We start from the raw sequence: 288358 nt of genomic DNA, 5'->3' as shown, positions 1-288358 counted from the left end.
GTCGATCTTTTTCCCGTAGTACGTTCTCGATGTATTTCTTTACCGCGTTCCAGCTATCCTAGCGTTTGAGCGTTTTGCTGATTATGTTGCTCGATGCGCTGTCGACAATCTGCTCCCTCAGAGCATTTCTTTCCGCGAGCCATCTATTACAATTAAAAAATGTGTGTTCAGCGTCATCGCTCAGCGCTTCGCACTGCAGGTCAAGCTTTTCCTTGCACATTCATCCACTCTTTCAGAGCGACCTCCAGCATTTTTCAAACATCTTGAATTGATGCGCATTGAGGCCAGTTGTGAGGTTTGCTGGAGGTAAGACCATCAGTCTAATCGTTTTTGCTGCTTGGTCTACAGCGTCGATCTCAGCTTGGAAGACGCTACAGCTGTCTGGGAGTTTAAATGAGCAATTTAAAGATAATTGTTCCGAGTAAACTCTTGATCCAGTGCCATTGTCCATCTTTGAGCCGTCAATATAAATATGGTGACCACTATCAGCATGCCTTCTGCCAACCCTATAAAAACGATGGATTGTTAAACCTCGTTCGAAACCCACAGCTTTAAATGAAGAATACTGTAATGAAGACGACGAAACAGTCGGTTAAAGAGTTGCATCGAATATATGCTTGCACCGAGCCGGTTTTTATTACGTGAATATTTTTAGAGAACAATCCAAAATTTTTCATTTACTACGTACACGATTTACGATACTGCGGAACGGAACGGTATTGATTTTTGATTTACATAGGGCTCTCATATGTTTATTCGTGTCAGCTGCAACGGATGTTAACGTTATAGAGTGTGAGCACCTTTAACATAGATTTATCGAAATCGCAAGAGAAATCGGCTTAGATTCAATACACCAATATACATCGTCCTCTTCAATTGCAGTCCACTTTCAATTCGAAATAAAAAGTTGGATAAAAAATTTTTAAGCTCTTCGGTTGCTTTACTGAATCTGTGAATACATTACAATCCACTATAAGACTTCATTTTCAACAATGTCGCATGACCGCGAAATACTAAGGATGATCTGGGAAGGCCAAATTCCGATATGTTTCCAAGCTGATTCGGAGGAAATAGTTGGTTTGCAACAACCTGAGAATTTCTACTTAATGGTTTCGCGATTAAGTTATCTGCCATTAGTAACAGATAAGGTACAGAGTTGAATGGATTAATACGTGCCTATAAAAATATATTTTTCCTATACTCAGGTAAAAAAATATTTCAGTCGGTACATTTCACATGAACAACAGGACGGAAATATATGGTTTGACTACAATGGGATTCCCTTAAAGTTACATTATCCAATTGGTAAGCAGAATGACATACTTATATATAAAATTTCACTAAGGTTGTGTAAAATATTGAAACGTATTTTATATATGCATAGCTACTGCTAGAGTTTACTTTCAAATTTATTGGCGAAAGTTTTTATTTGGAATTTTCGCCCGCCATTGTTGCCATATATCTGGATTTTTGTATTCATATAAATATGAGGTTTTTATAATCGTTAAGATATACATATGGATATAACTTGGACTTTTTTTCAGTTAGCTTTCCTTTATTTTTCCCTTATTACGTCGGAATAGAAAATATTTTCTTTTCATATGCGCATGTTGCTCAAAGATGACCTTTTTGTTTAGAAGTACTATTACGGTGGGGAAAAACATTTAGTATAATGTAACCTGCAAAAGGTGCAAAAAAAGGTTTAAATGGGGGATTAGAGAGGTGTATCCCTATCTTAAAACTGAAAACCGCACTGTCCGGAGGCTTGTAGTTTTTAAGTAATTTAATGTTAAAATTGTGTAATTTAGTGAAAAGTTGGTGTTGCCATACACCTGAAATAAAAACGAAGTTCGTATGCAGATATGTATGTTCAGTGGAGGGTTGATTGTAAATCTGCAGTATTTTTAGCTGTAATTTAAGATTGAGAAATATTGTTGAAAATATAAACATACGAAAAAAGCGTTGCAGAAGGAAATTTAAAATAAAAGCAGTGCGATTGTCGGAATTATGTTATGGACGTATTTTACTCATCGAAACGTAAAAACAATGACATTAAAGGTATCGCAAAAGATAATAAAGTAATTAAAATCCAAAAATTACGGTTTATATGTGTATTGTATTGTTTCGAACAGTTTTACAAACGGGTCCTCATGCTTTTTATAAAAAGATTTTCGGCAAAACTTTCCATTACTACCACGATATATTTGAATGGGGGGCGGAGGGGGATGGGGCGTGGCACCACCCACTACGCCCATTAGAAAGAGCTAGGTCACACCATTATAACTGTGAAAGTCCCAACCTCCTAGGGTCCCTATAGAACCCCCAGGAGAAGTTTAAAAATTAGGGTTTTTCCTACCGCATTTGCAGTTTGTACTGAAATACAGTTGAAAAGAAGAGTATACAGTAGTCGTCAACCCAGCAAGCATTTAACTTAGGTTTTATAATTCATAGCACTTATGAAAATGTTGTTTTATCGTAAAAGTTATGAGTACCGCTGGCGAAAATTTAGGCTAAAAATTGTCCGATTTTGCACTATTTCACTATTTATAAAAATTTTTTTGTAACATGTAATATGTATGTATATTTGAAATCAAAAAAGCGCCACAGGCTAAAATTTGGACTAAAAATCGCGCGACTTTTATTCCAAATTTTCAGTATTTGTAAAAATATTTGTTTTTGTAACATGTATGTATATTTGAGAACAAAAAAGCGTCGCAGTCGAAAATTTGGGCTAAAAATCCCGCGATTTTTATTCCAAATTTTCAGTATTTGTAAAAATATTTGTTTTTGTAACACTACTCATTGGAAGAGCTGAAAAAAAACACAAATGTTCCAATTATGCACCGCTTACTTCGTTGTTGTTCAATGCTTAATTTTAACGGTTCTTTTTAAATTTGGCTGTGGTTTCTTTCGTTCTTTTTCTGGAATTGGTGTCATTAAGTGGTAAAGTGTCAAGTTATTAATAAATAAAACTATTTGTAAAATCTGTGCGGGACGGGTTGTCTATTCGAGAATGTGCCTAAAAATTCAAAGTTAGTCACACCACAGTGCAAAGGTTTAAAAAAAACATGATTAATTACAAGTTAAGCAAAATCCTGGGCGTCCACAAAAAATGACCGAGCGGGAAAACCGGCATTTGGCTAAACTAGTTGCAAGCGGTATCGTAAAGACACCGTCAGAAGCCATTCAGACAATGAATTTGAAAGTCAGCAAATGGACAGCGAGTCGAAATTTGAAAAAATTAGGATTGAAAGCTGCAGAAAAGAAGAAAAAACCGCTGCTTTCAAAAAAAACATAATGAGCAGAAAAATGTCTGCTGAAGTACACACCGATTGGACTAATGCAGATTGGCAGCAGGTACTAAGCAGTAAAGCTTCAATAATTAATATCATTTAATGCATATTTTTATTTTTTACAGGTGATATGGTCAGATGAAACAAAAATCAAGCGATTTGAATCGGATGGCTGTTCATGGTTTTGGTCAAAAGATCCCCAGCAGTTAACAAAATCAAGCGTGAAAGAATGTGAAAAGGAGCAGTACTTGACGATCTTGCAAGGAAATTTGCCTGCTGCCATCCAAAAAACCGGTCTTGCTGTTGAAAAAGTTATTTTTCAACAAGACAATGACCCTAAACATACGGCAAAAATGGTGTCCAGCTGGCTGAAGTCCCAAAAATTTTCGGTTATGCAGTGGCCAGCACAAAGCCCTGACATGAACCCCATTGAGAATTTGTGGCATCTCGTAAAACAAAAGCTCGCAAACTATGTAAACCCGCCAAAAGGGATGAATGAGGTCTGGGAGCGAGTCCAGGATGTGTGTTACTCCATTCCGCCACAAACTGTGGCTAAATATACAGAAAGTATGCCAAACCGTATAAAGGCATTAAAAAAATCGAAGGGGCTTTGGACGAAATATTAAAATAATTTCTTTTTTGTACTTTTTTTTATAAATAAATAAGCGGTGCATAATTGGAACATTTGGCTTTTTATTTTCAGCTCTCCCAATGAGTAGTTGTTGTTAGATTTTAACCGTTATGGGTTAAACACTAATTATATAATACATGTACAATTGCATTCAAATAATAAGCTTGTTTGCGTAGATATGGTACTAAACGTAACTTATGTTATTTATGTTCCATTTTTGCACCTCACTGTATATGTATATTTTAAATCAAAAAAGCGCCGCAGGCGAAAATTTGGAATAAAAATCGCGCGATTATATTTGGAAAAATATTTGTTTTTGTATATTAATATATAGGTATGTATATTTGAAATCAAAAAAGCGCCCCTATAAATAATAAAAATAATAAAAGAATTGTTCCCTTTTCTCTCTCTCATCGTTCGTTTGACAGTTCTCTCCTCACATTTATTCTGCACGGTATTACAAACGGTTAGAAGAACATTTGTAATAATAGAATTTTAATAGAATTTGGAGTATTATTAGGAAAAATAGCTTTAAATCGAATCTTAATGTAATAAAGAATGTTTATACGTGATTTTGTTACTTTTCTGTGTTTGTATTTAAGTGAAGGTCATTTCCATTGTGACGGGTGTGACCGTGTTACTGACATTTTTCGTTATAATTTTAGAATTTAAAACTGTTACTTAAATTAAAGGACACTAATCCCTGCCATGTGAATATTAAAGTTGTTTGATACCAAGTACATACTGAATATGCATCATTTCCGACCATAGCTGCCATTTGAAGACTGTGACGGGTGTGACCTTACATATTTAAGCTTTCAACAAAACTTTACTTTCATTGAAGTTTTTGTAAAATTTCCCAAAGAATGCGTATAGAAATGTTGAAGGAGCACATTGTTTGAGTCTTTCTGGTTGTATGTCATACTTACTTTTCTAAAAAAATCATATTTTTCTTAAAAAAAAAGCTTAAAAAAAGGAACGGGTGTGACCACTCTATGTGACGGGTGTGACCTAGTATGAAAATTCAAAAATTTTGCTGAACTAAAACTTTTTATTGAATCCAATTATGAATAAAAACACATAAAATAACATTTCATTTTTTTATTCGCTATCATTGACATCACAATACTATAGACCTGTATTTTTCAAGGAAATTTGTTTAAATTCAGATAAATATGAATAGGGAGCATATACAGAGACCGCATCTGCTTTTTTAAAGGCATGCATTTTTTTGAAGGTTCTTTACCATTTTAACGCTTTCTCTTCTTTCGTTTAAGAAAGAACTATTCTGATCGATGTCGTCTTTTGATGCGTAAAAAACGTTGATCTTATTCAATTTGTGTTTTGCAACAAGATATTTGAAACAGTCCAGCGGTGTTTTCATAATACAATCTCTAGCTTTAATGGCTGTCCATAAAGCTCTTTTTACTGTTGCCCCTATACCATCTGACTGTTTTTTTCAATGAACGACGTGATTTGAAGCTACCAATTTCAGATGTATTCAAAACACTTGATACTTTCTGCTCATCCTTTTGCGTTGTCTACTCTTTCGCTTTCTTTCTTTATCTTTTCTCCTTTTTTCTTCCAACGTCGCTTCATCCATTGTAATTTTTTTGGCATCTCTTCTTTTTTTATCTCTTGTTCTCTCTAAAGCCAAATGCAGTTCATATTTTTCTTTATTGTTTTTAAGTTTTTTCCTTTGTTCTCGCTTTCTGGTTTTCGAATCCATTAAAAAAACAAGCACTTCGCGTTTATGTGACGGGTGTGACCAAGTATTTTATATTACTGAATGGCCAAAACGCGAATAAAAAATTAGTAAAATGTCACCAAACTATTTACTACGCATACTTTGTTATCATTGCAAAGTATCAAGTGATTATAATGTACAGTACCAATTTAATTGAACTTTTTCAATTTTTAGTGAGACGGGTGTGACCGAAAATTTTAAAGTTTTAAAAAATCGATAAACATTTTATTTTACAATGTACCATGTCGAAACTTTGAAAGAATGGAAGCAATAGCATATTATATTCAAATATAACGGGGTTTTGTCAATAGTCATAAAGGAAGAACAAGAAAATGTAAAATAAAGACACATCGTAAAAAGAATGTAAACTCACTTTTCAGTATAGGCGAAGTTCACAGTGTTGCCAAACTTATTAAACTTAAGGCAAAAATTAAGTTTTTGATTTTCCCATATATATTATTCTCTGGCAGACATTATTTAACTGAATTTAACTAAAAACAACTAAATTAATTCCAAATTTTCAGTATTTGTAAAAATATTTGTTTTTGTAACATGTATGTATATTTGAGAACAAAAAAGCGTCGCAGTCGAAAATTTGGGCTAAAAATCCCGCGATTTTTATTCCAAATTTTCAGTATTTGTAAAAATATTTGTTTTTGTAACACTACTCATTGGAAGAGCTGAAAAAAAACACAAATGTTCCAATTATGCACCGCTTACTTCGTTGTTGTTCAATGCTTAATTTTAACGGTTCTTTTTAAATTTGGCTGTGGTTTCTTTCGTTCTTTTTCTGGAATTGGTGTCATTAAGTGGTAAAGTGTCAAGTTATTAATAAATAAAACTATGAAACCAAGTGTTGAAGAAAATATTGTAAAATCTGTGCGGGACGGGTTGTCTATTCGAGAATGTGCCCAAAAATTCAAAGTTAGTTACACCACAGTGCAAAGGCTTAAAAAAAACATGATTAATTACAAGTTAAGCAAAATCCTGGGCGTCCACAAAAAATGACCGAGCGGGAAAGCCGGCATTTGGCTAAACTAGTTGCAAGCGGTATCGTAAAGACACCGTCAGAAGGCTTCGGACAATGAATTTGAAAGTCAGCAAATGGACAGCGAGACGAAATTTGAAAAAATTAGGATTGAAAGCTGCAGAAAACAAGAAAAAACCGCTGCTTTCAAAAAAAACATAATGAGCAGAAAAATGTCTGCTGAAGTACACACCGATTGTACTAATGCAGATTGGCAGCAGGTACTAAGCAGTAAAGCTTCAATAATTAATATCATTTAATGCATATTTTTATTTTTTACAGGTGATATGGTCAGATGAAACAAAAATCAACCGGTTTGAATCGGATGGCTGTTCATGGTTTTGGTCAAAAGATCCCCAGCAGTTAACAAAATCAAGCGTGAAAGAAAGTGAAAAGGAGCAGTACTTGACGATCTTGCAAGGAAATTTGCCTGCTGCCATCCAAAAAACCGGTCTTGCTGTTGAAAAAGTTATTTTTCAACAAGACAATGACCCTAAACATACGGCAAAAATGGTGTCCAGCTGGCTGAAGTCCCAAAAATTTTCGGTTATGCAGTGGCCAGCACAAAGCCCTGACATGAACCCCATTGAGAATGTGTGGAATCTCGTAAAACAAAAGCTCGCAAACTATGTAAACCCGCCAAAAGGGATGAATGAGGTCTGGGAGCGAGTCCAGGATGTGTGGTACTCCATTCCGCTACAAACTGTGGCTAAATATACAGAAAGTATGCCAAACCGTATAAAGGCATTAAAAAAATCGAAGGGGCTTTGGACGAAATATTAAAATAATTTCTTTTTTGTACTTTTTTTTATAAATAAATAAGCGGTGCATAATTGGAACATTTGGCTTTTTATTTTCAGCTCTCCCAATGAGTAGTTGTTAGATTTTAACCGTTATGGGCTCCAGTGGCGGCGCTAGACCAAATGTGTACGTCGGCGACATCAACTTCGCGAGGCCTCTTTACTTCGAAGTGAAATAAAACGTAAAATTAAGTGAGCCAAATTATAAAATAATGTATGAGTATAACGAGTTTTATTGTTAATAAAATGATGACAAAAAATAATTACACACAGAAATTAAAATTCGTCTTTTAGCCTCACTGAATTTTTTCAGGATTGTGTCGTAGTTAAGTCTAGCCACTATTTCAGCTGTTTGTGTTAAAATAATTAACTCTGAACTGCGTTTCAGGAGATTCAACTGGTTCATCAGTATGTTCGTAACTAAGCATTCGTTTTTTCCTGGCTATTCTTTTTTCCTTAAATTGAGACTGAATTTCATAAGTACTTTTCTCCACAAATAATCTAGCTTCTGTTACGCTTTTTTCAAATCCTGTATTTCAGAATTCGTGAATCCAGCTACAAAATGAGCGTAAAGTATCAATAGCGACTTGCAAGTTGACTTGAACCGGTTGCCATAGTTTACTTATATTGTTTACACGTAGCAAAACCTCATACCACACGTGTAATGCAACAATAAACTCAAAAGTTAACATTTCCTTTAGGACTGCTTCACTGTCGCTTAGAGTTTTGGAATCATCAGTTTTATTTTTCAGTTCATTCACATATTCGATGACATCATCAAATTGTAACAATATTGCTTTTACTGCTCCGATTCTACTCTCCCATCTCGTTTCAGACAGAGTTTTTAAGTCAATTTTAATTTATTTTTTACTATCTCCCAACGCTTGCTTGACTTTGAAAACAGCACATAGATTTTATTGATAAAACCGAAAAATGTTTTGGCTGTCGTTGAAGAGTTTGCTGCATCTATCAAAAGTAAATTCCAACTGTGGCATCCGCATGGTGTAAAGAATGTTCTTGGATTTATATTGAGTATTCTTGTTCTGATGGCGGCCGCCGTAGCCGAATGGGTTGGTGCGTGATTACCATTCGGAATTCACCGAGAGGTCGTTAGTTCGAATCTCGGTGAAGGCAAAATTAATAAAAAAAAAAAAAAAAAAAAAAAAACATTTTTCTAATAGCGGTCGCCCCTCGGCAGGCAATGGCAAACCTCCGAGTGTATTTCTGCCATGAAAAAGCTCCTCATAAAAATATCTGCCGTTCGGAGTCGGCTTGAAACTGTAGGTCCCTCCATTTGTGGAACAACATCAAGACGCACACCACAAATAGGAGGAGGAGCTCGGCCAAACACCTAACAGAAGTGTACGCGCCAATTATTTATTTATTTTATTATTCTTGTTCTGATACCTTTGTTAATTCCGACCATATTGGCGCCATTATCATATCCCTATCCTCGACAGTTTTGGATATCTAGATCATTTCTTTCCAGTTCTTGTAATATTAATTTTGTTAAAACTCTTCTGTTGTTTCTGCCACGTCAATAAACCCAATGAAATATGCTTCTACAGCTCCAGTTGACAAATTGCATAATCTTAATATTATTGACATTTGTCCAACACGGCTTACGTCCCTGGTACAATCGAGCAAGATGACGTAATATTTTGCTTGTTTAACCCTGTGTATAATTTCGTCAATAACTAATTTAGACATTAAAGTAATTAATTCGTTTTGGATGCCGTGGCTCAGATAATGTTGAATAAGTTGTTTTTCATGAATACTTTGCATATGCTCCCGTAATGTCGGATCATATTTAGATAACAACTTAACTAAGTATAGAATGTGATATTGTTACTATTACGTAATATTGAAGTTACTTATATTAATGATACCATTTTGCTTAAAATAATAATAATGTTATTTTATTAACAATTTTGTAAATCCTTGCAAGTACGTACTTTCGGCGGGAGATCAAGAAAAGTAGTAGTTTACCACACGGCTTCGTCTCGGCCACCATCTCACACCCGCCAGGAAGTCCAACATTCTGGCCTTGGGCTGTAATATATATACTATCGTTAAAGTCGTTAAAAAGTTGAAGTTTAAAGTTGGCTTACCTTAACATTAGGTATGAAATTAATAACAAATAACGTAAAACTTTTATCCACTAGAACGTCGGGGTGATGACTTTACAATACAATAAAAAGAATCTTTGCGTTTGAGAGTCTGCAAGTTGCCGTATGAAAAAAATTACTCTCACAGACAAATGAAATATAGATAAATAAATTAAACAACACGGGGATTCCCCGTCCAGAGTCTCGTGCGCCGTGCGCGAAATCGAACGTTTTCGCACTACCCGATAATACGATATTGATATCGGACGCTCATAATGAAGAGCACACACACACATTATGTTTGTATATATGCTAAATTTAGATCTTTTGCACGTATAACTGATTTATTTATTGCATTCTAAGGTTTACCTACACCCATGAATTCAATAAATAAATAAATGATAAATGCGACACACATTACTTACAAACAGTTTCACCCAATACAGATATCGTGTCGGGCAGTGTGTGTGAGAACGCTCATTAGGGCGAAGCCAGGATGATTGGCGAAACGAATATAATTAGTTAACTCGTTTTTCTGCGAGGCCCCCTCAGGCGCGAGGCCGTCGGCGGTGGCCGACGTCGCCGACGCCTAGCGCCGCCACTGATGGGCTCATTTGAAAGCTTACACACTAATTATATAATACATGTACAATTGCACTCAAATAATAAGCTTGTTTGCGTAGATATGGTACTAAACGTAACTTATGTTATTTATGTTCCATTTTTGCACCTCACTGTATATGTATATTTTAAATCAAAAAAGCGCCGTAGGCGAAAATTTGGACTAAAAATCACGCGATTTTTATTCCAAATTTTCAATATTTGTAAAAATATTTGTTTTTGTAATATATAGGTATGTATATTTGAAATCAAATAAGCGCCCCTATAAATAATAAAAATAATAATAAAAGAATTTTTCCCTTTTCTCTCTCATCGTTCGTTTGACAGTTCGCTCCTCACATTTATTCTGCACGGTATTACAAACGGTTAGAAGAACATTTGTAATAATAGAATTTTAATAGAATTTGGAGTATTATTAGGAAAAATAGCTTTAAATCGAATCTTAATGTAATAAAGAATGTTTATAAGTGATTTTGTTACTTTTCTGTGTTTGTATTTAAGTGAAATAAGCGTCTGTAATAGGGTATTTTTTCAAGCTTATGCAAAAAATATGTATTTTTAACGTTAAATATTGCTATTAATTTTTGATTTTAATTTATAAATAGTAACATAAATCAAAAGGCTGATATAGTGACTACATTTGCATGTTATAATTTTTAAATTCGGTCCACGCACTTAGACATTATAAGCAAATATATCGTGGTAGAAATGGAAAGCACAGCCCACAGTATTTTTGTGTAGAACTTCTTTCCGCGTGGGTGGCCTTTTACCGCGCTTCAAAAAAATAACCCTCATCAGTCCAACTCCGATAACACAATCCACAGTATTTTTGCGTAAAATTTCTTTCCGTGTGGGCGTCCTTTGGCCGCGCTTAAAAAAAAAAAAAATAACCCTCATCAGTCCAACTCCTGCTACGCAATCCACGGTATTTTTGCGTAGAACTCCATTCCGCATGGGCGGCCTGGGACCGCGCTTCAAAAACAAAACCCTCATCAGTCCAACTCCTGCTACGCAATCCACGGTATTTTTGCGTAGAACTCCTTTTCGTGTTGAAACTATTGAACCCAAAATTAAAACGTCATATGCGTGTGTGTAGTAAAGAGGCACAATAACCCCCATCCCCATCCTTAAATGCAATTACATTTGATTTAATGAAAGTAATTCGAATACAAGTAGTGTATATTTAGTGAATTTTAGTGAAGTGTAAAAAAATATATAGTTCATTGTGCGAAACTATAGTGAAGTTCCCAGGCAAATTATTACGAAACTATTATTTCCCGAATAATTGGGAGTTATAAAGATTGTTCCTTAACACCTTCCTAACATCTCCGCCGAGATTCATTAGTTAAGACATTATAGTTTGCCAAAAATTGCCCAAGTTACATTATTGCGAGTCCCAGCCCTATTTTGTTTCTCATGTTGACATTTTATAATGTATTAATCCATATTACTGTTATATCTGCTATTTATTTACTTCTCCTTGGTCGGCGTATTTTGATCTTAACCATACGGCTGTCAAGGCATATTATTATTGATGCCATTAAATCTGTGTATGTTTGTTATTGTTGTTGTAGCAGCACCTCTGCCCTGTCAGTGTAGCGTGATCACCGGTCGTCTTCGTCTCGCTCATATAACGGTAGACCCAGGAAACTAGCTATTTCGACGGGTTGGGTCCAGAGGGAGAGGGGTGTTAGATGAGTAGGTGTGAAACGGTGGTTAGTGTCGTGCGGGGTGCCTTCACATGCCGGACATATGATTAGTATGTCGGGGTCAATTCTGGATGAGTAGGAGTTTAACCTGCTACAGTATCCAAAACGTAATTGAACCACAGTTACGCGGGTCTCTCGGGGTAGCTGAAGGTCTTCATGTGCTGTAGGTGGTGGTTGGACTCCGATTACGGCATTCGGTGGTCGGGAGTTTAAGAAGGTGGTAATGGTCTCCCGATGAATGTCGTTCATAGTATGTCTAAAAACTGTCCGGTCCAGTAGTTGTCAATTTGTTTTGTCCTGGATCTCTTTGGCGTAATTGGTTTGTGTAGTGGGGACATCAGAAGCCATCCCGTCGCTGTCCGAATAACATTGGTTTAGCAAGTCTGAAGGTTTGTCCATTGTGAATCACTAGTTCCAGGCGACCAGACAGGCCCAGCGTAATTGAGAACCGCCCGGCCAATTGCCTTAAATGTCGCCAACAACATTTCTTTGTCTTTGTCCCATGTGCTACCGGCAAGCGATTTGAAGACCTTGTTGCGGTTTTGGACTTTAGTAGCAATTGTGGTTGTATGCGCAGAGAATGAGAGAAAACTGTTGAAGGCAACTCCCAAAATGTTGGGGTTGTTAACAGTCGGTATTGGTGAGTCGTCGACTTTGATTTTAAGTTGCAGTTTGACCTCCTTTCTCTAAATGGTAAAGACGGTCGCCGTGGACTTTGTAGGGGGAAGTTGTAGATTCCTCGCAGTAAAGCGAGAAAGGCAGATGAGGAAATCGTTCACATTGGCACACAGGACTTCCTCTGGTGGCTGGGGGAGTTTCGAGATATTGAAGTTAAAAAGCAAGGGTGAAAGGACACCATCGTGCGGAACTCCTTGCTTTATTTTCCTCTGTTTACAGGTTTGGTCTCGAAATAGCATCGACGAATGACGACCCTTCAGGTAGTTCGCGGTCCACCTCTTAAGCCCTGGCGGGAGTGTCGAAAGATATCATCTATCAGGTCAGTCCATAAGTTCGTGCGTATTTTACCCATAGTATTACTTTTGTACGATTTTTGCATACAAAAAATTATTCGCCAAATATAACGGAACTAATTATATTTTCTTTGATATATTGTTCATTCAACAAGTGATTTTAATGTGTTGTTAAAATTGGTATTTTTTTATAAAAGTGGTAAAAATGCAACAACTGGTGCTGCAGAAATAAACACTGTTCACGGAGAGGATACCGTGAGTGTAAGGACTGCGCAAAAGTGGTTTTCAAAATTCCGAAATGGTAACTGCGCGCGCTGATCATCCTGTCTTTAACTCCGACGCCTTGCTCGAACTCGTGGAAGCTGAGCCAAATTTGACAGTCGATATGATATATATGTATATATTAGGCCGGGTCGATTTGTGAGGAGGCAAAAAATCGCCCATTGCTCTGTGAAAATCATATTCTAGGGATCAGAATTTGAAACTTTGCCGAAGGAACCAGACCTCTAAACGAATTCTGATGTCCCCCAATTTGGATCGAACTTTTAGTGTCTTTTGTGGGGAGGCAAAAAAATCGCCCATTGCTCTGTGAAAATCATATTCTAGCGATCAAAATAAGAAACTTTGCCGAAGGCCAAAAATGGTGATATTTTGAAATGATTGCATGGGGAACCCCCCAGGGGAGTTCCAGGGGGTGTGCCACACAAAGTTAGTGAGGGTCGGTCATACATTTGGACTCGATTGGATCCCTCTAAATGGGTCAAAGTGGTATTTTTCGTTCGACCCAAATTGGGGGACATCAGAATTCGTTTTATAGGTATGGTTCGGCAAAGTTTCTTATTTTGATCCCCAGAATACGATTTTCACAGAGCAATGAGCGATTTTTAAATCGACCCGCCCTAGTGTATATATATATATATAATTGGCGCGTACACCCTTTTTGGGTGTTTAACCGAAATCCTCCTCGTATTTGTGGTGTGCGTCTTGATGTTGTTCCACAAATGGAGGGACCTACAGTTTCAAACCGACTCCGAACGGCAGATATTTTTGAGAGGAGCTTTTCCACGGCGCGAATACACTATGAGGTTTGCCGTTGCCTGCCGAGGGGTGACCGCTATTAGAAAAATGTTTTTCTTAATTTTGGTATTTTCACCGAGATTCGAACCACCGTTCTCTCTCTGTAAATTCCGAATGGTAGTCACGCAGCAACCCATTCGGGTACGGCGGCCGCTTAAGTAGATATGATACCTCAGAGGTTAAATTCATCGCATGGAACAGTTCACAGGCACCTGGTTCAGTTGGCAAAGGTTTCAAAGCTGGGAAAATGGGTACCGCAGAGACTTCCCGTCGGCATCCTTCAGCAGAGAGTGAATGTGTGTTCTCAGATGCTGCAACGGTTTGAAAATGAAAGTTTTTTGAACCGTATCGTTACTGATGATGAAAAATGGGTCCTTTACAATAATCCTGTTCGCAAACGCCAATGGTTAGATAAAGATGAAACACCAGAACCGACCCTTAGAGATGGCCTTCACCCCAAGAAGATTCTCCTGTCCATTTGGTGGGATATGACCGGTATTGTTTATTATGAACTTCTGGAACCAAACCAGACGATAACTGCTGATTATTATTCCCATCAGCTATCAAACCTGAATGAGGCACTTAACAAAAATCGACCATCTTTAGTGAATAGACGCAAAGTTTTGCTTCACCACGACAACGCAAGACCTCATACGAGACCTGAACGAGCCCGGATGGGAGCTAATGCCGCATCCACCATACTCTCCGGATATTTCATCTTGTGATTATCACCTTTTCCGTGGACTTCAATCCCATATGAATAACAAGAACTACTTCTCAAAAGAAGCTATAAAAAGGGATATCGAAACAATTTTTTGAGCAGGGAATTAAAAATTTGCCTAAACGTTGGGAAGACTTTGTAAATAATGAAGGAAAATATATTATTGATTAATAAATACTTTAAACATCTTTTTTATTAATTTTAAAACCACCTTTCAAAAACGCACGAACTTATAGACTGATCTGATAGTAACCTTTTTTTTTAGGTCCAACGCTACTAGGACAGTCCCCTCGCTGGGGCGGTTTTGGTTGAGCCCGTGGTTTATCTGAGTCTTAATGACGGTGAGTGCTGTGCAGTTCAGTTGGAGGAGCTTGAAACTCCTCGGGAGTATGGTCGTAACACGGGGTGTGTTGTCTGGGTTGGTCCTGCTGTGCGTTCCGCAGTAGTTTTTTAGGCCTGATGTTGACGGGCGGGTGGTGTGCAGAGCTCTGCAGCAGGGGGCAACGTAGCCGCGTGCCCACTCACGGGTGGTGCGCAGGCCAGAACACTTCCGAAAGTGGCACCAGCCATTGCAAGAGTTGCACTTGACTGATGTCAGGTTCCGAGGAACTCTGGTCTGGGAGCAAGACGTGGCCACATACCGTGTGGACCAGTCTCTGTGGGTCTTAAGGTCTGAGCAGGTCTTAAGATAGCACCACCCGTTGCACTTGTTGCACTTAACCGAGGTGGAGTTCGGGTGGAGCCGTTTCTGGCATATGTAGCAATAGAATACTCCTGGTTGGGTTCAATACCAGCCTTGAAGAGAAGTATTTGGAGCAAACATGGTGCGAGGGATTGCTCCTGTGACGATGGATTGGGGCTGGGGTACGGTACACTAGACAGGGCTAGTTTACTGGGTGGCAGCCCTTGGTCGGGAAAAACCCGAGTCAATCCGGTAACGTAGAACCGGCTGCCATGGGAATGTGTCATTCCGGTGGCGTGGAACCGTAGAACCTTTTGCATCGCCGTTTACCATGCTGAATGCCCTTTCTCTTTGCTCTGAGCTCTGCATCTTTGATATGACCGTGGTAACCTTCCTTCGTCCTTGTGATGAGAATGACCTTCCCTATTGTGGGCATGATAGAAACTTGTTTCTAATAGCAGGCGCTTGTCGGCAGGCAATGGAAAACCTATGAGTGTATTTCTACTGTGGAAAAGCTCTTCTTCAAAAACTATCTGCCGTTCGTGGCCGTCATAAAACTGTAGGCCCCTTTATTTGGGGAACATATAATTCAATACGAGATGTACTATTTAACTGGATGCTTTAATCCTAGTCATATGGTAATATAGAACATGGAAACCGATTTAATACTTTGTAATTTCAGGAGTAATCTATGATCAGTTGCATCCTGACGATGATGGAGTTCCATGGAATCTAACAATACATTTTTCAAAGTTCCCCGATGACGTATTAGTAAGGATTTCAACTAGGTATGTACTATTAACAACAAAATAATAAAACATCAGTATACTATAACATACGTGCTATATTTATGTAGAGAACTTTTGGAATCACATTTTATGTCATGCCTGAAGGAAGCCGATGTTCTTAAACATCGCGGTCAAATAATATCTTCAATGCAAAAAAAGGAGCATAACCAGCTGTGGCAAGGATTGAGCAATGACAAATTCGATCAGTTTTGGGCTATTAATCGGCGGTTAATGGAGCCAAGTGGAGACCAAGAGACATTTAAATGCATTCCTATACGGTTTTATTCTGAAGTGAGTACCCTTTTAACATCGGCAAGTTTTTGATAAACATAGTCGTATTGTAGAAATTCATCACGAATTATTATTCTTTTATTTACCTTGTAAATTGGTGATCATGTTAGATATTTCAAAAAATGTTATTGACGTTTTGTCTAGCCTTCGGATAGAATCGAACTTTTCAGTGTGCCTTTTGTTTTTTTATTTTACCAAAGTTTGGTAACCAAACTTGTTGAAGGATCCGATCCGGTGTAGGTAAAGTATTGAATCTAATTTTTGTCTTCTAAAAATATCAGAAATTCTCGATGCGGTTGTGATCGGCCGAGTGTACCACTTTCGTGCCCTTTTTTGACAAATTTTTATCTGAAAAAGAAAAGAAAAATTAACGCTAATTAATGAAAGTTCTAAAATAGGTTGCATGTACGAGGTCTGTTCAAAAAATAAGGTACATTTTCAAATTACGCGGGCTACGTACATTCGACTTTCGATCATTATTATTTTTTATATTGGTACACTCGTCTCGAAGCTCGAAGATATGTTCACGGTTTTAGCAACATAGCATGTACCCTGGTACTCTGAGTAAAAAAATGCTTACAAGTGGTACAAGCTTTTCACAGGAAGTCGAGGAGAAGTGAATGACGACGTTCGCTCTGGACGCCTCACATATCAACAACCGATGAAAATGTGGAAAAAGGGATGATAATGGAAGAGTCCAGGATAGCCCAGAGTCGACAGCAGAAAATCGCCGAACACGCAAAACACTTGTCTTACTTATGCCGTTCACAAACAAACTATATTGCTAAAGCCGTGAACATATCTTCGAGACGAGTACACCAACATAAGAAAAAAATTATCGAAAGTCAAATTTTGAAATCTTCACCTTATTTTTTGAACAGACCTCGTATAGTATAACAGAGGTATTAAGTAATGCAGTAACTCAACTTAAAACCATTGCTGCAGTCACATTCATTGAGTAACACTTTTTAATTGCAACCATAAAAAAGTCACTCGTCTTTAATATTATTCATGACTGGGTAAGTCACTTTGTATTCATACGTGAATAATGATATTTTAAAACAGCCATTAGGTGAATTTGTGCACAAAATATCATATTATTCGCTGAATATAAAGGAACTATTTATATTTTCTTTGATATATTGTTCATTCAACAAGTGATTTTAATCGCGGATAGAAGCACGTGTTGTTAAAAAATAAAATGGTATCTTCGAACGCGTATAAGAGGCATAATTGGTATTTTTTTATAAAAGTGGTAAAAATGCAACAACTGGTGCTGCAGAAATAAACACTGTTCACGGAGAGGATACCGTGAGTGTAAGGACTGCGCAAAAGTGGTTTTCAAAATTCCGAAATGGTAACTGCGCGCGTCAAAATAAAGTGTACAAAGCATTTTGTTATAATATGGATTTTATTTCAGTCTTTTATAAAAAACAATATATTTTAATTTCATGTTTTTTAAATTAGTATTTGATTCTCTACTAATTACTAGAAAACAACAAAAAAATAAATTACAACAACAAAAGTTGTCAAACAAAAACAAAATTTAGTACATATTTTCCGCGTCAAAATAAAGTGTACAGCGTACATCAGTAGCATTTTAGCGATGTTGTACGGTAAAAAAATACCGTTATATTTGGTTGTTTACTTCCTTTTTTGATGCATTGAAACTTTTTTCATATTGTATTTTAATTGGTTGCGATCGGCAGAGTGAAAAGGTTTTGTCTACAGTAAATTAAATTCTATTACAATATTTATTTTTTTTAATAATAGGTAAACAAACTTCGACTGATGTTAGAGAACTGGTACTGAAGCTTTGCAATGAAGGTAAAACATTTCGTGAAATTAGCTCTATTGTCAACAGAAGCCATAATACTGTAAAGAAAATAGTTGAAAAATACCGGCCGTCCATGCAGGCCGTCCAAAAATTTTAAATGAGACTGAAGTAAGGTCTATAGTGCGTGATGTGAAGAAAAATCCCTTTAAAAGTGCGGTCAAAATATCACAAGAAGTTTCAACTGCATCAGGTACTAGTGTAAGTGCCAGTACAATACGTCGAGCGTTGCACGCAAATGGGTTACATGGTCGTCTCCTACGAAAAAAGCAGCTAATATCTACAGTTAATAAAAAAAAAACGTCTTGATTATGCAAAAAAATACGAAAATCGGGATGTTTCTTTCTGGAATAATGTACTGTTTAGCGATGAAAGTAAGTTCGAGGTATTTGGGCAGAAAAAACAGGTTAAAGTCTGGAGAACCAAAAATAAAGAGTATGCCGACCAAAATTCGATAACCACAGTTAAGCACGGTGGGGGTTCGGTGATGGTGTGGGGATGTATGGCCGCAAGCGGAGTTGGCAATTTGGTTTTTATTGAAAGTACCATGAACAAAACAGATTATCTGAATATTTTACAAAATAATTTACTAACCAGTGTGCAGAAATTATACTTGCAGGGATCTTGGATCTTTCAACAAGATAATGATCCCAAGCATACAGCAAAAATAGTAAAAGAATGGCTGCTTTATCGCACTCCTAAGACATTGGATCATCCTCCACAGTCACCGGACTTAAACCCTATTGAACATTTGTGGGAGCATTTAGACCACCAAATCCGGAAAAGGACAATTACCAATATAGATATGCTGAAACTCGCTATAAAGGAAGAGTGGGATAAAATTTCATCTGGCGTGACAAAAAAACTAGTTGAGTCGATGCCCCGAAGACTGTCTTCCGTTATCAAAGCAAAAGGGAAATCAACAAAATACTTAATCGATATCATTTTTGTAAAATATATCTCTGTACACTTTATTTTGACGCGTAAAATATGCACTAAATTTTGTTTTTGTCTTACAACTTTTGTTGTTGTAATTTATTTTTTGTTGTTTTCTAGTAATTAGTAGAGAATCAAATACTAATTTAAAAAACATAAAATTAAAATATATTGTTTTGAAGCAAAATTACCAAAGAGGATACTTCTAAATTGGTTCCTTCCATGCCATATCGATTTGCGGAGGTCCTCAGCGGAAAGGTTATCCCAAAATTTAATTTTTAAAGATGTACTTAGGAAAAAATTTATAGAAATTGTAGAAAAACTACTCACTAAACATTTCTCCTAAAGTTTAAAATGTTTTTTTTTTTTTTTTTTTACAATCAATTTCTTCATATATTGCTTTCATTTCTTTCTATACGAATACTTTTTCTGGCAAGTGTAAGTCGATCTTGCAAAACTGTCAAAAGTTGTAAGGTTGCCTGATGATTTTATATTAAATGGCCAGCCTTAAATACCGTAAATAGTAACTTCTCCACGTGAGTATCCTCAAATATAGAAGTTATTGTAGAAATAATGGTATTCAAGGTAGTTATTTAGATATTTGTAATAAGAATTTTATAGTGGAAAGAGTGCAGATTTCAACAAAAATCATTACTACCATTATTTGTTTGTAAGTGTGTGCAATTGCAACATAAATATAACATAGTAATAGTAGGAATTGCCCAACTTTTGTATTAATATAATTTTTGAGTAAAATAATCATGTTTCGATAAATGTGTATGTATACGCATGTGATACTTACAGGATGATGTCTACAACCAGAAGTTAATTTCTCCCTTGAATAAAAGCGGGCAAAAGAAAACCCTTGGCGAAATGATGGTTGAGTTATCATCACCTCTTAGGAAAATTGGTAAGTTGGAAGCATGTGTTATATACAAATGTTTCTATTTATTTAAATTGGTTTTGTCTTTTAGTTGAAATACGAACACACGGTATCAGCGTTCATGATGAAGTAAATTTGCAGTGGCTATCCGAGCATCTGAGTTATCCTGATAATTTTTTACACTTATTTTTAATTTATGAATCTAACTCTTCATTGCCTCTTCTTTCTTAAAGCAAATGTGAATAGTTTCCTGTAACTGTAAGTGTACAAAATTAAGAAACTCTCTGCTAATTCGTAAACGTTTTTTCGCATACTTACGGTATAAAAATTGCTCCATTGAAAAATTGGTTTATATTAAACTATAATTTTCATAAATAAAATAGTAATCGCGGAAATTCAGCTCTCCAGTTACCAAGAAACCATAAGGCGTGTCTGTATGGTATGTTTACTCTCAGAAATAGTTATAAAGGCAAGTTAAGATTTTTTAAAGAAAAACAAATTGCGATTCTGTATTATTTTTATTTTACACATCATTGCATTGGATCTCCAGTTTATTTTATAAGCAATAACTGCTTTCGCTTTTGATTTAAATAATGGCACTAACGACAAATAAAAATAAAAACATCAATTTTATAATGTCAAGTGGAAACAGGTGACCGTATAATTAAACTGAGATAAACTGATTTTAACAATCAGCTGTGTTGAGTCCAATTTAGTATTCTTTATAATTTTCTGTGAAAATAAGTAGGTTTTGTTTGAAATAAATGTGTATATATAGCGAATATTTTGTAATAAATTGAGAGAGATAATTTGTAATTTTGAATGTGAAACAACTAGTTTTAAATTGGGAATTTTGCCGCAACCATGATTCAATTATAGACCGCGTGCCACCGAAAAACCTGCTTGCATTTCTCTGGTCTAATTTTCTTCAAACGCGTTGTTAAAAGATGACCAGTTTAGCGACGGAAGGCTTTCATATGGAGATCATCTCAAATTATTCTTGACATGTATCTGTCACTACATTCACTTCCCTAGACATGGTTTTCTGCTTTCTAAAGGGATTTTTGCAAATGCTTTACCGAACGGCTTTTATTGTTTCACTGGTTCGAACCATGAGAGGACGACCACTTTTTTTTCTGTCTATCACTTCAAATGTTTAGGAAAAACGATTGATTGTGCAACAAACATTCTCGAAGTATTAAGTTTTTTCAGGAATTCGTAAATCTCACTTACACTTGTAATGCAATCACACTCCCCACTCCATTGTTAACAAGCGAAAATTGAGTATAATTTATGAGTAGACAATGCATACGAACAAAATTAAAAATAACGAAACTTTTTTCTGCGAATTCGTTCTCGCCGTATGCATTGTAAAACTTCTGACAAAATTTATGGCAAGACTAAGACATGCTCAATCATAGCTATGCAAGCAAACGCAAAAGAACAAAAAATACAGCAGCAAACAAAATCCAACAAAAAACACACAATATTAGTAAATCAAAAAACAGTTACCTCCTACTGTTTAATTAAACCAGCAACTAACAAATCAATCCCATATACTCTGAAACCAAACAGATTTGATATACTCTCTCTTGATGATGAGAAAGAAAAAAAAACAGTGGGACAAACAACAATATTGAACCGGACAAACTCAAGCTCGAAAACGAGCATCTACCTTTGTACAGAATGTTGAATACATTAAATATTCAACTTATCCCTTAAACCAACTTTCGAGCTGCGTTTCCGTACTAAAGGTCCTGCCAAACAATGAAGTAAAAGCAGAAATCTCTAAATTAACTCAATATTATACATATACGTCGAAAGTACTGAGGGGATTGAAAGTAATTCTGAGGTACTTGCATAATTCCACAGATAAAGAAGAAATTATAAAAGAATTAAGAGAACTTGGTCATGAAGCTATACATATCCACAATATCGTACACGCTACTTCGTACTTGAACTAAAAAGCAAACCAAACAGAGAATATACACTACTACACTTCAAAATTAAATTTGAACCCCCAAACTGCACAAATTTCCAAAAATACGGTCAAAGAAATAATGTTTGCTTTAAATCACCTGTCTGTATCAAAAGTGCTGGAAGTCATAAAGCCATAGAATGTCCAGTAAAGGGCATTAATGAAATAAAATATGTTATGTGTGGTATAAACCACACATCCCTTATATTTGGGTATATGATTTATAAATCATTACAGATACAGCGTTTTCCTAGTCTCAGACGAAAGAATCCCACCACAATAACAAACACAGAAGAAAAGTTACATCACAAAAACACTAGACTGTGAGACAATAACATATACATAACATTGTCATATGCCCAAGTAGCCTTACTTACTTACGCTAAAAATGATGTTTAACCTATTGGAACAACTACGACGGAAAACAGCGAAATTTCAGTGTTGAAAAATATGATGGAATAACTAATCTCACAAATGTGTGCAATACTAACGTGGTCACGTTACTCTTCTCTAAATTTATTTAGCAATCAAGGTGCTAGAATCACTGGAACTAAAAACATTCCTGAAAAAGAACAAAATGGACGTATCTCTAATATCTGAAACACATTTCACTGATAGGAATTATTTAAACATTCCTGACTATACTCTAAATCACACTCATCAAATTGCTAACAAGACACATGGTGGAATGGCAATAAGTGTAAACAAAGACATAAAATGCATTAATGTGATCCACTACAAGAAGGACTACTTGCAAGCGACATCTGTACAAATTGATGACCTTATTATATTTAACTCTTTCTGCCATATATTGTCCTCCTAACCATAATACAACTAAACGCTATAATTTGACTATCTCAAGACTCTTGAAGGCCGGAAAAATCTTTATGATGCAATCATGGAAAACAAAAGTAAAAATTAAGCTCTGGAGAACCAACTTATTGGCCAACTGATATGCTGAAGGGATCTGATTTTATTTGCTTTTATATAACGAAAGGTATTGAAAGTGAGGTCCTGGAAATAACCCAAAGTTTGATCTTTTATCTGACCATCCTCGAATATTATTGAGATATGAAATCAGTCCTATTCTAAACTACGAGACACATAAATTTTCTTTTCGTCAATGACTTCAATGACAGTATAGTATAATATATGCCGGAACCTCCACATCTATAATTAAAATGAGTAACAACAAATACTAGATATCCCATAAAAAAAAGGCTGAGTATATCAATAAAAGAAATGAAAGATACGTTAAAAGTGGATACGGACGAAAAATTTGAAAAATATTTTGCATCATTGGGAACTAGAACTACAACTACGGAAGGAATGCAAAAAATCGACAACGTATTTATGCACCAACGGCCTCTAAAATGACAAAACAAAAAAAGCAAAAATGCTCGCTTACCATTTAAAAAAACCTTTACAAATCAAAATAAGACATTAATACCTCGGAATTTCATGCTCACCTCACAAATAACATAAATACGCCAATTAAAAAAACAACTTCGAAAGAAAGACGCATAGCAATTGAAACAACACTTTTGACAGCGTGTGGCACAAGGCACTGTTTAAACTTAAACAGTATCTTGTACTGGATTATTTTGCTATCTGATAATGAAAAGCTATTTAACAAACAGATATTTTTATGTAAAATATGGTGACAAATGCTCTAATACGCAATTAATTGAAGCCGGGGTACCTCAAGGCAGTGTATTAGGGCCGTCATTATATGTGTTGTACGCAGCTGATGTTCCCAGGCCTGCAAGTATCAACATGATAGCAACTTTCGCAGATGATTCCGTCCTATTGACTACTCATAATACCTTAAAAGCAAGCAGCAACACACAAGTTGCGGCCGATTTTGGACAAAACTTTAACATGGTTTAATGCTCGGGGTATACAAATATACCTACAAATAGTGGTAAAACAATTCAGGTAGCTTACTCTAACAGGAAAAATTGACCAGAGAATCTGGCAATAAACAATTCCCAGCAACTACATTAACAGTCAGTGGAAACTGTCGTTGTCGAATAAAATACGAAAATAATCGAAAGTACTCAGAACAATAACAAATGCTCCTTGATACCTCAGTATTGATGCAGTAGTAGAAATCATCCGCAAACGCAGTACAAATCACATTATCCGTTAATACTGACATGCGACAACTGCCAGCAAACTCCAGGCGGCTTAAACGACCAACACCAACGGAGTTACGAGTAAGATTGATGAGATAGTCGACTATATGAGCCGATATGGTATCAAAATAGCTGCGGTCCAAGAGACAAAACTGCACGCTAGCTTCCCCCTGATCACCAGGGACGGCTACAATGTGCACCGAAAGGATCACGAGCGAGACCACGGTGGAGGCTTAGCGTTCATAGTCCACCATACAGTGCAGTATCGTCTTATCGATGAAGGCATCGACCGCACGGACACCACCTTAGAATGTCAAGCGATAACTGTCCGGTCAGGCGATGCCGAGCTCGAAATATATAATATTTACATACCCCTTGTCACCTGCTGCCCGAAAGGATATCACCCTGATATTGGTGCGGTCATCAGGGGTGAAAACCGATTGGTAGTAGGTGACTTTAATGCGCATCACGATCTTTGGCATTCAAGTCTGCCAAATGATCGTAGGGGACAGCTATTGGCAGAGCAGATAGACGACTCGACATTCAGCACTGTAAACGACCCCCCGCCAGGGTTGTGGGCAATTGCTAGCGCAGGTCTTGCCCATTATCGTCTCGATCGAGAGAAATGCCGACTTTGTTTCCACGGATCACAGGTCATACGTCAACTTTAATAAAGGTGGTTGGACCAGATTCGCGGAATTTACTGAAGACATCTTCGCCGCTCTCCGCATTCCCACCGATGTGCGCGCAGGCGAACGTGTATTCCGCAAGGCGATCACAGCTGCCGCTGCTCGCGACATACCCGCTGGAAGGATCAGGGACATACGTCCCAATTTCCCAGCTGAAGCGTGATCGCCTACGCCAGGCCGATACAGGGGATCGTCAGATAAAGGATCTCAATTGCGAGATACGGCAACTGGTAACCCTACACAAGCGGAACAAATGGGAAGAGCATTTGAAGTGCTGCACCTTCACCTCTGATGTGAGCAATCTCTGGCCCACCGTAAGGTCCCTGTCGAACCCGACGAAGCACAATGACAAGGTTGATATCACCTTCAACGGTCGTGCTTCGTCGGATCCGAAGAGATGCGCGTGCTACTATAGCCGGCAATTTATTCTGCATCCTCCGGCCTACAGACCAAACATAATGCCACCAGACGGCTGCACAAACTGACAAAATTAAGCAAGATGTACCGCAGGTGGTGTTCTTTCACCCTTGCTTTTCAACTTCTATATCTCGAAACTCCCCCAGCCACCAGAGGGAGTCTCCCTGGTCTCATACGCCGATAACTGCACGATAATAGCGTCGGGCAATGACATTGATGACCTATGATCCAAGGTAAACGACTACCTCGCCAGCCTTTCTCGCTTCTTCACTGCGAGGAATTTACAACTCTCCCCCACTAAATCCACGGCGACCCTTTTCACCACCTGGACAAAGGAGGTCAAGCTACAACTCAAGGTGAAAGTCGATGATACACAAATCCCGACGGTTAACAACCCCAAAATTTTGGGAGTTACCTTCGACAGCGTGCTCTCCTTCTCAGCGCATACAACCGCTATTGCAACTAAAGTACAGAATCGCAACAAGGTTCTCAAGTCGCTCGCCGGCAGCACTTGGGGCAAAGATAAGGAAATGCTGCTGTTGACTTTTAAAGCAATAGGCCGGTTCCAAACTATGCTGCGCCTGTCTGGTCGCCTGGAACCAGTGATTCGCAGGTGACGAAGCTTCAGCCTGCCAAAAAACCGCAGGCCTCACCCATGCAGACACCTGCTCGAGCCTGAGCCACTTCCCAGGCACATCAGGAGGCATTTCCTCAACTACGCGGACGAGATCTCAGACAAAACAAACACACAATTACTGGATCAGACAGTGTACAGACAGGCCATAAACGACATTCGTCGGGAGAGTCTCACCACCTTTTTAACCTCCCGACCCCCGAATACCATCCACATCCACCAGACTCCACAGTATACAGCTGTTAATGACAATCGCAAGTCTTTTATGAACTCTCGCTCCCCGAATGTCGTTATCAGAGTTTAACCACCAGCCATTGCAGACGAAGTGCTTCAGCTGCATTGTAGCATAATTGCGTTCTCGATGTTGTGAGAGGTAAAACCATTACCTATCTAGAATTGACCCAGACGTGCTAAACATATATATATGTCTGGCGTATGAGGGTACTCCACATGACACTAACCACGTTTTCCCATTCCGTTCGGAGGCAGCGCACGCTTTACTAAATCAGTGTATACTTTTATTAAACACGTAGAAATTAGGTTAAACTTGTTCAACCAAACCATTTATTAGAATCAATAGTACAAGTATTGAACACAATAGGCCTAAACTTTAGTAATCGCCATGATGCTAAGACAGCCAAAATATCAAAACTAAAAAGGTATATGTACCTGTTTGAGACCGACGATGTGAACTCCGTAAAAAATTGAATAGGACCCAATTTTTGGCATTCTCTGGTAAAGAAATATCGAAAGAATTTAACTAATTAAACTTTCAAATTCAATGTATTCAAGTATTTGTACTTTTATTATACTTATTTGATTGCAGCTCATTTTATTTTATAACTGTAGCTATACAAGTTTAGAAATAACATTTCCATTAATTTAAAATCTTATATGAATATACAACTTTCTTAAAAATGACATTCACAAATATAAATTTTTAAATTTCGATATTAATTAAAGCTTTTATTCTTAAGCCACTTTTTTAATTGACGTTTTAAAATCAGTTTACATATCGTTTCATGTAAATATGTACTTAAATACTAAATTTTTATAAATTTAAATTTAAATTTGATATGTTGAAACATCGACTTCCAAACAGAATTATTGCATTTGAAATTACTTGGCTTTAAATTTTACTTTTCTAATCTCACCCTACTAATTAGGGGTATATTTACATCCGTAGATAATGCAAAACTTTATTAAACAAGCATATCATATCTAGTATATGATGGTAAATTTTTATTATAAATATATTAAATAGTTATTGCCATTATTTTAGAATACATTTATACAGCCTTCTTAAATCTCTCTAAAGATTTCAATAATTTCCACATGTCAAATTTCTTTAAAATCTAAACCTGTGGTCCCCAAAATTCTTTACTTTGAAGATTGCTGCATATATGTGTATACATAAATAAAAATTACATTTCATACAATCTAAATATTTAAGCATATAAAACAATGGAAGCATTAGTTGCCGGTGGGTTCGAGTTTGCATCTTGACTTAACCATTTTTGAACGCAATTTTCTTGGCAAGTGAAATTGTCGCAAACCGTATGCACTTGAAGGTCAATACTACAAGCACGGTCTTCCTTTATTCTGTAAAACTCTTCTTTGTAAGATGATTCACTATATGTTGATGATGAACTCTCATATCCAGAAACGGGTGATCCTTCAGCACAGGGGATCACTGGAGATAAAGCTGAAATTGTCGTCATGTTAAAGGCACTTGGAAGATTTAATGGCTTACATCCCTGAAAGCAAGTACTTCCTACTTGAAAATTATGGTCGATCACATTTGAGAGGTGAAAATTGGTGTGTCGTGTTTCACTATCGAAACTGAATCTTGGTGATATGCATCCCTCTTTGTTATCAAGCTTATCATCAGAAATATTTTTAGCAGAATTTTTTTCTGAAATGATCTTAGTTTCATTTTCTTCATGTTTTTCCTCTTTTTCGTCTAAAAGATATGGTTTAAATAATTTTACTGGTTTTGGAGGAGGTGATTTTATATCCATTTCTACTTCGATATGATCATCAACACTTTCATTTAATTCTTTAACTTTCGCAAATAAATTACTAGAATCATTCTCCGAGCTCCGCATGATTTTAGTTGCTTGGTCATTTCTCGAAATAACCTTACGCTTCCTAAAAGTCAAATCAACGACACTCTCGTTTTTATTTTCGGCCACATCATCAGTTTTAGGTAAATGTCTCAAACTACAATTTATATTCTCGGCATTTTCACGACGAGAACCAATAGACAGATCTATTGGTGTAACAGTTAGGCACGATGTGTTTGATAATCCCTGTGTTACGTTATAGTTTTGCAAGGTATATTCCTTTTGACTTTCAATGCATGTATTATGAAGATATTTATTTAAAGATATACGGGCACAACAATTTTCAACATTGTCCACTACTATTTTCGTTGCATCGCGTAATTCAATAGAATTTATTCCCTCACTTCGCTTGTATACGATTTCCTCCGGTGTTACGTTGGTTTCTGGCAAGCATGTAGAAGCCAAGTTGGTTGCAGACAAAACATTCACAGGTAGACAAGCTGACGGCATTAATGACGGTACTGTTGACACCCGAGATTGTGGTTGTAGTAGCGTATGGGTATGCGACGGTAAGTTGTGGTATTGGTAGTGTTGATGATGTTGCGGGGAAATGTGTGTTAGGACAGGCATTGGTATAGATATATTAGTCGATGCATGTGTGTATGGCGCATCGTAATGATGATGATGGTGGTGGTGCGGCTGAAGGTGATGAGAATGAAGTATTGGTGACGATATTCCCGCGGCGTTGCCACTTACTACAGTCTGGCATAGTGGTGGCGATGTATTTGTAGTTGAAGTGCTGGCAATAGCCATAGCACCCGCTGCTCCCGCAGCTGCAGCGGCAGCCACAACGGCGGCCAAGTTCGCCGCTGCATACACCCCTTGTGTTGATGCATTCGTTGATGGAATCACAACTGGTATTGATGGCACTGTTGTAGAATTTGTAGCGACACTTTGTCTGGCTGTGTCCAAGGGCAGTTGCTGAGATTTACTTTCAAAGTGATGGTAGCCGAACTGACTATTATTATTCGTTGGGATTATAATCGGCACTTGTTGTTGCTGACTCACATTATGAAACTGGTGTTTTAATCCACTGTGATTTATACTGGCGACTGATGATCTTAGATTCGATTCGCATTGTAACCATTTTTGAATCTGTCGTCTATGTATATTGTACTTTCTAGCAGTTGCTCGTTGATTGCCTTTACAATCACTATCTTTTCGATATGATTCTAATACTTGAAGCTTAAAATGTGGTGTAAATATTCGCCGAGAGCCCATTTTTGAGTTGCTTGTAAAACTGCTCGCGCCACCATTACTTGCCATATTGAATGTTGTATGTGTGTTTTGTAAAATACTTATTGCTGCTGTTGGCACTTGGGTATTATTTGACTTAGATATCATTATATAAAAACACAATAAGTTTCAAACAGTTTTTTCATTCCAAAACATAACGTTGGATATTCACATCAAATTATATTAAATATCGCTTGAAAAGCTTAAATTGTTCTAGGTATAAAAAAATACTATATTTCCGTATGTAATCATGCGGCTTCCGATGATACACGTTCGATTGCGCCGTTTCTTCTTTCCACACTAAACGATTAGCAGCAAAATTACTCTAGCATTTGCCAGACATTCTGGCTCGGTTTTGTCTCTATGTATTGGTGATTATATGGCGCTTGTATGTACAGTATAGCGGACGGAACAAGTGAACGATTCAAGCAATTGTCGTTCTAACAAACACAAAGACAATTCAACTGTTGCTTTAGTTGAAATAGTTGTACACTGTACAAGCACAGGCAGAACGTGTTTTCCCAAACTCGTAAAGTGCTAGTGCCTTGTGTCTGTGAGTCACGTCATGTGGGTGTATATGTGAACGTATGCAGAGTTGTATTTTAAAGGCTGTAGAGAATAAATATTTCAAGGAACTCATTGAACAGTAAGCAATACGAAATGAATGTAAACGTATTTACATGCATATATACATATATAAATACATTACAAATACGGGCTCTAATAAAATACGTAAAACAAATGTCTGTACATATATATATTCACCGCGTATTCTCATATATGTACATACATATATCATTAGACACATGGTATGGGTGCATGTATATGAAGTGCTAATTCTAAATATACCATATATTTGAATATATGTATGTATAGACATATGGGCATACAATAATTATGTAATATGCATGTATGTTAGTATACACTTAGTACATACATACATATGTATTATTTGCCTTTTTTTATTTTAAAACTTTTAAAAGTGAATTTTTACCTTTCGTAAGGCTATATTTCGTATATTGCATATGCACATGAAAATTCCATAATTTAATCGAATTATCCAATCAGAAGCCGAATAATGCAACCAATGCGAAAAATTGCAAGTTGCACTATCAGCACGTTTTCTGCTTCAAAACATACATATGAATGTATATATTGCATTTCCATATATACATATATACTATATGTATGTTTGTGCATACGTACATATGCACGTACGTATATAACTAACTATATACTTTAGCTTTATTTTTGCTTTTTATAAAGCACTTTAATACACATACTTTTATGTTTATTAAATTACCTTTTTTCTTGTATTCTTATAAATATTTTCGTATCTACATATAAAACAGGCGTATATAGTAAATGAACCTACTCTTATGCATATGAATGGACGGTTTCTACTCAACTACTACACTTAATTTAAAAAAATACTCCTATCATATTTACATATGTAGGTACATACCTCAACTTGGTTTCTTTTCAGTACTGATTATACGATAACAACAAAAGCCTTGGAGGAAATGTCAGGTTTTAGTTTAAAAAATATATATAGGATGTTTCTATCATACATCCATATGATGTGCATATAGGTATACCATGTAAATATGCGCGACTATTTGTACCAGCTTATAGAATAGGCGTTTAAAGTTTGTTGGGTGTTTGGCAATGATTAGAAACATTTACACGCGATCTAAACGAAATAAATATCTTTTTACAAATGAAAACATGTAGTGTATATTGGAATTAGTATTTTTTATTCATCGATAAGCAATTTGGACTTGAAAGGCTTCAACTGATTCATGCCACTTTCTTTTCATGTACAAATGTAGTCCTCGTGATAAATAATAGTCACAGGGTGCCAAATCAGGTAATTACGGCGCATGGTGCAATGCATAATTTGCCTCTTTTCTCAGAAATTCTCTTCTTCAAGTCTTAGCGGATGAGATGCTGCACTATTTTAATATGTAAGCTTGTATGGCACAAATAATTAATTGATGCTACGGGCATCTCTACATTAAATCACATTGTTTTCTAAGGACTCCTCAATTATTTTTCAATAGTTTTCACAGACGGTTTCCGATTATTTGTAATGAAATCACTAATTTTTCGATTTTTTCTAATTACAATCTACTCCGTGGACGACCTGGTTTTTCATCATCCTCATGCGTTTCACTACCCAGTTGAAATCGCTTGTGTCTAAATCTGTGTACGGAATAAGCAATCAGTGATTGAACTGCAAGCTGTTGTTTCAGGATAAATCCCAGAAAAACTGAACTATTACTCTTGTCTTTTAAGGCCAACGTGCCAAATTTCAATTTATCCAAGCTGTTAGTGTCAGTCAATACCGAGTATATAGCTAAACAGCAAACATAGTCTAAATCAATGCAAAAGAATGCTAGATAAAAAGTTGTCTCCAACTAAAAATTTCACTGTGGTCTTACACTGCAATTGAGAGGCCTATTCTTACGTATGGAGGTCTGTACTAGCTAAAAGCTACCAGCTACTGCTTGTATTCTAGCAACGGGGGCATTATGCTCAAGTCCAGGTGATACACTCAATTTACTTATCCATTTATTACCAATAGATCTTCACATCAAATACATACACAACTGCAACTAGCGCGATCAGGTATCAAGAAATAGAAAGCTGAACCACTAGAAAGTGTGGTCACAGCAAAATCCTTCTGCAACACCATAATTTGATAACACCACCACCGACTATTTTTCACAAAGCCTTCTCTTTATTTAAGATTTCCCTGTGGTATTGCTATCTAGAGCAGATTGGAGGAGGCGGATCTTTAGAGATTTTGATACCGAAATCTACACCGGCAGGTCCAAGATGGATTACGCAAATCTCTGAATCCACGCAAATGTCCAAATCTATTACAACAAAGCTAGAGGATTCCAATATAAATAATATAGAGAGTAGAAGTTCTGTACTCTCACTTTCTTTTTTTTTTTAGTGTAATTAAAGGAGAAGTTGATTGGTAATCTTACGGAGACTTTTACTTTCATATCCCTCCTTACCCATTTCATCTTAAATTGCTTAACACGAACTACATATGTCGCGCACTAAGCGAATTCATTAAGATATTGAATTTTTAAACTCTTTTGTTATTTATTTAATTACTTTTACTATTATTATGAAATAAAACAAATGAGATTGCTAGGGTTTTCCTTAAGTTCAATCGGAGCGAAGCCAATAACAATTCCTTCCAGACGGATTAAGGCGAATCTAGAGTTTTACTATTTATAGTATTGCAAGTAGACGAGTACCAGCCAGTTCAGTGTCTAGGAACACGACCTGAATATAACGTATTAAACAACTGCTTGGGTGCGATCAACCCGACGCTTCAAGGGGAACGCCCGACGATGTTAAACATACCACATAACAATACATACATACGAGTATATGCTGCAAAGTGGGGGAGATGGAAACTCCTGTTAACTATTTTTGCAATTGTCCAGGTTTATTAACAACAAAATTACGAGCTCTTGGCAAATCATTCCTCAACAACATTGACGAAATTTCAGGATTAAAACTTAGGTCTTTACTTTTCTTTCTAGGTTTTTTTCTAGTTAAAATATTTCAAGATCACAGGACTTAAATTTTAAATCTTAAGTAGTAGGCATTTAGGAAGTTAAGTATTCTCTCTCTACAATAGAAAGGCTCATGTTAGGTATACATTTATATGCGTGTTATTAAACTTAATAATGGAGGAGCATTCCCCGAAGAACAAATAGAGTAGAATGGGGTAAGATAGGTATGGGGGCACAATAGGTAGGTGGGGTTTTCGTCGCACTGTTTTTGCAGAGGTCACTCGTCTTATGTGAATTGAATACGTGGTGGGGAACAACGTTCGCGACTGTCATTTCGGCCGTCACCATTGATTAGTTATCCTAGTTCTGGCGTCGTTTAGTTTTTTGTGAGCTTTTCTCCGACAAAGCATTTTTTTTATTCTTCGGAGCAGTGCATTAAATGTATGTAAATATTTGTCAGGTGAGTTTTATTTTACGTAGAAAATAATGCTGAACACGAATAATGTGTTAGTTTTTTGATATTTTTGTGTTTAAAAAAAATATCGACACTAACATAAAACATGTACTTGGGGGCACTATAGGTCAGCCGTCTGGGGGCATTATAGGTCACTGCTTTTAATTGAATAAAATAAATTTTAAATGTTTTTGCAGCAAAATGGTGCGTAATTATGTGCGAAAAACGCCGAAACGAAGTGAAGAGGACGTAAAAAACGCAATCGCGGAAGTCGGAGATGGCGCTAGTGTTCGATCAGCCTCTAAACAATTTAAAATTCCGTTCGAAACATTACGTGCTCGCGTGATGAATTAAAGAAAAATTCCTAACTTTTATAACATGTGCAGTGTTCATACTCTATAAATAAAAGTTAAAACGTTACTTTCCAAGCCATGTACATTGTTATTTTCCCCTCACATATAGTGACCTATCGTGCCCCCCGATCTTAAAAATATCGAAAAAAAAGTACCTTTGTCTTATTGAATGCAGCTTCCAAAATATTTAGCCAAACATAGGTCAGTATAACCAAAATGTTAGCAGATAAATAACCTTTCAAAATCTTGCTTATTTTTCAAAATCAATGCAAAAACACCGTAGCAAGAGCTCTCCAAAAAAAAATGACCTATCTTACCCCATTCTACTCTACAATATGTATGCATGCATATACACATATATTACAAGGTTTGCATTTGATATGTCCCCGTCCATTTGTAGTGTCGTCTTGAATCCAATTTAGGAGATCTGGTTCAGTGAAATCGCATTCAACTTCAAAAGGATATCATTTTCTTTCGCTAGTTTAGTCGTAGTCCTCTGATCTCCAGAACATGGGAACATAGGGGGCCATGAAATTTGCTGCTGAGCTTGCCAGAAAGGGGCTGTTGTTGTTGTTGTAGCAGTAACTTTGCCCTGTCAGTGTAGTGTAATCGCCGGTCGTCTTCGTCTAGCTCATCTGAGGGTAGGCCCAGGAAACTAGCTGTTTCGACAGGTTGGGTCCAGAGGAATAGCGGTGTCTGATGAGTGGGTTTGATGCGGCATGTGAAGAGGTGGTTAGTGTCGTGTGGGGTGCTTTCACATGCCGGATATATGTTTAGTATGTCGGGCTCAATTCTGCTACATTATCCAGAACGTAGTTGTGCCAAGGTTACGCGGGACTCTCGGTGAAGTTGGAGCTCTTCGTCTGCGATGGGTGGTGGTTGGACTCCGATGACGGTATTCGGGGGTCGAGAGCTGAAGAAGGTGGTCTCAGAGACCTGTTACCCGGTTCCTGTTGTAACAGCATAAACATTCCCCATACATATACTGGAAATGCTGTTGAAGTCGCAGTTATTGGCCAGATATAAATATAGGTGGTTCCGGTTACGTAGAATCGACTGTCATGGGAACGATCTCTTAACCGATCATGGAATCCCCCTGACTGTTGTTAAAGGGGAATTTCACAACTTATTTCTCAGGAAAACGCAACAAAGATGTGGCTCCATTTCTTCATCTGCTATTTCGAAAACCCTTTGGCCCCAGTACAATAGAAGAGGGACTCAGAAAGGCTTGGGGACTCCACGCCATTCAATATCCAAACTCGTCACTGTGTTTACTGGTTATTCGACGAGCGGAAAAACTAGGGTTACCATTTAACACCTATTGCAGAAGCTATGGGGACCTTTCAGAGAAGGAGAATGTTGAGCACTTTCTCTATAAATGCCCGGGTTTGGTAGCTAGACAATTCAGGTCACTGGGTGCGCCTTTCTTCGACAGCCTGGAGCAATGCACCAACTTAAATCCCATCAATCTTCTACATTACATCAACAGCTCTGGCTGGCTGTAGATATCTGCCTGTTGCAGGTTTCATAAAGGTATCAAAACGGCGCTTTAGTGCTAATTGGAGGGTGCCAGAGTGGTACTTCAACCATTTCACCTACCTACCTTAGTCGTCGTCCAAAATAAAAACCACATAAATATTAATATGTATTCACAATCCAAAAAATTGAAGAGTCACGATAGTAGAATTCGCAATGCTAAACATGGGCAGTAAACACCAAGAAGCTTTTTCTAATAGCTTTTGCCTCTTATCAAGCAATAACAAAACTCCCAGCGCACGAGTTTTTCTGCTAAGAAATATTTTCATAAAAACGCTTGTCCGTCGGAGGCTATCCATTTGTGGGATACTTCCAAGACACACATACTCATATGCTCATTAAAATAGGTACCCCCACGTTCATACGGAAATGCAAGTTTTTTAAAATTAATAATAACAGATATTCAGTGGTTTTTATTTCATAGATTAATATAAATAATAATTCATTCAATAAGATATTTGGTGGGTCCTAAAACACTCAGGCAAAAAAGGAGGAAAGGAGAAAAGTATCAGAGAAAAAGATAGGAAAGAATAGCAAAGGCAGGACACTCACAGAGAAAGTGCTCAGTGCTATTCGCCTCCTCCAAGCACGACAGGCACATTGGGTCTTCAATGATTCCAATGGTGGTCATATGCTGCCCCATGGGTTGTGTCCTGTTATAATACCGACCGTCAACGGAACGTCTTTTCTTCCAAGTTTTAGTAGAAAATTTGACAGTTTTCTGTTCGGACTTGTTACAAAACACTTTGCAGTTCTGCAGCGTTTTAGACAGGACCATCGCTCTTTCATTCATGATTCCTGCGAAACTGATTCCGATTATTGGCTCTGGCCCTTGTGGGTGAACCGCTGATCCCCGGTTGGCCAATTCATTGGCAATTTCGTTTCCTTGAACACCGGAGTGTTCTGGTAGCCATAAGTGTACAAACCTGTTCTGCGACATAATTAAGCTTCTTCTTACATCACAAATTGAACAATCTTTGAGGTTTGCTTCGCGTTCTCCAGGGTCTTCAGTGCAGCCTGACTGTCACTAAAAACTCCAATCTGTATCCCGCTCTATCTCCTCTCAAGTATCCATTCGGCTACTTTCCGAATGGCAAAAATTTCCGTTTGGAAAACACTTGCCATTTCCTTAGCATAGTGATGCGTATTACTATCGTTTAAGTACTATCCGGCTCCATACCCTATTTCATTCTTGGACTCATCGGTAAAGAAAATATCCGTCAAAATGCATTTTGGATCATTCCATTGCTCACGCAATAGAAATCTGACATCAAATTTCCTTCTAAATGAAACTATGGGGATCAGGTCGTCTTTAGGTGCCAAAAACAGTGGATACTGCTCAGATAGCAACTTAAAGATTTCTCTGTGTCCCGAAGTTCCGTCTTCGTGCTAGAAACCATATTTATGGAGTCTACACATTGCTTTTATTGCTTCCTCTTGTCTCTTAAGATCCATGGCGAGCAAATCAAGCATAGCACAGACATCGTCCGCATATGCTTGGACATGAAAAACGAGTTCCTGAAACTCCGCTAGTAGAGAGTCTACGACGAAGCACCATAGCAGCGGAGAAAGAACACCCCCTTGGGGATATCCTTGCTTGGCCCTGACTGTGATTAGTTTGTCACTGTTCTCACCAGCAGTTAACATCCTCTCAGAGAGCATAGAATATATCCATTTTACAATCGTTTGATTAATTCCATGTCGTTCGGCAGAGGAACATATTGAGTCAAAAGTGGCATTATCAAAAGCCCCTTAATGTCCACGAACACGCTCATTGTCTACTCGTTAGCTTCCAGCCCGGCTCAATCTTGCTAACAAGATCGTGTAAGGCTTGTTCACATGATTTTCCACTCTGGTAAGCATGTTGATTTCTACTATGTGGACTACTCGACAATACCTTCACTCGAATATGTTTGTCTACCACTCGTTCTAGACTTTTCAACCAGACCGATGTCAAACTGGGGAAACAGTCATCTTTTCCTGGTTTCGGAATAAATACTCCTCTTACGCGTCGCCATTGGATGGCTGAGAATATCCTTTTCTGGGCCTCAATCAGCCGCATTGCTGAATATATTCCGTTAGGTCCAGGGGACTTAAAGTTGTCAAAGGAAGATAATGAAAAGCAAAGCACCTATTTTAGTGGTCACGCAAAATAATCGTATCTATGCCCAACTCATTATAACGAGTCTTTTAAATTCAAATTGAAGAAGTGGTTGCATTTGTAAAAAAAGCGAAATTTCAGGAGTAGCTTTAAACTTTTCCGAGCGGCACAATGAAATCTATAGATAAAGATCATATGTGTAATAAAATGGAGGTTGGCTGGACATCTTTGGCTTTAATATCTTTCAAGCGTTTATACATATATACATTCATATGTATGTTAAGTGTTTTCCAGTTGAGGAAACACAGGCACTCAAACAACAATAACATCCCGCTCTAGAACGATACTGCGTCAATATTTTGGCCTTTTATCTTGAATGTTGATTTGTCTAAAACAAACCCTTGATCCAATTTAAAAATTTTTACAAATTAGAAAAATTCCCAAAATTTTTCATTACATTCTATTATGAAATGTAACTTTGTTATATAGAGAAAATGCGCAAAATCACCAGGGCGAAAAAATAGAAGAAATCAGCGGCATTATTCAGCACCTTAATGTGATATTATTTGTCTCGGCGTATATGCGGCTAGTCTTCTACTATTATTATTTTAGATAAAGCCCGCTCTGTATACAACTTGATTGAAAAAATAACGCATTCAAAATTATAAGATACATACATACATATGTATCTATGTATGGATGCACATATGTATATAGACAAAAATCCACATATTCATATGAATTTACATACATATGTGCCTTCTTAGCTTTGTTGTATAAACATACATAAATAAATTTTTTGAAGTTAAAGGATTTCAAATATAATCTTTGATGATAAATGCATACATACACATGTATGGACATTCATATGTATGTACATGCGTGTCAACATTGATTTCTATGAACATACATACAAATATACATACATAAATATGTATGTACATATGTGTTGCATGCAATTTCGCCATGTGCATCAGATTCCGAACGACATGCGGCAGTTAATGTTCTTTTGTTTATGATTTTCGCACTCTATTCTGTTGTACCTATAAGCCTACGTATGTACATATGTATTTACATTTCCATGGGTATTTTTGCACTTATTCATATACATACATATATGTACGATTACGGATCTAATATGTATGTATATGTAAATGCGTATATTCCTATATACATATATAGATTTATATTGAAATGCATACACATTTACAAGTATATTAGTATGGGTACATGCTTCAGTATGTCAGCGGTTCTAATGGATGTTCGGAGGGAAAGGCATGCATGTGTGCTAATACTTGTATTCACAAATTGTGTAGGTACTTATGTATGTATGTATTTCAACCCAACGACACAAAAAAGACGCCTACATGCTAACATGCAAGTAACGTACAAACAAACATTCAAACATATATGCACACATAGTTAGGTATACCTCATTTTATATGTACATAAATATCCATGCATCTGTACGTGCAAGTAGTGTATTACGAATGTTCTTGCTATTTCAAACAGGTTTTCCATCCGAATCAGACTAAGCATACACTGTTGTCACATTTCATGCACGGCGGCGTTGAGTTAACGGCCGCTATGACTTGTTCCCGATGTTAAATTGTGTTGAAAAGGCAAACAAATCAATCCCTCGATGAAAATACATACACGTTGCTAGTTTCTTTTTATCACATCATTTCTTGCTTCAGACGCAGGGCATTTACAGATAAACTTGTTTTCGAGTTTCGCGGCGGCGTATGCACACATGCATATAACCCGATGCACACATATACGTGTATGTGTGCATTCAAAAGTTTGTAAATGTATGGGCAGGCAAGATCCGAAGTGTATTGCTGTGTAAAGCAACTCGTATTCTCAATTGCGGCTCCACGAAAATGTGGCAACAACGCTTGATCGGAGCAGACAGAATGTCGCCAGCTCTGGCGGTTATGCCAGACACTTAGTCGGGTTTTGTTTTCCCCTCTTTGATGCAAACAACAATTTTTTGTACAAACACATGAATGTATGTATGTTCGTGCATATTTATGTACATATGTATGTACATTTCACGTTAGTTTGAATATATATATTTGTATATACATACATACGTACATACATAAATCGGCGTGTATATGCATACACACTCAACTAATTGTGATTATTCTACGAATGCATGATTATAGGCAGCCTGCAATTATGGCAAATCGTATACATACATACATATATGTATGTATATGTACCTAAATATGCATACGTACATATATATAATATGTACGTATATTACAATGTATATACAACTTTGGTCGGTATATACATACATCCATATACATACATACATAACTATGAATATTATATTTAAAATATTTCTGCTAAGGTGTTGTATATGTATGTATGTATGTTCATGTACTTTTAATATGAATGCAATATTATTTCTATTAATATTGTTTAATATTATTAATATTAATTTACAGTGCGTACATAAATATGTACATACGTATGCACGCATGTGTATGGATATGTAGATATATACATACATACTTACATATGTATGTATATACATATTATATTTATATAGATGGGTATTTTAAAGTGATAGCTATTTTGTATGCGCTAGCTTAAAGATAAGCGATTTTTAATTTATTGATAATTTTATAACAACATATGTACTTATATGTGCATACATATATAGGTAAGTAAATATTTGATATGTGTGTATATGAATGTACATGCAGTCAGTCACTTTAGTAAATATACGCTCGTAGAGTTTACGCGGCCGCCGTAGGCGTATGATTAGTGCGCGACTACCATTCGGAAGTGCGCAGGTTCGAATCTCCGAGCATGGAACACCTAATAATAGAAAAGTTTTTTTATAAAAGCGGTCACCCCTCGGCACGCAATAGCAAACCTCCAAGTGTATTTAAGGGGTTAGGGGTAGTCAGAATTTTCAAAAAATTAATTTTTTTTTTTTTTTGCATTTTCTTAAAGTATAATGTTTTAAAAATATTGTGTAAAAATTTGAAGTGAATCCGACAAATACTTTTCAAGTTATTCAACAATTAGCAAAGGGCGCTCGGCCGCTCCGGAGCCGATAGCAAAACTTTAAATGCGTTTTTCTCAAAATTATGTTTTTCAAACTGGTGAACACTGTAACTTAAAAACCGCTACGTAGATTTCAATAAAATTTATACAGCTTTTGAAAAAACATAAAAAACTTGTGCCTGATCGAAGAAGAATCAAAAATTTCGATTTTTTTTTAACAATTAACTGTTGGTTTTTTTCTCTAAAATCTGGAAAAAATTTTCTGAGGCCGCCATTTTGTTCATTTTGAAAAAAAAAAAAAAGCTTCGATCAGGCACAAGATTATCTATTAATAAAACTAATTTTTCTTGTCCGATTGGTTTTAGATGAATCTGCAAGGACTTGTGATGTTCACCGCAAGGGACTTCTGGAGAAACGGGCTTCACACAAACAGCGATAACTTTTGCAATTATTAATATAATTTTTTTTTTTTGAAATTTTGGTGAAGTCAAGTTAAAACATGATGTTTTTATGCTATGTTTTTATTTTTGTTAAATAAATTAATTAAGAGCAAAAAAAAATTCGTGAAAATCATCATTTTTTCGGGCCTCTGACTACCCCTAACCCCTTAAGCCAAGCCGTCTATGTTGACGGTATCTATGAAAGATTCCCCCTTCGGATAAAAAAAAGTGTATTTCTGCCATGAAAATCTCTTCATATATGTATAGGAGGAGCTCGACCTAACTCTCAAAAATAGTGTAAGCGCCAATATATACATATATGTATACATATATACATAGAGTTCACTACTTTTTCTGTAGTGCCTAAGCCGATTGGCAATGTAGAAATTAAAAAACCTACTATCGATGGTTTTCGAGAAAAATGACACAATTCAAAAATACAAAATACTGAGTTAGGTCAGTTTTCTAGATAAGTGAACCGCCAATTCGATCCCCTGAAGAAACGACACTAAAGCCATCTCTCAGAATTGCCGCAAGATTCGCTTATGACGCTTTTCCAGATAAAAATATATAAACTCTGTAGTTGATTTTTGCTTTTAACGGCAAAACTCCGAATTTGAGTTAATTTTGAGTTGTGTCGCTTTTCTCGAAAACCATCGATGTGTATGTGTGTACATATAATTTATTTCATTTTATATAATCGTTCAAAATATAAGGGGATTCCGATAAAAATAAAAGAAGTATTTATCCATAAAACACCTATGCATATGCTTATGTATGTATACACTAGGAGCGGTACATGAATGTGTACTTGGCTTAAAATGTACATACATACATACTTAGCATTTGATTCGATAATGGCAAGCTACTTAAATGCTACAAGTGGTTGATTGAGATCACATCCGGCGATTGAGAAGGGACCACAAACGGCCTTCGCATAGGTCCACTGTGTTATCAATTGTGATTACATTACACATTTCATTGGTAGTTATACAAGCCCTGGATTAAATCGAACTGCTTTTGTGGGTTTATTTTTCAAGCACTACCCTTAAGTGTTTACTTTAATATTCGAAGGATTACGTGATTGTCCCATTCAATGCAATTACATAAACGCGGTAAACATGGTTTGCAGCCTCATTCCCTATTGCGACCGAATCGTCTCCAGACGACCATACCATTCGCATTCCCTACGTTATTCGTCAATGCTCGCGAGCATGCTTGTTGTTGGAGCAGCTTACTAAACCCGGTCAGTAAAACGTAGTTACTGGACGTCTTGCTGTTGTAGCAGTAAAAACGTTCCCATACATGGAGTGACAGTCCTTGGCAGGATATATAGTAAATCCGGGTCATTCCCGTAACGTAGAACGGACTGTCGGGGGATTGTACCGGTCCTCTTCGTCTAACTCATCTAACATTAGGCCCAGGAAACTTGCTGTTTCGATAGATTGGGTCCAGTGGGGAAGGGGTGCCCAAGGTTACGCGGGTCTCTGTTGATAGCTGGAGCTCTTCATCTGCTGTTGGTGGTGATTGGACTCCGATTACGTCATGATCGTTGTTGTTGTAGCAGCATAAACATTCCCATACATACATGCGAAATGCTGCTGAAGTGACAGTCCTTGGCCGGATATAAATCCGGATCGTTCCGGTAACGTGTGTCGTTTGCCACAGATGGTGAGCGGCTCATATGTGATTGTATGCTGATACCGTAAAGATGGATAGCAAAATCGCAGATGATGCAATTGCAATGTTTGTAATTTATGACTGTTTGAAAAGAAAAAATGAAAGAGAAAAAAACAAAAACAAAAAGCAAAACGCAGAATATTATAGGAAAATATCTTCTTCACTAAGTAAAGATTTCTTACCTCAGGACAAAGCTACGAGGACTTCAAATTCTCGACGAATATTTCCACCACAACCCCTCGGCTTAATAGTAGTAGAAACATGTTCAGGAATTATTTCTGCACTAAAGCCATTTAATCTTATCCCATGCTCTGGTATTTTCTTTTTTTTTTCATTTTGTATTTATAATTTTAGCTCGTTTATTAGACACTCAATTAACTGCACTATTAATTTCTGACTCAAACTCAGTTTTTCGTCTGTAGCCCACTTTACGTTTTAGCAGAATGTGAGGCGACAATATTTTTCATATGTGTAGTTACCATATGTAAATAATTTAAGTATTAAAAAACAGTACTAACAGTATTTTTTCAAAGTTTTTATCTTTTTTAAACAAACTTTACAATATTTGGCAGTGCTCGTCTGCATTGTTTACATACTTATTTCGTCATACATATAATCGTTTTTTTACATACGCATTTGCTAATTTTCATTATTGGTGTTTTTACGCCTATTTTGTTGATAGTATATATGCTGGCGGTGGTGTAGGTCATGATATTGTTGGTGATGCTGTTATAGATGGTGTTGTATTCAATTTTAAATATACACAACGATAGCGAAATTGCTTTTGTTTAAATTAATGGCTCTTCGTTGTTTTGCCTACTACTTGTCACAGGGAATGTTATTTCCTTTCGTTAAATATAATACGTTCACATGTGCATTAATCACCTATAAATCCACAAAATTAATCTAAACGTTCACATATGGAAGATTACCTGCAAAATTGACAATCAGCTGTCAATACTGCTTTGAGAGGTTTTTCTTCAGAGAAATTATTTTGGTGGAGTATTTCGGTGTTTTTGGTTTCTCTAATGAGGAAGAAAAAATAAGGAGAAGAAAAAATAAGGAGAAGAAAAAGCTAATTTAATTGCGCAATTGGCTGCTAATAATAAACAGTTGGAGGAAATCCGTATACGACGTTTACTGAGGTTGCAAAAATTATGGCAGCAATGAGCATGGAATATTCTATTTTACATTTTATAATTAGTAATAAGAGAACAAAACGTTCATGAGCACACGTTTTTTTCTGTAAAAGTAAATCCATAATTCAGAATATTTAACAAACATTTTATTAGAATTATATTTAAAGACCTGTTTTCTTTGCCGGCATCCATTTCATTTAGTTTTTATTTAGATGTTTCTCCTTAAATTCGTAATAATAATTATCGATAACACAGAAAACACAGTTTTGTATTTCAATAAGTATCGTTATTATCTGGGATTGTTTTCATGCTATTCCTTCTTCTTGTATTTTCTTCATAATAATTTCTATGAAGAAATGAGCAATTGGCTGCTAATAATAAACAGTTGGAGGAAATCCGTAAACGACGTTTACTGAAGTTTCAAAAAATTATGACAGCAATACGCACTCGAAATTAGATCTTACATTTTATAATAAGTAATAAGAGGACACACGCTTTTTTTTGTTAAATAAATACATAGTTAATAATACCTAACAAACATTTTATTAGAATTATGTCTACAAACCTGTATTCTTTGCCGGCATCCATTTTATTTAGTTTTTACTTTGACGTTTTTCTGTTGTATTTATAGGATTATTTTATTATCTTAGATTTTGGGAGAGATATTTTGTATGGGTAATCTCACTTTTTAATTACGGACTGGGAGTTAAGCATGCCAAAGTAGATCATCTACTTATATGCGAACGCATTATTAGTCTCGGGTAGTTTATGAAAATAAACTTTTTGTTCAACCCATTTCCATACCTCTTAATTAAAGCAAATTGCAGCCTAGTAGTCATAGCAACTCATACAGTTTTAACTTACCTCTCATATGTACGGCTTCCAATAAAAGAGGTCGAGCACACAGATTGCGCTTTTATACTGTTTCACTAGTGCTTTCAGTGAAGCTTTTAGTATGGGTGAAAGCCAAGTGGTGAAATGCTTACACTTGGTTGCCATATATTATATAGGTGCTATAGCATATGCTATATATATAGTGCTGTAGCTTCACTGAGGACGTGTGTGGTCATTAAACTTTCGGCTCCTACTTCAATGTTGTCTTGGCATCTCCGGCATTTATCGCCGTATTTTTAATAAGGTGATATTGAGGGATAAAGTTCTCGCTCTCTACTATTGCTTTGATATTATGTCGTGCGTAGTTCTCTTCCAAAATTGCGGAATGCGACGGGGTAGCCGGTCGACTGACATTTGACAGTATTCATTGCAAAGCGGATGGATGCTAAGTCAGAGGGCCAAGTCTTGTGTTGTTTCTGAACGAGTATTGCTAACTGAGCTTTAAGGTTTCGGATTTTGCGTTCTACAGGATTAGCTTCAGGGTGATATATGGGTGTGACAACTTTTTGTATGCCCCTACTAAAGGCTATAATTGACGAGACAAATTGTACACTATTGTCGGATTTAGGACGTCGTGGTACACCATAGCGCAGTTCAGCTTCAGTTGCAGTTACTTCCTTTGTTTACTACTGGTTGTTTGGAGTAAGCCCATTGGTTTCATATTTGAGGTTTTGTAGCATTGACATATTTCGTACATATTTGGATAAAAGGAGCAGCCGGCGATTCGATCGATGGTTTTCTCAGCCCCATAATGGCCGACTGTACTTTCGTCGTGATATAATTTTAGAATATTTTTTCGCGCTCATGAGTGGGTAACTTATGCTGAGCTTCTTCGGCATTGTCATAGCAGTATAAAACTCCATAATTCAAAAAATAACCCCGATTGTACCATATAGAGATATTATTATTTTTTGTATTAAGTAGTCATCTTTAAGCGGATCAGTTCGTAGTTCATTTTGTTTCTTAGGTGGCAGTTGTTTGGAAAACACATATACAACTGAATGTTTTGTGATCTTCTGACGCACACGCCGAATTGGATAGCATATCAGCTACGCAATCACTTTTACCTGGGATATAATCAATTTGAAAGTTGTAGTTAAGAGGTTGGTTGGTTTTTGTTGTTGTAGCAGTAATAGGAGGCTTCGTCTGACTAATCTAAAGGTAAGGCCAGGAAACATGCTTTTTCGAGAGGTTGGGACTAGAGGGAGAAGGTTGTTAGTGTGGAGAGAGAGGAGAGGTGGTTAGTGTCGTGCGGGATGCCTTCACATGCCGGACATATGTTTGGTATGTCGGGGTCAATTCTAGATAAGTAGGAGTTAAACGTGCTACAGTATCCAGAATGTAATTGAAAACAGTGTTACCCGGGTCTTACGGGGAGGCTGGAACTCTTCATCTACAATGGGTGGTGGTTGGACTCCGATTACGGCATTCTCTGGACAGGAGCTTATGAAGATGGTAACAGTCTCCCGGTGAATGTCGTGTACTGCTTGTCTAAACACTCTCTGTTCCAGGAGGTCTACGTTTGTTTTGTCCTGGATCTCGCGTAGTGTAGTTGGCGTATCCTGACGTGCCTAGGAGGCGGCTCTGGCTCAAGCAGGTGTTTGCAAGGGTTAAACCTGCTCGTAAAGGTGTTGTATTGGGGACGTCAGGAGGCAACTCGTCGCTGTCCGAATGGCAGTGTTTTGGTAAGTCTGGAGCTTTATCCACTGCGTGTCACTGGTTCCAGGCGACCAGACAGGCACAGCATAGTTTAGAACCGATCGGCCAATTCCCTTAAATGTCGATAGCAACAGTTCTTTGTCTTTGCCCCAAGTGCTGCCGGCAAGCGATTTCAGGACCTAGTTGCGATTTTGGACTTTAGTGGCAATTGCAGTTGTGTGCGCAGAGAAGGAGAGCAAACTGTCCAAGGATACACCCAAAATGTTGTGATTGTTTACCGTCGGAATTGGTGTGTCATCAACTTTTACCTTGAGGGGCAGTTTGACCTCCTTTGTCCAGGTGGTAAAGAGGGTCGCCGTGGACTTAGTGGCGAAAAGTTGGAAATTCCTCGCAGTGAAAAAACGAGAAAGGTCGGTGAGGTAGTTGTTCACTTTCGAGCACAGGCCATCGATGTCATTGCCCGACACCATTATCGTGCAGTCATCAGCGTATGAGACCAGGGAGACTCCCTCTGGTGGCTGGGGGAGTTTCGAGATGTAGAAGTGGAATAACAAGGGTGAAAGAACACCACCCTGGGGAACACCTTGCTTAATCTTCCTCTGTTTAGATGTGTAGTCACGAAAAATCACTGACGAGTGACGACCGCTGGTAGTAGTAGGCGGACCACCTCTTCAGAGCTGGCAGGAGTGTCGTCTGATAAATGTCATCTAGTAGCGTGGAATGCCTGACTGTGTCGAAAGCCTTCTTCAGGTCCGACGCTATTAGCACAGTCCTCTCGCAGGGGCGGTTTTGGTTAAGCCCGCGGTTTGTCTGGGCCTTTATGATGGTGAGTGCAGTGGTGGTGCTATGCACTCGACGGAAACCATGCTGAAGTGGGGTCGGGGTCAGATGTTTCGTAAAGAGTGGGAGTAGGAGGGCTTCAAGTGTCTTCACTACTGGGGAAAGGAGAGTTATCGGGCGGGGCGATAAGGTTCCCCTTGGTTGGCGGGTTTCCCAGATTTTAGTAGTGAGATCACTCTCCCTGCTTTCCACTTGTCAGGAATGATGAGAGTGGCCAAAGACAGATTGGAGGACAGATCCAATGGCTTTAAATGATTTCGCTTCATTGATGGCTTCCTAAACCTCATCGCTGGAGACAGTAAGTGGCGCACTGTCGTTCGTCAGTTTGTGCAGCCGTCTGGTGGCACGACGCTTAGTTCTGTCGGCCGGAGGGTGCAGTGTAAAAAGTCGGCTAAAATAGCTCGTGCATCTCTTCGGGTTCGACGAAGTACAACCGTTGAAGGTGATTGCCACCTTGTCATTGTCCTTAGTCGGGTTCGATAAATACCTAACGGTGGACAAGAGCTTACTCACACCAGTGGTTAAATTGCAGGTCTTCAAGTGCTCAACCCCTTTGGTCCGCTTATGTTGATCTACCAGTTGCCGGATCTCCAAATTGAGATCCCTTATGCGGGGATCCCCGGGATCGATCTGGCGTAGGTGGTCACGCTCGTTTGCTAAACTGGCTGGTTCAGCTGGGAAATTGGGACGTATGGGTGAGCCGCAATGGCTGTGATCGCCTTGCGGAATGCGCGTTCGTCTGCGCCCACATCAGTAGGGATGGGAAGAGCGGCGAAGGTGTCTTCGGTGAATTCCGCGAAGCCGGCCCAATTAGCTTTGTTAAAGTTAATATAGGATCGGTGATTCGCGGAAACGAAGTCGGCAGGTCTCTCAATCGAGATGATAATGGGCAAGCGGTCTGATGCAAGCGATAGTATAGGTTGCCAGGTTACACTATTTATCAGACCAGCGCTAGAAAGGGTATATTCAATAACGCATTATAATGCGCAACGTACTTTTGCAGTGTTGGCAATGCGTTCAGAAATGCAAATATGGCAGTACTGCAAATGCATCGCGTTCCAAAACGCCATTTTTGTATCAAACGTCGCGCATTATTTGCAGGAAAAATTTTAATACTGCCAATCTATCAATTGCAACACTTGTCACATTGGCAGTGCTGCCAGCGCTGCAATTACTGCGCATTTATAATGCGTTTCTGAATATACCCAAATTGTTGTCAGGCGAGCTGCTGCAATTGCCCACTGGGGGGAGGCGTCGCACCTATGTCAAGGTGATATCCTGCCGGGCAGCAGGTGACAGAGGTATGTAGATAACATATTATATATTTCGAGCTCGGCATTGCCTGACCGGACAGCTATACCTTGACATTCTAAGGTGCGCTCCCTACGGTCGATGCCTTCGTCAATGAGACGATACTGTACTGTGTGGTGGACTATGAACGCTAGGCCACCATCATTGTCTCGCTCACGATCATGTCTGTACACGTTATAGCTATCCCTTGTGATCAGGGAGGACCTAACGTGCAGCTTGGTTTCTTGGACCGCAGCTATTGGGATACTGTGTCGGCTGATAAAATCAACTATCTCGTCGACCTTACTCGTGAGTCCGTTGCAGTTGTATTGTAGAAGCTTGAAGCTTCTAGGTAAGACTGTTGTAACACGGGAGTAGGTGAGAGACGCGTGTGGGTGCCTACGTTGGGGCTGCTGTGCATTCCGCTGTTGTTGTTGCGACCTGATGGTGGTGGGCGGCCGCGCCACGAGGGGCGGTTGCGTGTGCAGAGCTCTGCAGCAAGGGGCAGGGCAACGTAGTCAGTTGTCCACTCACGGGTGGTGCGCAGGCCGGAAGTGACACCAGCCTTTGTAAAAATTGCATTTGACTGATGCCAGGTTCCGGACCAAGAGCTGGCGGTTTGTCCCCACACTGGGGTTGAAGCAGGAGGGAAGAGGATGGGGTGTGTTGGAGGAGTTGTGTTGCTCCGATAGGTTGGTGGTCTGTTTGCACGGTTAAATTTTGCGCACGTCCACACTATAGCAAGAGCTTCATGTTCTGAATAATTACATTCAACTGATGTTAATAAAATGTTGGTAGGAAAATATAAAAGGCAACCATCCAACAAACTTAAAAATATCCTTGAAAGAGGGTTACGTTTGAGAGTTGTAGAGAAGATCGAGCCATGGCAACTTACGGTTGCATGGTGTAATAATTAGAGGTGATTCGTTCACTTTATATTCACTCTAATCGCCATCGTAAGACAATGAACTTTCATACAAAACAAATGAATATTCAAATAAAAGGGAAAATAGTCAAAACTGTACAAAATATTGATGTGCTTTTGCTGTCTTGCGGAGTGTGCTTTTGTATTTCAATTTAAAAGCTGTTTTTGTGAATAAAATTTAAACGAGTCCAAAAAAAATCAATACGATATAAAATATTGTGTTTAAAAATACTAAGCTACGATTTAATGTATAAGTTGATCGGTTAGTTGGTTTAAGTGGTGATTCATCGACAATCCAACTAGCGCTTCCGCACCATTTTGTTGTCACATCCTCACTACCCCTTTTGTGACTATATCCAGTCCGTGCGGTTTAAGTACTTTATTATGTTGTTGACGTCAAAGCCAGGCAGTTAGTTGTTCGAAACTCTCAAACAGTGGTTGGCCCAGGGTAGACATTCTCTCCTTTCATAAGGTAGAACATTCGCGAAGGAAATGGAAAACTGTTTCCTTCTCCTCCGGTTGTTAACAACTGTGACAGTATTTGTTGTGAATGATGCCCATTCTGGCTGTTTGTTCCCCCGATAGACCAAAAGTGGGTGTCGTGAGTCTGCAGGCATATCTTCGTTTCATATTTATCAGTGTTAACGTTTGTTTGTAGTTGTAGGTGGGCCATAACGTTCTGCTAATTTTGCATGTTGTCTGGTTTTCAGAGCTCTGCGCAGGTCGGAGTTTTTCTATGTTGGTCTTTCAAAATCCATTTATGTTCAGAATGCTCCTATTAGGGGGCGTCCATAAATTACGTGAGATGTTTAAGGGGGGGAGGGGGTCGAGTCAAATCTCATCTAATCTTACGTTGGAGAGAGGGGGGGTCTCGGCAAATATCACTAAATTTTTTTTCTGATTGAAACAAAACAAAATTATACTATTTTGGTCCATTATCCCGATTGTACATGCTTAAGATTTAATCTCAAGCGTAATCGTAGTATGATTAAGATCATTCACTAATTCGTTCGAAAGAAAATAATTTCATTCATACTTCGACGTTATACATTACTACTGTCAAACCACCATATTTGTTTTATACCAAATAGCTCAATTTAATCTGAATTTGCGGTACAGTGTAGCCCGTCGGTTGTTTTCGCGCCGCTATGAGTCGAACGCCCTATCACTCAGGTTGACGTTTGACAATTCCGGACTTTAAAGAACATGACGGAAAATCATTTGCTCCATTTCTAATACGCGTACCGATTGAACCGCTGAATGCCTTCATCAGCACGCGTATTGATCTCTATTGCCCAAGTATACGTGATGATTTAGAGAAAATATGCTGCAGTACATGCGGTATTTACTTCGCATCTATCACAAGAGCTGCAGAGCACAGGAGAGCAGCTCATATTGCACCAGCTAAGCAAGTGCGTATGTTCCGCAAAGTGCGACCCTCACGGATTGTCACAAGACGAGCTAATGAGTTACTGTGCGCAAGCGTCAACGGCTAAGAGTGGCTAGATTAGAACGAAGTTGAAGGAGCACATGAATTTACTGAAAATCATATGGACATGTTGGTCCCAATAGTCTCTCTTGAAACCGCGCATGATTCTCCATGGACTGAATTAGAGTAGATATTCTTTTTTTAATCGCAGTAGTTACGATTTAAGTCTTCTATTGTCAAATTTTTATTACACTTATAACTCTCAGCAATATTGATTACTAGTCTTAACTAGTCGTAAATAAAAGCACGAAGCAAATTTTTTTTCTTTTTACAATAACAATCCAACGCGTTTACATAAGAAACCCACATTTTGAAAAATCTCACGTGAGATTGGGGGATGGGGGAGGGGGTTGAATAAAATCTCACGACATCTCACCAGGGGGGGAGGGAGGTTCAGAAAATTTAAAAAAACACCTCACGTAATTTATGGACGCCCCCTTACTAGAACCTTAATTGAGTTTAATAAAATCTCTAAATTTGTTGAGATAGATTTTTCATTTTCAGAAAATCACCTATTAAAATCTTTGAGTATTTATTATAAATAGTTTGTACTTTCTTTTTTTATTGCTTATTAACCTTAAAATGCGCTAATTATAAATATAACCTTAAAATATGTCCCTTAGTCTATAAGAATCTATTATATTCATTGGCTTAATAAATAAATAAAATTCCTATTGAATGTTACCGTCGAGACGATGTAGTCAGTGCTCTCCGAGGTATACTGAGCTTGTCGCAATAATAGACTGGCATGACCATAATTTTTTTAAAAGTGATATCTCTGCCCATGTGAAATTGTTTGTCCTTCCCTATCATTGGCGAGAGAAGTGAAAAAGGCTGGACTGCGGTTTTTCAACAATTTGTTTCACTATAGATGATTATATCCTTGGTGTGAGCTTTTTTGGCCTCCCACTTGGAGTGTTTTAACTTTAACCGGTTTTCATTTCCTGCGCAATTATAATGTTGTAGACTATAGGTACTTACATTAATAAAATATATTTCAGCCATTTGTTTTGCTGATTTACCTCTATGGGCACTATAATAGATATATAATAGTATTTAATATTATATAATTTTATAGTATATAAAGGGTGGTTAAATTTCAAGGGCCGATGTTGAATGTAAACTACACCTAAACGTCAAGTTTTTTTCTGCATTTCATTTGACATTTTTCAATTTCAGACTAACTCAATTTCAACCATGGGAAGATACACAATTAAGCAACGCGTTCAGTTATTCAGTGGCAATGGCAACAGTGAATGACCAATTTTCGAAGAAAATCATCTTTAGTGATGAGGCACATTTTCACCTCAGTGGATTCGTCAATAAGCACAATTGCCGCATTTGGGCGAATGATAATCCAAGAGTGATTGCCGAAAAACCAATGCACCCACAAAGAGTGACTGTTTGGTGCGGTTTATGGGCCGGCGGCATCATTGGGCCGTATTTTTTCCAAAATGAGGCCGGTCAGGCAGTTACTGTGAATAGTGTTCGCTATCGTGAGATGATAACGAACTTTTTATGGCCCGAATTGGAAGATATGGATGTGGACGATATGTGGTTTCAACAGGACGGTGCCACTTGTCACACAGCTAACGAAACAATGGCTCTTTTGCGCGAAAAATTTGATGGGCGAATAATCTCATGTCGCGGCGATGTCAATTGGTCGCCAAGATCATGTGATTTGACACCGTTGGACTTCTTTCTTTGGGGTTATTTGAAAGAAAAGGTGTACCTCGATAAGCCAGCAACAATTGAAGAGCTAAAGAATGAGATAATTCGGCACATTAACGGCATAGAACCTCAATTATGCCTCAGCGTCATCGAAAATTTGTACCATCGGATGGAGGTGTGCCGCCGAGGCCGTGGCAGCCATTTGGCTGATATTTTATTCCATACGTAATTGAGCCATACCAATATTATCATAAAAAAGAGAAATGACAATAGTTTCCTAAAAAAATTGTATTTTATTCAAAATCAACACCGGCCTTTTAAACTTAAACCCGTGTTTACTGCAAAGACTTTTGTTGATGCGCTATAATGAACAGTACGAATCACTTAAGGGGTTATACGCAGTTACGAAGCAAATAAAAGACGGGTTTTCAAGGATTTATCCTGAAGAAACTTCAGAATATTTTAATTTGAAAATTTTTGGCGGTTATAAAAGCATCCTTCAAGGACGTAACAAAATTTTTTATTTATGAAAATGTTGATTATAGAGCGCGCTGCAGGCGATTTCTGGAACCTCCTTTAAAAAAAGACGATTTACGGTGTACATCGTAACTCAGGATTGGATTATCTGAAATCAAAAAACCAAACAAATTTTGTTAATATATTAGATTATCTAGTAATTAATCGTTCGGCTAATCAAAATAGTGAATTTTCACAAAATGGCAGCTTTTAAAAGAAATGATTTTGATTTTTACGTTAAAATTTGGCCGTAAATTGATTATAAAATGGAAAATAAGTATCAGATTTACAAAAGGAACGATTAATTACTAGAAAATGTATCTTTAAAGATTGAGTTAAAACGGTTGACCGATCAAACAAGCCGTTTTCGAGATATCGTGTACACCGACTTGAAAAATGCCGTTTTGAAAAAAATACGTTTAAAGTTTCAATACCGGTTGACACATCTCCGAGGCATCTCTACATATTTAGGTATAACTCCGAAAGTATTGCTTAGATCTACTTCAAATTTCGTGCGTATACTTTTAAAAATATACTTAATTTTTTTCTTTTTTCATTACATTCTTAAGTTACAAAAGCAGAAGAAAATAACAAGATTCCTCACTTCATTGCTAACATAACGGTAAGTAGTTGCAGCAACATGTAAATATTAAAACAGAAAGACTGCGAAGGGCGTGGGATACGGTACACTAGACAGGACTAGTTTACTGCGGCGGCAGCTCTTGGTCGGGAAAAACCCGAGTCATTCCGGTAACCGAGAACCGGCTGCCATGGAAATGGAATGGATAGACGAAGAGCTCCAACTTCCCCTAGAGTCCCGCGTAACCTTGGCACGATTACGTTCTGCATACTATAGGTGGTTAAAATCCTACTTATCCAGAATTGACCCCGACATAGTAAACATATGTCCGGCATGTAAAGGCACCCCGCACGACACTAACCACCATTTCACATGCCGTTTAAAACCTACTCATCTAACACCCCTCTCCTTCTGGACCCAACCTGTCGAAACAGCTAGTTTCCTGGGCCTACCGTTAGATGAGCTACACAAAAACGACCGTTGATTACACTACACTGACACGGCAAAGTTACTACTACAACAACTGGCTAGGCTAGGGTGGAGATGTAACTTTCCAAGCAGTGCCCAAGGTCCAAACTGTGAAGTCCACAAGTGATCTGAAGATGAGTGGCTCGAAAACTGAATCGAATGACGCTCCAAAACGGCGTGTGGCGGATAAAAACTTGGGGCGAGATAAAATCAGGTTACAAAAGCTCAGCCAAGTTTTGTGACAAGCTGAGCAACCGTCCCCAATTCTCTCTGAACACGAGATGAAGAAGCATGCATACACCGTCCGGAAGTATGAGAAGCCGCATGCTTTGAATATAACGGTAGTTGAACGCAAAGCTCCCATGCAAACCAGACAAAAAAAGACGAACGACACTGTATCTCCCTTGCAAAAGCTGGAACAGTTTCCAAAGCCGAAGGCCTCAGTCGAAACAAACCCTTCGGAAACGGAGACTGCCCTTGACTTGAGACCTTCGACTTCGAGGGCAGCAGCTTTGGCAAGGAAAACGGCAAATTGAGATAGGGAATACGGCATCTTAAAGTGGTCCTACCCGTAGAAATAGACAAGAGCAGCAATGAAAGCACAGCACCTGAAGGTAATGCAAATTAACTTAAATTACTGATGGCCGACAACGGAGGACTAGCTGATGTTTATAGAGAAGGGAGTGAGGTCGGCTCTAATAAAGGAATCTAGTGATGGTAAGTTTATTAACATATTTCTCTTCCCACAGTTTTGCAACGCAGACCTGGTGACGACAGTATGCGAGTAGAGGCCCTAGCCTTCTGATTACATTAGCGTACCTGCCTTTTAAAGAAGACTCGCCATCGCAGGCTCTCAGAGACCTTGGTAAGTTGCGATGCGAATGCGAATGCGGTATGGGGTAGCAGCGACATAAACAGATGAGGTGAGTTTCTTTTTAAATACTTACTCTTTACTCACTACTCGACTCTCTACTAATATTGATATATGTGGCCAAGGTAATCATCCCATATACTATAATAGTATTTTAAATCTTTTATTTATGAATACAATAATACATATTATAATTTAAGGCAAACCTCCAAGCCGTTTGTAATCGATTTTTTCCAACTGCACCAATGGTTTCAATTGCTCAGCAAAGATACGCATTTCATCTCCAATGGAATCTTGACCATTTGGAGCTAGAACGGAAAGTTCAACCAGATAGCTCTGAGATACTGATTCTGTACTCATTTCTTGTTGTTTCCCAGGAACAGCTTTTATTTTGGAAACTGTTATTTTCATCCTTCCTTTACGAAAAATATATCCTGAAATGATAATGAAAAATTTCATATTATCAAAATTGAATTTCGTGCTAATCTGATTATGCAATTTACTATATTTATTTTAGTTCCGAATTTAGCTTAAGCTGTCATAACGGCTATTATCCGCTATTATCCACTCCATTTCGCAGTGTTTGCTCTGCAATTACTTTGTATTGAATTTTTGCAATAATCCGATCAAACTCAATTAAAGTCTTGGGTATTCTCACTGTTACTGTACATTTAAAATATGCCAAATTATTTGCATGGGGTATCTATTTCGCACTGCAGACAGCGAACCTCTTGAGTCTGATTTCCTCCTCACACAACTAGTTCTCTCAAATTTTTTTTTTTGCTATCTCAGATAGACACAAGTAACTCACACCAAGTTATGGAGAATTCTTGCGTACGCTGATGTTTTTTGTTTTGTTTCTTGCTTTCACGCTAATTCCAGTAAAGTTTTAATGGCGGCCACTGAAGCCCAATTGGATTGTGCGTGGTTCTCGAAACCATTGTGGGCATGAAACACCAAATGATAGAAAAAGGATTTCTTAAAAACGGTCGCCTCTCGGCAGGCAATGGCGAACCACCGAGTGTATTTCTTTCCTAAAAAAACTTTCTTGTAAAAAACCATCTGCCGTTCCGAGGCGGCATAAATCTGTAGGTTGATGTAAAAACATTAAAACGTGCACCACAAAGAAAGAAAAAGGCTCAGTTAAATACCCAACAAAGAATGTAAGCGCAAATTATATATTATACAATATTAAAAACTCTACTATAGTAGGTGAAATTGAGAGAGCAAAATGGCATTTTATTTTGAAGGGAGCTGATAGTTGCTGCTGGAAATTTTTTTACCAAGTGCGCTTGTGCGTGAGTAATACTCGGTTGATACGTAGTTCAATACTCATTGTAGACATGAAACATTGAATGATAGAAAAAAAGTCCCTAATCGAATTGTCAAGAAAAGAATATCTGTTGATCGGAAACGGCATGAAACTGTAGGTTCACCATTTGCAGGGCACAGGCGCAAATTGGAAAAGACTTTAGGCGAAACACATAAGAAAGCATGTATGCGCCAGTTATATACGTAAGAACACATATTTGTATTTTGCCAACACATCTCAAAAGCTAACGTTTTTCTCACTTGAGTAGACTAGAGGCATTCCGTGTTTTTTATATCACTTCATAATCATGTTATTAAACGTCATGTTACTTCATTTTTAGAAAAATAATTCTTAGAAAAGTGGAAAGAACAACCAAAACAGATTGAAGACATTGAACTGAACGGACTTATTGCTTTATTTTGTACGTATTATTAATAACGGTTCTTTGATAACTCATTACTCAGACACCGCTTTCCAGAGTAGATAGTTGTATGTGATACAGTGGCAGTAGATCATTAGTTCAAACGCTCAAAATGGCTGAGCTCCAAAAATGAGTTAAAGGACGCTATATTTATATATTTCTGCCTTTAAGAAGTGTAACACAAATTAGAGGAGAAGTTTGGCGTTAATACCGCAATATTTTTTTTAAAACCATAAATTAGAAATAAATGCTGTAGTCTAGGGACGGGCAGCAGAGTGACACGCTCGCAGCAGAGCGTGCTAGCAAAGTGCTAGATGGGGGGGCGACAAACTTACATCAGAAGGGTAAGCAATAGGCGTGTACGTATATTAATCACTTCTGAGCAACGCATATGTGTTTGTAAAAAAGAGAGTGAAGCTTTGCCAATAGCAAAGTTACCAGATAAGGGTACTTCATTCCATGTTAGGGGATTTCGAAGTGTTGATCGTTCTTATTAAATAATAAAATACTTTTGGTTTTTTTTTATTGAAAACGCTTCTTTGAATATTAACACCATCTTTGCAAATTTCTATTTTATTTACTTTTATAATTTTTGTAATCAAGAAGCATAGGCGATTTTATAATCAAGAAGTTTGAACATTCGCATGTCAAAGTTTCATAGCTGCTAAACTATGTGGAGAAAAATTTGTACTGACAATCGGTGTATATTTTTCTGAATGAAAAAAAAGAGGTTGTCTGTAAAGTCGGTTTACTGACGATAGTCATAAGAAAATATTGATGGAATGGTTGCAATTTTCAAAACAAAATTTTAATTTTATTTATTTGATAGATATTTTGTATGGATATAGAGGAGGAGGTAAATACAAATACGTGAATTTATATATGTACATATGCGCATATATGTACATACATATATACGCTCACTTAAATAGGAGAGAGCAAGATGTCGAACGTTGCCTTTCGTTTGCTTTGTTTGCTTTGTCGTTCGTTCCGCGCTTTCGCTTGCAGTTCATTCAAGGTAACGATAATGAGCAAGGTAACGGCAAATGAGCAAGGTAACGACAAATGAGCAAGGTAACGACACATTTTTTCGTGCGTACAGCCGGCTAAATCAAATTATGAGACGTTATCACGTCAAAAATTGTCTTCGTTTACATATAAGTATGTATGTATATCGTATGTTTTTATGTTAGTGCATTTTTTTAAAGAATGCTGGTCACAACAGCGAACAGTAATCTCAACCAGCCATGCTTTATTTAAACAATGCATGTTATACATTTTATTTTGTTAAAAAGGACAATTTATATATGTTTCCATTAAAAAAATTTAGGATTTTGTCAAAAAACATTGAGGAAATTATCATAGCAGAGTGGGTATTCTTGGTGAGTACTTAGTTGCTCTCAAATTCAAATCACACGCATATGTCAATGCGCACAGTATGACAAAATACACAAAAATTATTAGAGAAATTTGTTTGCATCCGCTCATGGATTTCGCACCATCGGTGGCAACGCAAACCACTTTTCGCCATGATACACCCATGCGTTCAGTACATTCATTAACACATTGAAATAAATTTTCACCTTTAGTCGTCCCTTTCTTTGGAATAATGTCCAAAGGTTCTTCACATATATTTAGGTGGGCATCAACTCCTCGGATAAAAATCGCTAATTGGGCTATGTCGGATATATCTGTACTTTTGTCAAATACATAATATACAAGACTTCACCAATTCGCCATCCGAAAATGCACGATTCTCAAAAGAAAGGTTTAACGCGATTTCATAAGTTGCACGCTTTGCATCTACAACGTAATCTTCGCTTTCCTAAAAAATTAAAAAAAAATTTTAATAATTTGAATTTTTCCGACCTTCTGTAATTTGGCACATCGAATCGGGATCTTCGTTTAGACTTAAGGATTTGTATATACTTTTCCTTTCTTCTCCTACATATTCATCATATTCATTCCTTTGCAGCTCATAATGTCTCTTTATGTTAAAAACCTTACACACCACACGTTTTTCACATACAAGGCATTGTGATTCTCCGTCTACATATTTGCATAAAAAAGTTACACTCCACTTCGGATTCAAATGAAACAATGTTCTTTTATTTGAGGTCATGCTGAACCAAATGTTTTATATTTAATATTTTATTTAACTTTGCTTATCTAAATTAAAAGTTAAAACAGAATAATATATTACACATTAGAAATAAATTTATGTTTTTGTCTGCAGTTGAACACTGTGCACTTTGTTTTGACGTTCGCCGTTTCAAATTTTTAAATAGAATTTTCAGCACTTTCACTACATCCACACCATACAAATACACTTAATATTAGTGGTTTTTTATGCGACAATAGTATGTAACTTACGGTCTTAAAAAATATCGTCGAAAAATGAAGAAATCACGAAAAAACTGCTTTTATTTATGAAATGTCAAAACTTATGAGTAAGAGTTGCCGCAGTTGTTAAATGTGGGAATCAATTTTGGAAATTGTTGATTTTATTATTCATGATTTATATACATATGTATATACTATTGGTTGTTTATTTTTATTTGCAGTTGTGCATTTCAGAGTGTATTGGATTTAGATAGGCGAAATTAGTTTTCTATCACGTCCACTTTTTATGAAAAATAAAAGAAAAAATGGTATCATATAGTAGCTAAACATTCTGAAACATTTGACAAACTTCGGTAGTCGAAGAGAGTTTGCAATTTTATAAAGTAATTTGCTAAAAAATTGGATTTTCTGGATTTCTTAGCTCAATTTAAAAAAATATATCCGATCTCAAAAAACATTTAAGTAATCATAAGATAAGTGTGAAAAATTTACAGATTCGTCAGTATATGCAGTGATCAATATTATTGAAGATTTAACTGTCATTGCTTTCCAATATGTAAGATTTTAATTTAATTCCAATTTGAATATTTTCAGAGGTCTTAATCTGCTTACATCTAGCAATTAAAAAACAGTATTACGCGAACTTTTGAAATGTTTAATTGCTTGTTTATTGTTCTTCATTATCTTAATTCATTATTACAATATAATAGAAAGTTTAATATGTATTAAATTTAGTTATTGAAGAAAAATCTACCAAAAAACCTATTTTTTTAGAAATTTGTTGATATGAAGTTAAAAGTTGGCATCCCTGGTAAGAATTCATGAATAATTGCTCTCTCATTCAGGATACAAACACAGACACAACTCGCTCAATTTTTCCGTTTCTTCCCTGTGCTTTGTTATCCCCCTTTACCTAGCACTTTTAAGCACGCAGAAGCACACGCTGCCGCACAGTGCAAATGTGCTGAGTTTGCCCATCACTACTGTAGTCGATAAAAATACGGCGGCCGCCGTAGCCGAATGGGTTGGTGCGTGACTACAGAGAGAACGTTGGTTCAAATCTCGATGAAAAACAAAAACAAAAAAATTAAGAAAAACATTTTTCTAATAGCGGTCGCCCCTCGGCAGGCAATGGCAAACCTCCGAGTGTATTTCTGGCATGAAAAAGCTCCTCATAAAAATATCTGCCGTTCGGAGTCGGCTTGAAACTGTAGGTCCATCCAATTGTGGAACAACATCAAGACGCACACCACAAATAGGGGGAGGAGCTCGGCCAAACACCCAAAAAGGGTGTACGCGTCAATTATCATTATATATATAGATATATATATATATATACATATATACATACATAATCGATAAAAATTTCGAATACTTTCATGTAATTCCCAGTAGAAAACCCCTTTTACCCAATTATCTGTAAGTATCCTATCTAGCAAGGCCCTCTTAAGTCAAGCGATTCAAGGAGGCTTACCAAGAAGCCAGGGAAAAGCGCTTGCCTTAATGCTTTCTTTCTATTTATAATTTACTCCAATGCAGCCCTGCATGAACTCACTATACTGCTCTGGTAATGCGATTCACAGTAGATAATTTATATGCATGATTCAATTATAGAAGGTTAGGTAAAGGAATTTTGACCTCTTCGTTCCTTATATTGGATTGCATTTACGAAGGATTGCGAAAGAGGGAAAAAAGTTTCCCCTTTCTTGCCTAAAGGTAGTAACAAAGTACGCAAAGTAGCAATTAATGGAATAAAGAATGAAAGAAAAACTGAGCAATATAGATTCCATCTACATGGAAACAAAACAATAAAAACACTATTGCTTTCCTTTAATATAAATGTAATATTTACTTAATTTTTGTTGTCTGGATGACTACATCAAATTAACTTTTCAACAAGTCGATCTGGATTATTTTATAATTAATTTTCGGAAATTTAGAGTGCTAATCATAGCTCTATAACTATTGTTAATGAAAGTATGTATCTCTGTTAAGTATTTACCAATACAGTAAATACATCATTACAAGACTGAAAGCAAGTATTAGTCTTTTAAACCATCTTATAGAAAATTATCACTTATTTATAATAATAAATTTTATTAATTCAAAATTAGTTAAACTTATAACATTAGTTTGCTAAACTAAAATTATTAAATCTAAAACAGCCCCTCTTGATTAAGTGTATTTATTATTTTTTCTATTACATTTACACTATTTGGAATAATAAATTATTACCCTGTGATTCCTCAATCTCTTAAATCTGATTAAAAATATTCACTCAATCGTTAAATTGAAAATTGCATTATATTTATTCTTAGTTTTCGGTCCAACTTCAAGTATTTTCAATAAATAAAAAGAACTATTTTAGTAATTGATAGTATTTCCTTCAACATATTGACTAAATCGACACATGGCTTTCTTATGCTAGGATACACTCCGTTGCATGTGAATGCACTATTGCCGGCTGCAGACCAATGAATCTCTCCACCAAACTAGTTCTTTTAAATGTTTCTTTATTTTTTGGTCTGTCCACATAATTGTAGAGTTGTAACAGCCAGTCTGCATATGCCCTCGCGCGTTATCTTGAAGTTTTCCCATGTATCCGAGGAGACCTTGATAACTGGTTTTCTATCCGACTATTTCAGAAACAAGAAGCACTCAAATGTTTCCAGTTTGAAGGTTTACTACCCGATGGAGAGAATAATGAGATGGCGCCTTGCGTGGTTCCGTTACTTTGCTTTCTGCGAATTTGACAACGAGTTACGTGATTTTAGCTCCAGTATGGCCCATACCATTTTCGTAACTTGATTTAGCATTTTTTTTTTTGTTATTTAGTCTCGGAGTTTTAGTTCTTTCTTCATGACATTTTTCTAGCCTGTTCTAATTAAAAGTAATGTTTATAATTTTGTAAAATATACATTTTTTAAAAATTAGTTCAATAATTCACTCAGTTTTATTTAGCTTTACTTTTTTTTAACATCTGGTAGCATTGCCCGCGATTGCAGCTGTTGTTGGTGTCTTCTGCTTTCAGCAGTCAAATCTCTCTCTCGCTATTGCAGTGTTGCCTAGCTTTGGATATAAAAACGTACTAAAATGCCCATTTAAAGAAAATAAAACACGAAATTTTTATTGTGTTACTTAAAGCTCTTTGAATGCGTGACAAATTGTCTTTAGAATGTGCGTTTTTTTTTTAATAAATGTGTTATGCTTATGTACAATTTAATTTATGAGTTTTTTTTTTGTTAAGCGAGACTCTTTTGTTAAGGGAACGACTTTTTTGCTATATTTGAGGTTATGTAACTAGATAAGGTACTCTTTTTGTAAAAATGTCAGTATGGTTTCTTTTGTGGCTTATTTTTACAATGAATACAACTCTTAATGTCCTATGTCTCACTAAGGATTGATGACCGGAAGAAACGATTACACCTCTATGGTTTTAATTTGCATTCAGAAAGTTCAAACGCTTTTTAAAATGTGTAAGAAGGTTTTCAATCTTAAGAAGAGTTGAGAGAAGAAGATTTAATATTCTTGCATAACCTTAAATGGAGCAAAAAATTAAATTTGCACTTTGAAATTGTCAAATTTTATAAGAGTAAAAAAATGTTCATTAGCACTAAAATCTTCTCTGGGAAGTGAATAATAAATATTTTCTATTACATGTTTCTTACATGTAAGTTTTAACTTTAATTTAGATATGACGGAGGAACTTCTTAAGCGTTTTGTACACAATTTTCCAACTACAGTATAACATTTGAACTACATAAACTGCTGCTTTTGCGAAAGTATGTAGAAGATATGGGTGCACTTCCAAATATTGCTGCTTACAGTATTGAAAATTTTATGCAAATTTTTATGATAAAACGTCCAAAAACTTTCAAGATTCTGCAGCAGATCAGCAGGGAAATACACCACATGTAAAATAATTATTTGAGCACCCAGTCGAATATATGAATATTTTACGGGCATATACTGAGTATGGTTAATGGTTGTAAATGGTTAAGGTGTGGCCCTTTAGCACTGCGACCATATTGATCTATTGTGCACCCTATGCTGTCTATTGACTGTTAAGTATGCTTATGAATTGTACCAGATCCTTCTGAGGGAGTGATTGAAGGTCTTCATCTGCAAGCATGAACTTGTTTAAAAATCTTTTCCTTCTATGCGTCAACCCCGGACATTCGATAATGAGATGTTCCATAGACTCCTCATCTTCGCAGCAGAATCTGCAGGTGCTGGTGTTAGTTATGCCTAATTTATGTAAGTGTTTGTTGCAGGTGAAGTGACCCGTGAGGGCGCCTGTGAGAGTGCGAATGCTCTTTTTGTTTAACGTGAGGGCCATGTTGGCTCTTTTAGCGTTGAAACTTAGGAACTTTTTGGAGTGTCTAAGACCCTCTACATTGTTCCAATGCTGATTTAATAGAGTTTTGGCCCAGTATTTTACTTTCTGTTTTAGGTTGTTTTTGTTGAATCCGAACATAGGACTAGGTCCGATGAAGTTTTCATCTGCCCCTTTTTTGGCTTGAAAGTCTGCCTTTTCGTTGCCGTCATATCCCTCATGTCCCGGTACCCAAATTAATGAAACATTGTTTTTGGATGCCAGATTATTGAGTGCCTTGTGGCATTCTAAGAGGGTTTTTGAGTTGTATGTATAGTTATCTAAAGCTTTTAGAACTGATTGGCTGTCCGAGAGTACTTTAATCTTTACTCTCTTGTGGTTTCTGCGTTGCATGATGTTTACTGCTTCCATTATTGCGTATAGTTCCGCTTGGAAGATAGTGGTGTCCCTGGTGAGAGTGTATGATTTGTGGATTCTGGGCCCCACTACACCTGCTCCTACACCATAAAGTGTTTTTGATCCATCAGTGTACCATTTATGTGAATCATCATTCATCCATTTCGGGTTTGTTTTCCACTCGATCCTCTCAGGAAAGGTAACTGTGTATCCTTTTGTGAAACAGAGGGTTGGGTCAATGTGGTCTGAAACTTGAGCCATGCTTATGGTGTTTTTGATTTTATTTAGGATATTTAGGTGACCGGTGAGGTTGCCCAATTTGAAATTTACTTTCATGTGTAGCATGAGTGCTTGCGTAGCTGCTTCCTCTTGTATTGCTATATGAAGTGGTGGGAGATTAAGGAGTGCTTCCATGCCAGTTGGGGTAGTTCTCATAGCCCCTGTGATGCATAGGCAAGCAAGCCTTTGCACTTTTCCCAGTTTGGTTATCGCTGTTTGTTGGATAGATTTGCTCCACCATACTAGTGCCCCATACAGTATGATTGGTCTAACCATTTGGGTGTATATCCAGAGGGCCATACTAGGGCTGAGGCCCCAGGATCTCCCTAGTAATTGTTTGGTTGTCCACAAGGATTTCGTGGCTTTTTTTGTTATATTATTTATATGTGATTCCCAAGTGAGTTTTTTATCTAAGGTTAAACCTAGATATTTGGCCTCTTCCTTTAGTTCTATCACTGTTTCATTTATTTTCAATGCAGGAAACTCTAACTTTCTTTTTCTTGTGAAGGGGATTATTGTGGTTTGTTAGGGTTGATCGACAGCCCCTCCTTTTTACACCATTCCCATGTTGCGCTCAAGGCATTTTGCATTAAGCCTGTTAGTGTCCTTTCATGGTTGCCTTTTATTATAACAGATATGTCATCTGCATAACCAATGGTTATAAATCCCTTATTGTTTAGGTGCTGCACCAAGTCATCAACTAGTTGGGACCATAGCAGTGGATAAAGATCTCCTCCTTGCGGACATCCCTTTACTGTTGTGACATTAAGTTCAGCTGGCCTAACGAAGCTTTAATAATCCTCTGATTAAGCATTTGGCTTATCCAGTGTGTTAATATTGGGTTTGCACCTCTTTTTTCGAGTGCTGTTTCCATGGATTTGTAATTTGCGTTGACGAAGGCTCCCTCTATGTCCATAAAGGAACATAGGGCTATTTCTTTTTGATTTAGGGCCTTTTCTATATTGACAACGAGTGTGTGCAGTGCTGTGAGTATATTAGTGTGCTGAGTATATTTATAATGAAAAGGCTGATAAGAAACATTTTAAGATGGATTAAGAATGTGCTTGATTATGTATTTTCTCTCAGAAATTAAGTATTTATTATTCCTCTTTTACTTCGACAACACTTATTTATAGATTAATAATATGATAAACAGATTCAAAAAACGTACCTAGGAGCTTATACACTTCAAAAGCTAATTTTGAAACTCACAACTGAATCACATCATTGCGAAAAACAGCCAAAAATTGCTTCAGGGATGCGCACATAAATGCAGATTAAAATTGAGAATCCATAACCTGGAAAGTACTGTATGTGGAGAACACCAGCAAAGAGCAAGTGAATACAGTAACAATAAATACAATAACAAGTTCTGGGGTGTTTATTTTAATATACATACATATATATCGTAAGTAAGTATGGGTTGATACAATAGCGGCGAGGAGCGTTTGTATTTATTTTTATTTTTTTTTATTTTTTACAATTTGAAAACTTTTCGGTATGCTTTTATTTTCTCATTTACAGAGGCGAAAAATCACCTCGTTGAAGAAAGGAACAAATTGAAGCGCCAAGAATAAGAAAAATTTATTTAATAAAAATATATTATTGGAATACTATAGGAAATTTCGTGGACTACGGGTGCATATTCATTTATGTATTTGACGACACATTTAATTGGAAATCGCATCGAATTGCGGCAAATTGGAGTGCATTGCAAATGTGACGGTGGAAACTATTTAGATTGCGGAGATGGAAAAATGGTTTCGGTCTCTCACTTTATACTTCTAGCAGAAGAAAATAAATTCCTTCATGTAGGTGACCACAACTGCAACAGGTAATATATAACATTCCGGGAGCTCTGGGAAAAGAAACTGACGTATTTGAAATATTGGTGTGCAAATTAAATGAGTGTTTTTCTTCTAAGCGAAACTCGACTTTCGAAAGACATTTATGTAATGGCTTAAATTCGTTTGAAGGTGAAGACTTTAATGAAACGCAACGCGCGCTACATACGCGCCTATAGAACTGAAAAAGCTGTTGGAAAAAGAAGAAAGCTTTGATGATGTTATCAGTGCTTGTTAGATGTATGAACTAATTAACCAACACTCGCAAAGTATAATACTGCGGAGAGTGACACAGTTAATTGAATTACTACAACTTCGGAATGGACAAGGCATAAAGAGGACGATTACGTATGGTGTGGTTAGAAGAGGTATAAGAGTATGAATTTCAACTGTCCAGCAAGGTATCAAAAAATGCAACAAATGTGGGCGTATAGAACATTTTGCTCGCAAATACTAGATGAAGAGCCGAAAGCGCAAGGCGAAGGAATTTGAGTACGACAACACGGAACAGCCACGACTCCAGCGGTCGAGGATGTGATTTATCGGAGAGAAAGAAACCAATTCAGAAGATACATACCAAAATTTTAACTGCTTCAAAATTAATGACATGAATGATGATGTCATTCAATGCTGTATAGGAGGGCAAAGCAACGCGATGATAATTGATTCTAGGTCGCGTTTCAATCTCCTTAGCAAAAAGGACTGTTAAGCAGTCCAAATTCGTTGGATCTCACCCATAGTTGTCGTTTTTAAAGGAAATGGTGAAGTGAGACTGTGCATCGACATGCGACAAGCCAACAAGGTTGTACTTCGAGAGAATTATCCCTTACCAACTTTTAACACATTCATGACAAAATTGAGAGGGGCAAAAACTATTCTCTAGACTGGCTTTAAAATGGGCATAGCACCAATTATATAAATATAATTGGCGCATACACCCTTTTTGGGTGTTTGGCCGAGCTCCTCCTCCTATTTGTGATGTGCGTGTTGATGTTCCACAAATGGAAGGACGTACAGTTTCAAACCGTCTCCGAACGGCAGATATGTTTATGAAGAGTTTTTTCATGGCAGAAATACACTCGAAGGTTTGCCATTGCCTACCGAGGGGCGACTACTATTAGAAAAATGTTAATTTTGGTGTTTCACCGAGATTCGAACCAACATTCTCTCTGGGAATTCCGAATGGTAGTCACGCACCAACCCATTCGGCTACGGCGGCCGCCGGCATAGCACCAATTAGTACTAGATAAAACAAGTCGTGATATTACTACTTTCATAACTCACAAGGGAATCTTTCGTTATAAAAGATTGATGTTTGGAATCAACTCTGCCCCAAAAATTTTCCAGCGAATAATGGAGAGGTTGCTGTTACCGTGTGAGAAAGCACTAAATTACATTGATGACGTCATTATTTCTGGGAATACCGAAATAGAACATGAGAATGCCGTTAGCCAGGTACTGAAAATTTTCAAAAACAATAACACGCTTCTTAATAACGATAAATGCGTATGGGGCGTCAAGAGTTTTAAAAATTTTTGTTATCTGAGGAGAGAAAATCTCCAAACCAGGATAAGATTAGCACGATTCGAGAGTTTACATCACCGCAAACAAAGGAGGGGGTTGAGTATTACGTACGAGTATTTGTGTATTACGAATGGTGACTAATTTGCGACTTTAGTAGCCGCTTTATGCTGCTGATGAAGTCCATCAGATTTTTTCATCTTCATACGTCATCTTCCATACAGCTGTCACAAACAGTACCCGAAGTAATTCCGAGTCTCACAGCATGTATACCTGTGTATAAATTAATTTGAAAGTTGAGATTTTGTGATCCTCAGAATATCCCCCTAGTCCCTCCGATCCACACATGGCCAGAAGGATTTGGCGACTGTACAAGTTTGTGTACTTGCCCAGCGCTCGCTTAGTAAACGAGAAGTCCATCGTTCCAGGAGTAGAGCACAGGTTGTCTAGGGGATCCCGATCCTCTCCTTTGGCGGGACACTACCTCATACGTCCCTTGTCTCCTCAGCTCTTCCGCTCACTTTGACCAGGTAGCCAGATTAGCTTTATCTCAAAGAATTCTGATGCAATCGAGAGTGAAAACAGGCATTCCCTGACCAGTTTCGAGTGCACTAAAATAGAACCAGGGCCCTAATTGCCGCTTAGCTATCGGATTAAATATTTACCTTCTTAACAGTTATTACGCAAGTATGTAGCCAATCAGCTGCTTCTTTGATTGCGGCTTCCTCTGTTTGGAACACCCTGCAGTGATCCGGTAACCTGAACTTGTGTCTGATGGGGAGCTCTTTGCAGAATACTTCTTCTCCAACCCTACTATCCAACTTCGATCCATCCGTGAACAGGTTAACTAAGCCCTGTCCCCAAGTGTTGCACCCGGTCCACTCCTCCCTTGATGGAATGCGGGTGGAGAAAGTTCAACTTGGACTAAGCGAGGTTACACACTGATCCGTTGTCAGAGAGATGAACCCGAAGTTTTTGAGAATATTTGAGTATCCGTAAGGTTGAACCTGAAGCCCGAACCTCTCAGCCTGATTGCAGTACGTGCAGCGGCAGTTTTGCCCTCTCCAGTGAGTTGCACCAGACAATGGCAAAATTGGCTTTAATATGGTATTATAGAGCCAAAATACAACTCTTGGCGAGAGGCGAAGTTGGTATAGTTTAATTTCTCATATTATATTTTATATTATATAATGTTACTTACCACGACTCACATATTCGAAATCCAATCTGCAGCCCAATTCTGTGAGGAAGTCTAAAATTGTGGAGGTACACCCAACATCTATGCTAGAGCGAACAAGTGTTGGACGCGCTCTGTCTAATTCTGGTTGTCCTATGTATCGTAATTGAAATGGTGCATCTCTATCTAATGCTCTCCGAACACGAAGCATTAGTGGAGCTGTTTGTGTTGGTTGCCGCAGACTTAAGCACACTTCCAAATCATGAAAAGTTTCAGGTGACGCATCGACCGTATCACATAATCCTCGTAACCTATGTTTAAAACATAAATAATTGTATTAATAACTGTTTTAAGCACATACTAATCACAATCGCTTTCATTTATAAATATTTAATAGGAAAGCTGACCGACATTTCACCGTATCTAAAATATGATTACCATCAGCTCTTGGTCCCACTCAAAGTCGATTCCATGTGACAGACCAGAATATCTCGGTTCCTGATAAGCGTCAAATGATGTAATCTTCGAAAATGTTCTGGTCTGAGCACCACCTGAAACTAGACGTTGCCCCCTGCCATAGAGCTCTGCATCCTCTACGGCTACAAACGACGAAGTTAACTAGACTGCATACTGCTACAACAACAACACGCACAGAAGGAGAAACGTTACAAGCATTAAAAAATAACGGAATCCAGAACATGAACTTAGCACATCGTTTGTTCGCAGCAATAGCTGCAATATGCACCGTAAAGATCGCAAGCAAGATAACGATCTATCCTATTCGATCGTACAGAGAATACACCTAAGAATGTCGAGGTATAGTTGCCCGGTCAGGAGATGTCGATTTCAAAATAATGAATATATCCATATATACCCTCAGTCATCTGCTGTCTGACAAGATACCACCCCGACATGGGTGCGCTTATCAGAGGTGAAAACTGATTAGTAATAAGAGTAAGGCGCATGGCGATCTTTAGCACCCAAGTCTACTAAATGATCGTTGGAGCTCGCCTGACCTAACAACTGCCAGCTCTGGTCTGATAAATACTATAGCATAATATGGTGGCCACTACTATCCCTAACATCAGATCATTTACCCATTATTATTTCGATCGATACGCCTGCAGAGTTTATTTCCGCGACGCACAAGCTTTACACCAGCTGGGCGATGGAAGCAGCTGTCTTAGCAACAAGGCAAGATATGCTGAAGAGGTAGTCGGCGGATTTTCGTTGGCTATATTAAGCTCAGATATGCCAGGCTCCATAATCACTGTACAGGGAGCGCGAATGAAATATTGTGCTGGCGTTAGCACCTCTAAGACGTCAACGTTTTCCGAGACAGGACATAAGGGCCGCGAATTAACATTGCCGTTTATTGACAAATAAGCGTCCGAAGTTTCTAAAAATTTAAAGTTGATAGGTCTGCAACACGATAAAAATGATATTTAGCTATTTTGATTGAAGCTTTCCCAAGGCAGCCGAAAGAGGGAGATCGAGGAGCTATTAACCTCCATTCAATTCCGTCTCTTGAAGACTGCTCACGATTCGCCCTCAAATGCTCCAAGTTGAAAAAATAATTAGTTTAGCTCTCGTAATTTACGCATAGTTTCGACAAAAAAAGTGGCATTTTCGGACCATATAGTTTAAAGCTTTCAGAACCACTCGAAATGAATCAGTTGAGAAATGAGTCGAAATGAATCTAGGTGAACAGCCGTGGTTAAAAAAAAATTGACAAGTATTGCATTTCCTCGGAGGCTGATTCATAGAAAAATGGTCCACAAAAGTCTATCTCAGTAGTTTTAAATTCTCGATTGGTTTTTACTCCTTCCGAAAGTATGATTTCACTTATAACGCATGGGATGAAAAGCCCCGTCCCAACACATATATGGCCTTAGTTTTGCATTCACCTCTTTTTCAGTTAATACTAAACTTAAAAAGTCAACTGTTAAAATTTAGCTTGTGAGTTATTGTGCTAAGAGTAGTTCTACTTTTGTTATTTTCAAAACAATGGATCAAAAAGAACTTCGACTTTTAGTTTTACACTGCTTCTTGATGGGAAAAAATACCGCTAAAGCGGAGCAAAAATACTGGGTTATCCAACACTGCTATTTAAACGCAATTAAACGTTTTAAAAACGATGCTTTTTAATGCTTTGAAAAGCTTTTCTAAGCATAACTAGTAGTAACAGCAGAGAACGTTCCCAGATAAAAAAGCGCGAAAGACTTCTAGGCAGATTGATAGATGATCATTAGATTCCAAGAACTGCATCCCAGGCGGAGTGTTGCTGACATCCATCGAGAAATTTTGATTGACCTGGAAAAGCCAATAATGAAACGAAGAGTTGTGCTTCGATTCACAGAAACAGGGCTTCACGATCGTCTAGACCGGAAGAAGCTATTGTTAACAGCATCGCAGAATTTAGTTTGTTCGAGAACATATATGCTAGACTCAAAATCAGTGGCGTCATATTTTTTTCAGCGATGCAAGGAAAATAAATAGGGTTGGTCCAGATGGTAGGAAATATGCAGCGGGCCGCAGCAGTTGTTTCCTGGGCCTACCTCAAGATGAGCCTGACGAAAGCGACCGATGATATACTCTACACTGACGGGCTTCTCTTACTGCTACAACAACAACAACGCTCTATTTTTTACCTTCTTTTGTTTGTCTTCTATATTAAGTATTGGTTCAGTGGGGAATAACTTACCCCGAAAAATTAAACGTACAGAAGAGAGCTTACGCTTCAAACGTAAATTGCTTCGTTACCTTGCCAAATATTGCTGAATGTACTCAAAAGATTTCTCATTATTTCAATCGATTCCAATTAATCCTTACTCCTACTACTACTTTTATCTGTCTTTCTAGCTATAACTTTAATTTTGATATATTGTATATATATAATTGGCGCGTACACCCTTGGCCGAGCTCCTCCTCCTATTTGGGGTTTGCGTCTTGATGTTGTTCCACAAATGGAGGGATCTACAGTTTCAAGCCGATTCCGAACGGCAAATATTTTTATGAGGAGCTTTTTCATGGCAGAAATACACTCGGAGGTTTGCCATTGCCTACCGAGGGGCGACCGCTATTAGAAAAATGTTTTTCTTAATTTTGGTGTTTCACCGAGATTCGAACCTACGTTCTCTTTGTGAATTCTGAATGGTAGTCACGCACCAACCCATTCGGCTACGCCGGCCGCCAATTTGATATTATTGTTAATTATTTGATCTACGATTCCATTATATATACAAGCTATTCTTAAAAGATCAATCTTTGTAAAAATAAGCCATGGTTGTATGTTTCGACTTTAATAAATAAATAAAATAAGTATACTTGTCCCTGCCTGCATTTTTATGATTTTACTATTATTTTACTTTGTTCTTAAGTATATTTCTCGAAGGATTTTCGAATTGCATTAACTTTTGTACATGAAGGTATAAAAGGTACGTTTCTCCTGATGCAGATTGAAAACATGTTAGATTTATAAAAAGCATAATATGCAAAACGTTTAAGGGTGTAGTTCTCAAGTATATATAGTAAAAGGAATGTATCTAGTTTGAAGTTAAATAGGTATGTGAACATGTAAACGTGCCAAGTGATATAAAATTATTAAGCATTGAAATTAAATAAAGCAAACAATTTGTTTATGAGCAATCCCGTAATGGAGAAAAACGTAACAATATTAAATGGTAGAAATATTGTTCATTTACGTGATGCTTTCTCTTTTGTTCCTGCATTCTTGCAACAATGTTTTGCAGCAGTTCAATACCGAGACAATTTGGCTACCAGCGTCTAAAATCTAGATATTTAGCTGCGGTCAAAATCTTAGTAGTGCACATACGTAAAATGGAATGAGTTGAAAAAGTGCGTGTAATCGCTTTTATAAAAAATTTGTTTTTCCCTCTTATAGCCCAAATGTCAAAACAAAACAAATCCCAAAAAAAATCCAACGTTTATTTTATTTCAGTAAAGTAAAATTATATTTAGAAAAACTGCAGCGAATTTTGTGCGGTCAAAAACTTAGTAGCAAATAGTAAGAAAAATTTTGACAAAACTTTTATATGATGGTGATTTTATTTTTATTTTTACATGGGGTTTTGTTTAGTATTTGAATTAGTATTTTGTTGCATGACCCTTATTCTTTAGAATTGCAGCACAACGGCGTCGCATTGAATCAACAAATTTTTGGCATCTTTCAATCGAAATCGACTCCCATGCCCTCTTTACAGCTTCACAAAGTTGCGTATTAGATGTTGGCTTGTGTTGGGCTACTGCCTCCTTGACATCAACCCACAAATTTTCAATGGGGTTTATGTCTGGTGACTGTGGCGGCCATTCCATTACATTGATCTGACTCTCCTCAAACCATCTTTTAGCAACTTTGCTCGTGTGTTTGGGGTCGTTGTCTTGCTGGAACGTCCGAACAAGCGGCATTTCGTCTCTGGCATATGACAGCATGATGTCCTTGAGTATATCAACAAATGAAGCGCCAGCCATCATTTCCTTAACCCAACGAATGGGTCCCACGCCTAGCCAAGAAAAGCATGCCCAGACCATAATGCTAGTACCACCAGGATTTATTCTTTTTGTCTTATACTTTGGCTGGTATTCGGTATTAGGTCGTCGTCTTACATATTGGCGCGATCTCTTTCCACCATACAAGGCAATCTTTGACTCGTCCGACCATGAAATGATGCGCCATTTGGTCGAAGACCAATTTATATGTTCTTTGGCGAATCGAAGTCTCTTTTCTACATGCGTTTTTGTCAACAACGATACTTTTCTTGGCACCCAGGTCGTGCTTACGCAAACGCCGACGAGCGCTCGAAGATACTTTTACGGCATCTTTTATCTCAGTAGCAGCCGCAAATGGAAACTGCTTTGAGTATCTGAAGATAGACTTAACTTCTCTTGCCGACATTGCAGCCTTTCTTCCACGCTTTTTGCCGCTTGGTTTGTACTTGATGGCATTACGTACCATTGTTGGTGAGCAACCAATGATATTTGGCACTTCCACATAAGTTTTTCCATCAGCAATCAATTTTTTTATGAGAGCGCGTTTCTCGGGTGTGCAATTTTTCCTTCTGGACATTACTGAATGAGGAATAATAAAAATTTGGCTATCAGCTACAGAATATCAATTATATTAAATATACTTATCTCACCGTTTTTTTTTTTAATTTTCACAAAGATAGTCGCGATAAAATTTCATGCAAAATTTACGAAACTAACAGGTTAAGTTTGACAAGTGATTGCATAACTTGAAGCCGACTTCTTAATCTAACGGATTTTACAGTGGATGGCGAAAAATTGTTGTGATAAAAAAAACGTGGCCACTTAAATATAATGAGCCATAAGCACTAAGAGTCTGACCGTAACTGTATGTATAAACATAAGATTGAATCAACAAATTACAGTTTAAACACAATCTGCCTTAAGCACGCAGTGAAAACAGTTGACTTTCCCTTGGCTAGGTATCCTTATGATTGACCATTCGCTTGTTTTGTGAGAAATATTACGAATTTTCCAATGAAACTCAAAGAAGATGTTGATTTAGTGCAAAACTTGACTAAACTTTGCATTACTACCACGATATATTTGTATGAGGGGTGCCCAATAGAAAGAGCAATATCACACCATTATAACGATGAAAATCCCAACCTCCTAGGGTCTCTATAGAACCATCACGAAAAGCTTAAAAATTTGGTTTTTTTTCGACCGTATTTGTATCTTGTTCCAGCAAGCATTTAACTTAGGTTTTATAATTCATACTATTTATGAAAATTTATTATCGTAAAATATATACCATAAGTGACGCAGGCAAAAAATGTATTATTTTTATAAAAATTGTTATTGTATATAACATGCTCAAAAAATAAACCGCCAGAGGCGAAAATTTGGTTTACAAATTGCGCGATTTTTATTTTAAATTTTCAGTATTTGTAAAATTATATATTTAAAATTAAAAAAGCGCAATTTTATATAAGTTTTTGCAAAAATATAAAAAGAAAAAAGCGCCGCGCGAAAAATATTTTCACTTTTTTTTGAAAATAATGATTTATCGAAGGCCAAAGGTTAATTTAACTCTTTTAAACACTACAAAGTTCTATCGAACCTCATTGTTGGTTGGCTGGGTTTTTTCGGAATCGCATTATTCTTTTCTCACTATCGTTCCTTTGAAACTACGTGAGCTACGTCCCGCACATTTATTTTGAAGAACATTTGTAATATTAGAATTTTAATAAAATTCGTAGTATTATTGAGTAAAAATAGCTTTAAATCAAATCTTGAATTAATAAAGTGTTTATAAAAATACGTTCACATATGCATTAATTACCAATAAATCCACAAAATTAATCTACCCGTTCACATATGGCTGATTACCTGCAAAATTGATAATCATCTGTCAATACTGTTGTGAAAGATTTTTCTTCATAGAAATTATTTTGGTGGAATATTTCGGTTTTTTGGGTTTTAATTATTTTTAACGATATGAAGAAAAGACAAGGAGAAGGAATAGCTAATTTAATTGCGCAATTGGCTGCTAATAATAAACAGTTGGAGGAAATCCGTAAACGACGTTTACTGAGGTTTCAAAAAATTATGGCAGCAGTACTAATTTGAAAATCGATATTACATTTTATAATAACTGGACACATGCATTTTTTCTGTTATATGAATGCATAGTTAATAATACCTAACAAACATTTTTTTAGAATTATGTCTACAAACCTGTTTTCTTTGCCGGCATCCATTTTATTTAATTTTTACTTTGACGTTTTTCTTTACACTCATAAAAATAATGATCTATTACACAGAAAACACAGGGTTGTATACCAAAAAGTATGGTTATTATCTAGGATTATTTTATAATCTCAGATTTTGGGAGAGATTTTGTATGGGAAATAAAGATTTTTAATTACGAATTGGGAGTTAAGCACGAAAAAGTAGATCATCTTCTTATATGTGAAAGTATTATGAGCAAATTTATCGTGTAGCAATGGAATGCCACTTATTTCGCTAAAACTAGCATCAACACTATTCAGTTAATAATAGGTCTTAAGTTATTTGTTTGTAAAATTTGTCTGACAGCTGATAGCCTCTGATGCTAGTGCTGCATGACAACCTCAGTTTATATAATAGTTATTAACATTTTATAAGCTTAATTAAAAAAAAAATTAACAAAAAAATTTGTATTTTACCTTCACCAAATTTTGACATAATAAGTGCACTTATCACATTTATTTTAATCATTATTACAACTGTGTAACATACACACACATTTCTAACACTTTTCATTTATATATATCATAAATTAAATTTCAGTTTTAATTTCAAACTCCAAATATGCCAATGAAATGAAGTGCTGCCAAAAGGAAAGAAAACAATGCAGATAACGTTAACGTATAGAGAAGTCTACGCGCTACGAATAGCGTGAACTGTCAAATATGAAGTGAAACCGCGAAGACTTTTTCACCTCGTTCAACTCCACAGCGGAAAACTTTATAAAAGAGCTGATTACAGTGAATTATGTACAAGTACATTGGCTCTGCTCAGTTTTTGGCTTCTGTATGAAATCAAATTGACGAATAGCCGACGGAATTTTGCAAGGAATTTGCTTGTGCAGTTTTATGATAAACGTAAATTTATTCAATTTACATTTTCAAACAAACTTAAATGTACAATCAAAGGATACATATATTTGAATTCATTTAGAATCAAAGTAACTTTAATGTTTGTTGATTTAATTTAAAAAAAAAGAATTTAAATAAAATGCAGTATAAAACGCATACGCACTGCAGCAACCGTAACCTATCTCATGACGCATCGCCTTATCATATTTAAATGCAATAACACTGGATCACAAATTTCAACTTTTTTTCTGCACCAGAGACGCCGTTATGAAATTCCTATGTAAAATCACCGTCTGATTCCGAAAATCAAGGTTATTTTTTATGCTATGGTAACGTTATTGAGATATTTACGCATTACCGTTATTTCAAAGAAAAAAAAAAATTGGGCACACTTAATCATATATATCTCGAAAACGAATTGAGTGATTCCAAACCCGTTTAAAGCTTTTAAAAGATAATAAAATTTGCTATAAACTGTGTGTAAAACACTTTTTGCTAGGCCCTGCAGATTCAAAGATAACGAACTATCATAACGGATTTTTTAAATTTTTTTTGTAAAAATATAAAAAAATGTGTACTTTGAGAGAAAGGATCTTTAAAACTTTTTATTTTTTCATATATTTTTTGTTTTCACTCTAAGCTCTGTTTTATGACAAAAAAAAAATAAACTTTGATTAAACAAAATCGATGTACTAATACAAAAGTTACAAGCATTCAAGTAAATATATCCATGTAGTAAAACTTAAGTACCCTACAAATAATAGCATATGTACATATGATTCTGTCTTAACTCTACGATCTTATTTTATAATTGAAAAAGTTATGTGTCTTGTTTTGACGCTTATTTATATAAGGATCGGTTTCTCTTATGAGAAACCAACAGTAGTCACCCATCATAGCGACATCCCAGAATCCTTGATACCGACTTTCAATCATTTTCATTTGCTGGTGAAACCTTTCGCCATGCTCGTCACTTTTGTCGCCAAGATTTTGCGGGAAAAAATTTAAATGGGAGTGCAGAAAATGAATTTTTAAAGACATATTTACTCCTGAAAGAAAATTAAAAAGGGAATTAGATAAATACATAAGTGCCACATTAAGACAGAATCATATGTACATATGCTATTATTTGTAGGGTACTTAAGTTTTACTATATGGATGTATTTACTTGAATGCTTGTAACTTTTGTATTAGTTCATCGATTTTGTTTAATCAAAGTTTATTTTTTTTGTAATAAAACAGAGCTTAGAATGAAAACAAAAAATATACGAAAAAATAAAAAGTTTTAAAGATCCTTTCTCTCAAATTACAAATTTTTTTATATTTTTACAAAAAAAAAATTTTAAAAATCCGTTATGATAGTTCGTTATCTTTGAATCTGCAGGGCCTAGCAAAAAGTGTTTTACACGCAGTTTATAGCAAATTTTATTACCTTTTAAAAGCTTTAAACGGTTTTGGAATCGCTCAATTCGTTTACGAGATATATGTATATGATTAAGTGGGCCCAATTTTTTTTTTTTTTTTAATAACGGTAATTCGTAAGTATCTCAAAAACGTTACCATAGAATAAAAAATAATCTTGATTTTCGGAATCAGACGGTGATTTTATATAGGAATTTGGCATTTTGGCTGTAAACCAGTGTAATTAGGGAGTAAATACCTAAATTCCTGCCTAACAAATGCTCAAACAATTATATTTTGCATATGCGTCTACATATTTGTAGGTGCGTATGAACACGTGATGCCCTAGCCTATGTACTTACATATTTGTGTTCTGAACTTCAATCAAAACAGTGCTTATTAATATACACATATGCATGTACATACAACCGCACACACAGGGCACTCACTTTAATCCTCTAAATGCGTATGTCGTTCAAAGCTAAAATTCTGCCTAGCGACTGCAAGAACAAAATGCATTAATAGGCGCAGCGGTAGCGGCCATCATTCTAGTTGCCATAGTGCTGAACAGTCTGAAATAGTCGCGGCGGCGCCGAACAGTTTCAACTATTGTACTGTACAACAAAAACCCATAATCAAAAAGTTCATTGGTAAAATCGAACTCATAGTCCTAAGAGCAAAGTACTTTCATTCATAAAACGATCTGCCCATATGCCAATTTTCTCGACCGTTCGAAAATAGTCAATATTGGAATATTTCGCGTAGAATTATTTGGCAATATTTGTTAAATCTTAATTTATTGTCATGTCGAATGGTCGCGGCTCGTATATGTGTTTGCACCCATATATGTATGTAAATATGTCTTCTAAATGCTCGACAACCGCAGCTGGTGTGCGTCAAGTGCGCGCATGAGCATACAGTTGCAGAAAACAGCAAGAAGTATCTTATAAAAAAAAGTTCAGTGGATATTTTTTGCGAAGCCTAATATTTTTTCTGTGGCAAGTGCACGCGGCCGCATATGTATAAATTCAAATTCAACAAAGTTTTACAGAGCACCCATAATGTATGTATGTATATAAATTTTGGATGATTTGGAAAAAATCAAATAATATAGGTCATATTCAAAAGCTACCGTACATTCTTTGCTTCTAATCACCAACAAATTCTTATCGACTGCTGCTAATAGTCCGGGAGCCAGGGGTCGATTTTGGACTGCGTTTTTATACCGTTAAATTCTTGACTATACTTGTGATTTAGCTTTCATGAATAACGAAAGTGAACGTCAGCTGGCGCACCCGCGGTGGGTGTTATTGTGGGAAGGTACGAAACGTGTCGAAAAAAAATTTCTACCAACTCATTTTATACCGGCTAAAATTTTTTTCATGTAGTTTTGATTTAGTACAATAAAAAAAAAGTCAGCTGCGCCGTAGAGGCCAAAAATAATCGTTTATCATGTCGCGGTATCGATTTCCATTCACAGTAACGTGGCGATCGTTCTTGTCAACGAAAAAATATGGCCCAATTACGCCGCCGGCATGTAAACCGCACCAAACAGTGATTTTTTCGGGATGCAACGGTGCCTCATGAATCACGTGTGGATTGCTTTCTGCCCAGTAACGCATATTTTGCTTGTTGATAAAGCCAATGAGCCAAAAGTGAGCTTCATCACTGAAGATGATTTTTTGGAAAATTTATAAATTTTCATAAAAAATTTGCACGATTATTTTCATAAAAAATTTGCAAGATTTGCAATCGTTGCTCAAGTGTGTAGCGTTCCATGATGAAATGTATACTAATGAAGTTTACAAATGACAAGCGAAAAATAAAAAATATTGCGTCGTTCACCTTCCCTATCGCAAAAAAGTTGAAGCGCACCTATTGAAAAACGCCTTATAATAAACTGTGCTGAAAATGAAGAAAGACTCGAGTTGAAACGGTCTACAGGCAGACCAAAAAAAGTGACGCAGCGAATTGAACGTAAAATTATTAAAACTATTTATAATAGCCCGCAAAGCAGTACAAGAGGAGTAGCTCTTCAAGCAGAAAAAGACTACGGGTTAAGAGTTTCTCATCAAACTGTTCGAAAAACGTTGCAAAAACACAAATATTATTCAAGAGTGGCTAGGAAAAAACCCTTGTTATCAGCACAAAACGTTGATAAAAGATTACGATTTGCCACTGAACACATATCGCTACCCAGAGTACTGGGATGACGTTATTTTCTCAGATGAGACGAAAATGATGCTCTACTACCATGATGGACCCCAGAGAGTTTGGCGTAAGCCTCTCACAGCACTACAAAACAAAAATATTTTTCCATTATCACATTCCCATGGCAGCCGGTTCTACGTTACCGGAATGACTCGGGTTTTTCCCGACCAAGGGCTGCCGCCCCAGTAAACTAGCCCTGTCTAGTGTACCGTATCCCACCTCCAATCTTTCGTCATAGGAGCAATCCATTGCAGCACGTTTGCTCAAAATACTTCTCTTCAGGGCTGTCATCGAACCCAACCCCGGACCAGAAGTATTTTACTGCTGCATCTGCCACAAACGGCTCCACCCGGACTCCACCTCGGTTAGGTGTAATAAGTTCAACGGGTGGTGCCATCTTAAGACCTGCTCAGGCCTTAAGACTCACAGGGAGTGGTCCACAAGGTATGTGGCCACGTGTTGCTCCCGCCATCAGGTGGCCCCTGGCTCAACGGCAATACTGCCCTCAGTGCCGGCACGTCAAACTGCCGTCACCAACAACACCTCAACGGTAAGGAGCCCCCACGTACAACACAACTCCCTCACTGACCCACAACCCTCCTGCTCCTACCCCAGTGCGGGGACAAACCAGCAGCTCTTGGTCCCCCGCACAGTCTGCTCCGTGTGTCAGACCGTAGTTCCTCGGAACTTGACAACTGTCCAATGCAATTCTTGCAGTGGCTGCTGCCAAATTTTATTTAAAATTGAAAAGCAGTTAACCTTAAACCAGGATCTACTGAATCGCGTTGAAAAACTTGAGCAAATTATAAATGTCTAAAAACGCAATAAAAAAAGTTTAAAGATAATGCCATGGAACGCAAATGGAATCTTAAAGCACAAAAATGAACTAGAGCTTGTACTTAATCAAAAAAGAATTGATATTTGTTTGGTATCTGGAACTCATTTGACCACCCAAATGTACTCTACATTCAACGGATTTAATATGTATTGTTCAAATCATCCTCTAATCAACGCAAGAGGAGGTAGCGCAATTATTATTAAGAATTCAATTGAACATTTCGAAGAAGAAAAGATCAGCTCCACTGAGTTTCAAGCCACAACAGTTGGAATCAAGTTTTGCAATTACCAACTGTCGGTAACAGCAGTATATAGCCCGCCGAGACAAAACAGTCTACAGAATACGCACAACTTTTAAATAAACATAAAGGAAGATCCGTTATAGGCGGCGATTTCAACGCAAATTAAATTAACTGGGGATCTCGCCTAACGACAACTAAAGGTCGCGAACTGTGGAAAGCTGCACAAAAATGTGGTTGTGAAATATTCTCAACTGGCAATCCAACATGCTGGCCAACAGACATTAATAAGAGACCAGATTTGATTGAATTTTTCGTAGTCAAACAACTACCATACAACATCATAACTCTTGAGGATGGTTTAGATCTTAATTCAGATCATTCACCTATATTCATGATTCTGGATGGTGAACCAAAAATCAATGAAAGTAACCTGCCCCTTTTAAATAAATATACAGAATGGCAATACTTCAAAACTAAACTAGACACACATGTAAACACGACAAATGAAGTCGATAATGTTGACGAAATGGAGAAGGAAACAATAAAGCTGTCAGCACAGATACAAAAAGCTGCTTGGTTAAGTACACCTGTAAGAGTCCAAAAAATTAATCGCCAAAGATATCCTTCGAATATAATTGAACTTATAAAGGAAAAAAGAAAAATCAGAAAAAAGTGGCAGTCGATTAGGTCTCCATCACTTAAAACACAATTAAACAACCTCACCAAAACAGTGAAATATGCTATACAAGAAAATAAAAACAGAACTTTAAATATAAAGCTACAAAACCTAACTGATTACTCTCTTTGGCGGACTATGGCACATATGAAAATACCAATTCAACATAGTCCCCCAATTAAACAGCCAAATAGCAACCAAGCTTGGGCAAAAACCGATTCGGAAAAAACTGAGTTATTTGCACAATACCTCCAAAAAAATTGTAAGCCACTTGAAACGATAAATAAAATCATTGGAAGAATTTACCTCCCAAATCAACCCCAGCACTCCAACGGAAAAAATTTGGGCTAATATAAAACGACTTAGTGGTTATAAAACAAAACACGGAATTCACTGCCTGAAGAGTCTCAACGCACCCTTTTTCAACATTACAGATCGTAAACAAATATCAGATGAATTTGGCTTGCATTGGTCTAATTCATCTAGTGATAATAAATTCCCTCTATTATTTCAAGATAAAAAGAATATATCTCTCAACATTACGTTCCCACAAACCTCCGACGCCAAAGCATTAGAAATTGAAAGAGAAATAAATTTACTCGAACTTAAATCCGCTCTGCAAAACCTCAAAGGTAAAACACCTGGTTATGATCGAATAACGTACTCTATGATCTCTAAACTTCCTCTGTCAGTAACAAACAGATTGCTTAATTTCTACAATAGCATTCTCCAATCCCATATACCCCAATCATACAAACTTGCTATAATAACCCCTATATTAAAACCTAAATCAAACAAAATTGAAATCGATTCATACCGGCCAATTTCCTTAAATCCATGCTTATCTAAACTATTGGATAAAATTATATCAAACAGGTTATGGTGGTTTGTTCGAAGCAACAAACTTATCCATAACAATCAGGTTGGATTCAAGCGGGGAAAGTCAGTAACAGATGCTCTATTATATGTAGACCATCATGTTGCAGAATCTTTATCCGCAAGAAAACATCTGTCAATAATATCACTCGACTTCGCAAAAGCATTTGATAAAATTGGAATCCACGCTATAATAGATCAACTGCTCGAGTGGAAACTCGGGCCGCGAATTTGCAACTATATAAGAAACTTTATGACCCATAGGAAAATTAAAGTCAGATTAGACAATGTCCTTTCCGAAACTTACCCACTTCAAAACGGAATACCGCAAGGCTCACCCCTTTCAGTAATTATATTCCTAATAGCATACAACAAGCTTTGTGCCACAATTTCTTTTTATAAAGAAGTCTCGTTCTGCGCTTACGCAGATGATTTCAATCTTTTAGTTAAACAAAAAAAAGATAAAAATGTTAGTATTAATCTAAACAATTTATTTGGAGACATTAACTCCTGGTGTAACTACTCCGGTGCTTCACTCTCGGTACAAAAATGCAAACACTTACATATATGCCGTAAAAAACAGTGCTCGCCCTCTGTCCACTGCAACAACATCCAAATAAATAAGGTAGATACTCTAAGAATACTAGGAGTCACTTTTAACAACCACTATAATTGGAATTCACACATAGCACTTCTTCAACAAAACCTTTCACAGCGCCTTAATATCATCAAGTGCCTCTCTAGCTTCAAATTCAATTGCAACTCAGTAACACTTATACAAGTAACGAAAGCGCTCTTGATATCAAGAATTGATTTCGGCCTCTTCCTATATGGTTTCGCACCTAAATCTGCTCTAAATAAATTAAGAACTATTCTTAATGCGGCTATAAGAACCGCGCTAGGAGCATTTAGAACGTCCCCGATTAATAATATGCTTTTTGAAGCTAACATTCCCTCAATAGAAGCGAAAAGGGACTATATCACAAATAAATTAAATAAAGTGCTTATGAACAGCTATGATGCCCCTCTCTTCAAAATTGCTCAAACCTACAAAAAAAATAGGCCATCTAAAAGAGTCCCATCAGCAGTTAGTAGAGCAGTCCTCAACAGCAAAAAACTTAACCTTCCATATCTACCACTAAAACCTATTCTAACCCACATCCCCCCCTGGCGTTTACAGAAAGCCATAGTTAACACTGAGCTCCGAAAGTATAAAAAATTCGAAACACCAGCTATAATATATCAACAAGCTTTTGCACACATACAAAATGAACTCAAGGATTACACCTTCATATACACAGACGGCTCCCAAAGCAATAATATGATCGGATTTGGCGTAACTACCGAAAATGCAAACTTAGTAGTATCCAACCTAGCTGCATACAGTACAGTCTACTCTGCTGAATTAATTGCTATCATGTCGGCTGTTAATATAATTAGAAATAAAAAAGGTAAATTTGCAATTTGCTCCGATTCACTTTCATCTCTCGATGCCATATCCAATATCGAAAACAATGATTACTATCCCAGTTCTATCCGTAGTATTTTACAAACAAAATACCCAAATATTTTACTGATATGGTCCCCGGGCCATGCCCTTATAAAGGGTAACGAATTTGCTGATAGCACAGCTAAATACGCCACCATAGCTCCAGTATTAACAACTACTAATCTAAATGTTAATGATATAGCTGAATTTCTTAAGAAAAAATTCATAAAACAATATAAGTCTGAGACTTGGCAAAAATGCTCAACTTGGTACAAAGCGCAAAATGTAAAAAAGCTTGATTTAAGCAACCTCCCAAAACACGCTAACCTTTCACTTTCTAGAATGGACCTTGTTAAGCTCACGCGAGTACGTTTGGGCCATTCAAAATTAACCCATAATCACCTTATCGACAGCAATACCCCCAGAACATGTCAGTTTTGTAACTCCACCCCGATCTCCATTAATCACGTTATGTCCGAATGTTATGCCTTCAACTCACTAAGAAAAAATATATTCCATAACTCCGATCCCATTCAATGTATTTTCAACCCCACAATCGATAATATTAAAAAAATTATAGCTTTCTTAAAAATATCAAAATTATATTACGAAATTTAAACAAGCATGTCGAAAAATTATATTGTATCTCCTAACTTATAATGAAATTCTAAACGACGCATAAGCACTTAGTATTAAACATTAATTAAGCACTAATTTTACATCATAAGAAGAAGCTGAAGGCCTTAGCAGCCATAGCTTTCCTAACTAGGCTTACAATTTTAATTATAAGTTTCAGTTTGTAATAATAATAATAATAATAATAAACTCTTTGTTTCCCTATACTGTGCAAGAATCTGTGGAAATTACAAATTTTACCACAGATGAGGTAGCAAATGAAATCTCCAAACTAAAACAAAAGAAAAGTCCAGGATTTGACTTAAGGGGTAACACCACTGTAGAAATTTCAAAAAATTTATTTTTTTTTTATAAGCTTAAAAAATTCTTTGAACCTTTTAAAATACAGAACAAAAAGTTTTATACGTTACCGAAGTTTATTTCATAAATATTTTAACCTTTTAACCAAGCGTTAGTGACTGCTACCTAACGATTTCTCCAAATTTCCAAACTTTAAACGCGTTTTTCTCAAAACACGTTTTCTGAAATTGGCACGCAGCATAACTCAAACAATTTTAAACATTTTTAATCAGGTTTTTCACTACGTCTGTATAATAACCTTCTTAAGAGAAAAGCTTAGGGGATTTTCGATAGATTAATTTAAACGATTGTTATAATTATTTAAGTGCCGTTTTTTTAGTCCAAAATAGAGTTTTTTCCTTCAAATGCTTGCTAATTCCACAAAAATAAATATTTTTTAAATCCCCTACGTGTTTCTCTAGCTATTCTTATCTAGATTAAGAAAAAAAAATGTCCTTGTTCCAGATTAAAATTTGCACCCTCTGTGCTGCGTACCGCGGAGCTCCTTCAAGAGAAACCACATTACAAAAATGTCTCCAATGCCGCGATTTTGTAAAATTTTTCGATCAAACTTTGTAGTTTTGTATTTTAGTATATAAGTAATAACTTCCCAAATCAGAGTGATTGTTTTCCCTTTCTTTCTATACAAAAAAATTCTTTAAAAATCGTGTTTATTTTACGCGTGTAGAGTGGTGTTACCCCTTAATCACAACCGAAGTGTTAAAGAACTTATCTCACAAAGCGCTAATCAAACTCACTTTAATAATGAATGCATGCATTGAATTTAAATGCATACCAATGAATTGGAAAATTTCTGAAATTAAAATGATCACAAAGCCAGGGAAAAATCCCAACGAAGTCACATCTTACCGCCCAATAGCATTACTCCCAGTCATCGGGAAGCTATTTGAAAAACTATTTTCCAAACGATTAAAGAATATAATTTCTAATAAACAATTAATACCATCTCACCAATTTGGATTTCGAGAAGAACATTCAACGATAGATCAGATACATCGTATAGTACACATCATAGAAGAGGCCATAGAAAACAATCAAGTGTGTTCAGCAATTTTCCTTGACGTCGCACAGGCGTTTGATAAAATGTGGCACGAAGGTCTAATCCGTAAGCTCAGATCGATACTCCCATATCAATATACTGTGCTATTGGAATCATATCTTACAGACAGATATTTTAGAGTGAAACAAAGACAAGCATACTCAAACATTAAAAAAATTGAAGCTGGTGTACCACAAGGCAGCATTCTTGGGCCAGTACTGTATTTACTCTATACTGCAGATCTACCTGGTTCAAATACAAGTTAGATATCCACTTTTGCTGATGACACGTGTAGCCTATGGGAATAACGCAAATGAATCAACTAGAAAGTGACAGACATCAATAGACGAAGTTGTCGCATGCACTGAAAACTGGAGAATCAAACTAAATGAAAGCAAGTATGTTCACGTAGACTTTGCAAACAAGAAAATAGCCTATAACCCAGTGAAAATATCATCTGCTACTGTTCCGTATAGTAATACAGCAAAATACTTGGGTATGACATTGGATGCAAAGCTCAAATGGAAAGAGCATAGCAACTTAAATCAACTTAAAATCAACCACGACAGTCGGTTCTACATTACCGAAACGACCAGGATGTATATCCGGCCAAGGACTGTCACTCCAGCAGCATTCTCCGTATGTAAATATGGGAAATGTTTATGCTGCTACAACAACAACAACTTAAAAATTTAAAAAATGAAATGGTTAATTGGCAGAAAGTCTACATTGTCAATACAGAACAAATTATTAATATACTATACAACCAAGTAGTTAGGCCGGTATGGACATACGGCATTCAATTATGGGGATGTACCACTAAATCAAACATTGAAGCTGTACAACGCCGGCAGAATAAGATTCTCCGAGACATGGTCAACGCACCTTGCTATGTGCGAAATCACGACCTGCAACAATGATCTGTCGGAGAAAAAAAGTCGCTGACATAATTCCAATTCTTGCAAATAAGCATGAAACCAGGCTGACAGAGCACACAAACCCGGAGGCCACACACAGCTTACCAAAACAGTCTGCCCAAGAAGACTTCGAAGAACTAGGCCACGAGATTTAGTCGCCAACTCTGTATAATTGTTTGTAATATATATATAATTGTTTTTAAATTTCAATGTTAAGGATAGAATAATGTTACTTGTTAGCTTAAGCTAGGCGTAATACCATGAAATGTATTCAAATTTTATAACGTTTCAATAAAAAAAAAAATTGGAATTCTCGATCAAAGCTAAAATTTAACATTTTTCTTCACTATGAAAAGATATTCTTTACAAACTTTATGTAAATTTTCACTCAGATAAAACCAAACGACACCAACCACTTCTTCTGATACCCACTAAAACCTACCTAACACTTCTCCACTTAACTTTTCGTCTCCAAACAGCCAGATCTATTTCTAGAGCTAGTCCAAATACTCATTTTCTTACCTGTGTATTAAATGATCTACAGCCGAATCCAGAATAGATCCTTGCAATAAATATTCCTGATTAGGTATAATCCGACTTTGAAGTGCTTGAGATAACAACTCTTTTGAAGAAGTTATTTGAGTCATTCTGACAAACTATATTATGTTGTCTTGATTACGACGTAAACAGGTAGTCCACAAAATGGAAAATTGGTTTTCTTCACTTTGGTTTACAATATTATATGTATAACTTTTACCTCTATTGAAAGTAATAACCTAATTTTTTTCTTGAAATACGCATCTAAATATTATAATAAACTTATAATAATCGATAGATTTACCTCTTATGAAACGATATATTTCATAAAGTGATTATTGCGCCAAGAAGTTGTATTGCTTGTTCATCGCTCGACACAACATGCAACCCAACATGTTTATACATACAAGGTGGTTAATAAAATTAAAATTTTGTTTTGAAAATTGCAACCATTCCATCAATATTTTCTTATGACGTTGTCACGTTAAACTATCGTCAGTAAACCGACTTTACCGACAACCTCTTTTTAATTCCGATTGCGAATTTAGACTAAGTCAAGGTGGATTTATTAAGGTGACAGCATTCACCCAGCTGAATTTTTCACCGTAGGTATGGCTTACGTCAAAATGATATGCTTTGTTTGTATGTATTGGTATGTTTACATTCGTATGTTTACATTTGCTTGCTGATTTTGACGTGATGGTTGGACCAAACGCAACAACAAATACATGTAGGGTTTTACTTATATGTGTTTGCTGTCACCTGTAATAAATTCGCCTTGGACTGAGTCTACTATATTACATATTGCATCGACTCGTGTAGTTTGTATTTCGAGCTGATTCTGAAGAACCATAATTTCTTTGAAGTCGGCGTTACTGTTTAGTCCTTTCATTAATATGGTGTTTGTTTTCAAACATTTAGGCGCATATGAGTAGAACTTGAGTTTCGATTTTTCTAAGTATCCTCGAATATTTTTAGCATTGTTATTCTGTTTGACATTTTTTTTTTGTCCTTGTTTCACTGCTATTGTTTACATTAATAGAGGCAACTCGATTTGTTATTAACTTTGCACTTGTTGTTGTATCGGTGATATTATTTCTTGTATCACCCGTTTTTATTTGTTCCGTTATTAGGTTGCTTAGTTTGTTGGTATGCAAATACTGCTCAAATTTTTCTATCTGTTCAATATACTCTTCTAGTTCATTGTCTATAATAGCACAATAATTGGTTTTGCCGTGTTATGACATTATGTCCTCTATCACGTTGTCATATTTCCTATTTAAGTTACTGCTTGCAAAGTTTTTATCATTTTGACGTGATAACGTCTTATAATTCGATGTAGCCGGCTGCACGCACCAAACAATGCGGCGTTACTTTGCACATGCGGCGTTACCTTGCTTGAACTGCAAGCGAGAGCTCGGAACGAACGACAAAGAGGCACAATCGGCTCCCGCGTTCATACATACCTATATATGCTCACTTAAGTAGGAGAGAGCCAAATGTCGAACGTTGCCGAACGCGGGGCCCGATTGTGCTCTTTGTCGTTCGTTCCGCGCTCTCGCTTGCAGTTCAAGCACATTAGCTTACATTTGCTTGCGTACGGAATAGATTCGTATATTTGATATGTCCATATGACTTGTATGCATCTTTACATATAGATTTGTTCTTTTTGAAAATTGCGCGAAATTGTATATGTATATGCATGTTTATATACATATATTAGTGTACAACATATCTTATAAAGTGTATGGTAAATATTACCATACATTTTTTCCTTTCTACATAATAAAAAAATTAATAATAATAACATTATTAACAAACTTGGTTTTATTTTAAATTCTTCAAGTAAATCAAATTAATAATAATCAATAAGAATGTACATATGCGCATATATGTAAATACATATATACGCTCACTTAAGTTCGTTTGCTTTGTCGTTCGTTCCGCGCTTTCGCTTGCAGTTCATTCAAGGTAACGGCAATGAGCAAGGTAACGGCAAATGAGCAAGGTAACAACAAATGAGCAAGGTAACGACAAATGAGCAAGGCAACGACACATTTTTTCGTGCGTGCAGTCGGCTAAATCGAATTATAAGACGTTATCACGTCAAAACCGCGCTGTTATCAACTGCAAAATATTCCGACGCCACTACGACGTCCTTGCGGGTCCCATCCACCGGCAGCTATGCCTGGATCGCAACCAGATCTCGGTTAAAAACTTCTGTAATGCAAAAAAGCTAAGACTACTCCCTGCCGAGAGATCCGAAATTACTTTATTGTTATTGTTATTATGAGGCCCCTCAGCAGACCTCTGTAGGCCTACGGCTCTTGAGCCAGTATTATGCCCAATTCTTCCGAGGCAGACCATCGTGCCATGACGGCTAATGTTGCTACCGCACGATGAAGATTGATCAAGATTTTTGGTGTAATTTCTGCGAGGTTTTCTCTGGCTCGTCTAAGTTTGAGAGCCTTAACTCGCTTTCACCCCCTTGTTCTAGCTGGAGCTTACCGAGGTCCAGTCTCTTCAGAAGTCGCAATAATTCATTAACTTGCCTGGGCTTTGTTGGCCCGGTGATATGCCTGGAGGGACGTATTCCCAGCAGCCTTCTGCTTCCGTGGTTTCGTGGCGACAGAGCCGAACCGGTAATTCAGTCTGTGGTCCATCCCTTTTACAGATACGTACTAGCCCTGATCAAAGCCGGTGCTCAGATGCACCAAGCTTCGATTTTCAAGCCATCGTTCTAAGCTTTCAGCAGCCCTACTGCATATCCCACAGACTTGTCTGAGCCCCTCAACAAGTACACCGTGACACTGTGCCTAGGGGGTGTATCATCCCCCACATTCGTGTCAAGCTACGGACCTTTCCATGTCGCGGCCCACTCCACGGCCTTCTCACCTTGCTTTCCACAAGTAGACCACGTCTGAAGTAAGCCCCACAAAGGGCCAATGGGTAAGTCCATCCTTTAAAAACCTCATCCACCTTCTGAAGCACAGTGAAGTCTTCCTGCCCTAGTGTCACCGTAGAGCAGTTCTTGGGCAGCACTGACACATTGATACATTTGAGAGCATCCATCTTGTCTGCTATGCGTTATTATCCTACGGGTCTGCCAGGGGAGGAATACCCTGCCGCTCCCTAGGCCATACTGCAAGAGGCATTGATTGTGTTCGTTCTTTCTAAGCACTGGGCAATATGCGGGGGGATTTATCTACTTTTGCGCTTTGCATCAGGTGCGGGCTCAACTAATAGTTTCCCGTTCTCCTATTCTAGGGAGGGTGCAGGAGCAGTTCTCTTCCTGTCTACTCTACTGCGGTATTGGTCCCGCTTGACCATCTATCCTCCATAACGCTGCACAGTGCGGCCGATTCCCAAAAAGCTGGCCAAAAGTCGAAAAAAAAAGTTTCTAGATAGAGTTTTTTTGTCTTTGGGTTGGCTACAGAAATGCCTTGAGTAGTGAAAACCGTTCATAGCAACGTCCTGTACCCTAAGTATCCTCTGTATTTTCAGTCGCAACGTGGCCTTCGTTTGAGCATCGTATTACTGTCGATGAATAGTGAAAGTTGTACACATTTGAAAGATTTTGTAATGGAGTAAATTGAACAAAACCAAATGGAATCATCTTCGGAAGGTTAGTAAAATACGAGAAATCTTTAGTACATATCAATACCTCGACACAAAATTTTTAGCTGCAGCAATACGTAAATACATTTCTTGCAATTTTTTTTATAAAATTTGAGTTTTCAAACTGTATAGTAATACAACGCCGTCATATGCTGCTTTGAAACCTATTAAAGGGTACTCAAAAAAGTAATGGTTACTGAATAAAACAAGATTCAGCTGCTACCACTTGCTAATCAGCGACCCCGAAAACATATAAATTTACATGCATCTTGATTATGTTCTTGAATATACGCTATTTCACGTGAAGGGGTGGCCAATAGGGGTGGAAAGGGGTGGATCTTCAAAATTTTAAGATCAAGTTCGTAATCAGCGACCCTGAAAACATAAATTAACATGCATCTTGATTATGTTCTAGAATATACGCTATTTCACGCGAAGGGGTGGCCAATAGGGGTGGAAGGGCGTGGATTGTCAAAATTTTAAGATCAAATTCGTAATCAGCGACCCCGAAAACATATAAATTAACATGCATCTTGATTATGTTCTAGAATATACGCTATTTCACGTGAGGGGGTGGCCAATAGGGGTGGAAGGGGGTGGATTTTCAAAATTTTAAGATCAAATTCGTAATCAGCGACCCCGACAACCGCCGGGTAAGAAATTTTGAATCAATTACTTAATTTTTTTAGTTTTGGCCAGCTTTTCGGGAATCGGCCGCACTGTGCGCTGGTACATTCTTGGGCCGCCGTTCCACACGTTGGCGAGCTGCATCTGGGGTTTTACCTCCTGTAGGGGTCGCCCCACGCGCCGAATTCACCAGGTGGCAGGAGAGTCGGGAATTTGCCGCTACTTCACCTACCCTTTCCCCCGCTTGAGACAGGCAACTCTCGGACTCTGAGAGTGGAGAGGTTTGTGGCTTCTTGTAGTTGGAGATGGCTGCCCAACAGGTATCCGGTCTTGCGCTAGGCTGAACGACGACGGTGTTGGTTGTTGAGAATCAACGGTTTGATGCTGAGTCTGTGATGACTGACACACTCGTCTTCTCAGTAACTAAGGCTGGTTCGTGGTACACAACATGTCTGGTGAATAGTTCCTGGCCGCAAATCAGCCAAGAGGCACGGTCACCCATAACACCCTGGATTAAGAGGTGGCAGTTCTTGGTCTTTAAACAAATGAGGAAACAAACAAAGGTGCGACTTCCGAATTCGCTGTGTCGTCAGACTCCATGAAAAAACAAAAAAAAAAACAACGAACGGGAATAACTTGTTTGTGAAGAAGAGGAGTAGACGAAAGCAATAGAAACTACGAAACAGTAAAAATTATAAACACTTACATTCTTGGCGCAGACTGATCCATGTAAAAATGAAAACATATGCATTTTCGAAGATCTATATTAATTTACGCATTTACAATTTAGTACGCGACACTTCGTTTTATTAGTTTGTTATATCTAACAAATCACAATATTATCAAGCCCTTCACTGAATTTTCACAAATATGAAGTTTCTGCTCCTTTTGTATGTTTTGTATTGGAAAGAAGCATGAAGTCAGACTTGGCGAACTATTTGGGAAGACCTCACCTTCAGTACTCAATTCGCCTTTTAACCTGTTAAGCTATAAGCTTTTCTTAGACACCTCGATTTACTGTGCTGAATTAATTTCAAGCGACGACTGTCGATGCAAAACCGGTTTTCAGCCAAATATTGGATTCACCGTGCGCATTGACTGAACGAATATGCTAACGATTATCAGGAAATTCAGTGTTCGTGCTTACTTTATAATGTCAAAATAACAGGGAAATTTTCGTTTTTTGCTTAACTTTAAATTTCATAGCAAATTCAATTTCCTTTTTCGGCGTGACGCACATATACGACATTACCTAAAAAATGAGCTCTTGAAATTGAGGCATATATACGAGATAATGACTTAACAGGTTAAAATACGGCGCCACGCTCATGCATATGCTGTCCAGCAGCTTATATGTGTGCATGTCGGGTGACACATGTATTTGCTTCGTGTCACACATACTTGCTGTCGGCTTTTGCATGATGAAAATAAAAAATTTTAGATTTTTTTGCGTGCAAGCGTCATGCACCCGACACGCACACATATAAGCTGTTGGACAGCAAATGCATGAGCGTGACGCCGTAGCTTTATTAAAGCTTCAGACAAACAGTAATTTTCATTTCCCTGGGATTTGTTGCTAGTTTGTGGCGCAGTTTGTAGATATTTTCATTTTTTACAGACCGTCGTCGAGCTAAGAGTAAACTAGAAAATGATAAGTTCCTGGAGCACGCATTTCTATATTTCCTAACAATAATATGAGAACAGATGCTTCTACATTGCAACCACTTTTTCATCGAAACCTGTGCTTTCGTGTTTTTCTTAATGCACATGTATATAACTAAAAGAGCAATCGCTTCATCTGCTTATTTTTTTCGCATGTTAACAGTACGACGATCACAAGGACATCATGGTTTATGGATTTGTGTACAGTGTGAGTGCTACGGACTAGGCACAAATCGCTGGGAGATGTGCCGTGTTTGTGGCTGGCTTAAAAAGTATACGCGGCGTGGGTATTAAAAGTCGATTAATAAATATTTCGGTTTCTATGTAAGCTTATCGACAACAAACTTGTATACTTCTAGTTTCGTTCTGTAATATTACTATAATGTCAATTTTACGAAGGCTTTTATTTGCAAATACCCATTTATCCAAAAACTTTTCCAGTTTTCTCTTGAAAACAAATTTACGCCGTCAGACGCCCCAGTCAAAAGTACATGCATTGCATCGATTTGAAAGAGGAGTAAGCAGTACACTCCTGGGAAGTATTCAGAAGAAAATACAGTTATTATTTACCTGTAAGGTTTGCCAAACTAGGAATGATTATCTAATATCTGAAGTATCATACCGAAAAGGAGTTGTGATCGTTCGGTGTAATGGGTGTTCGAATAATCATCTAATTGCTGATAACCTTAATTGGTTTACTGACCTTAATGGGAAAAGAAATATAGAAGAGATCCTTGCCGAAAAAGGGGAGCAAGTGTATAGTAATTTATCTAACGTAGCTGAAATAATTTCTGTTGAAAATAAACACTAGTTTCATAAATGTGAAGTGCGAGTGTTCAGGTGGAAACAACTGACAGGCTGGTCTTGTAGCGTTTTTCTAAGTATGCTGATTTAGAATACTGAGTTTCAAAATTCTGAACTGCAAAGCACGCTATGCCGATAAGGGAAATTGTATTCAGAGATGTTTCAATTTATACAGGTCCGATAATACACTTATGCCGCAAACCAGCATTATAACTACTACATATTTTATGGACTTCGGAACAAACTAAAAGGCATAATAACATTAACAAATTCGTATAAATAAAAATAAATGCTTTATATAAGTATACCTCCACATATAATTTTCTTTATATTACGGTTTTCGTTGTATCAGTATACTAATGGTGCTCATACTCACCAACTTAAATGTACCCCAGTATCGGCTGACGCGATGAAACTAATGATAGCCCTATGTAAATGAATTCTCACCACAGTTCCGTTCTGTAATATCGTAGAACGTTGTTTCATCGTGTCAGGTGATACGGGCGTATGTCGTTGTTGTTGTAGCAGCATATTTACAACCGGAGAATGCTGCTGCAGTGATAGTCCTTGGCCGGATATAAATCCGGGTCGTTTCGGTAACGTAGAATCGACTGTCTTGGAAATGTGGCGTATTGGGCGTACGTTTACATTGGTGAGTGTAAGCACTATAAGCCCTGCTAGTCCGCTGGAGTTACCGGTCGTCATAATTTTTTCAACTAACGGTAGGCCCAGGAAGCTGTTTATCTGGCTTGGGTGCAGGAGGGGAAGTGTGTTAAGTTAGTGGGTTTGAGCATGTGAATAGCTTGTTAGTATCGTGCGGTGTGCTTACACATATTGGATCTTAAGCCAAGACGAATGATTGGTGTTGTTTAGCAGTAAGAGAAGCCCCGTCAGTGTAGAGTATATCATCGGTCGTCTCCGTCAGGCTCATCTTAAGGTAGGCCCAGTAAACATGCTGTCTCGACAGGTTCGGCTGCAGTCCGGCGCAACGCGAGCCATGTGGGATCGCTACAGAGAGCTAAAAAAGGAAGAGAGACGTATTATACGAAAGAAGAAACGAGAGGCCGAAATACGTGAGTGCGAAAAGCTCGAGATGCTGGCCAATAGGAACAACGTCCGAAAATTCTACCAGAAAGTTCGGCGGCTTACAGAAAGTTTTAAGACCGGGGCGTTTTCCTGTAAGAACAAAGAAGGCGAACTGGTGACTGACACTCAGAGCAATCTTAAATTATGGAGGGAACACTTCTCGAACCTGTTAAACAGTGACAGCTGCGCATGTCATAGAGAAAGTGAAGATCCCGATACCCCAATCGTTGACGACGGAATTATCGTTCCGTTACCCGACCATGACGAGGTGAGAATAGCAATATCACGGCTAAAGAACAACAAAGCCGCGGGCGCCGACGAACTGCCGGCTGAGCTATTCAAACATGGCGGCGAGGAGCTGGTAAGGTGCATGCATCAGCTCCTATGCAAAATATGGTCGGATGAAAGGATGCCTACCGATTGGAATTTAAGTGTGCTCTGCCCAATCCATAAGAAGGGTGATCCTGCAATTTGTGCCAATTACCGCGGGATTATTCTTTTAAATATCGCCTATAAGGTTCTAGCGAGCGTATTGTGTGAAAGGCTGAAGCCCACCGTCAACCAACTGATTGGACCTTATCAGTGTGGCTTCAGATCGGAAAGTCTACCACCGACCAAATATTCACAATACGCCAAATCTTGGAAAAGACCCACGAAAGGAGAATCAACACACACCATCTTTTCGTCGACTTCAAAGCTGCATTCGACAGTACGGAAAGGAGTTACCTGTATGCCGCTATGTCTGAATTTGGTATCCCCGCAAAACTAATACGGCTATGTAAGATGACGTTGCTCAACACCAGCAGCGCCGTTAGAATTGGGAAGGACCTTCCGAGCCGTTTGATACCAAACGAGGTTTCAGACAGTGTGACTCACTGTCGTGTGACTTCTTTAACCTGATGTTGGAGAGCATCGTACGAGCCGCAGAACTTAATCGCTCAGGCACAATATTTTATAAGAGCGTACATTTTGTTGGCGTATGCCGATGATATCGACATCATCGGCCTTAACAACCGCGCTGTTAGTTCTGCCTTCTCCAAACTGGATAAAGAGGCAAAGCGAATGGGTCTGGTGGTAAACGATGACAAAACAAGGTACCTCCTGTCATCAAACAAACAGTCGGCGCACTCACGTATCGGCACCCACGTCACTGTTGACAGCTATGATTTCGAGGTAGTCAAGGACTTCATACACTTAGGAACCAGCATTAACACCGAAAACAATGTCAGCCTTGAAATCCAACGTAGAATCTCTCTTGCTAACAAGAGCTACTTTGGACTAAGTAGGCAACTGAGCAGTAAAATCCTCTCTCGACGAACAAAACTAACACTCTACAAGACTCTCATCATGCCCGTCCTAACATATGACGCAGAAGCGTGGACGATGATAACATCCGATGAAGCGACGCTTGGAGTGTTTGAGAGAAAGATTCTGCGTAAGATTTTTGGACCTTTGCACGTTGGCAACGGCGAATATCGCAGGCTATGGAACGATGAACTGTATGAGCTTTTCGACGACATAGACATAGCACAGCGAATAAAGATCCAGCGGCTACGGGTCATAAGGGCTGGAGGGTGGAGAAGCTTGACGAAGAAATGTTCCAAATCATGCAGCGCCCAGGAAACCTGTATACTGGTGGAACGAGGAGATCAGCACTCTAAAAAGCGAATGCAAAAAAGCAAGGCGCCTTTTCCAAAGGAGATACGGGCTGGCAGAACACTAAAGGCTTCGAGAGAATTATAAAAAGAAGCCGAAAGAACTAAAGAAAGCCATTAAAAGTAGCAACGCAGCCAGCTTTTAAGGACTGTGCCAGAGTGTGGACGAAAACCCGTGGGGTGGTGGCTACAGACTCATTATAGCTAAGGTCAAAGGAGGTAGAGGACAGGCACCAACTTGCCCCATTCTTTTAGAAAATATTGTACAGACACTCTTTCCGAAGCAAGACATGCAACCACGGCAGACCCAGTTCCAGGCAGCAGAAAACAGTTTAACAATCACTGAGGCAGAGGTGATTTTGGCAACGGAAAGTTTCGGCAATACTAAGGAACCAGGACCTGACGGCATCCCGAACAAAGCGCTGAAGATCGCTATCAGGCGCAACGCAAAGCCTTTACACTTCACCAAGTGTATAAATGAAGGCATATGTCCGAAAGTATGGAACAAGCAACAACTATTCCTACTTCAGAAACCAAATGAGCCAGCGGGTGGCCCAAGTTTTTATCGGCCACTTATTATGGGTAAAATCTTTTCGAAATCTGCACGTGCCTGGATCAGCATCTGAAGAAAGTGCCGGCTGAACTATCCGAACATCAGTTTGGTTTCCGAAAAGGAGGAAGCAGGAACGTATTTACAAATTGTCAAAAATTGTATAAGAAGTATCAAATGTCAAACTTGCAGTGTTGCCACTGATGCTTATGCTACAAGTCATGTCGCATTTACGAACACAGCCCGTTTGTTTGCATTTTTGAAGGCGTATAATACTTAAATGGAAATTTTGCTGAATCTAACACTAGACGAAATTTGTGAGCAAAGAAAAGATAGATTTTCTTTAAATTTAAGAAAAAAAAGGCTATTGAAGTCAAAGAGAAAAATGTTTAGGTACAAATGTTTGTCTTTAAAAATAAAAATACCTGAAAACAAATCGTTTATTAAAACAATAAAGTCGTTTCCCCGAGGACATTTTCTACTCCCATTTCCGAATGAATTGGGCCACTTTTAAAGTAAGGTTTTATAAGTTTTATGAAAATTAATATTTTATAGTTTCACTTTAATTAGGCTTTGGAAAAGGCTTTGACTCCACACTGGGTAACTGCAAGGCTTGGCCGTGATGGTCATTCGTTAGAGAACTGTCTGTACATGACATTATGGAAGCTATGCAATAGCAGGGTGTTATATCAGGGCATTACTGAGATTTTCACTAAAAATTTAAAAATAATAATTTATACAATTATTATTAACATAATTTAACTTAATTTCAATACGAAAATTAAAATAAAACCGTTTTGCACTTACTTTTCATCAGACATCGTAGTTAAATGCAGTAAACAATTTTTTGATAGAAATTATGAGTGACAACTGATAGAATTGTTGTCTTTTTGAACGCTTGATTATTGCAGTGCTGCCATATTGGCATTTGTCACTTTGGATGTCAAAAACGTCTTCAACTCGGCATACTGGGCCCCTAGTACGGGTTATAAACAGTTATCTGTCGGAAAGAGTACTTCTACACGATACAGATGAGATATGCAGTGACAGGCGGAGTACCGCAGGATCTGTACTGGACCCGATCCTATGGAATGTGCTATATGATGGGGTACTGCAACTCCCAATGACGAGAGAAGTGCAAATAATAGGATACGCAGACGATATTGCGTTGACCATAGTAGCCAAAACAATCCCTCAGATTCAGAGCATCTGCAGCGAAGCAGCAACAAAGGTCAAACAATGGCTTACGGCGGTCAAACTCCAATTAGAAGGACAAAAACAGAAGCAGTTCTCATTACGAGTAGAAAAAAGTTAGAAAGGACCACACTAAACATTGATGGGTTTAACTTCACAACACAAGCAGCACTCAGATATTTGGGTTTAATGATCGATGCTCGACTAAGCTTCAAGGGGCACATTAAAAAAGCATGCGGAAAAGCAGTCATGGTGACGGCGGCACTGTCAAGAATTATGGCCAACATTGGTGGTCACACTTAGAGTAGAAGAGCGCTCCTGGCTAAAGTTACCCAGTCTACACTCATGTGGCTCTGAACTCTGTAGAGCCTACGACGAAGCTAAACGCCTAAACAGGCGACTAATGGCGGAAGAGCGTAAGGAAGAAAGACGGGGGAGCATAATTGAGTGACAAAATCGGTGGGACCTAGCAACAATAGGGACGTGGACGCATAAACTTATCAGAAGCGTGCAGGCTTGGGTTGAAAAAGAACGTGGTGACACATATTACTACCTGACACAGGACATGGCTGCTATAGAGAGTATCTACAAAGACCCCCCCACGAGGACGCATCAGACTGTTCGTTCTGCGGCAACGGTAGTGAGAACGTGGAACATATCTTCTTCTCCTACCCGAGATACGGATCTGAAACAATGTTCATTGAAGAAATCACAGAAGAAAGAATAACCCCGGGCAACATTGAAAATCACATGCAGCAATCGAACTAGGTATGGACCAAAATGAGAGAATGGTCCGCAAATGCGTTACGGGAACTGCGGAAAAAGGAATGGGAACGCAGCAAACAAAGAAGACAAAGAAGTAACGGTAGACGGAGACAGAAATATAAATGAAGAGCCATACTGGCTAGCTTGGCCCTGCGATGCAATGCTTAAACGGCGGTACCGCAGGGCAAACTAAAGCTACAGATTTCGGAGTTAGGTTTTAGTACGTAGGTGTACTGTTTCGCAAGTCCAGTTTAGTAGAAATACTGACTGTGCGTGGTCCCAAATGAGGTGCACCTTTAGTGATCAGTATGAATCGTGCATGTCACGGGGAATAAAATCGCAAACAAACTGCATTTGGAGGCTTTACATTAATTTGTGCTTTTATAATTTAACATACGGCATCAGGTTTGTTTAGTTTAAATCTCATAAATTACAATATTACCATGCCATTCACTGAATTTTCATAAACATTTCATTTCTCATCATTTTGTATTGTAAAAAACAATGTTGTTGGTCTAGTGTCACCACCTTTAAGGAATACGCTTGGAGCGCTACTATATACGTAAACTAACAAACAGATATTAATTATGTTATTAATATTATAAATGGCTACTATATTTGTGCACTGCGACCTGAAAAGATATATTGTGTAGTATTTTTGTTCTAGTTTCATTCGAATTTTTTTTTTAATTTTGAGTATTGCTTTGTAATGTGTCTACGCAAATGAACTGGATATTTCCAGGAACTCAGTAAGAGACTAATATTTACTTTAAAAAAGGTTTTCTTTTAAAACACGAAAGTACATCGGACAATATAAATCTAATGATGATAATGAAAGGAATTGAATCTTTTTCATTTTCACGAATTTTAGCACGCAGACGAGTGATAATGAAACCAAAAAAACAAAGGGTTAAATCTCTTAAAAACGCAGGCTAGTGACTTCGAAAAACCTTAAGATTTTTGGTTTTTACAAATGATTAGGTAATTAGTGCATCTGTAATTTGCCGCCAACAAATTCCCACTCTGGGCTTCGTCTTAAATTTTTACCACTGCTGGGAATGTCGCTTAAATGACAGCCTTCGGCCGGATCCTTCTGGTAACATAGAACCAACTGTCGTGGGAACGCTGTTGCTTCGATGAGCTCCTTGACATTGTCAGTAATGCGCCATTTTCAAACAGAAATATATTGCACATTTTTTTATTTATTTTTTATTAATTTCTAAAAAATATATGTATGCAATAAAAGTTTTATTTCTTCTGCTATATGGCGCACATATGTATGTATGGATTTACAGGTATTTTCTTTGTAAATCGATCGAATAAAACAGTTGTAATTCAAATACGACAATCACAGTTTTGAAAGAGGATTTTTTTTAAATAAAATTTTAATATCAAACTCTTTTAGGCTTACTAACTATTGTATAGTTTATGCCACTATAATTTTGATGAGTCGGTGAAATTTTGGCGTCCTGAAACGTTTGCTGCCCGACTGGCGGATCGAAATATTTTGAGCCGACAATATTACAATTAAGTGCAAGTGAAGATGGGCATGGCGATGTTGTGTTAGAAGTTCGACTAACTCCAGAGTTGACTACTTCGTTTTTCTTGGAAAACTGCACTTCAGGATTTCCTATAAATTCATAATCGCCAAGTGAGGGGGAATTGCAGCGCTTACGAGTAGGCGATATGACAGACACAAGGGTGTTATAACCACTCGAGTTTTTATTATTTGGCGACATAAAATCGAGGCGATCATACGTATCATCAATGCTTCTTGAATTGGTACAAGCCGTTCCCCCTCCACCTCCTTCTCCAATGTCAATATCTATCACTCTTGAAACTTTTGATGGCAAAAATGTTTCTTTTAAAGAACGTTGGCATACGGTGACAGGACGTTGCCAACTCGGTTCAATAAAGACATCATCGCTGTGGTTAGCCAAAATACGTTCAGTGTGTTTTACATCATCTATTCCAAGTGTCTTCCAAGCATCAGTAACAGCTTCTATGCTTTCGTAATCTCGTTCAGTGTTTGATGTTGACTTATTGTCTTTAGGCAGTTGTAGACTTTGTTTACGCACACACTCTGGAGAATTGGGCTTAATAACTAGGGTTGATCCAACAGTTTTGTTGGGATCGCTCGATGTTGTGATTGAAACTGCATCATAGTTTGGATATTTGCATAATTTTTCAGAATTTGATTGAAAGTTTAGATTTGTGCCATGTGGTACTGATTTATTAGAATTTGTGGACGATACAAATGGCGGCTGTATTTTACGAGGGGGTTTGTTCGGGATCTGTTTTATAATTGGGGGTAGTTGGGTAGATATCGAATTGGAATTAGAATTTGCGAAAAAACTGTTAAGAGAATCACTTGATGCAGTGAATTCTCGATAAGAAACTCCACTATGGGAATTATTTTCGATGCTTGTGCACTGTTGATTGTTGGGTGCCAAGGGGCTTCGAGATCCTGCCTCCATATTTGCAGCAATGTTCCAATGGTTTTCATTAATGTCATTATTGAGACTGTCACAGTTTATTAGCTTTTTCATAGACTTCATTTTTGCGGCCATGCATCGGAATATTTCTTGGGGGTTGGTATGGTCCAGTGTGAATATGCCTTCACCAGTGCAACATTTCCTGCCTGCCTCAAATGTAAATTTTCCATCACGATAACCATATTTACGAATAAATCGGTACGGCCACCTTGCTCTTATTTCGTTAAGGTCTTCCGTGCACTTCAATTGAAGTTCAGTTGCAGTTAAGTGGAGAATGTACGATTTCGATTCAAGGTTGCAACGTATTGATGTATCGGAAGGAATAAGAGTAATAATAAATAAACCATCCCCAAAAGAGCTACAATATAAATCATTATCTTCTTCTATTGCTGCTTGTGGAGTATGGAGGCTGTTTTTGTTGCGAAAGGCAACCATTTGTAATGCATTCGTCCATTCTTTTAAATCCTCCTCTGACAGGGTATTTAATGTCAGAGATTCAGTTTTCTTTATAACTTGTATTAGATTTGCGGGGGCAGGTTCTTGAGTTATCTTTACACAATTTTCAAGTGTTACTATTTTCGGATTCTTGTCCTCTTTCGATTCGCAAATTTCGAGACGTTCAATACCATGTCGACTTGAATTGAAAAGTAGGCAATATCTGTGGCAGTTTTTCTGTTAACGGAAAGAACGAACAAAACAATTAATAAATTTGTAAAATTGGTATACGTGTAAAGCAAAATAATATTTAATTTTATTTATTTATTCATGTCTAAGAATTTTATTCCTACCGACAAATTAGACTACGATAGACTAGTATACTAGACAGGGCTAGTTTACTGGGGCAGCAGCCCTTGGTCGGGAAAAACCCGAGTCATTCCGGTAACGTAGAACCGGCTACCATGGGAATAGCATACCCGCTGGAAGGATCAGGGGCATACGTCTCAATTTCCCAGCTGAAGCAGCTGTTCTGGCGAACGAGCGTGATCAACCTACGTCAGGCCGATCCAGTGGAACCTCGGATAAAGGATATCAATTCCGAGATGCGGCAACCTGTAACTCTACACAAGCGGAACAAATGGGAAGAGTATTTGAAGTCAAGTAACTTCACCTCTGGTGTGAGCAAGCTCTGGTCCACCGTAAGGTCCCTGTCGAACCCGACGAAGCACAATGACAAGGTTGGTGTCACCTTCAACGGTCATGCTTCGTCGTAGTCCAATATGTTTGGTACGTCGGGGTCAATTCTGGATAAGTAGGAGTTTAACCTGCTACAGTATCCAGAACGTAATTGTGTTAGTGTTACGCGTGTCTCACGGGTTACGTGTGTACTCAGTTTCGTGGCAAATTTTGCTTGTTAACAAAAGAGTGGAGAGCTAAGGAAAATCTCATTGCAGTGACTGCATTACATAAGCGTGGTAAAAGGGGAAGGAATTTACGAATTGTTAAACAAAATTTACATTTTAAGTACTTCCCAAACGTCTGAAGTGACGGACAAAAAAAGAAGTGGTCGTCCTTACGTAGTTCGAACCAGTGCAGCTATAAAAGCCGTTCGAGAAAGAATTCGCAGAAATTCCCTTAGAAAGCAGAAAATCATGTCCAGGGAAATTAATGTCAAGACCAATTAGAGATGACGTTCATATGAAGCCTTCCGTCGTTCAACTTGTCATCTTTTGATAACGCGCTTGAAGAAAATTAGACTCGACAGACACAAGTAGCTTCATCGGTGGTGCGCGGTCAACGGCCATGAAAATATTTTCACAGTTGAGAAAATTTTCACTGCTAAAGTTTTTAATAAACAAAGCGACAAAATCTTCGCTAAAACTTTTAAAGACGCAAACACTGTTGTTCCAAGGGTTCATTGTGGTCCCCACCATCCAGCCTTCGTAATGGTTTGGCCCTATAAAGTCAGTGAAGTGATAAGCGTGCAACGAAAGATGAATAAAAACGAAAACTTTAATCGAAATACTTTTTCTCGTAATACGTGTTTTTTTAATATAAGCATGAATATTAATATGTAATGTAAAGATAATAAATACTCCCAGTTTTTTGTAAAACATTATTGAAAAACTCCTTGTCTGGAGGAGCTGCCTCCCTTGAAACCCTAAACTTAAAAGCCGCCCAAGCCCAAAAGTGCCAGAAGCAACTTTCATTGGCATATTTCCGGTAAAGATTGCTTGACATAAAGGGCTTAATGAATTCAAATGATCGACTCAATATGGACTTTGATATACATTCTGTCACAAACATTTTGGGAATTGTTCATTTAAAAAGCGCGTGTTTTAAATTTTTGTGTTTAAATTTTTTTTGCTGGAATGTTGGTACAACGGCCCTTTGTTTTGTCGTAGACTTTGAGCGTGATCTGTCAATTATCTTATTTTTGGCATTTAATTGTATCAATTAACCGCAGGTGTGCTCTGCGATATTCACGTGTTACACGTATATCTAATTTTGCTGGAATGTTAGTACAACTGTCCTCTGTTTTGTGGCTGACTTTGAGCGTGATCTGTTAATTAGCTTGTTTTTGTCATTTAATTATATCAGTTGAGTCAGTGAATTCGGACCCAACGTTTATCCAGCGAATCATAACACGTGCTGAGACGTGGGTATATGGGTTTGACATGCAAATCAGTCAATAGGCGGCTGAATGCGTCTACCCACATGAGCTGAAACCCAAAAAACCACGTCAAAGTCGGTCAAAAATGAAAGTCATGCTACTCGTTTTCTTTGGTTATCATGGTGTTGCCCACTAGCAATTCGTTTCAAATAGTTCTATGGTAAATAAAAAATATTTTTTGGAAGTTATGCGATGTTTGAGAAAGAATGTAAGTAGAAAATGGCCCAATTTGTGGAAAGAAAACTCATGGATCTTGTACCATGATAACGCACCGTCTCACAAGGCTCATATTGTAAACACTGATTTGACCAAAAACACGACAAATATCATCGAACAACCACTGTATTCACCGGATTTAGCCCTCCCATCCGAATTTTTCCTTTTTCCAAAACTTAATTTGCCGCGGACGCCGCTTTGAGTCGATAGAGGCCATTAAGGAGAATTCGCTGAGGGAGCTGAAGGTCTCTTAAATCGCGTTTAAAAGGTATTTTGATGACTGGACTAATCGTTGGCATATGTGTATTGTTTCGAATGGAGTATATTTTGAGGCGACAAAAAAAATTTTGATGATTAAACAATTATTTACATTCGTGAGAGGGTTCCACTCAATACCCCTCTCATGCTTCCCTATACAAGAGAAGAAATGTCCCTAAGATGGGAGTTTGTGCAGAGTAACGATCCTAAGCATTCATCAATATTAGTACACATTATTATTATATTAGTAAACATTAAAAAAGTATCATATGATAAGTGCAGCGACATAAGTAAGAAAAGGCCCATTGCTCCACTAAGTGAGTGGAGCCGTTATGACTAGTGCTAATGCTGTGAATGTTCCGTCGACAGCTTACTGCCTTACGCACTGTGACTGTAACATCTCCCAGCACTATTTTTGCTCGTGTTGGCCAACTATCGAAAATAAAAGGAACAAAAACCAAAAGATCCGTACCTTTATATGTATATACTGTAATTATACCCATCCTTAGACTCTAAAAACTGTATACCAAAGCTATGAGACCTATTTGTTAATTCTAAAATTCTTATACTCTTAGAAAGTAGTTTAGGAGGAACCGTTTATAAAAAAAACAGTATTTATAAAATTTGGTTTTGAGCCGGTAAACTTTTCGAACCTTTGCCTTCATATGATTCCCGATGTTAGCTTTTGAAATTATTACATACACAGTAGACTATTTTTGTTGTGCTCCTTTGTATTAAATGTGCTAACAAGTGAAATTGATGGTACTGATAGGAAACTGTGAGGAATTTGCACACCTTAAGCCAACTAAAAAATTTAGTTTGAAATCGAACTGCAACTTACTCTTAAGTCATATTCAGACTCATATATCCATTTATAAATGTCTAGCTGATAAGAAAATAATTATGTTTGCATTCTGGGTTATTTCACGAATGTATAAATTTCCCAATATATTAGGTTTCAGGATTTTTGCAACTATTTCCGAAGTGCATTCTATAATTCGTATAAAACACAACTAACCTTTTTCGATATTCGGTTTAAAGAAAAGCTAGATTGCATTGGCACATTAAGGTATCCAGCTAATACAGGAACTTCGAAGTCCATTTTATGTTGCATATCTCGGGAAAATACTCCAAATGTTATGGCATCTAAGAATAATTTTTACTGAATCTCACTCCTTCGTTGATTCATCTTCTTATTTATGATATTCTTATTTATAGAAACACTGAAGTAAACTAAATGTATTGTTCGAGATGATAAATATGAATCTATCGATCATCACGATTGGTTGGACTTAAGTCTGTTCACAGAGCATTCGATATTCCTATTTTTTAAATTGTAGCGCAACATGTTGTTCCACCATTATTGCGCAGTCTATAAACAATAGGCCTCTTATATTCGCCATTTCCCCGCTCGCTATCTCTATGCTCAAATAATTTGACGAACAATTTTGAAAAGCAACAACAGCTCATTAGACTTGTTAACGCATTTACTTATCGCGGATAGATGACACTCTCTCTAGATTTCAGAAGTAGTTAGCGGCAGGTGAAAATTGAGGGAGCCGGAATTGGAAGATCTAGTCGAAAAATTTAACAGCACTCTGAAGGATCACCTGGTAAAAGTACATATGGAGTTGCCGCACCGATAATTGACGAAGGTATTCATTGGGAAACATTGATGAAATAGACCGTCTCGTGAGGCAACATATCCAGCTAATGGGTAATAAGAAGAATAATCAATTTGACAGGGGTTACCGTATACAGCAAAGCAAAACAGGAGAGGGGAAAGGGGTCTCAAAGTTGTTTAAGAATATTGTTACGTTTTCCTCCAAATAAAACCTCTATCTCTAGAGAGATGGATCATTGGACTGCCAAAGAAAAGTCAGAAACTAACGGCAACACAACTTAATTCCTATATTTAATCCTAATTCTCAATCACTCTACTTTACGTTCACACGCTCAACTTAAGACTGACTACTTTATGCGCATGCACCTCTGCTTATATGTACATATGTACTTAAAAACTACTCCAATTTTTGGCTCATACTTTCTGATACTTCTCCTCATCATATTGGTCTCCATGAGGCTTAAGTGGCGGTTGGCCCCAATATCATGGGGACCAACTCAACACGAACTAGCCATCCATCCACTTTACGGCGTAGTTGGTAGCCATCCATTCACCATGCGAAGATCATCGTACTGACGAAACCCCTGTCATCCCATATTCTAAACCCCTGAAATCCCATTATTTCCTGCCCTTGTCTAGGGACCGGCCGTATTTCAACGGCGCCTTCCTAACACCGGGCCGCTTTAGGGAGTAACTGTGGCCTTGCTATGGCATGGGGCGATGCCGTCGGGGACTGTTTGAATTCAAATGTATTTGAACGTCAAAATGTATAAAATGTTTGTATGACGAACGAAAAGTTAACTGAGAGATTCGCTCAATTCTTCGTTCCAAATTTTCACTATAAACAATATTATATTTTATCAAGCAAATCAATGAATTAGGAAAAAAAGTTTTAAAATGAATTTAATAAATGTGTTGAATATATATCAGATCAAGATATATATAACTGTCAAGTATATATATATATATATAGTATACTTTTTTCTTGGCTATAATAATTACCCGTAGTCTAAACACGGTATAACTATGTTAAGGAATGCAACAAAACATCATTATTTAGTTCATTTTTAGTTTAGCATACAAACATTGTATACATTTGTATTAATAATATATTTAATTTATCGGCAAGATTTACCGGATTTGTTTGGTAAATATGGTTGAAATATATTACGATGTGTAAAGAGAAGGTGAAGTTTACCCCTAAGTGGATTTGGAGATTGGGAAAAGCAAAATTATTGAAGTCTTTTTTGTTAATAACTTTTGAACGAAGAAAAAATTGGTTCGTTCCAATATGCATCGAATGACTTTTTATAAATAAAGTAAAGTGTATAATTAGCAAAGCCTTAAATCAAATGTTTACTCAATAAATAGTGTTTATAACTGAATAGGCAATACTGCTGTTTCCGTGGCGCCGGAATTCAATGGCGGACTCTTATAGAACTCGACAAAAGAAAACGAAATGAAGGAGTAAAATTTTTTGATATCGCTTAGTTTTTGAGATATTACAATAAATAAAAAAAAAAAAAAATTATAATAATAATTTGTTCTTCAGTTTCCATAGAATTCGGCGAGATAAGACAAAATATAAAAGTAAAATTTTTTACTTTTCGCGTGGGCCGCCTTCGGCCGCGCTTAAAAAAAATAACCCTCATCAGTCCAACTTCGGCTACGCAATCCACAGTATTTTTGCGTAGAACTCCTTTTCGAGTGGGCAGCCGTCGGCCGCGCTTAAAAAAAATAACCCTCATCAGTCCAACTCCGGCTACGCAATCCACTGTATTTTTGCGTAGAACTCACACGCGCTTCACAAAAATAACCCTCATCAGTCCAACTCTGGTTATGCCACCCACTGTGTTTTTGCATAGAACACCTTTCCACGTTGAAACTATTGAACCAAAAATTAAAACATCATATGCGTGTGTGTAGTAAGAAGGCACAATAACCCCCATCCCCATCATCAACACTGAGCTGAAATACTTCATTTTGGTTCACATTTTTATTTTCATTTGCAGGCATCCGGCAACACTGACTGTTGCCAATTAGTTCCTATTCTCGTTTAAAATTGGAAAGTGATGATATGGGTAAATGCAGTATCGATCAAACAATTTAAAGTTTATGCTCGTTGGTGACATTCCACATTAAAAAAATTCCTTTGGTGCTTTTTGTTTGTTCCATTCAGTTGGGAGTTACAGGGTGCTACCAATGGAAGTTTACAAAGAAAATTCGGTACATTTAAAACAATACTAAAAATAAAATGTAAAGAACTCAATGTTATTGTTGTTGTGTAGCCATCGATCGTCGTCGTCTATCTCATTTAAGGGGGAAGTCTACTGTCACAAGGGAAAAAACAGGCTTATTTTCCGGATTTTATTTCTAACAAAATATACATAAAATCTATTTAAACTCTTATCTTTATTATATATTTAAGTTTTTGAAAAAAAAATTTTAAGTGCTGTGGCACTTCTGCAAGCGCAGGTCCGCTTTTCTTAGGTGCCTAAACGGTGTACATGAAATCTTACGTTTCGGTGATCTAAAACAAAAAAACAAAATATTGTTATCATATACATAGTATTGACTCTCGTCTGACGTAGGATTATGTCGATAAAAAATTTTGGCGTTGAAAAAAAAATTCTTGAAATTTTTTTCTTTTTTTTTGCCTAAAATTGATGTTACTATTGTTTATAACAATTTAACAAATAACGATATCAAAAAAATCCTATGTCAGACGAGAGACACTATTACAGAGAATATATAATTAAATTTTTAAGCTGATTCATTTATCAGAACTCGAGATATCGTGTACACCGTATACAAAAACTTAGTTTCGAGAAAAATGCGTTTAAAGTTTCAGTTTTCAGCGTTTAAAGCTTTGGAGCGCTTCGGGAAAAGGTCGAAATTTCAACGAAGAAAAATTTAGCCAGCTGTAACACATATTTTATTTTTTTTATTTTTTTATTTTATTTTATTTATTTATTTATTGTCTTTGAATGGATACATTCTTACAGACTATATTAAGCTAATGTACAATAGTTTATTAGTTACTAAGAAAAGAACGATTTAAGATGATTGACTAAGATGCCATACGGCCATGTAAAATCAGCACCAGAAGAATTGAAAAACATATTTAAATCTGAACATGCCCTAGGAATCGGAGCATTCATCCCATAGTTGGTTCTCGAGAAGCCAATTTTAAAGGTTTCGTACTGTCGGAGCCTCATATTGGGTATATTAAATTGAATTTTACTTAAGAGGGAAGGACAATCAATAGATCCAGAAATAATACGAATAATAAATGAGCACGATAGAATAGACCGTCTGCTATCAAGTGGCTTTAAGTCAATTAGTAAACATCGAGAGCGGTACGATGGTACAGGTTCAGAAAAGTTTAAAGATCGGAGCGCAAAACGAAGAAAGACTTTCTGCACTCTCTCAATCCGATTAGACAGACCTATTTGGTACGGTCTCCAAATAATAGCGGCATACTCTAATCTTGATCTAACAAAAGCACAATACAATGTTTTGAGAGTGTGTGGGTTGGTAAATGCAGAACAATTTCGGCGAACGAATGCTAGCATCGCATATGATCGTCTTATGACGTGGTTAACATGGCTGGTGAAATTCAGCTTAGAGTCGAAAATAACGCCTAAGTCTTTAATTTCCTCAACGGATTGCAAAGGTAAGCCAGCAATATTATACGAAGTATGCAAAGTGTTGTTTGATTTAGCATATTTTACGTGAAAGCATTTGCTAATATTTAGTGACAGATGGTTTAAATAGCACCAGTTCCGGACATTGTGCAAGTCGGTTTGCAACTTTTCAGAGTCCCTAACACTGTTAATCACCGCAAATATTTTAAGATCATCAGCATACAACAAGTGTTCTGCAAATGAAAAGCAAGAACCAATATCGTTAATAAAGAGTATAAAGAGGAGGGGTCCTAGAATACTTCCCTGTGGGACACCGGAGGATGCAATAAATGCACGGGATGTCGTATTATCGACGGCTACAACGCAGTGTCTGTTGGACAAATATGATTTGATCCAAGACAAAAAAGTGGAGTGTATACCCAATGATGCAAGCTTCGACAAGAGTATTCGGTGCGATACTTTGTCAAACGCTTTAGAGAAGTCTGTATAAATTGCATCAACTTGAGATCTGTTCTGGAAGGCTGAAATGCAGTAATCATTGAAAATAGACAAGTTAGTGACAGTGGAGCGACTTGCAACGAAACCATGTTGGTTGGTAGATATTAGGCCTTTGACAGCAAAATATAACTTATCATTTACTGTTATCTCAAAAAGTTTTGAGACAGGCGAAAGCTTCGAAATCGGTCTGTAATTGCTAACATCGTTTTTATTTCCACTCTTAAATATAGGCGTAATGGAAGTAAATTTCCAGTCATCAACAAAGATACCAGAGGACAACGATTTATTGAATATAATTGTAAGAGGCTCAGCGAGACACAAGCAATTCTTCAGCAAAATGCCCGAAAGGCCATCCGAGTCAGTTTTCGTTGTAGACTTAAGCTTCGTAATACCCTTGACGACATCAGTAACAGATAGGTACAAAGTCCCAAAATTTAGAGGTGAAAAACTATTAGAGGGCAAACTAGAATCGGAGTCTAGGTCGGGTTCAAAATTAGAGCAAAAAAAGTCAGCAAATAAATTGGCAGATTCTATGGCAGAATTTGCATATTTACCATTATAAAAAACATTGTTTGGCACCATTGAGCAAGACTTTTTTGATTTGATGAATTGCCAAAAGGCCTTCGAATCCGAAATAATATTGTTTTCGAAATTCAAGATGTAATTTCTATATAAGAACTTGTTCAAACAGTTAAACTCTTTTAAATGGCATTGAAATTTTGAGAAGTGCATTGGGTCTCCAGACCTTTTATACAGTTTAGAGAATTTGTTTTTTAGATTCTTTAGGTGCCTAAGCCGTTTGGTATGCCAAGGTGACTTATATACTTTCTTATGATAAATAGGAATGTGCTTCAAACAGAGCTCAGAAACCTTAGTCTTAAAAAAATGAAAACAAGAGGTAACATCATTGTCGTGGAAGGCATTACCCCAGTCAATACTTAATAAAATTTCGTTAAAAATTGAGAAGTCGCATAAGTTGTAGTTAAATTTGATGTTAGGCTCATCGGATACCTCAGAAAACTCATAAAATTCCAACTCAAGAGAAAGAGGAACATGATGTTTATCAGTTAAAGATATGGGAGCAATGCCTTCAGACAATGTGTAGTTGATGTTATTTGAAATGAACACTAGATCTAGGATTCTATTAAGGCTATTATAAAAACCATTGATTTGTGATAAATCAATGCTTAAAAAGCTATCAACGACATGAATTTCGGCTGAAGAATTTACATTAGAAGCCATAAAAGCAGCCGAGTTTCTAAGTGGGGACCAATTCAGGCGACATAAATTAAAATCACCGAGGACACAAAGATGACTGTCACCAGCTATGCTTGATGCTAATGACACAACATTGTCAGAATGTGCAAAGTATAAATGATTCGGACTATTCGGCGGAATGTAGGATGCACACACATAAACTGTTCCAGATGAGCCATAAACACGTACACAAAGCTGATCGATGAGTGTGTCAGAGTTGGTAAGTGTAACCAATGATGCCCGAAATTTTCTCCGAACAGCAATGAGAACACCACCTCCTCTGGAACATCCAGATTTGACAGGGTCACGGTCTTTACGGAAAACATCGTACAAATTGAGGTCAAAAATTTCACAGTCGAAGAAATTTTCATTCAGCCAAGATTCAACGAATACAAAAATATCAAAATCTAAGAAAGAACTTTTCATATATACCGTGGAGCATTTAGTCCGAAGTCCAGATATATTTTGAAAATACAATTTTAATAACTTATTGTACCTTATTTAAGAGGGTTCAAAGTATTTTTTAAGCTAATAAAAAAAAAATCGATTTTTTGAAAAATTCACAGTAGACTTCCCCCTTAACAAGAGGCCCAGGAAACGTGCTGTTTCGAGAGGCTAGGTCCCAAGGGAGAGGGGGTGTTAGTGGAATGGGTTTAAGAGGGCATGTGAAAAGGTGGTTAGTATCGTGCGGTGTACATTTACATGTCGGACATATTTATTTATTTATTTATTTATTATTATTAAAGTCAACATACAACCATAGGTTATTTTTACAATGATTGACCTTAAGAATAGTTTACATAAGCGGATTAACAGTAAAATCGAAACTAAAATTAGAATTAAAATTACAGATAGTAGTAAAGAAGTATAAGTTGGAGAAAGTATTAAAAGGAAAGTAAGGTAAAAAATAGTAGTAGCAGGAGTAGGGATTAATGGGAAGAGATTTAAAGTACATTCAGCAATTTTCGGCAAGATAGCGAAGCAATTTATTTTTGAAACACGAGCTTTCTTTTATACGTTTGATTTTGTAAGGTAAGGTATTCCAGAGACGGACAGAGAACACAAAGTATTGACGTTCAGTCACCAAACAACTGTATTTCATCGGGACTAAGTTTAACGAACGGCAGGACTTTAAAGGCATAAGTCGATCTTTGAGGTATCTGGGTTTCTGAGTGTTTATGATCTTGTGGAGTAAAACTAAACATTTAAACCTAAGCAAGTCGTTAAAGGATACGGAAGCAATTTTTTTCGCGAATACTGAAATATGGTCATAACGTTTTTTACAGTACACGTATCTAGCAATGTTGTTATACAAAACATTAAGCTTACTACGACACACACTATCACAAGGAGTATATAACTCGCAACCATACAGTAACGTTGGTAACAAATACGTTTTAGCTAGTAGCAGTCGAGTGTTTACTGGTGTAAAATATTGAGTTGTCCATAAAATTCGGAGCATACCATAAACTTTGCCTATGACAGTAAAAATGTGGTTGCTCCATGTCAAAGTTCTATTAAATGTAACCCCTAGATTTTTAACATTGTCCACATATTTAATCGCAGCGCCATTTAGTTTGACTTGTGTATAGCCATCGAGCTTGATATATTTTTTGTAAATAACGATGCATTGGGACTTATCAGGATTAAGAATTAACCCATTTTCAGAAGCCCACTTGCTTGTGAGGCTCAAGTCAGAATTCATATTACTTATGCAAATGTCAATGCAGCTAATGGGACAACTAACATATAATTGAACGTCATCAGCATATACATGGACATCACTATATTTAATCACATCGAACAAATCGTTAATGTACAAGACAAATAAAAGAGGGCCAAGGATAGAGCCTTGAGGTATACCTCTGGTTACAGGGAGAAAGTTTGACATGGTATTATCACTACATACGGTTTGTAATCGGTCACTAAGATACGTTTCTATAAGAGTCAAGGCCGACGTTGAAAAGCTAAATAAGTTTTTAAGCTTCAGAATTAAGAGCTTATGGTCTACGGAGTCAAATGCCTTTGAATGGTCAAGTAGAGTTAGAAAGGTCACATGCTTTTTGTCAATGTTGAGCCTTATGTCATCAGACACTTTTAGGAGTGCTGTGGTGCAGCTCCTACTACATCTAAACCCCGACTGCAATGTGTTCACCAAGGCGTTGCTATTCAAAAACGTGTTTATTTGGCGATGCATAATACGCTCAAGAACTTTGGATAAGAACGGCAGTATTGCAATCGGGCGGTAGTCTCCATTCGCTTTCTTAATAGGTATGATTTTGGCTTTCTTCCAAGAGTTGGGAAAGATTGACGTGGTTAAGACGGTATTCAGAGCATAGGTAAGCTATTTTAAGATCTTTGGTAACAGGCATTTTATAAATTTTGGATGAATTCCATCCAGACCGGCCGCATTCGACTTGACACTAAGTATGGACTGTACTACCTCACAATCATCGACACATTCAAAACAAAAACTGGACATCACAACGTTAAGATTAGAATTGTAATTGTCATAACATATATTATTAACAGAGCCGGGCAAGCACACAAAATTCTCATTTAGTACATTTACATTAACATCACATAAATCTAGCATAGGTTGATTTTTGTTCCCAATCCCGATCGCACGAATTTTGTTCCACGTCTGCTTCGAACCCACTGCAGTACTAAACTGCTGCTCATAGTATTTTAGTTTACTCAGTCTAATTGATTTGTTAACATCTCGTCTGCAAGCCTTAAAGATGTTATAAGTTTCCGAGGTTCTGAAGCTCTTCCATTTGCGATACGCTTTGTTGCGTTTGCAAATCAAGTGTTTAATGTGGTTGCTGAACCATGGCCGGTTTTTATCAATTACTGGTTTGTGTATAAGTGGTACGAAGCGGTGAAAGAGCGAGCTAATGTTTTCTTCAATGAAGCTAATTTGCTCATTACTAGATATTAAGTTATGAATACATTCCCAGTCAATTTCCTCCACAGCCCCTTCAAGAAGCTCATAATCTATGTATAGAAAATCACGGTATGAATAGTATTTAGTGTCATGGGTCAGTTGGAAGTTAAATGTCATGAAAATAAGATCGTGCTTGGAAAAGCCTGGCACAGAAAGCTGGTCAAATAGGAGAATTTTAGCGGTATCGTTGACAAAAAATATATCTAGCAAAGAGCTGCTAGTTTGCGTGAAATGTGTAGGCATAGAGCCGTTAACGGGGAACAAACCCAAGCTCCGCATGGCTAACACGAACTCATTTTCACATAGCAGGTCGCTGTTAAAATCTCCTGCTACAACGATATTATTATAATTAAGAGACAAATTTTCGATGAAATCAACAAATGATGCGTAGGCGATGTATTTGTTAGGTCTATATACACAGCCAATGAGGAGTTTGTCATACTTAGTTTTAATTTCAAGGAAAATATATTCTATTAGGTTCGTATTTTCCGAGATGCACTTGAGGGAGCAAGACAGACTATTTTTAACAAACACTGCAACACCGCCACCACGCTTGGCTCTATCTAAACGGAAAGTTTTATAGCCATTAACACAAAACGAATCGTCATTATGCCACGTAGAGAACCATGTTTCAGATACACACACAACATCTACATCAGATGACTCAAAGATATATCGAAATTCATCAATTTTAGATGGCAAACTCTGAGCGTTGAGATGACATATTTTCAGTCCAGACTTTAGCCTACTTAGTACGCGAATCATATTAAAAGTGGTATCTCTGCCCGTGTGAAACTGTTTATCCTTACCTATCATTGGCGGGGGAAGTAAAGAAGAGAACATTGCATATAAGACCCTTTGAAACCCGAATATTACCGAATATGACAGGAAGTATAGTTAAAACAGGAGTTAAGAGAAAGTTTAAGTAGCGGAAATAGAGAATATGAGAGGAAGAGATAAATAAAAGGAGAAGGACACAATTTATTTTTATTGAACTAAGTAATAAGATGTTATTATAAGAACTGCACAGTTGCTTTGGTTGCTAATAGCTAATATTCTTTCGCCTTATTTCAACTTTGTTGAGGTATACCGGGCATCTCTTGCTCTGAGTTGGATGATTTACGTCTACGCCAAGATGTAACTTCTCATTAGCTCGTATGCAGTTTATACATTTCTGAATACTAGCTTTATTACAATCCTTTGATCTGTGTTGCTCGAGGCACTTATAACATGCTTCTTTGTTTTTGCATTCGACAGCTTTATGGTTAAACCCCTGACATTTAAATCATCTCAAGATTTCTACGCCATCAAATACCTTACAGCGCTCCCATCCAATATTAACTTTTTCGCAGTTTAAAACATAGGGAAAAGTCTCGGGATCAATTTCCAAAATAGCGTTGTAAAGAAGTCTACTCTCCTTTCTAACTTCATACATTTTTACTAATTTGATTTCACTATTTTCTAGAACTTTGTTTTGCTTCTTTAGATTCTCTACTAATGACTTTTCATCATGCTTATACCCCATTAGTGATACCATAAATCTTGGTCTTACTGATTTCGGTATTTGAATATCGTAGCTTTCACCAATGTTTTCTTCAATCGTTTTTTTAATTTTTTCCCTTTCGTTTGCATTTTCAGCTCCAATCACTATAACTCCGTTTCTTCTGGATTCAATATTTGAGATTTTGAAGTTTCCTGGATCAACTTTTGCAGTCAAGTCTAATTTTGTTTTTTCACTTTTTTGCTTCGATTTCGGTTTAATCACTAATGGTGCATCTTTCTTTAAGTCTGGCATCACTGTTTTGAGAGCAATGTTGTTTTTTAACACTGCTGCATACGGTACTTGGCCGTTATCATTTGCTATGTTTGCCTTTTTCGTTTCTTTGATTTCGTTGTATATCTTCGAATTTTCCTCTCTCGTTTTCTGCAGTTCTTTGCATATTTTGCCACTTTGTTCATTGAAGCTTGCAGTTATTTCGCGAATTTTGTGCATTTCACGCACACCTCGCTCGCATACTTCTTGCGCTTTTTGCATACCACTTATTCTTTCGCTGAACTTTTTCTCTATAACCTCAAGTAAGCTTTTTATTTCTTTTTCGTGAGTTTTGAGTGCACTTTCAAATTCATACTTGTAATCAAGCAACCGGGAACCGTTCTTCTCGACTACATTATGAACCTCCTTAATTGCGAGGTCAACGTTGCTTACACCACACATTCGTCACACATGTAGCGAAGTTTGGGAAATTCGTCTAATTTTCCTAAAGTATATTGGTCTATTCCCGAGCATTTAGATTGCGAATGATATGTTTTGCCACATACACCCGCACACCTTATTCGTCTCTCCACGTATCTGTAGTTTGCACCTTTTGCAATCCATGGATTGCGTATATTGCCTGGATACAGTTAATATTTAAAACTTTTATTTTAACTCTTCCTTATGGAAAATGGGAGAGAAAAGGGCAGAAAACTTCAAAAATCCACTTCACCACTGATATAGAGTCACTGTCTCAATAGGAACATCAAATGTGTCCTGATTTGAATATTTGAAAACAATTTTTGAAGAGCGGTCCAAAACACGTCCGTTACGCTTGAACTTTGAACAGCGTATTGAGTATCTCGGGGTCGATTTTGGATAAGTAGGAGTTTAACCTGAGTTTGTCCAGACCGTAATTGAGCCAAAGTTGTGCGGGTATCACGGGGAGTTATTTTAGATTCTTTATGAGGTTTGCACTTCGACATCATGGTCTTTTGTGCCCTATACTCATCACAGTACCTCATCCAGGCCCAGTTCTTTTATTCAATTCAGGATGGAGCTGGGTTGGATTAAGCGTATATATCTTTCTTTTCGCTGCAGTTGGCCAAGATGTCTCAACCTTCTCCGCGCTATAGCACTACAATTAAGGAGAAGATGCATTGAAGTCTCCTGCGATTGGTCCCACAAACGGCAGGAGTCAGTAGATCATATCCCGATCATGTGCAGATGACTACTCAGTCAGTAAAAATGCCCGTGAGCATTCTCAGTTTATACTTGGGGAGGGTTATGAGTTTTTAAACCTAAGTATTTCGCCTGGCGCAGCTCCATAGTAGGGTGACAGAAAACCTGCCTTAGCCCTAGCTCTTCACTCGTAAGCTTCTCCTTGACAGTGTATTGTCCCATAGCAAGGAAGAACTCGCGTCCTGTTAAAGGCGAGGCCGCAGCCTCTCTCGGTATTGCGTCCGCTTCGTCCCCAGTTATACCCTTGTGCTAGACTCAGTTTCTTCATACACTCAAGGACCAGTGAGGACTTAATCTCACAGGAGACTGACTGCCGTTCAGAATGGCAATTCGCTCACTCCGGAAATTTCTGTCTCAATTATTATAAAAAACGTAAATAATATATTTGATTTATTTGGAAATTTTCCAGTAAACAGAACAACTTAATTTCACAATTGCTGGTAACTGTAATTTTTCGACAGTTTTGGGAATGTCGAAATCCTTGAAAGCGGACTTTTTCTTAGAGTGTGCGCTCTGATTTCGTTACTGTTAGTTTGGGGTGTATGTCCACAATTGACGAACTTTAAGTAATTTGGAAATATTAATTGCAGACATTTTCAGTTCTCTTGTCTTGGTCAAATTTGAATTAATTTTGAAAGTTTTCCCAGTACCACTTTTACTAAGAAAAGACTGGTTTTCATTATATATATTTTTTTTTAATATTTTAAATACTGTCGACGTTTTTTTTTTTTGAAATTTCCGCATACTCGTATTGGTCACACCTTTGAAATATGTTCACCATGTTTTTGTTGTAGCGGCATAAACACCCTTCATACATGTACGACCATGATAATAATATATATGACTGCTGCTCGTTGTCTGTGACTCGATGAGTTTGGTCTATTCTTTATTTTAACTATTTTTTGAACAACGTAAATTTATTCGATAAGTATATACTTTGAGGTGCATATATTGAAAAATTGGTAAAAAAAAGTTTGTTGGGCCAATCGATGTGTATTGGCCAGTATTAATAATCATTTTGTTATTAACAAGAAACACTTTTATAATGTTGCTCTTCATCATCACTAAATACACATACATATGTATATTCACTAGGTTAGGTTAAGTTAGGTTTGGCAGCCGCATCGCACATAGAGACAACGATGCCACTTAGATCACGAAATGGGTCCGTTGTGAAGCCGCGGGGGCTGAGCTACATTTCCCTCTCCATATTAAACCATCCTGAGCTTTTGACAAAGCGTAAAAGGTTGTTGATACCTAAAATGTATAGATTATCTATATTCGTTAAAAAGTAGGATTTTAAAAATCGGTTCCTGCTTCTGGCTAGAGCTGGGCATGTGCAAAAAAGGTGTTGAATTGTTTCCAACTCCTCCTCATTTCTGCAGCTAAGACAGAAATCATGCGTGTAAACGCCTAATCTCTTTGCATGATTTCCTATGAGACAATGTCCTGTGAGGGCCCCCACTATGGTGCTGATTTGAAGTTTATTCAGTTTTATAATGCTCTTGGACAAACGTAAATTTAGCCTTGGCCATGTTTGCCTAGCAATTTCACAGGTGTTAGCGCTAATCCATCTTTGATTTGCAGAATTGATTAGTGCGTCCTTAATGAGAAGCTTACAAGTTGCGAGAGGCATCTCCATAAAATTACTTATGTCTGGCAAACAGGTACCTTCTCTTGCAAGTTGGTCGGCCCTACAGTTCCCTGGTATATCTCTGTGGCCTGGAACCCAGCACAAGATTATACGATATTGTTTGGCCATCTCATTTAGAGATTGGCGACAACGTAAGACACTCCTTGATGTTGTTTGGAATGCATCCAGGGCTCGTAGGGCAGCTTGGCTGTCTGATAGAATGCAGATATCCGTTGATGATATTCTGTTTATCTTTAGCCATTTTAAGGCTTCATGAATAGCGTTTATTTCCGCTTGAAAAACCCTACAGTGATCCGGTAGTTTAAAGGATTCACTAATAGAAAGCTTTTCGCAAAATAACCCTGATCCTACACCGGTATCCATTTTAGACCCGTCCGTGTAGATCTTAACGGGTGTGTTGGGTGTTGGATCTTCTTCAAACCATTCCAGTCTAGAAGGGATTTTCACTAGGAAATTCCTTTCGAAGCAGAGAATGGGAGGATGATAATCGCAGTCACTGGGTATATCCGTGTAGGAGTCTAAGATGGTCGAATGTCCCTGTGTGACAGTCTTCCATTGTGAGCTCGCTTTGAGCCTTACAGCGGAGCAGGCCGCTAAGTATTATTAAGTATATTCACTAAGCTTCACTTTTCTATACGCACCACAAAGTAAATATTACCTTTTTATATATAGGAACTAAAATATTTCTTATGATTCTTATCGTATACTTTCAGTTTTTATTTGGAGTATACTAGATGGATTGTTGGATAAGACAGACTCTATTATCGGAAAATCTAGATGCAACATCCGATTGTTTCAAAATACTAAGCTGGCTAAATATAGAATATTCTGGTATATTAACGTATAAACAAATTGAAACGATTTTAGTATGCGCAGCGTTCGTTGAAAGTTGCTTTGAAATTGCGGGAGATGATTTAGTAAAAAGCATAATAGATAAATATACGCATGACAGACTGTATTTTAAAGAGCATTACACAAAACTTAATGCTATGGGAGTTACGCTTCATTCAGCAGCCAGAATTTTAGCCACTGCTGAGGGCTATAAGCATGTTTATGCTGTAGAAAACATTTTGAAACTATTGAAGAATGACGTTAGTCTCTTATATAATAATAAGACATGCACAAAGAATTTAAATGCAAATTCTTCCCAGTTCAAAATGAATTTGTTAGTACAAAGGATATTTCAATTACCACCGGAAAATATTGATATTGCGATCGAAAGGTTGCTTTTAAATTGTGATTTTTCTCTAATTGGATATATATTTTTAGAGCCTCCAAGAAGTTTATATGTTAGCAAATATAAGATATTGGAACATAAAATTTGTAAAAGAATCTCTGATGGAAATCTAGATCCATCTTTCATTAGATCAATGTTCGTGACTGTTTCAAATTCATCGAAAGGAGCTATGTTTTTTAAGTCTTGTCTTGAAAATAAAGCTTTCGGAAATAGCTTAGTAACATTCTTCATATCCTACTTCCAGATTTTTGAAAAAGAAAACGTGCATTTAAATAGCCACAATAGTTTATCTGAAATTCTTTGTTTAGTGCACTGTGTGCTGTCTTCGAAATCTCCCGCTCGCATAAAATTGTACACAACAATATGTAAAAACGAAACTATTGCTCGTCTCATAAATAAAAAAGTTTTTATTTATAACTAAAATAATTACGCTATAGAGTATTGTGTTTTACAAATTTTAAGTAATACTTGCTTTCTTTCTTCCTCTTTAAGCATCCTTATGCACAGGCGATCATGTAGTTTTAATTTAGTAACCCCCTAACTGCCCTATTTTGTCATCATACCTATCTGACTTTTCAAGCCTAATGAAAACTCGTCGCCATAGCAAGTAGTAATAAATTGTATGTTCATTATTTTGCTGTTTATTCATAAATAAATATATTATAATACAAAAATCTAATCTTTTGTATTTCGAATTATTTGGTCGGTAGCCCGTTTCTGCTAAAATCGACAAAATGCTGTACAATAAGAGAATTGGTAGTCATTGCAGAGAACGAAAATTCGCGCAGGAACGAATGAGCAGGTTAAATGTCAAATGCTAACAAAACGCGGGTAAGAATATTTATTATTTCACCACGGCCTTGGAAAAGTTAACAAAAGATTGTGAACATAGCGTAGCGTAGTCAATAGAATTAAATATAGCGTTTGCATTGAAATGCTAAATGCCATGATTTGGTGTTAGGCAAAATAACATAACAGCAGACTTGTACATTTTTCTTTCATGCTTATTTGCGGTCGGTCAAAAATTAAAAAGCACAACAAAAACAAATTCATTGAAAAGTTCGAGCTCATATTTCTACGAGCAAAGTATTTTTATTCATAAAACGAGCCTCCCATATCCCAATTTTCTGTACCATTCGAAAATAGTCAATATTGGAATATTTCGCGTTGAATTATTTGCCAATATTTGGTAAATCTTGAATTTTCGCAGGTTACGTATATTCGAATCTTGATTTTTTTGTGGCGATATGTTGGTACTCATGCCTCTCATTCATGCCTACGAGTTCGGCCATTTTGAATGTTCAGTTAATTGTTGACAGCTGCTTTGCTTGCAGGTGTTTCGGCTCGTCTTCGATTTTTACCTATTCAAAAAGATGGATCAAAGAACCTGTATTAAATTTTGTGTGAAAAACGAAATTAAGTGCGCGGATGTATTCCGAATGTTGACTGTATCATACAGCGAAAAAATTGATGAAGTGAAGAAAATGGTATTGGCCAATCGTCGAATCTCCGTTAGAGAAGTTGCTGAGGACCTAGACATATCGATTGGCTCGTGCCATTCGACATTTTCAATGATTTGGGCATGAGACCAGTCGCCGCAAAATTCGTACCAAAACTGTTCAATTTCGACCAAAAGCAGTACCGCATACACATTGCTAATGAGACGTTGGACTCTGTCCGCGACGACCCAAATTTGCTCCAGAGGGTCATAATTGGTGACGAATCGTGGGTTTACGGTTATCACGTGGAAACCAAAGCTCAATCATCTCAACGGAAGCTGCTGCACGAACCAAGACCGAAAAAAGCGCGCCAAGTTCGGTCGAATGTAAAAGTTTTGCTTACCGTTTTCTTCGATTGCAGAGGCGTTGTGCATCATGAGTTCTTGCCACAGGGTAAAACGGTCAATAAGGAATACTACCTGCAAGTTATGTGTAATTTGCGCGAAGCGATCCGCCAGAAACGCCCGGATTTGTGGAAGAACAAAAATTGGCTCTTGCATCACGATAACGCCCCTGCTCACACATCGTAGCTTTTTGGCCAAAAACAACACACTAATGATTCCACAGCCACCGTATTCCCCAGATCTGGCCCCCTGTGACATTTTCTTGTTCCTGAAGCTGAAGAGGCCCATGAAAGGACGACGCTACGCTACGATTGAGGAGATAAAGACGGCATCGAAGTGGAGCTGAACAAGACAAAAAAATGATGTTTTGAAGTGCTTTGAAGATTGGAAAAAACGTTGGCACAAGTGCATAATATCTCTCGGAGATTACTTTGAAGGGGACAAAATAGATACTAATGAATAAATAAATAATTTTTGAAAAAACACAAGATTTGCGATACTTTTTGAACACACCTCGTATGTATATAAATTCACATATTTAAATTTGCATATGCCATCTTCCTGTGTGCCTGAATAATTTCTCTATGAAGATTATTAATTTGATTTTCTTGAAGAATTTAAAATAAAACTGTTTTTAAATAATTATTCTTTATTGGGAAAAGAGCAATTCCAATTTAAAACAAAAAGAAATGGTCAAAAAGGATTTCAGTTTATAAGGGGTAAGTGAGTACAAAAATGAAACTTCTCGAGTGGACGTATTTCGCAAAGAAGGGCCATCACGTTTTAGTACATGCGTTGTTACCAATACTTCGGCTTCCACACCGAGTTTGGATTGACAAATGCTTATGCATAGACAAATGCTTATCGACATATGTTTTATTACGATCTTGGGCTTTTTGTTCTATCTCACGAGCGTTTTTAAATTTTCTGATGTGGTTTAATTTGCGGAATGAAATTTTCGTTTTCTGTATATCATGTTCTACGTCATCGAATGTGCACAACTCTCTTCCAAAAGTAAGGTAGGCTGCTGTATAGCTAGTGGATTGACACTTAGCTGAGTTCATTGCGAATCGTATAGGGGGTAAGCCTATATTCCAAACGTTGTGCTGATTTTGAACTATGATCGCTAGTTGAGCATTAAGGTCTCTGTTTTTTCGTTCGACTGGGTTACTTTTTGGAGATAAACTGGTGTAAAAATGTGGTTAATTCCCATGCAGTAAACTATTTGCTGCATTACCGCTGACACAAATTCGACTCCATTATCTGATTTCAGACGTCTGCGTCCATATCTTAGAAAAAATTCATCGACTAATAGTTTAGCACAATTTTCGGCTGTTGCCCCTTTTAAAGGAAATAACTCAACCCATCTACTTGCAACATCTTCTACTATCAGGATACACTGGTAGCCATCTTCTGTTTTTGGTGAGGATCAAATAGGTCCTCTTGTTGTTTGAAGCAATCCCATCGGCTTCATGTTGCTTGCCTTGTATCGCTGAAATTCGATATAATCCTAACATATTTTGTAATGGTGACTTCACGGTTAATAACCATTTCAGCGGTCGGTGGTCAGACACCAATAAAACTTCGGCTCCTTCTATATAGCCTCTGAATTTGTAGCATACAATAGCGAGGGCTTCGCGCGCTGTAGTCGAGTAGTTTCTCTTTGCGGCTGTCAAGAGTCGGCTTGCGTATTCAATAGGGTGTTTTCATTCCTTCCCCCCTGTATTAACACAGCTCCCATTATGCACTTGCATCTGCTTTAATGATGAAAGGGACATGATCTTCGGCTTGCTTCAAAACTGGAAGGCAGTTAAAATCTTCTAATTGGGGAGTATCTCATCTCCATACAGCATTCTTTTTTATTAATTCCGTAAGCGGTTTAGCAATTTCAGCAAAACGGTCAATGAAACGTCGATACCAAGAGCAAGTTTGTATAAACGATATCAATTCTTTGATATCTCTTGGCTCTTTCCGATGCGTAATCGCTAGAGTCTTTTCTGGGTCAACTTGTATGCCTTCGGTTGTTAGCACATGGCCAAGGTATTTAACACTGGCACAACAAAAACGACATTTGGCAGAATTAACGCGCAGCTTGAATTTTTCTAACTTCAGAAATACATTTTTTAAATCGGTTAAGTGTTCTTTGAATGATGGTGAGCAAATTATAATATCATCAAGATATGCTAAAATATGTATATTTGGTAACGTCTCTGGAATGTCGACGGTGCGTACCAAAGACGTAATAAGGCACGTCTTATGTCTTATCTCTGTCTCTTTCTGCTACCGCGATTTGAAAGTACCCACTTTGAAGATCTAAAGTGGTCATAAATTTTGTGCTTTTTGCAGCGTATAAAAGGTCGTCTATTCGAGGTAATGGGTATCGATCGGGTTTTGCTATCGCATTTAGTTTACGATAGTTAACACACACACGAGTACCACCATCTTTCTTAGGCGCCATAACAACAGGTGATGACCATGCTGACTCACATTCTTCTAACACATCGTTTTCAAGCATTTTGTGAATTTCGACTTTTAGTTCCTTTAACTTAGAACATTATAATCTATACGCCGGTGATGCAATCGGCTCGTGTTCGCCAGTATCGATGAAATGCTGTGCATATGGCGTCAGTTCGCAGGATGCACTAAAAACTTGTACATGCGGTTGGAGCACTTTGTCGAGCTCAATCTTCTCCGACACTTCTAGTCCAAAACCATCATTTTCTTTCAAAATATGAAAATCAATCGAAAACAAATCCACATTATCAATAGTGCTTTGATTATAAACAACACCAGTAAACAACTTCGGCCTTTTAGGTCTTTCGGGTGTAATCATGTTAGGCGGAAGTGCATCTCTAAAGAGTGGCAGTGAATTAACGGAATGTTGCGTTGGGTTACTTTAAAAGTACCAATATCTTTGACCCATATTTAATACGATTTCCGCTTGTTCTAAGAAATCTATTGCAAGTAATGTTTTGTTTCCAATTGTATCAGGCAATACCATGAACTGAATATTAAAGCTACGCCCACCAACGCTAGCTACACTGGTACGAGCGGCACTATCGAAATAAATATATCCAGGCATACCGAAAAATTTAACATTAGATGTTGGAATCGTTTTTCCAATTGTAATAGTTAAAGAATTAAAACTTACCGAACCATGGCTAGTGGGTGGTTTATTCAAACATTTCGGATAATTTGCGCGTGTGACACCTGGTGCATTGCATCCATAACAAGAAACGGCTTTGCAACTAAAGCATTTGCAATCGCTTGTGTTTGCGCTGTTTTGGCCTCTTCATTTTTCTTTTTGCAGCACATTTCTGTGTAAAGCCGCTTTTTGCGGCAAAAACCACAACGTACCGGACCACTTGTACTAGCGACGGCCTTATCGGCGTTCGTGGTAGTCATTTTGTGCATCCTAGCTCGTTTTAACCAAAGCAATTAGTCTTGTTCATTTCACATGTATTTATATTTATATACATAGGTACATATAAGCCTAAGAAAACTTACATTAGGTTGTGCTATCACAATATTGCGATGTTTGTTACAGTTACTTCAACATAATTAATCACTAATAAAAACGACATACTTGTATCCTAAACTTCGTACCATATTGCGCACATGGTGTCCAAAGCTGAAATTCTATGCTGAACGATTACAAAAACAAAATAGTAAATTCGTACGCCAAAAAGAAATTCATTCATAAGTTAGAACTCATATTTCTAAGAGCAAAGTACTCAGAATCGTGGTAGCGGTTATCGCGTCCATCAAGAAGAAGAAAAACAAACTATCTTCATTCATAAAACGATAATAATATAAAATAAGCAACAAGAAGTTTATAAAAAAATTCAGTCCCGGACATTTCGATAGTAGGAAAATTTTCGAAGCGATTATTTTTTGTTTTCTCAAAGTAGGTAAATATATGGTAATATTAAATCAATGTATCTTTACGTATATGGTTCTCCAATTGTACAAAAACATATGTACTATATATAGCCACATATCCGACTTACTCTGCAATAGAAGTGTCTTGATGTTGTTCCACAAATGGAGGGACCTACAGTTTCAGCCGACTCCGAACGGCAGATATTTTTTATGAGGAGCTTTTTCATGGCAGAAATACACTCGGAGGTTTGCCATTGCCTGCCGAGGGGCGACCGCTATTAGAAAAGGTTTTTGGTGTTTCACCGAGATTCGAACCGGCGTTCTCTCTGTGAATTCCGAATGGTAGTCACGCACCAACCCATTCGGCTACGGCGGCCGCCTGGCTAAATTATTCATTAGCAACACGATATATTTGGATGAGGACGGAGGGAGAGGGAGCGAGGCACCACTCACCACACCCAATAGAAAGAGCAAGGTCACACCATTTTAACGATGAAAGTCCCAATCTCCTCGGGTCCCTATAGAACTTCCAGGAAAAGCTTAAAAATTAGGTTTTTTACGACCGTATTTACATCTTGTACTTAAATATCGTTGAAGAGAAATGTATAAAACAATTGTTAGCCCAGCAAGCATTTAACTTAGGTTTTGTAATTCATACTATTTATGAAAATGTTGCATTATCGTAAAATTTTTAAGTGACCCTGGCGAAAAACTTATTAATATATTTTGTATAAAAATGTTATTTTATAATATTTTTTTTTATATTTTGGAGCATGTATATACATATGTATTTTAAAACAAAACAGCGTCGCCGGCGAAAATTTGGACTAAAAATCGCGGAATTTTGTATTCCAAATTTTCACTATTTATGAAAATATTTTTTGTTTTGTAACATATGTATATACATATATGTATGTACATTTCCAAACAAAAAAGCGCCACGATTTCTTAGTCCTAATTTTCACTATTTTTGAAAATAATGATTTATCGAAGGCCTAAGGTTAATTTAACTCTTTTAAAAACTACAAAAGTTCTATCGAACTTCATTGTTGGTTGACTGGGTTTTTTCGATTTCGCTTTATCCTTTTCTCATTATCAGTTCTTCCCCACGTTCAGAAGAATGAAATGAAGAATAGAATTTTAATAAAATTCGTAGTATTATTATAAAATAACTTTAAATCAAATCTTGACTTAATAAGGAGTGTTTATAAGTGAATATCGTTACTTTTCTGTGCTTGTATTTAAGTAAAATGAGCGTCTGTAGTAGGGTATTTTTTCAAGCTTACACAAAAATTAGGCATTTCAACGTTAAATATTCCTATTAATTCTTAATGCTAATTTATAAAAAGTACTACATATACATCAAAAAGCTGATATAGCTCCTACATTTGTGTGTTATAATTTTTAAATTCGATCCACGCACTTAGACATTATAAGAAAATTTATCGTGGTAGGATTGGAAAGCCAACCCACATTCCGCCTTCGGATGCATTCAATAATAAATCTGTTCGCGAAGTTCATGGAGCACTTCGTCCATTTTACGTGCGGTTACTGGCGGCGTCATCGGTCTTTATTTTTTTTCGAAATGAGGAAGGAATTGCCGTTACGGTGAATGACGAGCACTATAGAGCTATGCTGACTGAATTTTTATCAGCTAAACATCGACGACAGTTGGTCACAACAAGACGGCGCAACTTGATATACAGTGCTCTTAACTTATAGCTGAGGTGGGCATATGCAGGATATCATATTCAAAAAATAAATGAAATTGTATACCATGACATAAAATGAAGTTATACGAGTATATAAGAATTATAATAAGAAAAAATTAATTCCAAAAATATTTCTGTTTGGTATTATCATTTTAAATTCACAAGCTCTTAAAAACCCCCGACAATTGAAAAGTTGTACGACATAGACTTTGCGTTGAAAATACAAAAATATTGAAACCGAAAACACAGAAATCTAAAAATACTCTGATACAATTTATGAGTTATGTTTTTTATGCATTTCCTATTAGATGCGATTTTATTTTGACGTGATAACGTCTTATAATTCGATTTAACAGGCTGCACGCACGAAAAAATGTGTCGTTACCTTGCTCATATGTAGTTACCTTGCTCATTAGTGTTACCTTGCTCATATGTAGTTACCTTGCTCATATTAGTGTTACCTTGCTCTTTAGTGTTACCTTGCTCATTAGTGTTACCTTGCTCATATTAGTGTTACCTTGCTCATATGTAGTTACCTTGCTCATATTAGTGTTACCTTGCTCTTTAGTGTTACCTTGCTCATTAGTGTTACCTTGCTCATATTAGTGTTACCTTGCTCATATGTAGTTACCTTGCTCATATTAGTGTTACCTTGCTCTTTAGTGTTACCTTGCTCATTAGTGTTACCTTGCTCATATTAGTGTTACCTTGCTCATATGTAGTTACCTTGCTCATTAGTGTTACCTTGCTCATATGTAGTTACCTTGCTCATATTAGTGTTACCTTGCTCTTTAGTGTTACCTTGCTCATATGTATATTAGTTACCTTGCTCATTGCATTGAATGAACTGCAAGCGAAAGCGCGGAAGGAACGACAAAGCAAACAAAGCAAACGAACGGCAACGTTCGACATCTTGCTCTCCCCTACTTAAGTGAGCGTATATATGTATGTATATGCGCATATGTACATATATAAATTCACGTATTTGTATTTGCATATGCCTTCTTATTGATTATTATTAATTTGATTCACTTGAAGAATTTAAAATAAAACCAAGTTTGTTAATAATACCTGTTGTTTTAATGTTATTATTATTATTTTTTTATTATATATGAAGGAAAAAATGTATGGTAATATTTACCATATACCTTATAAGATATGTTGTCTATACTAATATTATAAAGAGGAAAACTTTGTTTGTTTGTAATGAAGAGGCTCAAAAACTACTGGACCGATTTTAAAAATTCTTTCACCATTCGAAAGCTACATCCTCCACGAGTAACATGGATTATATTTTATTTTGGAAATAGGGCTCGAGATATAGGTCAAAACGTGGACCCGGGTAACCTTCGGATGTGTATGTACAATATGGGAATCAAATGGAAGCTGTTGGTGAATGCTTTAGTCCAGAGTATTTTTCATGCCGCTCCGTGACTAGGGTCTCGAGATAGAGACCAAAACGTGGACCCTAGAATGTGTTTGTACAATATGGATATCAAATGAAAGCTGTTGATAAGTGCTTTAATACGGGGTAATTTCTTATGTTATGTTATGTTATGTTATGTTAATGTTAACTCATTCTCTATATCCATACAAAATATCTATCAAACAAATAAAATTAAAATTTTCTTTTGAAAAATGCAACCATTCAATCAGTATTTTCTTATGACGTTATCACGTTAAACTATCGTCAGTAAACCGACTTTACAGACAACCTCTTTTTTTATTAAACCTTTCGCCTTGAACTAACTAAACCCAAATTTAGAGGTGAGAGGATGGTGTGAAATTATAAGGGCTGTAATTTTTTGTAAATAGACAATTTTATTTAGTAAACCCAAATAGACAATTTTTAGATATAAGTTTTTAATAACAAAACGAATGCAAGAGCTTAAAGGTCAATGTATTTCTGATTTTATCTTTTTAGTTATAATTTTCACAACTGTAATTGGTAAAAGTTGTTGATCATATATTAAAAGCAAATGCCTTAAGCCTTATTATTTTCTGTTATATAATGAAATAATTCCACTGACCTCATAAACGTTAGTTGCGCTGCACAATTACCAAGTCAAATACTCCTAAACACAAAAATTCGATGATGCGTAATCATTTGAAGTTCCTAAATGTATGGGTGGGTCTGGTGGTGAACGAGGACAGAATGAAGTACCTCCTGTCATCAAACAAACAGTCGGCGCACTCGTGTATCGGCACCCACGTCATTGTTGACAGTACGATTTAGATTTTAAAAGACTTCGTTTATTTAGGAACCAGCATCAATAACAATAGGGGTTTTTTTGACAGATCACACACACGTGACTACTGTCAAATTAAATATATATTTTTTTTCATCATTCGTTGACATTTCATCATAGAAAGACTTACGCCTCAACAACGTTTACAAACGTACATTTGTCTACGTCTACTTGCCATACAGCCAGTGAAATAATGGATTTACTGCGTTGTCGTTTCAGTGAGCAATTTATCTCTCGTCTTGGACCAGTGGATTATCCACCAAGATCACACTTTTGGACTTTTATTTGTGGGTGTATGTAAAGTCCAAATGTTTTGTGGATACACCAGCTTCGATTGAGGTATTGGAAGCCAACCTTACTAAAGTTATTCACAAGATACCGACCGAAGTTCTACAGCTAGTAATTGAAAATTGAATTCTAACGAGGAGCTTTTTCATGACAGAAATATAATATATAATATAATTGGCGCGTACACCCTTTTTGGGTGTTTGGCCGAGCTCCTCCTCCTATTTGTGGTGTGCGTCTTGATATTGTTCCACAAATGGAGGGACCTACAGTTTCAAGCCGACTCCGAACGGCAGATATTTTTATGAGGAGCTTTTTCATGGCAGAAATACACTCCGAGGTTTGCCATTGCCTGCCGAGGGGCGAACGCTATTAGAAAAATGTTTTTATTAATTTTGGTTTCACCGAGATTCGAACCAACGTTCTCTCTGTGAATTCCGAATGGTAATCACGCACCAACCCATTCGGCTACGGCGGCCGCCTTCATGACAGAAATACACTATAAGAAACAATTTTTCATGTGTACCGAGATTCGAACCTACGCACTCCCCATTGGTAGTCTCGCTGCTACGGCGGCCGCCGGCAAGGGCAAACATCACAAAATAAATGAAATTCTATTTCGTTAAACTTTTGAGTAATTTAATATATGTTTTATTTAAAAACAATATTAAAAAAATTGTTCATTTTTTTTAAATACATCATATATTTAATGCTATTAAAATACAGAAAAATAAAAGTTGTCTAAATACGTATACAAAACTGTATATACATCCCCATGATGGGATTGAATTGAGAAAAAAACTAAATAAAGTATTTCTATTTTTAATTTCTACTTATATCCAATCTTCTTCCTGCTATGATCGTACATTACCGAGAAGTGGGGTGTCTTCTGCTGCACTTGAAACAATAATTATTTTCTTTGAAGTACTAGGCCCTGTCTCCTGATCCGGAGTAGTTTCTGCTTTAGGCGTGGTCTGCAAATAAAAGTATACAATTTATTTTATACAGAAATATTGTTAAGAAACTTGCAAACTTTTTAATGATTTTACAGTTTTTTAATTCAACATGGTAATATAAAACCTAATTTAACTAACGAATTCAATTAATTTTGCTAGTTAAGTGAGGGACGCCACTTAACATTTACAAATTATTCTGTATTAGTGTTCCTAAATATCTTTTGTTCTATCCCTATACTGTAATATTTTAATTACGTTATTTAATCTTCTTTTTTGTTTTTAAGTATTGCTTGCAAAATTTAAAAATACATACATATTTTTATGCAAAGATTTTCACAATAATTTCAGTTTATTCCAATATTATACCTACCTAATATGTTTTTCTACTTTAACGGAAGGAGTCAAATGCAACGTTATGTTAAAATTTCAAGCTAATGTGCATTCAACTATTGTGCTTTGAGATAACATACAGTCCGATACACTTCATTGAGGCAATAATTTTTGTGGAAGAAAATGATTATTAAAGCAACCGTATTTAACACTGACCAAATAAGAAAAAATAATAATAAAAATAAGAAATTTCGTTATTTTTTCATTTATTATTTAAAGCTTAATAGTTTGTGCTGCCACCTTGTGTAATTCATTAACATTATTAACATTAGAAAATACGTTGATGCACAGGTTTGTACAAATTCTCCAGATAGCCTAATGAAATTTCAGACCAGGCCGTTTTAATGATTCGAATTAAAGCTGTTTTGCCTTCAAATTGTTGCCCATTTTTATAAACCTTACGAGCAAGCCATATCCACAGATTTTCAATAATGTTCAGATCTGGGGAATACGGTTAACATGTTAAAGTTTCACTTGAAGTGCGTACAGGTACATTATCCTGCTGAAAGATTTAATCAATAGGTCCGAATGTTTCACGAATCTTTACCGTAATTTTGTTGTCTACAATTTTCAACTCAAACGCGCTATAGTACGATATTACTCCCCATACCATGACTCAAACTTCATAGCTCTGATGTCGACGAGAGTACTTTTCCTCCTTTCTTAAATCATGGGAATAGTAATTGGATTTATTCGGCCCATCCAGATTGAACTTTTTTCGTAACTCAATACTACTTCTTTCCACACACCGGGATCGTTATTTGTAGCAGAACTCCAAGACATGTGGTCCCTCGATGCAGCGTTCTTTGCGAAACATTTTCAAAGATGTATTTTTTTATATTTTTTGGCTTCCTTTCGAACAGTTAATTTGCTGGCTGAAACATTTGCCATTTCCGTAATTTTTACTTTTGAAAGGGCGGAATTTGATGCGATTCTAAGGAGTTAAGGTCAAGACAAAGATTTGTCCTTTTAAACGATTTGTCCAAATAATGTAGCGTCTGAGCGCCTCTATACAAGTGAGCCAATAAATTAAGTACAATATTACAACTGCTGAAGCTCTACTACAGCGAAATACCGTTAGATGAAATAATATTTCGATGCATGTTTATTTCCGAGCAAAGTATACTCGTACTCTTCACTGAAATTATCAGAAACCCTTGTGTTAATAGTGGTTGAGTAATAAAGTTCGTAGCGTTTTTACCGACGACTTTATTTAAAAAAAAAACGTTTAAATAAGAAGTTGTTGAGCCAGACTTAAGGAAAGAGAGCGGAAAAGATGGTAATCGGTCGGTGCAAAGTCCGGAGAATACGGCGGATACTCAAGTACCTTCCATTCGCGCTGTTGTTGTAGCTTTATCAGTGTAGTGTAAATCACCGGTCGCCTCAGTCAAGGTTGAGCGGGTCTCACGGGGAAGCTGGAACTCGACATCTGCTGTAGGTGGTGGTTGGATTCCGATTATGGCCTTCGGTGGTCGGGAGCTTAAAAAGGTGCTAACGCTTCCCCGATGAATTTCGTTTATTGTCTGTCTAAACCCTGTCTGGTCCAGCAGTTGTCTGTTCGTTTTGCCCTGGAGCTCGTCGGTGTAATTGAGGAGGAGTCTTTTGACCTGCCTGGGGGGCGGCTTCAGCCCAAGCAGGTGCCTACATGGATGAAACCCGCAGTAGCACCCAAGCATCAACTGCTTCCTGAGCAGCTAGTTATGCTCCTTTACAGGTAGCATAGCGTAGTTTAGAACCGGCCGGCCTTAAATGTCTATAGCAACATTTCTTTGTTTTTGCCCCAAGTGCTGCCGGCAAGCGATTTGAGGACCTTGTTGCGATTTTGGACTTTAAACCAAGCCAGGTGTTTCGTGAAGAGTGGGATGCAAGTGTTTTCACTACTGGGGAAAGGAGAGTTATCGGCCGATAAGATTCCCCGTGGTTCGTGGGTTTCCCAGGTTTGGGAACACTCTCCCTGATTTCCACTTCTTTGGAGTAATGAGAGTGGCCAAGGACAGATTGAAAACCCTTGTGTGATACTCTACACCCAATGGACCCAGCCTTTTCAGCATTAGCATTTTAAGTCCGTCATCTTTTGATGACTTGGGTTTATTGATGGCCCACTGAGCCTCATCACAAAAGAAAGCAAGTGGCGCACTGTTGTTCGGAAGTTTGAGCAGCCGTCTGGTGGCACTACGTTTGGATCTGTCGACCGGAGGATGCAGTATGAATTGCCGGCTAAACTAGCTCGCGCATCTTTTCGGGTCCTATGAAGAGCAACCGTTAAAGGTGATATCCACCTTGTCCTTGTGCTTCGTCGGGTTCGACAGGGACCTTACGGTGGACCTGAGTTTACTCACTCTAGTGGTGAAGTTGTCGTTCGTCTACGCACACAACGGAGGGGATGGGAAGAGCGGCGAAGGTGTTCTTAGTGAATTCAGTATGTTAAGTTAATATATAACCGGTGATTCGCGGAAACAAAGTCGACAGGCCTCTCAATCGGGACGATAATGAGCAAGTGGTCTGATGCAAGCGACGCCACGTTATGCTATTTATCAGATCCGCGCGAGCTTTGTTATGTCAGGCGAGCTGCTACAATTGCCCCCTATCCTGGTAGGGGTGTCGTTTTTGTTTTGTTTTGTTTGTTTGTTAACAGTAGGGGTGTCGTCATTCATAGTATAGAATGCCGAATCGTCTATCTGCTCTGCAAATTAATGTCCCTTATGATAATTTGGTAGGCTTGAGTGCTAAAGATCGTGATACGCAGTCACCTACTATAATCGGTTTTCACTTCTGATGAGCGCACCTATGTCAGAGTGATATCCACCCGGGCAGCAGGTGGCAAGGAGTATATATATTAAGGCGGGTCGATTTAAAAATGGCTCATAGCTCTGTGCAAATCGTATTCTAGGGATCAAAATAAGAAACTTTGCCGAACCATACCTCTAAAATGAATTCTGATGCCCCCCAATTTGAAAATATCACCTTTTTGGCCTTTACATGAAAAAATCAGCTAAATGGCTATGTTTTTTCTTTATTTTTATTTATTTATAATAATATTTATTATTTATTTATAATAATAATATCTATTTTTTCTCTTAAGAAATTTATTTAGTCAGAACATATGTAAATGAAAAAATTAATTTAAGTGAGTTATAGAAAAGAAACTAAAAAGTTCGACCCAAATTGGGGGACATCAGAATTCGTTTTAGATGTATGGTTCCTACGACAAAGTTTCTTATTTTGATCCCTAGAATATGATTTTCACAGAGTCATGGGCGATTTTTTTGCCTCCCCACAAAGACATTAAAAGTTCGACCCAAATTGAGGGACATCAGAATTCGTTTTAGAGGTATGGTTCCTTCGGCAATAGAGATTTTTTTGTCTCCCCACAAATCGACCCGGCCTAATATATATATTAAAAATTTCGAGCTTGGTGCTTTCCCTGCGGTCGATGCCTTCATCGATCAGACTATACTGCACTGTGTGGTGGACTATGAACGTTAGGCCAACACCGTTGTCTCGTTCGCGATCCTTTCTGTGTACGTTGTACCCATCCCTGGTAATCAGGGAGGAGTTAGCGCGCAATTTTGTCTCTTGGACCGCAGCTACCTTGATTCCATGACGGCTCATGAAGTCGACTACCTCGTCTATCTTGATCATGAGTCCGTTGCAGTTCAGTTGGAGGAGCTTGAATCTCCTCCGAAGTATGGTCGTAACTCGGGGAGTGAGGGACGCGGGATGTTGTCTGCATTGGTGATGCGCAGGCCAGAGCATCGCCGAAAGTGGCACCAGCTATTGCAAAAATTGTATTTGACTGATGGCAGGTTCCGAGGTATTCTGGTCTGACATACGGAACAGACTGTTCGGGGGACCAAGAGCTGCTCCTCGGGATAGACCTAAAGTGGGTGGTCACGTTCGTTTGGTAAAACCGGTACCCTTACTGGTAAATTCGGACGGATATGTTTCAGTCGTCCAGTAAAGTCAGTCGTAGCAAAAGTGATCACCTTATACTTCCGCCAACGCGCACATCTGTGGGACTGAAAAGAACAGGGTCGATTTTCTCAATGAATTCTGACCCAATCAGCTTAATAATAAATTAATAATTGATAATTAAGTATATGAATAAAATAAAATATATAAATATAATATGAAAATGTAAATGAATAAAATAAAATATGTAAATGTAAATTATATTAAAGCTTAATATTAAGTTATTTTCTATTTTTACATTACTGTTTCTCGCTTTCGCTACCTTCTTTACCTGTTTCTATTTACTTTCGATCATTGACTCTATTTCTACAGCTATACTTTCTATTTCTATTTACTTAACAACATACTCTCTCTAACTCTCCACGTACTGTTCTTCCATTTCCGCTATTTCTTTTATCTTAGTTTTTGGACTAATATAAGGACAGAACATGGAAAATAAAGTCACTTTTTGAATGTTAATCGGACGAGTGCGGTTCAATGTTTTAATTTCGCTTCCACAGGTAATAAAATTAATTTCGCGCTTCCCTAAGTAAAGTTTTTTTATTAAATCAGTAAAATATCTTCACAAGCTCGTGAAGAATTTTCACAACCACTTCTCAGCTTTGACCAATTTGTTCATGCCGTTTCGCCAAAAATCGTCTGGTCCAGTGTCAAAGAAGTGGTTGAGTCAGTTTTAAGGAACCTTTTTGCTATCGAAGGTAACGCCCTACTTATGGTTTAACAGGGAGCGAAATAGATCGGTCGGTGAAAAGTCTGGAGAATACGAAGAATGCTAAAAGACCTCCCATTCGAGGTTGTTGTTCTTGTTGTAGCGGCATAAACATTCCCGTGCATATACGAAGAATGCTGCGGAAAGTGACAGTAATTGGCCGGATATAAATCCGGGTCATTCCGGTTACGTAGAACCAACTGTCGTGGGAACGTTCCATTCGAGATCTTGGAATGCGCCTCTGACGACTTTTGCGACATGGGGCCTGGCGTTGTCGGGAAGGAGTATGGTTTGTCCATGTCGATCAGGTCTTTTCAGTCGAATAACCTTATTCAGGCGGAATAGCTGGACAATGCCCCTTGCCCTCCCAGTCCCACCAAACACATATCATGATCTTCTTTGAATGAAGATCCGGCTTGGAACTCGGCTTTAGCGTATCTCCTGGAGTCCCCACTCCTTTCTTTGCTTCACATTGATGTATAGGCACCATTTCTCATCTCCCGTGATGATTCGGTACAAAACGCGCTGTTTATGGCCGCGTGTTGCTTGATGGTGGACGAAATGCTGAGAAGCAATTTAAAGGCGACTTTCTCTGTTTTTTTAATTGAGCTCGTGAGCCCAATATTTCGGAAATCTCATTTATTGAAGGTTATTGAGAATCGTTTTATGATCGCAGTTAATTTTTCCGCCAATTCAGGACTGGTTTGGAGACCGTTCTCCTTCAAAAGTGATTTGAGACGTTCTTCATCGAATTCAGAAGACCTTCCGCTGAGGGACGTGTCATCGACGTCAAAGTCGCCATTTTTGAACTTTGCAAACCAGTTCCGTGCTGTAGACTCACATATGACATCTCGCAAATGTCCCGGTGCTGCTTCGGCAGCTTTTTGACCTCGATGAAAAGCAAAGAAGAGCAAGTGACGAAAATGTTGATTTTTGAGTAATTGCCCTGTGCCAAACAGCAAGCATCATCGTTGTAAAATAAAAGAAAATATAAAAACGCTATGAACTTATTCCCAACTAATAGATCAAATACGGTTGCTTTAATAACCACTTTTTTTCATAAAAATTATTGCCGGTAATCAAGTGAATCGGACCGTACATTTGCTGAAATTATATGAAGATGGTGTCTTTTACCACTCCAAAGACTATCAAGGTTCATTTCCACAACAAAAAAAATTTAAATACTCGTAGTTCAACTCCAAATTCCTAGGAATGACAGCCATTTGAACACTTTGTCAATGAACGTGCAAAATTTGAGCCTTTTAATTTCCAATTTTGATCCCGAAATATTGTTTTTTCGTGGGAAACCCCTTTAGCCATCATTTATTTTAGTTTGCTTAGTTCATTCTACAAAGTTCACTTTTACGCAAGCAATAATTTCCTTAAATATGCAGTGTAATTTTACGGGAAGTCGAATTTTGAAGAACTTCAGCTTGAGCTAATTTCAATTTGTTCAACTACAGAATTCGTAATGTACATACGTATATCAAAGTAACTGAAACGCTCATCGTAATTGTATTTGCAACTTACATTTTGTTTGTGTAGCTCATGTAAGTAGAGAGTACTTAGGCACATATCTGCGACTGTGATGTCCATGGGGTTCACTACTTTGGTATCGATTCCATATAAACTATAAAGAGAAGATTAAACCTTCCAGTTTAAATCTACAAATTCAAGCTCAACGAGATAATAGGTATCGAACTAGATGATACACTCAAATCTTGAGTGTATGTGTGTGCTTTATTGTTTAATATCTATGTATAGTATACATATATACTTACTTATATAAAAGTGCTTCTGATGGTCCTTGCAAACGACCCTCTACTTTGCTAATACGTAATTTCCGCATATTTTCCAAAGAGCCGAGGTATGAAGTTTGCAACCGTAGCATATTCCCTTCTTGCTCACCAAGGCTTTGCTGCAGCATTTGCTCAAAACCACTTGTCTGAGGAATATTTTGAGAAGCGCGCATTTTTTTGTAATGAGATTTATCTGGTTTAGTGGATTGCTTAAAAGACGAGGTCAACAATTCAGCTCTTTGAACATTGTGAGCATTGAACACAGACGTTGCCAAGGAAGAATACTGGAAATGTAAATTTTGAGATTTATAGGCATATGGTATAGGTACATATATGTAAGTTTTAGTGTTCTTTGAAGAAGTTTTCTTTTTTTGTGCAACTTAACCTCTGTGGATATTTTACAAGCAAAATGTAACACTACAATACTTTTACAAAAATATAGTTCATATTACACCAAAAACCAGAAATGCAAAATTTCATTAAAACTTTCGAATTTTTAACCAAAATTCTTCTGAGTATGGAGTATACCCATTGAATTTTAGCAGTGCAAGTTTGAAGTGACTACGAAATACCATTGATTTTCTTTTCTTTTCTTCTTTAAAAAAATTCCAACATGTACTCTACATATATACAAGAAAAGGTGTGACACTTCCGCTAAAATTTCTAGTTAAAAAGTTGAAAGCTTGGATGAAGTTTTGTACAAAGTTTGAAACCTCGTCATATGGTTTTTTTTCAAAAGGCACAATGAAAAAATAGGTGCTCTCATTATCACACATTGAAAAAGGGCTTGTATGGGTTAAATCAAATTCAGAACGGAATTGAACAAACGTAATAATCACGGGTGAAACCTTCTTTTGGGCGAATAGTTCCTTACGTTGGACGTGATGGGCGGCTGATAATCGACAACTTCAACAAACTGCTTATTGATTTTACCCCAATTTGAATGACGTTTTGATGAATAAAATGTACCAAAAAACATCATTGCCATCAGCTTCGAAGGTATTTGGCAGATCTAGCCAACCTTGGAATTTACAACGATCCCAAGTATCGAAGCCGAAGGTGTATAGAATGGAAACAGCGAAATGGGATTGATATGTTGCATTGCCAATCCTATTCGAAATGTTTGGAAAGAGCAAGTAAAACTCAAAGGAAAACAAATATGGACGCTCAAACCCAGTAAGTGCTCGACTGAATGAGCAGATTTATTTTTAAATATTGATAATGCAGTTTTCAATTCAAATTTATTTACACCATATGGTATAAGTAAATTAAAAAAGTTCCTTGAAAATTGAAAAGCTTTTATTGTCAATTTTGTAATAAAGCAGCTTTTAATTCTTTCAATACGTGGCTGGCATCCCTGTGTGTTAGGGCGGGTCGATTTAAAAATCGCTCATTGCTCGTATTCTAAGGATCAAAATAAGAAACTTTACCGAAGGAACCATACCTCTAAACGAATTCTGATATCCCCCAATTTGGGTCGAACTTTTGGGTAGGGGCAAATTTTAAAAAATCCCACTTTGACCCATTTAGAGTGCTCCAATCGAGTCCAAATGTATGACCGACCCCCACTAACCTTGGACGGCCGATCCACCCATGCCAGTGGCACACCCCCTGAAACTCCCCTGGGGGGTTCCCCATACAATCATTTCAAAATATCACTATTTTTGGCCTTTACATGAAAAAATCAGCTAAATGGCTATGTTTTTTCTTTATTTTTATTTATTTATAATAATATTTATTATTTATTTATAATAATAATATCTATTTTTTCTCTTAAGAAATTTATTTAGTCAGAACATATGTAAATGAAAAAATTAATTTAAGTGAGTTATAGAAAAGAAACTAAAAAGTTCGACCCAAATTGGGGGACATCAGAATTCGTTTTAGAGGTATGGTTCCTTCGGCAAAGTTTCTTATTTTGATCCCTAAAATATGATTTTCACAGAGCAATGGGCGATTTTTTTGCCTGCCCACAAAAGCAACTAAAAGTTCGACCCAAATTGGGGGACATCAGAATTCGTTTTAGAGGTATGGTTCCTTCGGCAAAGTTTCTTATTTTGATCCCTAGAATATGATTTTCACAGAGCAATTTTCACTAAATGCTGATGGTAATGAAACGCAGTAGCAGCATTATAAAGCTGTATGGATGATTTTAGCTATATCAAATTATTACAATATCCGATTTTCTACAAAAATTAAATATGTATGTATGTATATGTAAATATCTATTTGGTACATCTAAATAGTTTTTGCAAAAAAAATCATTTCCCCTAACCATACAGTGAATGCACTATCACTAAGTGCTCAACAGTTAAGTGGCCATCAAAAAAACATGTTCACCACAACTAATTGAATAGTGACAGTGAAAGGTTCAGTGCACTGTGCTGAATAATGTCGTTAATCAATTGCGACTAAAAACTACACCAACTACGATTTGTCATATGTGATGAATATTTACTTCATCGTTGAGTACAAAGAAGCATTCGAGTGAGTCTCCAAATGTCTGATAGAAACTTTGTTGAATATTTCCAGGAACAGTGATCGGTTAAATTACCGTCACTGTTCTGGAAGGGATTCGAACATTTATATTATTCAGATCGGATAAAAACCATGACCCCTTTTTATATGCTAAATTAAAAAAAAATTGTTTTTTATAATTTTTCTCTGAAATAAAGCAGCATAAGGGTGTCAAATATTTACATAAACTTCGAATGCCGAGGGCACCCGCGGGTTCATAAAACGATGATACATTTTGAGTTCTTCTCTCAAGAGAAATGCAACTGTGGCGAATGCATTATTTGTTTTACTACAGGGTTGCCCATATTCGACGGACCCATCTGGCAACCCTGTATCTTTTGACAGAGACGTTGGATCGCTTAATGACATACCGCGTTAGAAGCGTCAGTCAAAAGAAGAAGAACAAAATCATCATGTCATGGCTCATTTCTTATTGAATGGGACGGTAAACAAGCAAAATTGCCTTATTACGCCACTGAAAATACACACGAAATTCAAGAGGTACCTCTTTACGACGAAAAAGTCACTGTTTGGTACGGCGTTAGTGCGAAAACGATTATTGGGCCGTTTTTCTTCGAAAATGAAGATGGTCAAGCTGTTACCGTCAATCAGGAGCGTTATGATAACCACTTTTGTGATGCCAATTATTCGTCGAAAGCGTATGAGGCAGTTCTGGTTTCAACAAACGGCGCTCCACCACACACAGCTCGCACCACAATCGATTTTTTGAAGAAATTGTTACCTCGTCGTTTAATGTCGAAAAATGGCGATTTTGACAGGCAACCGCGTTCGCCCGATTTAACGCCACCTGACTTCTTCTTGTGGGGATATTTAAAATCAAAGGTTTATATTAATATGCCAAAGACCATAGAAGAGCATCCGTGAGGAAATAGCTGCTATTCCAGCCGAAATGTTAGCTAAAACTATGGAAAATGCTGCAAAACGGGCACAATACGCCGTAAAGGCTTAAGGCGGCCATTTGAGAGATATCATATTCTAAAAGTGATGTCAACAAATCTACTTGAATCAAATAAAATGATTATCATCGTCATCATAAAAAAAATTGTGTTTTTCTTTGGTTTAAAAAAAACACATGGGTCCGTCGAATATGGGCAACCCAGTATAGGGTGAACGATATGAACTGTTACCAACTTCACACTGCTTGCGTCTCGGTTTTGTTGAATTTTTTTTTCTGTGATGGAATTCAAACGTAATATTGGGATTGCGTTATATTTGGCTGGAAAATCACAACCAGCCATTGTTCGTGAACTCGGTCACCTCAAAGTGAATAAAATGTTTGTGTATCGCACTATAAAACGTTACAATGATACTGGTAGCATTGCAAAACGCTATGGAGGTGGACCAAAAAAAACCGAAACAACGGCAGAAATGGTTCAGAAAGTGAAGGCTCGACTTGAACGAAATCCACGTCAAAGTGGAAGAAAAATGGCCCAAGAACTGAAAATATCGCAAGACAGCATTCGACGCATATTGAAAAATGAGCTCAAGGTCAAGACTTACAAGTTCCAAAAAGCACACGATCTTTCACCCCAGCAAAAAAAAGTTTGGTGCGAATGAGCAAAGAAGGTGTTGCGCTTGCACAAACGTGGCGAATTTCCTAACATTGTGTTCTCTGATGAAAAAAAATTCCCAATTGAGCAGTTCATAAACACTCAAAACGATCGTGTTTACTTGACCGAACGCTCATACGAGAATTTGAGCCACGTATGGCCACTCGAAGCAATTTCCCATCGCGAGTAATGGCCGCAGTGACCGCTGATGGACGCTCTCCAATCGTTTTTATCGAGCCTGGTATCAAAGTGAATGCGACTTGACTTATTATCGGAGAATATTTTTTAGAAGCTGCTTTAGAGCCGTGGTCGTTCGGTCGTAGACCATGGACGTTCCAACAGGACTCGGCACCGTCTCATAAAGCTCGTGTGAAGTGTGAACCAAGCATGGTTAAAAAATCATGTTCCACACTTCATTTCGTCCACACAATGGCTTTCGAATTCGCCAGACGCAAATCCAATGGACTATTCCATCTGGTCCATTTTGGAAAGCAAGGTGAGGACTAAAAAATATGCCAGTATGGATGCGCTGAAAAATGCGATTATACGAGAATGACTCAAAATACCTCAAGATCACATTCGTGCAGCATGCAACTCATTTTTTGACCGTTTGAAGGCTATAGTCGAGGCAAAGGGTAGTCATATCGAGCTAAAGTGAATATATGTTAAAATTGTAACAATTTTTGAACAATTTTGTATATGAAATCAATAAAAACTAATTTCACACAAAAAAGTTATGGTGTTTTGAATAGGTAATACTTCATATCGTTCACCCTGTATTCATCTACATTTTTTTAATGTTTGTTTTAAGAATCCATACCTCGCTGCTGTATGTTAGTAAGGGTCTTACAAGCGCTTTATACATTGCCATATTATGAGCTCTTGAGTCTTGAATAATTTTACTCGACCATTTATTGCCACGGAAGTGTCAAATATTGCTGTTGAAGAAAGCTAAGTATTTAACTTTTTATTAAGTATGTTTGTAAAGACTTTATAGGCAATGTTGAAGAGATATATTGAAGACGATCCACGTCAAGGACATCAGGATATTGTATTGGAAAATCGTCGAGTGACTGAAAGGGATTTAGTAGAAACCTTAGGTATCTCATTGGGCAATGTAAGCAATATATGGACTGAAGTATTAGGTTTGAGAATGTTGTGTGCACAATGGGTGCCACATTCGCTAACAGTGGAACCAAAACACATTCGAATGCGACATCCTCAGCAATATTTAGAGCGTTTTTGAAAGGATAAAGGGGATTTTGAATCATCATGGGTCTATCACCATGATCCGGAATTAAAACAAGAGACAACCTGTTTCCCCATATTTAAGTATGGGTAATGTTTATGCTGCTTCAACAACAACAAAAACCTGTTTCTTCGGCTCCGAAACGAGTTCGTTCCGAGGGGTGACCGCTATTAGAAAAAACTTTTTCTTCATTTTGGTATTTCACCGAGATTGGAACCGACGTTCTCTTTTGATTCGCGGCGGCCACATAAATATAATTTACTAAATGGTCAGGCAACTCTTTCAGCTTTGTTATTAAATCTTGGGTTAACAGAATTGCCAAGAAGTTTGACTTCAAAATGCTTGCTAATATTCCTTCAAAACTTTGTAAAAAATTGATGTTCCAAAATTAAAAATTCTCCATATAACTAAAACTAAGTCTTATATAAATTAGCTGGTTTTACTGTAAAATAATTTTTCCAGTGGAAAGCTGCCAAGGTATGCTTGAAGCCTCACAAAAATTCAGTTGCCATTCTTCATCAACATTTTGTTTATATCCAAAAAAGGATATATCTACTAAAACGGATATATAGTGCGATAAGATTTTCATATGTATAGATATGTAGCTTATAATGTATATTTTTTAATACCTCAGCATCAATTGTACCAAACGAAATTAAACTTTCCGTTATGGGATTGGGCTTCTTGTCTGTTTCGGTTTCCATATCACATCTCAGATCTTCCGCAGCATGTTCCCGAATTTCGTTTAAAAAATTCACACCATCTGGTGGCACTTTCCATTCTGGGTTAGTTAAAGTAAATCGAATTAATGAAAGCTCAATTTTTCCATTATCAACTTCGTTCATGGCAGTTCTGTCTTGTTCATTTAGTTTTCCCGTTTGCTTTGTGCTAGGTTTGGGAAGTTGCCAATTGGGATTGCCATGTTTTCGAACATCCATTTGAGCAAATGAGCATACGTTTCCAACGCCCTTCACACTGACTGTAAAGCTTCTAAAGAATTTCACCAGCTCCAATGCTTTCGGCCGAAATACAAACATTAGTATGAACGGCGTTACAAGGGGACTAATAATTTCATTTAGTAAGTAATCCTATAAATGCGTACATATACATTAATATATTTCATTGTCGAAAAATTTAAATACGAGAATTTACCCCTTTGAATTGAAATAAATTCTCAAATTCTTTCCTCACAACAGCTGTGTGTGCCTTGTTCTTCCAGTTGGATGGCAGATAATGAGCATGTGCTAATATAGCAGTCATCAATTGTTCGGGACAAAATATCAAATTTTCGTCGGGTATCATGGATCTGAAAATGAGCAAAAAGAAATGCGTATAATTATATATTTGAAATAACACAAACACGTTTTAAAATTTACCATAACTTTGCGGTTTGAGTTTGGAATATAACCTTATACTGCATATATGCTTACCCCTACATCCCATATTTTTTTTATTGACAATTGTATTTAAAGTGAACTATAAAATACAATAAACTTATAGTTATGGCTACTGTGGCCTTGAGCTAATATACTGGATGTGTATACATATGTGTCTGTAGAGTGTTAGTTAAATTTCATTTAGGATATTAAAATATTTTAAATAGCTTATGTAAGTTTAACAATGTTGCCAATAGGGTCGTTTAAGTGTAGATCTGATGGTTTTGCAAAATGTGTACAGTCGTATAGGAAGTGTTTGATGTTTGGAGCTGAGGTATTGCAGAATTTGCAGATTTTCACGTTTTTTTTCCCCCTAATTATATTTGTTATTTTCTTCCTAGTAATGTCAGTATTATGCGTAAATGTGTGTTCATTGATTGCTTGCTTCATTGGCTTAACAAATTTGTACCAGGAGGAGGTTTACATACGGGTAAGGCTTTCTCAAGTGGGCCACAAAATTACCAAAGTGAATATTTTGCGATGAAATTCAGCCAGGACTGAGTTCTATCATCCAGAAGCACACTCAGAAAATTTTGTTGTAAAATTCTAAATAGTTTTTTTTTTATTAACTACCGAAATTTTTTGCAGCGCTTGAATAATTATCACATTTCTCGTAAAGTAAGTATCCGATTACAACGATTTTTCAACTGCAGACTGATAAAGGATGATATTTTTCAAAAACGTTATTTATGTTCCGAAACTTGATGTTTTGTTGTTGTAATATAAATAATTTTTTTTTATAAACAATTAAAAATTGAACTAATTTCTGCGCCTCTGGGATGAAAATTTTTTAAGGATATTAACGTAATAAACATCTATGCATTTATGTATGGAAAAAAATGCCTGCAATTCGAAAAGGATTAATTATAATTAATTTTTTTGTGCCAGAATGCGCGCTTCGACTTACGCGGACGCGCACGAACACACAAACGGCGACTCGCGGGCGGCTTGCGAAAAACATTGTCTCAACGCGATATGCTTCCGTAAGATCAGTTTTGCCGACTGTTCCATTACTAGTGTTTACTTGTTTTTAAAGATTGGCCATATAAATAATTTACGTATAACAGAATTTGCGCTTTGACTGTCGCGGAAATGCGTAATGATAATTAAATCAAATGTATTCAAAGGAATGTATAAGCTGTCATGCAAGGTTTCATATATACTTCTTTATTACTAACGTTTATGTTTACATATCAGATCTATACATTGTAAGTTCAGTCAGCAAATGCCCTAAAATTTCTCGCTGAAAAACAACAACAATTCACAGACGGACACAAAAAGTGAAACAGATATAGAAAGTTATACAGATATCGCATATTCATTTGTTATTTCGAGAAAAAATGAAAATCATTCACGCTTTTTACACTTTTCATGTAGTTTGTTTTTACATAATGGGTATAATTTTAGATTGATCGTGGGCTGAAAATATTTTGCACTCGATGGAATTTTTATCTTTTGGAATAAAAGAATGGAATTGCCTCGTATTTTTCAAAGTTTGCGCTTTGGAATAGCGCTTTTTCAACTTACTAGAGTGATTTTCATGTTCTTGTTTATTACAGTAATCAAAATTAATTTTCTTAGAATTGACTTTTGCCCAATCATACAACTGTTTCGGTCCAGTAATTTTCACCGGGATTTTATCTCGCAAGCTTGCATGGTACGCATCTCTCTTTATAGCACCACCAATACCATTGCAGGCACCTTTCCCATGTGCAGAGGCAAAAAAGTGCCACTCGGCATCGATGCCAAAATCCTTTATGTGAAATAGTAAATTTATAAAATTGTACTTGTTTTTGTACTGTGAGGCCGCCCCGTCGGAAAAATAATAGATTTTCTTCACATTTCATTTACCAAACTGTTTAATCAAATATTGAATCAATTTAGAATTGAACAAATTGACTGCGGGACTGTCATGTTCCAATGCTTCAGAAATTATCACAAAATTCTTATGCTGTTCTACGCCGTTTTCTTTGTAATGCACAACGTAAGGATGTATTGTTGCCTGCGTTGTGTTCCAGTATTCTGATTGCACAGAATTTTCGCATTTTGGTCACTTATTCGGACTAGATTTGTGTAAACACGACTATGGTTTTATTTTCCGAAAGGGTTACAACAACGATTTGCATGTGGCATTATATTAGTCTATACTTAGTTTTGTACGCATTAACGTACGCGATTTACATAATATCACAGTTTTATTAATTATCACCGAAACACGTCACCACAGCAGTCGGAAGGAGATTAGACACAACTAATGACAATGTCGGCAAAACTGATCTTACGGAAGCATATCGCGTTGAAACAATGTTTTTCGCAACCCGCCCGCGAGTCGCCGTTTGTGTGTTCGTGCGCGTCCGCGTAAGTCGAAGCGCGCATTCTGGCACAAAAAAATTTATTATAATTAATCCTTTTCGAATTGCAGGCATTTTTTTCCATACATAAATGCATAGATGTTTATTACGTTAATATCCTTAAAAAAATTTCATCCCAGAAGCGCAGAAATTAGTTAAATTTTTAATGTTTATAAAAAAAAATTATTTACAACAACAAAACATCAAGTTTCGGAACATAAATAACGTTTTTGAAAAATATCATCCTTTATCAGTCTGCAGTTGAAAAATCGTTGTAATCGGATACTTACTTTACGAGAAATGTGATAATTATTCAAGCGCTGTAAAAAATTTCGGTAGTTAATAAAAAAAAAACTATTTAGAATTTTACAACAAAATTTTCTGAGTGTGCTTCTGGATGATAGAACTCAGTCCTGGCTGAATTTCATCGCAAAATATTCACTTTGGTAATTTTGTGGCCCACTTGAGAAAACCTTACCCATACATAATTAGGGGACGGTTTTGTGGTTCTTTTGCTGCTAAATCTGCTGGTGCATTGCCCTTGATTTTCGGGTGTCCTGGTATCCATATGAGTTCAATTTTATTTTTGTTATAATTAAGTTTATTAAGCAGTTCATGAAGCCTGAATAATAATTTTTATTGTTTCAATTTTTTACCATTTCTAATGAGGCTAAGGAATCGGAACAAATTGCAAATTTTCAGGTGTATAGCTAGCATATTGTACTGCTTCAAATATGGCTATCGTTTCTGGAGCAAAATTTGTGCTGTAATACGGTAAGACTTTGGTAATTAATATTTTATCATTGTATATAACGCTGAAGTTTGTTTAGTTTGCGCTTTTCACTGGTCATTAACGATTAGGTTTTTGAATAGTTTTGTTGTGGCAAACTCTCTCATTTGTATTAACAGTGGTATGCCTATTTCAAACCTCATGTTGCGAATCGATGTAGCACGGTATGCGCCCAAGGCCCATATAGCAGAGTTTAGTAATGAGTTGAGAGGTATAATCCGTAATAAATTTTTGATACGATTTAAGATTTGGTAGCGGCATGGATTGAACTAGTGGTAGCATTGAGTTTTCGGCTTGAAAGGCATTTTATTATGTTTAAACGTTTACGTGAGTTGACAAGTTTTGAAATGTGGGCTTCCCCATTTCTCTTATTAAATTCGATACCTAATATTTCTAAGTTTTCGGCGTTGTTTATTGTAAAATTGTTGCATGTGATATTTGTCTGACAGGGCTTTTTACTGCATATACATACGTACGTGTTAACATTTTTTTGTTGAGAGGCTTACACCTGAGTAATTGCACCCGTTCAAATTATCATTTTGAATGTCGTTGATTATTAGATTAATATTTGTATTTTCATGTTTATTAATTTTTTTAATGAGAGTGAAATCGTGTGGAAAGTCTATTTCCTTGTGTACTGATATAATGTTACTGAGTTTGTTGTATGCTATAAGAAATAGTATGACTGAAATTTGGGATCCTTGGGTATCCCATTTTGGAGTGGGTATGTTTCGGAGGAGTGAGAATCTATTATTTTAGTTTTTCTGTTTGTCCTAAAATTTTTAATGTAATTTAATATTTTAGAACCTATTTCCCATTCTAAAAGCTGGGGTCGAATGGTGTGTACTCTGATTTTATCATACGCTTTAGTAAAGTCGAGTGAGATGATTTACAAGTCCTTTTTTTGGGATAGGAAGGACGTGATCTGATGGTCTAGATATACTAGATAGTCAGACACTAAATTACCCTTTCTAAATCCGATTTGCTGGCTATGTAGTAGTTTGTTGCAGGAAACAAATTACCATATCCGATTAGCTACAACTTTGTCTAATAATTGTGCGCGGACCGGATTTAAAGATATTGGGCGGTAGGATTTGGTAAAAAATGTGTCTATTGAACATTTGTATTTTGATTGCTTACATTTGAGAAATTTGATTGCTTGGAATGTTGTTATAAAGATAAAGTAAACAGAGTTTCATGGCTGCCGGTAAGTTTTTTATCATGGAATAAGAAACCGACGCTTTAATTTTGATAGAGCTATAGAGAGTTCTATTGGAGTTCTATCACTTTCTATATATTTGGAGCGCAGTTTTGCTTGGGGTTAAGTTGTTAAGGAGGGGTATTTGATGTCTAAAAATGATCGTGTATAGTTGTTGTCGCTGGCTTCATTTGCCCAGCATTTTCCAAATGAGTTGGCTATTGTAAATTTATTGGTTATGCCTATTGAAATTTGTATTCTTATGACTAGCTGTTCATATGCGTGATATGTTACTGACATCATCGGCAATAACAACCGCGCTGTTAGTTCTGCCTTTTCCAAACTGGATAAAGAACCGAAGCGAATGGGTCTGGTAGTGAACGGGGACAAAATGAAGTACCTCCTATCGTCAAATAAACAGTCGGCACATTCGCGTATCGGCACCCACGTCACTGTTGACAATTATGATTTCGAAGTTGTAAAAGTCTTCGTTTATTTAGGAGCCAGCATTAACACCTTTAACAATATAAGCCTTGAAATCCAACGAAGAATCTTTCTTGCCAACAGGTACTACTTTTTGGCAATTGGCGAATGAAACTAATACTCTACAAGGCTTTCATCATACCCGTCCTAACGTATGGCGCAGAAGCTTGCACGATGTCAATATCCGATGAGGCGTCGCTCCGGCTCTCAAAGTATTCGATGGTTGCAGAGGAAGGTCTCCTCTGTGTTGGAAAGATCAGGTGGAGAAGGACTTGGTATGTCCAACTGGCGCCGGTTAGCACGAGAAAGAAATGACTTTCGTGCTTTGACAAACTTGGCCAAAATCGCGATAATCGCTTACGCTGTTAGTTCTGCCTTTTCCAAACTGGATAAAGAACCGAAGCGATTAAGAAGAAAAAGAAGAAGCTGTTCATATGCATTGCGTCGGTCGTACAAATTTCAAGACATATGCAATTAGGATTGAATGGGTGTTTGTCAGTTCCAGACTGAAAAATGATTCATTCACCGAAAGCATTATATGCGATACTAAAGACAGTAAATTTTTCACCCCATTTTCTTTAATTATTAATTCTTTCTTGTATAAGAAACTAACAACAAGTGGTAAGAAACTAAATATTTCTTCAATGAGATATATATGTACACATTAATGAGATATATATGTACATACCCGTTTTCGTTGTTTTTTTTTTTTGTATGTAATGAAATTGAATGGATGGAGGGAGACGGGAAGGCCCAGTATCCAGTCTCCCTTGAAATTGCATTTATCTCTCATGACAACGAGGACGTATTAAAAGTCGGAATGGCCGGGATTCCATTGCCTTCGTGGACGGACCCTCGTACGAGATGAGGTAATTAATGTAGTGGAGACTTGAAGATGTCTTTTTTTCTCAATCGTGTGTGACCTTTATTTAGAAGTAGATTTCGGGCTAGTTCATTGGGATGCTCTTCAAGCTTTTGCAGGTATTTTTTGCTCAACCGTACTATTTCATCGGCAACACAAGGAGTGCGAATGTTAGCGTTCTTTATATACCATGGCTCCCGTAATTATCCGCATGACTTTGATTGCACTCTCTGAAGTTTTTCGATATTTGAAGGCGTAACATTTCTATACCATATGTCCATATTGGTTTAAGCACGGCTTTAAGCAATAGGTTTTTCATTTTAAGCTTGATATTTTTCACTTTCTTTTCAATATGATTTCGCCATGTGAGTCTTCTATCTAAATTAATTCCAAGATATTTTATTTCATTCTGCTGTAGTATATTGACCATTAATTTTAACAGCAGGGCAAGTTTCTTTCCTTAGAGTAAAAGTAATATGCACACATTTGGTTTATTCTCCACTTTTTAAACCATGGTTCAATTGCATCTACATGCCTTTGTTGTATAGACGTTGCCACTTTTGGGTCTTTGTGAGTGCAAAGTATTGCAGTATCAACGGCAAATGTTGATGTCATTGCTTGGCTCGTTGTTGGCATGTCAGATGTACATATATAATACGTATAAAATAGGACCTAGAACGCTACCCTGTGGAACACCAGCGTTTATTCTACAATGCCGAGTAGTCAATTTGTAAATTAGGCCGCGGTGCCATATATTATCGAATGCTTGTGCTACGTCTAAGAACAGTGCAGTACTTATTTTTTTTCAAAGGACTTTTGGATGAAGGACACTATGCGATGAACTTGCTCAGTTGTACTATGTTTTGCTCTAAATCCAAATTGGTGTTGAGGAATAATAGTGTTTTCATGAATAAAGGGCAATATTTTCTGCAAGAACAACTTTTCAAAAATCTTCAAGAGTACAGAAAATAGAAAATAGACTGATTAGCCGGTATGAGGATGCTTGGCTTAGGTCATTCCCAGGTTAAATATGTGGTGATAAGAAGAATGACAATATTAGGAATCTCTTTCAGTATCTTTGGAATGATTTTGTCATAACCTGGTGCTTTTTAAGGTTTAAGTTGATTAATAACTGTAACTATGTTATTTGTTTTAAATCTTATTGGCTTTTTTGGTGGTTGCAATATGTCTAGTGGTGCACTAATAGCTCCAAAAGATTGATTGGGATTGAAGACAGATTGCAGATGTTCAGCAAATATGCAACCTTTTTCAGAATCCGTACGTGCCCAGTTACCATTCCCTAGTCGAATTGGCGATTTATATTTTTTGTTGCAATGTTCCGCTTGGAAATCGAACCCAACTTTTGCTATTTGTGGTCACTGCTGCGCTAACAGTTCCATGCATTAGTTGAGTCAATGTATATATCTGCCTATAGAATTCATTATCTTAAAGAGAAACATTGGTTTTTATATGAGTACTACTTACTTCTACTACTTAAGCCAGTTTATAAGATTGGGATTGGGGGATCTGATTACCCGCTGTTCTCTTGCAAGAACTACCTTCCATGGTTATAATAGACGGAGAATGATCGGAGGACAGTTCTAGGGCTGAAGATGCTGTTACAATCTTGTGATCAATACCTTTTATAACACCAAAATCAATCAGATCAGGCATCTTCTGGCAGTCAAATGGCCAATATGTTGGTTGTCCAGTAGATACAACATCAAGTTTTGAACTTAGTATGGAACTAAAAAGTTTTCTCCCTTTAGGAGTGACTAGTTTAGAACCCCAGTAGTGGTGTTTGGCATTGAAGTCACCTGCAGCCATAAAGTTTGGCCCAAGTTTGGCAAACAAATCTTTGTAGTGTTGCTCGGTTATAATTTGAAAAGGTGGGCAGTACACAGCTGCGATAGTTATTGTACCGGACAATTCTTGCAGTTTAATAATAGTGGGCTGAAGGTATTCTTCTCTAAACTCCTGTAATATCAGTGTTTCAGGCGTTTTTTATTAGTATTGCTGTACCACCACTAGCCATATTTCTAGGATGTTTGGTATCATAAAAAAGATACTCCGGAATTCTAAAATAATTTTTATCTGTAAGATGAGTTTCCGATATAAGCATAATGTCTATGTTATTTGATAATAGAAAATTAGACTTCGAGCTTGTGCTTGGCGAGACCGTTAGTGTTCCAATGACAAATTTTGATTTTGTCCATTACGCCTTATTTAAAAGGGTTTGCATTAAAATAGTTTGATTTCTAACCAGATCCTGTATCATGCTTTGCATTCCAACCATAAATTAATTAAGAGTTTGCACGAGTATTAGTAGCATAGATTCTATACCACTATTATTCATGTTACTTGTTTCCACATTTGGGTTGGCTTTTAGGATGTTTGCATACTACTGGATTTGTGGTTGCGCCTTTGATGGGATGCAGCGATACAGCAGCTTTCATCAATCCCATCATTATCCGCGGAGAACGTCGAATACTCATCGGTTAGTACTTTTGGTTCACTTTTTTGTTTTACTCTTGCGGATTTTACTCTTATTCAAATGATTTTGTTAATTTCAGAATAAACCAATCGCATTTAAAATGATTTAAGTTAAGCGTATGAGCGTGTAAACGAAAAGTAAAGCAATAAAGTGATTCAGTAAAGCAAGCAGGTTATGTTGCCATTAACATGCGATTTTTATTTAAGCATCGAGTGATCGAACTCAGATAAATTTTTACGAGATATTTTATTTGGATAAAAACGTAACAAATTCGTAACAGCATTATTAAAACAATTGCGAAATTTATAGCAATATGTGTAAAAACAACAAATTAAGAAAATGACTAGCTTAGTGCAAAAATACAACTTCAACGAACATGCTCGAACTTTTAGCTGAAGAAAACGACAGTGGGCTAGAAACAAATTCCTATAACCAAAACAAAACTACAGACGAGACTTCAACAACAAGAGAAACAGTGGAAATTCTGAACCCACCGCCAATATACATATGTAAAAGCTCTCAACTCTGCCCCCACCCAAGCAATTGGTAAAAATAACATTCTTAAAATTCAACGAAATAATGTAGTAAAAATACAAACAAACGAGTCGACTAACAAAAATGCTAAAAGAAAAACAAACTAAATTTTACACATTTAAGTTACTACTTCAAGGTAGTGATAAGAAAAATGCACCCATTTTTAGACCCTGAAGAAATTAAAACGGAACTTAGTGAACTTGGGCATGACACACAGCAGGTCTATAACATCAAACAAAAACATACAAATAAGCCACTGCCACTATTTTTTATAGAAATTAAACAAAAAAAAACAACAAAAAAGAAATATAATAAAAGAGATATAATATAACTTCACTGCTACAAACCAAAGTAATTGTTGAACCCCCACATAATAAGCGTATGCGTTAAATGTGCTGGTAAACACAAAAACACTTGATTGTACTGTGACAACAACAGACGAGCAAGTTAAGAGTGCTATGTGCTCAGGCAATCACACTGCCAATTATAAAGAATGCGAAATCTATAAGGCCCTCAAAATATAACGTTTCCCAGCTCTACGCCATAACACAAATAATGTCCACAATCCTGCTTCACAACCAAGAAGTGCTGTATCACACGAAATCAGACCTGATATCAGCTATTCCGATGCAGCAGCACAAAACATGATCCAGAAACCAAATAATGCAAAAACACACACTCGCGTATCTACGCCAACACCGAGTAGGGCTTTAGAGCTACCTGTAAAAACTCCCATTAACTACAACCAAAATGAAGAAATGGGAGAAATAAAGGATATGCTAAAGCAATTAATTCAACAAATTTCAAACGTGATGGGTGTAATAAACACTCTGCAGATGACTCAATTTGGCAAAAGTGGAGCAAAAACTTAAAATCCTTGTTTGGAATGCAAACGGATTGTTTAACCACGGTCATGAAATAAAACAATTTCTTAGCGACAACTTTATAGACATAGCATTTATTTCAGAAACGCACTTCACAAAAACATTGCTTAAAAATTCCGCGATACACAATAGTAAGTACAAACCAGCCAGACGGCACAGGGCATGCTGGAACAGCAATAGTAATTAAAAATACAGTAAAATTCACAGAGGTGGGACATTTCAAAAAAGATTATATTCAATCTACAAATATTCAAATCAGTGATGGAAAAAGTGTATTCACAATCTCGCCACTTTATAGCCCACCTGAAAACAAAATTTCTGCAGAATAATACTTACAATTTTTTAAGTTTCGGTAATAGATTCACATGTACCGGCGACTTTAAAGCAAATTATACAACTTGGGGCTCAAAAATTACAAATAAAAAAGGGAAGATTCTCTTACAAGCAATCCAATCTATTAGAGGAAAACACATAAGTACGGAATAATCAACATATTGGCCTACTGACATAAATAAAACACCTGACTTACTCGATTTTTGCGTCGTAAAAAACTTTGACTGTCATCTTTTCGAAATAAAAAGCCTGCACGACCTTTCGTCTGATCACTCACCAAACCTACTAACGTACGGGGAAAGTTAGTTGTAGTCGTAGTAGTAGTAGTAGTAATAAACTAGCAAATGGAAAAACTGACTGGGAAACGTTTCGTGATTATATAGATTTAAATCTACAATTACACATTGCTTTAAAATCTGGTGCTGAGAGGAAAATCTCTATAGTTTGCATTAATGACATCATGCAAGAAGCAGCTCACAAGTCAACACCTTCTCTGAAAGACATAATCCACAAAAACAACGCTAACTGACCTATGATTAAGAAAATTATTTTGGAGAAAAGGGAGCTTACGAAAAAAATGGCAACAAAGTCTATATCCCCCAGAAAAAACTAAACTAAACAGAGCAACTAAAAACCTAAAACAAGTCTTAAAACCAAAATCAGAAAATGACACCTCTCACTATTTAAAAAATTGATCGGCAACAACAGAAACTAACTACTCAATCTGGAAAGAAACCAAAAAGCTTCTAAACAATTCACCTACCGCCTATAAGGATGGAAAACGGAAACTGGGCAAGAACGAATGGAGAAAAGACAGCAACACTAGCAAATTATTACGCAGAACTATTTTCAAGCTCTACATACAACTCTCAATACCTTCCCGTTTGCATCAGAGCGAACTTATATTCAAGATTATAAATTTAGACCGGTGACTACACGAGAAATCCAAAAAATAATAAAGATTGATATAAAACCAAAAAATCGCCTGGATTTGCCCAAATCGCAGGTCTTATATTAAAACAACTGCCATCTCACGCAATAACTTACATACGCAACATATTTACTTCAATATTTTCCGAAGGTTTGGAAAATAGCGGAAATAAATGATATTCCCAAACCTTGCAACCAATTAGCCTACTTCCTATTATGAGTATTCGAAAAGCAGTTAATTGTGAGAATAAGACCAATTATTGACCAACACAAAGTGATGCCTGACCATCAATTTGGTTTCAGACAAAAACACTCGACAATACAAAAAATACACCGAGTATTACATAAAATATTAAGTGAGCTAGAGCAAAGAAATTTTGTGTTGGCATTTATTTGGACATAGAAAAAGCATTTGACAAGGTTTGGCACAAAGGACTGATCACTAAGTTAAAACTAGTGCTTCCTAACAATATATGCAAACTACTGGAATGTTACATATGGGATCGACATTTCTACGTTAATTTTAACGACAATACCTCATCACTCCGAAAAATTACAGCAGGAATTCCACAGGGTAGCGTTCTCGGACCACTGCTTTACAATCTACTATAACCACTGGTGACATACCAGTGTCCATTGACGTAAATGCAATGTTGGCTACATTCGCAAATGATACAGTTTTACTTTACGGACATACAAGCTTAGTGAAAGCCACAAAGAAGATGCAAGAAATATTTAACAAAACCAAAGAATGATGCCTAATTTACCATGGGATTATTCCACAAGACGGTTACACAACGAAAACAAAATAGAAATGATATTCTCACGAATCGAAAAACTTAATGATAAGTTTAAGATAAAATGTAATATAGTTATTCTAATAACCAATTAATATTAGATCTGCTTCAGTATGTTTAAGTCATCAAATATCTGCATTGTACATGTACATAACTTAACTTTTTTTGTTTTTTCATAAGGGTTTTTATAGTAGTTTTTCACCCTTAATTTAATTTATATATTGTTCAACATTATCTTATGGAAAAAGTATATTTAAGAATTGAGGTAGCGTACACCATATTCTGCAAATTAGGTTTAACCAAAAAAAATTTTATATTGAACGTTTTTTACTACTTAATAAATAAATAAAATAAAAAGCAAAGAATGGTTCGACTCGTGGAATATTAAAATAAATGAACGCAACAGGTTATATACACAAAAAAAAGAACTTCATACCAAGAAACGTAACCATAACTAGAACTCCCAATCCTACATCCTTAACTGCGAAATACCTAGGTATACATCTGGACAGCAAATTACTATGGAAGCATCACATTAAAAATAAGAAGGACCAAATCAAAAATAGATTGAAACAACTCTACTGGCTGCTAAACAAAAACTCAACTTTGTCCTTGTACAACAAAATTTTAATCTACAAAACAGTTATAAAACCTATCTGGACTTACGAAATACAACTATGGGGAACAGCTAAAAAGTCGAACACAAATATTATACAAAGACAGCAATATAAAATTTTAAGAATAACTGGCGCACCCCATATATCTCAAATCACGACTTACACAGAGAACTGGGCATTACTACAATCAAAGAAAAAATAACAAAGGTCAGCAGAAAGTACCAGGCAACGATAGAAACACACTGCAACAACAAAGTACAGCGTTTTTCAATAGGTGCGCTTCAACTTTTTTCCGATAGGGAGGGCGAACGACGCAATATTTTTTATTTTTCGCTTGTCATTTGTAAACTTCATTAGTATACATTTCATCATGGAACGCTACACACTTGAGCAACGATTGCAAATCGTGCAAGTTTTTTATGAAAATAATCGTTCTGTTGCTGCTACTTTAAATCCAAATAATTCCAAAAAAACATCTTCAGTGATGAAGCTCACTTTTGGCTCAATGGCTTTGTCAACAAGCAAAATATGCGTTACTGGGCAGAAAGCAATCCACACGTGATTCATGAGGCACCGTTGCATCCCGAAAAAATAACTGTTTTGTGCGGTTTACATGCCGGCGGCGTAATTGGCCCATTTCGTTGACGAGAACGATCGCCACGCTACTGTAAATGGAAATCGATACCGCGACATGATAAACGATTATTTATGGCCGCAATTGAATGGTATGGACTTAGACGACATGTGGTTTCAACAGAACGGGGCCACAAGCCACACAGCACACGCTGTAATTGATTTGTTAAAGAGTAAGTTCGATGAGCGCATTATTTCCAGAAATGGACCGGTCGAATGGCCGCCGCGCTCGTGTGATTTGACGCCTCTAGACTATTTTCTTTGGGGTTATGTGAAGTCATTGGTCTACAGTAACAAGCCGGCGACGATTTGTGAGCTCAGAGCCAATATTGAACGCGAAATTGCTGGAATTTCGGCCGATTTATGCAAAAGAGTGGTCGAAAATTGGGTTCAACGATTGGACTTCGTAAAACGTGCACGCGGTGGTCATGCAAAAGAAATCGAATTTCATACTTAAATGTATATGTTCAAACTCGATAATAAAAAAAAAAATTAGTTGAAAAAGTCAAACCGTTTGTGTTTTATTCAAAAAAAAAAAAGTTGAAGCGCTCTTACTGAAAAACGCTTTAAATGTACTTCCTACTTCCTCTTCATGCGAGCCCGTCGACTCCAAGGCAAACTACCGATCGACCTTATATAAATCACAATCTTAGAAATATCACTTAGCTGTTAAAAGAAATTGATCCAGTATCTATAATGTATTTTTAAAACGAATTTTATTGATAGTTGTATAAATAATATTAACTAACCCATAAATTTATAAAAAGTATAAGAGTTAATTAAATGGCAAATACGTTACTTTGTGAAAAAAAAAATGTTTTATATGGGTCACTGTATATATTGTGCATATTTTTAATAACCCTTTAAATATTCTTATTTCTTTGGAATAGTGTGTGATTCCTAACACGAATTGGCATCAATTTGTGGAGTCGATGCATGTGCATTGGATGTGAATGTAACTGTCGAACCATCTGCAAAATTCGAAACCTTACCTATTTCTTACCTGCATATAAATCCGATTAGACTTAGAATTGTTAAAATCGATAATACGTGCTCGACTTGAAAAACAAATTCCTCGTATATGCCTAATGCTAAAATTAATACTACAATTCCACCTGTTACAAAAAGGATATTACTGCAAAATAAAAACAAGTTTTTATTATTAAAACTTTTCATTTTAATTACGAACAAACCTCGCAATAAGAGTCATTAAAGGAGATGAAAACGAGCTGAGATATCTGTCTGCATATTCATAAGCCCGATTTAGACGTGCATCCAGTTCATGTTCTAATTCATTAAAGTGGCGTAAATATAAGCGACCGTAATTAGACCACATCCGCATTCCTAGAGTTCCCGGCTCTTTTCTTAAGATCTGTTGAAAAAATAACACATACATATATATCTATAAAATATATACAAAATATATAAGTATATATATATTTAAATATAAATAACAAGGAAAAGAAAGGAATTTCATATAAAATAAAAATATGACTACAAAATTGTATACATTTCAAATGTTCTGGGCAGGATGCAACAGAATAGGTCAAATTACATACAGTGGTCACACAATTTATTCGTACACCCTGCGTAGTACCTAAGAAACTTTAGTTTTGCGCAAAATGCTTGCTATGACAATAAATTTCTTTTGGGTCACTGTAAGAATGTTACATTCCTGATGAATTGCTGCAAAAAAAAAAATCCCGTTATTTCAACTCACACTGAGGGGTTTCAAGGAAAGCAGGCAGACGTAGCAAAATTCTGCAAAACATTTATTCGTACACTTTCAGCTCATGATATTGTTGCTGCAGAAGTAATAGTAAAAATCGTTTGTGTTTTTACTAATATTGCTGAAAACGAAATAGTTTGGTTTCTTAGTTTTTATCTTAGATTCAGTTTCAGGTGCGCGTAATATCTCAATTGAATGTGACAAAATGGGTCGACGTACGGATTTACCATTAGAAATGCGTAAAATTGTGATTAAATTATACTTTGAGAACAAGTCTCTGCGCGCAAAATTAACAAAAAATTGGCAAATCGCATTCTACGGTTATTGCTAATTACGTTAATACTGGTAAATTGGAAGCTAATCACCACCAAGCCGGAAGGCGAAAAATATTGACTCCACGTGAGGAACGCACAAAGTAGCATCAGTCACGCAAAATCCAAAAATAACCTCCACACTATACCGAAATACTCAAGAGCCTTTGCATAAAAAAGTCAGCCCACAAATAGTTCGTAATTGTCTGCAAACTGCTGGTTATTATAGCGAAGTTGCACACCGCACGCCCTACATTTCAGCTATTGACAGAAAGAAGAGATTGGAATACGCCAAACGCTATATAAATGAGCCAGATTCTTTTTGGGAAAACGTCATATTCAGTGATGAGTCGAAATTTAATGTTTTTAGAGCAGATGACCCTCCAAAAGCTTGGCGAAAAGAAAAAATAGCTGCATCAGGAATAGGAACAATGGTTTTTATTAATGATAAAATAGGCACACATCTGTATTTAAACATTTGCAATAATACATAAATTGCACGATAATGTCGTTCAACTTGGACTGGATGCTAAAGGACTCTTGTTTCAACAAGACAATGACCCAAAACACTCATCGTATCTCGTGCTAAAATGGCTTTTTTATAGTGTTAAATAAGCTTAAAACTCCACTTCAATCCCCGGATTTGAACCCAATTGAGCATATCTGGGGGCTCTTAGAAAGGAGAATCAAAAAGCACAAAATAACATCAAAGGCGTCATTAAAGGCAGATTTAAGTGTTAAGCGTGAGAAAATTGCAGATAATGAAACCAAGGTATTGGTAAAAAGTATGCACCGACGTTTGGAAGCAGTTATTAAAGCTAAAGGCGGCCCAAAAAAGTCCCGAATACTCGTTTTTTCTATTATTTTTTTAATAAAATATTCTTTATATGGCTATGTACGAATAATATTTGTGCATAAAATTGTGCCTTATTTTGTTATTGCCTTAAGTTCTCTAATTCCAGAAAGAAAGATGGAAGTTTTTGTTCCTTAAATATTGAATAAGTATGTTATTTTTTACGAATATATTAAAATTTTGTTTTTTTGTATAAATCGTGCTAAGTATCAGGTGTATCTGTTTATAAACTGTGAGTGTACGTATAAATTGTGTGACCACTGTATATTTATATATGTATTTAAATCTTTTCTAAAGTGATATCAAAGACAAAATATGATGGCCTCATATATATGTATGTTGATCATGTAGTAAACTCAGCAGTCCAAAAAATGTACTTTGTCTTGAGGCGGCTGTGGAAAACACCAGCTAGTTAAAATCCCATTAGTACCAAAAGGGTACTAGTTGTTATATGAATTCCTGACTAAACCTCGAAGAAAAAATTGCAGTTATTAATCAACAATGCCGCTAGCTATATTTATTCTGAAAAACTTTACCACATTATCAAACCAAATCAAACCCAAATTATTTTTTTCCAAACTAATATTTACACAGTCAGACCGTACTTGTAACCTTATTTTGCCGTACTTCATATATTCTGCAGTGTCAAAAATGTTTTTCGTTGGAGCTGTACAGTTGTGAAATACTTTACCTATCAAAATAAAACTGCAAGCAAATCTAATCTCAAAGTTTTGTTGGTGAATCATTGAAGTTCCTGCGTTATCGTTTTCGAAACAAAACACGTTTCACTTCCATATAGCAGCGTCGTCTTAACATATGCGTTGAATATTCTGAGCTTGGTGTTTCTGGAAATTTGTTAATTTGCCCAAATTTTTTCATACGCGCCGGAATTCAACCCTTGCCTTAGTCAATCTCTTGTTGACGTCTTCCTCTGCTCTGCCGCCTTTGCTAAATGCACGTATACAATATTGGCTAAAATATTGAGCAGTAAGATGATACAAGAGAGGACTATCCAATGCTACCGATCTGCAAGATCATCTATTGACCAAAATTTCCATTTTGCTGCTATTGACATTGAGATTGTCCTTGCTTGCACAAACCTACGACAGGAAGAGTATTAGTGACGCAGATATAACAAAGAATGGCCTAAGAAGATGAAAGACATGTTACTATCAATATCCGAGAACAGAAGACCACCAAGACCAATGATTATGAACGACTACAATTTCGAAGGGGAGCAACTCTATGTAACCACGATGCGATGAAATATACCATCATTATTAAAACTGCTCATATCAAAACTAATTAACAAAAAATGCAAAACGACTAGGCATATGTATGTATATTTACCAACAGTGAGGCCTGTTTTATTTATGGCTCGAAAACATGGGCAATGACGGTAAATGAGGAGTAACTGAAAATACGAGAGATGACAATTCTAAGAAAGATACACGGACTAATAATAGAATAAGAAATAATGATGAGGTTAACCAGAATCTGGGAGAAGATAGTAGAAGTAGTGAACGAAAACAATAGTGAAAAATCCTCTGACAGGTGTAGGTTCACCAGGAGCCAGAGCGCCAAACGATAATGACGTATAACATAGTGGGCAGTACTTCCGTGTGACATGCAGAAATAGACCATAAAAAGACACGTGTTTCCTAGACCAAGTTTTCTTTTGATTCGACACTATTATGGATCTTAACTTGAGTGAAAATGATTTTGAACTCTGTTTCTTAACTCGGTGATACTAAATCGACGGCCAAATCATTATTCGCTCGGTTCATCACTGAGAGTCCAAAAACTTTTGAATTGACAAATTCGACTATTCACATAACATAAATTAGCCTTCTTATTTTGTACTATACTTTAGCTAACAAGTTTGAAATTATTTTGCATGTTATTTTGTGCAAGTGCCAGAAAAACTGCCGTGAAATCTGTGGACAACTTATCGCTGCTAGATATCTTGGTGCATGTACTATAACTCGACGTTGGAGTTCTCTTCCCCAGAATTAAGTACCTATAAGTAACATAAGCATATAATATAAAAGTCAAATAATATTAATTCAAAAGTATTTTCCCCATTTTTTGGAATTGTTATTGTTGAAATAATTTGTATATTTTAGTTACATGGCAACTTTATTTCATTTTCTTTAGACCTTCTGTCCTTAAGTCTTTTCTCACTCTTATGCATGCAAGTAGGCTTTGCATATCAGTCTTGCTTGTGCCGTTACAAATAAAATACCGAATTGTTCTTTCTGACGAAATCACGCGTTTTATTCAAAAGTTATTGTGATTTTGTGATTGTATATACTGCTTAACCTTATATTAGGACTGAATCATTAAATAAATAAACAGTTATATGCATTATTTCATCGTGACGTTTCGAGTTACTCTACCTCAATACTATCAAGAACAAAAAATTCTCCGATCTTATGGTCACCATGCTCCTCCGAAAACAACCAGCATTGTTCCATGAATATCCATGATAGTTCTAAAATCATAAGTTGATCACTCCAGACCATGAGCAAATTTTTAAACAAAAAAATCTATTTAACACACTTATTGAAGAGAAATATTTTTTACGTTTATATTCTCTTACATATGATTGATGCCCCGGAAGTACGCAGCTCCTTCGAGCTTGCCCCGGCTGGTCTCACTCTTAGGAATAGTCGTCTACTGAAAACAGTCGCTACTTACAAAAGCTACGTCTATCACGGCCCGTGCAATAGAATAGCCATCAGTGTCAACTCACTTCATGGTGTTCTCGACTTCTATGGTGGAACCTACGATACTTTTCTGCGAAATGCCAAAAATATCATCCTATAGATTTTTCTCAAGAACCGTCTGGCCCATTTTCTTTATCATTGTATTACTAACCAGCCCTCTATAAATTCTGTTTCTGTACCCTCTTTTTATTTGTATGTATATTGCCGATTGGCGTTTGTTAAATAAATAAATAAATAAATAAATAACAGTTATCAGGCAATGTAAAAATAAATTTTGGATATAACTAATCAACAGCGTAAAAAATATATTGTTTTTTATACATTAACTGCTATAAGCAATTTTTTTGTGGAAAACATAACTATTATGCCCCAACTTTAAACTTATATTCACAGTATCTTTTACTACCCGCAGAATTATAGCTTGCAATTGCTTTAAACTAGAACTGATACAGGATGACAAGGTTCGGTAACGTGTAGTAAGATTGATACAAATTTACCAGAAAAGTTACAAATAGAAAGTCCTCCATTTGATTACTACTATATGATTTCTTCTTCACCTTTATGAATATAATAGAAATGTCTTGGCTGCTGGCTAATAAAGCCTCTTCTATTCGCCATTTCCCCGCTCGCTATCTCTATGCTCGATTAACCTAACGAAAAATTTGCATACGAAAGCAACGGCTAGAAAAAACGGCCACAAAACACTTACGTCCGTCAATGCACCATCTAAGGCTTGCAGGATCTTTTCCTCCAGTTGCCATTTGTGATCAGAAAAATATCTTCCGAAAACTTTTTTAGCCAAGTAGTAGGAAATATGAAAATGAAATTATATCTGAAAAATTTTGCGTGAAAAGGCTTCAAGTGAACGAACATAGAGTAAAAGCAATGGAAGCAGAGAAAGATCAAGGACTGTTAAAAGAAGAAGCGGTGGAGACAGTAGCTAGAGTGAGAACACAGCTGTTGCTTGAAAGTTAACAACAATTTAAGATGACATATTCAAATATACTTTTCACTACGATTGATTCCCATTTGACTTGACGCTATTTAGAATTTTTGATTCGTGTGGGTGTGATTTGTGTTTTTGTGCAAACGAGGAATGTGAGTCACTACTGATTATCACATACGAGGTGACAAAAGGTGGCATTCCATTGGTGTTGTAAATAGAGTCAGCTGTCTTCGTGGAAGTAAACAAAACGAGCCTGCTCTATTTTAATCCAGGTTACCTCTATTGCTGCTCTGCCTTTTCACTGCCTTGCTGCATTGTTGCTGTTTTGCGCTAAATTGCGGCTGTTTTGCTGTGCTGGTCCCTTGCTGTTGGTGCTTGCACTGTGCGCTGACTATCTGCTGCTTTCTTGCTGTGCCTTTGTGGAGCTGGTGCCCGTATTATTTCCATTTAAAATTTTTGGAGTTAGCGTGTGGAACTTGGGCAGCTGATATTCGTATTCAGTGTTGCCGCATCACTATTTGCAGATCAGTACTTTTTGCCAATTTAGTACAATACTTTTTTAGAGCTGCTATCATATTGTAATTTTATTATATCACAAACCATTTCTGCACAGCGCTATCTTACAGGCTATTAGATCAATAGAACAAAATTTTGAACAAAAAATCAAACATTTTGCGACAAAAGGTGGCATACATGGACTTAAAGCGCAAATAGAGAAGTATTTCAAATTGTTTTTCTCTTTGAGACTCATGTGATCGCTGATGACAGGCTTAAAGACTGATATTCTCTGGATTTGATCCTTTAAAAGGAAAACAGCTGATCGGACCAGTGCAAGATACCTTTTTGGCCATAAAAAATTTTTAAATCCTCTTATAACCCAATACTTAGCATGGTCGATAAAGGTACTATTTTGTAAATCAGTATGTGTAGCGCTAGAATCTGTTTCATACCCCGATACATAAACTACATATGCAAGGGAATCTGACTTTGAGAATTGTGAAGCGTTTTTAGTAAACCTTAAACCTACTTCTTTCATTATTGTTGGACACCTAAATGCATTGCTGTTTCACCGAGGTTCGCACCTACGTTCTTTCTAAATTCCGAATGTTCCGAATGGTAGTCACGCAACAACCCATTTGGCTACGGCGGCCGCCATCATACCGAATCATGTACCGTATTATACATAAATATTATAAAATAAATAAAATACTACTACTACTACTACTACTACTAATTTAAATTAAAGACAATATACATATGTACAATATTCACATAGTATAATACTTACATTTACGTATGAAAATGAGATATATAAACACTGCCACACAAAAATTACTGGCGCTAAAATCAAATTTGCTATTGCTACCCACATAATAAGTTTTGATAATCGTTGGGCCAGTTCAACCTGGTTGCTGCGGAAATTGAAATCATCACGAAGTTGCCAATTATTTTGAAATGGTGAGCCAGGACCTCCTGAATGGAATTAAGAGATTAAAGGTATTACTTGCACCGTAAACGAAAATAGAATTGCAAAGAAACTTTCTAGATATGCTTTGCTTCAAATTATTTTATTTAAGGCAATCAAAACAGTAAATAAATATCTCATTGCAAACAAGCTAAATATGAAATATGTTAGTTGACTTACTGAATAGTATGAATTGTATATTAAATATAAGTCCACGACTCAAAGTAACTACCTCTCCAAAAAGTGGTAGGTGAAATTTCACAGGCAGAAGGTTTTTGTTCATCAGGGCAACCATATAATTTTTAAATCTGAAAAGGAAAAAAAAGTTATTGCGCGGCATATGATTCTATGGTAAAAAGTTCTGAATTCAAGCAGTTTTCTCTTTCTAAACCGTCACTGCAAAACAAATTACTTATATACAAAGGTCGCAAATAACTGTTGACCGTTTCTAGTTGTCTGCAAATAAGTGTCTTTTACTCAAAGACTCAGAGAGCAACCGATTGCAACGGATCTTTAACGAGCTCGCTCACGCTCGGCGAGTAACCGTTTTTTTGTTTTGCTTTGCTCTGGTTGTTCCCCAACCGTTTGGTTGAGTGAAATTAATGTATGCGAGTGTTGCTTTGGCTAAACATATTATTTGCGTTCGTGAATTGTGCAAAATGAGAAGAGATTTTAATAAAAAAAGTCCATCATTCCTTAAATTTAATACTGTTTGAAATTGTCAGACACTCATGCTACAAATTTAAAACGACATTTAACTACAAAACATGCGGAAATTTATAAAGAATGGGACAATAACGAGGCCACCGAAGTGCAACAATGTGAAAAAAAGAAAAGTGACGTATCACACGAGTTAAAATTCAATTGTTTCTTCAATATTAAAAATTGCCCCCACCGATGGAAAAACATTCCTGTTCCTGGACAGTGAAGGGTTTAGAGAAATAATGGATCCAATTTATGAATCACTTGGCTTGCACCCAATAACACTTAACGCTTTATTAGTTATTAAGCTCAACTCGTAATAAATAGTAAATATATATGTATATAATGAAACATAAAAAAAAGCGAAATAATTGGAAACAAATATAAATTGTTCTTTAAAAAAAAATTTTTTATCTACAAGGAAATGTGAAAGGAATATGTGAAGACCGTTTGCATTGACTTTTTCAGTCATTTGCTCACATATATATATATATACAATATATAATTGGCGCGTACACCCTTTTTGGGTGTTTGGCCGAGCTCCTCCTCCTATTTGAGGTGTGCGTCTTGATGTTGTTCCACAAATGGAGGGACCAACAGTTTCAAGCCGACTTCGAACGGCAGATATTTTTTTATGAGGAGCTTTGCTATTGCCTGCCGAGGGGCGACGACGACGAAGTCTCTAGCTCAGAGCGTGAGCGAGTGTGTATGCTTTTTTCGGTTGTGTTCGCGAACAGAGCGTAAAGAATGAAAAGGTCAACATTTATTTGCACGCTATGCTTATATACAATCAGGTTCCAAAGTTCGTATGGACATACGGCGTTCAATTGTGGGGATGTGCCGCTGCTTCAAACATCGAAATCATACAACGCCAAAAACAAAGGTCTGAGCCTCTGAGACATGAACAATGCAAAGGTTCCCAACAGTATACCTGTCTTTGCTACGAAGCATGAAAAAACCTGGAAGCGCTCACAAACCCGGAAGATGCAGCACTTAGAGAAGCCATATATACAGGAAGATTACGAAGAACCAAGCCCCGAGACTTAGTGGCCAATGCGTCATAGTTATGTTGTAAATTGTTATACGGAATAATATTATTTGTTAGCTCTGCTAGGTGAAAAAAACAGCTTACGGGCTTCTTATTGATCAAGAATGTTGCTCACTCTTCAGTTTTCAGTTACTAAAGTAGTAATATAGAGGGTGAACGATATGAAGTGTTACAAACTTCCCACTGCTTGCTTCTGTAAAACAGCTATTGACATCAAAGTCAAAATTGTTCTAATGACAGTTCAATATATAATATTATTTATAAGCCATCAAAAGCATTTGCGTCTCAGTTTTGTTCAGTTTTTTTTTTCTGTGATGGAATTCAAACGTAATAGTGTGATTGCGTTATATTTGGCTGGAAAATCACAACCAACCATTGTTCGTGAGCTCAGTCACCTCAAAGTGAATAATATTTTTGTGTGTCGCACTATAAAACGTTACAATGATACTGGTAGCATTGCAAAACGCTATGGAGGTGGACCAAAAAAAAAAAAACAGCAACAACGCCAGAAATGGTTCGGAAAGTGAAAGCTCGACTTGAACGAAATCCACGTCAAAGTGGAAGAAAAATGGCCAAGGAATTGAAAATATCGCAAGACAGCATTCGACGCATATTGAAAAATGAGCTCAAGGTCAAGACTTACAAGTTTCAAAAAGCACACAATCTTTCACCACAGCAAAAAAAAAGTTCGATGCGAAAGAGCAAAGGAGTTGTTGCGCTTGCACGAACGTGGTGAATTTCCTAACATTGTGTTTTCTGATGAAAAAAATGTCCCAATTGATCAGTTCATAAACACTCAAACCGATCGTGTTTACTTGACCGAACGCTCATACGAGAATTTGAGCCTACGTATGGCCACTCGAAGCAATTTCCCATCGCGAGTAATGGTTTGGGCCGCAGTTTATCGGGAAAATGTTTTAGAAGCTGCTTTAGAGACGTGGACACGCAAACATTTCGGTCGTATACCATGGACGTTCCAACAGGACTCGGCACCATCTCATAAAGCTCGTGTTAAGTGTGAACCAAGAATGGTTAAAAAATCATGTTCCACACTTCATTTCGTCCACACAATGGCTTTCGAATTCGCCAGACGAAAATCCGATGGACTATTCCATCTGGTCCATTTTGGAGAGCATGGTGAGGACTAAAAAATATGCCAGTAGGAATGCGCTGGAAAAAGCGATTATACAAGAATGGCCCAAAATACCTCAAGATCACATTCGTGCAGTATGAACTCATTTTTTGACCGTTTGAAGGCTATAGTCAAGACAAAAGGTGGTCATATCGAGCTAAAGTGAATATATGTTAAAATTGTAATCATTTTTGAACAATTTCGTCTTTGAAATCAATAAAAACTAATTTCACACAAAAAAGTTATGGTGTTTTGAATAGGTAACACTTCATATCGTTCACCCTGTAATAGTAGATAATACTTTCATAATGGTAATATTATATATAAGTTACCTTTTCTTAACATATTCGCATAGGGAAACGAGAATTCTTGTTTTGCGCGAAGTGTGCTTTCCTGAAATGAATAGAAGTGCTTTCCCTAAGGATATTTACACCCCGGTCTCTCTTTCAGGTCTTCACATATAAACTGTTTACTTTGAAGATCTCATTTCGGGATCTTTCGTATTCTGATCCTGAATAAAAAAATCTGCTGGCGATTACGTTTTCAAAGAGACTGTCTCCGAGAATTTGTGGCGAAAATACGATCGGCGACAATCTCACACTACCTTTTTACTTATCGCCGTGTTATTACTTTTTAAAATATTCCCTAATTAACTAATTTAGGTGTAAGAACTTAATCCTCTACACGTTATATATGAGTTTGTTTCAGTCTGTTAGTGACATAGTAGTGATCAACATAATTGTTCTTCCCATCATGGATAAATTTAATCAGGTTGAAAACGAAATTAATGACGTTTTTATCAGACTTAAAAAAGTGCACACCTATTGTATATGAAACAGATAGTAATACATAGAACTTCTGAATCAGAGGAGGATAAAAGTGGTAGTAAATGTGAATGAGAGGGGAATAAAAATATTGAGAATGAAGCAGAAATTGATATTAGTGATATATGGGATGAAATTCGTATACCACCACGGTTAGAATCATTTGAAGGAGTTCCAAGTATGAGGACTTATAAATTTTCTGAAAATATCGTTGAGCTATTTTTTAATGATGGCTTCTTCTTGTACCTGTGCCATGAAACAAATAAATTTCACAATGAAAGAGTAACTTAGTATAATGCTTACAAAAGTGCGTTAAATTGGTCTGAAGTCACTACAATATAAATAGGCTATTTCTTGTACTCATAATTTGAATGGCGCAGGTAAAAAAAATGCATTTCAAGACTATTGAGCGAAAGATCCCTTGATAGAAACAGCAATATTTTCAATAATTATGACTGGCACAAGAGTTAAACATATTTAGACGTTTTTGCACTTTAATTGGAACACCCAAATAAAAGATGATTCTTACCGATTAGTAAATATTCAGCATATTTTAGACCACTTTATTCCAAAATTTCAGGAATTTTATTTCCCAGCACGAGAAATTTCTTTAGATGAAACGAGAATTCTGAATGAAGGAATGATTCCTTGGAGAGGAGAGTTTTCATTTAGAACATATAATTCGACTAAGATCATAATCTTATACATATATGGGTTGTTCGTACGAGCAGGATGTGAAAGTACGGATATCTAATAAATCTAGAAATATACTATGCAAAAGGTTACAAGAGGCCATGATAGTTGTGTCCGGTAAATGACATTACTTATACCAGGGTAACTATTATAATATAATAGTGTTCAAAAAGCAGAATTAGTATTAAAACATAAGGCTAGAGTTTGCGGCACTATACGAGAAAACAGGATTACCGATAGATTTAAAAAATAACATAATAAAAGAAAAAATGTGACGTTAGTATTTCACCGAAAATGTGTCTGACGATAGCACCTTAGAATGTCAAGGCATAGCTGTCCCGTCAGGCGATGCCGAACTCGAAATTTTTAATATATACGTACCTCCTGTCACCTGCTGCCCGGGTGGATATCACCCTGACATTGGTGCACTCATCAGAGGTGAAAACCGATCGGTTGTAGGTGACTTTAATGCACATCACGATCTTTGGCATTTAAGGCTGCCAAACGATCGTAGGAGATATCAATTGGCAGAGCAGATAGACGATTCGGCATTTAGCACTATGAACGACGACGACCCCTTTAGGGTAGTATGCAATTACAGCAGCTCGCCTGATATAACTATAGCTAGCGCTGGTCTGATAAATAGCATAACCTGGCGACCCCTCTAGCCGAAGCAGCCAGTTTAGCAAACGAGCGTGACCTCCTACGCCGGGTCGATCCCGGGGATCCCCGTAAAAGGGATCTCAATTCGGAGATCTGCCAACTGGTAAATCAACATAAACGGACCAAATAGTTCAGCACCCGACGAAGCACAACGATCCAAGAATCACATCACTTGTAACGGTTTCACTTCGTCGGACTCGAAGAGATGCGCGAGCTATTTAAGCCGACTATTCACATTGCATCGTTCGGCCGACAGATCCAAGCGTCGTGCCACCAGACGTCTGCACAAACAAACGAACGACAATGCGCCACTTACTTTCTCCTATGATGAGGTTCAGGGGGGCCACCAACAAAACCAAATCATTTAAAGTCATTGGCCCTGACGGACTAAACATAAAGGGTTTTCAATCTGTCCTTGGCCATTCTCATTATCACCGACAAGTGCCGCCGCCCCTGCGAGAGGACTGTTCTAGTAGCGTTGGACTTGAACAAGGCTTTAGATGATATTTTTCAGTCGACACTCCCGCCAGGACTGAAGAAGCCCGCCAACTATCTGAGCGGTCGTCTCACGGCAGTGATTTCTAAAGACCAAACATTCAAACAGAGGGAGTCTCTCTGGTCTCATACGCTGAGGACTGCACAATATTGGCGTCGAGCAATGTCATTGATGACCTGTGCGCCAAGCCACACGCCTACCTCGAAGACCTTTCTCGCTTTTCCACTGCGAGGAATCTTCACTTTCCCCCACAAAGTCCACGGCGACCTTCTTTAACACTTGTAGAAAGGAAGTCAAACTGCAACTCAAGGTTAAAGGCGATGACACACCAATTCCGACTGTTAGCAATCCCAAAATTTTGGGTGTAACCTTCGGCAGTTTGCTCTTCTTCTCTGCGCACACAACCGCTATTGCTACTAAGGTCCAACATCGCAACAAGATCCTCAAATCGCTTGCCGGCAAGCACTTGGGGCCGAACAAAGAAATGTTGTTATAGACAGTTAAGGCAATAGGCCGGCCGGTTCTTAACTATGCTGCGCCTCTCTGGCCGCTTGGAACTTGTGACACCCTCCTTATGTCCCTCTTCAACATCTTCACAACGAGGCCAATATGCTACCTGTAAATGAGCTCAATAGTAGTAGTAGAAAGTGTACTAGATATATAGGGTGGGCCATGTAAAATTTGGTTTTTGAATCGGCTATAAAAAAAAATTATTAATATTTTTTCAAACTTTTTTTTTTATTTTGAAGATTGTACATTGTCATTTATGAATGAAAAATAATATCGTTCAAATGACTGCCACGCCTGGCTTTACAGTAGGCCATTCGATCAACCCAATTTTTAAGCACATTTTCGATTGTTTGGGCTCCAATTTCATGAATGGCAACTTCGATTTCGAGGACCCAACATCGACTCGGATCATTACCTTGTTGCAGCCAAACTGCGCACACGCCTCTGTGCAGCAAAAAACGTACATCTACCTACGCAAAGAATGTTCGACACCGAAAAGCTGCAATCACAACAGACAGCCAGAAGATTCGCCACTCGACTCTCACTCCTGCTCTCGGAGAGCACTGCCCAACACACCGGCATGCATGAGCAATGGAGCAACATTTCTCGTTCCCTACGTACCGCCGCCGAAGAAGAAATCGGATTCCGGCGAGCCCGAAAAAACAACTGGTACGACGAGGAATGTCATGCTGCCGCCGAAAGAAAAGATGCCGCCTATAGAGCCACACTGCGATCGGGCGCAACGCGAGCCATGTGGGATCGCTACAGAGAGCTAAAAAAGGAAGAGAGACGTATTATCCGACAGAAGAAACGAGAGGCCGAAATACGTGAGTGCGAGGAGCTTGAGATGCTGGCCAATAGGAACAACGCCCGAAAATTTTACCAGAAAGTTCGGCGGCTTACAGAAGGTTTTAAGACCGGGGCGTTGTCCTGTAAGAACAAAGACGGCGATCTGGTGACTGACGTACAGAGCAATCTTAAATTATGGAGGGAACACTTCTCGAACCTGTTAAACGGTGACAGCTGCGCATGTCATAGAGAATGTGAAGATCCCGATACCCCAATCGTTGACGACGGAATTGTCGTTCCGTTACCCGACCATGACGAGGTGAGAATAGCAATATCACGGCTAAAGAACAACAAAGCCGCGGGCGCCGACGGACTGCCGGCTGAGCTATTCAAACATGGCGGCGAGGAGCTGGTAAGGTGCATGCATCAGCTCCTATGCAGAATATGGTCGGATGAAAGCATGCCTGCCGATTGGAATTTAAGTGTGCTCTGCCCAATCCATAAGAAGGGCGATCCTGCAATTTGTGCCAATTACCGCGGGATTAGTCTTCTAAATATCGCCTATAAGGTTCTAGCGAGCGTATTGTGTGAAAGGCTGAAGCCCACCGTCAACCAACTGATTGGACCTTATCAGTGTGGCTTCAGACCTGGAAAGTCTACCATCGACCAAATATTCACAATACGCCAAATCTTGGAAAAGACCCATGAAAGGAGAATCGACACACACCATCTTTTCGTCGACTTCAAAGCTGCATTCGACAGTACGGAAAGGAGTTACCTGTATGCCGCTATGTCTGAATTTGGTATCCCCGCAAAACTAATACGGCTATGTAAGATGACGTTGCTCAACACCAGCAGCGCCGTCAGAATTGGGAAGGACCTCTCCGAGCCGTTTGATACCAAACGAGGTTTCAGACAGGGTGACTCGCTGTCGTGTGACTTCTTTAACCTGATGTTGGAGAGCATCGTACGAGCCGCAGAACTTAATCGCTCAGGCACAATATTTTATAAGAGCGTACAATTGCTGGCGTATGCCGATGATATTGACATCATCGGGCTTAACAACCGCGCTGTTAGTTCTGCCTTCTCCAAACTGGATAAAGAGGCAAAGCGAATGGGTTTGGTGGTGAACGAGGACAAAACGAAGTACCTCCTGTCTTCAAACAAACAGTCGGCGCACTCGCGTATCGGCACCCACGTCACTGTTGACAGTTATAATTTTGAGGTCGTAAAAGACTTCGTGTATTTAGGAACCAGCATTAACACCGATAACAATGTCAGCCTTGAAATCCAACGTAGAATCTCGCTTGCCAACAAGTGCTACTTTGGACTAAGTAGGCAATTGAGCAGTAAAGTCCTCTCTCGACGAACAAAATTAACACTCTACAAGACTCTCATCATGCCCGTCCTAACGTATGGCGCAGAAGCTTGGACGATGACAACATCCGATGAAGCGACGCTTGGAGTGTTCGAGAGAAAGATTCTGCGTAAGATTTTTGGACCTTTGCACGTTGGCAACGGCGAATATCGCAGACGATGGAACGATGAGCTGTATGAGCTTTACGACGACATAGACATAGCGCAGCGAATAAAGATCCGGCGGCTTCGTTGGCTGGGTCATGTCGTCCGAATGGATACAAACGCTCCGGCTTTGAAAGTATTCGATGCGGTACCAGCTGGTGGTAGCAGAGGAAGAGGAAGGCCTCCTCTGCGTTGGAAAGATCAGGTGGAGAAGGACTTGGCTTCACTTGGTGTGTCCAATTGGCGCCGGTTAGCACGAGAAAGAAACGACTGGCGCGCTTTGTTAATCTCGGCCAAAATCGCGTAAGCGGTTATCGCGCCAATTAAGAAGAAGAACTTCGATTTCGTGTTTTAAAGCATCAATCGTCTCTGGATGGTTCGCATAGCAATTGTCCTTAACGGCTCCCCCCACAAACGCTATATGACCCGCCCTGTAGAAGATTGGGCCCGGCGATAACGGAATTCGAAAAATACAAAAAGAGCAGAAAAGAATTGAGGAAAGCTATAAGCCAAAGCAAAAAAGACAAATGGGAAGAGCTAAGAAACGATCTAAGAAGTAACCCATGGGGGTTGGGCTACAAAATCGTTATGAAAAATCTAGGAACCAAGATGGGGCGGCATAATTGAAGCCTTAAAGGTAAAATTCAAGATCCCGAATAATCTATTGAAGCAATCGCGTGCTCCTATACGAAACCCGAGAAGGATGCAAGACTATACCAATAACAGCAGGTGCGGCCCAAGGATCAATACTCGGACCTGAACTTTGGAATATAAGAGATGCCTGAAGATATGCCTTTAGTGGGATACGCAGATGATATTGCAGCTGTAATAATTGCTCGAAACACTGACGAAGCCAAAAGGAAGATAAATCAGGTTATGATCCGAGTTCAGACATGGCTAGAGGATCACGGATTAAAGCTGGCCATAGAGAAAACAGAGCTAATCCTTTTAACCAACAGTCGTACCCCACACGAAATAGATATACAATTCCTCGATGACACTTTATCGACAAAAAGAGTGGTCAAATACCTAAGAGAGCAATTAGACACAAAGCTAAAAATCATGCTGTCACAAGAGCTGCCAAATCAGCGGCATGTTAAGTAAGCTCATGGCAAACCTTGGAGGTCCAACTCATAACAGGCGAAAACTTTTAATGGACACGACGAACTCGATTCTTCTATACGGATGCGAAATATGGACAGATTCGCTAAGCGTGTAAAGCCGACTAAAAACTTTGCAATCTGTGAAACGCACCTGCGCTCTCAGAGTGGCTTCTTCATACAGAACAGAATTTGAAGCAGTGGTTTTAGTTATCAACGGAACCATCCCTATAGATATTCTAGCACAAAACGCAAACGGAGATGGAAGACAAAAATCTCAGGAATCCCAGTACCATGTTTCTCCGACATTAGAATTCAAACACCCACACTTTGGCAGGCAAGATGGAACTCTGAACGGTACGGTACAACGAGACTGATACCCGATCTAAAAAAGTCGGTAAAAGGAAAGCACGCTGAGGTTGACTATTACCTCACACAATTTTTGTCCGGACATGGGTCCTTTCGCAAGTATTTGTGGCAAATGGGAAAAGTGAACCTACCAAACTGCATATATGGAGATAATGAGTATGATGATGCGGAGCACACCTTCTCTGAATGCGACAGGTGGAACATAGAGAGAACAGGTCTACATCGAGCTATTGGTATATTTACACCTGAAGAAATAATCGATAAATGATGATAGACGAAGGAAAATGGAATGCCGCCGCAAATTTCGTGGAGGATTGAGCATAGGTTTCTCAAAACAGACGACCCTGGGCGCAGGGTGAGTAAGAAAGTGTCCTGGGTGGAGGGAAAAATCAAAGAGAATAGGAGGCATATTTTTAGTGGAATCACCACACACGCAGTAGCGACGGTTACACTATATGGTGCGAAGGCAATTTTAACCCAGCCTCACCGCAAAAAAAAAAAAATGGATGCACTCCAGGCTTTCCTATAGTAAACAGATTCTTACCAACTAGATATACCGACAATTCGAACCTACCTTAATAGACCTTGTTATCAGGACTAGTCTTGATCATATTCTCAAATTTGACCAAATGTTTTTTATCTTTAGTGCACTACATGTGTGGTTACATGGTGTTACTTTTATGCATCGCGATCTGAAATCTGTATATGTTAATGATCCGTTCGCGGATCAGTAAAATGGTAAAAAATAATGTCGATTCTATAAGATTGTTAATGAAAAACTTCACTTTATAATTAAAACCCCCACTGAAGTATTTGAACATCATGCCCTGTCCGTACTGTTCAGTCTATGAATAGCTCTTGTTCATGGTACAATAATAAAATACGTTAAGCTTTAAAAACTCGAAACAAATTGTATGCAAAAAGAAGAAGAGCCAACGCTGACTACGCTTGGTCAGAGTACAAGAATGCAGGACATAAAGCTACCGCCATTTTAATAAATACAAAACGGTGGTATTAAATATTATAAATTATATCCCTTACTACCACCTACAGATTTATGACGTGGTTTAAAAAACCTGAATGTGCATGGAAAATTTAAGTCTGAATGTAAAATTTAACCTAAAATCCTTAAGGACTATTTTACTAGCGCCAGCAAAAGCGGAAGCAGTTCTCCAGCCCAATTAGCAAATTTCATCATTTGTTCAGGAAAATAATTTATACCTAAGTATGGCAGTCCAAAATATGGCAAAAATATTTGATGACATAAGAATACATATGTCATCATAGTGACTTATCTCTTCTGGATTTCTCTAAAGCAATTTCCCAATGGACGCACAATAATTGTTTTATCCTAAGTGCGGCCAAGTCATGTGTATTGCCCATTAGTATCAGTTTAGTGCACGTGGAAGATATTCCAAAATTGTTTTTTGGCAATAGCGGCCTAATGCTCAATAACAAGGTAAAAAAAAGTAGGTTTTGTTGTAAATTATGTATTGAGATGTTATGACCATGTAAATAAAGTTTTAAGTAATGTGTATACTTTTTTACCTAGGAGTATATTTAGCAAGGAACTCCATTTGTGGAACATCAAGACGCACACCACAAATAGGAGGAGGAGCTCGACCAAACACCCAAAACGGGTGTACGCGCCAATTATATATATATATATATATATATATATATATTTAGCGTGGATTAAGAATTACGCCATTAGAAAAGAAAGCTAGCTATACACATTGTGCCATATATCACGTACTATGAGCTCGTATATAGTAAACTTGAATCTATTTCATCTCACAAAATTGATATTGCGTTTAATAATGTTACGCGTTACGTCTGTGGTATCAAACGATATGACCATTTCTTTGTGGAAAAACAAAATTAAAATTCTCGGTCGCAGCATTTTTGATTATCTGGCGGCTAAAAATTGTATATTTATGTACAAGCTAATTGAATTCAAAACTCGCGAAACCCTTTGCGAGAAAATAGGAGTGATGAGATCTAACAGGCATCTAACTTTGATTGGCCTAAAATATTCTTACTTGTCCTCATCAAGGCTTTCCTTCATTAATGCTGTGAAGTTCTGGAAATCCATTCCAGAATCTATGAAGCTTACTATGAATAGGGCTAACTACAAAAAGGTAATTCACAATTATTTTAGTTCTGTAAATTGAATTTTACTACGATTTAACATCTCGATATATTTATTTATTTTTTCACTCTATTAAATATTTTTCCTTGAGACCCTTATGCTTCTCAACACTTGTCTTCAAGTCTAGGGTCCGGCACTCAACTTCAGGGCATCAGCTGTCTATTAGTTGGCTAAATGGCAGTCCAGAGTATTGTTTGAATGCGCGTTGAACCGTAAACGCGAACAAAGAAACTCAGTAATTGATTTCAAACGTAATAATGTGATTGCATTATATTTGACTGGGAAATCACAACAGGCGATTGTTCGGAGCACCTTAAAGTAAAAAAAAGTTTTTGTTTATAGCAACATTACTCGTTACAATGATACTGGTAGCATCGCGAAACATCATCGAGGTGATCATCAAAAGACTGCCACGTCACGTGAAATTGTTCAAAAAGTGAAGAAGCGACTTGAGCAAAGTCCCCGACGAAGTGCCAATCAAATGGCGAAAAAACTGAAAATATCTGACAAATATCTGAATATAAAAGGCATCCGTCGCATACTGATAAATTATCTCAAAGTCAAGTCAAAAAGCCAAAAGGCGCATGATCTCACACCACAGCAGCAACAAGTCAGACTTGAGAAAGCGAAGGAGTTGCTTGACCGAAAGCGGCCAATGTCCGAACATTGTGTTTTCTTACGAGAAAATTGTTCAAATTGAGCAAATCGTAAACTCCCAAAACGATAGGGTTTATTTGACCGACCATTCATACGAGAATTTGAGTCATCGATTGGCCACCAGAATGCAGCACCCGCCATGATTTGGGCCGCTCTAACCGCATATGGGCGCTCTCCAATCGTTTTCATCGAGGATGGCGTCAAGGTAAATGCGAAATATTATCGGGAAAGTATTCTTGAGGTTGCTTTGGACCGTTTCAAGGCCATAGCAAGGCAAAAGGTGGTCATATAGAGCAAAAGTAAATTGATTCCTACTTTTGTATTATTTTAATAAAAGTAATTTTCCATACTAAATTTATGGCCTTTTTAATTGGTTACACTTCGAGTGCCGGTCCACGTAAATGTAATTATAAGAAGCTACATTTAGACTTACTACCTTTATATTATGTATATATCTGTCATGATTGTTATGACTGTATGATTTTAGTTTTAAGTTTACATTCTATTGTTTCGACCCATATAAATCGCCAGGACTGGATGGAATCTTCCCAGCCATGCTCCAAAAGGTAAGCCATCTTGTGGTACCATGGTTAAAAACGATATTCAGGGGATGCTTGAGATTCGGCTATGCTCCTGTATTGTGGAGAGAAGCGAGAGTTGTGTTTATTCCAAAAGCTGGAAAAAACAACCCTCTCTACTCGAAGGAATACATGCTCATTAGTCTGACCTCTTTTCTCCTGAAAACGTTAGAGAGGATTCAAGACACATCCATTAGAGACACAATTGCGCCGGACGTATTACACTAAAGGCAGATCTACTAAAACTGCACTTCACTCACTTGTACTAAATATAGAAAAGGAGTTAGAATAAAAGAAGTATGCTCTAGGTGTATTTCTAGATATATCAGGGGCCTTTAATAACGTGACAAAAGATGCTATTTTAAATAGCATAGAGTCACTTAATTTGCAACCCGCGATTTATCTATGGGCAAGGCAGCTATTCGCTAGCAGGAAGATAAGAGTGGAATGGAACGATACAAGCGTCACCAAATATGCATGCAGAGGCCCTCCGCAAGGTGGGGTACTATCGCCTCTATTATGGTTACTTGTAGCAAACGAACTGCTCAAGAAATTTGACGGAGGGACACCAAAACTAGTGGCATATGCAGATGACATAGCTATAGTAGTTACGGGAAAGTACCTGGACACCATCAGTAATGTGGTAAACGGTACTCTATTGGGCATCTCGCGCAGGGCTAGGGATAAACGCCGGAAAAACGGACATGGTACTTTTTACCAGGAAATACAAGGTCCCGACGTGGAACCTCCCGAAGCTAGGCAACAACGAGCTACTTCTCAAAGATCATGCAAGGTACCACGGAGTAATACTAGATAGTAAATTGCTGTGGAAGCACAATGTTGAGGAAAGGGTGAGAAAGGCCAGTAATGCATTGTATGCATGTAAAATAATGCTGGGCGTTACTTGGGGTCTATCACCCTCTTTGATGCATTGGTGCTACACGGCAGTAGTTTGACCGATATTGCTGTATGGGGCCTTAGTATGGTGGGCTGCGACAAGAAAACTGACATACTTAATGCCACCGGAGAGGATTCAACGACTCGCTGCACTGTGCATAACAGGAGCGATGAAAACCACTCCAACGGCGGTGCTGGAAATGATACTCAGCATGCGACCTATTGACCTTATGGCGGAAAACCTGGCATCGAAATCCGCAAGGAGGCTAGTGGCTGCTGGGGTATTCACCTGCAGAACCTTCGGACACAGCTCAATAGGAAAGTGGAGCTCAGGTTGCACACCCTACATGACTCCGTACTTTAATTGGGAGAGAAGGTTTCGCACTACAATTGAAGAGGAGGGATGGCACAAAGGCATGAAGCCTGACCATGGAACTTTTCACATCTATACAGACGACTCTAAAACTTTAGACGGAGTGGAAGCGGGCATTTACTGCTCAAAGCTAAGGATAAGGCAGCCTATCAAGCTGCCAGACCAAAGCAGTATTTTCCAAGCGGAAGTTTTTGCTGTGGGGAAAGCCGCGGAGCTAGCCTACACTAGAACAAGAAAGAACTCAACAATTAATATATACGTGGACAGTCAAGCAGCAATAAAAGCAATAAGCTCATATTGTATTAAGTCCAAAAATGTTCAACGGGGCAGGGAGGCCATAGAAAGACTAGCCGTAAACAGTAGGCTGCATATCTATTGGGTACCTGGTCACAAAGGCATTATGGGAAACGAAATAGTAGATGAGATAGCAAAAAGTGTTGTTAGACTACCTTTTGAACAAGAGAACGACATACCAACACCGTTAAATACAATATATAATGAAATGGACAACTACATGAAAAGGCAAGTGGAAGCTGGGTGGACTAATCTGACCACATGCAAAACAGCAAAAGTTCTACACATAACAAACGACAAAAAACTGACTCAATTTGTACTTACGCTCTCGCGAAAGGACTGCAGAACTATTATAGGTATGCTAACAGGTCATAATCTATTGGCTGCACATGTGTACAAGATAGGCAATGCTAACACGGACAAATGCAGGAAATGCAGAGAGGATGTTGAGGAAACTTTAGAACACCTTCTGTGCGTTTGTCCGGCATTATTAAAAACGCGTCTAAAAATGCCTGGGAGCCCCATTGTTTGAGGGTCTGGAGGACGTCTCAAAAGCGGATCTCCCAGCTCTGCTTAGATTCACCAAAAGCGCTGACATCTTACATGATGTCTACTTTCGGTATTCATAGAGGTCGGTCTCCATCTAGTATCGCTAGGGACCAAAAGGTCTATGCGTGGCTTATTGCCAACCAGGCTAACCTAACCTAACCTTACATTCTATTGTACTAGAATTAAGTTTTTAAAAATTTTTTAACTTATATTCTGCAGATGTACTACTGTGGGCAAAAAGTAAGGTGAATTTATTTGTCAAACTTCGCGGGATTAAAATTTCGCTCTAGTTATTTTTTTCATGAGTTGGCAGCACTGTTAATAACATCTGGGCCAACTTTCATGTGAATGTCATTATCAGTAATATATTTACGCTTGTGTTTACCAAACGACGAAGAGTGCATTTTTCGATTTTTACAATGTCTGATTTGATTGAGCAGAGAAGTGCCATCAAATTTTGTTTGCGGAATGAAATTTCGGCTGCGAAAACGTTTAGCATGTTGCAGAAGGCATTTGGTGATTCGACCATGTCGCAGAAAAATGTTTATAAGTGGTACAAAGACTTCAAAGAGGGTCGAGAACGTGTTGATGACTTGGAGCGCTCCGGACGATCATGGACGTCAACAGATGACCAACATGTCAACAGAGTGAAGGAGTTAGTGCTCAAAAATCGTCGGTTGACTGTTAAAGACCTTACTGATATGATCGGAATATCAGAAGGAGCTGTGAAAACCATTTTGAAAGACTATTTGGGCCTACGAAAAGTCAAATCTCGTTTGGTACCGAAAACTCTCAATTTCTTGGAAAAAAGTCGTCGCGTTGATATGTGTGAAACAATGCTTTCAGACTATCAGGACAAGCTCAAATGCATCATTACGGGAGATGAGATTTGGATTTATGCTTACGACCCTAAACAACCGACCAATCAAGCGAATATCGTGCTAAAGGCGAGGCCAGACCGAAAAGAGCACGTCCAAGTCGTTCAAAAATAAAGGTCATCATGACAGTTTTTTTCGATTTTCGTGGTGTGGTACACCATGAATTCCTTCCACCTGGCCAAACTCTTAATAAGAAATATTATTTGAGCGTTATGCTTCGTTTACGTGAAGCAATTCGTCTAAAAAGACCAGAATTATGGGCCAACAACTCTTGGCTTTTGCATCACGATAATGCACCGTCTCACACTGCACTCGTTCTTCGTGACCATTTCGCCAAAAATTCCACGCATATTGTTCCGCAACCACCGTATTCGCCTGATTTGGCCCCGTGTGCCTTCTGGCTATTCCCAAAACTCAAGAGACCACTCCGAGGAACGCGTTTCGAGTCGATTGAGGAGATAAAAGCTGAATCGAAGAAAGTGCTGATGGCTATACCGGAAATGGACTATTTGACATGTTTGGATTGGAAAAATCGTTGGCATAAGTGTATTTCATCGAGAAGGGATTATTTTGAAGGGGATGACATTGATTTACAAGAATAAATAAAGATTTTTCGTTTTACAACCAAAATCACATTACGTTTTGCCCACAGTAGTATTAAAAAATACTTAAAGTCGTACATATATTCGTACACCATCATATTTTAGATAAATAAATAATAAATACATTTATATTAATTACCTATGACTTTTCCTCCAAATGCTTATTTTTGCCTTTAATATTTCCCTCTTTTACAGTATCAAAAACAAAGAACTTCCTCTTGCATTTGTTTACCACATTATATATGATGAATCCTAGTAAGGGAGTTGATAAGAATACGAAAATCCCTTACTAGCAAATCTTCAATTTAGAACTCAGAAAAATTTTATTTAACATTTCCGACTTCTCATTTCATTAATATTCTCTAGTTTAACAGTTGTTAAACGAGAACTTCAGTTATTGTCTGAAGTCGATTTGAGTTTATATTTTCAAGAAGAAAAAATGTTAAATGTTGGTAAAAAAATGTATAATAAAAGTCCCAAAATACTATGTAAAACAGCCGCCACATTAGACGACACCCTAAACACAAATTGCGCTAGTACCAATGAGCTTGTGCACTGGACATGGGAAACACTAAGATTCCCTCTTGAACGGAATAATAGTGGGCACACTGACCGACGTATCGTAGTCCGTTACCGCAGTCCCTAGAGAACACACAATTCAGCAAAACTCATCCCGTAGAAAACAACTGCGTTCTTTTAGTTACATATTTACACAATACATTGGTTTGTGTGTGTATGTGTTTGGTTGTATCTACACAATGTTGCCACTGATATTTTTGCTTACACACTTTTTCACACATCCGCGTTATCAGTTACAATTTTTCATGGTTTAATAAACCGAAGCCTAAAACGAACAAATGCAAATAGTTCATGTATCTATAATTAACATTATTCAACATTGTTTTTAAGTTATTTTAACAAAAATTAAAATTTTTCCAAGTTTATTCTGTAAATGATTTCCAAATGTACTGTTTGGCAACACTGTGTGGTGAGAGAGCAATCAGCTGACACGGTTCTACGGGAATTTTCAAAAATCCTGCGATAAAATCTACGATACTACGATACAGAAGGGAAGTAATTTTTCATTTACAGGGCCCGCCATCTATCGTTACGGATTTGAACTAGGTATTATTTGAAGAATGGTAACACTTAGCTGTCATCTGATTTGACAGAAAATTAGTTTTATTCTTCCGCTAAACGAAAATGGTTGTGTATACGCTCAAAGAACGCTGGGAAATATTGCGACATTACTTTGAAAATCATGGTAATGTTGCAGAATGTGTACTAAAATTACGTACGGCAATGGGAAGAAGAAAAGCACCGAATGAAGCGTATGTGCGTTACTTTGCGAAAAAAGTAAGAGAAACGGGGTTGCTTATTGACAAACCAACGCGTGACCGACCAAAAATCGTGCAACAATTGGTGCACTGAAGACCAGCATACGCGATGTCATAGCTGAAATACAGCCGCATACAATCGAAAATGTGTTGAAAAATTGGACCGATCGTATGGGATGGTGCATGGCTAGCCGAGGCAGCCATATGAATGAAGTTGTGTTCCATCATTAACCGGAAGGATTGTACTTCAAAATAAAAAAAAACAGTTTGGAAAAATATTGAGTAGCTTCTTTTTTAATTCCGTAAAGTTATATGGCGGGCCCTATATATGGGGCTCTCATTAGTTTGATAGTAACAGCTGACAGGAGACTGCGTTTACGTCGGTGACTGTTTGCAGCATAAGAGTTAATACGGATATGGGCTTGCAATCTATTTTTTGAATACATTTAATCTTAAAAACTTGCTATAACGAGTATCTGAATTTTAATCACCTCATATTATTAAACTTTGGTACATACCTCAAGATTCGATGATATATATCCAATTCAGTTAATTGTTCCTTATCGATACACATATGTTGTTCGGATTGAACTTCTCTAATCTTCATTTTTACTTCGTGCCATGTTGTATTGTCTAATTCTTTCTGCAAAACAAATATTTGAGTGAATTGTAACTTGGGTGATAACAAGGTCGTAAATACAAGCAGTTTTACTCCTCAGATAATTAAAATAACTTTAACTTATTCTTTTTTAATCAGAGCTTTTACGGAATATATATATTTAAATGACATTAATATTCTATTAATACCATATAATACTTTTTTCGTCATTTACTTAACTTTTATAGGAAAAATTATACAATACCCAACTTGTTTTCAAAATTTAAAAGAAAAACAACATATTTTCTCTGAACAATTAACGCTAATGAAACCAAACTTTTTAAAGAAGTACATATGTAAAAGATGTAGGTGAGTACTTACACTTAATGAAAATATTTAAATAGCATTCTATATATTTAAACCTACGTTAAATGATAAAATTCATTTGTAAAATTTTGGATACACTACAAATTGAAAATACAGATTCAATGGAAAACTGTCTTGTATTTACGACATCACTTCTTATATCAACTTTTCACATACGTCGTCTATGTGCAGGGCGCTTTGATAAAATTTCTTCATGTCCATATACTGAGTTATAAAATAGATAACTCTCAGAAAACGTACTACAAAATACAGCAACGCCAGGAGAAGTAATAAATATGTAAAGCCGTTGAAATGAGCAATACATTCCCCCGTTGGAATTATAACATCTCCTAAACTAATTTTGGTATGGTTGCTCAGTGGTGTCTTGTCTCTGAAAAATTAAGCAATAGAATAAATATTTTATTTATGTTCTTTTACATTTATAATCATTCTGTTTCCCTATCTAAAAATTATTGTTCTCTAATACAGATAAATTTTTGGAGTAATGGGTAATGGTAATGTAGTGTAAGGTTATTTTTACGCATAATCGAACGTATTACAATATTTAAAAACTCATGTACGAGTATACTCTGATGATGGAAAGCTTTTTGTTCATACAGTCCATCAAATGAAAATATGCTTCTGCAATTATTGCACGGGTTGGTGGTACCTTAAATTCCATGAAATAAACAAAACATTTGCTTAACATTTACGCATACGGTCATTAAAATAGGTACGCTGCCTTTATCTATCGATTTTCTTGTGCCGCTCGGAAAAATTTAAAACTGTTATTGAAATTTCTTTTTTTTACAACTTGCATCACTGCTTAATATTAAAGTGTGTTATTGGCTGCACAGATTCGGTTATTTTCATAAAGTGTAACTTTGCGTGGCAACTAAAATGGGTACTTTGCCGATAGCTCTTGTACTTTAACTAATTAAGTGGGTGAGACACGTGTAACACTGGCACAATTACGATCTTGATATTGTAGCAGGTTAAACTCCTACTTATCCAGAATCGACCCCAACATACCAAACATATGTCCGACATGTGAAGGCACACCGCACGACACTAACCACCTTTTCACATGCCCCCTAAAACCGACTCATCTAACAACCCTCTCCCTCTGGACCCATCCCGTCGAAACAGCATGTTTCCCGGGCCTACCCTTAGATGAGCTAGACGAAGATGACCGGTGATATGCCCGACACGGGCGGGGCTACTATTACTGTTAACAACAAACAAACAAATGCGGAAAAGTTTTGCGCAAGATCACAAGTCATTTTGTGTACCAGAAGGTCACACTGTGACAAATGTCAGACGTCCTACAGGACGGGCAAGAGTTCTTACTGCGGTTCACAAAAACAAAAAAAAAAAAACAATCAAGCACGATGGCGGCGACATAATGTGTTAGGAATGCTTCTCTTGATATGGAGTAGGACTTATTCACCTCATAATAATATGCTACTTCGGTGGCTTTTTATGCAAGATGTTGACCCAAAACTCTCCTCAATGTTGGTATGTGGATAGTTTTTACAAAATAATGTTAAAGTTATCGGTTGGTCAAGCAAGCCACCCAACCTAAACACAATTGAAAACTTTTGGGGAGATTTACAGAAGCGAATCGGGAAGGGAACATAAAAAAATAAGAAGAATTTATGACAAAAAATCAAAGAACTATAGTATTTCAGTTGCCAAATCGAATACAAAGTCATTGGTTATTGATTAAACTTCGATAATAAATAATATATGTACAGGGTGGGTCATATAGCGTGTGCTTTTTGAACCACCTATTTTTTTGAGAATGGGAGAGAATGAGAGAACAAAATTGGGAAATATTGAAAAACTATATTATTTCCAAAGTGGTGAGTCTTCTTCGTCTTTTCTGATTTTCACATCGGTGGCCACGTCAATAAGCAACATTGTCGGATTTGGGGCTCAGAAAATCCATCGTTACTGTAGAGAAGCAACCCCACAACGAGACACTGTTTGGTGCGGTTTTTGGTCTGGCGGCATCATCGGGCCATTTTTTTTCCGAAAATGAGCGAGGAGCCGCGGTTACAGTAAATGGCGAGCGTTACCGTGACATGCTCAACGAGTTGTTTCTAAAAATTGAAGAGGATGACATGGACGGCATTGGGTTCAACAGGACGGTGCAACTTGTCCCACTGCCAAAGTTACAATCGAACTTTTGGCTACCGTTTTTGAAAAAAAACATTCCTCAAACACTTCAAAACGGGTAAATAGTGGCAGGTGTGAGTCTTACAGTCCTACCAACATAAGAAAAAAATATGGACATTTCCGGTACTTTTTGATCATAGGGTATTTTGAGTATGTCAGGATCAATTCTGGATAGGTAGGAGTTTAACCTGCATACTATATATAGCAGCCTGAACGCGGATAATTATGCCACGATAACGCGGGTATCACGAGGCCTCTGAAGCTCTTCGTCTGCGATTGATGGTGGTTGGACTCCGATGACGGCATTCAGAAGGCGGGAGTTTAGGAAGGTGGTGCGAGACTGCCGATGAATGCCGTTTAATGCCTATCTATATACTGTCTGGTCCAGTAGATGTGTTGGGTTCTGAAAAGGCATCCCGTGACTGTCCTGATGGCAGCTTGGAGCTTCCTTCACTACGAATTACTAGCACTAGGCGACCAAATGGACAGTGCACAGTTCAGAATCGCCAGGAACATTGCTTTGTTCTTGCCGCAAGTGCTACCGGCCAGCGATTTAATGAACTTGTTGCAGTTTTGGACCTTAGTGGCAACTGTAACCATTGGGTAATTGTGTATAAACTGTAACACGTTTGTTTCATTCTTGAGTGTGCATAGCTAAACTTTAGACGTCAGCCAATCAAATTGTCTCGATATTGACAAGTTACAAAACATTGGTGCCCCAATATGCTGCGAAAGACGGGTTTGAAATTAGCTTGGGCTATGATATTTTTATGGAATTTGAGAAGTGTTCTTCGCTTAAGCACGTTAGAGGCAGCAAATGCGAAAGTAAGTTGGGGTGGAAACGTTATATGTTTAACGTTAAGCTAAAATTTCACCTCTTTTGCCTAATTAAATAGGGTAGGAGTCATTTAGCGTGGGAAAGTTGGACATTCCTCGCAGTGAAGAGGAAAGAAAAACTAGAGAAATAGTCGTTCACTTTGCAGCACAAGCCATCGATATCATTATCGGACGCCATTATCGAACAATAGTCAGTAACAAACTCTCTCTGGTGGAGATGTAGCAATAGAAAAGTAGAAGTGAAGGCGCACCACCTGCGACACTCCATGCTCCAATCGCCCGAGCAGTTTGTGGAACACCTCTTCACTCTCGGCGACTGTTAAATATCCTCTAGTAGCATTAAATTGCCAACTGTAAAGTCGATAGTTTCAACGCTATTAGAACAGTCTTCTGGCACGGGCGGTTTTTGTTAAGCCTGCGAATTATCTGTGTGTTTTTTGGCGCTAAGTGTTGTGGTGGTACTGTTCATTTAGCAGAAACCCTACCAATATGTAGCTGGGGTCAGGTGTAAAGAACGGGAAGGGTCCGCCAAGTACCCCTACTGGTGAAAGGAGAGTTATCGCTGAGTTTTCCAACTGGGATAAAGCGAGCTGCACTAGCACCTGGTAGAATCTATTCCCACCAACGCGCATATCGATGGGAATGAAAACGGTTTCTACTTTGCATTATGTGTCGGTGTCTCCACAATTGGAACCTGTGTGAGCTTGCCAGAAGAACATTACTCCCCCTTTCTTGCTACCCTTGTGCGTGTCGATAGTACACATCTGATAACAGCACTGGTGTGGCTACATTATGCATGTGAACTTTTTTTATGTATTGAAAAGGTCATTTTAACTAATTTTTCTTATTTAAAAACAAATTGTTATAATATATTATAATTACAAAAGGCCGAAAGTTAATAATGAAATAGAAATTACCCAAATAATACCGGATAATCGATGCAATATATCGCGAAAATCAGCAAGCACACTATAAAGCCAAATTTGCAAATCTGAAAGATCTCATCTAAAACTATTACGGAGAATCCATGTTTTTGATGATAGTTATACATCCGAGTAAAAAATGAATCCAAGTCTTCAATATGATTCCATCGAGCTGAAAACAGAAAGATTTACATCTTTTATTATTTTAAATTTTCATTTAACTTTACTTTATAACACTTTCAGAATTCATCACTATCACTTTCACTTTCAGACGATATTTTACTTATGTGGTCTGGGAAAACATAAAACAAAAACTGAACTTTGTATACAATCACCAATAGATGAAGCGGTTTGATGTTAAAAAATGGTTCGCGGTGTGCGTAGTTGTACACATATGGGATATTTATATGTGCCATTCCCACAAGAATCTACGTACCGAAATGACTCGACTTTTATCGAACCAAGGGCTATTATATCAGTTATCTAATCGTTTAAATCGGTAAATTCCACTTATTAGAATACTATCTTTAGTAGTACATATGTTCTATTATTTTTAGTAAATAAATTTTACTTCTATTATTACTAAAACTCATACTTTTTTTTAAGTACAGCAAGTTGCGTTATACGAAAGCTGCTACTTACAGGGTGGGCCATATATCGTTTGCTTTTTGAACCACCTATTTTTTTGAGAATGGTAACACAAATGACATGTCAAATGTGTTCAGAATGTACTTAAAGGTTTGACATTTACGAAATGGGACGCTATACGCTTGAACAAAATTGGGAAATATTGAAAACCTATTTCCAAAGTGGTGAGTCTTCTTCTTCTTCCGCGGTTACAGTAAATGGCAAGCGTTACCGTGACATGCTAACAGTTGAATAGGATGACATGGACGAAATTTGGTTTCAACAGGACGGTGCAACTTGTCACACTGCCAAAGTTACACTCGAACTTTTGGCTACCGTTTTTGAAAACCGAATAATCAGCCGAAATTCCGATATCAATTGGCCGCCTCGGAGCTGTGATTTAAGCCCGTTGGACTATTTTTTGTGGGGAGCCGTTAAGGACAAATGCTATGCGAACCATCCAGAGACGATTGATGCTTTAAAACACGTAATCGAAGTTGCCATTCATGAAATTGGAGTCCAACCAATCGAAAATGTGCTTAAAAATTGGGTTGATCGAATGGCCTACTGTAAAGCCAGTCGTGGCAGTCATTTGAACGATATTATTTTTCATTCATAAATGACAATGTTCAATCTTCAAAATAAAAAAAAAGTTTGAAAAAATATTGATTAGTTTTTTTTTATAGCCGATTCAAAAAGCAAATTTTACATGGCCCACCCTATATATGTTAGTTGAATTGGTTATTATTATTTTCTTAAGTTAGGTTGGTTGGTACAAGTTGAAACAGAATTTAGTGCATATTATTAGTTGTTGGTAATTTTAAATGCGAGTCCCATTGGAATATGGACGCGTTCGAATATGAATCTACAGTTTCCGTCACTGAAATCTCAAAGACGACTTTGGTGCAATTTTGTGGCATACCTGCTAAATCGATTTTAGCAATTTTCCAGAAAAAGTTACACCAATAAGTTACTTAGCTTATACGGAGCAGCACCTAATAGCATACCCCAATCCGTTATCTGTGCGGATAACCTACGATACATAAACGAAACCCATTCATATTTACTCAGGTAAAGTAATTGTTTTAGACTACCGCTGCTTAGAAAATATATTCTCTAAAGGATTAAAATGTTTTAACAAGAGACCAACTCAAATAAAAAATTCTGTTAACATAAACACTTTCAAGAGGCTAATATTTAATCAGTGTACAACGTTGTTGATTAGATATAACTAGGACCTTCCTTTCCAAGCGGTGGGAATCTGCATTTCATTAACGCTGTAAAAACTTAAAAATTGTAAACTATAATTGGTTTTATTTTACATATGTAGGAATATATTCAGCTTCTATGCAAAATATGGTCGGTTGAAGGCATGCCTACCGATTGGAATTTAAGTGTGCTCTGCCCAATCCATAAGAAGGGCGATCCTGCAATCTGTGCCAATTACCGCGGGATTAGTCTTCTAAATATCGCCTATAAGGTTCTAGCGAGCGTATTGTGTGAAAGGCTGAATCCCACCGTCAGCCAACTGATTGGGCCTTATCAGTGTGGCTTTAGTCCTGGAAAGTCTACCATCGACCAAATATTCACAATACGCCAAATCTTGGAAAATACCCATGAAAGGAGAATCAACACACACCATCTTTTCGTCGATTTCAAAGCTGCATTCCACAATACGAAAAGGAGTTTCCTGTATGTCGCGATGCCTGAATTTGGTATCCTAGTAAAACTAATACGGCTATGCAAGATGACGTTGCTCAACACCAGCAGCGCCGTCATAATTGGGAAGGACCTGTCCGAGCCGTTTGATACCAAACGAGGTTTCAGACAGGGTGACTCGCTGTCGTGTGACTTCTTTAACCTGATGTTGGAGAGAATCGTACGAGCCGCAGAACTTAATCGCTCAGGCTCAATTTTTTTTAGAAGAGCGTATAATTGTTGGCGTAAGCCGATGATATTGACATCATCGGCCTTAACAACCGCGCTGTTATTTCTGCCTTCTCCAAACTGGATAAAGAGGCAAAACGAATGGGTCTGGTTGTGAACGAGGGCAAAACAAAGTACCTCCTGTCGTCAAACAACCAGTCGGCGCAATCGCGTATCGGCACCCATGTCACTGTTGACATTTACAATTTCGAGGTTGTAAAAGAGTTCGTTTATTTAGAAACCAGCATTAACACCTATAACAATGTCAGCCTTGAAATCCAACGTATAATCTCTCTTGCCAACAAGTGCTACTTTGGACTAAGTAGGCAATTAAGTAATAAAGCCCTCTCCCGACGAATAAAACTAACACTCTACAAGATTCTCATCATGCCCGTTCTAACGTATGGCGCAGAAGCGTGGACGATGACAACATCCAATGAAGCGACGTTTGGAGTGTATGAGAGAAAGATTCTGCATAAGATTTTTGGACCTTTGCACGTTGGCAACGGCGAATATCGCAGGCGATGGAACGATGAACTGTATGAGCTTTACGACGACATAGACATAGCGCAGCGAATAAAGATCCAGCGGCTACGCTGGCAGGGTCATATCGTCCGAATGGATACAAACGCTCCGGCTCTGAAAATATTTGATGCGGTACCAGCTGGTGGTAGCAGAGGAAGAGGAAGACCGCCTTTGCGTTGGAAAGATCAGGTGGAGAAGGACTTGGCTTCACTTGGTGTGTCCAATTGGCGCCGGTTAGCAAGAGAAAGAAACGACTGGCTTTGTTAAACTCGGCCAAAATCGCGTAAGCAGTTATCGCGCCAATTAAGAAAAAGAAGAAGAAAAAATATTTGTGCAAAAATAACTGTTTTACTGTTATCCAGTAAAATTAATCATCATTATGTGTTATTGTGGGGAAGCAATTTCTCTGTCAATTACTGTGCACACTAGTCTATGCCAACAAGCATCGCTAAAGCTAAAATATTTTAAGAAAATATAATAGATAGTTAATTAAAAATGCTTGGTACGGCTTGCTAGATAAGCAGAACACACTTGAATACTGCCCTTCACACTTTTAACAACCGAACAGAGTTTAAAAATTAACTGTAAAATAAAGTTAGATTAAAGATTCGATAAAATTTCGGAGTTTAAAAGTTACGACTTTCGCTTTTGGAAGAACATTTATTCAGCATGGTATACTACTGATACATTTGTATATTGGGGGGTTCACGGTTGTCGAGTGTAGACAGAAACCGCATCAGTCAACCCATGTAGATGTCTCCTGACGTGCCTAGGAGATGGCCAGCAAACGCATGCTCGCTAACTGGAAGCATGAATTCCTCACTAAGCAGGTGTTAAATGAGGAGACATCCCGTAGACGTTCTCATTGCAGTATTTTGGAGGATCTGGAGCTTCGTCTGCATATATCACTAGTAGAGAAGATAGGCGATGCATAATTTTGAACCGCCAACAAGGCTTCTTTGCCTTTACTCAAAGTGCTATCAGCTAGCGACTTGAGGACTTGAGCGACTCCCTCTGGTGGTTGAGGAAGTTTCGAAATATTGAAAATAAGTGGAGTTGAGAGCAAGGAAAAAAGGACGCCATCCTGCGCCTCCCTTTGCTTTGTCCTCCTCTGTTGAGAGATTTGATCTCGAAAGACTATTGACGAGTTTCGATCTCGCAGCCATGGATAAATTGAAGACCTTGATGATATAAGCTATTGCCGTAGGACTTGTGCTTTTCAATATCAGCGTCAACATGTTGAAAGATAGTGCTTCTAATATATAATGCAAAAATACTTAATATTAAACATTCGTCTTACCTTTATTGGTTTCGGGTACATCATGTATCATGATTGCACTGTCTCCTGGAGTGTCGTCGTGAAACTCTTCATTTTCCTTTCGGAAAGGATTACCTTCATTTAAGGACTGGTAATTTGTATCAGTAGTTGAACCCATTTCTGAAAATACATTATAAAAAAAATGGTGTTAAGATGTTAATTTTAGTATAAATAACACCAAACATCTTCGCGCACGCTCCTACAACTAGACAACCTGGAACGGATAACTTATGCATCCACACATCTGCAAATCTTGCTCTTAGGTTGCCGAGCTGTCATTTGAAGGTTTTGAAAGTGGTTGGATCTATTACTACTATATATTTTGGAATAAAATATTTCGTACATTTCCGAGTGCTACTGGAGTGGCATCTTTCTGTCCGTTAGTTTAAACAAGATTAAACAAGTAAGGAGGTGCTAAAATCGGTTCGAGCTACAAACCAATGAAAATTGTAGCTTGCAATATAAGACGGACGGACGGGAAGCAATACTCGTATGTTTTATTAGATCGTTATAGCCATAACATGTTTGCCCAAAAATACGCCTATTTAAGACATTTTTTTTCGTCGTACTTTTGTTTTTGAGTTCATCATTTCCACCACATGTGAGCATTATTGCTTCATTTTTAACAAATTGACGGCACACATCGACTCTTCTCATCAATGTTCGTACATATTTGTATGTCAATTTATGCTGTGAAGCACTTCTCTGTAATATCGGACAATAAGTCCAGTTTACTTTTTTTTTTTTATTTAATTCCTCTGTCCCATTTATTTTATACCTATGTCCATTGACATTAAGTATGTTGTTTAACAATTTGGTTATGATTTATATACATCGCTTAATGGCCAGTGTCAAAAGCGATAAAATTAAAATAAACGAAATAATATACAATAATACAATACAAGTTTCACTTTACATGATTGCATTTTACAACTATTTTTAATTATTTTTTTACATATTTATGGTTTTTTAGCATTTATCATACTAGGTCGCTTGGTCGGGTTCTCTTTAAACGCCTTTTGGCGTTTTTTCCCCCTTCAAGAAGTTTGTTGATTTCTGCATTAGTGTGTGTATTTTTTCAAAGTGCCTTGTTGTTATCTTTTTGATTTCTTAGTCTACTCTTGCTATATTAAAAGTCCTGTGGATGTCATCATTTTTCGTGTTCCTGTCAGACATGGTCAAAATTCGAAGAATCTTAGATTGCTGTCGTTTGATTTTTTTAATATGAGTTTTTTTAGCCGTTCCCCACACCTGTTGTTCATATAGCCAGATTGGTTTAATCATAGTTTTGTACACTAACAGCACAGTATCGATTGTTTTCAAGGTCTGATTGGATTTTATTTGTAATTCTATGGATCTGTTGAATAGTCGAATGTTTTTTTCTAAATCCAAATTGATGATCTGGTATTATACGTTTAGGTCTAAAAATTGGCTTATTCGATCATGCAGTAATTTTTCAGCAGTTTTAGATATTGTCGGTAATAAGCTTATTGGTCTATATGATGACACGGTAGTTGGATCTTTACCCGGTTTTGGCAATGCAATAATCTCTGCCACTTTCCAGAGCTTCGGAAAGTATTGTAAGCGAAACATTGCATTAAAAACGTTTCGCAAAAATAAATATGCCTTGGTTTGTAGCTCCGCTAATGCTTTTTCTGTTATCAAGTCATATCCGGGTGCTTTTTTATGTTTTATTCCCTTTTTGATGCAAGCTATTATTTCGTGTGTATTCGTCCTTTTTATTTTTGTAAAGTCATAATGGTAGTTGTTTTGGTTGTCAATTTTCTTTTCTTCGTCATTTGATAGAACCTCTTCAAAGTATTTTGCTAAAGTTTTCGCTTTTTCCTCTCTTGTAACGGCCCATGAATTGTCCTCTTTCTTTAGTGGTGGTTGATTTTTTATTTGGGGTTTTAATGTTTTAGTACATTTCCAAAGAGAGTAGTTTGTATATTTATTGGGAGTCAGGTTCTTCAAATAGTTTTCGATTTCTTTGTTATTTCTTTTATTTAAAGTATCCTTAAGAATTTTTGTGGCTAAGTTTAGTTTTCTCTTGTCGTCAGGTGATCTAGTTTTTGGCCATCTTCTTCTTAACTTTCGTTTTTCAATAATTTGCTTCTTCATAGAAAAGGCAGTTGCTGCTGAATTTGTTTTATTTGCTTGCTTTGGTGCCGATTTGATCCCTGCTTCGAGGATTACATCGTTGAAATGGATAATGGCACGTTCAATGTCAAGTTGCGTTTTTAATATCACATTTGGTATAAGTTGATCGTCAATATGGTGGCGGAATTTTTCCCAGTTGGTTCTGTCATTAAATATGCGAAAAGATGTATCCATAGATTTTATATAACTTATATATTCAAGTAATATCGGCGAGTGGTCAGAAGAAAGTCCATAGCACGACTGAATTGTCAATTGGTTATAGCTTATGTTTTTGGTTATGCGGAAATCGATCAAGTCTGGAATATTCTTTACGTCAGTTGGCCAATAGGTAAGTTCTCCGGTACTTATAAATCTCAATTGTTTTTGTTAATTGCGTTAATTAGAATACGCCCCTTTTTGTTGGTGAGTCTTGAGCCCCAGTCAATGTGTTTTGCATTGAGATCTCCAGCTGCAATATATCTATTGTTAAGCGTTTTTATGTATTTGTCATATTGGTCTGAGTTTATTATATGTCTAGGTGGATAGTAAATGGAAGAGATAGATACTGGTCCATTTTTGTCATATATTTGCAATGTCGTGGATTGAAGATGAAGCATCGAATACTGGAGTTGTTCTATGTGAGTTATGCTTGATTTAATAATTATAGCTGTCCCTCCATGGGTTCTTCCATCAGGATAGTTTGTCACATACATTTTATAATTAGGAAATTTCAGAAAACTTTTGTCAGTGAAATGTGTTTCTGCAATCAATGCTATGTCAATTTATTTTTTTACTAAAAATTGTTTTAGTTCTAAATAGTTCTGTGTTAGTCCATTTGCATTCCAAATTAGAGTTTTATCACTTTTGTCCATTCATATTCGTTAAAAGCATTGTAATTATATTCATCATATTTGTCATTTGGTTGACTCGCAATTTAACCATGTCTTTAAGCTCTTCAATATATCATTGTTTTTTCTTTTTAGATTCGTTAATCAGTTCCTGCTCTGCTTTATGTATGTTCCCTTGAAGAAGAATTATGTTTGTTACGGCTGTTGTTATTGGTGTATTATTTTTATTTGTATCTAATCTTGGTTCTTTTTTACGCAAAGGTTGAAATCTTCGGACTTTAAGTGCTTTATAAATTTCACATCCTTTGTAGTTGGCAGTATGGTTACCTCCACATAAAACTCATTTAACCTCCTTTATTTGGTTTTTGCATTCTATTGATAGATGTCTACCAGCGCATTTCACGCATACTGGTGCACTGACACTGAGAAATAAAGCTTATAGTGAGGTGCCTCAAAGATGACTATGCAGTTCATTAGCTTGTTTATATTGTAAATGTCTTTGTTGTTATAACTTGCTTGTAGCTTGTAGTTCGATGAAAAATAATGGTAGTGGTTTTTTTGTTGTTCTTTGTATTATATTAGTAATGTTAAGTACTTTGTGGCCTTTTTTGTTTAGTCCTTTTTTAATTTCTATTTGGTCTGTAGAGTGGTGCATATTTCGTAAGACTACTTTAAATCCTCTTTCACTTTTTGGCCCAAATGTATACAGTTTCGTTCCTTTTTCTTTTAGCATGTGGTGCATCTGCATTGTTTGCTAAAATTTTTAGAGTGAAGCTGTTATTTGCTACTTCATTAAAGCACTAATGTTTTTATGCATTCTACACCTTGAACATATGTATGCACCTATATTGACGGTCGCTTATTATTTTTTTCTTTTTCGTCTTTATTTGCATTTTGTGACAGTGAATCTTTGCCCACTGTTTGCAGTTTGAGCAAATTTGTTTACAGAAGAAGTCAGTCAGTAATCATATTTATTTTTTATTTATTTTAAAAGCTACTTTGCTTGGTTTGAGTTTTTCTTTTTTTTTTAAATATTTGTTGGCTTATCGAGTTTCACTCAAATCCAAAATCTACATTTTTTGATTATTTAACCTCAAATTTGCAAAAATCCTGACGTGCTGGAGTATTTTCAAGGTCATATTCGTTTTCAGCATAAAAAAAACCTTCAAGAAACACCCATAGCCGTTTTAGAAGCTGTAAAAAAGTGAGATTTTGCAGGCCTGTGTAATTATTTGTCTTAAAGTGAATTTAATTAAAACATAATAGTTTAATTTGAAGGGAGTTTTTAGAATTTTTCAAAACTTTTTATAACCTTTTCGGCTTCTACTTTTAATTCGTCTTCTGTACATATCTGAATACATTTTACTTACATGTAATTTTATTGAAAACTGTGTGTTGGTTATGTCTGCAAATTTGTATATTTGTAAGTATTTTATGGTTAAAAAGCGTAGGTAAGGGAATTGAATTTGAGTTTGAAATATTTTGCAAACATACTTAACCCGTAGCCGAATGGGTTGGTGCGTGACTACCATTCGGCAATCACAGAGGGAACGTAGGTTCGAATCTCGGTGAAACACCAAAATTAAGAAAAACATTTTTCTAATAGCGGTCGCCCCTGGGCAAGCAATGGCAAACCTCCGAGTGTATTTCTGCCATGAAAAAGCTCCTCATAAAATTATCTGCCGTTCGGAGTCGACTTAAAACTGTAGGTCCCTCCATTTGTGGAACAACATCAAGACGCACACCACAAATAGGAGGAGGAGGTCGGCCAAACACCCAAAAAAGGGTGTATGAGCCAATTATATATAATATATATATATACTTAACTAATAATAAAAACGTAAAGGTTATCTGTCATAGCTTTATTCTTATATTAAAAAATTGCAATATTTTATGTATTTATTTATACATTTTCGAGTTCATTACTTTATTATTATTATACAGCATTTGTATATCAATTTTGAAAAATTCCTTTTACATATTTTTGATTTTTTAGCTTTTTTATGTGTCTTATGCTGATTGTGCTTATTTTTATTATTTGTAGGTATACTGGTGATATAAGGCTACTGGGCAACCGCACACTATATACTAAGCGCAATGGCGGTGTGGAAACTAAAAAATCCCAATTTTTGTTTAAATAATACCTATTCAAAGTTTTTTCCGGTGTAGCATTACTGAAGAATGTTATAAAAAATGCATATTTTTCAGCGCTCTCACGAGAAAAAGAGTTTCGCATCTAGTCATATGTGGTTATTAAAGCGAAAGCGGTCCAACAAAGTACTGAATCCTTGTTTTTTCTATTATTTTTTTAATAAAATATTGTTGATATGGCTATGTACGAAAAATAGGTTTTCCTAAAATTGTGCCTTATTTTGTTTTACCTTCATTGGAAGGTACGCGAAGAAGGAAGTAAACAACCAAATATGACGGTATTTTTTACCGTACAACATCGCTAAAATGCTACTGATATACGCTGTACACGTTTTTGTCTTACAACTTTTGTTGTTTTCTAGTAATTGGTAGAGAATCAAATATTAATTTAAAAAACATGAAATTAAAATATATTGTTTTGTTATAAAAGACTGAAATAAAATCCATATTATAACAAAATGCTTTGTACACTTTATTTTGACGCTCACAGTATTTTGAAGAATAAAACAATCATTTAAAACTAGTCATTACTAGTTACATATATTGTTAAAGTCTAATCTTAAATCGGTGTTGGAATTTTTTTTTACATATTGGTATCGTTTGCGGGAACAAGTTCATATCAAGTAAGACCATAAACTATTTATCCAAAGGATGTTTTAAAATGACGCAACATTTGAAATTGCGCGCCATTTTATAGTTAGCGTTTGTGCATCTAGGGCATTTTAGTACTTGTGCTAACCCTTCGACAGTATTTCTACCTGCAACTGTTGTTAGCGAAGGCATACAACCATATTTTAAATAATAAATGTACATATGTGTATCCTTAGGTATGAAAGCAAAATCATCAAAAATTGTACACTATTCATTCAAATTCATAAGTGTATTTTTCCCCACTAAAACAAAGTAGAACGTTTTAAATTTTACTTTTCAATAAAATATATAATGTATGGAGTAGAAATAGTTATATTCGATGCGCGCGGTTATGAAGACAATAAGAAAATTTGTCTAAATAGTAAATAGTAACACACAAGGACACAAATAACATGTGTGGCCATATACTAACTAATCTAGAATACGTAGACCTGTCCCCTTCCTGTTGTAATATTTATTACATTTTTATTTTTATAATGCAGGCAACTTTCTGAGATGTCTTTTTCTTACGAAATTGAGCAACTCTACAATGACGATGTCCCTTCCTCTCATATTTTACTAACGTAAAAAGTTCTTTAAAAGTCCCCCAAAAATTTAATTGTAACAAAATTTGTGAAGCTACATGTAGTATATATTTACTATTCACCATCATTAAAACATTTTAATTACTCACCAATGATTATATTTACAAAACAGTCGCAACTACGCCACTAAAGCAACTAATAATTACACAATTCCAATTTCATATAGAACAAAACATTTACGACTTAAGCAATTAAATTCGTAATATAAATAACTCATATACGGACAACCAATATGTTTATACAAATTATGATTACGTACAGCTGATTCTATAAAGTTACCATATCGTAAATAAATCGACTACAAAATAATTATGTACTTAAAACCAATTTACACAGTGATTTTTCAAACCGGGGGAAAGTCATGTATATCGAACTTGACGGCAGATGTTTGAGAGAAGTTAATCGAGGGGTCTTTACGGCATTGCTATGACGCTTTCATGGTATTCATATTTTCATCATGTAAATTGGATCATACAAACATTTCAAATAAAATGTAACATAACAAGCAGATTCAATAAGATATATCCGGACAAGTCAATGATAAGCCTTATATGCGCTGTTTTTACTTTTTGCTTTTTCGAAACATGTTCGTTGTGTAACAATTATTAAAAAAAGCATTAACTTAGTTAAATTCCAAATCGTATGTTATACAGACCATCTGCAACCATGAATAGCTATAGGCATAAGATCATCTGGACGTGTTGCAAACGTTATGCAACAATGTTATTACACGGATCACAAGATGACTTCGACATGTGAAGTTAAAGTTCGCAGTTCACATTACAGATAACCCGACAGGTACGTTAAGAGTTAGGGATTACGGTCGCCGACCATGACATAACGGGGCAGCCGTATATCAAATACAAGGATGATAGAAAAATTGGCTGCCTCTTCCGACTGCTCAGTGTCGTCGAGGCCCATCAATAAAGGAATAAACGGAAGAAGAAGCAATAGAAACTAACAAACACAAAAAGTTATACGCTTACACACACACTTTCTCAATACGGTGTCTTTCCCATAAATATGTAAAACAACTGTATTTGGACGCAACAGTTAGTCTTCATTAGATTGTTTAGTTCAAATCTCACAAATCACAATATTACCAAGACATTCACTAAATTTTCACAAATATATAATTTCTCCTCCTTTCGCTTGTTTTGTATTCGTAAGGGACTTGACGCCAGACTTGTCAAAATCGCGAGATGTAAAGTAACTGTTTTGGGACGACACCACCTGCAGTACTCCATTCGCCTTGATTCTACAGCATATGTTAGAACACTATCAAGTATCGATATCGGTACATCGACGTGCTAGAAAAGCTGGGAAAACTCGTTATGTTTGCAAATTTATGGTGCTCACACACACCGACGTCCTGTAGTCCATGCCTGTTGCCCGTGAGATACATAAAATTGAGGAAAACTTGAGCCTATCGAAAACTTAAGCTTTCGTTTGTTGACATAATTACACCATGCATCGGTATGTGTTTGGTTGTCTCGACACAATGTTGCCTTTCATATCTTTGCATTCGCACTGGAAGTATTCGATGTGGTACCAGCTAGTGGTAGCAGAGGAAGAGGAAGGCCTCCTCTGCGTTGGAAAGATCAGGTGGAGAAGGACTTGGCTTCACTTGGTGTGTCCAATTGGCGCCGGTTAGCACAAGAAAGAAACGACTGACGAGCTTTGCGCCAATTAAGAAGAAGAAGATTAACACTGATAACAATGTCCCCCTCGAAATCCAACATAGAATCTCTCTTGCAAACAAGTGCTACTTTGGATTAAGTAGGCAATTGAGTAGTACAGTCCTCTCTCGACAACAAAACCAACACTCTACAAGGCTCTTATCATGCCCGTCCTAACGTATGGCGGAGAAGCGTGGACGATGACAACATCTGATCTAGCGACGTTTGAAGTATTTGAGAGAAAGATTCTGCATAAGATTTTTTGACCTTTGCACGTTGGCAACGGCGAATATCGCAGGCGATGGAGCGATGAGCTGTATGAGCTTTACGGCGACATTGACATAGCGCAGCGAATAAAGACCCAGCGGCTACGCTGGCAGGGTAATATCGTCGGAATGGGTACAAACGCTCCGACTGTCAAAGTATTCGATGCGGTATCAGCTGGTGTTAGCAGAGGAAACGGACGACCCCCTCTGCGTTGGAAAGATCAGGTGGAGAAGGTCTTGGCTTCACTTGGAGTGTCCAATTGGCGCCGGTTAGCACAAGAAAGAAACGACTGACGAGCTTTGTTAAACTCGGCAAAAATCGCATAGGCGGTTATCGCGCCAATTAAGAAGAAGAAGAAGAACGTGTAGACGAGCTGCTGGCTTCTAGCCAGGACACAGTGGTCAGACCCAGAACTTCGAGTTCTCACCATAGCACTCCACTTCTGAAACCCAGCCGTCTACAGTCTAATAACTCAACAAATGCAATCGTCTTCTCCGGCCACCTCTGGTAGGGGTGCCAAAAAGGAAAATAAAAAATACTCTGAGTCGCTGCTCGAAGCGCGCTAGAGATAGATAAGAATGAATTGGCCGGTAGACCACATGATCGCGATGCAGGGGACAAGGTGAGATATGAGGCCGTAGTTTCGGAGTACGAAACCATGGCCGCTAGGAAAACTTCCGACCTCCAATCACTTAAAATCCTCAGAACCAACTAAAACTTCCGACCTCCAATAATAAAAATCCTCAGAACAAACAAGCGACTAAGCGTAATCGATCACAAGATGTGAGCGGGCGCGCTGCCAAAAAATAAAGAAATTCTCGACTCGGTGAGTTGAGGGTCCTACAACAAGTGCGGTGGTTGCGGCTAAGAGGATTGCTTATAGCGAGGTGAACAGGGATCACCTCCAAGTTACCCTCTTGGACGCAAAATCCAATAGTGGTAGGGAGGTGCTGGCCAATTGGGATTCCATCGAGGGACAGCTGTCAGAAATGATCGTCGAATACCTCATGGCAAACCAAGCACAAGTACCTTTTCGACTCGGGAGACATCTGCCGTAGCTATAGGGTGATCAAGTGTACCGATGAGTTCCCCAGAGGTTTTTTGGAGAAGTGTGTTGCTGAGGTCAGCAATGCCTAGGAGGGGTCTCACTTAAGCTCATCCCAGCTTCGGAGAACCCAAGAAGACCGAGAGCCCGCATTTGGCTACCGAAGGTCAATCTGGAGGGTCCGAAGATCCTCCAAGGTCTCAAGCTTCAAAACCCTGAGGTTCCTGTGGAGCACCTCCTGGAGAAGTGGTGGTCTCACCTTCATTTAATAAAGAGGCCATCCTCATCGGCTACGACGCCAATGTGAGACATACCATTTGGGGAAGCAGCGAGATGAATGATCAAGGTGAGTCTCTTGTTGATTTCATTATTAGCCGTAATCTCATTATTTGAAACAAGGGCAACACCCCCACGTTTGTATTTCCAGCATCGGAAATATCAATTGGTTGGGAGAAGGTTCTTGATATCACTCTCTTGACTAATTCGCCTGCCATTCGAGTTGATAATTGGAAGGTTTCTCAGAGAAATTCCTTTTCGGATCACATGTTGATCTTTTCGAAGTCAATTTCGCACGGGAAACCATATCTCCCTACAGGAACCCTGAAAGAACGGACCGGTCTTTGTTCAATACGGCTTTCAATAATAAATTGAACAGGCGAACTTTTTCCTACTCATCCACTGATCAACTGGACAAGCAGATGGAACACTTGCAGCGATCCTATCAAACGGCCTTCAAAATGGCTTGTCCAGTATCTTTTAGCAAGAAAGACTTTCCTCCCTGGTGGAACAAGACGCTGTCGTACTTGAAAAAGAAGGTTAGGAGGGTTTTTAACGAATTTTACCAAACGAGAAATTTGAAACAGTACGGTGTAATTTTGAATGAATATAAAAAAGCCATTAATTTCGCGAAACGCAATTCCTGGAAGGAGAACGCGAGTCCATTCTATCCGTGAAGGATTCTGCCAGGCTAAGCAAGATCCTTTCGAGAGGCCACTCCTGCAGAACTCTTGTAAAAAGTGAGACGGGGAGTGGCTCAATTTGCAGAAGATTCTTTGACTATCCCGGTGAATAATCACTTTCCGGAAAATTCCCTTACCCCACGTGACATTGTCAAAACGAGTCGACAGGTAGGGCTACTCGATGTTTCCCTGGAATCTATCCTGTCAGTTGACAGAATCACGTGGGCAATCTATAGTTTTTCTCCTTTTAAATCTCCTGGTTCTGACGATTACAGGCAAGATGCTTCAGAAAGCAAGGACCTCTGTAGGTCCTGTCCTGCAAGAAATCTACTCAGCGATCTATAGAGCGATACACTCTTAATCACGTTCCCGAAAACGAGGGTTGCTTTCATATCCAAGGCAGTATTTTCATACGACTCGGCCAAGGGCTTTAGGCCTATAAGTCTTACCTCATTTATCCTAAAAGTGTTTGAAAGATTGATTTATTATCATACCCGAGAGCACATCGAATCCAAATTATCTCCAGTACAACACGCTTAACTGGAAGGGAAATCCACGGAATTAACTTTACACGAGGTCGTAGGGACTGCGGAAAAATCTCTGGAAGGCAAACAATTCACTTTGGGGGCCTTCATATATATAGAAGGTGATTTTGAAAACATCAGGGCGGAGTCAATTACCACTGCGTTAGACTAGAGGTGACAAGACTTATCTGTATCTGGATCTCGTCCCTGCTTGGCTACATGAAAGTTAATGCGGTCGCAAGAGGAACTAAAGTCACTAGATTCGTTCATAGGGGGAAGCCGTAGGGGGGTCTTTGTCCCCCTACTTTGACTAGTTGCTATTAACGAAATTTTTATAATGCTAAATAAGGGTGTGGTTAAGGTAGTAGCATACGCCGATAATGGCAGAGAGTTTTGTCCAGCAGTCGCTAGGCTACCACTTGCGGCCTCCGAGTCAACTCTAACAAAACGGAGCTGGTGCTATTTAAAAGAAAATATAAACCTCCACCCTTCCGACTTCCCAAATTAAGCAACCACCATCTCTCGCTCTCATCGGAAGTAAGGTATCTTGAAGTGATACTTGACCCCAAACTTCATTGGAAGCTACACATCGAAAATCGGATAAAGAAGTCAAGTATAGCCTTTTAATTCTGCAAATTTATGTTCGGTAAAAAATGGGAACTCAAGCTACAGGTCGTGCTGTGGATGTACAACACAGTGGTTTAGCCAATTTTAACGCATGGATGCCTAGATCACTAAACTGGGGAGCATGCAAAGGATTGCATGTATTGGCATCACCGGAGCATGTAAAACTTGCCCCAGTGTTGCCCTGAATATCCTTTTGCACTTACTTCCCATTGACACCGTGATTTCCATCGCAACTCAAAGTGCAATCGGTATTCCTCCGAACTTTGAACAGATCTCTTTATCCATAAACTAGACTTTGATGATCGTGCTAGGACAATCTTTCCAAATAGGCAGGACTGTATCGAGGGGAAAATCTGCACCGAAGCTTGCACCTTTGTCTTCACTAACGATTCCAAGATGGAATCGGAAGTCGGAGCAAGGGGTTTCTCTAAATCAGCCAATTTATCTATCTCCTTTAAACTGCTAGTGTTTTTCAAGCTGAAGGCATGCAGGCACGCAAAATGCTTAAGGAACGGGGAGCGAGGGAGCGAGGGAGATATTAACATTTCCTCCGATAGTCAAGCCGCGATCAAGGCTCTGACGACCATTGTGCAGTATGATTAAACACCTGTAAGGAGGAGATCAAATATTATGGGTGTGCAGGTAACATTTTTTTGGTCTGGTTTCCAGGACATAGGAACATAGAGGGAAATGAAATTGCTGATGAGTTTGCTAGGAAGGGGACTGGACTGGCCCCAGAGACCTTCTACCCGGTCGTGGGCACCCCGTTGACAGTTGTTAAAGGGGAACTGCACATATTATTTCTTTGGAAAGCGCAGAAAAGATGGAGCTCTATTTCTTCAAGTGCTATTTCGAAAACCCTTTGGCCCCATATACAAAGAATTCAGAAAGTTGTTTGGACTCCTCGCCATTCAATTTCCAAACTCTTAGCTGTGTTTACCGGTCACTGGACGATCGGCACACACGCGGAAAAGCTAGGGTTACAATTTAACCCCCATTGCAGAAGCTGTGGGGACCTTTTAGAGAAGAAGACCGTTGAGCAGTTTCTCTGTAAATGTCCCGGTTTGGCAGCTAGAAGACTAAGGTAACTGGGAGTTCCTTTCTTCGACAGCCTGGGATAGTGTGCCAACCTAAATCCAATCAATCTCCTCCATTATATCAACAGCTGTGGCTGGCTGTAGATATCTGCCTGTTAGAGATGTCATAATTGTATCGAAACGGCGCTTTAGTGCTACTTGAGGAGTGGCAGACTGGCACATCAAGTATTTCACCTACCTACCTATAGTTTAGGATAGGACTGATTTCTTAGCTCAATAATATTAGAGAACTATCAGGTGAGAGCTCAAAACTTGGGGTGATTATCCATGCGATTGTTGCTGATATCTAGACGACACTGCCAAGAGATCCTTATATGCACGATGCGGATGCAGCCCAAAATGTACTTTTACACATAGGCCTGCGAAAATTTAATTTTACCTATTCTACATTTGCATGTAAAACAAAGATGAACAAATATGTTATATATTTATTTTAAACAATTTAGATGCGAGACTTGGAATGCTTTATTTCTTCACGTTTCTAGCTCTGGTTCTAAGTTTTCTTTGCATGAGCCATTCGACATGGGAACAACCAGCTCATTTTGATTTAAGAATAAAAAAAGCAGTAATAAAATACATGGAAGTTTTTACATTTATACGGATACCATCACCTGCAATAAATTTGCCTTCGATAGACGGTTCCGCGAGCAAGGTGAAAATACTGATAAGCTATTGTAAGCAATATACCCAAGTACAAATAAGTTTTTTGTTATGATCTGTTATTAGAGGGATGTACCTTTTTTGCTTTTTGTGTTACTAAAATTATTGAACTGATCAGGACATTGCTAGCTTATTAGATGGAACCTCGGCACGGCTCGGTTTGACGCAAGTTGCACTGTACAGGTAGTAGCAGCAGACAAAACAGCAAGACCAAATAAATGGAACAAAACCAAATAAGTTGCTCTACATCTTCTACCTTCTCAGTAGGGATTGGTTCGGCCTTGGAAATCGTTGCTCGGGCAGAGTCAGTGACAGTTTCTAAAATCAGCGTTTAATTCCAATATTGGCTGGCACCACCTTCTGTATTCGCTATATAATGAACTGCTTGACACCAATCTAGTGATGACATATATAAATGAAAGCCTTAATTATAGTTAGTTAATACGAATCCCTACGAAAACAATTTTGCGAGAATTTATTCTGCAATGGGCGCACCCAACCTACAGCCCAACTCGACCAAATAGTTGATGTACTAAAGCCTACAGTGTGCGGTGGCTGTTCTACTTTTACACATTCAAGGTAAGACAGATTCCCTTGTGGGCATACTTCTCTGCTTGCATGCGAGTGCTTAGCGAGTATCATAATTTGTAGGTGTAGCAACTCGTATTTTCCAGTTACTTTTGTTTTGTCGTCGGACTTTCATGCTTAAATGCAAACTAACCAGATCAATACTTTTAGTTATGCCGTCACTGCTGCTGTTTGGGTCTGGGTTAATATTGCGATAATTTCGAAAGTGTGAATAGCTCATTATTATCTTCATGTTATATTTAAGGTGGCATCACTTTTGTGTTTTATTTGTTTGCTACGGCTTATTTTATGAGGTGAACCGAAAGAATTGTTCGCTGGTTTAAAATATTTCTTGGGAAAAATAATGGAGAACTACATTTGTTCATATATTCGCTATAATATTACTACATGTGTTTGGTATTAAAAATATTAATGAATATATAGTATAAAAATTGATGAACTACAACTGTAGCCATGAAAGTTGATGCAAGTAAACTAAAAAAGAGTTCATCTGAGCTTACACCTGAATGCAGGTTGTTAATTGATCAGTTAACCAAGTGTCGTTGCAAAGGTGATCTTTCGCGTTTCCTTGAAACAATAAATGTTTGGACATATGGAAAGTGTGAACTCTACCATTGGACTCATATTTTGGATCGCTTTGATAAAATTTTGGAGGAAGGTGCGAGGCAGGTAGATGACAATGAATTCATGTTATATTGCGACCTAAAATTTTCACAAGAGGTAAATAATGCTATACACTTATAACTGCATATACAATATATTATATTTTTGAATATATATATTATATTTTTTATTTTATGTTTTTTATCAAATTCTTCGTTCGCAGTAAACAAAAAAAAAACGCGCAATAGCAATCGTTAACGCAAATTAACTTCAAAAAATATTCATTTACAATGAAATTGAAATTAAATCAATCTTCTGAAGATGTACATTAATTTTAAATTTACCAGGCGAAATTAAATAATACAGTGTGCACCATCTCGAGCTTCGGTATGGAAATATTGAATAACTTTAGCAACTAGCAAAATTGAATGTTTGTTGGTGTTTTTTTTTATTTGATTTTTTCCTTTACAATCTGTTTCAACTGCACTTAGAACACAACATCCAACAAATGACCACCTTTACGAGCCACACAATATTGTGCTCTTTTTTTCGAATTTTCCATTACTTTTGCCAGCATTTCGGGTGATATTGCCTTTATTTCAGATCTAATGGTGGTTCTGAGCGCTTCCAATGTAGTGGGCAATAATCGTTGAGTTATTTGCACTTTGTAAGGAAACATGTGAAGATCCTCTTTTAAAATCCTTCTAAGAGTGGTTCCTTTTATGTTTAGTTGCTGGGCACGGTGACGATATGACAGATTTGGGCTTTTCAAAACACTCCGCTTGACAGTTTCAACAATTTCATTGGAGCGTCTTTTACGAACTGAAACACGTTGATGATTTGCTACAGACCCTGATTCTTTAAAATTTTTAGTCAGATTGCGTATGGTGTTATCAGAAGGTACTTTACGACCGCGGTATTTTCGACGGTATGCACGTTGAGCAAGCACAATTGAACGACCATTTTCCCAAATACATGGTCACAATTTCCTCGCGTTCTTTAGGTGTAAAGTTATTCATCGTTAAAATTGTACTGAATTGACGCTTCCAAATTATTTTTTCTCAAGTCCTTCTGACAATGGATAGCAAAGTTATTCAATATTTCCATACCGAAGCTCGAGATGGCGCATCCTGTATAACAAAGTTGTTTGTAAGTGTAGTGATTTTTCGATGTAAATAAGTCCGGTCAACCTTACCGGAACTGTGAATGAATGAATAATAAAATTAAGTTATGAACTTCGAACATAGCATGGGTAAAGCAGAGTCATAATGTCAATCCCATTGGTCTCCTACGCCGACGACTGCACCCTAATGGCGTTTTTGTTGTTGTTGTAGCAGCATAAACATTCGCCATACTTACATACGGGGAAATGCTGCTGGAGTGACAGTCCTTGGCTGGATAAAAATCCGGGTCGTTTCGGTAACGTAGAACCGACTGTCATGGACGTTGGGCAATGAAGTTGATGGATTGTACGCCAAAGTAAACGACTACCTCACCTGCCTTTCTCGCTTCTTCACTGCGAGGAACCTATAACTTTCCCCCATGAAGTCCACAGCGACCCTCTTCACCCCCTGGACAAAGGAGGTCATACTGCAACTTAAGGTAAAAGTCGACGACTCACCAATACCGCACATACAACCACCTTTTCACATGCCCCATTAAACCCACTCATCTAACACCCTACCCCTCTGGACCCAACCTGTCCAAACAGCAAATTTCCTGGGCCTACCGTTAGATGAGCTAGACGCAGACGACCGGTGATTTACAATACACTGACAGGGCAAAGTTAACTGCTACAATAACAACAAGTCCACAGGGAGTGGTGATACGGTATGTGGCACATGTTGCTCCCGCCACTAGGCGGCCCCTACCTAAATGGCTACATCTTCTAATGTTCCGGCACGTCAAAATGCCGCCACTAACCAACCCCCACGGTTAGGAGCCCACAGGTTCAAAACAACTCCCTCACTGCCCCATAACCCTCCTGCTCCTATCCGAGTGCGGGGGCAAACCAGCAGCTCTTTGCCCCCGCACAGTCTGTTTCGTGTGTCAGACCAGAGTTCCTCGGAACCTAACAACAGTCACCAACGCAGACAACCTCACGCGCCCCTCACACCCCGAGTTACGACTATACTCCCGAGGAGCTTTATGTTCCTCCAACTTAACTGTAACGCACTCATGAGTAAGATAGACGAGATACTTTAAATGTGATGTTTTATATCGTTCACGGGTGGTGAAGTGCGTCCAATCCCTTTTTACTTATTCCTACGCCCAGGGCAACCGATCACCTCGTGTTCCGTCAGGTTGGACTTGCCGCCAAAAACATTTCTGATACATGTACGGGGAGTGTTGCTGGAGTGACAGTCCTTGACGGGATATGTAGTAAATCGGGGTAGCTCCGGTAATGTAGAACCGACTGTCGGAGGAACTGCGCTATTGTTGTAGCAGCATAAACATTCCCCATAAATGTACGGGCATCGCTGCTGGAGTGACAGTCCTTGGGCGACAGGGGAGTGGACAGTCCAGGTCGTTCCGGTAACGTATAACCGACTGTCGTGGGAACGGGAGGAACTGCGTTGTTCTTGTTGTTGTTGTTGTAGCAGTAATAGAAGCCCCGTTAGTGTAGAGTATATTACCGGTCATCATCGTCTGGCTCATCTAAAGGTAGGCCCAGGAAACACAATGTTTCGATGGGTAGGGTCCAGAGGGAGACGGGTGTTAGATGAGTAGGTTTTAAAGGGTATGTGAAAAGGTGGTTAGTGTCGTGCGGGGTACCTTCACATGCCGGACATATGTTTGGTATATCGGGGTCAATTCTGGATAAGTAGTAATTCCGCCAGTGTTACACTTGTCTCACGGGTAAGCTGGAGCTCTTCACCTGCTATAGTGGTTGTTTGACTCCGATTACGGCATTCACAGGACGGGAGCTTAACAAGGTGGTGACGGTCTGCCGGTGAATGTCGTTTATTGACTGTCTAAACACTGTCTGGTCCAGTAGATTTCTGGCAGTTTTGTTCTGGATCTCGTCTGCGTGGCGTAGTAGGTGTCTCCTCACGTGCCTAGGAGGCGGCTCTGGCTCAAGTAGGTGTCTGCAAGAGTGAAACCTGCGATAGCACCCTAGCAGGAACTGCTTGAAGAGCAGTTTGTTGTGCTCCATTACAGGGAGAATTTGTGCCTTATTGTGAAGATGTTGTATGGGGACCTGTCGCTGTCCGAATGGTGTGTCACTAGTTCCAGGCGACCAGACATGCGTAGCATAGTTTAGAACCGACCGACCAATTGCCTTAAATGTCGATAGCAACAATTCTTTGTCTTTGCCCCAAGTGCTGCCGGAAGCAATTTGAGTACCTTGTTGCGATTTTGGACTCTAGTGGCAATTGTGGTTGTGTGCGTATGGAAGAAGAGCAAAGTGTCGAAGGTTACACTAAAAATTTTGGGATTGTTTACCGTCGGCATTTTAGTGTTATCAACTTTTACCTTGAGGGGCAGTTTGACCCCCTTGTCCAGGTGGTAAAGAGGGTCGCCGTGGACTTAGTGGCGGAAAGTTGTAGATTCCTCGCAGTGAAAAAGCTGTTCTGTGAAGTAGTTGGTTTAATTTGGAACACAGGCCATCACCGACGAGTGAGGACCACTCAGGTAGTTCGCGGTCCACCTCTTCAGCCCTGGCGGGAGTGTCGACTGTAAAATGTCATCTAGTAGCGTGGCGTGGCTGACTGTATCTAACGCCTTTTTAAGATCCAACGCTACTAGGACAGTCCTCTCGCAGGGTTTTGGTTGAGGCCGCGGTTTACCTCTGATGACGGTGAGTGCTGTGGTGGTGCTGTACACTCTTCGGAAACCATGCTGGTGTGAGGCTGGAGTCAGGTGTTCTGTAAGGAGTGGGAGTAGAAGGGCTTCAAGCGTCTTCACTACTGGGGAAAGGAGAGTTATCGGGCGATAAGACTCCCCTTGGTTGGCGGGTTTCCCAGGCTTCAGTAGTGGGACCACTCTCCCTAATTTCCACTTATCAGGAATAATGAGAGTGGCCATAGACAGGCTGAAGACCTTGGTGAGGAATTCTACTCCCAATGGACCCAGCTTTTTCAACATCAGCATGTTTAGTCCGTCAGGGGCCAATGGCTTTAGATGGTTTCATATGTTTGATGGCCCCCTGAACCTCGTCGCTGGTGAAAGCAAGCGGTGCACTGTTGTATGGCAGTTTGTGCAACCGTCTGGTGGCACAACGTTTGGATCTGTCGACCGGAGGATTCAGTATAAATTGCCGGCTAAAGTAGCTCGCGCATCTCTTCGGATTCGACGAAGTACGACCGTTGAAGGCGATATCCACCTTGTCGTTATGCTTCGTCGGGTTCGACAGGGACCTTACGGTGGACCAGAGCTTGCTCACACCAGAGGTGAAGTTACAGGACTACAGATGCTCTACCTATTTGTTCCGCTTGTGTTAGGTTATCAGTTGCCGGATCTCCGAATTGAGGTCCTTTATTCGAGGATCCCCGGGATCGGCCTGGCGTAGGCGACCACGCTCGTTCGCCAGAACAGCTGCTTCAGCTGGGAAATTGGGACGTAAGTCCCAGATCCGTCCAGCGGGTATGAAGCGAGCCGCGGCGGCTGTGATCGCCTTGCGGAATGCGCGTTCGCCTGCGTGCACATCGGTGGGAGTGGGTAGGGATGCGAAGATGTCCTCAGTAAATTCCGCGAATCTGGTTCAATCAGCTTTGTTAAAGTTGATGTATGACCGGTGATCCGCGGAAACAAAGTCGGCAGGTTTCTCGATCGAGATGATAATGGGCAAGTGGTCTGATGCAAGCGATAGCATAGGTCGCCAGGTTATGCTATTTATCAGACCTGCGCTAGCAATTATTATGTCAGGCGAGCTGCTGCAATTGCCCACTACCCTAGTGGAGGCGTCGTCGTTTACAGTGCTGAACGTCGAATCGTCTATCTGCTCTGCCAATAGCTGTCCCATACGATCATTTGGCAGGCTTGAATGTCAAAGATCGTGATACGCGTTAAAGTCACCTACTACCAATCGGTTCTCTCCCCTGATGAGCGTACCAATATCAGGGAGATATCCTGCCGGGCAGCAGGTGACCGTATAAATTTTGGTCGACCCGGTGGCGTAGGACCGACTGTCGGGAGAACAGAATTCTATCGGTTCTAGTGATTATCTGATAAGCCTGCTTTGAGACTCGAAATACTCAGGCATAATTACGTTCTGAATATTGTAGCAAGTTAAACTCCTACTTATCCAGAATTTAATAAATTCAACTTACATTTGCCACTTGCCCCCTTAAATCTATTTAGAAAAGTCTAATCGGTCTGAAAGATTAATCATGTTGCTATGGAAGACTGGGTTCTAGTGTTTTAAATGTACGTACGTCCCACATGGACTCAAATCGTTATCTTGCTGCAGCCATAATACACACATGCCTCTGTACAGCAAAAAACGTACATCTAACCACGCAAAGAATGTTCGACATCGGAAAGTTGCAATCGCAATAGACAACCAGAAGATTTCCACTCGACTCTCTCTCCTGCTCTCAACAATGGAGCAACATTCCTCGATCTTTGCTCAGAAGTCTCCTTCTGGCACCTTGGGCTCCCCCAATGTTCGGCAGCAACTGTGAGAGAGCTTTGCAACTACTGCGCCTTTCGTACTGACTTTCACCGAGTGCTCTCTGAAGTTCATGAGCGAGTCAATCATAACCCCTAAGTACTGTATAGCTGGCTTGGACTGGATGTTGAGACCTCCGACATTTACCGTCAAACTCTTCCTCTTTTTTTTGCTGTTGTTGTTGTTGTAGCAGTATCTTCGCCCTGTCAGTGTAGTGTAAATTACCGGTCGTCTTCGTCTAGCTCATCTAACGGTAGGCCCAGGAAACTGGCAGTTTCGACGGGTTGGGTCCAGAGGGAGAGAGGTGTTAGATGAGTGGGTTTGATGGGGCATGTGAAGAGGTGGTTAGTGTCGTGCGGGGTACCTTCACATGCAGGACATATGTTTAGTATGTCGGGGTCGATTCTGGATAGGTAGGAGTTTAACCTGCTACAATATCCAGAACGTAGTTGTGCCAAGATTACGCGGGACTCTCGAGGAAGCTGGAGCTCTTCGTCTGCGATAGGTGGTGGTTGGACTCCGATAACGGCATTCGGGGGTCGGGAGCTTAGGAAGGTGGTAAGTGTCTCCCGATGAATGTCGTTAATAGCCTGTCTGTATACTGTCCGATCCTGGATAGGTCTGTCCGTTTTGTCCTGGATCTCGTCCACGTAGTTGAGGAAGTGTCTCCTGATGTGCCTGGGAGGTGGCTCAGGCTCGAGCAGGTGTCTGCATGGGTGAGGCCTGCGGTGACACCCAAGCAGAAACTGCTTGCCGAGCATTTTGTTATGCTCCTTAACCGGGAGCATGTGCGCCTCGTCATGTAAATGGTAGATAGGGGACATCAGGAGACATCCTGTCGCGGTCCTGATGGCAGTATTCTGGCAGGTCTGAAGCTTCGTCCACTGCGTATCACTGGTTCCAGGCGACCAGACAGGCGCGGCATAGTTCAGAACCGGTCGGCCTATTGCTTTGAAAGTCGACAGCAACATTTCTTTGTCTTTGCCCCAAGTGCTGCCGGCAAGCGACTTGAGGACCTTGTTGCGATTCTGTACTCTCGTTGCAATAGCGGTTGTGTGCGCCGAAAAGGAGAGCAAGCTGTCAAAGGTGACTCCCAAAATTTTGGGGTTGTTTATCGTCGGAATTGGGGTATCGTCGACGTGTACCTGAAGTGGCAGCTTGACCTCCTTTGTCCAGGTGGTAAATAGGGTCGCCGTGGATTTTTGCTCAACAAGACTGGTTCAGTTGTTTGCGCTGCTAGCTGGAGTTTGGCATTGTATAACCAGTGCTCAATCCTCGCTATCGCATTGTTACAGGTGAGTTCCACATCAACGACTGTTTCCCGTTACAACTAGCACAATATCGTCTGCGTATTCTACCTGTGTCGCATTCATGGGCAGCTCCATTTTTAGGATGCCATCGCACATTGCGTTCCACAAAGTAGGGCCGGCAACCGACCCTTGCGACACTGCGCCTGTCACTGTGTATTTCTGAGGTCCGTCGTCTGTGTCATATTCAAGAATCCTGCCATCGAAATGGCTCCGGATAATCCAAAGCAGGTACGAAGGCACTCCAAGACCACTTAGTGCTGAAGGAATTAATGTCCAATTTGCTGAGTTGAAAGCGTTCTTTATGTCCAGTGTTATGACAGCGCAATATTTCATAGAGCCGGATGCCCCACCTGTCCTGTTAAAAGCCTCGCTCGCTATTTCAACCACCAGTCGAATGGCGTCGACAGTGCATCTTGCTCGCCTGAAGTCAAATTGTCGCTCCGAAAGTCCTGTTGGCCCTTCGACATATTTCTGCAACCGCCCACAGTTCTTTCTAGTACTTTCCCCACTGTATTTAACAGGCATAAGGGTTGGTATGCTGATGGATAATTTGGCAATTTACCCGATTTTAGCAGTAGCACTAAACGCTCCCGGGAAATATACCAGACTTGATACACTCAGTGTAAAGTTCAGAAACAATTTTTGGATTCGCTTGGCCCGCTGCTTTGAAATCAATATTGGGGACACCATCTGGGGCTGGAGCTTTTGCGTCGCTGATTCTCGAAAGAGCGGCCAATACCTCTTCTTTTGAGACCTTATACTCTTCTGACTGCGGGGGGATGTAAATCCGTTACCTTTACAGGGCTCTGGGGTGGAAATAGGTAAGGGACCACCTTTCCAGCAAGGTAGGGCATGTGGGTTGGGACCCTTTTTTCATACTTGACCTATATGCTTTAATTCAATAAAGCAACGAATTTGATTTGCTGTATTGCCTGTTGCAATGAGTGTCGGGTTTCTTTATAAAGGGACTGCTGAAGAGGTTAAGATGGCCGGCGACGCGCTCTTTGAGCTTTTCTGCGAAATTTGAGCTCTTCTGCAGAAATTTGTCCACCAATATACAGGCTCCCGGTTTGAAGTTCTTCTGCGTCTCTTCCAATCGCTTTGCTACTTGGTTTGCTCGCTGCTCTGCAGATTCAGCAGCAAAGTACGCCCCGCTCTAGATCGCTAGAAAGATTCTGCGTCAAAAGCATTCCTCTTGTCTTGCGCCTCTTTATATCCCTTCTGTGGACCATCTGGCTTACGTTGCAGCGCTTTATTTCCCGGTATCCAGATTTCAGCCCCGTATATTGCATCAGCTAACCAGTTATAGGTGTCAATAGCTCGGAGATTAGAGCGATGTCAGCTTTAAGCTCGCTCATATTCCTCCACAATATATCTTGAGCAGTTCTGCAATGGTTGAGGTTAATTTGTACTATCCTCATGCGAGCTTTTTATTAACTGCCTCCTGGAATCTAGAACATTTTGTGCTCCCTTCGTTATGTGCACCACAGCAAAGTGTACATATTTCTAGGTTCTTGCATGTTGCACCTCTGCGGCCAACCTCGCCGCATCTTCTGCAAAGATTTGATCTATAAATTCCTTTACATTTTGTAGCTACATGCCCATACTCCTAACATTTGTAGCATTTAATCGAGGATGTTGCTTCCGATAGCGAGCACCGGACCCATCCTACACGGAGATGTTTCAGGTCTAGAGCCATCTTGGCGTCTTCTGCAAGGAGCGATATGTATGCTGTCTGCGTACCTCCATACTCCTTTGGCAATCTTACTGCAGAGTCTTCTGGCCTCCTGACTTTAGCCTGTGTCTCTAGGGCATCTAACAGCTCTTCCTTGCTGCTAGTATCCGTTCCCAGGTTTTTACAGCGAATAGTCATCATGTGGGTCTGCATTGATGCGCCTTCCTTAAGTACGCCCTGTTTTGCTGCTTGTAATATTATTATACGGGTACTAGTGCTTCTTGTTCTGCTGAGCTCAAGCAAAAGCTCTCCTTTTTGGCTACGTCTCAATGTATGGGCCTCTTCAATCAACGACTTTGTGGCATCATTGGCTTTGACCGCCCGTAGGATATCAACACATGACATCTTTTCTGATTTAGTCGCAATTAGGATTGGTTTTATGGTTTTATTTATTTATTTAGGAGTCTAAAACATAATCAGGTTTTTACAGACTACTTTGAACTAGTGTAAGCTTAAGAGGGGCATTACGTGCATAAGGTAAGTAATTTAAGGTGAAAGGGGTAAGTGATTCGGAGAGATCTAGTAGGAATATGAAAAGGAATATTGTTTAATAAGGATTAAACTAAAAACAAAAGACAGCGAGAGTATAGATCTTCTATTTTCTAGCGACTTTAAGTTAATTAACATCAAACGGAAGTTATATGAAGGGATGCGATGTGAGTATTTTAACGACCTGAGAGCAAACTTAAGGAACACCTTCTGTACACGTTCAAGTCTCTCAATTGCAAAGGAAGTAAAAAGAAATTTGAGAGTGTAAGGGTCCGAGAATTTCAAGCTATTACGCCGTATAAAGCCTAAAATTGAGTAATAGGAGGATACAACAAAATTAATGTGACTATTAAATGAAAATTGGGAGTCAAAGATCACACCTAGATCTTTGAATTCATGGACCGGTTGAAGAAGAATATCAACAATGTTATAGGATGATTTTAGAATATTTTGAGTTTTGGCAAAAGTGACATGAAAACATTTCTTGATGTTTAGGGAGATCCCAGAGTTAATGCACCAGCGAACTAGTGCATTAATATCCGCTTGCAACATAGGAATATCCTCAGTTTTCTTAATAGCAGAAAATATTTTCAGGTCATCAGCGTATAAAAGAAAATTTGCAAAAGAAAAACAGTTACTAATGTCGTTAATAAACAGAACGAAGAGAAGAGGACCTAAAATACTGCCTTGTGGCACGCCTGAAGAAGCAATGAAAGGTACCGAGCATTCACCCTCAATCATTACCACACATCGTCTATTGGATAAATAAGATTTCAGCCATTGATAGAATATAGAATGAAAACCAAATGAGGCTAATTTGTGCAATAGAATTGCATGAGAAACTCTATCGAAAGCCTTAGAAAAGTCCGTGTAAACACAGTCCACTTGAAAACCATCAGCAAAAGTTGAAAAACAAAATTCCCCAAACGCAGCTAGGTTGGAAACTGTAGACCTACCCATTACAAAACCATGCTGATTGGGCGAGATTAAACTCTTAGTCGCGAAGTACATCTTATCTTTTACAATTCCTTCGAAAAGTTTTGATATAATAGAAAGCTTCTAGATTGGTCTGCAATTGCACACATCATTCTTTTTACCACTTTTGAAAATTGGGGTAATAGTTGTGATTTTCCAATCATTAATAAAAACTCCCGAGCATAAGGATTTATTGAAAATAAATTTGGGAGGACTAATGATAGCCGGACAATTTTTAAGAAAGATTGCGGAAAGCCCATCCTTATCAGTCTTAGTAGAAGTTTTTAAACCTGAGATCCCATTCTCAATGTCACGAGAAACAAGTTTTAAGTCTTCGAAATTCAAGGATGAAGGAAGATTAGTATGACTCGAAGAAAACAAGTCTGGATCATCCTGACTGAAATTAAATAAGATAGTAGATTGCTGGTAAATAAATAAGATAGTTTGATTCTTAGATTCTAAAATTTTTTTATGAAGCTTATTTCGCTTGTTTTTAAGTTTATTAACTTGATTAGTATACTATGGAGGCTTGAAGGGACGTTTTTTAAATTGTGGTACATATATCATAAAAATTTCAAGCAACTTAGCTTTAAAGGCAGAATAGCACTCAACAACATCAAACCCTTAAAGCAAATCTTCGCAGTTGATGTCAAGTAAAATGCAGTTCAACCTAGAAAAGTCACAAGAAGAGAAATTGAAACAAAGTGTCTCATCTTGTTTACTACTCGTAAATTCATAAAACTCAACATTAAGCAACAAAGGGACGTGATGCTTATCAGCAGGCGAGAAGGATGAGAAGCATTTAGAGATAGAAGAATTAATATTAGCACTGACGAATATGAGATAAAGAGTACGATTGAGCTTATTTCCAAAAGAATTAGTTTGTACTAGGTCTAATCCTAGCAAATTATCAATAACATATGATTCGAGAGAAGATGTCACATTAGTCGGTAAAAGACCATGTTTGCAGAAGTTAGAAGACCAAACAATATTCGGAAAATTAAAATCTCCAAAAACAATAATATGGCTATCATCGACCTTATTTAAAACAAGGGAGACAATGTTATCAGTATGTGATTTGTAGAGATCGTAATTACTATTGGGCGGGATGTAAGAGACCAATAAAAATAAAGACCAATAAAAATGCATCAGTTTTCGTCGGAATTATTTTCTTCAAGGGTTCCTGCTTGTGCCTTTTTTTAAACCTTGATCCACTCCTTCTCCTCGCCCCTTATCCTTGAAGCTATCTCCGTCTCCGCACCAAGGGACTTTTGCTTCTTAGCAGCTGGCCATTTAGTTTTTCCTGCTTTCTTAGGGCTAAGTTTTGTTTTGTCCTGACTCCCTTTGTGGATTAGGTGATCTTCACTAGTCCTTCTGCAAGGGGAGCCTTCATCTCTTGGGTTGGTTGGAGAATTATTTTGATCCAACTCCCACCGCCTTTCCTCTTTGTCCATGTCTTCAGTATGTTACCCAGCATGACTTTAGTATGAAGTCGTTTGATGATGCTACACCGCCTGATTACATCTTTATGCATAATTCTCTGCGATGTGCAGAACTTCTGCTACTCAATAATTCTCTTCCCAAAGACATTAAGCGTGCTTTCATCAATTGGGGCTGCCGGGTCACCGTCTGCGGTTGGATAAGAGCTGCACGCCCTACTGGTTGTGACGTGGTTGTGGATGTACCACGTTCCATATCTTGTTGTGTGCCCAATTCAGCTCTGACGTCCATTGCCGACACAGTCCCAAAAAAGCTGTCAATGGGAGTACTCCTTGGCGTTGCGTAGCATTCTCTAGTGGAGGCAGCAATCGTCTTCGGTGTCTCCACGATGATAACCTCCATCTCTGGACTAATTTTGGTTACACGTACGTGGGATCTCGCTGTTTTTGTGTCTTTTTGAAATGTTTTGTTTGCTTCAGAGGACTACTCTTGTTTGGTTGTCTTAAAATATTCATAGTTGTTGGGTTCCCCTTTGAGGCCGCTATCCCAGTTCGTTCGTATAGTCGCCTTTATGACCCCGTGGTTATCTTTGAAAAGCAGGGAGGCCGACGCAAGGGTTGACACTTGAGAGTGTATGTGTTCAGGTAGCAAGCTCAACCTAACCTGCACCACCAACTTAACAGCGACGAACTGAGAACGTACCTCAAGGCCTGTTACGGTTTTACCGAGACGAGGGCAATTGTAGCAATATCTATACCGCAGTTTCTGTGGGGTTTCAATCCACATACTAATGGGTCGTCACTAGAGTTACTAGCTCACATAATCAATTCAAATCGTTTTCCAGTGACATAATACCAGAATCCTACTGGGCTCAGAATCCAGTATCCGTTGTTGTAGCATGAAGTCAAATGCCCGTTTTGACTACTTTTAGTCAACCTTCCGGGGAGGTTCAGCCGCTCATTCTGAGTCAGACGCTGACCCAACAGCCGCTTACTATAACACAGTCGCTGATGGGATTTCTCAACTGCATAAGTGCTTACACTTAGCATTTTCCTGGTTGAAACACACCTCCAAGCAGGTGCCAGGTAGTTCAACGCCTCAATGACAATAGCCAAGCCGTTGGCTCAAGAGGGGTTACGTAGTACAATTAATACGAAACGTCGACCCAACTCCTAGTAGTAAAAGCACATTTCTTCCCCATGTATAAGGTGCTTGGTAATGATAGGTACGTCATCTGTGATATTAATTGTCAGCTCACCCAACTGCCGTATGTTTATTGAGGCTCACTGTATGAAGAGTTGGAGTCAACCACCGGAAAACATGCTAAAAAACCGAAATGATTGATATAATTGTAAATTCTCAAAAGAAACCCTCTTGTATTTACTCTTAAGTTTTTGGTCCTGTAAACATTGCTTAAAACATGTGCATGAATATCCATCAAGCAAGTTGGAATAATAACAAGGCAATATGTATTGTAAATTGCTATACTCCTGGACAATATTATGTATGAGTTAACGCAAGTATGAATACCGAACATTCTTGCAGTTGCTTTCACTCAAATTGGCTGCGAATCTAACCTATATCTGAGTTCCGAATATGGGCAGCCTGGACGAAAAACAGTCTTACAGGGGTTAGATAATTGTAAAATATTTTGAGCATATTGAAAATCCCATCGAATGCCAACTAAAGCGGGATAGCAGGTTATGAAATAGTCTCCCCACATGGTGCCTGTTTCTATTGCGAACTTAAGGAGGCATTTCCTACCCACTTCTGAGATATCTTTCCATCCATCAAGCTCCCTTGCTGCTCGAGATTCCTATCTTATAAGCATACGCTGCTGGGCTATGTTCCTTCAGCACGCCAATAATAGTTCTACAATCTCTTCATGTTAGTGTTAGTATAAATTGAGTACGACTGTGATCGTAATGTTTACACATGATCTTAACATTGCTACAAGTGGACAAGTTCTCCCATCCTGTCCTGAATTTTCTGATAATGTTTTCGTCTAGTTCGTTATGTAATATTCGTACTTATATTAGTACTTCGTTGACAAAATCCGAGGATGGAGAGACCCCGTTTTTCACTTATCATCTACTATCTCGTTCCCTTCAATGTCCTTATGGCCTAGAACCCAATATAAATATGTCTTACAATTCGCTGCCAACTTTTCTACTGACTATCTATGTAAAAGTTAACCTTGGAGTTGGTCCCGGTGGTGTCACAAGCTAAGTCTGTTGCCTTTCTAACTACGAAAACCTCAGCCTGGAATACACTGCAGTGATTTTGAAGCTTATACGACTTTCTTAGGTCTAACTCTGGACAGTATATCTCAGCGCCCAATACACTAGATCTTTTAGAACCGTAAAGTGTATTGTGTTTGGAGCTCAATCCCTTGTGCCCTTTTCTTCTTTAAAAACCAGAGCCATATAGTCTTTATTCTATATTTATATAGCTGAGCGATAGGTCAAGAGGAACATTTAGATATGTTTGTCCAATTTTGTTGGCACTTTCCAACTACCTTTCGCAAGTGCTCCTCCAGAGTGTAGTAAATCTTTCGATTGCGGGTGCAAAGAAGTTGTACGTGCTTTCTTAATGCCTATTAAGCAGCACATCTCTTTAAATACTCCGGACTCGAAGTTTCTTCAATGGACTCAGTGCAACTCAATAGGTACTCCAAAACGAGTCAAACAGTTCTGTACAAAAATCTTACCAATGATTTCGGACTATTGGTTTAGTAGAGCGTACACTTCTGGTTACTTATTAAAGTAGTCCATAACAACGATCACATATTTGTTGCCGGAGACGCTTTAAGAATTTCTCTAACACAGGAAGAACTATAATCAGATTACGCGAATGATTTCCATCTTCGGTTTCCTATACACAGTGCAAAACTCCATCAATGACTTTAAGGCTTTTCCACTGTACCCAATACCTTAACCACAGGACTTTATTTCGCCATTAAAACTGAAATGGTGGTATCTTTCCAGCGTCTTTCGCTTCCATGATCTTTTCTAGGTTAGAATCATTCAATTCATCACTCGTGATTGGGTTGAAACTGCTTTGATGTTTAATATAATATATGCTCGGATATCTCGACTTTGGACATATGAAAAATTCTTATACCCGACATCCCCAGGTCGCTGAGATAGTGTATGAGCCTTACCATGTTTTTCCGCTTAACACGTTGGCTGCCACGTCGCACGTTTTCGTGCGACACCTAAATGTTACCCTGAGACCACGTCGCACATTTTCGTGCGACACCTAAATGTTACCCTGAGGCCACGTCGCACATTTTCGTGCGACACATAAATGTTACCCTGAGGCCACGTCACACATTTTGGTACATTTTAATATGGAATTTTACATAGAATTTGGATTCTCTGGCCTGTGGTGAACATTTTGGTGTATTTCCCATGGCCGTTGTGTATTTTTAATGGTATTTTTTTTGGATAATAAAAAAGTTGTAAATTAAAATTTGTCTTTTTATTAATTCTTTTAAAAATTAATTCATTTATGAACAAAACAAATATAAAAATATATATATGTAAGAAAAGGACTTTCAGTCCAATACACTCAAAAAAATTAAAGGGCCAACTTGCCCTGCAATGAAACACTAAAGGATCAAAGTTAGAATTTACAAGGTTTATTTACTACAAAGGTAAATGTTACAAGCTACGGTTAATGTCCACTACGCAACTGCCCCCTTGATGTGCGCTGCAGGCCTTTATAGGTTTGGGTCGTTCCGCTGCCTTCAGGTGCGCCGCGTCTTGGTATGCTGGCTCCGCCCCTAGCTTCCCACGGTTGGCATGCACTGGTGGCATGTGCAAGTATTTCACAATCGTGTGAAACATAATTTGCTGACGCTGCGTCTGGCTCCGTTCTTAGTGCGTTAGCATTAGTACGTGGTACCTGATATGTAACTGGCCTTGACTTAGGGTGTTGGGTTGTCCTATAGAATAACAGCGATTATGCTGATGCAGCGGCACGTGTATCGGTAAGGTGTGGGAATGCAATATGTTGGGTACCGCAGCGTGTTAACTCCTCCCCCTTTAAATATCTGCGTCCCGCAGATTAGGTGACGAAGGACGTTTCTCGATCCTTCGACTAAGTTGGTTCTCGATTTTTATTTCGGGTAAGTGGATCCTTGCTGTGAGCTTCCTCCAGATAAACCAAATTATCACCATAAGTAACAGTAGTCCCGATCCCTCGGATAATATGAACCAATTCGTCTCAGATTTAAGGTGCTTCAATATTTGCAAGTTGTCAATTGCCATTCCATGTACCAGATCGAGGTTTATAGCCATTGTGCGGTTTGTGACGCTAGTTAGGATTGGTGGGAGCACCTGAACTCCTGAGGTGGTAATGCTTGAGTATGTTTGGTTGTTGATTACTACCGTCTCGTTGTCTACACGGAGAATATAGGAACCGTTAAGATTAGTAGTGGTTTTACCTGAACTTATGTTGCCAACGAAATTGTTTAGGAAAATAGTATCATCTTTGATTACTTCGACGGTAGATGCGTTGCTTGTCAAGTAAGGACAACTTGTTTCTCCGCCCTTGAGGAGACGAGCCAAACAACCAGCCTCCGGTAGCAAGTCCAAGGATTTCTTTTCACATACCATTGCTGAGGATAGGTGCAAACAGTCTCCCCTTATGCCAAACGTCTCCTGTTTGCTTATAAGGATAGTTTTGTACGCCAATTCTATCCGATGGCCCTTCTGGACATTAGCTCGTGTGATAAGGTGGTTGAATCTTTCCTCCGTGACCTTAGGCAGAGATAACACGTACAGCAATAGCGTGTTGTTGGTGTAGATCGAAGGTTTGCTATACTCGATGGCTTCAATGGCATTACTGTATGGAAGGATGTCAATCTCGCCAACAAGCTGGTTAACTTCTTCCTTGCTTAAGAGATTGCTATTGACGATGCCCGCCTTAGCCATTTGGCAGGCGCGTATCAGCTCGTTCACGTCTTCCTTCAGAATAGCTATCTTGTTTTGGACATCCTGCTCGAGCCTTTCCCTGGTTCTTCGATCGACGACGTCATTTGTGATCGTCACAACGCTGTTTAGCTTCTGCAATACTTCGTTAGTTTTTTTGAAAATTGCATTGTTTACCTTGTATTGCCTGTTACTATTTTGGTTAAGGGAGTTTTCGTTGTTAAGGACCTTATCCCAGTCGAGCGCATCTGGTGACCCAGCTATCCATTTCCAGGCAGACCCTATCCAATTGATGGATCGCTTCGATCTCGCAAGTTTGTGCCCTCTCAGTTCATCCAAGTGTGTGCGAATTCTGTTTAGTTGGAACAGCAGTACTTCTGTGGTTGTTGTTGTTTCATTGAGGTTGGTTAGTAAATGTTCCAGTTGATTCGTTGTCAAGTCATAACGCTCTAGATCTATAACGTGAATGAGCTTAAAGTGTCCATCGATGATCCAGCCGTACCCATCTCGTATAGTGGCCAATGGTGAGCCTATTTCAAATATCTCATAAGAGTGCGCAGTTGCGCAGAGGCAGATGCTATGAATTATAGTAATGTTAGTAAATTGTTTGCTTACATAAAAAATGGAAAATTATTATCTTAGTGCCTATTTTACTAAGCTATTCTATGGAATTTCAAATAATTCATTCGAACAAAATTATCATCTTAGTGTCTACTTTACTAAGCTATTCTATTTCTATTTCTATTTCAAATATCTCATTCGAACAGTAAATTTCTTAAGAGTATGCGAACTTAGTGTCTACTCCTTATTCTAGGGACTTATCCTAGTTTTGAGTTGCGCAGTGGAGGGTGAATTAGTAAAAGCTGGTGAAGTCTATTGTGTTAAAAAAGGTTTTTCTATTTTCGTTAGTTGGGAACCCAGTAGTGAAGTAGTTGGTTAAATTGGTTGCAAGTTGCTTTAAGCTCGATTAGTGTTATTTTAGTTATCAAAAGGTTTAAAATTGTTAGTTGGTTATGAAAAAATTTCAAATTGTTAATTAGTTAATTTGTTAGTAAATTTAATTAAAATTTTTTCTTTTTTCTTTTTTTTTTATATTTTTTTTTATATTAGTATTTAATTTAAATTTTTTCTGTTTGCTTTTTTATTTATATATTTTTTTTTTTTTTTTTTTTTTTGCCTTTTGCGCATGTTTCCTTTTCCATATTTTTGGACCCATCTTTATTTGTTGTAAAAAAAATTGTGTTTTAAATTTTTGCATTGGAATATGAGTATTAACTTGACTATGGAAGGTCCGCGTTGATCCCTTTTAGTCGCAAGCGTTTATGATTGCAAGCGACCTACTCATGGCACGGATGACTTCACGCAAGTAAGCAGAAGATCATTTTGGGGGAATTGAACCCCTCCGCATCGGTTACCACACACCAGTGAGAAAAATGGAATTGAACCACTATAACTTCAACGGCTACAGGCGCGTTAACGCTTGCATTCGTACCTCCGAATTCTACTGATCTTAAGCTTCTTATTAACCCTTTGACCAATGGTATCTCATACTTTAATGCTTAGTGATTTAGTAATTTTTTGGTAGCATTCTTTTTGTTTTTTGTTTTTTCTTTTTCTTTGCACCTTTTAGGTGTTTGTGTACAACTTAGTTGCGTAATTTTGCATCGGAATGTAGGCGTTTCTCTCAGCTGACATTGGAAGGCTCGCGTTGATCCCTTTTAGCCATAAGCGTTGATAGTTGCAAATGGCCTACTCATGGCACGAGTGGCTTCACGTCAATTAAAGCATAGACCTCGTGGTGGAGTTGAACCACACCGATTGCAATCATTCGAACCATCGAGTTATTTGGAATTGAACCAACATCTGACTACATCGGCTGCAAAAAATTTGCACCCATACCCTGGGGCCAGAGAATCTAAGCATAAGATTTGCCTTGTGACCAATGTTATCTTTAGATGTTTTTTACATCCGCCTTGTGGAACTTTTTTCCTGTTTGCGTTAGTATTGTTGCGTTTCGATTTTCTTCAATCGTTTCTTTTTTATATAATGGCTTTTGTTTGGCCTTAATTTGTTTGTTTGAAATGAACACCTCATCTCCGGTATCGAAAGAACGCGGAGGGGTGCGTTTGGTGTTCAACCTCGCGTTTCTGACCTCTTGCTCCCTTTCTAATAGAGCTTTTATATCCTCCATGGTTTTTTCCCTGAAATTTACCAAACCCTGATAGTTTATTCTTGAGGTCCGGTTGAGAAATATGTCCGCCGGTTTTCGCTTGATAACGGAGTGAACGGTGTTGTTATACCTGTCTACAGCAATTGAAATGCGTTCTTTAGGGGTGAGCCGGCTAAACTCAACCGAAATACAGCGGTACATTTCTATCAATGTTGAGTGTAAACGCTCAACCTGACCATTACTTTCACTTCTTTGTGTTGGGGTTTGATAAACCTCTATACCTAGTGATCGGATATAGTTTAGGACAAGAGGGGTTAAAAATCCCCTTTCATTGTCCATAACTAGCATTTTTGGCACGGAAAAATAGTGCAGGAGAACAGTAAGCTTCCTCCGAATGTGAATTGAAGATTTATTTTTTATTGGGAATAATTTAGCAAATTTCGTAAATTTGTCGATTGCGCTAAGATATTTCTGCTTCTCCATCTCAAAAATATCGATGTGCAGAATTTCGCAGGGATAACTAGGTACAGGCGTCTGTTGAAGGAACGGTTTCGAGGGATGCCTGTCGTATTTGTTTAGTTTGCAAGTATCGCATTGCTTGACATAGTCTCTGATCTGTCTGGACATTGAAGGAAAGTAAAATTGTTCAAGTATCTGTATTTTATTCTCGCGAGGGTTTCTATGGGCTCGCCTATGCTATTTCTCGATTATTTCATATATCCTGTCAGGAATTGTAACATCTTCTACTAATCGCTGTGTTATCCTGATTCTGTATCTCCGGAAGTTATTAACATATGTGTCCTGCAGTGCGGCGAGGTGTTCTTCGGGAATTTTAATTCCATTTATTACGTTCGGGTTGAGGCACTCCCGTAAGATATTAACCAGTGCGTTGACATCGGATTCAGGAAATGAAACGTAGTATCTACTGTAGCCTGGATAAGGATGTTCGAGGCATCGAGGGCGATCTCCATTTCTAAAAATAATCTGGTTTCGAAACACGTTAAGGGGGGCCTCCACATGTGGTACTAGGTCTGAGCTGTCTTGATCGGCTGAGTGCATCGTGCCTTCGGAGGTCGCGTCGATTTCCGGTTCTGCACTTGTTGTAGGCTCTTGACCCGATACAGATGGAGGTTGAGCGACAACAGACTCATTCAATATGTTACACTCGGTTTTGAGGCGAGAAAGAGCATCGGCAACCAAGTTCGATTTTCCCGGTTTATAGATTAGTTCGCAATTATACTCCTCAATCCTTGCTTTCCATCGTTTAAGCTTGGCGTTATAATTGCGACAGCTTAAGGCAAAGGTTAAGGGTTGATGATCAGTATATATCCTTATCTTTTTGGCACCGTACAGATACGACCTCAAGTTGTCCAATGCCCAAACAATAGCTAACATTTCTTTTTCATTGGTGGCGTAGTTTTCCTCAGCCTTGTTCAGCGAACGAGAAATGTATGCGATTGGTTTGTCTGTACCTATATCTCCCTGGGACAGGACTGCACCAATTGCGTAGTTTGATGCGTCAGTGGTTAGGTTAAATGGATTGCCAAAATCAGGAAATGCCAGAACATCAGCGGAGGTTAGCATACGTTTTAGATCAGTAAAAGCTTGTGAGGCCGCGCTGTCAAGTTGTATTGCTACTTTCCTTGATGCATTTGCCCTTATTTGTGCATTTTGCCCGCGCGTTAGGTTTGTTAGGGGCTTAGCTATTTTTGCATAGTCCCGGATGAACTTTCGATAGTAGGAGGTCATTCCCAGAAAACTTTTTAAATCTTTTAAATTGCATGGTGGCAAGATCGAGTTCATGGCCTCGACCTTTTTTGGGTCAGGACGAACTCCTTCGGGAGTGATGATATATCCCAAGAATTCGACCTCTGTCTGCAGGAAACACGTTTTTTCTAAATTCACTTTAAGGTTGGATTGTAGTAATTGGGAAAATACCATTTCAACATTCTTCAAATGATCGTCAACATCCTTGCCGAACACAATGATATCGTCTATATAGACGTAGCAGATTTTGCCAATGAATTGTTTCAATACGTCGTCGATCATGCGTTGAAAAATGGCCGGCGCGTTTTTAAGGCCGAAAGGCAATCTCAAAAACTCATACTTTCCGTTCATCGTTGAGAAGGCAGTTTTCGGTACGTCGGATTCTTTCATAGGGATTTGGTGGAACCCAGAAGTCAAGTCAATGGTTGTGAAGTATCGAGAGTTACCAAGGCTACACAAGGTAGCGTTTATATCAGGAATAGGGTAGGTGTCGGGGATAGTTACGGCGTTAAGCCTTTTGTAATCTATCACCATACGGTACTGTTTCTCTCCATTTGGCTTAGGTTTTTTAGGCACCACCCAAATAGGAGAGTTATATGGGCTTCTGGATGGTCGAATAACTCCTTCTTCCAACAACTCGTTCACTTGTCGGTCGACCTCCTCTCTCATACAAGATGGATACGGGTAGCTTTTGCTATAAATAGGTTCATGAGTTGTTGTCTTGATTTCAGCGCGTACACAAGTGTCCACTAGTTCCTTTCCATTTAGGGGTAAGAAAAGATTGCTAAATTTACCAATAAGGTTACGCACTTTCCCTTCTGTTTGAAGTGGGAGATCCTTAGACAACGTATAATTCACCTGCGTGGACATTCGGGCTTTCAATGGAATTTTGTATTTGTTTACGGCTAGGATGTTCGATTTCCTATCAACTATAGCGCCTATATCCCTAAGTGTGTCGTCTCCTATGATTCCGTCAAATGACGTCAATCCTGGGAGTACAAAGAAGGTTGTCTCGGAGTCATTACCTACGTCCTTAAATAGGTTTAAATTAATTTTCTCTTTTATGGTAATATTTCCGCCAGCTGATCTAACGGAAAAGGGATTGTCGACTGGATTGCCTTGCCTTACGACCGTTCGGCTAATAAAATTTTTGTTGGCACCAGTGTCGATCAGAAAATCTAGGGTGCGGCCGTCTGGTAGTACATACTCTATGTAAGGTATGCTAGATGTCCGTCGGATAAAAAATTCTCCTCCTGTGCGTCTTGTGTATCCGCTACATGGTTATTCACTTCGTCCTTGGTGTTTTCTGTTTCTATATTGAACAGCTTTTGCTGTTTCCGCGGAAGGTTGTCTGACCTTGCACCCCGCTTAAAGGGATTTGGCCTATTCATGTAATTTATTCTACGTGTTTGGACAGATTGGTCTATGTCCATTTTCTCGACGGGTGACTGAGAGGTTGTTGGAGGATCTCGTTTAGGTACAGTGTATCCACCTCGATTTTCAAAGGGATATCGTCGCTCTTGGGGACGATAGGTTATCCTTGGTGGTAGCGGGGGTGCTTTATTGCCCTCTAGGCCATGCATGCGTTCTGGCATCGTATTCATAGGTGCGACGATGCGATTATTGAATCGCGGAGAATGCACTGTGTAATTCCTTAGGTTTGTATTTTGTATTTCGAGGCACCTTGAATATGCCTCGGGTAGAGTTTTTGGGCGCTGAACCAGGAGCATCTTCGAAAGATCCCCATTCAACCCGCGGATAAAAACATCCAATGCGCGGTTTCTGTACGTGTCTATAAGTACACGCACTGTTTCCTGAGAATAATTCTCAGTTTTAAGTGTGTTGATAATCAACGCAAATTGGTGATTCACGGCTCCGTAGAAATCATCGAGCCGTGAATTCTTTTGAGAGAGTTGGTGGAGTTGGTACTCCAAGGTGCAGATGTCTCGTTTGTCTGCATAATGGAGCGATAGACACTCTTTCATGGCGGCCCAGTCAGTGTCAAAAATGCTATACGATATGAGGGCAGTATCGGCGGGCCCTCGTATTTTTTGGCGAATGTGCTGTAAGATTGCACGATAGATTGGCTTACTCTTTACCGGCTCGAAATCGGTAAGGATGCTTTCAACAGCGTGCACCCATGATACAAACATTGTTGGGTTGCCATTGAAAATTTGTAACTCCTTTACGGAGTCAGGAAGCCTCGAGATATCTCTTAGCTCCTCCTCAGTTGTTGGAGCTCGGGGTTGAACGTGAGCTTCCACCGTACTTTGAGCAGGAGTAGCAGCTTCTATCGAAGCGACCCGGCTTTGGAGTGTGTCCAAGCACGATACACGCCTCTCTAAACCATTTAGTTGTTCCATGAGTGCATTCACTGCACCCGTCAAATTCGTCACCGTAACTTGGAGTGAATCCATCCTGGAAAAGCTAAGACGAGAAGAGAAAAAATATATAGCGGTTACTTACAGAATCTCTGTTAGCATTAAAACTTTGATTTTCTAGCCCTTGGCTGTTCGACTATTTTCCACTTTCACTTTTGTAGCTCTTGGCTATTTAAAGGAGAATTTATTTTTATTTTCCCTTAGAACCTTTTTTCCACTTTCACTTTCGTAGCCCTTGGCTGTTTAAAAATTGTATTACACTCTTTATTAAATTTTTCTTCTCTTTTTTATTTGTAACTTTTTTTCTTTCACTTATTTTTGTAGCTTTTTTAGCTTTTACACTTTTTTAAAAATTTTTTTTTTTTTAATTTTAGCGACTCTTTTCACTTTATTTTCTAGCTCTTAGCTAATTCCAACTTATTTTGTCACTTCACTACTGGTCCCTGCTCGGACGCCAGAAAAGGACTTTCAGTCCAATACACTCAAAAAAATTAAAGGGCCAACTTGCCCTGCAATGAAACACTAAAGGATCAAAGTTAGAATTTACAAGGTTTATTTACTACAAAGGTAAATGTTACAAGCTACGGTTAATGTCCACTACGCAACTGCCCCCTTGATGTGCGCTGCAGGCCTTTATAGGTTTGGGTCGTTCCGCTGCCTTCAGGTGCGCCGCGTCTTGGTATGCTGGCTCCGCCCCTAGCTTCCCACGGTTGGCATGCACTGGTGGCATGTGCAAGTATTTCACAATCGTGTGAAACATAATTTGCTGACGCTGCGTCTGGCTCCGTTCTTAGTGCGTTAGCATTAGTACGTGGTACCTGATATGTAACTGGCCTTGACTTAGGGTGTTGGGTTGTCCTATAGAATAACAGCGATTATGCTGATGCAGCGGCACGTGTATCGGTAAGGTGTGGGAATGCAATATGTTGGGTACCGCAGCGTGTTAACTTGTATGTAAATTCAAATGGAAATCAGTAGAAAAACAATAAACTTATAATTAAAAATTCAATTTTTTAATGGAGATCAGTGCAAAAATTAATTTTTCTGGTGGGAATATTTAGGAAAACATTCTACACATAGTTGCGGTTTATTGGGCAGTAGGTGGTGGTCCTTTTCAAGCTCTTTCTGGCTGTTACTCTCTCAGCAGATTTTTTTGACATGGCATAACACAATACACAAGCACGCCTTATTGTTTTTCCGTTGTCGTCCTTTCGTTTTTCTATAAAATGTTTTCCTTTTGTTATGGGTTCTGGAGACATGAAGTCCAACAAAGCATTTGAAGTCTCCTGCCGGAACTTAGTTATTGAAATTTGTTTGTTTGTAGCCTTTTTATATATTATAAAAGCATTTACGACAGACATTCCTAGTAACAGTTCAAAAGCCACTTTGCGGTACCACTTAACACCTCTTCTGAGAGTGGTGGCGTAGGCGGTCATTTGATCGGATATATCAACACCTAATTTGGCTTTGTTGTAATCAATAACAGCAAGAGGTTTTTCAAAAGCTCGTTGCCTTCGCTTCCTGGTAGAAAACTAAGTAAAATAAACTAAAAATATCAAATACAACTCGAAAACTACAAAAAATTACTGTCGCACATTTTCGTGCGACGTGGCCCCACAACATGTTTTATGATCTCCCAGGCCATGTCGCACGAAAATGTGCGACACAAAAAACCATTATAACTGCAAAATTAGCGACCAAAATAAAGTCGCGAGTAGTCAAAACTTATTTTTAGGCACTAAGAAACAAAAAAGAACATAAATAAGTTGTTGGCCTCAGGTGACCAAAATTGTTAAATGACACTGCTACTGAACGATCAAAATTCTAAAAAGGCTTTGGCAGCTAACGTGTTAACGATGCTCGTGATGATTTTTCTCCAGCGTCTTTTGCTTCCTTTCGCTTGAGCTCGTCTTCAGGTTTCAACGTTGTATTCTGCAACTGCCTGCAGAATCTTGTTACAATTGTAACACTTTCGTCCGAACTGCTGCATCGTAGCATTTGAGGTAAGGGCTCTCTTATTCTTCTTTTAATTGTTTCTTCCAACGACTCTTCTTCAACTTCAACCCGATGGATTTTGTGACTCTGAATTGTTTGAACGTGAAACAAGTTTTTATCATACTACGAAAGTTTTGTTTAATATTAAGAAGAACAGACTCCCGGATTATATAAGCTATAATTTTCAATATCCATATGAAGCCCATTCTCATTTCTAAGAGAGAAGAAACGTTTTAGACGACCGTAATATAGAACAGAAGGAAACAAAAACTAGTGTTGTAATGAGTTATCTTCATACACATATATTAAACTGTGATAGCATTTTTTGTTTCAAGACATTTTTATTTAAAAGACTATGCTTATTAGAAGATAATTTATTAATAAAAACAAGCGTGTGTAGCAGATAGGTCAGTAGCAACGACCAGGCAGCAGGGCTTTGGAAAACAAGTGACTGCGTAGCTCGTAAACTCATAAGATCGTCCTTTCCGTCGACCTCGACAACATGAATCACAAAATACGAAAACACGCTCCAGAAGAGTGTTTGTAATGTGATAAATATATATAATTTTAAAATTATGGAGTAATTCACGTTTGATAAAATTTATATGACAACTTTTTAAAACAGCCTGCGTAAATTTAGGCGTGTACGATTTAATTCTTTTCCCCATTAGCCTCTAGTTTAATTATATAATATTGTTAGGAATTTTCTTACATTAAATTTCAAATAAATCTCTTACAATAACTATCTTTGTTCGATCAAATAAAACGCACAACTTTATGGCAAGACACTTGCTTTACTTTATTTCCAACACTTTACTTCTAAATGTACACATTGACTTTAAGACTGAATCGCTTACACGTTTAACCTACCACTGAATACCCCATGCGTATGCACCTCGGCTTAAGTATATACATGTTTTTAATAACTATCGTAAGTTCTAGATCTGGCAGCTTGTGTCTTCAGTTCTGTTGCAGCAGCTTACTAGTCCCTGTCGTCTTCGTCTAACTCATCGAGCGGTAAGCTCAGAAAGGGTACACTGTGTCGCTATCTGCTGTGGCCATCAAGGCTAATTCATGTTTTTGTTTTCGCTATTGTTGCCAGTCGGTTCGCGAAACTTCGCTATTGCAACAATATATTATAGTGTTTGAACACAAGTTTCTTACAGGCTGTTTACAACGAGAAGTAGAGTAACTATCGACTAAGATATAACTGTCTAAAAAATACAATATAAAAAATAAAAAAAGTAAAAGTATATTATACAATATAAAGTAATTCATCGCCTTTTGGCGATGAAAAATCTATTTTTGCATTCGTTACACTTTTCATAAAAATTTAGTTTTTAATATTGTAATATTTTTAAATTCGTTTCAGGATGTTCGCTTGTTACTCCTCGTTTTAAATTTCACTACGCTTTTAATTGAACATTCTTTTTCGCGGCATCTGTACAATTCGGTTGAACATTTGACTCAATTGCTGTCTTCTCAGAATATGGATATTGTGCTGGCAGTTTTAAACTTGCTCTACATGTTTTCTAAAAGAAGCAATTTCATACCACGTCTATCACTGGAGAAAAAGGATATGCTTTTAACGAAGCTCTATAACATAGCTGAGGTAATTATCGATACATTTTTAACTATATATACTTTTAACTTAAACTAATTTTCTTCACATTAATTTATGTTTTTAAGCGTTGGGGAGATCCAAATTATGGTTTGGCTTTGATAGATTGCTGTATAAGAAAACCGAAATTGGAGTTTCTATATCAACTTTCTATTGAATACTCTGATGAAAATGGACAAGTTGTTTTGCTGGAGATACCTGATATGGTGAATACCTGCAAGGGTTTGCCCATCTCGGAGGTAGTGAAGGCGATATGTGGACATATGAAAAATCCCTCCGAAGCAGTTAAGGTAAGCTTTGGTAGGATAAAAATGTTCCCAGGTCATGGATATTATGGACAAGTATACAATGAGTATACAATGAGTTGGTGGGTGACTACCATTCAGAACTACGCAGGGTCGAATCTCCGTGCATGAAACACCGAAGGATAGAAAACTTTTTCTCTAATAGCGGTTGCCCCTCGGCAGGCAATGGCAAATCTCCGAGTGTGTTTCCACCATGGAAAAGCTCTTCGTAATAAATCATCTGCCGTTCAGAATCGGCATAAAACTTGTGGGAAAGCATCAAGACGCGCACCACAAATAGAGGGTGGTAGAGAAGCTCAGCCAAACACCCAGCGCTAATCAAGTATATTAGATTGGGGAATAAGTTCGTAGCGTTTTTACCGAAGACTTTTATCTAATCGAAAAACTATAATTATATCAATAAGTAAATCAATTCTAAAGGGTTTTCCAAAAAGAGGTGTTAGTCCTGTAAAAGATCAATGGTTTCGTTGCATCTGTGGCACGTAGCGCCGCACAGTGGTCAAATGGCCCGACGTTTTGGTCAGAAAACAATAAGTCAAAGAGCAATAGTACGATTTTTATGAAATTTTTACATATAGGGTTTTTTGTGTCGCTGATTCTGAAAATGAAATCAGAATTTCAAAATTCAAAATGGCGGACATTTTTCGCGAAAAGTGTTCAGATTTTACTAAAATTCACATTACCGAGGTTTTTGGGGTCGCTGATTGTGAATATGAGATCAGAATTTCAAAATTCAAAATGGCGGACAGTTTTTGCGAAAAGTTTTCAGATTTTACTGAAGTTCACATTACCAAGGTTTTTGGAGTCTTTGATTTCGACAGTAGACGTACGATTTTCAAAAGAATATGCCACATTAAAAGGGGGGAAAATATGTCGTGAAAAATAATACACTTAAACTGAAAGTAACGTATCATACATTTATTTATGAAATAAACTTAAATTTTAATAGGAAGAACATACATTTATTCATATCTCCTCGTCATTGTTCACATCAAGGATGCTGTCTGAAAACTTCATTAATGTATATAAATTAATATAAATATATTTATATTAATGTATATTAAATTTATGTAAACTATTCACCGTTACGCTCGTTGAATAGTCCAACAAGCTTTTATTATTCTCCAGGAAACGATTTTTCGTACTGCGAGCATCTTTCCATTCCTTTTTCAAAACAGAAATAACTTTAATCAAAGCCATTTTTGATTTTTCTTCGATAACATATGAAGGTATTGCGTCGTCCATTAGTTTATTACAGATAATTTGTATTAAATTATCAAATTTTTCTGACAGAAAAACATCATGGATGGCATCGAATATTTTCCTCCTTCTCCATGAAAAATTTTTTCTCTTGAATCCTATTAAAAAAAAAAAATACTTTAAAATAATAATGTAATTACCATTTAAAAATACTTATTACAATAATTATTTTATTATTATTATTATATGATTTTTTAAGATTATCAAAACATGATTTTTATCACTCTTTTGCATTTATTAATAATTATTTATTATTTTAATAACAATATTCACTATAGAAATTGAGATAAAAGTAGAAATAAACACTCTGCATATATTACATTCATTCCTAACATTTCCCAGGCATACACACAAATAAAACCAGTTTCGATCGCCCCCCCGCGGCTCAAATGCCCCAACACGTGCATCAAGCTCGGCAGCGACCTGCTGCAAAGAAAGCGTATTTTTGACGAGCGGGGATAGCGCGGGAGCAAGATCTAAACGGATTCGAAATCTGTATACTTTTCTGCACTAGGAAACGTAAATATCTCCGCGGCAATTCGTGGCAATAAAAATAATTATTTACGAGAAGAAGTTCAATTAAAAAAAAAAAAGGGAAAAAAGGCTTGTATTGCGTCATTAATATTGCCTCTAAAAATACAACAATATGGTTACAGTAAAGTATTTTCGTAATCTACATACCTTTCCGAACAACATCCTTTTTAGTTTGCCCTTTTTCGTTGAAAAATGGTGAATCTGCAACTATTTTTGTGTGGCGCTCGAAAACGTGCATGCGTACTGTCTCGCGCGAGTCCCGACAAATGGCACTTTTGAGCGTTCACCACGCAACATCTGTTCAATGTAAACATCTGTCCCTTTGGATTTTAATGCTCCAGTGTCATCTGTTGACGAATATATGAAGCTTTACCTCAAACGGTAACTTTCGATTTTGGGATTTTTGGCCAAAACGTCGGGCTACTTGACCACTGTGCGCCGTCTTGTTGAAAATAGACGTTGTCCAGATCAATACCATCCAATTCTGCCCATAAAAAATAAATCGTTAATCATCTCTCCATAGCGCAATCCATTCACCGTAACTGTTGCTCCAGCTTCATTTTCGAAAAAGTAAGGTGCAATGACTTCGCCGGACCATAATCTGCACCAAACAGTCTCCTTGAAGATAAAGAGGCTTTTCAACAATAACTCTTGCATTTTCTGAACCTCAGATCCGATAATTTTGCTTGTTGACGAAGCCACCGAGGTGGAAATGGGCCTCATCACTCAAGATGATTTTTCGATGGAATTTCGGATCAATTACATGAATTTTAACGACCCAATCAGCAAAAACACGACGTTGTTGATGATCGGCCGGCTTGAGTTCTTGTATTAACTGGACTTTATAAGCCTTAAGACCCAAATATTTATGCAAAGAACGACGAGGAATGAACAAATCAGGGTTTTCTTCAACACTTTCGGTTACAACAGCAATCTTTTCGGCTGTTCTTGAGCGACGTGCTCGGGTTTTATTCTTCACATCACTAACTTGTCCCAACAGCTTGAATTTTTTCACCAATTTCTGTATTGCGATCCGACAAGGTGCTTCACGATGATCCAAAAATGTTCGAGTTTTACGAACCGTCTCTGCCAAATCGTTTCATTATTATTAATGGCGTAATTTCCACTTGTCAAATATCAAAAAATGACAGCTTCAAAAGTGACATCTACTGAAATAGCGGGCTATTCAAAATAACACCTGTTATTGGAAAATCCTTTATATTCGCCGTTGCTGTAAACAACCTTGTTTGTTTGTTTGTTAACAGTAATAGTAGCCCCGCCAGTGTCGGGTATATCACCAAACAACCTGTTAACAACCTCGTCTGGTCTGGTGTCAAAGCAGTTGTTGAGCCAGTTTTAAGGACCTCTTTGCTAGCGAAGGTAACGCCCTTCATATGGTTTCACAGGGAGTGGAAAAGATGGTAATCGGCCGGTGCAAGCTCTGGAGAATACGGCGGATGCTGAAGGACCTCCCATTCGAGTTCTTGGAGTGCAGCTTTGACGACTTGTGCGACATGGGGCCTGGCGTTGTCGTGAAGGAGTATGGTTTGTCTATGTCGATCAGGCCTTTTCTGTCGAGAGCCTCATTCACGCGGTGTAGCTGGGCAATGTAGAGCTCCTTATTGACCGTGACATTTTTTTTGAGCATTTCCCAGTGTACCATGGCTTTCCAGTCCAAACACATATCTTCTTTACATGAAGGATCCAGCTTGTCTCTCGGCTTTGGCATATCTTCTGAAGCCATTCCTTTCTTTGCTTCATATTGATGTATAGGCACCATTTCTCATATCCCGTAACGATTCGGTACAAAACGCGCTGTTTATTACTACGTGTTTGTTGGCGGGCTAGATGCTGAGAAGCAATTTAAAGGCGACTTTCTTTGTTTTATCCGTTGAGCTCGTGAGGAACCCATGCTCCCAATTTTTCGGTAAATCCCATTGAATGAACGTGATTGAGAATCGTTTTATGATCGCAATTAATTTTTTCCGCCAATTCACAACTGGTTTGGCGGCCGTTCTCCTCCAAAAGAGATTTGAGACGTTCTTCATCGAATACATACAGGGTTTGATTGAAAAGTAATGAGCCTTATTTTTGAAAGCAGTTTTATTAAACCTTTTGCCTTTTACAACTAATATTCTTCAAAATAGGACCCTTGAGCGTCAATACATCGCTGGTAGCGGTCCTTCCACTGCAGGAAACATTTTTTAAACTCATCCGCCGGAATCGCGTTCAATTCGGCTGTCACAGTTTTTGGATCGCCTCGATGGAATCGAAACGTCTCCCCTTCAGCTTTCTTTTCAGGCGCGGGAACAAGAAGAAGTCCCGCATTGTAATAAGTTAAATTTAACTTTTCACTGATCTCACGTAGACTAACACGACGGTCAATGTTCAAAAATTCACGAACCCGGTTCACATCTTCGTCTGTTCGCGTCGTCGAAGGCCTTCCAGATCGCTGCTCGTCTTCGACGTCCTCCCGGCCTTCCTTGAACGATCTGGTCCCCGTAAGTCTCCTTGAGTAGCCCAATGGTTTCGGTACCCGTTTTGTTTAGCTTTACGCAAAATTTGATCGAGTAACGTTGCTCCAACGATCGCTGCATTTTCGCCACTGCAAAATTCTAACACACTTTTAAAGCAGCTTTCACGCGCGGAGCGATGTTGACTGTACCGCTCTTGCTAGCGAACTGGGACCGGTTTCTAGTGGAAAGGGAAGGTCCAACGATCATTTTACGCGCGGGAAGACTCATTACTTTTCAATCAAACCCTGTATATACAAATAATGATGTTGTTTGACAATTGCAATTTTATATATTTTTCCATTAGCGCAAGATAAATTATTTCACTTTAGTCGTGTGCGAGTTTATCTAAATTTTAATACCTAAACTCGTATTCGATTGGAGATTTCCAGCACTGTTTCAATTTAGGAGAACCGCTGTCAAACTGTGTGAGTTCGTTTGACAACCTATATTTTTTGTTTTCAAATTTAAATTTGTTTGCTTTTATCAAATCTATGCATATTCATCGTGAATCAATAATAAACGATTTGCTCTGTAAACAACTTTCTTGTTCCCTCCTGACTGTTACTAATTCTAGAAATTTTGAGTAAAAGTGTTCGTTTTGATTATCTGAGCATTTCAAATATAGGTTTCTTAATAGGTAATGTTGCTCTCTATATACATGAGTTATTAACAAGTGTACGAAGGTTGTCTTTTATATTTTGCGCCCAATAATTTAAGCAGTGAAATTATAATGAAATAGTTTTATTGTGTTCGAAAATATTCTCAACACGCTTTTACCTCTTAAAAGTGGATACCTCCAAAACTAGCTTTTTAACGGCTTCAACAGCTTTTACAGGCCTTGGAAAACGTAGATCTCACATTTTATTTTTGATGTTTGGGAACTAAAAGAAATCAGTAGGTGTCTAATGAGTGCTCAAAAACTCTCTTGTATGAGTAAGGAGGATTCGTATTGGTAAAGGAGGATTCGTTACTCAGAATTTACTGCAAGGATCGACGGCCACATTGGAACTCGATGTACCAGCGTTTCACAGTGGCTAAGTGTGGTGCTTCAGCGCGAAAAGCCGAAGTAAGTTGATCAAATCATAATCCACGTCAAACATTTTCACGAGTTAACTTCAGCTTTCGGGCGAGATGAATTTTTCAAATCACTGAAAATAGAACAAATAAAGCTCGTAAGTAAAAATTATTGTAAGTTCATGCTAAAAAATACCAAACTTTTCGATCAAAATATCGAATCATCATACTTAGTGTTGAAAAGGCGCCAAATTCTAAAGACAACCCTGGTTTCTTCTTCCTCTTAATTGGCATGATAACGGCTTACGCGAGTTTAACAAAGCGAGCCAGTCGTACATTTAGCAATATGTAATTAAGTACAGTCCGTAACACCAGAAGTTTTGCTGCTCGTGATAACGTTTGTAACTGAGTGGCTTCATCTCAGGGGCACATCAGTGTAGAATTTAAAATGATGTGATGAAGAGCTGATTTTCAAGGAATTAACGTTTTGCAATGAGCTTACATTTTCCAACGAGCTACAATAGGAAGGGGAATTGGATAACCTCCACGAGGTGGCGATCGAATACATTGCAAAATTCAGTATAAGAAATCAGAGATTAACGGAACATGTTTCAAATGAGCCTATCTTCACATGGTTGGATGAAGTGTCTAGAGGGGACTTTACAAATTCCTGCACAAGCTTTCAAATATTGGAGCTAGTATTCAGAAGAAGCTAGTATTCAGCTGGTATCAAATAATGAAAAATTTACACAATTAAATTTGAAAAAAAAAATAAATAAATTAAAAGGCCCTCGTAATAATTAATTTATATAATTGTAGGTAGTTTTTCAAGTAGTTAGTAATATGACAAAATTCGTGACTTGGAGATCAATCCTCTAAGCTTACATGGGCAAGGCGTAAGAATTTTTAAAGTTTGCTTTTAGTCAATAAAGTTATGATGATTCCGCTGCTTTTTGAAATAATTCATTATGATCCTATTTTGTTTAGGTCACGTCATAGCTTCATAATGGCGAAACTTCGTGATCTGTTCTAAATTTAATAATTAATTATTAACCATTCACACATTTAGCTGCCTATGAAATGAACAATTTCGTTTTGTGGTGGCTCTTAATAAATATAATACATTTTTTGTCAGCGCTTTACGCAAATTTTAAAAACTGCTAGAAAATAATTGCACACTTAACGCTTACTCTAACAAATTTAACGGTTCAATTTAGGTTGAAAAGTAGATTCAAAAATATTCTAAATTGTTCGTGTTCATTGTATTACTGACACTTTCCACTGGTTTATGATTTTTTTTCTATTTAAGAAACAATTTAGAAGAACTTGCATGCATCCTAAGTATGCAAAAATATACACACCCGGTTTTCTTTTTTAATATTAATTTAGTGGAAATAATTAAGTATGTACACTTAAATTTAATATAATATAATAATATAACAATTACACTGTACAATAAAATCAGTTTTAGAGAGGACAAAAACTTTACCTAAATCGGTGGCTTAAAAATTTATGTCTAAATTAGGTAAGAGGGTCAATGTTTCCATATCATGAACATTGATATGGTAAATCGGCATAGGAAACCACGTGATTGGATAACGGCTTAATTAGAGGGGAGCAAATAAAAAGATATATATGTATGTGTATGTCAGCGATTTCAAAATTGGCGTCTAAATTTAATTTTAAGGGGGCTTATTGATTTAATTCTTTTAGTTTGGTAATGCGCCTCGTATTATATTATATACTCGTATAATGAAAAAAAAAAATGCCGAAATATAGCGAAAGACACTAAAAGAAAGGATTAAACTTTCAAATCGCCGATATATTACATTTTCTTTTTGTTCCCTCTATACGAATGCCTGGGCAGAATATGTTATTTTGTTTTTGATGTACAGTGTTATCTGAACAAAGAATTGGGAAAGTTCGAAATGAAAACCTACTATTTTAGAGTTGTGTTAAATCTAAATGAAGTCGGAATATAAACATACGGAAATTATTACTAAAATAGCAAATTATTATAAAAGTTAGCAATTATTTCTTTGACAATAACTAGTTGACAATAATTTCAGATGAGAATTGCACACAGAATTCGTCTTGTATCGGGATTTAAGGATCAAAAGTTACGTCTACAGTTTGTTCAAGCTAGACTTCAAGCTATATCTGTATTGATTTATTCTAATGCGTTACAAGATAATGTTGAGAAAATTCTTTATTCCGGATTCGGGGAAGAACTATGTGAACTAATAGACAAAGAGGATGTATATTTAGTTGAAATCCGTGCTGCCGTACTTAGAACTTTAACTTCTATGCTACACTTCGATCGAAATCCTAATGTACCAAGGTTTGTTAATTTTATAACTATACTAAAATATTTTAATATTTTTTGTTATTATTTATTTTTAGACCAGGCTCTCGGTTGTCAAAAATTATTCAATACACTGGAGCCGAACGCCAGGGAGGAATTTTACCACTTTTGGTTCGCGATTGTATAACAAGTTTAACCCACGAAGGGATTTGTGAAAAATATCCATTGGTTTTAGCGACTTCCTTGTTCAGCTTGCTATATCATTTAGCAAGTTATGAAGCAGGTGGTCATGCTCTAGTGAAAAGTGGTATGATGAAGTCATTGCTGCAAGTCATTAATTGGCCTGGGGTCGATCTAGAGCACATCACTTTCGTGACACGAGCTGTTCGTGTGATAGATTTAATAACCAATATTGATATAAGCAAATTCCATCAAAGCAATGGCTTGAATATATTTATTGATCGCATGGAGAAGGAAATTAACTGCTGCAGGGATGCTCTAGTGAATTTGGAAGGAAAAACTGATTCTGTGGATAATATCGAGCAAATGACAAATGGTAATAACTCATTAAGAAATTTGTTTATTTATATTAAGTAGTCGCAAAACGCCGTCCTTTCCTGGGTTTTTTCAATCTTGGGAAAAAAATGCAGTGTGGCAAATCTGGCGAATACGGGGCTGATACATGGTAACGGTGTTGTTTTTGGCCAAATAATCTCTTACAAGCAGGTGCATTATCATGATGCAAAAGCCATGAACGTTGTTTTTGATCAAAATTCTTCAAAATTTCGGAAAAGATTGTATGGCATGAGCCAGCCGATATGTCGACATCCTCAGCAACTTCTCTAATTGTGATTCAACGATTCTCCATAACAATTTTTTTCACTTTCTCAATATTTTCATCGATTGTTGATGTGCTGGGGCGTTCAGAGTGAGCGTCGTCATTAACATCTTCTCGACCTTCTGTGAAAAGCTTGTACCACTTATAAACATTGTTTTACTCAGAGTACTCTCACCGTATGCCACTGTCAACATTTCAAGTATTTGTGAGCACTTAATTCCATTTTTTACACAAACTGCAACTTCTTTGATCTATTTTTTTCGATAGCGGAAAATCGCCGAACATGCAAAACACTTGTATTATATATATATATTGCTATACCCGTGGACATACTCGTATCTTCGAGACGAGTGTATCAGCATAAAAAAATGAATAATCGAAAGTCGAAAGTTGATGTAACAACATAGACATTCCCCATATTTGGGGAATGCTCCTGGAGTGACAATCCTTGGCCAGATATAAATCCGGATCGTTCCTGTAACGTAAAACCAACTGTCGAGGGAACGAGGGAGATTAAAGTCCCAAGTCCTCTTCCAAGTAATCATTGATAGTAAATTTACTTTCGTGAAACATATTCATTCATTGGCTTTTGTTCGGCAGAACAGTTTAGAATTCTCACATTCATAAATGTTAGATCTAGATTAGAGTATGCTTAGTTTGTAAGGAGACCTAATGTTTGTTATATAAACCGTATGGAAAATAATTAAAAGGTCGAAATTCTCTTTCTATATTGGCAAGTATGTTTTATATGCTCATATAAATTAACTTTAAGATACTTTAAATGCATTGAAAGCTTTCGAATTCAGCACAAATTACTTTTCGAACAGGTCATCTTGGATTCATTTTTAAAATTGCTTTATTAGTCTGTAAAAATAATTTGTTTTTATAGTCTGAATTACTCAAATAAATACAAAAAGTATATACATGCATATATATACATTTATGTATAGGACCCGCCATCTATCGTTACGGATTTGAACTAGGCATTATTTGAAGAATGGTAACACTTAGCTGTCATCTGATTTGACAGAAAATTAGTTTTATTCTTCCGCTGAACGAAAATGGTTGTGTATACGCTCAAAGAACGCTGGGAAATATTGCGACATTACTTTGAAAATCATGGTAATGTTGCAGAATGTGTACGAAAATTACGTACGGCAATGGGAAGAAGAAAAGCACCGAATGAAGCGTATGTGCGTTACTTTGCGAAAAAAGTAAGAGAAACTGGGTTGCTTATTGACAAAGCAACGCGTGACCGACAAAAAACGGTGCAACAATTGATGCACTGAAGAACAGCCGCATACAATCGAAAATGTGTTGAAAAATTCGACCGATCGTATGGGATGGTGCATGGCTAGCCGAGGCAGCCATATGAATGAAGTTGTGTTCAATGATTAACCGGAAGGATTGTACTTCAAAATAAAAAAAGCAGTTTGGAAAAATATTGAGTAGTTTCTTTTTTATAGCATTTTTAATTCCGTAAAGTTATATGGCGGACCCTATATATATTGTACATAAATATATAGGGGTTTTCAGTAAGAGCGCTTCAACTTTTGAACTTTTTTGAATAAAACACAAACGGTTTGACTTTTTTAACTATTTTTTTTTATTATCGAGTTTGAACATATACATTTAAGTATGAAATTCGATTTCTTTTGCATGACCACCGCGTGCACGTTTTACGAAGACCAATCGTTGAACCCAATTTTCGACCACTCTTTTGCATAAATCGGCCGAAATTCCAGCAATTTCTCGTTCAATATTGGCTCTGAGCTCACAAATCGTCGCCGGCTTGTTACTGTAGACCAATGACTTCACATAACCCCAAAACGGGACGGCTTGTTAAATGGACCGTAAAATGGCCGTAATGCTCTTAAAGTAGCAGCAACAGAACGATTATTTTCATAAAAAATTTGCACGATTTGCAATCGTTGCTCAAGTGTGTAGCGTTTCTTGATGAAATGTATACTAATGAAGTTTACAAATGACAAGCGAAAAATAAAAAATATTGCGTCGTTCGCCCTCCCTATCGGAAAAAAGTTGAAGCGCACCTATTAAAAAACCCTATATATAACACAACTTTATCTAAATTTTAGGGTGGTTTAGTATGACAACACTTCAATTTCGAATCCTTAATTCTCCGATCCCATTCGTGTTCATCCTGCTAAAAATATTTCTATTTATTTGTAAATTACAGTTCTAGAATTTTGCACTACCCTACTATTGCCAAACACTTCGTATCCTTCCTATGGGGTAAACTCTAAAGGGTTATGGAAGGAACATTTTGACCAGTTTTGGCTCTTTTTCTTTTGTTTATATATTGTTTACTATTTTTTAACGAAAGTCTAGTTCGCTATATAGAAATGCCATATTTCAAAATTGGGTATTTGCTTTTTATAAAATCCACATTTCAAACTTACGAAAAAAATTATAAAAATTGAAAAAAAATTCTCCAAAGCTTAGCACTTTTTATTCAGAATTTTATGGAAATTTTTGAGTTTTATAGCCTATGGATAAACCATTGCAAGTGGTAAAATTTCTCGATGATTTTTGATAATGTTTTCCTTGAATGTGTTGCGCCTTTTCTTTATTAAAAAAAGTACATTCGTTATTTGGAGAAAATGCACAACACCGTTTGGGGATACAGTTATCCAAAGTCAACGAGAGTTTGACTTGAACTTTAAATTCAATAAATTAATTAAAATTTGATGAGCTGTAAAAGTGGGACCAAACTTTTTTCTCAAATGTTTGAAATTTTGAAATCTGGATCTATATTATAATTATATTGACTACTATATTGGCGGCCGCGGTAACCGAATGGGTTGGTGCGCGACTACCGTGGATTTAGAGAGAATGTATGTTCGAATCTCGGTGAATCTCCAAAATAAAGAAAAACATTTTTCGAATAGCGGTCGCCCCTCGGCAGACAATGAAACTGTAGGTCCCTCCATTTGTGGAACAACATGAAGACGCACACCACAAGGAGGAGGAGCTCGGCCAAACACTCAAGAAGGGTGTACGTGCCAATTATATGTACTTATACATATACTAAATAAAAAAACTTACAAAAAAAATTGCCAAAATTGTATAATATAAATTTATTTCCCTATAAATATAGTCAAACCTAAAATATATCCATAGTTACTGAAATGGTTGGTGGAGCTCAGCCAAACACCCCAAAAAGGGTGTTAGCGCCAATTATATTATATATTATATACCTATGTATATACCAATTAGATATTATATATATATATACTGAAAATGTTTTCCCCTGCTTTTTAGATATATTTTCAGAACAAGGAAATGGAGACAATGCACAACCTGAAACATTCGAAGATAATACAGTTTGCATGAGAAGAAGTGAACTGCAAGGGGGATCAAGAATTGATAATAGAATATCGAGTGAAACATTTTCGGCACAATTATCTGTAAATGAATTGGATGGTAAAAAACTGGCATGTGTCACTCAAAGAGCAGCTTTATTGAAATCTATGCTCAATTTTCTAAAAAAGTCTATTCAAGATCATGCACATTTTAACGGTATGCGTAATATAATGGAAAGTTCGTTGCCAAAATCGTTGCAGCATATAATTTCGAATGCAGAATATTACGGTCCGTCATTATTTTTACTAGCTACTGATGTGGTTACAGTATATGTTTTCAATGAACCATCATTATTATCATCTTTACAAGAAACTGGATTAACAAATGTAATTCTTCGCTCATTGTTACAAAAAGAAGTCCCTGCAACAAGAGAGATATTGGGTTCGTTGCCAAATATATTTTCAGCGCTTTGTCTAAATGAACGTGGACTAATGGAATTTATGTCCTATGATCCTTTTGATAAGTTCTTGAGAGTATTGCTTTCGCCAGATTACTTAGTAGCTATGCGTAGGCGCCGATCATCCGACCCATTAGGTGATACATCAACGAATTTAGGTAATGCAATGGACGACCTTATGAAACACCATCCTTATTTACGCACAGATGCGATAGAGGCCATCGTACGTTTACTTCATGAACTGGTTCGATTTGGATCTGACTCAAAATATATATGCTGGCGTGCTCACAAAGACAACAGTAGTTCTGTTGCTAACACAATCAATCCGAGCAACCAACAAAGCGCCAATACTGATGGCACACTCGAAATAAGATGTAATGAAAATGATAGCAGTGGTGAAGATGATGAAGATGATGATGAAATGTCATCTGCCTCCCAACAACAACAAAGGCAAAATAGAGCAACAATAGAACAGCAAGTGCAAGTCCGGTCAAATCATGAGCGAGAAGCAATACCTTTAATCGATTACATATTAAACGTTATGAAATTTATTGACGCAATATTCAGTAATAGCTCAAATGGGGATCACTGTCGAGAATTTGTGGTGCATGGGGGCTTACAACCTCTACTTCGTTTGCTTTCATTGGCAAATTTACCAATTGACTCACCGGTATCCACAACAGCGCAGGCCGTTGCTAATGTGTGTAAATCTATTTTGAATTTGGCTCATGAGACGACAGTAATAGATATAGCTCTTGAAGAACTATCAAAAATAATAGATAATCTAAAACCGCTTATTCTAAATTTCAATTTTCCTGGGGGAAGCATACTTTTACATGAATTAATTGCTTGTCCAAAATTAGATGACGGATTTTCGACCGCTGATTACACCCCACTTCTACATAATATGAGTTCCGTTCATGGATACGTAGTTCTCTTGGTTCATTTATGCCGAAATGCCTCTAGTGATATGCGGGTAACTTTACTAAGCCGTTGGGGAAAAAATTCTGGCACTGGCTTACAACTATTGCAAAGCCTGGTTAGGCTTTATATATCATTGGTATGGGAGAGTACCATTTTGTTAAGTCTTTGCTCTGATGAAATGTCAGAATCCGGATTATATGAAGCATCACTTACTGAACAAACAAGCGATGCTGAAAAAGAGGAATCAACGCCGAAAATGGAAAAATTAAGTTCGATTAAATCTAAAATGAAGGCTGATGATCAACTACGATATATAAAGTCATTGCTAGCAGCCTCTTCCCGTTTAGGGCGTGCGCTAGCAGAGCTTTTTGGAACCTTGGTGAAGCTCTCCGTTGGTACACCACAAGCCCGACAGAGACGAAGTAATGATTATTCAGCAACCAGTACAAACAATAAGATTCCCACTGCTGACGCCAAGGAAATCGCCCGTGTACTTAGTTCTATTCTAGTAAATGGATTCAGCCATGAAGATAACGTATCGAAACCAGCGCCAAAGCTGAAGCTTACTTTCCTCATATGCTCTGTGGGCTTTACTGGACCGATGCTTTTTGATGACAAACGCAGTTGTTTCCACTTAATGATCTCACAATTTTGTGAAGAAAATGGTTTAAGGGCATTTTTTGATATGTTTTATTGGGCATTATCGCTAGATAACAACCCAAATTCATTTGGATTTGCCCACTGCTTGGAGTTGGGGAATATTCTGCAAAATGCCCCAAGTGATACTAACGAATATCCTGTGGGAACTGGAGAATTCATAGATGCATGGTTGCAGTTGCTTGAAAAAATGGTAAATCCCCGAGGGATTCTTGACTCGCCCTATACTTTGTCTGCAAAAGGTGCTCATAATTCCGAAACGATTGATTTTGAGCCTATATTTTATTTAATACAAATGCATCAACTGGCTATGCATGTTGTTAGGCGGATCTGGAAGCGTAAACCTATTCTGAATTATGGCGTATCTATAACTGAAACTATTATGGCAATATTAAAGCATATAATCAAGTCGTACAATATGATATGCAGTCGTTATAAATCGCGTATAGACGAGATTCAAAATGCTGATAAATTACTTGAACAACGAAAGAAATCTACAAAATCTTCAGATGAAGCATATTTAAATGCTAGTCATTTTAAAGTACTGACTGATATGGGTTTTGGACAACAACACGTCTTGGATGCTCTGAGAAGCACTCGCTCACTGGAGCAAGCAACAGAATTTCTGCTTAACCATCCAGAAGCAACCACTACTGAAACTCAAACTATTGAAAGTATTTCAATGCCACAATCTCAGTCCTCTGGCGCTGACATGGATATTGACGTTGACTCGGCCTCAACTTCGGGATCAAATTCTAACAGAACTAATGTAACAAAAGTAAACTCAAAATATAAGCAATATGGTAGTTTTCGCGATGTTGGACTTTTACCAAGTGATATATTTAATCAGTTTTGTAATGAAGTATTTGAGAGAGTATTTGCTTTTATGGAATATTTGCCCGAAACCGTTAACACTGGCACACAGCTTTTGTCTGCACTATATCGGCAAAATAATCAACAAAATAAACGCGAGTTTATGATGAATCTTGTAAAGGGTGTTACTGAGTGCATGGATGAAATAATTAACATCATAAGAAATGAAAAGGTTACAAATACATCTCAATTAGAAAATATTTTTTTCGGAGAAATTTCGACGAAACTTTTAATACGTCTCAAAGTATCTACAATACTTTTAGATGAAAATTATAGTGATATTCGTAGAGAGTTTTGCGCTATTGTCTCACAAGAAAAATCTATGCATGTTATGGTAAATTTACTATACGAGACTGAAGCTTTACTTAAGGAACAGACATTGGTTGGTGTCAAACCACAAGCTCCTCAATGGTTGCAAAATTTCATAGAATTTATTGATGCCATTGATAACGTGTGTATAATATTACAGCGACGGGAAAATATGCGTGCTGTATGCAGTGATAAATGGAGGTGGTATGATGTGTCGACGGGTAAATGGAATTCATATACCGAATCGAATAATAATTTGATTAAAAATGCGTTTGCACTGGGAGAAAAATCTCAAGCGATCAATATAGGACGACAACGATATACAGTTAATTTCAATTGTATGACACAAGTAAGTGAAGCATCAGGAAGTCATAGACCTGTATTGCCAGATTTAAAAATATCAGAAGCTATTTGCTCACTTAAAAATGGTAATGCCAATACAAAAACGGAAAGCATTCTTACTCGCTGCATAAGATCTAAAAATGGTGGTGAAGGCGTCATTTATAAAGATGAACTAGTTTGCCTTCGTTCCCTAACTAATTTGTCATACTGTAAAAAAGATTCCGAACCAGAGAAAAGTGTTGACCATACCAACGAAACCGACCTTCAACCAACGTCGGTTGCCTCATTGGAAGAAGGGCAAAGAAAAATAAAATTAAAAAATACCGCAAAAATATCTTCTAAAAAGGGTCCAGCAGGGTTTTCAAAACATAGCAAAAAGATTATATTGCACGAAGAATTGGTTGGATTATCTCGCGAAAATTGTACTGACATAATAGCCTGCCTTGTTCACTTACTTAGACCGGAATTAATGGTGGATTTCGAAACCAAACTATCTATTATGAAACTTTGTGCACGTTTAACAAAAGATTATGAAAATGCGAAAGCTTTCGTTAAGAATGGTGGAGTATCACTACTGCTTAAGATGCGTCAAACTTGCGGAATGATGGGATTTCCTACGTATGCGATTGTTATAATTCGTCATGTTCTTGAAGCCCCGTCAGTTTTACAAGAAGCCATTGAAAGGATTTTGGTTGCCCGTTCATCGGCTACCGTCCCAGTTGGGCATCGTGATCTTGTGTATTTATTCACACAAGTATCTTCAGCGGTAGCGAGACATCCTACTATATTCCTTACCGCTGCCAAACAGTCATTGCAAGCAGACAATGCAATGAGCTCGAACTTCCCTATGGATGAATCAAGGTTTCTCGTGAAATCTCAAACACATAATAAATCGATTGATACTTTTCCTAGCACTTTTCCAAAACCAAACGAAGAATCATCGGAAGAAACTGTGAAGGAGCTATTACGAGCAATAGTACAGCCTTGCATTCATTATGGTGGGGTATCTACAACGGAAGATCAGGATGACTGCATGACAAAGATGCAGGAGTCTCCTTCAGTACAATTAGATAAATCTCAGCTGAAACCATCTTCATCAAAAAAATGTACGGATAGCGTCGACATAAATCCATGTTGCTGTAGTTGGCATATTCCATCTACAAGTCACACACATCAAAAACCTATACTTCCGCGATCGACTTTATTAAAAATATTAGCTGACGCAGTGAGATCCTATCAGAGCTTAGTTCCAAAAATTATTGTAGAATATACATACACACCGACGGATAGTCCTTTAATCACAAAATCGCAGTCATGTGTTTCTTTTATTCTTGATAATTTTCTGCCAATCACTAAGCGTCAACAGGATCCGGAAGTGAGTATGATGTCAAGAGTTCTTCTATCGTCACTATCAGATTGTGCGAGCCAACCACCGGTCCAGTCTAAGTTGGTCGAAGAGGTACACGAAGCAATAGTGCGTACTCTGACCGAGCCTAATTATACGGAAAAACATATTCGTTTACAAGTTCTGATTGGCTTGATACCCATAATGATTGAGAGCCCAATGCTTTCTAATAAGGTGCATTTACAACGCAATAATATGTACAGAATTTTATTGCGACACGGAGTAATGACTGATTTAGCAAAGCTTGCACAATATAAAGACTTGTCGAATTCTAATACATTGACCACATTTCATTCAACTTTACGTCCAATGGAAATCTTATTAAGGCTTACTATAACTCCTGGAACTTTATCTTCAAGGAGAATATTTTTCGGAACGCCACCGAATGGTGGCAATGCAGTTGTGAATCGTCGACTATATCCGAGACTAACATCACGCACCGCCAACGATAGCTCTGGATCTGTCGGTAGTGAACATGTTCTTCGTGATATTATTAGAAACGTTCTGTCTGACCGTAGACAGGCATTTGATTTCATTTTAAACGGTGAAGACATATTTTTAGACTCCGAAGATCCAACCAACTCTATGGCAACTGGTCATGATGAAACTGAAGATAGTGACCGTGAATCACATCTTCTGACTTCAACAAATTTACGACCTCAAATCAATTTTGATCAACTTTGGGATGATCTTTTGCAAAATGGAAACGTAGCATTTTTAGGTCGTAGTTCTGATTCAAATAATGGACCTTCTGATGGTAATAGAATGGATACAAGAATTAACCGATCTGATGCGAACCAAGTTGGAAACACTGAAGGTGGGGTTAGTGGTGGTAGTGATGGTGCATCAACTTCATCAGAACTTGTTGCAGCAGTTGTAGACAATTCAACATCCTTGCTGGGTGAAGTTAGTACAAGTGAATCTGAATCTGATTCAAATGCTTCTACAGAAAATGAACGAAATGATGAGGATGAAGATGAGGACGATGATGAAGATGGTAATGAAGAAGACGTAGAAGACCATAGTGAAACAGATGCAGACGAAGAAACCCGCCAGTTTATTGAAGTTTTCGACCACATTTATGAACCAGAATCTTCCGAAACAGCTTCAAATGATGCTGATGATGAAGCATCGGAAGTTAGTGGCAGAAGTGGCGAACAAGCAGTCAATGGATCGGATGCCGATGACGAAACTTCGGAAGTTAGTGGTAGAAGCGGAGAACAAGTGGTCAATGTTAGTAATATTCTTAATGTAGAAAATAGAATATTGAATTCTCTTGAAAGTCGAGAACCTCGTGTAGGACGTCAAAATGATATTTTGTTATCAGAACCCGTTTCACGAGGTAGTGGCCAATTATCAGCAGGTGCTCCCAACAACTTAGTTACCCCATCTTTTGCTGAAAATAATGTAACAAATAGAGAAGAAAGTTCAGTTCGCACAAATCCCTCATCTGTTTGGGTTGCACCAAGGCTTGGTTCAATACGGGGAGATACAAATTATACAATGAATACTGAATTAAGAAGCATTTCCACAACAAATCAGGAGCGAAATCAAACTAATACGACGGTATATGTTGGTTCAGTAAATAACGTCAATCAGACTACGTCTATCGGAGGTTTTATACAAAGGCGAGAATCTACTAGGCGTTTAATTTTGTTAGATCAGCAATATTGTACGTTAATGCCATCGTTTAATAATCCGACTGAAGAAGGGCAACTTGATATATTTAATCAAGATAGCTTACATTGGTGGCTTGAAGAAGCAAAACATCTTGATTTGGAATCTCAAACAGATGCATGTTTATATGTTGCACATCTTTTAATACCGTTTTTAATTAGATCATTCAAAGACGCCCAAAGAGCGAAAACAACAGAACAGCCAGTTTCTACCACAACTTACAATTCTCCTAATCGTCGGAGTGCCATACCTGTATTTATTCAACAATCAACTAATTCGAGTAGTGGACCTAGTAACACTTCGTCTGCTAATGAAACAACTACAGAAAGAAATGAAAATACTGCTTTATCCACGGACGTACCAGACATACAAGATCAACATGATCAAATATCAAATGATGATGTAGGCGAACTTGAATATTCGAGTGAAGAAGAAAATCCAACTATCTTAGTAACGAATGAGGATGAAAATATACAGGATGTCGAAGACGATTTCGAAGGCAGACAAGATGAAGGTAATGCCAATTTGAATCCAACTGTTTTGAGCGAAGATGTTAACTCGGCTTTTGATACTCAACTTGGCGATGAAATGCCATCTGAGTTGGATCAACAAACTTCAGAAAATATGGACAATTTAGTTTCCCAAGCATCGGAACTTTTTTCTGCGATTGAATCAGTTGACATATCTTCTGATAATATTGTACTGGAAGATATTGAAGATGTTGCTGTTTCAAATCGAGAGGTCGATGTTCCATCCATCGAAGAACAGTCAACTGATGATCCCTCCACTGCAACGTCGAGCATAGCTCCTCCTTCCGCAATGAATGCAGAGGTCCGAGCAGCGCTGGGGGATTTACAAGTACCAGAGGGTGTGGATCCCTCATTTTTAGCCGCATTGCCAGCTGAAATGCGAGAAGAAGTTATAAATGAGCATTTGAGGATGCAACGCATACGTCAAAGAGCACAACAGAATGCAATTCAAGTTGCCCACGATTCGTTAATTGAAGTTAACCCAGAATTTTTAGCTGCTTTACCACCAAATATTCAAACAGAGGTTTTAATGCAACAAAGAATCGAGCAACAACGTCAAGCTGCTTCGACAGCAAATCCTGACGACCCCGTTGATACAGCGGCTTTCTTCCAAAACTTACCAGAATCTTTAAGGCAAGCAATTCTTACGGACATGGAAGAATCACAAATTGCCAGTTTACCCCCAGATCTTGCGGCGGAAGCCCAATATTTACGGCGCGATTGGGAAAGTAGAAACGGTCCTAATGTTGATACACCACACGTACTCCGACGTTTCCCATCCTCTTTACAAAACCTCACCGATGATTCGAGATGGCATTCTAACTCGATATGGTATGAAGCGCATGGTGCTCAGCAAGCTCAACATCACCAGCATACGACAATAGTACATCAACATCAGCAACAGATACATGGCAAGCCTATTGCACTGCTTTTCATGGAGGATGATAATAATATGCTGGATCCAGATTGTCTGGCAACTATACTGCTCTTTTTATTTACCGAAGACACAAAAATTAATTACACTCGGTTTCATCGCGTAATACGAAACTTATGCTATCATGCCTCAACAAGATCTTGGATTATAAATGCTTTGATAAGTATTATACAAAAAACGAGCGAAGAGAAAGCACCAGATTCTGAGCTATCTATTGTCAAGCCACATTGGTTGAATCTAAGAGTAGATGCAGCTTTTGGTTACAAGTCGAATGTATTTATAATAAATGAAATACAACAGAAAAGCATTGATCATAATTCGGCTTCTTCCTATAACATAAGTATAAATCCGCAAGCAGCACAAATGGTAGTCAAAAATTGCTTAGATTTGCTGTTTGTATTAGCAAGACACTTTCCTAGAAGTTTCGTGCCATTTAAGCACGATCAGAAGAAAAAACCTGAGCCAGCTACCGAATCAAATGAAAACTGCAGAAATGCGTCAGGATCCAGTGGAATCAGTTCCGGAAATATAACAGAAGCGGATAGAGATGTTCCAATAATAGAATCGAACATGCAACGCAACTGTTTTTCGAATGTTGGTAAGCCTGCTCAAAAGACTTCTGATATAAAACTAGATGAAGGTCCATCAACATCAAAGGCAGCAGCCATTCGCGGACAAAAAAATAGCTCAACTGGAGCAAAAAGTAAACATGGCAAGAAAATTTCATATAACACCAATAGTAAACAGTTTTGGGATGTTCTTTTAAAAATCGATTTGCATACTCCACAGCGGCTCATGAACATGCAGGATTTCCCACTTATATCTTATCCACGATGGGAGTGGGAGGAACCAAATCAGGATTTTCAATCATTTAATGATACACCATTTTCAAAACTACTAGAAATGCTACCATACAAAGTGATATGTCGATCTCCACAACTTACTGACATGCTTGTTAAATTGTTAGCTTCTCTTAGTAGTGAACTTCCAAAGGAAAGTGACTTAGAAGAAAACAAGTTGAGTCATAAAACCTTTGAAGTTGATGAAAGTTATAATGGCATAGTAACTAATGTTGAATCAAAACCAAAGGAGGAATCACCTACCAGTACCGAAGCAAAGCAATATTGTGTTGGCTATCGTGTGAAAAACAAATTATATTCGAAAAACTTCTCACAATTGCAGTTGGTAACTGAAGTATTAACACATCAATGTGGAACCGTTGACGGACTCGATAACATATCTAAACTTATTGTTAACTTAAGTCAGTGTTCCCAAGCATCGAATGCTATGTTTATGGAGTACTTGTGTTCAGCAGTATTCGGTTTAGCAAAAGAAGTTCGTTTGGCCATACAAAACTTACTTGATGAGATTCGATCCTACAAAGTTCATAATAAACTCGAAAAAGACACAAAATGTGATGCAACCCACAGCAAAGTTGTACTCGAGGGAGTTATGCAAAACCGTTTTACGTCAGAAAATGTTATTATTTCGGCGCCAAGCAAATTTAAACCTTCATGTGAACTGCAACTACCGTCAATCAAAAAATTGCTTTCACCTTCATCAGCTCAACTATACTTTTTAAAAACGCTTAAAATATTCATACAAGTTCGCGAGATTTTTTATTCCGAAGACTCTATAGTCATGGATTGTACGAACAAAATGCCTACGCTTAGTCAAATAATATCTCTACAAGATCTCTGGAATACTCTGAGTGAATGTTTAATAGCTTTGGAGGAGTCAAAGGACGAGTATGCCGTACTTGTATTGCAACCAACAGTGGAAGCATTTTTCTTAATTCATGCCACGAACAAGAAAAATGAAAATAAAACAGGATCTAATTCCGAATCACAAGGTCCTATATTAGACGCAATAGATGAAACTAATGTCAATACCCGCCCGGCTACTTTAAGTGTAAATAGCAGTGATAATTCGGGTAAGTGAAAATTATCCCTGTACATTGTTTTATACATGTTTTTAGAATATAGGAAAAAAATTATTTGTTCTCACACATTTTCTCCTGGCAACCGCTGAAATTGTTTCAAACTTAGTGGGTTGACAATTTGGCAATTTCGCTGTAGCCGAATAATTTGTGCGTCACTACCATTCGGTAGTGCCCGTGATCGAAACCCGAAAAATACATCCATTTCAAATGTTCAGGAAAGTAATTGTAAAATAACGAAATAACAAATAATGTTTTAAGCTAATTTTTTTTTGTTTCCTACATCAACTAGGATGTCGAGTTCAAATGTAAATTCAAAAGCAAATTTTTTGTATTCGTAGATTTTTAGTGATAAACCTAAATACTCTTAGCCTAAGTATAGTTTAACTCCAAAAAGTTCACTTTAATTCGTTGTTGCAGAGTTGAAAACTCAGTCACTGTTTTTCAACCTCGCTGCCGTTGTAGTAAGTTGTTGCGCATGCAAAACTGATTGATTTACGTTTGGTTTGCATACATAACGTATTGCATATTTGTTTTTATATCTTTGATTTTTTGCTTTACGTTTTGTTTTTAGTTTATAAGCGGAATAGTTGAATTTTAATGGTCAGCAGGCTTTTCCACAATTATTAAAATTAGAATTTCAGAACTTTACATGAATAGTATGAACCGTTGGCGAATGCGTATGTTCGCTTGATGTCATACGGCTGCAATTTCGTTGCAAGAGGAAAGGGAAGGATGGTACTTAAACCAATCGCGTATTATAGTAGAATTTGTTCGGCACAGAAATAATGTGGATTAGAGGTTTTATCAGTAGTTGAGGGATGTGACCGTTTTCCAACATATTTGTTATTGAAACAGTTTACGGATGTCTTAGATTACTTAAATTAAAGCAAAATCATCTATGATTCTGCGTATTGTCAGGTGGATTTTGATAATTATCACAGTTGCGAATTAGAATGTCTGGCTTGTAGAGAATGAGGTATTACACTCAGGGGAAACCATTTACGGTTTTGACCGACTGTAGCGCTATTCGAAGGATAATGACAGAGCGCGAATTAGTTCCCCGCATTTCTGGATGATGGCTCCTTATGTAAAACTACGAGATAAAACTCGATCGTCGAGCAGGTATGTTGATGCTTTGAGTAAGCTGTTGCCGTGACAACCATATGGTAGTGCCTGGCTTCGAAATCCTGTGTGAGCATGAAACACCAAATGATAGAAAACGTTTTTTCTAATAGTGGTCGCCCCTCGCAAACCTCCGAGTGTATTATTGCCTTGAAAGGTCTCTATAAAAGTCCAGAAAACTTTTACAATGCATACGGCGAATCAATCAAAACGAATAGCAAATTAATTTTATAAAGTTTAAAATTTATCAGTTGCGAAAATATAAATAGCGTAATATTACGCAAAGGTGGTCAACACTGTAGACTGTATTTATTTTCAACTCTCAAGTTAATATATTGTATTATATATTGGGTTGGCAACTAAGTAATGGCGGATTTTTTTTTTAGAAAATCAAAGACAATTTTTTCATGGAACTAAATAATTTTATACTGTAATGTATTGCCCATTTTGATCAATGGCCTTTTGCCATCTTTCAGGCAGCATCATAATCCCACGTTCATAAAACTTCTGGTTTTTATTAACAAAAAACTGAATCAGGTACGATTTGACATCATCATCATTATTGCAATATTTACCATTAAAGGAGTTTTGTAAAGATCGGAACAAAAATTAATTGCAAGGTCAGGACTATATGGTGGATGTGGCAAAACATCCCAACCAAGCTCCAACAATTTTTGCCGAGTGGCCAAAGATGTGTGCAACCTTACATTGTCACAATGGAATACAATACTTTTTCGATTTGTCAATTCGGGCGGCTTTTCTTCAACTGCGTTGTTTAATTTCGTTAGTTGTTCAGAATTGATAGTTCGGTTGGGTGGTTAAAAAAAAAACAATTCCCGGTACTTTTTTGACAGAATGTATGTACCATTGTAATGCATGCGAAGGAGTAATACTTACTTATTTTCTGAATAGCGGGACGAATGATTCCTCTCGAAGTTTTTATGACGATTACTCGAACTCGCGGATCCTTTCCTGGTATGGCATCTATCACACGACCTATTTGCCATCGTTGTTGTGGCGCATTGATCTCGTGCATTAAAACCATAGCGTCTTTTGCAATGTTTGCGTTGTGTGTTCATTGTGTTCGCTCGTGAAATTCGTTTATTTAGTCGCGTGACTCCCGCTTCCAAAATATTTGATCGATGGCTGTGATTTAAGTCCATTTGTTGATGTGATTGATGTTGTCTGTTATTGTCACTGCTCACTCCGGAATAGATTTTAGCGCACTGCCAGTTATAAAGTGACCTGGAGTCAGAGCTTCATAGTCGTTGAGATCAGAAGAAAGAGGTGATATAGGCCGCGAATTAAGAACAGCTTCTATTTCCACTAAAACTGTCGTGAGCTCCTCGTATGAAAGTTTGGCATTCTTGATGCTGCGGTTCAGATGTCTCTTGGCCGATTTCATAGCAGCCTCTCAAATGCTGCCAAAATGAGGTGCTCTAAGGAAGCAAATTGAAAGTTAACAAATTCGGTAGCGCAATACTTAATATGGTATCTTGGTTTCCTTTTTTGAATAGAAAAGCCTTCAGTTCAGCGAGTTTGCGGCAAGCACCGACCAAGTTCATTGTACTATCGCTTTCGCGGAAGGCCTCTCCGTCTAATCATTCGATTAAGCGATGCCATTCGCAAAGGCATCTTTGGTTAGATCAGACACGATCTCTATATTGTCGTTGTTGTTGTAGCAGTAATATACGCGGTCGTCTTCGTCTAACTCTTCTAAACGTAGGCCTAGGAAACATGCTGTTTCGACAGGTTGGTTCCAGAGGGAGAGGGGTGTTAGATGAGTAGGTTTTAAAGGGTATGTGAAAAGCTCCGTCCATCGCATCTCTTGGATGGCAGTGATGTCAGCTTTTACTCTCACGAGGATATCAACCAGCCGGGCAGAGGCACCTTCCCCATTAAGTGTGTATGCCCTCAAATCGTATTCCTTATTTCGTTTGCAGGGGTCGTCATCAGTAAAGGTAGTTCTCATCCGAGGTTTTGTTGCTGTTTTCATTCAAACCCAGCGCACAACCAACAATCCTGGAATGTTTCGCCTTCTCACTTTGGCTCACTCCTGAACGGGTGTTCGGAATCTGCTCAGAGGACACTTGGGCTAATCCGGGGAGTTGTGAGCTGCTTGAACCATATGCAGAAGAATCGTCCTGGCCACTCCCAAGTGAATGGCGATCAGAAACTTTCCCCATTTGCGTGGACTTCTACACATGGAACCATCCTGCATTCTTATCAACTGTTAGGGCAGAATTACCAAAGTATGGTGATGTTATTTAAAATAATTTTCATATATAATGTGATTTCAGTAAGAAAAAGCAATGCTGGAAATATGTTTCAAACTGAATACGGTTAAGTAGACAGATATATAATTTTACAGACTAGAACAACGCGAACAAAATTATTGAAACTTATTATGAAAATGGTCGATCTTTAAGAACAACATATCGCAAAATTCGTGACTTTTTTGGTGGAAATGATAGTCCGAATAAGTCGACAATGCGTTATGATGAGATCATAAAAGACTCAGGTTACAATTCCAATTTTTTCAAAATTCTTACGTTGGTCAGAGCTGGGCTACACATGTCGCTCTTAAGTTTTACAGAGGCTTCGTGAGGTCAAAAATTGAGTACTGCAGAACTACCACGGCGCATGCCAAAAAACCCCCATCAAGAGGATCAAAAATTTTGTGAAAAGCTTTATTAGAAGTCGTCTTGGAGTTCCTTCTTCCCCAGAAGTTTATTGTCACTGATACGCTATCAGTGTGCAAAAAAATTTTATGTGGAGGAGCTAAAGGCTATTTATCTGGGGATATTTATCCGTAATCTTCTTGACGGTTTTCAAATTCTTGCTTACAAATGCCTGAGTGAATGCCAATACGGTTGGTTGTGGCATTGTTAATAAGGTCAATAATTCATAATACTTTTTTAAGCTTGAGATGCATACACCTTTCACTTTTGGTGAACTGTGAGCACTAATCAGGATTCTTGATATCGTGATTGCTCGTATGAAAGGATTTGTATTTTTACAGACAATTTAACGGCTTTCAGTCTGTAAAATCAGTCTCGAACAACTGTTGTTTCTCTATCTTTAATCGCAAAATTCTTGAGTATGGGTTTCTCAGTGTGTATGTAGTTTTGAAGTCTGGTAATGTCGGTATCGGTTTAAAGAACGGGCTAAATTGGCTACAAAGAAAGCAATCGACTGTGGTTCCATTGTGTGTGTAAATTTACCTGTTGAAGAAGCACTGAAAAATATGGGCAATACAATATTCAGATTGGTATTCTGGCTTTTGCATCCTAGTCTGTTTGCTAGACTAAATGAAGAGGCTCTGCCAGTGAACCCATTGTTTTACATGTGCAAATTCAAAGTTAATGAAATCAAAAGAATTAACCGGATTTTGACTGGGAAAAAATACGATGCTGTCTATCTTTGTAGAATAAATGCTAGCAATACCGATCTCTGTTCTTGTGGCAAAATTAACTCCTACATCCACCACTGTCTATTTTTGAGCACATAAGAAACAAACAAACCTCTTTTCAGAACTGTTCGGACATTGATTCTATAATATTTTCAAAAATAAGATACTTGCCAATTTTATTTTGTTTTTAAATGAATCTAACTGTTCTTTTTGAATGTAAGTCGCAATTTTTCAGAAAACTACTACTTTTATATACTAGAAGTAGTTAATTTTCAATACCAAACGTGAGCTCATTAAATGGCTTTTGAATCACAGCCAAAGTGTTTTGTTATCTTCTTATTGATCTTTAAGTATGAAATTCGATTTCTTTTGCATGACCACCGCGTGCACGTTTTACGAAGTCCAATCGTTGAACCCAATTTTCGACCACTCTTTTGCATAAATCGGCCGAAATTCCAGCAATTTCTCGTTCAATATTGGCTCTGAGCTCACAAATCGTCGCCGGCTTGTTACTGTAGACCAATGACTTCACATAACCCCAAAGAAAATAGTCTAGAGGCGTCAAATCACACGAGCGCGGCGGCCATTCGACCGGTCCATTTCTGGAAATAATGCGCTCATCGAACTTACTCTTCAACAAATCAATTGTAGCGTGTGCTGTGTGGCTTGTGGCCCCGTCCTGTTGAAACCACATGTCGTCTAAGTCCATACCATTCAATTGCGGCCAAAAATAATCGTTTAACATGTCGCTGTATCGATTTCCATTTACAGTAACGTGGCGATCGTTCTCGTCAACGAAAAAATATGGGCCAATTACGCTGCCGGCATGTAAACCGCACCAATCAGTGATTTTTTCGGGATGCAACGGTGCCTCATGAATCACGTGTGGATTGCTTTCTGCCCAGTAACGCATATTTTGCTTGTTGACAGAGCCATTGAGCCAAAAGTGAGCTTCATCACTGAAGATGATTTTTCGACTTTAAACTTTCTTAACAGAACACGCATTTTTATAATAAAATTCAATGATTTGCTAGCGTTGCTCAAGTGTGTAGCATTCCATGATGAAATGTATACTAATGAAGTTTACAAATGACAAGCGAAAAAGAGGTGGTCTGTAAAGTCGGTTTACTGACGATAGTTTAACGTGATAACGTCATAAGAAAATGCTGATTGAATGGTTGCATTTTTCAAAAGAAAATGTTAATTTTATTTGTTTGATAGATATTTTGTATGGGTATAGAGAATGAGTTAACATTAACATAACATAATATACTTTAACATAACATAACATAACATAACATAACACAACATAACACAACATAACATAACATAACATAACATAACATAACATAACATAACATAACATAACATAACATAACATAACATAACACAACATAACATAATATAACATAATATAACATAACATAACATAACATAACAAATTACCCCGTATTAAAGCACTTATCAACAGCTTTCATTTGATATCCATATTGTACAAACACATTCTAGGGTCCACGTTTTGGTCTCTATCTCGAGACCCTAGTCACGGAGCGGATGGAAATACTCTGAACTAAAGCATTCACCAACAGCTTCCATTTGATACCCATATTGTACATACACATCCGTAGGTTACCCGGGTCCACGTTTTGACCTATATCTCGAGACCCTGTCTACCAATAGGTATCCAAACTATACGGAAACCATCTTCAATACCTCCTTAACAATGTGTGTAAGTTTGGTTTAATTCGGTGCAAAGACACGGCGGGTCCACGTTTTGGCATATATTTCCAGACCCTAGTCATCAATAGGTATGAAAATTACCCCGTATTAAAGCACTTATCAACAGCTTTCATTTGATACCCATATTGTACATACACAGCCAAAGGTTACCCGGGTCCACGTTTTGACCTATATCTCGAGACCCCAGTCACGGAGCGGCATGCAAAATACTCTGTACTAAAGCATTCACCAACAGCTTCAATTTGATATCCATATTGTACAAACACATTCTAGGGTCCACGTTTTGGTCTCTATCTCGAGACCCTAGTCACGGAGCGGCATGAAAAATACTCTGGACTAAAGCATTCACCAACAGCTTCCATTTGATACCCATATTGTACATACACATCCGAAGGTTACCCGGGTCCACGTTTTGACCTATATCTCGAGCCCTATTTCCAAAATAAAATATAATCCATGTTACTCGTGGAGGATGTAGCTTTCGAATGGTGAAAGAATTTGCAGTTCATTCAATGCAATGAGCAAGGTAACTACATATGAGCAAGGTAACACTAATGAGCAAGGTAACACTAATGAGCAAGGTAACACTAAAGAGCAAGGTAACACTAATGAGCAAGGTAACACTAAAGAGCAAGGTAACACTAAAGAGCAAGGTAACACTAATGAGCAAGGTAACACTAAAGAGCAAGGTAACACTAATGAGCAAGGTAACGACACATTTTTTCGTGCGTGCAGCCTGTTAAATCGAATTATAAGACGTTATCACGTCAAAAATAAAAAATATTGCGTCGTTCGTCCTCCCTATCGGAAAAAAGTTGAAGCGCACCTATTGAAAAACGCTATAATAGTCGATGCCCCATTGATACTATTACTCTGATCAAATCGGATCCAAGTTTAACTTGTCTATGACGTATTATAATAACAATAAATAGATTTTGCCAATATTAATAAATCTCCTTTCAGATACAACTGAAATACAATCGGAATCTGCAGACCCTATACGCAAATGGAGCATGCGCGCAAACCCACCAGAAGTGCAGCAAAAATTAGACAAGGAAAACTTTCTACTTTTTGCAGAAAAACATCGAACAGTACTTAATCAGATACTTCGTCAATCTCCAATTCATTTATCGGATGGGCCATTTGCTGTTTTGGTGGATCACACTCGTATTCTTGATTTTGATGTGAAAAGAAAATATTTCCAGACTGAGCTCGAGCGAATTGATGAAGGTGTACGTCGTGAAGAAAACACTGTTAGTGTACGCCGTGTCACCGTGTTTGAAGACTCGTTCCGAGTATTGTATCGTTTAGGGCCCGAAGAATGGAAAAATCGCTTTTACATAGTTTTTGAAGGTAAATATTAATAGAATAAGACACATTAATATTTTTTTATTATATATATGTATATACTTTTACATTCATAGATGAAGAAGGTCAGGATGCGGGTGGTCTACTAAGGGAGTGGTACGTCATTATCTCAAGGGAAATTTTCAATCCTATGTACGCTCTATTTTGCGTCTCACCAGGAGATAGAGTGACTTATATGATAAATCCGTCAAGTCATGCTAATCCTAACCATTTGAGTTATTTCAAATTCGTTGGCCGTGTAATAGGTATACATATAAATTTTACATTTTTAAATCGATTTTTGAAATATAAAAGTTGTTGTATTATAGCAAAGGCAATACATGATAACAAGTTACTTGAGTGTTATTTTACTCGGTCGTTTTATAAGCACATCCTCGGAAAGCAAGTGAAATACACCGACATGGAGTCTCAAGATTACGAATTTTATAAGGGACTAGATTATCTAATGAAGAACGATATATCGACTCTAGGTTACGAGCTAACATTTTCTACTGAAATACAGGAATTCGGTGTTACTCAGGTGCGAGATCTCATTCCGAATGGTCGTAATATTGCAGTAAATGAAGAAAACAAATTTGATTATGTCCAGCTAGTTTGTCAACTTAAAATGAGCGGTTCAATTCGTCAACAGTAAGTTTTGAATAGATTCGTTTACGTATCTTCTTTTGCAAGCATATAAATAAGTTTATATTTCAATAAATTTGTACTCTAAATTTAAAGATTGGATGCATTCCTCGAAGGGTTTTATGATATTATACCGAAACATTTAATTTCAATATTCAATGAGCAGGAACTAGAACTACTTATATCTGGTTTGCCTGACATCGATATTGAAGACCTTAGAGCAAACACAGAATACCATAAATATACTTCGAAATCATTGCAGGTAATATTAGCTAGTAATAGGTTCATACTCTTCTGCCAAACAATCCATAATCTTGTTTTATAATATTATCTTGCAGATACAATGGTTCTGGAGAGCTTTGCGCAGTTTTGATCAAGCTGATAGAGCTAAATTTTTGCAATTTGTTACTGGAACGTCAAAAGTACCCCTGCAAGGATTTGGGTCTTTAGAAGGCATGAACGGTATTCAGAGGTTCCAAATTCATCGTGATGATCGATCAACTGATAGATTGCCATGTGCGCATACTTGGTAAGAGCATAATATCTAAATTTTCATATATTTTTTAAATCCTCATCTTCGAATATGTTGAGTACTAGTATTTTTAAACCGTAGTTTATTTCTACTTAAACACCACCGTATGGGTGTACCACCCTCTCCTTTAAGGATCACGTAATTCGTTTGTTTTTTGTGAATTTTTTTATGAACAGTGTGAAATTGATTAAAATTGTAATACTTTGTAGCAAATGTCTGCAGCGGTGATATCCGACACCATTATCGGATAATAGTCAGCATAAGATACCAGTGTGACTCCTTCTGGTCGCTGGAGGAACTTAGATATGTACAAGTTGAAAGCGTAAAAGGACAACATTCTGCGGTACACCTTGCTTTATCCTCCTATGTTTTGAGTTTTGATCTTGAAAGATGGCTGACCACTCAAATAGTTCGCGGACCATCTCTTCAGTCCCGACGGGAGGGTCGACTGTAGTATATCATCTAGTAGCGTGGAGTGTCTGACTGTGTCGAAAGGCTTCTTCAGGTTCAGCGCTACTAGCACAGTTCTCTTGTAAGGGGGGTTTCGGTTTTGGTTTTTGTGTGTATGGTGGTGAGGGCTGTGATAGTACTGTACATTCGGCGGAATCCTTTTAGGGGTTTTCAACATCAGAATGTTAAGTCCATCAGAGCCTTGCTTGTTAGATGGCCACCCGGACTTCATCGCTAGAGAAAGTAAGTTGGGCACTATTGTTGGGCAGTTTGTGCAGCCTTCTGGTAGCACGATGCAATAAGATTTGCCGAGTAAAATAGCTCGCATATCTCTTCGGGTCCGACGAGGTGCAACCGCTAAAAGTGATTGCCACCATGTCATTTTACTTCGTCGGATTCGATAGGGCCTTCTGCTGACCAGAGTTTATTCACAATAGTGATGAAGTTGAAGGTCTTCAGGTGTTCTTCTCGTTTTATCCGGTTATGTTGGGTGACCAGTTGCCGAATCTCCAAATTGAGATCCCTTATTCGGAAATCCTCGGGATCGGGCTGGTGTAGATGGGAAATTGGGATGATGGTCCCGGATCCTTCCAGCAATAATGAAGCGACCCGCAGGAGCAGCGGTCACCTTGTGGAATGCACGTTCTCCTACGCGCACCTCGGTGGATGGGAATGTCCTCAGTGAATGCCGCGAAACCGTCCCAATGAGCTTTAACCAAGTTAACATAGGTCCAGGGATTCGCGGAAACAAAGTCAGCAGGTCTTTCGTTCGAGACGATAATGGGCAAGTAGTAGGCAGGTCAGCTGCTGCAATTGCTACATTACAATTTAGGATAGCTGTTACATTTTACACAGAACAGTTATTTTAGCATACGAGAATTGATATTTAATTTAATAGGTCAATTGGTCGGATTGGAAACGTCGTAAAGTTCTTCTTTCACGTTGTCAGAGTGTATTGACTTCTTTGTTTTTGTGCTGGTTTATTTCGTTAAAATGTCTTGTTAATATCGCTTTTATTTCTTCGTTGATTGATGGTATATTCAACGTTGTATGGATGACATAATTTTTTGTGTACCTATCGGACATTGTTATTATACGTGAGATGTTTGATTGTTGTCGTCGTACTTTGTTAATGTGAGTTCTTTTTGCAGTTCCCCACACTTGAAGTCCGTACGTCCAGATTGGTTTAATGACCGCGTTGAATTTCTACCTACTAGCCAATGTAATTGTCGAAATTTTTCCTTTATTTGTTTTTGAAATGATCTTTCCAAGTTAATTGTTGCTATAGTTGAATTAGTTTCATCTGGGAGTGGTATTTCAGAGTGAATACTTGTCATTGTAATTAATGTAGAAGCATCGATCAGTTAGGTAGCTCTTGATAATTATTATAATAGTCCAGTGGTAATATTGTCCTAATTTTATGCAAAAGGCCTTTGTGCCAATCTTTATCAAAAGCTTTTGCGACGTCCAAAAATACAGCAACGCCGTATCATTTATTTCCCATGTCTGAAATTATGGTTTGTGTAACTCGATGTATTTGTTGGATAGTTGAATGTTTTTTTCGAAAACTGATGATCTGGAATGATATTTTTCGTGTCAAGTATTGGGGTAATTCTGTCATGTAAAAGTTTTTCTGCAATTTTAGATATAGTCGGAAGTAGGCTTATAGGTCGATATGAAGTTAGAGCTGTTGGGTTTGTATCCGGTTTTGGTAGCGCAATGATTTCTGCGACTTTCCATACTTTTGGGAAGTATTGTAAGCGGAATATACCGTTAAACACGTTTCTAAGAAATATGTAAGCCTCAATTGGTAGCTCCATAAGTGATTTATCTCGCAGCATATCATATCCGGGTGGTTTTTTATGTTTACTTCTAGTTTTGATGCACAATATCACTTCTTGTGTGCTTGTCTTTCTTATTTTTGTGATGGTATCAGTATTAACATTACTAATCGTGCCAATTTATTAATGTTCGTCTTTCGATAGGACTTTTTCGAAATAATTTCCCAATGTCGTTGCTTTTTCATCATTTGTAAAAGCTCATGTGTTGTCATCTTTTCTTAGTAGGGGTTTATGCTTTATCTGGTTTTTAAGTTTTTTTGTACATTTCCACAAGGAATAATTTTAAATTAAATATTAAATTTTTTAAATATTTTTTAATTTCCTTATTTTTTATGTCATATAAACAACTGTGTGTTAGTTTTCCCCTTTGCTCCATTGACGCTTGTAATAACAATTTAAATTCTCTCTTTAAATCTATAAGCAGGTGGGCTTCCGAAAATGGATTACTCTTTAATCCAGATAAATCTCAGTGCATCACTATATAAAAGAAAATAGTAAAACTAAAAGTTTGGTAAAATAATGTTGTGTTACACTCTTAAAAATCTAGGAGTAATATATAAATATATTGAATAGAACTTTGACATGGAGTAACCAAACATTTAGCGGTATAGATAAAATATATGATATGCTGCTAATATTCCCGTTTACGTATTTTAACACATGAGCTGATAAGTCCCGGGCCTAACACATTAATGGCACTAGTTTTATTGCACTCTCCTCTTTTTCATTTAGTACTAACCTTTATAGCCCTAAAAAGACAGGCTGTTAAAATTTCGTGGTTTTATTCATTAGTTCATGAATTATTGTGCTAAGAGTGACGCTAATTTTTGTTATTTTCAAAACAATGGATGAAAACGATTTTCTAGTTAAAATTTCTTGATAGGAGAAAATACCGTTCAAACGAATCAATGGCTTCAAAAGTGTTATAGGGACTCCACTCTATAAGAAACAACAGTAAAATGATGGTGTGCTGACTTCTAACGTGGTTGGAGAGACGCCGATGATGCAGTGGACGTCCAAATGAGGCGGTAACACCAGAAAACATCAAAAAACTCAAGCAACGTAAAACCGTTTGGAATGATGACAAAATTACATGAAAATGCTCGCCGGTGAGAAATTTCGCTCGAATGAAAAGGTTATCGTTGAAACTAAGGTCTGCTTTGAAGCAAAAGATAAATCGTTCTACAAAAGTGGTATTGAAATGTTAGAGCGGCGCTAGAGTGATTGCGGTTTTCTTGATGGAAATTACGTTGATGAATAATGCTACAATACGTTTACACCAAAAAATCGTGTTTTCTTTGTTAGGTCCGGGACTTTTCAGCCCATGTGTTAGTTGCCTTAAAATATCGTTATTTTGTAAATGAACGCAAATACTTTGTATTCTCTGTCCACTTGGGGAACACTTTACTCCTAAATATTATATATTAAGTATTTTTGCTTGCTGTGCTTCAGACAGGAATTGTTTCATTAATGTCGAATATTGCTGAAGGTACTCTGCGAACTTTTGTTGTTTTTTCCTCCTCTACATCTCACCTTGCACCTTTTCTTCTCTCAATTAGTGTAAGTAGTGGTACTTTTAACATTTCTCTCACTTGGACCACTTTTAATATTTGTTACTATTAATTTTTGTTTAATAATTCAAGGTTCAATTGTTAATTTAATATATGTAATCTAATTTGTTTGACTAACATTGGAAAATAAACATTGAAAATACGTTCCAAAACTTTATTAGAATATGCTGAGTCGAATGAGTTTGTTCGTTTCTACCACTTGGTAGTGCCAGGTTCGATACCCATTGTCCGATACCCAAATCATAGAAAAAAATTTTGTTTATGATGGTGGTCATCCCTCTGCAGGCAATGGCAAATGGTATTTGCGCCATGAAAAAGCTCCTCAAAATAGCCCATCTGCAGTTCGAAAGGGGCATAAAACCTCCTCCTGAATTAAAAAAAATATATATATATAAATTTAGAAAATTTATAGAATGTTAGAATAATCTTAACATTCTATAAATATTTCAAATTTATATTTATTATTTTTTTTTTTTTTTGAGCAGCTTTCTTAGGCAGAAATGTTTTCGAGGTGTGCTACTATCTGCCGAAAGGCGATTGCTATTAGAAACAACTTTAAATTTAGTATCGATAATCCATACTTTTTTGCGTTTTTTAAGTATTGAATTAAAGTAAGTTGAAAGGTTGCAGTTCCTTTGACAACTTTATTGGTAATTTATTTAAATTAGAATATTGTACAAAATTTTACGAAAAAAGAAATATTTTAAGATTTAAAGTGTTTATATGCATACAAATATTTATAGCAAAATGTACTACTAACAAAATTTTGTACTTACTAAAAATTTTCTTTTTACATCTTTACAGTTTTAATCAGTTGGACTTGCCAATGTACAAGTCGTATGAGAAATTACGCAGCAGTCTTCTTAAAGCGATTCACGAGTGTTCGGAAGGATTTGGTTTTGCTTAAACTCCTAATATTTAAACTTAATAAAATATCATGTTTCATTATAACATTTTGTCGGCTGGTACATGAATTCAGAACGTGACTTAAATTTATGTACCGTTAAAATGATTCCAAATAAAGATCGGAAGATGTTCGTAAAATTACCCTGTAAAGTAGGCTTAGGTTTTATTAGTTGAACTCAAACAAGTTTTTTAGACGATCATTCAACATAAGTTCGTTGGTCTCTTAATTACTTGAGACACATATTAAAAAATGTGTTCAAACTTGAATTCATTCTAACTATAATACATTGTTGTTTAAAATTTATTTTGGAAATATCTTTTCATATAATTCAAGCCAATTTTGGAATTTTTTTTTTTTAATTTCATTCTTCATCTTCAATAATGAAATATATATACTATATGCGAGGAAACCATCTTTTGTTTTTATTTAAATATGTAGATACTAAGTTTTTATATTTATTTAATTTAATATTTTTTATAAAAGTATACGTTTAACTTTCGTTTATCCAGTCGTTAATTAAATGAAGTTCTCTCCATTCTGTTCATTTACGTTCTTCATCACGGCCCAGTACTGTCATTACACCACCCTATTCCAAGAGTAGACTAAATTGTCGGGTAATTGCTTTCGCAAGGTTCCAGACGTTATGCTCTAATGGCTTGTTGCCTGGGAAGTGTGCGTCTAGGAGGAGACGTTAAAACTAATTACTTGACGTATTCCATGTATTTCCCCGCCCTTCGGCCTAAGCTACATGGTGTCTTTCAAAGAATTTTTCTTAACATGGTCGCGGACGTGAATGCTATAGCATTCATTTTTATAGTGATGCAAATGAGGTGAATGCTACAGCATTAAAATTTTAAAGCCAAGTTTCGTTCATTTAATGTCATGATTCCCTTTTTTCCGGGGAAATTTTGTACGAAACGCGCGTTGAGTCAGAATAATTGAGTTCTGATTCTTAATGTAAAGTTCGACGATTTCAGAACGTTCGACAGGTGTATACTGCGACATGGTTAGAATTCTACTGACGTCTACTTTTTAAAATGTCATACTTTAAGCCGCATTTACGTCTACGTCAAAAATTATGGCCAGTTTACATTAGGGAATCGAGTTTGCCCCACCCTGTACAATAAAAAAGAAAATAGTCAGCTGCGCGGTAGAGGGGGGAAAATACGTCGGCTGAATAGGCGAACTTGTAAAATAAATTGAAATATAAAACTACTTTATGCCGATTGAAATTTTTTTACAATATTTTGGACACATATGAAAATATAATAATGATGGTCAGCTGCGTTTATAGCGTTGGGAAGACCGTTGCAGTTATTGCAGGTAAAAGTGCAAGTGAGATTTACCAATTGCTGAAAAAACTTAATATTTACACAATTTTTGTTTACCGCACAATCAATTGTTTTTCGCAAACATCTGAAGTGACAGACAGAAAAAGAAGTAGTCGTCCTCGCGGGGTTGGAACCAGTGCAGCCATAAAAGCAGTTCGAGAAAGTATTCGAAGAAATCCCCTTAGAAAGCAGAAAATCGTGTCCAGAGAAATCAATGTATTCACCAGATCCATGTCAAGAATAATTAGTGATGATCTCCATATGGAAGCATTTCGTCGCTCAACTGGCCATATTTTGACAACGCGCTTGAATACAATTAGACTCGACAGACACAGCAGCTTATTCGGTGATACGAAAAACCTGGCAGTGGAATTCGCGAGGAGGTTGGTGGCTGCTGGAGTATTCACCTGCAGAACTTTCGGTCACAGCTCAATAGGAAAGTGGAGCTCATGTTGCACAGACTACATGACTCCGTACTTTGCGTTGGTTTAAGTGGTGATTCTTCCAGAATCCAACTGGCGCTTCCGCCCCATTTTGTTGCCACATCCTCGTTACCAACTTGTTTACCAGTTATTTACAGCATGACTATATCCAGTCTGTGCGGTTCAGGAACCTTATCAGGTTGTTGAGATCTAAGCCAGACAGCTGTTCCAGACTCTCGAACAGCGGTTTACCCAGGGTTAACATTTTGTCCTTCCATAGGGCAGGGCATTCGCAGAGGAAATGGAAGATTGTTTCCTTTTCTTCCGGGTGTTTACAACTGTGACAGTATGTGTTGTGAGGGATGCCCATTTTGGCTGCTTGTTCTCCCACAGCCCAAAAGCCAGTTATGACTGCCGTTAGTCTACAGGTGTCCCGTCGTTTCATGTTTATCAATGTTGACGATTGCTTAAGGTTGTAGGTGGGCCATAACGTTCTGCTCATTTTGCAGTTCGTCTGGTCTCTCAATCTACAATCTGCGATTCGGAGGTATTTTAGGAAAATTGCACTCTTGACTGCACCTAGTGGTGTGAATACCGATTCTGCAAGAGCGTTATTCATGGCAGATCCCCTTCTTGTCAGTTCATCCGCTTTTTCATTACCTTCGATGCTCCGATGTCCCGGGATCCAGATTAAGGTAACTTTATGGTTCTTGCTCAAGGGGGTAAGGCTAGTCCTGATTTGCTCCACCACTCTAGAGGTTGTTGTAGCTGAACCCAGTGCCTGGATTGCAGCTTGGCTATCCGAAAGGCATGGCTGTTGTAATAAGTCCAAAAATGTTCGACGGAGCAGGGAGGCCATAGAAAGGCTAGCCGTAAACAATAGGCTGCATATCTACTGGGTCCCTGGTCACAAAGGGGGGAACGAAATATTAGACGAGATAGCAAAAAGTGCTGTTAAACTACCTTTTGAACAAGAGAACGACATACCAAAACCGCTAAATACAATATACGATGAAATAGACGACTACATGAAAAGGCGAGTGGGAGCTAGGTGGACTAATCTGACCACATGCAAAACAGCAAAAGTCATGTGTAGAAAAAACTGACTCAATTCGAACTTACGCTCTCGCGAAAGGACTGCAGAACTATCACAGGTATGCTAACAGGTCATAATCTATTGGCTGCACAAGCGTACAAGATAGGCATTGCTAACACGGACAAATGCAGGAAATGCAGAGAGGATGTTGAGGAAACTTTAGAACACCTTCTGTGCATTTGTCCGGCATTATTAAAAACTCGTTTAAAATGCCTGGGAGCCCCCTTGTTTGAGAGTCTGGAGGACGTCTCAAAAGCGGATCTCCCAGCGCTGCTTAGATTCGCCAAAAGCGCTGACATCCTACATGATGTCTACTTTCGGTATTCATAGAGGTCGGTCTCCATCTAGTATCGCTAGGGACTAAAAGGTCTATGCGTGGCTTATTGCCAACCAGACTAACCTAACCTAACCTATTCGGTGATGCGTGGTCAACAGTCAATAAAATATTATTTTCACAGATGAGAAAATTTTTGCTGTTGAAGAAGTTTTTAATAAGCACAAACGACAAAATGTATGCTGAAACTTCTAAAGACGCAAAGAATGTTGTTCCAAGAGTTCAGGGGAAGTGTCTTGTAAAGACGTTACTTATCTTTATTTATGTGAAAAAGGGGTTAAGGCCGTAGCAAAAGTATACCAAAAGTATGTAATAGAAGGAGTGGTGAAGCTGTGAAGTACTCTCTTCAATTGAGAGCGTTGGATCTTCCAGCCCATTAGGAAAAAAACTACCCAGCAGTGGTTAAAAAACAATATTCCTGAATCCATTGAACTACAGTTTGTGATCAGAATTGGAGAAGGCCATGTTGTTGTTGTTTTAACAGCATAGTTATGGCCTGTCGAAGACTTCACTGAAATTTGGAGAGTCTGAAGCAATCTTTGGTTTGAGCAGCGACGTCAATATCTACCGTGCGTGCTGCAATAGGTGAATGACCTAATTATTTGAAGGTTTGTACAAAAGCAAATGGTGACCACTTCGAATGAAAACTAATTTTTTGTAATATTTACATGACTAAATAAAACTAACTTCATTAGAAGAAATATTATAATTTCATATCTACTATATAACGAACTTAACTTGTAACATAACTTATGGCAGGACTAAGGAAATATAAAACAAAATCATGTAAGCAGTCGCACAGTTCGTGGTTAATTTCGGTAATGTCGATTTGAAATTTAGACAATGTAAACGTTGGCATTTCCAATGACGAATTAATTACTTTTAAAATTAAATTAATGGGCATCATCACGTGTGTAACACGTTTCAACTCAATGTATTTAGAAATATTTTCGTTCATTTCATCGCGAGGAAATTTTATTAAACGAAGTGAAATAAGTATATGATATTTAGTTTTTCTATCTACATTGGCTAGTTTTTCTGTGTACATTGCTCTTGCCATTGACTTAAACCTTTATTTTTCTTTGTTTTATCAATCAACGCATTCAATTTTGAAATTGAATACTAATTAAATTTTAAAACGAAAAAATCAATTAATTAAAAACAAAATATAAGTAATCTGGAACACTTTTTGGTATAGTTATAACCATGATTCAATTATACAAGGTTAAGTAAAGTTTGACAACTGATTTCGGATGCTACTTAATCCATTGATGCAATTTAGAAGCAAGGGAAAAAGGGCATAAGTTTATCCCCTTTCTGAAAATGTAGTAAAAAATTGAAAAAGGTTGTTGTAAGCCATAGAATAATTTTATGTTATTTTATAAGTGGTACTTAATTATTTATATTTTTAACTTAACTATTCCCATGGATTCGAGTAATAAATAAAACAACTTGAAAATAGTGAGAACTCTTAACGAGGAAAAACCACTTTTATTTCGTCACGTCCGCTATCATACATTTGATTTTTTAACGAGATTGCCTGCAAAGTTACAAGTATAAAATCTGTGTTAAAAAAAGATAAATTTATATATACGCAGAAACACAAGTAGAAGCCCAAAGCATTGCATACTTTACTTACAATTATCTTATCGAATCCTCATTGTTCTCTTCTTTTGTTTATTGCACCGGTTAAGATGCTTCATTCGAAAGTGCATCCGTCATTTAAAAAAAATTGTTTAACATCATCGCGTAAACTCACGTTTTCACTTAATGTGAACAATTTTTGTAAAAATGATATCCCACCGTAAAGCTCCCTGCCGTTGGTTAAACGCTGATTCCATCATTTTAATTTTGTCCAAGAACTCGGTGCTTGGTTTAACTAATCCGCCCTTAGATAAAGTGTCAACCCAAGTAAATGTAGGCTCAATGCATGAACAATCGGTCAACTTTAATCTGCGTATTATGTAACCGGCAATATATTCAAGAGCATCTTCGTGTAAGCTATCAAAGTCAGCGTCCTCATTTAATGAATCGTTGGCGAAGAGAGTGTTGTCTGAAACTATCTCATCTTCTGTTAGCAAACTTTGTAAAGTTTCTAAAGAAGTATCATCGAGACGGAGCCAGTTAGTTTCGTCGGCCTCAACATTGCCACGATCAACTACTATTGAAGTATTTCGTGCTGATAATAGAAAGCGTTAAGTTATTCAGAAATGAGTAATATATGCATTCATTCACCTAATAAATATCTTCGTAATCTATATTTAAATTCCATAGGACTAGGATTGTCATGCAACCCGCCTTTGGCACGCATCGCCCCGAAAAAATGCTCCAGTACATCCTGATTTAATCGATAAGTCAGAATGTACTGAAAGCGGTACTTTTCCTGAACACAACGATGAGGGACTTGTTGCTTAGTTGTATGCCTCTTTGAAAAGGCAACATTGAAATTCGTCCATAAGCGCGTGTTTCATCGTTCAAGGCGTCCATCTTACTTATAATTTCATCCTGCTGGCCCAAGTCCATCCCATAGGGCTTTTTTGCAGCAGCAGTTTGAAAATTCGAAAACTTTGTATTGAAAATATCGAACCAATGATCCACCGTATCAATGAACTCTGCTGTTTCCATGGGCTGATACATATCGAGCCCCAACGCATAACACTTTCGGATTGCACGCAGAAATATGTGATGTTACTTATGTATGTGTTTTAAGTTAGTTCGCAGTTGTAAAACAAATATTAATTAGATGGGAAACGAGACATTAAAATGGAAATGCAGCTAGTAAACAAAACTATTTTGGAAAATTATTTCACTCTTATGCATATAAAGCCATGTTTAGTAACCTTTGCATTACGACGTGTTGCAAATTTCCTCATTTCAGTACCGTACGAACGTAAATGTATGTTTCATAATTGTTTTTACAAACTTTTATTCCTGAAATAAATGCTGACTTTTAGCATCCGTCATATGCATTAAGAGAGTAACTTGTTAAACCATTGAATTTGATATAGATTTGGCTGCCATGATATGTTAACGACAGGAATGAGATAAAACAAAAAATTTAATTTCGTATTTCGAGCATAACAATATATGTATGTCCATTTGTTACCGTAAAGACATTGCGAAAGCAGAAGTTCAGTCGATCATTCCTCCACGTAAGAAAAACATTGGAGTTAGAAGAGTTAAAATTGAAAAAATTACAAATTTATTAGTTTATTGTTTAAAATTTGTCTACCTTAATATTTTATTAGTATAGTTAGGAAAATATATTCATATAGTCTAAAACTAATACATCGAAAAATTTCTATATTGATAATATAATCCACTTTTAATAATTGCGATGATTCGGGCAGAAATCAAAAACCTGTAAACCAAAAATCTTAAAAATTGTTAATTCATAAATATATCACTACAACTTACGTGTAAATGTAGACGTAAAGCGCGAGGACTTGCTCGTGTAGGTGTTGCGCATGCATTTACGTACAGCATATTGTTCTAGACCGGGTAGCGTGATACTAGGTATTTGCACCATCATACACAGCACGATCAATGTCATCTATGAAATGGTAGAAATACGCGGTAGAAATACGCGCATACTTGCCTTCGTTTCTAAAAACCAGCTCTTCAACACACATCTTCCGCTGCACTTGCTCGTCTGTGAAGTCCTACAAATAAAAACTTTTAAAACCAATTTATTAGCAAATATTCTAACAGAACTTACTAACTGTAGTTTTTGTATTGTATGTAAGGTGGTCACTATTATATTTGCAAAAACGCTGTTCTAAAAACCTATGAATGAAAAAGTTTAATAAGAATTTATACAAATGTCTGATCTGGACTTACGTGTATGAAAATTCACCAACCGGTAGTTTTCGGCAGCAGAAAGGCGACTCCAAATAATCGACTATCACCATATGTCAGACATAATCGACCTAAATAGTGAAAAATGCCATTAATTTACAAAATAATTAGCTTTTATTATTATACTTACTTGAACGTTTACAAGCAAATACATGATTTTCAACGAATAATAACAAGGCAAAGCGTCAAAGTGAAAACGATGTTGCCGACCACATAATTTGCACCAAAAGTTTAATTTTTACTACAATTTAAAAGTTTTTTCGTAAAAAATGTAGGAATATTTGTAAAGAAGCAACATGTTTTCAAATAAGGGAGCCGATTTGTCAAGAGGGAGCGAGAAAGCTGCTTACTTACTTAACCTTGCATAACTGAATCATGAGTTATAACCTAGAGAGTGAATGGATTATTTGTCTCTCTCTTTTATAATACATACATATGTACAATAAACAACTGGCTTTTAATACCTCAGATAAAAAAAATACAAATGGGTTAATGTACACAGATAAACAATGTGTTTATTTTCATTTGGTCAAATAAGCGTACATACGTCAAGTACTTATTCCACTTTGTTTAATACCCTGTGATTATTACAATTCTCATATTCTTTAAATTTTTTATTAGCGAATTAGCGAGCATCATTGATAGTTATGCGCCCCAAACGTCAATTAATTGGTCTATAAGAGGAGGAATGGGAAGCAAGATTCAAATGTTCAAATTAAAAAAAAAGTAACGGAGGGCAAGACTGGAACCAATTGAGAATGCAATGTATGATCCGTCGTATAAGGCCATTTAAATTGATTCATTTTAAGTAGGGTAGAGACGACGAACAAAAATTTTCAGCGAGCTGCTCGCACACATGTTCATCATATGTGGCTTGGATTTTTTATTATCGATGGGGTTCTTGCATAGATACCGTCACATAAACGGCATGTACGATTCATACTGGTTGCTAAAGATACACTTCATTTGGGACCACGCCCAGTCAGTAATTATCTTACTGTGCTGGACTTGCAAAAGAGTACGCCTACGTACTAACCCTGAACTCTGTCTCCTCCACCTCTCTTTGCGGTACTGCTTCATCAGTTTCTATGCATTATGTCCTCTCGCCTGCTCAATGTATCTTAGCTCTCTTTGAGTTCTTGTAACGAATGTAGCTACTTCCTTCCCCCTTTCTTCCGATTCCATCATGTAGTCAACTATGTCGTTTACATTTGGGAGCCTTCTTTCTTCCGTAAACCGTGGACAGTGGGAACTGACATGTTCCGCGTTTTCTGAAATGTTGAAGGACAGTAAGGGCTATCGTGTCCAGAAATGATCGATCTTGCCACATTGTTAGTGAAACAAGTCTTTCCTCTTCTCTCACCTCTTTTTTTATTTATTTCGGCATCAGCGGCACATCTGTCGGATATTCGTTCGTTTCAATTTACTCGCGAGTATATCTGCTGGTATCATGCCATCTATGACAAACGCCGCATCATCCAATATGTTTCTGTAGCCGCACTTAGGGCAGTTAGCCTATACACAGACAGTAACTTTTCTTTGTTTCCCTTCAATTTCACCGCATTTGCCCAGACGGTTTTATTGCTTCATTTGTTCTGTGCTCTACTTCCTGTATGTGCTTAGCCATCGTCACTATTGCTATGCCATCCGCAAAGCCTATTATTTTTACTTCTCTGGGTACTGGTAAGCAAAGGACCTTGTCGTACATGATGTTACATAAAACAGGACCTAGTACCGATCCATGCGTTACGCCAGCAGTAACTTTGTAAACTTTTGTTCTAGCATTCATTTTCCCCGCACTTGCCGTACGGCAAAAGTAGAAAGTTGCCAATTGGCGCCTTCGACTCAAATACAACTGATATATTTAGCTGCCACTGAAATTTACTACCGCAAAGGACCAAACGGACCCATTGTGACGGGCCTATAACTTAGAAACTATTTGACGAATTCGATTCAAACAATCTGCATTGTATGAGCTATAATATTATACGCACTATATTCAATAAAATGTACAGGGTGAACGATATGAAGAGTTACCTATTCAAAACACCATAACTTTTATGTGTGAAATTAGTTTTTATTGATTTCAAAGACGAAATTGTTCAAAAATGATTACAATTTTAACATATTTTAATTTAACATATGGAAAATAACAATAAATTATTATTTTACAATAAAAAAAAGGAGCACTAGCTGCCAGGGCTTACGGCTCAAATATGAAAATATCACTTGTAATTTACTTGCACACAAATTAATTTACATTTTTACATTCCGCCCCCATCCTCGTAATCCGCAGCATCAGTTGGCTGTATTTTTCGCGATTTTCGTGATGTCACTTTAGCTCGATATGACCACCTTTTGCCTTGACTATAGCCTTCAAACGGTCAAAAAATGAGTTGCATGTTGCACGAATGTGATCTTGAGGTATTTTGGGCCATTCTTGTATAATCGCTTTTTTCAGCGCATTCATACTGGCATATTGGAATAGTCCATCGGATTTGCGTCTGGCGAATTCGAAAGCCATTGTGTGGACGAAATGAAGTATGGAACATGATTTTTTAACCATTCTTGGTTCACACTTCTCACAAGCTTTATGAGACGGTGCCGAGTCCTGTTGGAACGTCCATGGTCTACGACCGAAATGTTTGTGTGTCCACGGCTCTAAAGCAGCTTCTAAAACATTTTCCCGACAATAAGTCTCATTCACTTTGACACCAGGCTCACTAAAAACGATTGGAGAGCGTCCATCAGCGGTCACTGCGGCTCAAACCATTACTTGCGATGGTAAATTGTTTCGAGTGGCCATACGTAGGCTCAAATTCTCGTATGAGCGTTCGGTCAAGTAAATACGATCGTTTTGAGTGTTTATGAACTGCTCAATTGGGAAATTCGCCACGTTCGTGCAAGCGCAACAACGCCTTTGCTCTTTCGCACTGAACTTTTTTTTGCTGTGGTGAAAAATCGTGTGCTTTTTGGAAGTTGTAAGCCTTAACCTTGAGCTCATTTTTCAATATGTGTCGAATGCTTTCAGTTCTTTGGCCATTTTTCTTCCACTTCGACGTGGATTTCGTTCAAGGTCCACCTCCATAGCGTTTTGCAATGCTACCAGTATCATTGTAACGTTTTATAGTGCGATAGACAACATTTTATTCACTATGAGGTGACTGAGCTCGCGATCCAGCCAAATATAACGCAATCACACTATTACGTTTGAATTCCATCACAGAAAAAAAAAACTGAACAAAACTGAGACGCAAATGCTTTTGATGGCTTATAAACAATATACTGAACTGTCATTAGAACAAATTTGAGTGCAGTGTGAAGTTGGTAACACTTCATATCGTTCACCCTGTATAGTCACCATGATTAGCTCTAATGGCTTCACATCTTCGAGTCATATTTTGTGTTAATTTCTGCGCAAGTTGTCTTGTAAAATCCAGGGTGGTTAGTACTTCCAAACATTATAGCAGCTGACGGTAATAATGCTTTTTGGTAAAACTTATTATTAGAAACTGCTTTAAAATTGGCGGAAAACACAAATAAACGGCCTAATCCGTTTTCGTAGAAGCAGGATGTTCGTTGAAGTTGTCGATTATCAGCAGTAAAGCAAGACTGACGTATGAAACTTTTTGCCCAAAAAAAAGATTTATCTGTGAATATTACGTTTTACAGTTTCGTTCTTAATTTGCCTTAGCCCATGCAAGTCTTTTTTCAATATGATTCCGAATTTGACGTCTTCTGCACGTAAACATTTCAAATCCTCTATCTTATTTATTCAGATATCAATAAACAACTTTTCTTACTGACTGCTTACTACAAAGGTAAACTTAACAAACAAATTTAGTTAAATTACGCTTCTCCTTACTCTCTAAATATTACGAAAATATCGTTATCAAATAGTTAAATTACAATACACAATTTAATTGAGCAGAAAAAGATAATTTGGATAAGGTAAAATCGAATTCAATAGAATTCGAGATCTCATTGAGTTCATGCAGAGTGCGAGCAATAAGAGCATTGCAGGTATATATTATATAATTGGCTCTGAATGTATTCAAATCTATCGGATATTCATTACGTACAAGCCTGGGCAAAATCGATCTTTGACTTTCTAATTGTTTAAGATTAATGAGAAGTAGGCTGGATTTATATGATGGGACAGGGTCAGAGAAATTCAGGGAAGAGAGTGTAAACTTAATAAAGACTTTTTGTACTCGTTCAATTCTGTCTATAGAGGATTGGTGGTAAAGTCGGCAAAAAAAAAAAAAAAAATGTAGATCGAACGAACGAAGTAAATAGCGAAGTAAATAGTCTGCAAAGTTCGATGCCTTTTTATAAAGCCATGAATGGAGTACGCTTTAGATAGAATAAAATCTACATAAAACGTGCATAGAAAACAAATTCTAGATCTTTCATTTCTTCAACAGATTCAAGAATATCATCACCGATGTTATAACAAGTAGGAATGATGTTAGTTATTTTTGAATATGTGAATATAAAACACCAGTACACCACTACACCAATAAACTATTCTGTTAACATCAGCTTGAAGATTATGTAAATTTGCCGAGTTTGAGATAATAGAAAATATTGTTAAATCATCCGCATACAGAAGAAAGTTGGCAAAAGAAAAACAACTACATATATCATTGATAAATAAAAAAAAGCAAGGGACCCAATATACTGCCTTGAGGAACACCAGATGACTCTAGAAAAGGAGCAAATGAGGCACAATCAACAGAAACTACACAATGTCTTTTAAATAAGAATGATCGAAGCCAATATAGAAAAACTGAGTGAAATCCCGGATATAGAAGTTTATCTAAAGAATTGTATGCGATACTTTATCGAATGCTTTCGAAAAGTCAGAATAAATACAATCGACTTGTTCCCTTGCTGAGAAAACTGCAATACAGTATTCAGTGAAAACGGTATTTAGCTTTCTGATGGTATGATGATATGCTAATTTTAGTTGTAGAATACATAATCTTTGACAATATTTTTGAATAATTTCCATACAGACGAGAGCTTCGAGATTGGTCTGTAATCACGGACATCATTTTTTATAACACTTTTAAAAATTGGAGTAACAACTGCCATTTTCCATTCATCGATCAAGTTACCAGATGCTAACTATTTATTGAAAATTAACTTGAGGGGCAGAGCAAGAGAAGAATAATGTTTGAAAAGAATAACTGAAAGACCATCAGCATCCGTTTTTTTGGAGGGGTTAGGGCTAAAATACCCTTCTCAACATCTTCCAATGACAGACTCAAACACCTAAACCCAGTTTGAACCAGGTTCATTACTTAAAAAATTTGCTTTAAAAAATCAGCAAACGGGTTTACTACCTCAGAAGGTGTAGTAGATAATATATCATTCAGAAAAACAGCAGATGGGAACTCAAGAACTGAACTTCTTAGATTTGATGTATTGCCAAAAACATTTCGGACTGGATTTAATATTCCTCTCAAAACTAAGAATATCGTTATTATATAGAAATGCATTTAAGCAATTAAATCTTTTAAATAATTTTGGTGAAATACATAAACTTTCTCTTTTTTGTTTATTTTCAACTTTTCAGAGAATTTGTTACTCTTATTCCTAAATCGTTTAATTTCGTGTGTGAAACAAGGAAGCCTGTATTGCCTTTCTTAATTAAATGGATATTTATTCGACAGATCTCAACCACTTTCGACTTAAAAATAGAAAAACATTGAACAACGTCAGAATCTGCGAACAATAATTCCAAGTTAACTTCAAGTATAGAATAGTTAGCTCTTGGAAGCTCACAATTATTATAGTTAAGGGCTAATTTTTCATTATGAGTACTAGTAGCAAATTCATAAAAATTGAGTTTCAGCAACAAAGAATGAGAATGAGAATGGACTGAGACACTCCGAAGTATTAAAATCGATGTTGTTACTGACAAAAATGAGATCTAGAACTCTATTGAGTATGTTTAGAAAACAATTACACTAATTCAATCTTTGAATTAGCTTTCATTGGTAAAATACCAAGTTTCGATAAATTACTAGACCAAACAATATATGGGAAATTAAAATCAAGTGATTATTTGCTGACCGATTATGGACCAATGACGAGCTCTATAAATATCAAAACTACTATTAGGTGGGATCTATGATCCCAGTAAATACACTTATTGAGTAACCCTTACTTGTGTAGCCCTTAATACATACACATAACTGATCTAAGATTGAATCATTATCGGTTAAAGAAACGAGGAAAGCACTGAAATAGCGCCGAACTGTAATAAGAAATCCCCTCCGCCAGAAAGACTCGTTCTGTTAATATTACCATCTTTGCGGAATACATTAAATAATTTCAGAAAATTGGCTATCATAGAAATTTGAATTCACCCAAGTTTCCACAAAGAGTATTATGTCAAACATCCGACTTGTTTTCACCGACTATATTTCGGAAGTAAATCATTAGATTCCTGGAGATTGGTTTAAATTTACGAGAGCTGGTTATGCTTGATTTTTTTGTGTTTCTTCCTTTTGAAAAAATTTAAGGGTCGAAGTTTCACGTTTATAGGCCATAGCGCATATCTCTTCATATAAAGAATCGTCAACGCCCAATTTAAAATTCACCTTCATAAGCAAAGATATGTCAGCTCCTTTCTTGGAAGCCGGCGGTGGAAGAACGGTCAAATATAAACACACAGATCAACGTTCTAACTTCTTCTTCTTAATTGGCGCGATAACCGCTTACGCGATTTTGGCCGAGTTCAACATAGCGCGCCAGTCGTTTCTTTCTTGTGCTAACCGGCGCCAATTGGACACACCAAGTGAGGCCAAGTCCTTCTCCACCTGATCTTTCCAACGCAGAGGAGGTCTTCCTCTTTTTCTACTTCCACCAGCTGGTACCGCATCGAATACTTTCAGAGCCGGAGCGTTTGTATCCATTCGGACGACATGACCCAGCCAACGTAGCCGCTGGATCTTTATTCGCTCCGCTATGTCTATGTCGTCGTAAAGCTCATACAGTTCACCGTTCCATCGCCTGCGATATTCGCCGTTGCCAAAGTGCAAAGGTCAAAAAATCGTATGCACAATCTTTCTCTCAATCACTCCAAGCGGCGCTTCATTGGATGTTGTCATCGTCCAAGCTTCTGCGCCATACTTTAGGACGGGCATGATGAGAGTCTTGTAGAGTGTTAGTTTTGCTCGTCGAGAGAGGACTTTACTACTCAATTGTCTACTTAGTCCAAAGTAGCACTTGTTGGCAAGAAAGATTCTACGTTGGACTTCAAGGCTGACATTGTTATCGGTGTGTAAATGCCTTCCTAAGTTATGCGGCTCGTACGATCCTCTCCAACATCAGGTTAAAGAAGTCACGACAGCGAGTCACCCTGTCTGAAACCTCGTTTGGTATCAAACGGCTCGGAGAGGTCCTTCCCAATTCTGATGGCGCCGCTGGTGTTGAGCAACGTCATCTTGCATAGCCGTATTAGTTTTCCGGGGATACCAAATTTAGACATCGCGGCATACAAGTAACTCTTTTGTGTACTGTCGAATGCAGCTTTGAAGTCGACGAAAAGATGGTGTGTGTCGATTCTCCTTTCATGGGTCTTTTCCAAGATTTGGCGTATTGTGAATATTTGGTCGATGGTAGACTTTCCAGGTCTAAAGCCACACTGATAAGGTCCAATCAGTTGGTTGAGGGTGGGCTTCAGCCTTTCACACAATACGATCGCTAGAACCTTATAGGCGATATTTAGAAGACTAATCTCGCGGTAATTGGCACAGATTGAAGGATCGCCCTTCTTGTGGATTGGGCAGAGCACACTTAAATTCCAATCGGGAGGCATGCTTTCATCCGACCATATTTTGCATAGAAGCTGATGCATGCACCTTACCAGCTCGTCGAAGCCATGTTTGAATAGCTCATCCGGCAGCCCGTCGGCGTTGTTCTTTAGCCGCGTTATCGCTATTCTCATCTCGTCATGGTCGGGTAGCGGAACGACAGTTCTGTCGCTAACGATTGGGGTATCGGGATCTTCACATTCTCTGTGACATGCGCAGCTGTCACTGTTTAACAGGTTCGAGAAGTGTTCCCTCCATAATTTAAGACTGATCTGGATGTTAGTCACCAGTTCGCCGTCCTTGTTCTTACAGGAAAACGCCCCGGTCTTAAAACCTTCTGTAAGCTGCCGAACTTTCTGATAGAATTTTCGGGCGTTGTTCCTGTTGGCCAGCATCTCAAGCTCCTCGTACTCATGTATTTCGGTCTCTCGTTTCTTCTTTCGGATAATACGTCTCTTTTCCTTTTTTTAACTCTCTTTAGCGATCCCAGATGGCTCGCGTTTCGCCCGATCGCGTTCTAACTACCTGTACCTATTTGGATACATTAACACCATTTTTCCTTAAAACTGCTTCACTTTCATGCAATGATAATTTCGGCTTTGTCACAAACAAATCAATGATCTTCTGATCTTGCTTTAGAGGTGTTTATGTGGGCCTCGTCCGGCGAAGTCGTCAATGTTTCTAATTTAGGTATACCATTGCACCCATTTATTTTTGAACGCCTATAGACTGTATGCATACCCTTAAATAAATTCTAAAATAAGTGTAGAGAAGCGAAGATGTGATCAACGAATTTGGCGGTACTTGAATATAGCTAAGTAAAAGAACACCATTGAAATAACCCTTGTGCAAAAACAGGAAATCACCGGAACAAGAAAATCGTCAAGAGCATATGTAAATATACCTATTGGCTGCAGATAGTACGCTACATAAGTATATAAATATAAAAGAAAGATAATTGGCACAACACTTCTGTCTGATAGGTGTTTGGCCGAGATCCTCCTCCTATTTATGGCGTGCGTCTTGATATTATTCCACACCTACAGTTTTATGCCGACTGCGAATGGCAGATATTTTTTATGAGGAACTTTTTCATGGCAGAAATACACTTGGAGGTTTGCCAATGCCTGTCGAGGGGCGACCGCTATTAGAAAAAACTGTTTCTTCATTTTGGGGTCCCATGCACGGAGATTCGAAATTACGTACTCGGAATGGTAGTCGCGCACCTACCTATTCCATTACGGCGGTCGCCAATAGAATTATATAATTATTTATATAAATAAACTTGTTTCGAATGGAGACTCTTGATGTTAGAGGACTCTCTGGAAGGGAAGTTCGTGCTTTATTTTCAATTTTTGTTCTGCGAATTCCTTCACAGAATTAATAAGTTTGAGACGCCCTTTTTAAAAAAATACCGATATTTGAGCATTGTTATAGCAACTGCGAAAAGTCCTTATTTATTATGTAGGTAAAACTCTAAGGACAGTCAAATTTTTATTATTTTACGCTTAGTATATTAGACAATACATAAGTAACTTAAATTAGAATAATCGGCTTACTTTTCTGAAATAGTTTTTAGAATTGGCAGCAATGCAAGTGGAACTAATACTCCACACGAAAAAATTATAAGACCAACTAAATTTCTTATATTTTTATTATCAGTTTAGGGTTAACACTTTATATTTTTTTTATTTTAAGCTTTTAATAATAAAGGTTTTAAAAATAGTCAGTAATAAACACACCTTTCACGAAACTTATATTAATTAACAAAAAAAGTAAAATCTATGCAGATGAGGGTCAAAAAGAGTTTCATTTAAGTTATCAAAGTCGTCGAGAAATCGATTTGATTTAGTTTTTCATAAGATTTTGATACATTTTTGATCATTCGAAATAAATCGCATTTCTTAGACTTTTAGCGCTATTAAACTGACTTCTATGTTTGAAAACCGTTTGCGAAAGTATTGCCCATAATCTTTTAATTGGATTAAGGTCAGGGTTGCAGGCAGGCTATTCCAAAATTTGTATTTTTTAGCTGCCAAAAACTGTTTATAGCTAAACGTTTGATCTCCAGAGCATCTCTGGTGGTAAGTTTTGGTTTTCTATCTTTTCTCTTGGTACATCCGTACTTATATTTCAAATGGAAGTAATGCAAAAAATAGTTTTGCTTCTTCTTAATTTTGAAGCACTCTCTCGCATTATCTCTGCCCAAATTCAGAAAAAGCTTTTCCGCGCGCCATATTTTTTGTTTCTAAACCAAAATAACCACATGAGAAATTGGAACTATGAGAACTAGATAAAGCGATTAAAAACATTATAATATAACAATTTTATCGTAATAACTTACATTGGTTAGGTAAGGTTGACCTGGATGACTGAAAGCCATCACATAGACCTATTGATCCTTAGTGTTACCAGATGGAGCTAGACCCTTACGTTTCTTTGTAGTAGACATCTTGGAATACGTCTGCGTTTTTTGCGAATCTAAGTAAACTTTAGAGCTCTATCCCCGAGAGGTTTTCTAACTTCTCATATTGTAAAGCTCCTAAGCATTTTATCGTTGTTTGTGGTTCATATCTTGTATGCGTGCGCCGCTAGCAAATTGTGGCCTGTCAGTATACCTACAATAGTTTTGCTTTCTTTTCTAGACAGAGCTAGTACGAATTGGACGTATTTATCTGCACTCTGTGTACACATGATTTTCGCGGTTCTGCATGTGGCTAGATTATTCCACCTCCTGTCTATCCGTATTTTCATGTCAGCAGCGATGTCTTTGTATACCGTATTTAAAGGTCTCAGTATGACGTTTTCTTGTTCGAATTTTCTGTAAACAGCGCTTTTGGCAATATCATCTGTCCGGGTACCCAATAGATATGCAACCGTCTGTAAGCGGCTAATCTCTCTATGGCTTTTTAGAACATTTTTATTGCGCGTTACTAAAATACTAGCAATAAATATATTATAATAATAAAGCATAATTTTTTCGTGCAGTGTATACCTAGTTACATATGAAATGCCCAGCTTCCAATCCGAAAGCCATTTCGTTCAAATAAAGAACAATAACTAATTGACGGTGTTTAAAATTTATAACTTTTGTAATGGTCTAATGGCTATAAAATCACAAGGATATTTATCCAAGCGTCTAAACTTACGAAACTCTGAAATTTAAGCCGTTTATTCACAAGTTACTTGTACATATCTTGAAAAATATTTGTGCTATTTCATTAGACAGGGTTGCTCTCTACCTACGCTCAAAAT

At 37.7% G+C, this 288358-nt stretch overlaps 8 protein-coding genes and 1 long non-coding RNA gene across 13 annotated transcripts; 3 read left to right on the top strand and 6 right to left on the bottom strand.

The window, feature by feature from the left end:
* Nucleotides 1–829: 829 nt before the first annotated feature.
* Nucleotides 830–20688, top strand: LOC128858600 (autophagy protein 5). Its single transcript, XM_054095003.1, has 6 exons — nt 830–1148; nt 1206–1305; nt 16070–16175; nt 16244–16466; nt 20041–20146; nt 20211–20688. The coding sequence occupies exons 1-6, from the start codon at nt 993–995 to the stop codon at nt 20348–20350; spliced, it is 831 nt and encodes a 276-aa protein (XP_053950978.1). The 5' UTR covers nt 830–992; the 3' UTR covers nt 20351–20688.
* A 6507-nt stretch (nt 20689–27195) lies between these two features.
* On the bottom strand, nt 27196–29777 carry LOC128858599 (uncharacterized). Its single transcript, XM_054095002.1, has one exon. The coding sequence runs from the start codon at nt 29443–29445 to the stop codon at nt 27424–27426; it is 2022 nt and encodes a 673-aa protein (XP_053950977.1). The 5' UTR covers nt 29446–29777; the 3' UTR covers nt 27196–27423.
* Nucleotides 29778–54951: 25174 nt separating this feature from the next.
* LOC128858598 (mediator of RNA polymerase II transcription subunit 18) lies at nt 54952–87584 on the bottom strand. Its single transcript, XM_054095001.1, has 3 exons — nt 87276–87584; nt 68466–68752; nt 54952–55246 (listed from the first exon to the last, which is right to left on the bottom strand). Exons 1-3 carry the CDS (start codon nt 87398–87400, stop codon nt 55008–55010), a joined length of 651 nt encoding a protein of 216 aa, XP_053950976.1. The 5' UTR covers nt 87401–87584; the 3' UTR covers nt 54952–55007.
* Nucleotides 58077–68455, bottom strand: LOC128858597 (uncharacterized). The gene is made up of 2 exons (XM_054095000.1): nt 67930–68455; nt 58077–67875 (listed from the first exon to the last, which is right to left on the bottom strand). Exon 2 carries the CDS (start codon nt 64197–64199, stop codon nt 62943–62945), a length of 1257 nt encoding a protein of 418 aa, XP_053950975.1. The 5' UTR covers nt 64200–67875; nt 67930–68455; the 3' UTR covers nt 58077–62942.
* A 12849-nt stretch (nt 87585–100433) lies between the features above and the next one.
* On the bottom strand, nt 100434–106095 carry LOC128858596 (uncharacterized). Its single transcript, XM_054094999.1, has 2 exons — nt 105850–106095; nt 100434–102418 (listed from the first exon to the last, which is right to left on the bottom strand). Exons 1-2 carry the CDS (start codon nt 105943–105945, stop codon nt 100643–100645), a joined length of 1872 nt encoding a protein of 623 aa, XP_053950974.1. The 5' UTR covers nt 105946–106095; the 3' UTR covers nt 100434–100642.
* A 1399-nt stretch (nt 106096–107494) lies between these two features.
* On the top strand, nt 107495–121369 carry LOC128858595 (uncharacterized). Of its 4 annotated transcripts, none has more exons than XM_054094994.1 (2): nt 107495–107602; nt 120167–121369. In XM_054094994.1, exon 2 carries the CDS (start codon nt 120188–120190, stop codon nt 121109–121111), a length of 924 nt encoding a protein of 307 aa, XP_053950969.1. In that variant the 5' UTR covers nt 107495–107602; nt 120167–120187; the 3' UTR covers nt 121112–121369. The 4 variants fall into 4 exon arrangements, with proteins under 4 accessions (XP_053950969.1, XP_053950970.1, XP_053950973.1 ...); XM_054094995.1 differs by having other exon boundaries at nt 107502–107642; XM_054094998.1 differs by lacking the exon at nt 107495–107602 and adding an exon at nt 108595–108681.
* A 9977-nt stretch (nt 121370–131346) lies between these two features.
* LOC128858593 (autophagy-related protein 9A) lies at nt 131347–200292 on the bottom strand. 2 transcript variants are annotated; one of them, XM_054094992.1, is made up of 14 exons: nt 200127–200292; nt 193647–193784; nt 189263–189440; nt 185505–185718; nt 184882–185006; nt 166380–166507; nt 166023–166207; nt 159360–159538; nt 159170–159301; nt 144977–145130; nt 144454–144912; nt 138470–138771; nt 138219–138318; nt 131347–131635 (listed from the first exon to the last, which is right to left on the bottom strand). In XM_054094992.1, the coding sequence occupies exons 2-14, from the start codon at nt 193780–193782 to the stop codon at nt 131516–131518; spliced, it is 2412 nt and encodes an 803-aa protein (XP_053950967.1). In that variant the 5' UTR covers nt 193783–193784; nt 200127–200292; the 3' UTR covers nt 131347–131515. The 2 variants fall into 2 exon arrangements, with proteins under 2 accessions (XP_053950967.1, XP_053950968.1); XM_054094993.1 differs by lacking the exons at nt 189263–189440; nt 200127–200292 and having other exon boundaries at nt 193647–193726.
* A 7534-nt stretch (nt 200293–207826) lies between these two features.
* LOC128858592 (E3 ubiquitin-protein ligase HUWE1) lies at nt 207827–270385 on the top strand. The gene is made up of 12 exons (XM_054094991.1): nt 207827–208203; nt 234272–234511; nt 234589–234810; nt 242219–242490; nt 242553–243010; nt 246575–256657; nt 263904–264293; nt 264365–264553; nt 264617–264938; nt 265029–265194; nt 265271–265461; nt 270131–270385. The coding sequence occupies exons 1-12, from the start codon at nt 207937–207939 to the stop codon at nt 270231–270233; spliced, it is 12903 nt and encodes a 4300-aa protein (XP_053950966.1). The 5' UTR covers nt 207827–207936; the 3' UTR covers nt 270234–270385.
* Nucleotides 270386–276586: 6201 nt separating this feature from the next.
* On the bottom strand, nt 276587–277539 carry LOC128856651 (uncharacterized). Its single transcript, XR_008453852.1, has 5 exons — nt 277405–277539; nt 277257–277345; nt 277135–277202; nt 276834–277078; nt 276587–276777 (listed from the first exon to the last, which is right to left on the bottom strand). It is a non-coding gene; the product is annotated as an uncharacterized LOC128856651 (long non-coding RNA).
* Nucleotides 277540–288358: the final 10819 nt, after the last annotated feature.

This window comes from Anastrepha ludens, chromosome 3 (genome assembly GCF_028408465.1).
Source record: "Anastrepha ludens isolate Willacy chromosome 3, idAnaLude1.1, whole genome shotgun sequence".
Classification (NCBI taxonomy): domain Eukaryota; kingdom Metazoa; phylum Arthropoda; class Insecta; order Diptera; family Tephritidae; genus Anastrepha; species Anastrepha ludens.
This window is presented reverse-complemented; position numbering and strand designations above follow the sequence as displayed.

What these genes read in the sequence shown, in the direction of transcription:
- LOC128858600 (XM_054095003.1), top strand. Translation starts at nt 993, where the DNA reads ATGTCGCATGACCGCGAAATACTAAGGATGATCTGGGAAGGCCAAATT. An exon ending in CTATACGGTTTTATTCTGAA is followed by an intron (nt 16,467 to 20,040) that starts GTGAGTACCCTT and finishes TGATACTTACAG; the next exon opens with GATGATGTCTACAACCAGAA. An exon ending in ATCACCTCTTAGGAAAATTG is followed by an intron (nt 20,147 to 20,210) that starts GTAAGTTGGAAG and finishes TTTGTCTTTTAG; the next exon opens with TTGAAATACGAACACACGGT.
- LOC128858599 (XM_054095002.1), bottom strand. Translation starts at nt 29,445, where the DNA reads ATGATATCTAAGTCAAATAATACCCAAGTGCCAACAGCAGCAATAAGT.
- LOC128858597 (XM_054095000.1), bottom strand. Translation starts at nt 64,199, where the DNA reads ATGGCCCTCTGGATATACACCCAAATGGTTAGACCAATCATACTGTAT.
- LOC128858598 (XM_054095001.1), bottom strand. Translation starts at nt 87,400, where the DNA reads ATGACTCAAATAACTTCTTCAAAAGAGTTGTTATCTCAAGCACTTCAA. An exon ending in GTAGATCATTTAATACACAG is followed by an intron (nt 68,753 to 87,275) that starts GTAAGAAAATGA and finishes TTTTAAACATAG; the next exon opens with GTTACGAGGATTATGTGATA. An exon ending in TTTCGAATATGTGAGTCGTG is followed by an intron (nt 55,247 to 68,465) that starts GTAAGTAACATT and finishes TTATCATTTCAG; the next exon opens with GATATATTTTTCGTAAAGGA.
- LOC128858596 (XM_054094999.1), bottom strand. Translation starts at nt 105,945, where the DNA reads ATGCAACATAAAATGGACTTCGAAGTTCCTGTATTAGCTGGATACCTT. An exon ending in TAAACCGAATATCGAAAAAG is followed by an intron (nt 102,419 to 105,849) that starts GTTAGTTGTGTT and finishes TTCCGTTAACAG; the next exon opens with AAAAACTGCCACAGATATTG.
- LOC128858595 (XM_054094994.1), top strand. Translation starts at nt 120,188, where the DNA reads ATGGATTGTTGGATAAGACAGACTCTATTATCGGAAAATCTAGATGCA.
- LOC128858593 (XM_054094992.1), bottom strand. Translation starts at nt 193,782, where the DNA reads ATGGGTTCAACTACTGATACAAATTACCAGTCCTTAAATGAAGGTAAT. An exon ending in GCGCCCTGCACATAGACGAC is followed by an intron (nt 185,007 to 185,504) that starts GTATGTGAAAAG and finishes TTTGTTTTGCAG; the next exon opens with AAAGAATTAGACAATACAAC. An exon ending in TCAGAAGCACTTTTATATAA is followed by an intron (nt 138,319 to 138,469) that starts GTAAGTATATAT and finishes TTCTCTTTATAG; the next exon opens with TTTATATGGAATCGATACCA.
- LOC128858592 (XM_054094991.1), top strand. Translation starts at nt 207,937, where the DNA reads ATGAAAGTTGATGCAAGTAAACTAAAAAAGAGTTCATCTGAGCTTACA. An exon ending in AGCTCTATAACATAGCTGAG is followed by an intron (nt 234,512 to 234,588) that starts GTAATTATCGAT and finishes TATGTTTTTAAG; the next exon opens with CGTTGGGGAGATCCAAATTA. An exon ending in AGCGGTTCAATTCGTCAACA is followed by an intron (nt 264,939 to 265,028) that starts GTAAGTTTTGAA and finishes CTAAATTTAAAG; the next exon opens with ATTGGATGCATTCCTCGAAG.